Source organism: Heterocephalus glaber, unplaced genomic scaffold (assembly GCF_053883595.1).
Source record: "Heterocephalus glaber isolate CG9 unplaced genomic scaffold, H.glaber_assembly_v1.0 deba00001444, whole genome shotgun sequence".
In the NCBI taxonomy this organism is placed as follows: domain Eukaryota; kingdom Metazoa; phylum Chordata; class Mammalia; order Rodentia; family Bathyergidae; genus Heterocephalus; species Heterocephalus glaber.
Window position 1 is genome coordinate 1,721,705 of NW_028258297.1, and position 286,896 is coordinate 2,008,600.

The window sequence follows — 286,896 nt, forward strand, 5'->3', positions numbered from 1 at the left end:
ACATCAGAAAATTAAACTGTAATTTGAACCACCATCCTCAAAATGCCACTCAGAGCCTAGTGTCTGAATTGAACTAGGTTAGTTGCCAGCTGAAACAGAAGCATTCAAGAGAGGAACATATCAGAATTCTGGAAGACCAAGCACAGTGTTCTATTTTAGTTGCCCAGAATGGAACCCAAAGCCAAGCTCATATGTAAAATAACAACAAGAAGCAATAATAAGAAGCCAGGAATTAAATATATGTCTTAATTTCCAATAGTTGAACTTGAAATCAACTATTACACCCAGACTTAAAGGCAAAGAAAAATATATTTGAATTAAATTAAAAGATGAGAAATCTTAGCAGAGAAATAGAAAATATTCTTAAAATAGTAAAGCCCAGGACATAAAAATGTGAGTTATGAAATAAAAAGCTCACTGGATGTGCAAAAGAAAAAGAAGATAACACAGGAAGTCATCAAGATAAATCAATAAAAGTTAAGAAGAAAGACTTAAAAGATTTTTAAAATGAACACAGCCTCAGATAATTGAAGACAATATCAAAACCTGTGATATCCATACTCTTGGAATTCCAGGAAAAGAATAGGGAGAAATTTGGACAGAAACTAGTATTTTAATATTCGGTGGGCAATAACTTCTCAAAAACAATATTTGAAACACTCGAATTTACTGATTGAAGAATCTCAGAAAATTATAAAAGAATAAATTCAAAGAAAACCTTCTGTAAATGCATTGGTAAAATTCCTAAAAAATAAACAAAGACTAAGAGAAAATCTTGAAAGTAACTAGAGAAAAATGACAGATTGAATCAGGAGTAAAAAAGTACACACATTAACACTTTTTTCGTCAGAATCACATTTTAACATCTTCAAAGTGTGTAGGTGAAAAAGAGGGGGAAAGAACCATCAACCTAGAAATCTATGGCCTTCAAAAATAGCGTTCAAGAATAAAAACAAAACAGCAACATTTTCAGATACAGATAAAGGACAAATAGGAGAATGCACTGCCAGCACATCTTCTTCCTAAGAAATGGCAAAGAACTGAAATGAAATAATATCAGGGGAAAATTTAGATTTTCCAGGGACAAATGTTGCTCATTTGAATGATAAATATCTAGTAAATATTAAAAGACTATTCTTCTTTTAAATGAATATAAGTATTATATATATATATATTTTTTTGGGGGGGTACTGGGGATTGAACTCAGGTCCTTGCACTTGCACAGCAGGTGGCCAAACCACTTTGCCTTAGGAAGTCTGTCATGTTCAAAAACATAGCACATAAGTCAGCTATAAAATAAAATATTGAGAGAAAAAATAGAATTTATATGTCTGCAAGATTTCTCAATTTTTGAAGAGTTTGATGGGATAGATTGTGAGAGGGTGAGTAGATAGACTCTAATTCATGCAGGGACCTCTAAAAAGACAAAGATGAAATTAGAAGCCAAAAGGTAATTAAAATTAACCACTAAAAATGCTTTTTTTTGATAGTGGGGATTGAACTCAGGACCTTGCGTCTGTGAGGCAGGTGGTGGAACCACTGAGCTAAATCCCTGGCCCTTAAAAATGCTTTTTAAAATAGAAAAGAGTGGAGGAGGATAAGAGCAAAGATCAGATGATTAAACAAAAAAAAAAAAGGAAAACAAATAAAATAGTAGATTTAACTACAGACATATCACTAATTATATTATGCATCTGTGATCAAAAACTTCAGTTGAAACTCAGAATGTCAGAGTGGAGATTTAAAAGCAAGACACGATTATGCCTGTAAGAAACACACTTTAAATCTAAAGACATAGAAAGGTGGAAAGAAAAATGGTTGAAAAAGATAGTTTATAATGGCAAGCATAAGAAATCTAGTGTGGCTCTGTTAAGCAGGTAAAATATATTTCATTAGTATTACTACAGTTAAAGAAGAACATTTAATAACAATAAAGGCATCAATTTTAGGAAGAGATAACACCAATCTGTAATAACAGAATTTTAAATAACTGAAGCAAACTTAATAAAACTAAAAGGAGAAATACACAATTCTACTATGAAAGTAGGAGACCTGAATACCAAATTCTCAGCAATTCAAATATCAAAAAGAAGGAAGATATACAGAATTCAAACAGAGATATATAACATTTTACCTAATTGACATTTATAAGCATTAAGAAAAATTGTGAAAGTTAATTGAAAAATGGTCAATTTTACACTCATAGTAGATCTCACCATTTTTCAAAGATTCATTGAAAAACATGACAAAAATGCAGTAAAGACAGAATATTTTAAGAACGTTATCAACCACCTTGCCCTACTTGAAGTTTATAAAACCCTATACCTAACATTTACAAAATATACATTTATTTCAAGTTAACATAGCACATTCATGATTCACCACTGTTATATAATGGGCAATAGACACTTGGCTACAATACATTTAAAATTACACAAATTAAAATTAATTAAAATTAAAATGTAATTGTAATTAAAATTACACAAACGACTTTCTCTGATCACAATGAAGTTAATTTAAACATCACTGACCCTACAATACCTAGAAAATGCCCCAATATTTGGAAATTAAATCACAATTCATAGACCAAAAAGAAATAACCAAGGAAATCAGAAAAACCTTATAAATGAATGATAATAAAATACAACAGATGAAAAGTGGGTTTCAGCAAAGTCAGTGCCGGGAGGGAAACACAGAGCATTTGGTGCCTGCAGCAGAAAGGAAGGTGGGCCAAATGTGGGGCAGGTAAACTTCATTTTAACAAGCTAGAAAGAAGGACACAGCAGGCCCAAAGTAGACAAGAGAAATGTTAAAGACAGGACACAGATCAGTAAAATGGGAAGCAGATAGACAGGCACAGGGTGAGGAGGAACAGAAAGATGATTTGGGGATGGTGGGTCCATCACTGTGTGGGCAATGATGGAACTGATGGTGGATGTTGATGGAATTTGGGGGCCCCACCATATGTTGAAGCCATAATCCAATGTTAGATGAGGTCCTGAGCCTGGGACCCTGTTTGACAGCAGTCTGCCTTATAAAAGGAGACTTCCAAGACCCGGCTGACACTCTCCCTGTGCAAATACTGAAGACACGCAAGAATGCCATGCTCTGCTCTGCAGGCCAGGAAGAGAGCCCTCACCGGGAAGCCCACTGGCTGCACCCTGTCCTGGCCCTCCCAACCTCCAGGAGAAGGAGAAAAGAATTTCTGGGCATCCAATGCCCCCACCTGCGGATTCTCATTGGCCCCTCACACAGGCTAAGCCAGTCCTGATGGTTTCAAGGCTGTGCATTTGGGTCTACACTTCTCACTGCACGCTTTAAGTACAGGTATTTAATTGCCTGGTAATCACCCTCTCCCCAAGCATTTTTTAAAACATGCTTTGTTTTCATTTATTTTCTTCTAGTTACTTATTTTGTATCTCACTGATGTCTGCTCAGATCTTTGTTGCTTGAATTCATTCTGGTTCTTGCTTTTTCAGCATCTCAAGAAGAGAGCCAATTCTTTCGCTTCAGACCTTTCCTTCCATTTAAGGAGAGCTTCCAGAACAGCTTCCTGTAGGCACTGCCTTAGGAACACTGACTGCATAGTTTCTTTTGCTATTCCTTCTCAGATGCTGTTTCTTTTTTCTTTTTGATGTAAAATCAGGGCAGTTAGCATTTCATTCTCCTTGTTGTTTATTTATGTTTAGAGGCTTCAAGTTCCTTTCTTCTAGTTCTTCACAAAATAAGTTTATTGTGAGCTGTGCCCACCCCACTGAGCTGTGGAGCAGGAGCCCTTGTCCTCTTAACTGATTGTGTTTGGAACCTGTTATCCAGCTTCCCTGTACCCCTCTGCCCACACTCCCTGGCCTCCAGCAATCTCTAGTCTACATTTCAATAGATCATTCTTTAGCTTCCAAATATGCAAGAGGACACATGGTATTTAGCTTTTTGTGTCTGGCTTCTTTCACTTAACATAATGTCCTCTAACTCCATCCCTTATGCTGCAAACAATGAGATTTTATTCTTTTTGTGGCTGAATAATATTCCAATGTATATAAATACTCTCATTTTCCTTATCCATAGTTTTGCTGTTGGCACCTAGGTTGATTCCATATCTTGGCTATTGTGAGTAGTGCTGCAATACAGGCGTGCAGGTGGCTCTTTGATGTGCTGATTTGTTCCTTTGGATTCATACCCAGCTGTGGGAGAGCTGCGTTATATGTAGATCTATTTTTAGTTCTTTGAGGAAATGCTATATTGTTCTCCATAATGGCTGTGCTAATCCACATTCCTACCAACAGTGATATACGCTGTTTCCTTTTCTCTCCACTTCTTCATCAACATTATTCTCTTGAATAGCCATTCTAACTGAGGTGAAACAATAATCTCATTGTGGTTTTGATTTGGATTTCCCTGATGGTTAATGACATTGAGCACTTTTCATTTACCTACAGCCACTTGTCTTGCTTCTTTTAAGAAATATTTATGCAGATTGTTTATCTGTTTTCATTTGGATTACGTGTTTTTTGGTTGTTGATTTTTTTGAGTTTCTCACACATTCTGGATACTACTCCTTTACCAGAGAAGCAGTTAGAAAATATTTTCTTTCTTTCTACATCTGTGTTGCTTGTATCCTTTGCTGTGAAGAAGCTTGGTGTTTGATATGATACCTTGATCCGTGTTTGTCTTTGTTGAGGATTTTATCCAAGAAATCATTGTCTAAGCTGAGGTCTTGAAGTGTTTTCTCTGTTTTCTTCTAGTAGTCTCATGGCTTCGGGTCCTACATTTAGGTCTTTGATCCACTGTGACTTGCTTTTTCTACTGGAGAGAGAAGGGAGCAGAGTTTCAGTCTTCTGACCTGGTTATTGAGGTTGTTGAGCAGAACCTGTTGAAAAATTTGTCCTTTCTCCACTCTATTTCTGGAATCATTATTGAAAATCATTTGTCTATAGATGCGTAAGCTTTTTCCTTCAGTTTGTTGTGTCCCACTTGGCCTCTTTTTTATGCCACTCCCATGTACTTTGGTTAGTACATTCTGTGCTCTATTTTGATGTCAGGGGTTGTGATGGTGGTTGCTGTTATTTTTGCCTAAGATCACTTTGCCAATTGAGGGATTTTGTGTTCCCATACGAATGTAGGACTGCTTTCTCCAATCCTGTGAAGAATGTCATTGGTATTTGATGGGGATTGCAATGAAAGTTAAGGTCCTTTGGATAGTATGTACACCTTAACAATATTAATTCTTCCAATCCACAAGTGTGGGAGGTTTTCTATTATTCTTGTGTATTCTTCAATTTCTTTCATCAGTGTTTTGTAGAAGTCTTTCGCTTTCTTGGTTAAATTTATTCCTAGCTATTTAAATTTTTTTGTAGCTATGGCTAATAGGATTGCTTTCTTGAGTTCTTTCTCAGCAAGTTTTTGGATTAAAAAAGGCTACTCAGTTTTGCATGTTGATTGTGTATCCTGCAGTTTTATTGAATTGTAATTTATCAGTTCTAATCATCCTTTGATAGAGCTTTTGGTTTTTTCTACATGGAATTGTGTCATCTGCAGCCCAGGATAGTTAGGTTTCTATGTCTTTTTTTCCCCTCTGGCCTAGTTGTTCTGACTAACTATTCCAGTAAGAGCAGTGACAGTAAACAGCCTTATCTTGTTCCAGATCTTAGAGGAAATGCTTTCAGCTTTTCTCCATTCCGTAAGATGCTGGCAGTGGATTTGTTACACAAGACTTTTATTATATTGAGGTACAATCCTATACCCAATTTGTTCAGAGTTTTTATCTTGAAGGGATGCTGACTTGTATCAAATGCTTTATCCACATCTGTTGAGGTGATCATTTGATTGTTACTCTTCATTCTCTTGATGGGATGTATTATATTTATTGATTTTCATATGTTGAACTATCTTTAAATCCCTGGAATAAATCCACTCTGGTCATGGTTAATAATCTTTTGAGTGTGCTGCTGGATTTGATTTGTTAGGATTGTGCTGAAAATTTTTGCATCTATGTTCATTGGTGATAGCAGTCTGCAGTGTGTGTGTGTGTGTGTGTGTGTGTTTGTGTGTGTGTGTCCGTCCTTTTCTAGTTTTTGTAGCAGAATAGTGCTGGCCTGATAGAATGAGTTTGGGAGAGTTACCTCAATCTCAAGTTTTTGATAGCTTGAGAAGAATTTAGTGTTAATTTCTTCCTTGAAATTTAGTAGAATTCAGCAGTGAAACTATGTTCCTAGGATTTTCTTTGTTGAGATAGGTTTTATCACTGATTCATTTTATTATGTGTCAGGTAAAAGGCTGAAGACCAAGACCAGACCAGGCCACAACAAGCCTTTATTAGGGGAATAGATCTGCAGGGCTGTCTCTGAACAAAGGAGAGACAGAAGCAATATGGCCGGGGCAGGGAGAGTCTTTCATAGAGACTGGGGTGGGGTTTGTAGGGGCTGAGGTGGGGTTGAGTGAGGTAGTGACTAGGGAATGGAGGAGCCGGTGACGTCATTAGGTGGTAGGAGGTGAGCGAGTATTAGGTTACTCTCTAGGCGGGAACAGGGGCATGCTGGGAAGAAGGGTTTGTTCTTTGGTGGGAGCAACCATCTTGGCATGATGTCACACAGGGGAGGGGGCAAGGCACCATAGGAAGAGGGCAGCTACTATACATAATAGCTGCCGAGGTGGTGGGAGACCTATCATTATGCATGAATGGTCTATTCAGGTTTTGCACATCTTCATGGTTCCATTTTGGCAGGTTATTTGTACACAGAAATTTATCCATTTCTTCTAGGTTTTCCAATTTATTAGTACATAGCTGCCCCTAATAGTCCTTAATGGCCATTTGTATTTCTGTGCTATCAGGTATAATGTTTCTTTTGCATCTTTGATTTTATGTACTGAAGTCTTCTCTTTCTTTCTCCTTGGTTAGTCTAGCTAATTTTTTTTTTGGTACCGGGGATCGAACTTGGGTCCTTGTGCTTGCAAGGCAGGCTGCAGAACCACTGAGCTAAATCTCCGGCCCTATCTAGCTAATTTTTGTTTGTTTCCTCACTTCTCATTTTCTCATTGTTTTGCAGTACTAGGTACTGAACGCGGGGACTTTATACTGTAGTGCACACACAGCCTTTTTTAAATTTTGAGGCAAGGTCTTGCTAAGTTGCTCAGTCGGGGATAGAACTTCCAATTTTGCCTCAGCCCCTTAGAGTGCTGGGATTACAGGTGTGGGCCACTGTACCTGACTAAATTAAAAATTTTTTTGTTAATCTTAAAAAAAATAAACCTTCATTTCATTGACTTTTGTTTGCTTTCCCCTCTATTTCATTTATTTCTGCTCTGATCTTTAACATTTCTTTCCTTATAGTGATTTGGATTTGCATTGTTCTCACTTTTCTAAGTCCTCAGAGATGCATAGGTTACTTGTAATCTTCCTAGTTTTTTTTTGTTTTTTTTTTTAGGTAGGTGCTTATTGCTACTAACTTCCCCCCTTAATTTTACCTTTGCTCTGTCTCCTAAGTTTTGGCATGTTGTGTTCTCATTTGCATCTTTTTTGAAAAACTTACGGAGCTACTGTGAATAGGACTATTTTCCTGACTTCTTTCTCAGTGGGTTCATTGTTGAGGTATAGAATGCTACTGATTCTTTATCTTGTATCCTGCCACTTTGTTGAATTTATTTATTAGCTTAAAGGGTCTTTTGATAGTGTTTTTTGGATCTTCTATGTAAAGGATCATGTTATCTACAAATAAAGATAGTCTGACTTCCTTTCCTTTTCAAATCCCTTTTATTCCTTTCTCTTGCTGATTGCTCTGGTTAAAGTTCAAGTACTATGTGGAACAGAAGTGGTGAGAGCCCACACCCTTGTCTTATTCCTGCATTTAGAGAGAAGGCTTCAGTTTTTTCCCATTTAGTGTAATGTTGGGAATGGCTTTGTCATAAACAGATGCCATCAACTTTCTCTTTTGATTTCAACAAAATCAGGAAAGATGAATGCTATGATTTTGATGGTTTTGAATTTTGTGGCTTATTACACGGAGAATTCCCATGTGCCGATGAGAAGAACATGAATTCTACAGCTATTGGATAAAATGTTCTTTTCAAAAGGGCCTCTTAGGTCCATTTGCTCTACAGTGTAGTTTAACTCTGATGTTTCTTTGTTGATTTCTTGTCTAGACTACCTGCCTATTGATGAAAGTGGAGTGTGGAAGTCTCCTACTGTTATTATTTTGGAACCTATGTTTTTCTTTAGATTTACTAATACTTGTTTTATAAAAGTGGTTGCTCCAGCATTAGGTACACATACATTTACAATTGTTACATATTCTTATGGAATTGATTTCGTGACCATTATGTGGTGGCTTCTTTGTATCTTTTTATAATTTCTGACTTAGAGTTTATCTTCTGATATAAATATAGCTACTTCTGCTTATCACTGGTTTCCATTTGGATAGAATATCTTTTACCATCTATTCCTTTCTCTGCCCAGGTTTCAATGTATTGTGCTGTTATCATTCAAGTCAAAATATTTTAGTTTATTTAATTGGATAAATAAAATTTATATTTCTTTTTGTATTAACCCATGATTTTTTAGAAGATATTTATAAATTTGGGAGTTTTCCAGATATCATTGTCTTTTGATTTCTTGTTTAATTTTCTTCTGTTCTCATACACAAAACTGTATGAGTTTTATTGTTTGCATTTTTTTTTTTTTTGGTCCGGCATTTTGTCTATTTTAATCTATCTTCAATATGACGTAAACAGATTATGTGCAAAGCTAACACCCTAAATCTATTAAAATGACTAAAATTAACAAAGTCTGATCAGAGTTATCATAACCACTTCTGAAGAAAGACTGGCCATTAAAGAAATGGAAGTGTGCCTCTACTATCCGGGCACCAGCCCTGGTATTCTCTTCTTTCCGCGGATTCGCAGAGGAATAATGAACCCTCTGTTTTCAAGGGTGAAACTGTCTATTCTTCCTTTTATCACTGTCAATTTTGCTTTGTGTATTTTTGAGCTCTATTATTGGGGACATATACACGTATTACTCTTATTTTCTTGCTACCTTGACCCTTTATTATTATTAAATGGTCCTTTATTCTGTAATAATATTCCCTGTCTGAAAGTCTACTTTGCCTACTATTGACAGGTGCCCTAGATTTCTTATGCTCATCACATTCATGGTAGCTTTTCTACTCCGTCATTTTTTTTCTTTTTTTCTGGTACCAGGGATCAAACTCAGGACCTTGCACTTGCGAGGCAGGAAGCAGAAGCACTGAGCTAAATTCCCAGCCCTCTTTGTCATTTTAAGACATAGGTTTTGGTCTTGCTTTTTTAGTCCATCTTTCAATTTTGATATTTTTATTGAAGTTTCTATTCTGTTCAATAGTGTAATGAATGATGCACTGAGATGTATGTGTTACTTTGCTATTTTTCTTTGGTCTTAGTTTTCTTTCTACCTTGGGTTGTGGTCATCAAATATTTTAAGCATAACACTTTAACTATTTTTGGGTAAATTTTTTGGCATTATTTTCTAATGCTATGTAGTGTATGAGCTCAATCAATTTAAAGTTAAAATTAAATTATGTCTAACAAAAGACAGGAAACTGGCAGGGCAATAATTTTTGCTTGAACTACTTATCATTTGGGTGGTCTGCTTTTGCTCTAAATAGTCACGTATTCTAAAGAAATTATAAGATATGTATGGATGTATATTTATATTATTTACATAATTCTTTAGTATTTCTTGCAGTTCACTCTTACTGGCAATGAATTTTATCAGCTTCATTTTACTGGGAATGTCTTTGTTTCATCTTCACTTAGAAGGATGGTTTTCCTGGAAACAGAATTTTGGGGTGACAGAGCTTCCCTTTTAACACTTTCCTTATGTCTCTCCGCTGTCTCTACGAAGTCCTTCATTTTTCATCCTTCCTTTCTGAGACGTGTGTCACTTTTTCCTTGCTGTTTCCAAGAACTCATCTTCATCTTTGTCTTTGTCTTGCAGAGGTTTGACTACCTTGGCTATTGATCTGAATGGATCTGTTAATGTTCTCACCATGTGTGCGGAGTTTGCCCAGGATTTCTTCAGATATTTTTTCTCTACACTGTATTTCCCTTCACTTTTTCTGAGGTTCTAATTACCCGGTGTCAGACCCTGTGATATTATCTCAAATGTCTCTGAACCATTTAAATTTTTCTTCAATCATTTTTTTTTATCAATGTCTCAATGAACAGTTTTTATTGATCTATATTTGGGTCTACTGATTCTCTTTCTGGTCTCTCCAATCTATAGTTGAACCCACCTGGTAATTTTTTTCATTTTTTAATTTTATGATACTGCATTTTTTTCTGCTTCAGAACTACTATCCTTTTTTATAGTTTTTATTTCTCGGTTGAAATTCTCTACCTCATGAATCCACAACATTTTCCTGGAATAATTGGGCTAATTTATGATAGCTATAAGTAATGATGACTGTATAGCTTTGAGCCCCTTGCTAAATCCAACAGGAAGGCTGACTCCAGGTTGGTTTCTATGCCTGATGCTCCTGTTCACTTTCCTGGTCTTCGTATGTATGACACATTTTGGGAAGGCTTGCCATTGTGAGTGTATGTTGTGAATGCTCTGAAACATCTTTTACACTTCCAAGGGTCATGGGTTTTTGCAGCCGGCTGCTAATGTGCCTGCTTTCCAGTGTTTCCTCTCAGGTGAGCAGCAGGTGAGGGCTCTGCAGAGGGTGTTGTTGCTGCTGCTCTTGCTTTGGCCCCCAGCTGTGCAGTTTTCTGGCCCCCTGTGCTAATCCTACAGCTGTGCTGCTTGCTCAGCGATCCATGGGGCAGTATTTTCACTCAGATACTGGAACTCTCAGGGTGCCTTCTTCTGAGACTGCCCCTGCATTTCAGGGCACTTCCTCCTCCTCCAATGCCCACAGCTCCCCTCACTGCATGGACCACACACAGGCTGCAGAGTGAGCTTGGCCAGAGGCCAAGATTCCTGCAAACACTGTGGGGGAGTCCTGCATCTGCCTCCCCCCCACCCCGAGCTCCTGTGTTGCTTGGTGGTCAGCCAGGGATTTGGGCAAAGTTTAACTCAGACTTCTCATTTCAGCCCATCTGTGCACCCCGCTCACAAATGTTCCTCTTGCATTGCAGCTGTTCGGTTGCTCTGCAGGCAGTCATCTGCACCAGAGCCGAGGAGAGCGGGGCTTCTCTGTCAGCACAGGTGGGGCTTATGGAGCAGCCTCGGGCACGAAGCCACAGAACTGCAGCTCTTTGCAGATGCAGCAGCACCCACTCAGAGGTAAACTCTTCTGTGTTTTCCTGCTTTTGTTCACTTTTCAGTGCCTTCAAACAGCTGCTCTCGAAAACCGCATTTGCATTATACAGTTGTCGCCCCAGCTCTGTTGCCAGCGATTCCTTCCCAGGCTCCAACATTCCACTAGGCTTGGGGTTTTGTTTGCCTTCTCATCCTTTAGTATTTCCCAGGGTGAGTGTTTCTATTTTTGTTTTTCCAAAAGTATCTTTATTTTACCCTCATTTAAAAAACACCTCTTTGCTAGACATAGAAGTTTTAATTGGAAAGGAGTGAGTTTTCTCCCCCAGAACTTCCAAGATATGCAGCTGCCATCTGGCTTCCATGGCACCCCGGTCCCTGCCCATGGTCGCATGTCCAGCCTCCATCCGGGAGTCTGCAGCCTGGGCTGGGCTCCATGCTGCGCCCTCAGCAGGCAGTGTGGGTGGGAACTGGCAAGCTGGGGAGGTGGAGCGCTGGCTCTTTCCTTTGGCCCCCTGAAGCACTGCCCAGGCTGGTGCACAGGTTCTGGGTGAGAGGGCATCAGTGGTGGGATCTCTGATGGTGATTCTCTCCATGAGTGTTTTGTGTGGCGTGCAGTGTAGTGTGTGTGCTATGTGTGTGTATGTGTGTGGTATCGAACTGTATACGTGATATGTAGTGTAGTGTGTGCATGTGAGTGTGTGTGGGACCTCACAGTACTCAAATCCACTCTCAAAGCCTGTTTCCAGTGTCCCTCCCCCATGTCACTGTCCAGAGTCCCCACCATCCCCCATGACCTCTGGACTCTGCTCACACAGACAGGTTGACCTTGGCTTCTGTCCAATTCCAAGGCACTGGTCCTGGGTGCTGGGCACTTGGCCAGCAGGGCCCATGAGCACCTCGTCCTGTGCCATCTCACCTGCCCCTGGCTGGTGCCTGGCTTGGCCACCCTCTCAGGATGGGACTCCTCCTCTTTGAATCCCTCTCACTTTGCCAAGCTGGCTGTAGCCTTGTGGATTCAGGCAGTGAGCAGAGCCTGGCAGGAGATGGCTCGAAGACCCCTGGCTTCCCTCTTGTCACCTGAGCTATCCCAAGCATCTCCACCAAGGCGCCACAGCAACACAGACCCACTCCCTGCACCCACATTAGCCCAGTGCGCAGGGAGGTGCAGTCCAGGCAGCCCCAAGTCCTGGAGATGCTGAGTAGGGTTATGCAGAGGTTCACCTAGGACCCGAGCATCCTGCACTGGGGCCCCAACTGGGGGGCACTGCTGCAGGGTACGTGGGTGCAGATGCTGGTGACCACACAGAGGCTTGAGAGAGAGAGAGAGAGAGGACACTGGTGTGGATGGATCTGGAGCTCCAAATGACCTCCAACATGTGCCAAGGGCAGATAGGTTCAAGTCTCCACCTCCGTAGACTATCATGCTGTGGTGGGAGGTTACCCCCAAAATCTTTGAGATTCCAACAACAATGCTTTACTCCTCCCCCTTTCCCACCCCTGGAAGGTGGCCGGCTGGGCTCTGCTGACCCATAGGCCCCCTACCTTCTGGGACTAGGCTGAACTGCTCCCATCTGGGACAAGCCCGTCTTGTGGCAGTAGGGAAACAACAAACCAAAATAGTGGTCTGACTCGATGGCCTTTAGAACCTTTGCTCAGTCATCAAAGTCACCAACACACATGATTCATGGGTCAGGAAGCTCCACAGCCGAGCCCTAGGCCTACCAGGCAGAAGGTGGGTCCGCTACCCAGAAGAGTGGTGTTCTAGTGACAGCAATGTCACTGTCACTGCCTCTTCAATCCAGCATACAGCTGGGTCCAGAGCTGGGAAGGGCTACGGGGTGGGCTGATCTGTCCAGGGGATATCATTGAACGTCCAAGTGGCAGAGGTCACTAAGGTGTAATGGGGGGTGGACAGCCTGGGAAACAGATAGGTGAGAAGGGTGAATTGTAGCCAAAACATAGGCACCCCGCACCTTCTAAGTCTCCTTCAACAGTGACACGATATGGTGCCAACAAGAAGGGGAAACTGTCTTGATCACTTTTCTGTCACTGGCACACAGTGCCTGAAACCCACAACTTACAGGGCGGAAGTTGATTTGGCTCTTGTTTTCAGTCCAGGGTCAGCTAGCTCCCATGCAAGAAGCCTGGTGAAGGAAGGGTGTTCACATCATGGCAGCCAGGAAGCAGAGGGAGCAAGAAGGGGCTGGGGACAGACATCTGCCATCCATCCAGGGTCCACCTCCAACCAGGCCACATCTCCCAAGAGCAGGGCAGCCCTGAAGTGAACGGATGAACCCACCAATGAGGATGGCACCCTGTGACCCAGCAGTCTCCCTCCACTTTTCTGAGACTTTGGAGCCACTTGAGATCTGAGCCCTAACAAAAACAAGCAGGGAAACACCACAGGTGACAGGTGCATTGAGAGAGGCCTAGGCCAGGCGATCTGGAGGTTCTCCATCCAAAATAGACTCTACCTGGCTACTTCTGCACAGATCTGGGCAGCTTCCAGAGCCCCCGGTGCCAGGAAAGCCCATGGTCCTATTCCTCTCCAACCCTGTCCCAGCCCTTGGTGACACAGGTCACACCTGGGCCAACGCCCAGGGACCGTGTGGAAGGGGATCGTCTGTGGCACAGGTCCCCTGGGCAGCCAGAGGTGGCACTCCCATCACTTTGCTGGACTGGCCCTGAGGTTGGTTTCTGGTACACCCAATATGGTGTGTCCTGTCCTTTCTAGAGGACCACGCAGACATTCATGTGGCAATGGCACACGCTTGTGGTCAGAAAGCATTTGCTGCCTTAACTCAGACTGCAGCCTCTGTGTGCCCACTTACTGGGAGTTTCTCCTCACTGTGAGAGTCAGGGCAAATCCAGGACCCCCACCCCCAACCTCCAGACATGAGTCACAGGGCACCACGTGATGGCACAGGCCTATTGCCCATGGTGTTGATGCCACTGTCCTCGGCTGAGGCTACAAGGCAGGCTTCCTATCACAGCAGGCCCCTGTCAGTTCCTCCAGCAACCCTAGCCAGTCCTGGCTCAGGGCTTTGGCACTTATGGCATCTCCTCCAGAAATACCCCTCCCCAGACAGGCCCAGTGGTCCTCCCTCCAGCGCCTCCTGCCCTTGCTGGTGGAGGGCCTCCTGATTGCCTTATGTCCATAGCACTGCCACTGCCCTCCCTAGGCAGCTCATGCTTCCTCAGCAGGGGTCAGGCCAGGAGGATTTGAACACAGGGGATTATCAGTGAGCAGCCCCAGCTGATAAATGTGAGCTGCACCTGTCCCCAGTCTCTCGGAGCAGCAGCAGCAGCGAGGCCTCTCCTGGGCAGTGAGCCTGCCAGTCAAGAGCGTCTCTTCTGAGCCCCTGAACTGTGTTGCCAGTGTCTGGGAACTTAGGGGCATGGGTGTGGCCTTGTGGAAGGTGTGGTCCACAGAGGGACACTTGGGTCCCGGGACCGGGCTTCTAGTCTGGTGTCATTTCCTGGCTCCAGCCAGGCGAGGGGCTCAGGTGGTTGTCACACTGTGCCCAGTGGCGGGGTTCTGGCTGACCCACCCCTGGCTGAGGGTGCTTCCCGGGTTCCAGCTGCTCATCTCTGAATGCAGGCTGGGATGATACCTCCCACCTGCGGCAGCTCTGTCCCGGTTACCTGGCCGCTGACCTATGGCCATGGTCACTCCACTGGCACCCGCACTCCCACTCTGGGAGGCCACAGAGTTTCCGGGGAGCCCAACTTCACGTCTGCAGTGATTTACTCTGTGTCACTGCTGCATCCCTGGGAGAGTCCCTAGGAGAGAGCCCTAGGGGCCTCACCTGTCCTGCCACAGCCATCTACCTGCCCTGCACATTCAGACACACCATTCCTCCCGCCGCTTCCCTCTCTTCCCACCTATCCCAGCTGCAAAGACAGCAGGGCCCATGCAAGGTTCCCAGGACAGCCTAGCCCATGTGCCTCCACCCGACCCATCTGGCCCAACCTTCCAGGCCTGTCCAGTGGGCCCACCTGAGCCCAGGGGGCTGCCACACTCCAGGATAGGCACAGTGTCCTTGAGTGTGGAGCAGCAGCTGCCTCCCAAGGGCAAGAGCTCTGCCTGGGCAGCACCAGGTAAAGTTCCCATGCAGGTCGGGACTCACCCATACGGAAATGCACACACACACAGGCACAGACCCACAGCACTGATTCCCAGGCAGACACACTCAGAGACACAGACACAGAGAGGCACACACATGGATACACACACAGGCACGCGCGTGGCCACGTGCATAGACACCCTTTCAGGCTGGTGTGGGAAATGAGGATGCCCTCACACAGCCTGTCCAGCAAGATTCTACTATCAGGTAGCCCCACTCAGTGGCTCCGAGGGATTCTTGGGCCCTCCTGACCTGGGGCTTCCTGCTTTCCTGGGCCTGGAGTGGCTGTGGTCCGATGCCCTCTTGAGTCTCTAGGATAATGTGTGCAAACCATGCTGGCCGGAAACAGCTCCACTGGGATAATCATGATCACATCTTTCCTCACAGCATAGCAGCCCCAACACCCACATCCACAAGCCACTCCCACTGAGGCCCCCAGCGGGGTTGGGGCCGGGGCTGCAGAAAGAAGCGAGAGCCTCTGTGCTGGGCTGTGGCTCTCAGGCCCGTGGGCACTCATGAGCGAGCACTGCCGGAAGGTGGTTTCCCAGGATGGCTCTCCTCTCCCGTTGCCCCCAGGACCTTCTGAGTCCCCGGGACACCCAGCCAGGCCCTCCTGTATCCTTGTGGTTTCCTCATGGGGAAGGACTGGGGTCCTTCCACTCCAGTGCAGGGCCACGCCCCTGAGGAAGCCAGAGTGCACCAGAGGCTCACAGTAGGCACTGTCCTCTTGGCCACGCTCTGGTCAGGCCCAGGATGTGACCTTGCACTGAATCTCGCTCACTGGGGTAGGAAGAGTCCCCATCAGCTCTTCTCACTGCTCCTCAGTGGTTGTGTCTTTTCATCCCTTGTCCCTGGCCTTGACACCTGTCACCAGAGTCTCACAGAAAGGTCTCCTCATGGTCTCCCAGAGTCAGAACGACTTCTGTCCACACTCACCTCTCAGAAGAAGACAATGCTTCCTTCTCAGGTCACCATCCCTGAGAGGGGCTGGACCACAAATGGTATGTGCATCCGCCTGGTCTGGCCCAGGACCAGGAGAAAGCCACTTAGGGAAGGAGGGCAGTGCCAGGAGGTCCACCCAGCCACCCACGTCCTTTGGGGAAAACCAATGCCCTCCTGTGCAGCACCAGGGGAAGGAGTGGATGAGCTAACACTCATAGAGGCAAATAAATGTAGTCGTTATTTCAGAGTACTTCCCTGGGCACACAAGGAAGAAATAAAGTACTTCTAGGGTGCAGGATTCCCTAAAGGAGCTGACCCTGAACAGAGAAGCTTTTCAGGGCCAGACTGAGACCAGCCACCCACAGAGGAGTCCAGTAGGGATTCCAGAGCCATTAAGCCATGTAATGGGCACCCAGGGACGTGCAAGAGGACAGAGCGGTGCTGCAACAGGCATCCTGCAGACTCGGGCACACCTCTCAGAGCCTGGGGCCAAGTCACAAAAGGGCAGTTCCGTAGGAAGCAGCCATAACCGTGCCTGCCCCAAGAGGCCCAGAGCCAGGGACAGCTCGACAGGGTCACACAGGGTAGCACTAGCATACATGCAGCTGGTACCCGTAGCCTGAGCATACCTTGTGGCTATGTCCCCTCTTTCATGAGCAGGGGCCATCCCTGAGCTGGAAGGAGCAACAGGGCCAGGACAGCGTACCCCTTCCCTCATTACGAGGGGTGCACGGCCTGCCCAGCCAGCTCCTGGAACAGGATGGCCTTACAGCTGGTGCTGGACCCTGCAGGGGGTTTCCTAGGGTCCTGTTCCAAGAGCAGTGCCCCAGTTCCTCTGCAGCCAGCCTTGCTCATTACACAGCAAAACCTAGGCCACCCTGACTGGTGGGGACCTGATTTCCTCCCAGCACCCCAGCATCTGGTTCCTCCACCAGGCAGATCCTGATGTGGCCAGAGGAAGGAGGACCAACCCTGCCACCCCACCTTGCCTGACTTGGTCCTGACTGTGGAGCCTAGGGCAGCTCCCCAAGGCAGGCTTCCAAGAGAGGGTCATGAGCACCAGGGCCCTACATGGGCAGACAGGCCAATCCTGGGCTCTTGTGGAAGCTACAGCCAGGCTTGTGCTGCCCTCTCTGCCCAGGACAGGTTTGCTCTTCTCTACCTGCTCCACTGCCCAAAGACCAGTGATGTCTCTGAAGTCAACTACAGGCCATCAGATGGCCACAGCCCATCCACAGGCCACCAACCACCAAGGTCGGTACTTCTAAAGAGCATAGAATGTGACAGGTGTGACCCCCGTGCAGGTGGCTGTAGGTGGGGACTCTGAACCTCAAGGTCTGCTCTCTGGAGACCCCTAAGGAGGAGTCCTTCAGACTTAGTCTTCTCTGGGCGACCTGGGCTCTGAGGGGGCTCAGTTCCCCCATGTTCTGGCCTAGTGCAGTCAGCTCACAACCCCAGGGGACAGGCGGGAACATGTGGCACCTGTCCTCCCTCTGGCTGCCTGACCACAGGAGAGAAATGAAGAGGAAGTGATGCTTTCTGCCCAGCCAAAGCACTCTGCTCTCAGCCTCGGCATAGGGTGTGGGGTTCACCTGCAAGGATGGAGGTACCCCACCCCTGTCCACCCACTGGCAGGCTTCAGGGGCGACCCCACGGGTCCACAAAAACCACAGGCTTCCAGCTGGTGCCCCGTCCTCAAGCTGTAGGGAGTTCCATGTGGCCGAGCTGCTCTGAACCTGGGGGTCCACGCCGCCTGCTGTCCCCCAAGCCACTTCAGCTGCGGCCTCTCCCAGGACGCCACGGCCAGGGAACAAAAGCCATGCTTATCAAAGGAGTTTTTCTTTATTTTAATAATTTAGCTGAATCAACACAAAATTTAATACCGTAAAACAAGGAAAAAAATATGCCGTAACATCTTAAATCTCCCGATCTCTGCCCTCAAGGGCGGCTACACTTGCTTTCAGAAGAATCAAGGGGAGACAGTGGAGGCCCTGGCAGGTGAGCCGGTGGGGGACCTCCTGTCCTGCCCCCAGAGCAGCGGGGCGATGTGCTTCCGGGTCATCTCCTCTGTGGTGAGGTGACACCCGCCTCTCCACCCTTCTCTCTGGCCAGGACCCAAATCCCTTCCGCCGTGTGGTCACTGATGGTGAGGAAGGGCCGTTGCTATGGAGACAGGACTTAGATAGATGGGGGTTCTTTCCTATCTTTAGTCTATGGTTGCTGGAACAGCATCTATATACTGTAGTTATATGTGTTGTCTTTTACTTTTTTATTAGCATAGATCTAGCATAATACTTGTGTTAATTGGACTCATAGGTAGTATACTTCAGCAGAAGTCAGGAAAATGAAGAAGGGAAGCTGGTGGGCCATCGCCAGGGGAGGGAAGACATCCCTGCACCTTGCCCTTGGCCAGCCCTGCAGTCAGTCCCTTCCTTTAGCGGGGAGGTGGTGGGAAGACGGAGTTTCTGGTCCGTATCCCTCTGCCCAGCCTGCTTCCTTGGCATCCTGAGACATCCTTGGACAGAGAGGGCATCTGGGACGAGGGGACAGCCACTCTAGCAGGAAGAACCGGCCGCATGTGGGCCTTGAGATCTATGAGTGGCAAAGGAGTGAAGGAAAGGGAAAGAGAACCTGTTGGAAGAGGCATGACCAAAATACCATACACGCAACGCTTCCCAATACACAGACCACAAGGGAGCGGACCACCAGGCCAGACCAAAGCAGAAAGAAACCCCGGTCCCAGACACTGGCTGGGAGCCAACAGGACTCAGGGGCTGGACCCCTTGACCCCTTCTCCCACAGCCTTCCCTGCCCACCCGGCCCCTGGGTCCCACGCGGCCCACCCCACAGTCTCTAGGGACATCAAGTCCTGGCTCCAAAGCTGGGGACTGCCAGGGCTGCCACGTTAATGGTTAAATAGGATTTTCTACAAATATACAACATATAAAAACTGTTAAATATATAACTTTAGGCTTTGCAAAATACATTTAATGATCTCTTTCAAACAAGTGTTACTTCAGTTTCCTTTAATTTGCTTTCTGGAGCTAAATGGCATATCGGATGAGACAGCAGTCACGGGAGACCCAACATGCTCTTGGCAAATACTGGATTATCCAACTATCAAAAATGGAGCTGTAGAAGAGGCATGTTTAACTGGTTAAAACAGAAAGTGATTTTAGTACGATCAAGTTGGTCTAAGCACAGAGGAGGAACGGGTCTGTGTCCCGGGGAGTCCGTGCTGTCCGAGTGGGAGCTGTCGCCGGCCGTGCCCCAGCCAGGTCCCGAAGGGCTGGTGCGGCGCTGTCCTCCTGGCCATGCCATCCTCCTAGGGCACAACGCAGTGTTCGTGGGGCAGAGGCCTCCGCTGTGGGCACCCTCTCCCCTCCAGTGCCGCCACCAGGCCCACCAGCATGTCTCTGGCACCTCGCCCTACCCGGCCCCACGCCCCAACCCAGGGCTCTGACAGTAAGGGCGTGTCCACGTTAAAATAGATTTTGCTCTTTGGTCTATTGAGTATACTGAAAGTATAAGAAAATAAAAGCAATTCAGACAGTCTGGGGCCCAAGAAGAGGTGGCTCCGGCATGAGACAGTCCCCGGACTGTGTGTTGGGACTCAGCTGGCTGGACTGCAGGTTCCTCCTGGGCCCTGTCCTCCTGCTCTGAAGACAGCACAGCTGCTGCACGGTGGGCACAGCTGGGTGCCACAGGCCTGGTATTGCTGATGCCCGACACTGTCCCCACCTGTGTGTCCAAGTCCTGGGCTCCTGGTTCAGCTGGGCGGAGTGGAGTACCAAGTGCCAAGTGCCTGCCAGGGGCCAGGCCCAGGAGCCAGTTGGTGGGAGGCGGAGAAGTGGTGATGTCCTCAGAGGACTCGGGCCCTGGCTGAGGTGTGGGCTCTCCAGGGAGCTGAGACCACTCCTGGGCCCCTCGGGGGCTGCTTGTGTCAGGAGACCTGGGGAGCAAGGAGAAGAGAGCGTCAGCCTTGGCACACACCTCAGGGCCCGTGGGCTGCTCCCAGGGCCAAACGCCACAGGGGAGACAAGCACTCAGCAGGGACAGTGCCCTGCAAACCCCCCAGCCCGTGTGCCCAGGATGGTAGAGGATGCCAAGGTCCCGTCTGTCTCTGCCCCATGCAGCTTGGCGGGGGGAGTCCAAGCTCCCCCACTGCTCTCCCAAGGCAGCCTTGCAGGCCTGTGTGTACAGCAGCTGCATCACCATAGCACAGGAGGGGATGAAATCTGCCCAGGAGCCTGCACCTCAGCTCTGGACACCAGCATCACCGTCCTGCAGCGTTCTGGGCTTTCGACCTCAGAGTTCCAGAGCATCTGGCCCACCAACACAGTCAGACCCCTTAGGCACAGTGAGGACTGGCCCCCAGGCCCTGCTGCCATGAGTGCTTGCAGTGGGCACTGTCCCTGTGGACTTCAGGGAGACTAGGGACTCACTGGTTCGAAGCCACATTTCCATGGCCACAGCAGAATGTGCAGGGCACCGAGACTCTGTCTCTGCAGGTCCTTGTGCTCAACCAGCCATGGATGGAGAATATTTGGGTTAACTGTGTCTGCACACTGAATACACACATTCTTTTTTATGCCTTTGTCATTGCCCCTTGATGGTGCAGGACGAGGAGTATTGGCAGAGCATCCCCATTGTGTCAGGTACCATAAGTCACAGAGATGACATACAGCTTGTGGGAGGAAGCTCATAGGTTGATCCTTCACCACCCTGCAGGAGGGACAGGAGAATCCCCGGGTCTGACATCCAGGGGCCTGGAACTGAGCCCTGTGGATCCCAGAGAATCCACACCTCTGTTCTGTGCCAGAACACACACAGGGTTCTCACTTGCTGCCCAAAGCAAGGGGCCAGCACTCCTGCTTCCTGTCTTCATCTGGGGACAGTGGGGCCACCAGAACCACCTGGTTGAAGGAGGTGAAGGTGCCAGGCAGACCCCCAGGGGGAGCCCTGGACCTCGTCTTAGGAGCTAGCTCATCCTTTGTCCCAGGACCACTGCAGTGTATGTCAGTTGGCACATCCATGGTCCCTGGGAGTGGGCACCACGGTCCTAGCAGGCTGCAGAGAATGGGAGGTCACTGCCATCCAAACCTCAGGGAAAGCCTTGGTTGCAGGGCCAGTGCCACTCGTGCTGAGCGTGTCAGGTCTTTCTGGAAGTCTGTCAGGGACATGGCTGGACTGGGGGGCGGGCTGTCTGGGGTGTACAGAGAATAACTGAAACTGTACTGATGTGGGAAAACATGCTGGTTTGATTATCAAGAACTTGTCTTTCCTTAAATCTGTCCTGGGGCTGCTCCTCTGTCACCTCTCTGGAGCCATGGCCCTTGCATTTCCTAGACGCGAATGGTGAGGCGGGTCTCAGAGCTGTGTGCTACACACCCGCTTCATCCACCAGCTCCCACCGCCCTGTTGTTCTGACACTCCCCAGCTCAAAAGGTGTCCTAGGCTCCCAACCCCTGGGCCAGTTCCAAGCACTCCCAGAGTCCTTAGGTGACTTCTGTCATGGCGAGGGGCTCTGCCTGGGCAAGGCCACCTCCTCCTCCACCTACTCCTCCTATGGCCTGACTGGCTGTGACCATTCCTCCAGAAGCCACCCCAGTTCTCGAGCCACCTGCACCCCCAGTGTCTGCTTGCTGGAGACAGTGTCCCTGAGGGACAGGCAAGCCAGGGGCTCCTGCACTCATAGCTTGGATGCTGACCACGCCACACCAGAGCCGCCTGTGACCCAGCCACCCCGTGAGGGCCTCCTTAGGCCAGAGCGTCTCCTGTGGCTGCTTCGGACAAGGGCACACACAGGGTACTGTCACATGGTAGCCTTTGGCCTCGAGGTTGTGTGGGCGGAGGTCTGGGCTCAGGCAGGAAGGGGTCCTCCAGGGCTCTCTGAAGTCACCCTGGGAGCTCTGTGGTTTGAAGCTGTGTCCCCAAATGGCCTTCTCCCTGGGTCTGAATCCCTCTGGCTCTTAGCCAGTCTCTCCTTGGGAGCCTTCATGTAATTACATCTGCAGAGACCTAGTTTCCACATGAGTAGCAGGCTCTGGTGGGCATCTTTGGGGGCCACTGTGAGTCCCATCCACATTTTCCTTTTCTCACACCCTGAATGGCTTATATGGTCTCATTGTTCCTGTCCTGAGCTTCTGGCCTTGACTCTGATCTCCAGTTCTTACCCTGTGCCTCTGCCTGGCTCAGCCTAGAGCTGGAGCTTGTACTACCACGTCCCTGTCTTTGAGTCACCCATGGTGCCTTCCGGGTGAGCACCCACCCCTGCCCTCACTCCAGTGGCCCACAAGAGCTTCAAGAGTTACTGATTTGCCTTTAGTCCTGCAGAATTGTAGAACTGCTCATTCACAGAAACCCTGGGAAATGCAGAAGTGTACACACAAAAAAACAAAGACCTGCCCACATCTCCGCATCCAAAGGGGACACTTTGTAAGCAATTACATTCTAACTGCCCTTCCGATTAACACCCTGTGAGGATTGGCTGAGGGCCAGCTCCTCCTCCTGTCTGTGGCAGTGTTCCCTGGTGACCAGAAGTTGGATGATGAGCCTGTCACCAGGGGATGGAATTGGGTGGCCGATGTCCTGAACCTTGGGTGGTGGCCACTTGTGTCCTTCGCTTTGGATGGCTACAGTGGTGGTCACACAGGCCTTAGCATGAGCACTTTGGTCACCAGGCACCAGCACCGGCAGAGTCTGCCCAGATTTGCACCTTTTCTAAGTGGACAGCAGTATTCCGCTGTGGTTCCCTCTTCAGTATTTTCGTGTGTGTGTGTGTGTGTGTGTGTGTGTGTGTGTGTGTGTGCAGAAGAGAAAAGTAGGATAATTTTCCACCCATGTTTCTAGCCACTCGCACATGGCTCCTATTTTGTCGGTGCACCTGAGGGAGTCATGTCTGTCTTCCTGGGGTGGCTGAGAAGGTGTCTGGTCATTGCAGGCCTGTGTCCAGTGTGGCCCATCTCTTCCCTGTGTTGACACTGCACTGGACATGGTGACATCTTCATATCATGCAGTGAGCATCACTAGTCTTTCTTGAGGCTTTCCCCACTGCGGACACAGTGTCGCTTGATGTGCATGTACTGGTCATCTCCCATTTGGCCTGGATCCACCTGGAATGTCTGTGGCCTGCGGATACACAGGTGGGATGAGGGGACCCTGGGGGTCCCCACAGAGCCTCTTCACTGGGGACAGTTGGTGCCAGCTGCCACTCAGTGGGACCCGCTGCACTGACTTGGGCCCAGCCTGGCTCCCCTCTCCTGGCTTTGCGTGAATCTGGGGTGAGCTGGGTGGTCTTGGGGAGCTTCCTGTGTTTTCTATCCAGGTTGGACATGGTGTCACAGGCTTGTTGACCACCTCCATGTGCTGTCCCTGGGGCCCAGGCCCTGCCCGGGTACTGCTGATTTTGCCGTGTGGTACATGAATCACAGGACACTGTGGCAGATTCAAAGATCCTTGTCCCAATGCCAGGGAGCATCCAGGGTGGCCACAGCAGAGCAGCAAGCACTGTGTCCTTAGCAGTGGGAGCCTGTGCAGTTGCTGGGGGTGCACGCCTCCTGCACCGGTGCTCTCTGTAAGGTGTGACCCAGGACAATACATGCCTGGCATGTGCAGAAGCCCTCCTGGCTGTGAATGATTCTCAGCGCCACCCTGGGTACAGGTGGGCAGCTGGAGGCCACGAAAGCAGATGTGTGGGTGACCCTGGTTCTGTTCTCGAAGTTCCAGGTGTCACTCGCCATCAGCGCGACACCACAGCTTTGCAATCCAGGTCCCACAAGTCTGTCTGTTTCACCGACTTCAGTCCACCATTAGCATCAGTCTGTGTCTAAGGGGCAAGCCAGCGCTGTTACCCGCCTTCTCCACCAGGCCCCCAAACCTCAGCCACACTGGGGCGTCCTCTCCATTCACCTTGGCCTCTTGCTCCTTCCCAGCTATGTGTCTACCCTCTTGCTCCTGGGGGTCCAGGGGAGGGACAGTCACCAGACACACAGTGAGCAACCCCAGGACCCAGCCACTCTGGGGTCAGCTAAGCCCAGAGCTGGGGGTCAGTGGGGTCCAGGTCTGTCTTCTTAGGCTGGCCAGTCACTGAATGTCCCACTCAGCTGGACAGAGAGCCCACCTCGAGTCAGGCTGCATGGGGACAGGCACAGCACAGCTGGCATCCTCCTTCGAAGTATGGGGCAGGGAGGACTAAGAGCCACAGGAAGGGTGGGCTGCACTGGCCAGCAGGGCTGGATGCATGGGGCCATTCATCCTTAGACCTGGAGTCCCCCAGACGAGACCTCGATGTCCACAGAGGCTGCTCAGAGAAGAAAAAGGAAGGAGGGACCAAGGAAGGGAGGGGTTGGCAGAAAAGCTTAGTAGACACTGAGTATCACCCCCAGAAGGCTACCCTCAGCTGTGCTGCCCTCTCTGGGGTGGTAGCGGCCCACTGTCCCGGCCTGGCCAGGTCCAGCGAGGCCCAGAAAGGCAAGTGAGAGGCAGGCTGTGGTAGAAACAGGAGGCACATGGCACTAGGGCACTGGTGGCTGGGTAGGTCCCGGGCCTGTCCCACCATGGCCTGGGTGGGAGGTACCCTGCTTACTGATGCCACTGGCAGGATCATGTCTGCACCCCGACTGGGTCCCTGCTGCGATGACCTCCTCAGTCTCCACGTGCTCCTGGTTCCCATCCTGTCACATTACAGGTCTTGGGACAGCCCACTGGGCCCTGTGACATGAGGAGGCCCTCCAGGCTCCACCTACGGGGTGACCGCCCAGCTGAGCTCTAACCACGGCAAGGGCAACATTCTTACCTCCTCTGTGGGGAGCCCTAGGCTGCGTGAGACCTGGCCAGCCACCTGTCCCGAAGCCCAGGACGACCCACGCCAGCCTGGCCCACATGCACGCGGGCCTCGCCTCCCCTCTCTGACCCTGCAGGTGAGCAGCTCGGCCCTGGCCATCCAGGCCTGAAGCCTCTGCCTAGTGGCCCAGCAGGGTACAAAAAGGAAACAGTCCTAGAACTCAGTGTCCCCCTGACATCAGCTGCCCCTAAGCCCTGTGTCAAACCTGGTCAGGAAGTCCAGCCTGGGGCCCAGCCTTGCTGAAGGTGCTTAGCCACCATGACACCACCTCCCAGGTGGGCAACCATGGGCACCTGTTCATCCTGGGTGCACTGCAGTCTAACCTGTCACTCAGCCAGGGTGGCAATGAGTGTCTCTGCAGAGGCCAGATGTTCCCGAATGCCCTCAGGGCCCAGGGGTCTTCTCCATGCCCAGTGCCAGGAATAGCTCCACTTCCTGGACCCTACTCAGATGGCAGCTGAGCCCCAAACTCACACATTTACAACGAGGGAATGTCGGCCCTCTGATTCTGGCCTTTTTGGGCTATCTCTGGCCTTCCTGCCCTCTGTGGCTACCAGGCCCAGGGTGGACATCCTGGCTTTTAGGAACAGGGTCCTGGGGCACAGCCCCTGCAACACCTCCTGGTATGTTCAGGCTAGGGAGGGCACAGCCCGAGCTCTGGCATGCTGAGAACCCTGTGGGCTGTGTCCTCCACACTTGTGGCTGTTACTTGCACCCGAGAGATCTGTGTACTTGGCCACTGTCACTTGCAGCTTGGCCAACATAAATCTTTCTACAACCTTTTGACAACAGTGCTTGGTGCCACACAGACATGGCTAAGAGGGTGCAGCCTGAGTACTTCCCTGAGCTATGGGTTCTGTGGGATCGTCTCAGTGACTTTGCCGAGGTGGATGACAGTGTTCTCTGTATGTGGATGTTTCAGACACCCGCAGCCCTGTGCATCCCTTGTTAGACACCCCCAGGACCCCAAGGTCAGCTGCACTGAAGCACATGCTGCTCTGCACGAATGCCAGCCAGAGAAGCCCCCACACCCAACAGGACAGGTGAGCATCAAGACAAAGAGGATCTTGTGGTCCTCCTGATCAGTGTGTAGGGTATGTGGGACAGGAAGCACTGTTCCAGGGAGAAATCAAGCAAAGGCAGGAGCCTTAGGGACCTTTGTAGCAGTTGTTGGCTCTGGCCATCCGAGTTCTCTGGGACCAGCTTGTTCTGGGGATGCATAGGCCACTCTGAATGGACTCTGGGTTCACTGCTCCAACAAGGGCTGTACTGATCCTGCCTTGGGGCCCTGTTCTGGGGAGGACAGGGGACACTAGCTGGCTTCACCTGAGTGTGGAGGGACAGGGACCCCCACTCCTCACCCCTGTGCACTCAGCTGACCCCTTCCGGCCTCCCAGGAGGTGGCCAGAATCGGAGGAGGGAAGAGGTACTGCTGACACCTCACTCTGGCCACAGACCATAGCTATGGTACAGGGCTGCACCAGCTTCTCTCAGATGTTGCCCAATGCTCACAAGGACCATGATGGGCAGAAGAGACATCTGATACCAGGCAACATCTTTGCCCTGATAACAGACATTTGCTGATAGAAAAAATGGAGTTAATTCCAGGGCCTTGGGTCATTTCCACAATGTCTACACTCAAGGTGGAGTCTGGAAACATGGTAATGCACACCTGCTTATGGGGCCCCAGTGACCAGGAGAGCATCCGCCAGACAGGTCAGCCATATACTATAAAAGCACTTTCCTGTGTGCTGAGCCTGTGCCATAAGAAATTGGACTTGGAGTCCTTGCAGACTTGGGTTCAGTGGCCTGGGGAACTGTCACTGGTGGACCATCCCAGGGACGATAGGACCCCATCATGCCCCCAGTCCCAGGAGAACTGAGTGGGCTGTGTGAAGGGCTCATAAAGCCTGAGGTCTGTGTGCACACGGATCTGTGCAGGAGCAGCAGTTGTGTTTAGGACACCTCTCTTCCATAATCAGGGGTCTGTCTGCAGTGGGACTTGGCCTAGAACTCAAGGCCCTGAAGCAGGAGGAACACAAGTGGGGGGAGAGAGGCTGATCGACACTGGGCCTCAGACCTGGCTACGTCCTGCGGTCCACACTCACCACAGCCTGGGGATGGCACTGCGCTCAGGTACCTCCAGGTCTCCTGGTGTCAGCACTTTGCCTGCTCCTCCCCCGGCCTCCACACACTTCTTCCTGAGATGCTGCGGGCCCACAGTTGGCCTCCAGCTGGAGCCAGTGGGGAAACAGAGGTAAGCAGAGGCCCCGCTCTGACCCCTGGAATCAGCAGCTCGCCCTAGGGCACAGGGCTCCCCCCAGTCTCCTTGATGCCACCAAGAAAGGCGACTAAGAGACACCACTGGGTAGCCCATTCCCAAGGTTGCGGACCTGAGTTCTAGAGGTTTGCCTGGCCTATTGTGGCTGGGCTGCATGGCCAGGACCAGGATACTGCTACAGCACAGATCTGTGCCCAGGAGCTGCCCGATGGCCAACGCCAGCCCTTGTACACAAAACTGTTCAGAAGATCAGCATGAAAAATACTGCACACTAATCAAAGTGAGGGTGATCTGTCTAGAGAGATGGAGCATGCCGGGAGAAAAAGCTTGCTCGGTGGCTGTGAGAGTCTCCGAGGAAGGCAGCGATGGCTGATGATCTGCCCACGGAATCATCCCTTCACCCATTCAGTCTGCACCAGTCTCCTGTGAGCCCAGCTACCACTCGGGATGCGTGATGGCGAGCCCGGGCCGTAGAAGGGGTTCTCCAGGCACGCAGTGGGCTGAGGCCATGTGTTCAAGACCCCATCCTCCAAATGCCCTCTTGGGCTGCCCTCACTCCACGCCTGTGCTGGGAGTGGGGCTCCCTGCCGATGTCACCTCTCCATAGGCACCGACTGTGCTGTATTCTACTCAGGCCCCTGCTGAGCGCTGGGCTGTGCTCTGTCCCATCTCCAGGCCTGAGGTTGTGATCTGACTTGGAAACAGGCTCTTGCAGGTGTAATCAGGTTAGGGTGCAGTCACAGTGGGTTATGGCGGGCACTTATCCAGCATCTAGTGTCTTTATACGGAGCAAAGATTTGACATAGAGCCAGACCGGAAGCTCAGGTATAGGCGAGAATGATGTAGTCTTAATCAAGGGACGTCTGGAGGCCCAGAAGCTGGAAGAGGCAGAGGGATCCATCTCTGGAGGCTGTGGAGGAAGCGTCCTACCAGAACCACACTTTGGGCCCAGGGTTCTGGGTCCCAGGACTTGAGAGAACAGCTTCTCGTGCTTGAGGCCACTGTGTCTGTGCTGTTATGGTGGCCCCAGGGGACACACAGCTCCACGGAGGGAGCCCTGCTGAAGATGGCTAGGACTCGTGCTGCTGGAGCCTGCACATGGGGCTGGGGCTGCAGGGACCCAGCTGGCCACCCAGCTCAGCCTCCCCTGCCCAGCCTTCTCTGCCCCTCTCCCTAACTCTGGCCACACAGCCTTGCACAGCCTATGGTGTAAGCAGGAGGCACGGCACCCACCCAGCCAGGTAGGGGCACCTGGGAAGCAGGGGCCACCTCAGCACGGGTGGAGAAGGCTGTGCATGGGGAGAGGCAACACTGCAAGCCGCACCTCCCTCAGGGCACTGCTGTCTGCCATCTCACTACCTGTCCTGCCTGGAGCCCGGGCCTCCCCACCTATCTGCTGAACATGACTGTGTGGTTTACTTCTTCAGCAGTTGAGAGGAGTTGTCACTTAGGAAGAGGCACCAGGATTGCACAGGGAGGCCCCTGGAGGGCAGCAAGGAACCCTCAAAGTCTCACTCATTACTTTGTAAGATGAGGTTCAGCTATTACAGTGAAGTACCAGAACCTCAGGTGCATAGCTCCATGGGTCCTGGCATCAGTAGATCCCGAAGCCCCAAGACCAAGGTGGAATATCTCTATCTGTACCCAGATATACACTCCAGGCAGGGCCCTTTGTCTCTCCCCTGCCTGTGACCCTTGGTCCTTGCTGCCCAGCCTCTGCCCCCAAGGGACCCTAACTGTGGCATCTGGAGCCATAGGCCCCTGCATGGTGTGTTCAGCAGATGAGTGGATGGCTCTGGACTGGCCTGGCTGCTCCTGGGGCCCAATATCTGCTCATCCCAGCTTAGAGATGGGGCTGGGAGCCCCCACTATCCCAGCGAGGCTGAAGCTCCTGCATCTTCCTCCAGGGAGGGCACCTGGGGACAGGGCAGGCCCTGCACTGGGGTACATGGCCTGGGCCCTCTAGGCTGAGACTGTGCCCTTGTCACTTAATCTTTCACCCTTCACCCAGCTGGCCCTGTGAGGGGGGGTGGAGAGGCTCTACTAGCCTCAGTGCCACCAGCCGTGGAGGCCCCAGGACCTCCTTAGCATGGAGAGCGGCCTGGCTGGCCCAGCAGCTACTCACAGGAGCCTCAACAAGGGGACAAGGAAGGACACAGCTTTGTAGCCCTGGGTGGCTTCCCTTTCTGTCCCCAGCCCTGAGGCTGCTTTGAAGTTCCGCTTGCTTTGAGGGCACTAATCTTGCTCAGCATGTGGCCCCCTTCTGCCAGCACTGATCCCGAGACTTGGCTGGCATCCAGATGATGACCATGGTGGCCTGGCCAGCAGCAGCAGCAGCAGTAGACTATTGCATTCCTAAGTTCACAGGCAGCTGTGATCAAGGGGATCTGAGAAGACAGAGCTGGCACCAGAGATGCAGCCTGCTACGGCTTCTCACTGCCCTGAAGTCAGGGGCTATCTGAGCTGCAGGGGCATTGGGCTTCTGAAGTCAATCAGGCTGCTTCTCTGGGAGTGGCAGGGCTGAGGCTCATGTAACCTGAAGTCCCAAAGTGGCCTGCACACGTCTTTCTGCTTCTCTTGATGCTGCCAAACACCACCCAGAAAGACTGGCAAATGTGTATTCTCACCAGTACCTGTCGAGAGACCTCCAGAAGGAATTAGATGAAAATAAAGTAAACCACAGTTGGACCAGAAGAGCAGCACCTTGCGGTGACTGCAAACCTTTCTGGCCCAACTTGTTTTGTGTTTAGGAATCTGTTTCACCTTTCACCACCTTTCCCTGGGCACCATACTCTGTCACAGGTGAGAGCCATTTCTTCCATCTGTGCTACACTTACTCTCCCGCTTACCCTGGGTCCACTTAAGTGTTTTTGATTTATGATGGTGGTAAAAGCAGTATACGTTCAGTAGAACACACACTTGGAATTTTTGCTCTGTGCTGCTGGGGATGCCAGGGCACGTTCTGCCCGAGCTACTCCCAGTCTCTGAATTTCCCTGTTTTCCTGGGATCGTCCCCTGCTACTGTGTACTTTCTAGGGCACCAGAGCTCCTAGGCAGCCCAGCGTCACAGGGGAAAAGGCATGCTCCGGTGTGTCATGCTGGAGCGAGGGCGTTTGGGGTCGGGGCATCCAGCGCACTTTCTGCCTAGGGCATCTTCCATTTTCAATGAGAACAGCACCCGGCGCGGAGTCAGATGTGTCAGCTGTTGGTTTCTCAGACTGGGTTTGTGCTCACAGCTTTCTTTCTCTCTTTGACCTGGGTTAAATATTTACCTATGATTCTTCTTCCTTCTCTCCAACTTTCGCTCTTGGGGTCTACTCTGTAATCCCTAGGGAATTTAACTTGGAACACACAGAAGTAAGGCTCCAACTTGTATTTTCACACATACATGGCGAATTTCCCCAGCACTTCTACTGGTCTGAAAAACTCCCAATTTGGAATTCGATTCTTACAAACATCACGGTACATTTCAGAGCCACCTGGTCTGTCTCATTGGTCAGAAAACAACAGCAACAAGAGCAGACATTTGTTGGGTTTTAATTCTGTGCCTAGGACTTTGCTCTGCATGGCCTTTACCTCACTGCAGCAGGAGGAGGACAAGCGGCAGGGGCAGGGCAAGGGCTCAGGCCTGGCTCAGCAGCTCCAACACCCCTGCTGCGGATCACGGGTCTACACCTGAAGGGCCAGAACATGGGTTAGAGTTCTCCTGGACATCCCAGGCTGAATCTGCTCTGGCATAAAATGTCAAGTCATTTGTAAAGTTCCAAAATTTTATTTGAAATTTGAGTAAATACAGAAATTATTTTTTATGGTATTAATGGTGTCCTGTGCTTCATCCTCAACCCTTTCTTAAAATTTTATTTTGAGCCAGGGTCTAAGTTGCCTATGCTGGCCTTGAACTCACAGTCCTTCTGCCTCAGCCTCCTGAGTAGCCGGAATCACAGGTGTGGACCATCATGCTGCCTTAGCAATTAATCTTTGAAGGAAGAGACACCCCCTCACAACATGCAGCCAGTCCCTTTCATGTGCTATGGTGTCTTTTTTATCTATTTCCTTGAGTCTTTTTGAATTTTTCAAGGTAAGTCTTTGCACTTAACAAAAGTGCCAACCACTCCTTACTAATTTCAAGCTATCTTGTGTGTTTTCTACTGTTACTAATAGTGTTCTTTCTCCTTTCTCTAATTTTGTTCATGTATTTTAATTAAACTGGTGCATTTCTAACCCCATCTGCCTGCAATGGCTTCTCTATTTGTGTAGGTGAGTTTCCTTCTAAAGTTGCCTGACGAATCACTGGTTCTCACATCTGACCCCATTAGGACAAGTGACTGTGATTTCCGGCTGCGGGCAGGGAGGGGTGGCGCTACCGAGCTCCTCATGCTGGTCGGCGGCCCTCAGCTCTGCAACGTAGCACCAGGGCACCTGCAGAGGATGCCAGGTGAACAATGGGCAAGGCTGGCCCAGGAGGCTTTGTTTACCAGACAAGCGGCAGGATCCGGATAAAGGCTACGGCTGGCCACGCTCTGTTCCAGAACACAGGCTGTGCGTATCCATGAAAACCTTCAGCGGAACAGGAGGAGACAATTCTCTATACCCATTATTGGCCCAATAAACTCTTTTATTAGTTTTTGAAGCATTTCAGTTGAGTCTCTGGGGCTCTGAGCACCTGTCTGCCTCATCTGTGAGTAATAACAATTTATTTTCTCAGAGCAAATGCTCATGTGACTACATTTTTGAGATCCATCCAGAAAGTGGCCAGCAGCAGTGGTGACCAAAGCACCCTGCACTGGACTGGGCCTCGGGGTGACGATGCATTCATTTCAGATGGACACTGGGTACCAGGTGGAGCTGCCTTAGCCTCTGGGTCAGGTGAGGTCTGCAACTGTTAGTGATGACACCCACTTTTATTTTTTAATGACTGTATTTCGCCCAGCTGGTATCTTTTTCAGCATGTGTTCAATCTGATTTTTTTGATCTGGTACGGTGTGTTATTCTAACTGTTCTGAAAGATTAAAATGCACTTTCACTTCTTAATGAAATACTGTGTGGATGGTAGCCTTGTCGTTAGAATTGTAGGGTTCAGGGTGCCACTACTTCCTGCAGGGGAACACATACCCTCCTGACCACTACCCACCAGGAAGGTATGTCCCGGGTGCAGGATTCCAGGTGTGTCTGCGATAAAGCAAGAAATGAGGCCTCGGGGACACTCGGCAGAATCAGCCCAGGGCCCGATGATGCCTAGGCCACATCAGACTCAAAAGTCCCCATGGAAGGAAATGACTTTGCTGGTGGTTTTCACCTTTGGGGACACTTCTGATATCAGGTCTTTGCTAGTGCCTAACAAACGGGGCAATTTCCCAGTGTTCAGGCAAAAGACACTTACACACTGAATCTTTCAAGAATCGTACCTATCGTATCAGCTGAATCTGGAGATTTGACAGGAGAGTATTAACAGCTTTCCCTTTGTCAGTTATTTTTGGTTATTTCCCCCTTAGGAAAATCATGTATTTAACCAAAATACCCAGATTTAGTGACGAATACACTAGCTATGCATACATTTTGAACAGTTTAAGGCCAAGTGTATGCTGCGATTTTGTCCTTTCTCCTCTCAGATTTATTTTCTGACCTTAAAATAATAACATGAAACAGGGGTTTTAAAAAACCCCACATTTTATAGAATTGTCAAAGATGAAAGCTTAATTCCATGCATTCTTCTGCAAATTTATTAATACAGTATTTCATTTTATCCTTTCTCACCATTTTTCACTCCTCAGAGAATGGCTTTCCTCTAACTTAGGATCTTTATTTTTGTTGTTCATGATTTGAAAGCATAAGCATGTAAAGGCACATGCACTGGGAAATGCACCTTTCACTGTACGCCCAAACACTCCGTCTTATTTCTGCTGCCTGGCAGCCAGACAGGTGGGAGATCTCTGGCAGTGCTGCCTGCTCACCCCTTTCACCTTCTGCCCACCTGGTCCCTACATCAGCCCCAGCAGGCAATGTGTGGCCCACTTTACCCACCTAGAAACCACAGCACAGACAGCCTAGGGTCTCTGCGTTAGCCAGGTGTAGCTGGAAGTGGACCCCAGCAGACGGACTTTAGACCTTCATGTGACCCCAAAGGAGTGTGGCTCACTTTAACCCAGGGTCGCCAACTGCCAGGCAAAGGCTCATGGTGTGTTAGGAGGTGAGCAACAGGCAGGCGAGGGGGCGCTTCATTGGTGTTTACAGCCGATCCCCATGGTCTTCCTCACAGCCTCCATCCAGATCAGCACTGGCTTCAGATTCTCACACATTCTTTAGGAGCAGGAAATGCCTCAGGATCTGAGGTGGAGCTGAGGCAGGGATGCTAGTGATGGGGAGCAGCTGCAGATAGAGATGAGCATGAGCAGAGAGGTCTGACAGCAACCAACAGGATTACAGAGTAGACTGGACACAGCAGCACACTCTGGGTGTCACTGTCTCCCATCAGTTCCAGAGGGGACCATCTAGGTGCAGAAAAAACAAGACCAGGGCTCCTACTGATTCTGCACTATGGTGAGTTGCATGATTATTTCATTATATTACAATGTAATAATAATAGAAATAAATGCACAATAAATGCAATGTGCTTGAATAATCCTAAAACCGCCCCCTCCTCTAATCTATGGAAAAACTGTTTTCCATGAAACCTGTCCCTAGTGCCAAAAGGGTTGGGACCATGCTCTAACTAACATATTTTAAGTACTGGTTTCTAAGGCTGTATTTGTCGTTACGGTTTTAAACATGTGTATGGAGTGGACAGAAAGGTTGGCACATTTTTTCTTTTAGGAAGGTTTAATTCATGACCTGACCTGGTGTACAGATATTTTTGTAGAGATTTCAAAAATGACAGAATATTAGAAACAGCCTTGTTCACTATAGTTTCAACAGGCAAGTGCAAATTCAATCTTGGGGAGTTTAAAAATCACAAGACCTGTGTCCTGCATCTTTTTATTATTGCTACTGGTGGTGTTTACTTGATCTTCACCCATATTTGAGAGTTGACTTTCAAACTAAAAGTTGTGTTTCTGATCATGTTATATGTCACCATGTGTGCAAAATCTATGCTCCTACTGAGCTAATCAGTGCATGAAGCCTCTGAGTGTGACACTTCATTACTCTGGTTTCAGGTTGACAGAATGTATAAATATGTAAACAGTATGACAGTTGTGATGTCATCACGTATCAATATGTGCTATCATATTGTGTTCTGGAATAAGTATGCGCCAGTTACTGTATCAGTATGTGACAGCATCATGTTATAATTTAATACATGTTATCTCCTGATTTCCTTTCAACTGCATCTCCCTGGTATGTCTCTCTCTCTCTCTCTATTTTGCTTTCTTAACCTCTTTATTTGTAGAGTGCCTTTAGAACAGGTGGCTATTCTGAACACCTGACCTCTTAGTCTGTGCCTTTTAATAGCAGTGACTAGCCTGTTTGCATTTACTGTGGTCACTGATACCGAAATCCTGTCCCAAACGCTATGTTCAAGGATAATTTCTGGCTGTGCTCCTTTCCTGGTTTATCTCATCTTTGCATGAAATGTGCCTTTGCTTCTGTGAGTACTCATCAAATACACTGCTAATGCAAGGCCACTCTTCTGAATACTGAGTCTGTTATAGGCCCCTCTGACCATGCAGAGGCGAAGGGTGGCCCCCTGCACCCAGTGCTGCTGCCACCACCCCACAGCCCTCATTAATTCCACCAGAGGGGGAAGACCAGGGCATTATTGCAAAAGAGTTGTTTTTCACAATGTGCACAATGTATTAAAAAGTGGTGCTGTGCATTTAATCTTCACTTTGTAGCCATAGCTACAGGAACTATTTATATCCAGCTCCTGCTCTTAATTGGTATCAATGGTGACCATTAATCTTCTTACGTGTGGCCTTTCCCATCTTTGGCTCCTGATTTTGATGTCTGTCTTCGTTGGCTTGAGTGCATCTTTTATTTTCCTTTTCGGAACAAGTATGTGGGTGGCATACTTTCTAAATCCTTGCAAATCTGCTCTGTTCCTTTTTACCAAAAAGAACTAGAAACAGGGCTGAATTCATAGGCAAAACTACTTTTCAATCAGATCCCTGGAGGGAGTTGTGCCCTCTCACCGAGTTCAGAGGACAGCCTGTGTCTGGGGGTTTGCAGATTCTCTCCTTCCACGCTCCACCTCTGCTGCACAGTGATCACACAGGTTTCCTTTATCCCTGACATCCAAAGTCGTCGCCATGAGATGCCGGGCCCAGGATGGCTGGGCTCTGCTTCTCACGGCTGCTCCCCTTCAGCTTGGCAGATGGGAGAAATTTCTCTCCCACACCATCTTCTAAGCCTATGCATAGCCTTCCCCTCCGCCATCCACCCACTCTGAGCACCCTCTGTGCTTAGCTTGGCCATCCACCCTCTGTCCTCTAAGCTCCCACCTTCGCTCTCTGTGTTCCACTTTTCTGCTGTCTCGTATGAATTATCTCTTGGTTTTAAGACTGGTATCACCACACTTCTTTGATTTTCAGCACCACAGTTCTGTCCAGTACATATTTAACCTCCAGTACATATTTACATTCCACTCTTGCATTTTCTGGATCCTCAAATTCACCCCCTATTTTCCTGGCAGATCTTTCTGGTCTGCCTTGCATCCGGGCTCCCCTCTGCCCTTGGTGCCTGCATTACCACAACCACCTCAGCCCCTGTGGGACTGAGAAGCAGTGTCTCTAGAGGCCACATCATCACTGTCAAGGGTTCTTTTCAGGGCCACAGACTCCTTCCCACAAGCAGTGCTCTTTTGTCTCAGGCTCCTGACTCAGTTTCAATTTTGATTCCTGGAATCCAGGAGGCTAGGAGGGCCGACTTCAGCCTCCCTCTCTGTCCTGTGGGTTGGGAAGGGCTGGCCTGGGAGCCTGGGCTAGGTAAGGCCCTTGTCTTCAGGGACACCCAATAGGTTTTCACCGGTAGGAGGAGCCACCGTGCTGGGCTCCCTGGCCATCAGGAGACCAGGGGACTGTTCACACTGGGGCAGCTCTTTAGGGCTTGAAGCAGGGGGAGGGATGGGGGGAAGAGACTAGGCCCAGGGGCAGGTCAGGAGGGACAGAGCACGTGACCCAGGCCTGTTCTACCCCTAACTCTGGTCTGGACCCCAACAGGCACTGCCTTCACCCCTGCCCTTCGCTACCCTGATGCCACCTCAGGGTAGAATCCAGGCACTGGGAAGGCTGCTGAGGACCTCTGCAGCACCAGGAATACCCTCCCCACATGCCCTAAAGGACATGGCAGGCTCAGTCCCCCACTTCCCACTAGGTCAGCTTCCTTGAATTTCAGCCATTTGCCATTTATGTATTTCAAATGATTCAAAGAACAGCTACTTTAAGGAAAATTGAGACTAATGCACCACAATTACTGTAAATAGAGACCAGCCTATAATGTCGCCCATTACTAAAAGTGCCCGAAGAAATAATGTGGGCTTGGCCAAACCAATCTTTTTGTTTCTGGGCTCATTTCTGCAGAGAAAATGAAGAATGTCACTGCTTACAATATGCGCTGATGTGGTGCTGGCCATATATGTTTTTGTTTACACACCGAATCTATTAAAATGTCCGGCTATTATTGTGGTGATGAATAGCAGTGATTCAAAAGAACACAAAACAGATTGCAGACAGGGATCAGAGCAATGACTTGGTATTTTTCATTGTTTGTGCCGAACAAAGATTAGTTGGGGTGTGGGTCCTGAGCTCCTGGGGGCGCAGCACCCTTAGCCTGCCTCGTCTCTCCTGTGGCTTTCTAATCCTCAGTCACTTTGCCCTTGGGATGTCACGTTCTGAGACAGTCTGGATCGATGTGCAGTACCAGGTTACGGGCACAGCGCCAACTCTGCTCCTCTGGGGGTGAGAAGGGACAGTCCTCCCCCTGCCACCTGGGATGGTCTCCGTGGGTGGTTCCTCCCTGTGTGGATCTTCTCCCTCACAAGCTGCCATTGCTCCTGGCCAGAGCGCTCTTTGGTGGACAGGAAGTGTCCTGCTTATCCTAGGAATGGCTTTCTGTGGGCCTCAGACCTGGGTCCCCTCATCAGGTCCTGGAGGACAGGGAGGAGGGCAGGTATGGGGAATCCTGGTCCCTGGATGTGTGTTCAGGCCAGGCCAGTATCTTGGGGGCCACAACTACCTCCCTCCCCACAAGGGTTCACACAAGGAATCCCCAGGTGAGCATCCACTGGTCCACATGAGGCAGATTCCTTGCCCTCCCCTTCTCAGGCAGGTGCACAGCGAGCTGCACCATGCCCTCTGGGGCCACTGCCCACTCGGGGCAGGGTTGTCACCCCACAAGCTGCCTGGAGATGGTCCCAGGGGGCTCCTTCCTGCCTGGCTCCTCCTTGGGTTCTGAAGAACTTCTAGAGCTCAGCTCTGGCATCTGTGTCCCTCTGTGTACCTGCCCTGTGTGATGGAGGAGGCCCTGTGTCTATTTTGGGTTCCCAGGCAGAGGCTGGTGTAAGGTGACCGGATTGGCTCCTCAGGCACCTGGACATCTTGGAGCCCACTCTTGTGCTCTGCCACTGTCTCCCAGCTCCAGATGACTTCCTAGAAGGCCCGGGGGCCAGCTCAGAAGACGTCTGCTCACAAGCCGTGCTGGCTCAAATGACACAGAGGAAGTGGCTCAGGGGAGCCCCATGGTGGGACTGGAGCCTGGGGTGAGGGGCTGGGTGTTCCCTATCTCCTTTTGGGGCTGCAAACTGGCTGCTGCCCACTGTAACTGGGGTGATAGCCAGAGTGGTGGGGAGTCTGCCTGGGGTCTAGCACCTGCCTAGTAGGACAGGGAATGTCTCAGAGATCTTCAAAGACTTAAAGGAGAGAAGGACTTTGGGCTGGGGGTGGCAGGTTCCAGTCCTTGCTCAGTGAGTGCTGGTCCACCTCATTCAGGCCAGAATCTGCTGCCTCTCACTGGTTTTCAGGGAAAGTGGGCCTGCAGCAGAGACTCACTGGGGTCTGTAACAAAGGCTCCTGATGGCAGGGGCACCTCATTGAGTGCAGAGACTGCATGAGTCGGCAGGAATCACAGCTGGCTCTGGGCTCATCAAGTGAACCAGGGCTGTGCTTCCTCCATACTGGGAACAGAGCCGCTGCTCCAAACCCTTAGGCGGCAGGCAGAGGGCAGACCCAGAGTGGGCACAGGGCATGCCAAGGCGGGTCGGAGGGGCCTGCCTCAAGGTAGAGGGGAACAGGAAGCAGCCTTGGTGAGAGCAGGCCTGGAGATGCTGTACCAGGTCCAGGGAGGAGGTGACAAATTGCACCCATATCCCCAAAGTCCAGAACACCAAGGGGAGGGAGTTCCTTGTCGCCACGCACAGGAAATAGGCTACAGAAGTTCCTGGTCACAAGCAGAGGGAGGAGAGCCACATGGGACTGAGATGCAGAGGGGGCCATAGCAGTCCCATCAGTTCAGAAGCTGCTGGTGTAAGATTCTGTGGTAGCCTGAAGGGCTGGGAAGAGAGCGGGCCAGCAGGGGTACAAAGCGGGTGGGAGGAGAGCTCTGGGGAACAAATAGGATCGCAGGCTCCCAGCAAGGCTGTGGCTGGGCAGACACTGGGGTGTGGCAGGGCTCAGCAGGTCGGCTCGGTCACATCTGCAGTCAGCCAGCAGGTGGCCATGGCTGCCAGGCCATCTTCCTCACCGCCCTCTCCGCTTGGTCTCTAAAGTGCCCTACAGGCCCTGCTCATCCTCAGGGAGCCCTGTCCCTGCCTGATGTCTCCCACTAGCTGTGTGGAGACTGGACATGATCATGGGTGACCAGGAGAAGATCCAGGCCAGGATCTCACACAATCCCATGCTGGCCCCTGCCTGTGTCATGCCATTGTCACTGAGTCCCACCCAGAGCACTGAATGTCTTTCCAGGTCCCCCTGCTCCTTCTCTGATGGACACCTCTCTGCAGTTAGGCCCTGCTGCAGCCATACAGAACACTCCTTGGCCCAAGCTGGAGCCCTGCAGAAATGGTGGCTCTCGGTGACATTCGGGGTCCACTGTGCTCACCGGTCTCCAGCATCTTCCCCACAGCCCCTGTAGGGCTGCCGGCTGGAGCCTGGCTCATTCTTGGTCATGCCTTGGCCCCCTGGGCTCTAGGAAGCCAGAGGCAGGTCCTGTGTGGACACACGCTTTCCTATGTGCAGCCTGCACTCCAAGAAGCCCTGTTGAGGACTCGAATGGGGCTCCTCAAGAGTAGGGGCTACACATCTAGGTGTGGAGGGAAGCCAGGGTGAAGCCAGGGTGAAGCCAGGGTGGATCAATAACATTCCTATGTAGTTCCAGGGACTGACTTTCCCATTTCCTGGGAAAGCATGCACTTTACTCCTCGACTTTCTGGGCACTTGGAATTTATGCACAAACTCCTGTTAGAAGTTTGTACATGGGAACCTCTTCACTGCTCTGGGCAACGCCCCTGTGTTTGGGGATGTCTTCTGGTCCTGGGCCCCTTCGTCCTCAGCTCTGTCTTTGTTCTTCCTGAGGAGAGGGGCATCAGACTCCATCATGGGGACTTCAGGAGTGAAGCCTATGATGCCCTCACTCCCAAGGGCCCTTCCAGGGGCTCAGGAATTCCAGCGCAGGAACTGTACCTGGTTGCTGTAGAAGCTGGGCCCGGAGCTGCTGCACCTGGAGCACTAGGAACAAATGTGCCTGGAACACTTGAAGCACCTGGGCCTGGAGCGTCGGCCCCTGTTGCTGGCCCTGGTCGGGCAGTTCCCTGAGACACTGTTGCATTTTAAGGTCTAAGTCTTTGTTTGTGACCTAGTTTTTCCTTCTGAGCTTTTAGGACATTTTCCCATCCCTAGCAGCCTGAAACTTCATGCCGGAAGCTTTTGGATGGGTCTTTTCATTCCTTTGGGCCTGTGGTGCGTGCTCTCTCTCAGGAAACCCACAGCTTTCAGTGCTGGGAATATTTTTAGAAAATATTTCTTGGGTTTTTTTCTTTCTTTTTCCATTTTTCTCTATTTTCGGATCTTATTTCCTCCAGACTTCCCAAATCGATCTCCTATTTTTTTTCCTTTTCCCCCATTTCTTTAAAAAAAAAAATCTACTCTTTTGTCCGATTTCTTCAGTTTCATGTTCCAAATATTCTATTAGAGTTTTAACAAATTCTGCTCTTACACACATTCCTATAGGTATGCAACAGGTACACACATATACGTGTACACACACACACACACACACACACACACTTCCCCAAAATGTTTCTTAATGCTTCCTGAAACGGTGTCCCATGCCAGCATTTCCTGCCATGTAACAACTCAGTGTCCTCACACAGGGTCACCTATTCTGTCCACAATCCAGGACCTGGGCAGCTGGGCAGGACGGAGAGGGTGGGTCGGCTGCCACCTCCGGCCAGTCCCAGGGGCTTCTCTGCACTCTCCAGCATGGCAGCCTTTGGTAATCTGACTTCTTGTCTTGGCTCAGGGGTCCCAGCAACAGTGTCCAGAAGCCTGGCCGGGAGCCGTCTGAACCCCCAGCGCATAGCAACTGTGCCTGTCCGCTGGTCCCACAGTCACACAGCTGGCTGAGTCCCAGGGGATGGGAGAAATGGGTGCTACCTCTGTTGGTAGAAGAACACAGGCTCTGTGGGCGACTTCAGTCTCCACTCCCTTCTTGTATCCTGAACAGATCCTCTCCCACCTTTCCAAGGGCCATGGTCTAGTTTACTTTTGTGTGCTTGCTTGTGCTGCCTTTTCTTCTGCTGCCTGTCGTTTCCGTCCCTTCGGAGTCCCTGTTCCGTTCCATCTTATCTTTCTCCCAAACAGGCATCCTCGGCTCTCCCTCCATGTTCAGGGACACGGCACTACAGGGCTGATGGATGGCAGCTGAGCATCACAGGAGGGTCCTCTGGGCCCCGATTCACAGCACTGCAGGTTTTGGGTTGGGTGTCCCCCAAATTTACATCCACACGGAACATGAGAAGCTGACCCCATCTGGAAAGAGGGTCTTTCAGATGTCATTAGGGGTCTGGTGATGACATTGTCCTGGATTTTGTATGCACCCTGAATCCAGTGGCCGGCATCCTTGTAAGAAAAGGAGAGGAGATCTGACACACAAGAGGCCACGTGAAGACAGAGAAAGAGACTGAAATGATGTGGCCACCAGCCAGATACACCTGGAGCTGCCAGGACAGGAGAGCAGAGGATTCCTGTGAACCCCTTCTCAGGACAGGCCTGTCAACCCCCAGAACTGGACAAATCTTGCTGTGTTAAGCTGCCCAGCAAGGGGTCATTGCTTATGACAGCCCCAGGACACTCACACAGGGAGTTGTCTACCAAGAGTCCCAAGGCTGTGTGTCCTGGTTGCCGAGTGGGTCTTGAACCCAGGAAGTCCATTTTTGCTCAAGCCCCTGGTTTCCAGAGGTCCCCTCCACCCTCGGCTGTGTTGGTTTCTCTGGTGTGAAATGAAGGCTTAAACTCAGGCCTCCAGGTCTATCCTCTGTGGGTGCAAAGCGGGAAGAGCCAGGTCGGTCACGCAGGGTCTGCCAGCCCACGCAGAGGGACTGGTCACCTTGGCACCGGCTTCTGCTGCTGTCCCGGAGTTTAGCTTTCCTCTCCACTGAAGCCACCCCTGCCCACCTTTCAGAGCAGGCTGCTTTTGGCCCCTTCCGCTGGTTCTGTGCATTTGGAAATGCATCATTTCCTCTTCAGGCAACCTGTCACTTCACAGGCATCTCCTGAAGGCAGGCAAGGGCGGTGTGGGATCACGCACTTTTGGATGAAGGCCTGGTCTGAGCATTTGCTACTCTTCCCATGAAGGGCCTTCTCATGAGCAGTGTTCCTGGGTACAGGCCAGGCAGGCTCTGGCTCCTGCCAGCCAGTGAGTTGACAGAGTCAGGGTGGGGCCCAGGCTCCTGCTGGGGTGCTCTGGAGCAGGGGTGCCCAGCCAGGGTTGTCCGTGGATCTGTGAGCGAGGCCATCTGACACACGAAGCCCTTGTGAGTGGAGAGAGCCCTGGAGGCTCCAACTTGTTTTCTGCAAAAGCGCCTTTCCCTGCCCCTGCTTTGGGGTTGTGGGAAGCTGAAGGGGTCCTGCCTCATGGTGGCTGGACATGGCCACTGCCCATTGAAACTACTGGACATGCAACCAGACAGAGAAGGGTCTCCACACTCCAGCCTGGCTCTTCACTGCCAGGGCAGCTGTGGGTGTGGACAGGTGCTGGGCTCCACAAGAAGCTGTCCAGGGAGATCTGTGACAGATCTGTGTTTTGTTACCTGATTATTCTGCAGCTGGACTGACCTGAGGATGCCTCAGCAGGCTGGGAGCTTGGGCTAGCGGACCAGAGAAGCAGCTGGTTTAACGCAAGGGCGGAGGGGAGAGAGGGCTCCCGGGACCACCATATTCCCAGGATTTAATGAGTCCCCAGGACAAAGCTGCACATGACACCCAGTGCACTCTGGTGTCTTGGCTGGGGCGGAACAGAGACATTCAATCCCAGGCTTTTTTAGAGGCAGCACACCCCGGATCTCTGCCCAGGAAATGTGATTTTGCCATGACATGTCCCATGACACCTGATCCTGAACTGAACTTTCATGAAACCCACTGAGTGCCCCCACTCCCTATGACGGTGGTTTCCTGTCATACAGAATTAAAATATGACACAATAGTTAATTGGAAAAAAGATGCGAATCTATGTTTTCTTCCGATTTAGAAGACCGAATGGGTTGTGGCTGAGCATCTTGCAGTCCGTAACACTACAGAAATGTGCAGAGTAAACACGGAATAGAACGTAGGCAGCTCCAGCCAGGGAACACCTGCACAGACGTCCTGCTGGGTAGGCATGTGGGACCAGGCATGTCCCCTCCTGGGCCTCCAGTCTTCTCCCATCTGGTTCCCTTATGAGCCCCACTACCAGGACCAGAGGCAGCCAGAGCAGAGTGAGACATGAAGGAAGCAAGCAGAGGGGCACAAGGACTGTCCCCAGGGATCAGGAGCTGAAATCGGTACAAGGAGAGGAGCTGCTCCTGCCCTGGTGACCTGCAGTGTCCACTAGGGTCACACAGCCCAGTACAGACAGATGTCTCCAGGGCAGAGGCAGACCACAGGCATGTGTGCTCCATTCATTAAATGGACCCCCTGCTGGCCTGGGAACTCACTGATGTTTTAATCTATTTCTTCCTCCTTTTAAATGCTGATCATGAGCCACTGAATTACTTTCACGACCCACTAATGGGGTGGTGACCTGCACTTGGAGAAGCAGTGATCTCGGAAATGCAAACGTCAGCATGTGCCCCAGTCCCTGTTGGGTTATTCAATGAATCCATTTATCACACTACTTATGCAGGCCCCAGGGGGCAGGGCTGGGGACTCAAGGCCCAGGGCCTGCACTTGAGTGGCACCCTCTCTGGGGACACATGGCAATGACAGGGTGACCGGAGGAGGGACCAGGGGTGTCACAGCAGGGTTCGCTGTGGGTGGGCACAGCCAGGGTGACAGCAGTGGCTGGAGGAGGAGTCTGACCTAGGAATGGGCACTGGGATGGAATCGCCAAGATTGTTAAAGTCAGTTTATGAGAAAACCATCCTCTCTTGGAAAACCACTTTATAAGGACAGGGGAACCCTAAGGTGCTCATTTACCCACTATAATGGGTCATGATGCGACCGTGGAGTGGGATTATGAGCTCCAATTCTACGACGTCTGGCTCGAGTGTTCAACCAACCTTTTAGAGAGCTGGAAAGTAGGGCACCAAGGGGCCGGGATCGGTGGGAGCTTGGTCCTGCCGTTCCCAGGACAACTGCACAGCCATGTCCCTGGCCCGGGCATAAGTTTGCTTAGGACATCACCAACAGTGCTTGGTGACGAGAGTGCAACATAAGGGCCAGGACCCCGGTACAGAGGCCTGGCCCCGCTGCACACCCTCTGCGGGAAGGACAACCCTGTCTCTCTGCGGACCTCTGGCCCTGCGAGGGGACAGCCCTCCCCTGAATTCCACAGGGTGCAGCCGTTCTTGGACTGCACTGGCTTCCCCCACTGTGCCTGCTGTGTCCCTGATGACATCAACAGACGTCTTCTGGGGGCTGCATGTCCCCTGAGAGCACCCGAGGAGAGAACAGATGGGGCATCTCAGTCCCGAGCTGAAGGGCACCTGGGTCCATGCCAGATCTGGCTTTGGAGCTGGGCAGCCTAGCTGATGAACCCCACCTTCCCAGCCTTCTGACTACCTGGCCACTGTGGTGACTCAAACAACCAGCTTCCCAGCCACAGGAAATCTCCTGGTGCGTGTCCACAAGGTTCTTCCCATGAATCGGGCACTGGGCAATCACAGCTATTGCTTCCATGTTAAGCAGACTTGCAGCCCATCCCAGTGTCCCTGGTGGTGGCCAGCACTGGGTACACCCTCAAGAACAGGAGCAGGCCCAATATACCTGGAGGCCCGGTTTCTGGCCACAAGGAGATGGGCTAGTGGCCCTTGCTTTGGTTCTTGATTCACCAGTAGGACTCAGTTAAAAGAACTTGACAGGGTAAGAGAAGAGGACACAGGCATGGGGGAGAACGTAGGAGCAGGCAAGGCTGAGTCTCCTTCCTGGGGTGCAGCAGCACTGAAGAAGTGACAGTGCCTGCAGTGCATTCAGTACCGTTCCAGGGTGCCCAGCCCTTGTGTAAGACGGTGCCATGTTTGCATAGAATCCCCACATGCCCTCCCACAGAGGCACATTGGTAAGTCCCCCTGGAATGCTGAGGGCACCGGGCACCAGGGAAATGCTGTGTGCACCTGTGCCCTGCTGCAAGGTGGGACAAAAATGAGACTGACTCTGAGGACACAGGACCTGAGGCTACACAGGGCCAGCTGCCACTGGAGCCCACTGACTGCATCTTTCTCTGTGGCCTGGAGTGGCCACTTCCCATCCCTGCACTTCTCAGGGGGCCCCCGAATACCGGGGGCCACCAGATTGCCAGTCTGGAGGTGCCATAGTGAGCCTGGGCTGAGTGTGGGGACGGACGCACCCCCGACTGCCTGGCCAGCTGGAAAGCAGCTACTTCAGGGGAGGACACATTTTGACCCTAGACACAGTGGTGGTTGCACCGCATTGTGAATGCACAAAACCCACCAAACGGCTCACTTTATAACGGGAGCTCTGTATTACAGGGATCTCACCACAGGAAACGGACGGGTGACACCGGCAACCTCCAGCAGGGCACAGCTGCTCCCACGCTGCCTGGCCTGTCTTAGCCACGGAGCTGGGCTGGGCTGAGGGGCTGATGGGTCCTGGCTCCCTCTTGTTCCAGCAGGGACTGAGTCCAGGTGATGACACTGCATGTGCAGAGCTGGGCACATGTGCAAAGCCAGTGCCCCGGGAAAAGGGCTCAGCAAGGGGAGAGACAGAGGTGCCCGCCTTGCTGGGCCCCCAGCTGGTGGCTAGGCACTGGGTCACTGACACAAAGGCTGTGCTCGTCGGGCTCCAGGGCAGCAAGGTGACTGCACCGCAGATATGGATTTGGAGCAAGTGTCCGACCCACAGCCCCTGGCTGCTTGTGGCCTGGACAGCTGGTCATGCAGCCTCAGGGACCACAGGAAACTGTCACCCTCTCTATGTGATCGGGGATGATATTTTTTGCAACTCCATTGTGCAGCGCTTGTGCGTGCAAGCATAGGCAGCAGCGGGACCCACAGTCTGGGACGAGGCAGCCCTGCAGGGACCCCACCTCTGGTACTGGCCACACACCCTCGAATCAGAGCCCCCATGGGTCAGACTTTACACAGGCTTGTGCAACATCACAAGTGAAATGCAGGGATGACTGACGATGGTATTTCAACCTGCCTATACCTATGTGCCTGTGACGGCTGCTAATAAGCAGACATGGAGGTTTCTCATTTTATTATTAAACTTTGGCTTGTTAAGTTATAATGGAAATGTTATAATGAAAGTATAATGGATAAAGAAAGCGTTGTTACTGGCACACGTTAAGTATATTATAGATTTATACGAAGCCCAAGACAATCCCTATTTACTCAGTTGGCCCAGGAGAGCCAAGAGGGCGGACACCCCTGACTTAGAAGCAGAGACATGCTACAGAGCCTTGGGACACCTGGAGGGGACAGAGGCCTGAAGGACAGGATGTTCTTGTCTGCCCTGGCCGTCCACAGTCCACAGACACCCATCCAACCCCATAGTCCCCAGGTCCCTGGGCACAGCAGAGCAGGACCGAGAGGCAGAACAAGAGGAGATGATGAGCCCCCACCCACCACTGCTGCACGGAGGGCTGCTGAGGCCCCTGACACCACGCCATCTATCCAAGGCCCAACCTGCCACCCCAGCTGCTTGGCCACTGTGACAAAGTCCCAAGAGTGGACAATAAGGCCGAGCAGAAGTCCCTTGCCCATGGCCTTGCATACCCCAGGGTGCAGCTGGGAAAAGAGGTTGCTTGCCTCCAGGCCTGTGTCTTGGAGGGGCCAGAGGTAGCCCAGACTTGGGGTGTCTTTATCACGCACAGGGCTCCCATCTGGGAAGGCACAGCCTCCCCCAGGGGGCTGCAGGAGGCTGGGTTCCCCAACAAGGTGCATCCCCTCCAGACTTGAATTTAGGGGCTGGGCTGATTCAGTGGAAGAGGCTTGTTATGGCCACACTTCCTGATCAGGGGACTGAGTGCCTCTCCCTGTGGTCCACTGTCAAGTGGCTGCTTGCCATTAGGTCCCTGCCTTTCTGGAAAGCACTCGAATGGGAAACCCAGGCGCAAGAACCCCAGACTCCCCCTGAGGGCACAGCCCATTGAAGCAGGAGGAGCACAAGAGCAGGAGGTAGGAAGCTTCGGATCCCAGCACCCGCCACTGGGGCTGGACAGACCCTCGCTTCTGTACCGGAGCGGGATAAACCCAGAGCCCACATTCATCCTGGCACAAGATTGGGGTCCAGGAGCCAGGAGCCGGTAATGTACGGTGTCCTCTGCCCAGGAGGCCCTACAGCCAGGTGGTCTGTGCATTCCTGGACAGCTATGCTCAGGGAGGGACTCACAGCTGGCCCAGGCTGCATGAAGGCTAAGTCTGCTCAAATTTCACAGCACAAGAGGTCTCAGGACAACCTGCTGGACCCTGGAGTGCAGCGCTGGCCTCTGGCTGCAGGGGTAGGGGATGCTGAGCTTCATGGCCCGGTCCTGACCTGTGCTCAGACCCATCTGCATGCCCACCTTTTGGACCAGGTGGTCTGAGCTCCCTCCTGGGCAGCCACAGTAGAGTGGCTTCTTGGGTATGCTGCTAGAATAGCCCATCCGGGGTCTTGCATGAAGGGACTGGGCAAAAGGGGTGGGAGTTTGTCTAGCCCCAACTGTGGGCTGCTGGCCTGTGCAGTTCCTGGAGGGGATTCAGGTGCTTTCCAGCCCCTTGCTGAGGGCCTGGATCCCCTCGGCCCCCACAAGGAGCCTGGATCCGGCAGGGGGATGGGAGCCCAGCCCTCACCTTTGCCTTCACTGTTAGGGGGAGAGCCCAGACTAGGGTGGCATCGGCCACTAGAGAAGAGGTCGCCCTGTGGACCGCAGCATTGGAGAGCCCAGAGCCACCCACATGGACATCGCAAGGGAAAACTGCCCACAGTGCCCAGGGACTATCAGAGAAGGGCCCTGTAAAAGAACCCCAAGCCCTGTGCTCCAACCTATGGTGGGAAGAGTGGTTCTGGGGACCAAGCTGGCCAGGGTTTCTATAAAGAGATGTTCACAGGGCACCCTGATCACTGGGTTAAGGACTAAGGTGCCCTGAGGGTCAGTAAGCACCCACCATGCCACACCTGGGGTAGCAAAATCCTGCAGAATTCAACAGTCCTGCTGCTTTGCAAAGCAACCAGAAGCTCCAGAAGCTCCTCCTAAGGTCAGTGGTTACCTGACATTCCCTCCGTGTGCCCCTGCTACCAGATACCCTAGCCAACATGATACCATGGTGTCGACCAGCCTGGCTGACGGTTCTGAGTCTGTCACTCTGTCCTCAAGGGGACCTGATGATCACGTGATCTGGGACAGGCTGCTGGGGCCAAATCCCTAAAGGCAAAGGAAGGAGCAGAAGGGACAGCGGTTCTGCTCCTGGAGGAGCCACAGCTGCCACTTGTCCCGTTGCAGGCCCCTCCTGGCACCCACAGGAAAGAGGGGGCCACATACCGTGGTGGTCTTTATCCGCCCTCCGGGCTGTGTGCACGTCCAGCCGGACCGGTTGATGAGCAGGTCACAGCCCTCCCCCTCCAGGCAGGGGAGCATGTCACACCACTGCTTAGTTCTGATGATGCGAGCTGGGGAGAGAGGAAGGAGGCAGCTGGTTAGTGCCCGCCCACCGGCACATGGGGATGTCCTGGAGGGGGCCTGAGTCCTAGCACCAACTCTGCCACCCTGTCACCAACCAGCATGTAGCAACCAAGGGCTGTAGCAATGTTTTCATGGAAGAACACCAAGGGCCCTTCCTCGAGAAAGCTGGGGCTCAGTGTTAGGAGCGAGGCAGGCAGGACTTGGTGGGGCTCACAGCAACTGTGTCCCCACCCTGAAGGCATGGGCTGACCCTAAGGCTGTCCCTGCACCTGTGACCCCAAAACATGGTCCTTATTGTGGCCATGGGGCAGAGCAGAGCTGGGCATTGGAGAGGGACAGGTCAGTAGGAGGTGACTCCTGACTCCCATGAGCCCCAGGACCCTGAAGCCCAAAATGACTTCTTCCAGACAGAAAATTGCATGTCTTTTCTTCCCTGGACCTCCCACCCCAGGGACAGGGAGCCCGGAGACTGCATTGGGACAGAAAGCCCTGGACGCAGGGAGCCCATAGTGGAGTTGAGTAATGCTAATAGCATCATTGTAACCTCATTTCCAGAATCTCCAAAGTCTTACTAGCAATTTCTCCAGTAGGGAAAAATACCACCTTCTTTCAAATGGGCTTTTAACTACCTCACTGCATGCTTACAAAAGCAACACCAGAAACTCGTGCTGGACTCTAGGGAGAAGGACACCAGCCACTGTCCAGGGCTGTTTCTTCTCAGGGTTAACTTATACACAGGCACACTTGCATATTCAGGGTTCTGCCCCCAACTCCAACTGCAAGGTCAGAGAAGGACGAAAACAGCGTTTTACACAGGAAAGAAACCCCACAAAAGCCAGAGTCCAACACCTCACAGGAGGAGATGGAAGTGGCCATGCCTGTGTCCCATGCTCGCCCATCCAAATGTGCCCCCATAGTGGTCACTGTGGCTCACAGTATCTGGTGGCTGTCCCTCATGTGGAAGGGCTACGTGACCTCTCATGGCTGGGGATCACCACTCAGAGCACCCTGTTTCTAATGTGCACCTGAAATTCCTCTCATTTGGATGCTGGTAACACAAGTATTAAGAACTTCCCATTTCCCTGTTTGGGCTCCTCCTTCCTGGGGCTTCCAGTTCTCCGGCCCGGGCCCAGCAGGGGATGCACAGAGCCCCGTGAGGTGCTTGGGCAGTGGCACTGCCTGCCTTGCAGAGCCCACCGGCCCAGGTGAGAGGGGATCAAGCCCCCTTCGTCTGGCTCTAGCCCTGCTTCCTCTCTCTGGCAACTTCTCCAGCTCCTGGGCTCCTACCCGTCTTGGACGTTCTTTTTTGTTTCATTTTTGCCTTAAAAAAAAAAAGCCACAGGACTCTCCACTGGCATTAACTAGAGCTGCAGTTCTGCAGGACACACAGTCTACTAAAATTTCTCCCAGCAGGGGCGAGAGGGTTGTCCACAAACATCCGCAAATGCCTGCTACCCTGTGCGTGAACACTGCAGACAGGCAGCCGGGGCTCACGCTGGGTGTTGGAGCAGCTGCACAGGGCCCCACGCATGACGATGGCCCTACTGTCCCCGTGCCTGGAAGTCTTTAATTTCACCAAGCAGCCCAGCAGTTCCACTTTACATGGGGTCCTGAGTCTGGCCCTGGAGGCAGAGACCACCCCGTGTGAGCAGTGGGCAAAGGGCAACATGACTGCGGACAGGCCTGGGTCATCAGGTGACATCACCCAGTGAAAGCCTGTGTTCTCTCCAGGGCAGGGAGTATGGGAGGTCAGTGATTAGTGTGGAAGGGGGCAGGAGTGACTTGCCCTCCTCACTCAGGTCTGAGGGACCAGTGGGAGGTGCTGCAGGTCTGCACAGAGCACAGGTACAGGTGCAGCAGAGGCCCCGAGACTGTGCTGCCTACCCCACTCTGCCTCTTCATGCCCACATCTGGCAAGGCGGGCCCTTCCGGGCCACTGCTATGCACTGAGTGTAGATTCACATGCTGAAGCCCTGCTCCTTGTTTTTGGAGATGGGGCTTTGGGAAGTAATTAAGGTCACACAGGGTCCTAGGGCCCTGATCAACAGGACCAACGGCCTCTTGAGAAAAACCATAGAGCTCTCCCCACCTGCCCACCACTCTGGGAGGGTGCAGTGAGGGGCAGGCATCCGCAGGCCTGGAAGAACCCTCCTCAGAAACCTCCCTGCTGTCCCTGGATCTTGCCTTTGGCCCCCAGAACAAGGATAAATGTGTGTTGCTCACACCCCCAGCCTGAGGGATCTTCCCACGGAAGCCTGAACTGAGAGGAACACAGGGGTGGGACTGTGCCTTGCTCAACTGAAATGCCAGGTGTGGACAGAGACACCAAGAGGGCACCAGGCACACTGCTGCCCTGCAGAGCCCGGGGGAGGAGCCTGCTGGCATCCTGGGAAGGAGCTTCAAGAGGACACAGCTGCCCCAGCCCGTGCTCCCCTAGCCATGCAGCAGGCCTTCCTAGCCACGGCCCCCCCAGCCCCAGTGCAGTGCCCACTGGCTGAGGGGCCTGGCAATGCCACACATCTTTCCATGGCTGTTCCTTATCCCTTCCTGCACAGTCACCAACACCTGCATTATTTTAGTGACAAAGATGGTACAAAACCCTTCCCTAACCCCACGAATAAAACACAGGGCTACCCCACACCACCCTACCCAGGAATCCTATTTACAGTGCCTGAGAATTCCCCAAACAAATCACAGTGTGTATGTGCGTGCATGTGTGTGCCAAGGTGGCACTGGAAAGGCTCCAGTGGGACCTGCCCCAGATGAGCCACCCCAAGGACATACTCAGCACAGCCTGCCGCTGCTTGCACCCGGAATCTCAGGGACCATCACCGGGGCTCCGGGACCTCGGGGGTCATCTTCTTCTGCCCTGAGAGCTTGGGGTGGGAACTCTGCTGTTGGGTAGGGGCACCTCCAGCTCCAAGAGCTGTAGCCCAGCCTGCCACACACAGAGCAGGCCTGGGTGGTCCAGCCAAGCTTGCCCGGACCAGGCAGGGCAGTGCAGCAGCACCAGGGCCGGAGCCTGACCTGTATGAGGGGCACTTATACAGGGCTGAGTATCAGAACTTGGACCCCACAGTACCTCCTGCTGGGAGGGGGGGCTCAAGCCAGGTGCTCATGCTCTGGGCAGGACTTGGCTCCTATCCCTACCGAAAGTCAGCCGAGATCAGTCAGTCGGTGCCCACCCATCGCTACTTACACGAAGCTGAGGATGGCGGACAGATGCTCACGGCATCCTAGGCAGTGGGCATGCATGTGCCTGTCCCCTCACAGGGCCCAGCTCATCACTGGCCATCAGTGAAAGCAGCCAGGCTTGGGTCACCATCCCCACAGCACACAGCAGGCTGTGGAGCCCCTGTGTGTACGCCTGCCCTCTGTACGCTCTGATCTGACAGCTGGAGGTAAGGCCAAGCGTGGGGCACTGTCATGGGGAGAGCACCAGAAACAGGATGTGATGACATGAAACGCACAGGTGCCCAGGGCCAGGGCTAGGAGAGAGGACTGAGGGTGGGGTGTGGGGCTCGGATCGAGCCCAGGATGAAGTCTGCCATGCTGCAGCCTCAGTCACTGGCCACACACCGCACCCTGCACACAGGCATGTGTACAAACACACATGTGCACACATAAAGCACATGCACACAATAGGCACACATGTGTACATACATGCGTCTAGGCTCAGTGCACACTCCCACACACACAGTCAGGCAGACCACTCCGTGCTTGGGAGCCCTTGCACAATCAGCGGAGAAGCAGAGTCTCTGGCCCTGCCCGTCCCCCTGGCCTGGGTGTGCCCAGGGACCAGCCCTCCAAGGACACTGGTGCACAGCACTGAACACTCAAGTCCTTTGTTGGCCTGCAGAGCTCTGCACACCCAGCCCAGCTCAGCTCACTTCCTGCTGGAGGTGGTGGGAGGCACAGTGCTGGGCCACCACATCCCAGGGACAAAGGGGCCTTTCACGCCCACACCACAATGCTGTTTCACCCGGGTACTGCTGAGCAGGCCCCTCCTCTGCCCCTGATGTTGCAGCAGCTCTCAGGGCAGGGAAAAGATGTCCTCAGAGGCTGAGGGGCATGAGGAACAGGCTTGCTGTGGGACTCAGTGGGGACACAGTCACAGCCCGCAACATGTGACAGCCACCATGGCTCCTCTGCTAGCAGTGGTCAGGCATTGGGGTCTCCCACACCTAGGTCCTCTCTGCCTGCCTCAGCCTGGGGCACAGCAGCCCCTCTGCACATGCCTGGCCTCAAGGAAGGAGGCTGCAGCTGTGTGTCCAGACTGGCCTCAGGGACAAAGCGGACGGGCTCTGCCAGGCCCAAGCTTCTGGCAGGTGTCACAGCCCCGGGACCATGCTCTCTGTCTCCACTGACAGCTGTTCCCAAAGCAGGGCTCCGTGTTCTACCCAGAGTTGGCATGGTGCACAAACATACACACATAAGCACACGTGTACACATAACACACACCACACACAGAATACACACCACATCCAAACATACACACACACACACACACCACACATATGAATGTACATAAGTACACATGTCCACACATGCATTCTCAGAGCGTATTTTTGAGGATCGGTTGCTGAACCTTCCTGAAGCTGACCACATGTGAGTCCCCACCCAGCCCTCACTGCACAGCCTCAGGGGGACAGCCACCCTCAGTGACCGTGGCGCTGGGAGAACCTTTGGCTGGAGTCATGCTCCTTGGCCTGTCCCATAAGGGAGGGACAGCTCATGGTGTCCACTGACAATGGCTAGTGAGGAGGGCCCATACCCTTCCTTCCAGGGGGGCCCTGGTTCCTTCTTCTGACATCAGAAACCTGATGACTTTTTTTCCTCTGCCCCATTTGGTTCCATCATAGGAGAAGGCTGAGGTCCATGGCAGGCTGGAAGCTTCATTCCAAGTCTTCTCCAGCAAACTAGGGGCGCCGGCCTTGGGGCCTCTCCACTGCCTTTCCTCAGTGTGTGCTCTGTCAACAGCAGTGACACCTAGAGCCAAGGCGGCTGCGTCCTGTGTAGTCTGCAGTAGGGGCCCCTGCACCTGCATGGCTGTGCATCCCACCATGTGCAGACCAAGGGTGTGCCTGTGGGATGTGTGTGTTTAATCACATTAAGCAAGGCCCCACCCAGGCCTGGGATCCCAGATGAATTCCAATAGGATGAGGGGCGCCTAGCTATGCCACTCCTGAGGGAGGCCCAGGGCAGCAGTACCCAGCACTGCGTGCTGCCATCTCCCTCTTCCTCGCTTCCTCCTCCTCCTCAAGCTCCCTCTCCTCCGCCTCCATGCCTAGGGCAGTTCATTAGCAGTAAGTGCGGCAGTAAATATGCAATGAAATTTTTTTCTGTTCACAGTCCCTGCAATAATTGGATTATTCCCGTTCAAGGCAGTGACTGATCATGCTGCAAGGCGAAGCTGTCCTCGCGCAAAGACGATGGACAGCATAAGCAAGTTATCAGGAACCACTATGAAAAATGTCCTGTGGGATGGCTCGGAGTTAAATTATCAGGTGTAATTACAACAAACAAAGCCACGCAATTATTAACACACATGATCTCTGACAACACCCCTTCGTGTGTAAGCAGAGGCCGTGGAATTAACCAGGAGATTTAGGCAGCAGCAGGTAACTTGCTGCACCCTGGGGCCCAATCCCGGTGCCTGTGTCTCTGGGAAACATCTGCCCTGTAAAATTAATGCTGCAAATTTAAATTTTATTGGTTTTGCAGTTTTGTTTGTGTTTAATTTGTAAATGGGTTTTGGTTCATTCTGATTTTATGGTCTGGGAGGGCTCTGGCTCTGTGTTGGTTCATATTCCTGCAACGGTATAATCAAGGCAATGTAGGTCAGCGGTGGGCTGCAGGGAGGGAAGGGGCTTCCCTTTGAGGGATCTGCACAATATTTAGGTCTAAGGCCCCAGGAAGCTGACTGCTACCAGGCCACAGCAGGCTGGTCAGTGGCATGGGACAAACAGCTGGTGCTGGGTTGGCCAGCAGAGAAGCCTGGTCTGCTGCGGGTCGAGGACAACCCTGCCAGGCTCGGGCTATAGGAGCCCAGCTGGGAGGCAACCTGGGCTGCAAAAGGGAGGTCAGGAGGCACCTGCCCTGGAATGAGGAAAACTCTGGGAAGGTCCACATCCCTGTCCCCATCTGAGGAGGGCATTGGTATCAAGGGACAGCTCCTCTGGGTTCACACTGCCGGTGGGCCATGCCAGACCACAGGGTTGGGCGTGAATTGGGGAGCAGGCATTGGGACCAGGGTGAGGTCCAAGGTAGAATCAAAGGGAGACTTGATTTCCCATGGTTACAGGTTGTGGCATCTCTGCTGCTGGACTCGGGAAATTCTAGTGGTCCCATGGTTAAACATCCTGTCACCTGCAGCCTAGTGTCGTAATTAGGTATAGGTCCCAGATAGTCAAAGCACAGAACCAGGGTGAGCACTGATTTCTTCCTGCTCACAGCTGGGCCTAGTCAGCTGCCTCTTTGTCCTTCAGCCAAGCAGGGCCTGGGAGGAGGCAGGTGGAGAGGCTCAGGAGAGTGCCACACTGAGCCCAAGGCTGGCCGGCCTCCTCTGCCCCTCCAGAGCATGTTCCTGAGGCCTCAAAGCCTGACAATCAGGCTGAAAAGTCTCCTCTGCTTCCCACTCTGTGCAGAACCCCTTCCTTGCAGGGCCAAAGCGGCTTCCTCTGCAGAAGCCACCTAAGCCTACAGGTGGCCTGCCATCACCATCGCCATCACCATCGCCGTCATCATCATCATCATCATCATCACCATCAGCATCACCACCATCAGCATCACCACCATCTCTGTCAGCAGTGCCTCCCTCGATGGGTCCCTTTTGCCCATGCCGGGTATTTGGCTCCCTTTCGCCTCTCCGAAGTTCAAGGCAGGCCTCACAGGAAATTCCAGCTGCGCGGTGCTCTGGAGTGCTTTGGTCTCTGAGTTTCAGGGCACTGTGCTGGCATCTCACCACCATCCGCAGGATTCACCTTGGCCTTCACCTAGGGGGCCAGGCACCCACTGACTCCTAAACACCAGGAAACACCATCACTTTCCACAGCCCCTCACCACTTCCTGTCTCTCCAGGGAGCACAGTCCCAGACTGGGCCCCTGCATCTCCATGGACCCTCCGAGGACCTGATTTATGGCAGGCTCCTCAGGCCATGCCCTGGGCTTTGATGGAAGCCTGAGGTGGAGGGTGGAAACCTGGGGCAAGGGAGGGTCCCTGGGGTGGGCCATGGTGTCAAAGCTCAGTGTCTGCCCCCAACCCCCTGCCCACCCAGGGGGCCACCATCAGGGAGGAGGGAACCTCAGCCTCTGCACACGACATGCAGGGTCACACAGGCGTTGCCTACCCCTGTGAGCTGGGGGTCAGTCTCAGGCACTGCCAGCTCTGCACCACATTCCCAGCTCTGGCTCTGATGGTCTGAGCTGGCCCTGGCTTGGCTGTCTCTCCCAGGCCCCAAGACTCCGGGGATGAGCCACAGGGGAAGGAGTGGGAAGCTTCTTCCAGATGGGCTCCCAGAGGTGAGGTTCACAGGTGGGTGGGCCCTCAGGGTCCTGCCCCACATCCGCTCCTGGAGAAGGTGTATGGGGCCAGGGAGGGGTCTGCCCTTGTCTCTGAAGCCCGGGCCTCCCTAACTGAGAACTTCTGTGAGTGCCAGCCCTGTGGAGGCAGAGAAGGGTGGAAGGACCCAGCCCCAAGGTCACACTCAGATGCATTAGGGTCCTGCTCAACAGGACATATCTCACCCCAGAGGCTGGGGACTCCAGCCTTTCCTTCAGCATTTCTAGGGAGAGGGAAGAGCCACCATTTGTCCTCAAGGCAGGATGGGAGCAGAGTGACCCGCGGACCCAGTGCTCACAGGACAAGTGCTAGACAGAGGCCACAATTCAAGGACAAGGGGAACCACTAGAGTGATGGCGTCCTCCGGTCCTGGGAACGCAATGCTCCATCGTTTGATCACTTAAGAAGAGGCAAATCTGCACAACCCAGATTACATCTGAAAATTAGACAGCATTTTTCTTTCTACAACTTCCAGACAGCATAATTTAGTGAGAACAGTCTTGATAATCATTTTTTCTTTAAATAGTTACAGTAGAATGTATTAATTTTCCTGATGGCTCTCTGATTAGAGTGATTCATTAGCTGCCGAGAACTGTCCCCACCAGCCCTCAAGAATGGGGAGCCCCGCCTTATGATTAGCACACCGTGCCACACAGTGCAAAACACTCCAAATTCGGGGAATCAAATTAGATTGAGAGAGGGAAAAAACAGCCCAGCAGTTGTCATGAGCTACCTGTTTCATTATTTCATTAGGATCGAGACATGTAAGAGGAAGGAGGAAAAAGACACTCCAATCATTTTTCTTGGGCAAATTCCTAAGAACTGACAGAAGCTGTTTAAGAAAGAAGACAGGAGAGGCTGCAGTTTTAAAAATTTGAATGTATAGAAAAAGAAGCATTTTCTGTCTGGCTCTGGGAGCCCCTGGGCCCCTTGCTCATGGAGCAGATCTGTGGACAGGTGGTCTTCACTGTGGGGCAACCACACATCCCCCACCAGACGGGACACTCTTCATACAAAGAGGTGGCCTAGGGCTAGCCAGGTGCACAGAGGGCTGGTGCTCGGTGCTGTGGGCTGATCTCTGTGACAGAGAGGAGGACAAGACCCACAGTGAGGTCTTGCTTGCAGGATGACTGCCAATTCCTCTGGGAGACACTGGCCACAGCCAATGGACACTGAGGCTCAGAGGTCTGCCTGCTCCCAAGGGAAGCTGGGGCCCTCACTAGGACAGCCTGGTCATGTTCATGGGGATCTTCAATGGCAGGTGCATGAAATATCCATCCATCCATCCATCCATCCATCAATCTATCAACCATCCAGCTACCTATCCACCCATCTGTCCATCCATCCATCCATCCACCCATCCATCAATCTATCAACCATCCAGCTACCTATCCACCTATCCATCCATCTGTCCATCCATTCATCCATCCACTCATCCACCAATCTATCATCCATTCAAACATCCATTCCCCCATCCATCATCCATGTATCCATCCATTTGCCCACCCACCCATCCACTGACTCATCCACTATTCTTCTATTGACAACCTGGCACATGGCAGCTACATCCATGGCCTGTCCAAGATTGCTTAAGACCCCAAGGGCTAGGTGTTCTCAAACCTGGTCCTGCCCATGACAGCTGGTAGGGTTGTTGCCCTGGGAAACCTTAATTATAACTACCTAACTCCATCAAGTGGAGAAGAATGTGAATTGTTCTTCTAATGAAAATTAGCTGAATATTATACAAAGACACACAGATAGCAAATCTTTAAACAACACCCTGCATGAATTCAGAGGTGGCTGGGTAGCCAAAGAGTTGGAGAGAGAGGGTTTGAACTGCAAGGACGCAGCACTCAGTAGTGTCACTCAGGTTTAAAGAAGCAGAAATTTGATGTCATCAGTCATGGCCATGAGCCTGGCTTAGGCTTCAAGAAACAAACAAAACCCCCCAGAGGCAAGTCATCCCCAGGCAGAGGCCGTATCCCCACTCCTCAGGTCATGCCAAGAAGGCTGGGCATGGTGGGGCTGAGTGGTCTCGGGACCTCAGGCTGCCATCCCAGATGGGATTAGGGGTCCTGAGTGTGAGGCTTGGGGGTATACAGGGACGCAGGGAGGCCAAGCTTCAGGACCAGGCAGCCATGGCCACTGGGAGAGTTGAGGCAAGGGCTGCTATGGAGGACAGGGAGGAGAAAGAGGGCCACAGGAGGGAATGGACGGAGCCCGGACATGGGGACAGGGCTTCTGTGAGACAGTGGGCCAGTTCCACATCAGGTTCTAAGTCACTGTGACAACATAAACAGAAAACTCTGACACCAACATGTGTTATCCCACAGAGGCCAGAGGCCCACCTGCGTTTGTGGGCAGCTGTGTTCCCTGGCAGGCCCTTGGGGAAGACCCACCTGTCTCCTCAGCTCCCGGCAGTGGTGATGGCCCTGGTGCTCTTGTTGGAGCTGAGTCTCTCCAGCTGGCCTGGTGTCACATGGCTGCCTTCCTGCACATCTGTCCAGACTTTCCTGTTCAGCAGGACACCAGGCAGACTGGACAGGGGCCCTCCATCTTCCAGGGCCTCACTTCACTTGGCCCCATCTGGAAAGACTCTGTTTCCAAGGAGGGTCATGTTTCAGGTGCTGGGGGTCAGGATTCCAACACACTTTGCACTGAATTCAACTCCCATGGCTGCTTTCTTGTGTAAGGGGATGCTGTGGTGGCTGACAGAAGACCAGCAAAAGGCCCCCGCAGGTCCAGGGAGAAAGAGCAGAGTGCAAAGAGCCCACCACATCCCCCCCTGACACCCAGCACCGAGACAGGCGCTGCTGTTTGATCAGTGTGGGACCGGGAAGTGTGTTTGGCTAACACGGAGGATCTATCCTGTTTGCAGAAAGGATCGGCCACTTCCGACTACACTAACTTCTCCACCTGGACCCATTCGTGGAATCCAGAAAGGCATCTCTGCCAGAACTGTCTCCTCTGGCTTCAGAGGAGTCTCTGCTGACAACCTGTTTCTGCCCTGCTCTGATATCCAATGTCTGAGTTTTGGAATTGAGGTAAACTGTCTGGCACCTGGATGTGGTTTCCCGAGTGACTCAAGGCTGTGATCCACGCCTTGCGGCATCTTGCTGTGATTACAACATTTTGTGATCAAGGAGAGCTGGGCACAAGGTTTGCCCACCAACACACAGGATCTGCTAAGGCTCTGGGTGACCCACTGGACCCAAAGGAAAGACCCCAGTGAAGAGCCGAAGGTCAGGGTGCAGCTGCATGTCCGGGTCTCCATGAGCCTGGATCAGGGCGGTCCCCGCTTCGTGCTCCCCAGTGCTTGCCACCAGACCACTGTCAGGTGAGGGGAGATACAGCCCGCGGGCCTGGCCTGCTACGTTGGCCTGGATGTGGCTAATTGGTCCCATGAGGTCTCAGGGGTCCCCACCGCTCTGTGCCCTTGCAGCTGCTACAGCAGGACGAGTCCAGGGGACCCTCCTCTCCCCAAGGTGAAAGCCACTGAGGCTTGGCACCCACGAGCGCCAAGAGATCAGTGCTCAGCGCCCAGGGTTGCGGTGAGCAGCAGCTCTGTGAAGCTGTCCTGCCTCTTCAAGGCCTCCTCTGGGTGGTGGGCACCTGCTTTCCAAACCGACGGTGCTGCTGGCCGCCCACCCATCAGCTCTTCAGCTCCTCCAGCTCCTCTCCCTGCCTACAGCCTGGACGGGGACTGACCCAGCGCACAGAGACAGGGTGCAAGCAGATGCCTGAGTGCTGGTGTGGCTGAGTCCTTGCTGGGGGCTTTTCCTCTGGTTCTGAGAATCCAGAAAAGCCAGGAGCATCCCACGCAGCAGGTTCGGGGCCCTTCCACCAGCATCCTCGGAGCTGCAGGCCATAGGCTGTGGACAGCTCTGCCTCCTTTGGAGCACAGAAGCCAGTTGGGCCAGTGTCTGGGCTGAAGCAGCAGAGTCTGTTAGACTTGATGGCCCGTCTCCCACAAACATACACAGGGCGGCTGGATCACAGCCAACCATCCACACCCACCATGATGGCAAAGCCACAGTGGACTGGAGGCTAAATCTGGTTCTGAGGACCCCTTGGTGCCCAAGAAGAACACTGGTCTCCTTGTTTCTGAGGGGGGAAAGTGCGGCCCAGGAGGCCTGCCCGCCTGAGGAGAGGAGGGCACTCCGAGATTTCCAGCACAAGACCCACTCTGGTACTACCAGGCTGTGCTGTGGACACCAGAGGACACAGGGATGGTCCACATGGCATGGGCAGAGTCCACGATGCCCCAATTTCTCCATAAAATGTGGTGTCCTCAACTGCTTCCAGGAGCAGCAGCGGTGAGTCTGTGTGTCCACTCTTCTGGGCTTATGGCCCCAGGCCACTAGGATACCAGATGTTTACATTTTTCTTCTTTTCAGATGGGCTGCGTGTTTCTACCCCATGGGCAGGAGTCCTGGCCCTGCCAGGCTCACAAGCACACACACACATGAACACGCACACCACTCCACTCTCTCACTGCCCCTCCTTGCCTCAGAGCCACTGAGCCCTTACACCTCGTGCACAGGCCTGTTCTGAGCTGTCCTGGAGCACAGGCTCGGCATCCTCCTGGGTGCCCTGGGCACAGGCAGAAGCCAGGCCTGGGCACTCACTGGGAGGTTGGGTTCTGGAGGCAGGGCTGCCTGCTCCTGTCCTGGCTGCAGTCCTGTTTAGTGTCCCATGCACAGAAGGACCAGTAGTGCTGCATGAGCTTGCATTACAGCTGCACAGTGCTGGGCCACTGCCGCTGCTCCGCCACTGCCGCTGCTCCGCCACTGCCGCTGCTCCGCAGACCCCAAAACACATCTGCAGCCTTGTCTCAGGACCTCAGGACAGATTTATCCACACTGATTTGGCTGCCCTGGGGTGCTGGAAGTGGCTTCCAGATGACCCCCTTCCACAGAGGGTGAAGTCTCCAGCAGGCAGCAGAGCCCTGCCCAGGGCCACTTCCGGGAAGTTGGTGACAACAGCTCCTGGTGATGAGGGCTGCCCAGGCCCTGCTCAGGGCACTGCAGGCCCGGCACATAGCTCACTCTCCTGATGGCCTGGGGCTCAGTCTGGGAGCACCGCTGTTCTCAGAAGAGTGAGGCTGAAGAGCCCATGGCCCCTAGTCCAGGTCCATGCTGGGAAGGGGGCAGGACTAAAGCCAGCCTTGTTCACCACGGCCCGAGGGTGCACACCCGATCCTCCACCCACATGGGGCAGGAGCACAAAGCCCAGGCTGGTGGGAATCAGTCTAGAGCCCACGCTCCCACCTGCCCAGTAAGTGGGGAGAGAAACAGAGCCTGCCCCATAGAAGGACCACTCTGGAGCCAGGAGCAAAGCACACATGTGCCAGAGCCATGCATGATCTTGCTCTAAGTACATCCTAAAGGTCACAAGCCACTGGGATCGTTATCCCCAGAAATGAAAGGAGGTATGGGGAATTACGGCCCAAATCTCCACAGGCAGCAGTGGAGGAGTCCTGTGAGGTGGAGCCTGAGGCAGGGGACAGCTAGGTGGACAGTAGGAGACTTGCTGCCAGCCTGGCCTCAGGATAGCGCGGAGCCTTCCATGTCCTTCCAGCTGCCACCAAGGCCTCCAGACACAGCATTTACCCCGGGACATCTGGAGGGGGCCTTGCAAACAATCTGTGGGTGGAACGAGGGGCCTGAGGTGGGGCATGTGACAAAGGTCTCCTTACGATCATTGGAGCCTAAGAGGATGCTGGCCCAAGCACCTCCGTCCTCACACATTCCTCAGTCCGTGTGCAGCACACACACACAAGCACACAATCACACGTGTACACATTTACACATGTACACACAGGTACTCAAGTGCGCGCACACACGTTCAGCTAATGGGGCGTCCACCTCCAGACAAGAAGCCTTCTCCACCCACCAATGACAACTGTCCCCCAGTCCCCACTGTCCCTCAAAGGAGGGCCAGCCTTCCTAGGCTGGCAGAGCTAACCCAGGGAGAAGGTGCTGCAGAGGCAGAGAGTCCCAAGCCACCTCATTCTCAGCATTTTCACCTCATTCTCTTCTGCCTGGAAGGAGACAGCCAAGGGCCCTGTGAGAGGGACACCGCTGTATCCGTAGGAGCAATAACTGCCTGACGGTCACCGGGAGGGAAAAAGGAGGAGCACACAGGAGTTCACACTGGGGCTGCTGGAGAAGGCCCTGACGGTGAAGACAGCGCCCAGGACCTCATTCAGAACCAGAGCAGGAGCCTCCTGGCCTCTTCTAGGGCAGGAGCCTCAGGATTCAATACCCCTGGTCCTGGGCACTACAGTCTTTACAGCGATGAAGGCGGTTCATGCGTGCCTGAGTGCCGGGGTTCCACTCCCCGAGGAGAACACTGCCCATAGGAGTCCCAAGGCGATGGTGACACCAGGGAAGGCGAGAACCAGAGAGAAGAGACCAGAACGACCTGCACTGGGTCCCGAGGTGTCACCACACTGCTGTAACCCACACCACACCTGCATCGAACAGCGATGCGTGTGGCTCCAGAGGTCACTGCATGGGGAAGGACGGGCCACCGAGTGGCGAGGAGAGGACTGTGGCATCCTCCACGGGCTGGAGGGAAAGCACGGGCCCCGAATGTACACCCAGCTGAGGTGTCAGCTGCAAGCCATGCTTTTAGGAAACATTCTTTATAGTCAGTAACTTCTTCAATGGCACGCACTTCTTTTGGTCTTCTGATAAATTCAAGGAAACTCAATCATTCCGAAAAGAGATTTCTTTGGGGGCAATATAATTATTTCCATTTTCTTCTTTCCATTTTATTTTTCTCTGCAATCCAAACCTTCCAGAGATCTTTAGGGTGCCGGTTATAAACATACGCAAGGTGGGTATGTTTACCCTGTATACACCTGCCGGCCAGCCTAGGGGGTCAAGTGTGGGGAGCAGGGTGCTTTCCTACACATTGACTTCTCCATCCGCTGTCTGGGGTGTGGGGCTGCCATCGTGTCTGGTGAACAGGGTGGAGGTGCCCTGGTTGCCTCAGGTATCAGAAGATGCTAGGTTCCCTGCCTGTACCTCCAGATCTGGATCAGCTGCAGGTCTGCTGGCCAGCATGGCCGGTTCTTCCCCAGCAACATCGGTGCCCATGGCTTCCAGGACAGAAGCATCTGGAGGTGTTGCTGCTCTGGGCTGAGCATGGATGAGGACGTTGGGGAACACCACGATGCCCTCAGAGTGGTAGCCACTGGGGCTCCAAGCCCACCCGGTCAAGACCACCCAGCTGAGCACCTCTGCGTCTCAGTTGGGCCCCAGAGGTCAGAATCACTCCATAGTGCAGAAAGGGTGGTCTCAGCTCCCAGGTCAGAAGAAAGTCATGCCATTCTGTGCCCACTGGGCGCCAGCAGGCACCTGGTGGGGACCTGTCCTCTTTGACTGCTTGCTGCAGTTTGTGCTGCTGGGAGAGCCCTGCAGGGCGGGAGCTCAGCCAGAGGGGACTGACACGTGGGTTGGTATTCTTGCCTTCCACATGTGTGATTTAAGGAGTGTGTTCAAATGATGTGTTTGCTGCCTCAGGCTTCCCACGTCCCCGGAATACACAAGAGCCTCTGGCGTTTTCTAATCAATCCCCATGTGCAGTGATGCCCCTACCCCGTGCCTCCTAATTTATGGGTAATGACAATGACAGTTTGACTTAACAAGGTTTAGGATTTTCATTCCAACAGATAAGTTAGCACTACCTGTCGCAGCCTCTGGAAGTGGTGTTTCCTGAACTTATTTATTATACAGAGTTGAGTCACCAGGGGCCCATAAAGCCTGCTGCAGAGAAGCTGCGGTTCATAATGGCCTCCATCATGCGAAATCGCCCTCATACAACTTAGGAGATGCTTGCAGGACGTCAGGGCTGTGACAAAATGCCTCGACCCAGCATTTTCCTACATCCTGTTAAGCGGCAGAATCGCCGGGCTGTTAACCAGCTGCTCCTAAACCCTCCCTCTACTGCCAAGAACCCCAACCTTGGGTTTCACTCTGCCCAGGCCACACCAGCTGCTATCCTGTCCCTGTCCCTATGAACAAAGGGGCTCATCACAAGGTGGCTGGGGCAGGCCGCACAGTGCTAGCCATGCCCAGAGCGGCACGGGCATGCACTGACCAAGTGCCCCCACCTGCCCCTGGCACCTCTTAAGTGGTCTGTATGCAGCAGGCTCCTCCGGCAGGAACCTGCACCGAAGAGCACACTCCAAATCCTCTCTGTAGCCAAATCACAATGACCTCTTGCAAGCAGAAATGCCCTACATGAAGGAGTTATAATAAATACTGCATTTATTTACCATTAAAAACCACTATTAAAGACAGCCAACCGCACAGTAAGCACAGCGATTATCAGCCAATTACAGGATTACAGGCGCCGCGAGCCAGCCTTGAGCTGTTGCTGTCATACAGGCTGACCAGGCCTCCCTCCGGAGGCCCCTCGCCCCTGCCTCTGCCCCACACCTCAGGGTGCCCACACTGCTGTTCCTCAGCTCTGTCCTCTGTCCTCCTATGCGAGGGGCTTCTGCCGGTTTCCTGGCCAGTGGGGTCACCCGCTTTGTGCTGAGAGTCACCAAGACCTGGCCAGGGACATGGAGGAGGGGCCGGAGGCCAGGGTTGGTTTGGTTTTTCCACTTCAAACTAAGTGACTGGAGAAGCCAGCTCAGGCAGGAGGCAGTCTGGCTCGGTCCCTGAGACCTGGACCCAGGTCCAGCTCTGTGACAAAGAATCCTGTGATCAATGCTGAGCTTCAGCAGGTCTCTGGGCCTTGGCTGGGAGAAGGGACAGGTGCCCTGCCTGTGGTAGGGACACTACCAAGGGGACCACTTCCCTGTTGGCACCTGACTCTGGGTCATTCAGGACCAACCTTGTGCAGGGAAAAAAGATATACACTTGTGAGGAGGAAGGATCCTTTCTCGTGACATATCCATGAAACTACAAAGGCAGGGTGCTCCCAGTCACCCAGGCAGCTCACATAGAGGCCCCTCTGCCATGGTGACCGGACACCTGCGTGATAGTGATGCCTGGTTATGCTGGTGGTAGCCCTGTGCTCCCCAAGGATGTAGTACTACATGAAGGTCTACTGAGAATGGGATGAGACAAGAAAGGAAGGTAGCTGCCTGGGCTTGCAAGGAGGGGTGGCCCAGGACCTGAGCTTTTTATCTGTGTGGATCTCCACACTTCCAGCAGATGAACCCCATGGCCAGGCCGATCTGCAGCTGCACCCTCCTTCCTAAGCACCTGAACTGGAGTAGATGCCCGTCTCGCCCTGCCCCATGGGGAGTGAGCAGGAAGAACCTGGGGAGCAGCCTTGCAAGAGACCCCAAAACCACTCATGCTGCTGTAACAAACACTACGTACTGCATGGCTGAGGAGCAAACTCGCTTCTCGTGGTCCTGGGTGCTGGAAGTCCAAGCTCAAGGCACTTGCAGCGTTGAAGTCTGGTGGGAGCCATTTGCTAGTTCCTAGCCAGCATCTTCTGGCCACGTCTTCACAGGGTGGAAGGGCAAACAAACTATCATCTCTTTTGTATGGCACTGACCGCGTAACCTAACCCCCCTCTGGAGGCCCTGCCTTCTACACCACCATCTCGGGAGGTCAGGGTTTCAGCAGGTGTACCTGGAGAAAACAAACATTCAGGCCACTGAGGGGCCCACTTAGGCAGCCCAATCTTTCTCTTATTGCAGTTAATCTGTAGACTGGAAAGCAGTTAATCCCGGCAGCAGGAGCCACTCCAGGAACACAGCTGGAGGCCCGGGCTGGGGATTACTCCCGAAAGACCAGCTTGGGATGGGAAAGAGGCAGCCCTGGCAGCAGGAAGCTGATTACTTTTGTCAGGGGAGTCGGAATAGAGGAGAAAAATGAGTTAAAACGGGCAACGAGACACAAGGCAGCGTGGGTGTCCTGAGGAGGAGCGTCAACATTCACGTGAAGTGAGTGAGGTACAGAAACATCAACAGGAGAGAGAAGCACAGGGCTGGGGGCACGAGTGTGGGAGACTCCCAGTCTCGAATCCACAGCGGCCATGTCAGAACCAATAAGGCTGCAAATACATCAGGATCACAGTTATGGCTATTTCAGGAAATGTAATTTTATTAGAAGTTTTCTAATCTTTCCTCTCTTTTTCCCGGTCCTTCTCCTGACACTGGGCAACAGCCCCTCCACTGCAGGATGCTCCCTTCTCGTGGGCGAAAGGGACAGGCTGATGGATGATCACACCATTAGTCAGCGGTAACCAAGCCAGACAGGTGTGGGCTGCAGGCCGTGCCTCACCATGTCACTCAGATGCTGGGGCCTGTTGGACCTCCATTACCCACCCTCACCACACTGGCCTGGTCACACAGGTCCAAACATGATTTCCAAGGAAATCTTCCATGTCGCTGAAGGTTCTGAGGTCCCTTGCAAGGCTGCTCCCCAAGTTCCGCCTTCTCACTCCCCATGGGGCAGGGCGGGGCAGGGCAAGTAGTCAGAGGTGGGTGGCTGGGCCCTCCCTCTAGGACACCAGATGGAACTCCCTATCCAGTACCATGAGGGTCACAGGGCATCGGCTGGATCAGGCCCCACCAAGGCAGGGTGTCCTGAGAAGCCACTGTCCTCATGGTCTGGCACACATAGAAAAGGCTCCAACTGAGACGGAGCTTTAGGGCTGTGAAATTATTATGTGTGACACTACCCTGGTGACTTGTGATACTACACAAGTGACAAAGCCCAGAGCACAACCATACCAACAGGGCCCTGTCTGAACTGTGGCCTCTTAGCAATGCACGGATTTCAACCAAGGGATCTCACCCACGCAGAGGACTCTGGCAGCCCCCTATTCCTCTACTAAAAGAAAGCTAACACTTCTCTGAAATAGAAGGCCTACTAAAACACACAAACACACACACCCAACTCGAGGCAGACACTGCACCACCAGCCATGTGGCCTAGGAACCATTCTTGAACTGTAGCAAGGGCTCAGCATCCTCCCCTGCCAGGTCACATTTGGTGGGGACAAAACCTCCCAGGCTATTGTGGGGTCCAGCTTACCAGCCTGCAGTGGGGAAAAGCCATCTCACCAGCCAATAGCCTGGGACAGGTGTGTTATGGTCTCTGCCTCACCAAGGGGTACAGTGGCCCCTCCACTTCTGCCCACAAGGCCACAAGAAAGGCCATCAGGCCAGGGGACCCTTGAGATTGTTGGCATCCTCACACCCTGGGGAACCAGCCCTGAGTTTCCTGGGAGGGGCAGGGGGCAGGGCTGAGGGGAAAAAGCAGGGGATGGGGAAGTGGGAGCAATGCCACCTCCCCCTGGCAATCCCACCCTGGGAAATGAAGCAGAAATTCCACGGTCTCATTAGTTAGTATGGGGTAGTCAGTGTGAGCTCAGCCCCAGCTTGCAGCTGATTAGACAGGACGAGATGATTAGCTGATTAGCCATAACAGAATCAGCCATGAGTCCTAGCTCCACTCTGCCTCAAAAAAGTGTTTCAGAACTTTGCATAAAATCATTGAGTAAAGGCTAGAACTTTTCAATGAATGATGCTGGGTCTGTCGGATACCCACGAGCAGAGAAAAGGGAAACTGGCAGTCGATCTCAGACCCCAAGAAACATTAAGCAGATGCAGAGCAGTGGCTGCATGTGCAGGTGACGTAGAGGGCTCAGAGAAGGGCAGGGCAGACGCCACAAAGTCTCAGGGTGAGACAGAGCCAGGGCCTCTAAGACACAGCTGATAAAGTTGGACTCAGGCAGAGTTAAGAACTTCTGCTCACCACGCACCCCACTCAGTGAAGGGAAAGGTCGGCACAGGGCAAGTGTGGATCCGGGTGGTAGGGTTCAGAGGAAGAAGACACTGAGGTCCTGTCATTGCTAACAAAGGGCCAGCAATGGCTTGGGATGCAACGGGCATGTCACAGGCATGTCCATCAGCTTTGCTTTCAGGGTCATGACTCAGCAGGAGACACTGCCAGGAAGTACCAGGGAGCTCAGGAGAGTAGCAAGGTTGGGAGAGCTTAGGCTGAGGTCCCCTGGCTGGGTGCGGCACATGAAATGCACGCCTGCTCTGAGAAACACTTGGCAAGCACTGATGGCAGCTGATTCACAACTCTGCCACACACAGCAATAAATGAGCATCCATGTCTACCAGAGACATGCACGGGCACAGCAGCGCAGATGCCACGTGTCACCATGCACAACAACAAGGATGCTTTCAACAGTGTGTGAGAAAAGCCACGGACTCCTGAGTCCACAAACAGGAAGCTCTCAGGCAGGGAAAACTGCAGGGCACATGGAGACCCAGCCAGGGCATGGGGGCTTGAAGTTGCACTGTGCACTTATCTAATGCATGTCCAAGTTATGTTTCTGAAAGGAACAGTCACTGACTTTTGATTCTAGTCTTAAGCTTGGATCCTCCCTGGGTGACTTACTGTACCTGATACAAGGGAAAGACTGTATTGTTTATGGGGCAACAGCAAGAGGAAAAGTCTGCCCAGGTCTGTGGCAAGTCTGTCCATGCAATATTTTATAAAGGATTTTTGATATGAAGTTGACCAAATCTTGAACAGGTAGGCCATTAGAGTACTTGTCTCTTAGGAGGCAGGTGGCAGCGCCTTCATCATCTGGGGCAAAGCAGGCCCAGGCCAGTTCAGGGTCCCTGGGGCAGAGACCGCAGTGTCCACAGCCCTGTATGGTATGGCTTCATCACACAGAGTGTTCAGAGGCCCCAAGACACAGGTGACAGTATTGGTAGGGAAGTGACTGGCCCAAGTTCACTTGGGCAGCAAGGCAATGGGTTTCAGAGACAGGAGCCCACCCTGCAGCCTGCTCATCTAGTGGTACCCATAACATGGACATCTCACCCTCCTGCAAGTACAGCTCTGCTGGCCAGCTGTACCAAGAGCTCAGGACATGGAGACAGAGCGAGCAGCCCAGGCTCTTGCTGGGCCCAGTGCTGTCCTGACCCTGTGGCCCTTCATGTGGAAATGCTGTGTCCCTTGCTGGCTCCTCCCACCCCACAGGCCTTGTCCCATGTGAGCTGTGAACTGCTGCATGCCACCTGTATCACTGTAGGGAGATCTGCACTCGTTCTCCAGGCTCCCACACTGGAGTTTCCTTTCCTTCCTTCCCCTTCTTCCTTCTGCCACTAGCAGCCCAGAGACCAGGGATGGGGAAAGGACAGCCCCTCTGGCCACCGACAGTCTTCTGTCCACCTGTGGGGCAGCCCCAGGCCTGGGAATCACTGCATGCTGGGTGTCTAGTGGGCTTGGATCCAGGGAAGGCCAGGGTGGGGCAGCAACACGGACACAGGGACCCCAGGCTGCATCCCATCATGAGGACAGAACATTCCAGCCGCCCTTCCTGTCCAGGGGCAAGGGCTGCAGAGGACACGCCCAGCCTGCTCCATCAGTGAGGAAGAGAGGCTCAGCACAGGATGGGGAAGAGGCTCTCACGGGCCAGAGATGACCCAGGAGGCCCTGGGCCTGGGTGGGGTGGGCAAGGCTGTACCGGGTGGCTGGGGCAGGTGGCACAGGGTGCTGACTTTGTTGTCTGCACCTGCCCAGGGTGCCAAGTGCACTCAGGATGCTGGGCAATCTCCCTACAGGGCCCAGCCACCCCAGGCCCATGTGAGGATGGCCGGATCCATGAACTTGCATGTCCATGCGGCTGCCCTGCCCCTCCCTACACAGACCCCAGGCCTACTCTGAGGCACTGGGACAGGAACATTCACTGTGCACCTGGAATGGGCCCCTCCCAGGGCACTGGCTGGACAGAATCTGACATGACGAAGCAACACCTCTGGGGACGGAGTCACCGCTGCAGAGTGTGCCAGTGTCCTCCAGCACACCTGAGTCAGGGGCAGTGCAGGAATCCATGTTTAGGTGGCCCTGAAAGTGACCAGGGCTGGGAGGATGAGAGGCCAGACCCACACCCCATCAACCCACCCCATGATCACAACAGCATCCAAGATCAAAATGAAATTATTCTTCTCAGTCGTCCCTGACTTAGGGTTACTTGTCATCAGGCCATTTAATTTAGGCTGAGATGCTGAACAGCATGAAAGGCGCCATGAGGCTTTCTGTCCACCACAGAGCATGTGCTGAGCATGGCGGAGGGTGGCAATGCAGCTGCGGGTCCTGTCCCTCAGTCCATACACATCAGAGCCCTTGCCATGCCATGCAGCCGGGCAGGAGCCTTCCCGCCCCAGCCCCGTGGCCACGGAACTCACAGCTCAGAGGAGAAAAAGGGTTCATCCATCCCTGAAAGGGCCCCACCTCCTCCAGGAAGGCTCCCTGGCTTGGGGCTCCTCCACCCACACTTGCCACCTAACTCAGCCCCTTAGGTAGGGGGCTCTGTATCTGCCAGGTGGACCCAACCCAGAATCCAGTTCCCTGTGTCCTCTCCTACACTCAGCCTCCCAGTGGGACCAGGACAGTGGGCCAGGCTGCAAACTTCTCCCTGCACAGGGGGTCCCCAAGAGCACTGGGCTCCAGTGCTGGACCCTGGCTGCTGGGTTAGGACTCTCCACCCACCCAAAGCCCGGTGAGAGATAGTGGCCATCGCTAAGACGTTGGTGCCATGTGTGGGTGATGGGTTCTAGGTTAGGGCAGGGTGCTACCCACGTCTCTCCTCTGTGGCCAATGGGCACGGAGCTAGGCCTCTCACCTTGGGGTCTGGAAGGCGCTGCTTGCTCTGAGCAGGGCTCTGACACCTGGCCATGCCACTCGGCCCCAGGGATGATGGGCACAGATGCTACCCCCTTCCTGGATACTGCATCCCAGTCTGTGTTCCCTCCTCTGAGGGCTCTTGTCATGGTCCCCCTGTGTCCCCCACCCTCAGGGCACCCCAGTCCTTTATGCCATGTCCCGGAGGCCCCTGATGCCACCCTGAGGCTACAAGCCTGAGTCTAAAAGCTGTTCTTCCTCCCTGGGTCCGGATGCCGGGTCTGGACCAGCTCAGAGCTGCAGATGTGTTTCCAGGGGGACAGTAGCCTTCCACATGGCACCAGTGCTCTCCAGCTATAAGCTGTGGAGGCCTCACCCTGCACATCATTCAGCTTCTGTGTGTAACTGGTGCGTCGTCTCCATGGTGGCAGCTGTACCTCCCTCAACGGGTATTTGGGAAAACATTCGGAAGAGATGCATCGGAGGCCTCCTGGCAGGAGCTGGCACTGTGTGGACCTGCATGTGCCAGCCTCACTGACTACGCATCAAACTCTCACCTGCGGCTTCCCCTGAGGCTGTGGCAGTCCCCATGCTCGCTCCACCCGGACCGCCAGGAGAGCTCCCTCACAGCCTCCTTCCTAGGGCGTCAGGGCTGTGGGCGCCACCCGACGTCACTCAAGGAGCCAAACCTGTTGTGTCAGACAATGGGCCTGCTCGTCCTCTCCTCGGCAGAGCCCAGGACCCCAAGCTGGACACAGAGACCAGAACTGGGTGGTAACAGGGCCCTGCCACTCCAAGGTGAGGACCCCTGTGGGCCTGTGCCAGGTGTGGAGTGGGATGAAAGCAGCTTACAGCTCCCTGGCATCATGCACCCTTCCCGGGGAGGCAGGAGTGTCCCCGCTGGAGGCTACACTTAGGGTACACAGGATGCCACCACACTCTGGGACCAACAGTTCTTAGTTTCCTGGAGAGAATTTCCTCAAAGATTTGCCACAGCTGTTTCTGCTCAGGAATGCTCATTATGCTCAGATCCTGATTGAAAGCAAAGATGAAGGAGTTGGTGTCATTCACACAGAGTGTCCTGGACGGGACACACGTCCCTGACCTAGAGGGTGTCGCTCGGACACCGGGGCAGAGGCTTCCCCCTCCTTCCTGGTGGCCCAGCAGGACTGAGATCTGAGCCAGCACAGCATGCTTTGCTCCTGTTCTGAGCGTCAACATGCCCTCTTTACTGCTAAGTACAGAGCTCCCTGAGGCCCCACGTACTACTACTAGATAGATAGATAGTACTACTACTACCCACTACTAGATTCAGTGTGTCACTTTGCTGAGACTTTAGGCACTTGTATCCCTCCCTCCCCTCCGTCCGTAGTTTTCTTGTGCTGTCTCTGCGGACACCTCAGGTACTGGGGAAACACCAGCCTCACAGCTTGAGCTACGACATGCTCCCTACTCCTCCACATTTTTGGAAGTCTCTGAGAAGGTCTGCAGTTAGGTTTTTAAATGTCGAGGACAGTCCATGGGGGAAGCCATCTGCTCTTGGGTTGGGAAGCTCTGATTACCGAGTCATCGACTTTTCTTGTCACAGGTCTGCACAGTCTCTCCGTTTCTTCTTGAGGCAGTCTGGGCAACATGCATCTTTCTAGCCATGCGGCTGTTTCACCCCCATTACCTAAAGCGTCGGCCAACAGCCGAGCATTCCTCATGCACAGGGGCCCCTGGTCCCTTTCCATCTCGGCCCTCTCCTATTGCTCTTTTCAGCCTCTGGCCCTCTCTCCTCACCTCCTACCATCCTGGGCAAAGTCTTGTCAGTTTCATTATCTGGACGGGAGCTCGGAGGCTTCTGCCCTGGGAGGGGCCAGCACTGCCTGCACTGGGAAGGAAGCACGGCCCTCCTCACACTGGGCCTGCGGTGTCCTGTCCCTGGGCTTCCAGGCTCCAGGACCACCAGGATGCCTGGGACCCCAGGCCTCTCTGCCCCTGCTTTACAGAGTTCGGGGAACTTACAGAGTGGGGCCTGCTGCCCCAGCAGAGTCCTGCTCCCTGACTCCCAGGGCCACAGGTCCTCCTGGAAGCTGTGATCATGACAGGCCCCAACATGGGAAACTGCAGACCTGGGCACACTGAGCACCAAGGGCGCTGTTGGCTTCAGTGGACACTGGGAACCCCTTTTCTGGGCCTGGGAGGGAAGGTCTGCCTGAGGTGACAGCCCCACCCACCATGCAACTCTCTTGTAGAAACCACTGAGCTTGGGGACCCCATGTCCCCAGGTCCCCTTAACCACACCTCATCCAGGACAGGCAAAGTCTTGTGCCAGGCCCCTGTCCTTCCCCCAGAACCCCAGGCCTCTGCCAGGATGCCCCCAAGGTCAATCTGCTTCATACCACATGGGGTCAGTGGCTGTTAGCACCCAGCAACCTGACACACAGCCATGAACCTGACACAGTAGCCCTCTGAATGCCAGGGATTCTCTCCTTCACCCCGACCCAGACTTTTACTCTTCAGAGTCAAGCGATGGGTTGGCAGTGGGGCCCATGCAGGGGAGCCCAAGTCCTGAGTCAATGGTGTCTTAGTTACTTTCCTCATTGCTGGCCAAAATCCCAACACCCACAGCTTAAAGGTGGAGGTTTATTTTGGCGGGAAATTTCAGTCCATGGTTGGATGCTCCAAGGCAGGAAGCCTGGTGGAAGGGCCTGGCGGAGGTGAGGTGAGCTGCTCATCTCATGGCAGCCGGGAGGCAAAGAGAGAGGGGAGGGGCTGGAAAGGGAGACACAACTTTCCCGGTCATGGCCAAGTGATCTGGGCCCACCTCCCGGCAGCACATTCAGCTATGAACTCATCCATGGATGAATCCAAGATGGGCAGTGTCCCATGGTCCAGTCACGCTCCATACATGAGACTTTGGGGGGACATTCTTTACCTAAACCATAATAGATAGTGACCTGGCTGACCTCTCGCCTGTGGGTGACATTAAGTAGCCAGGTTTTCTGGCAACCAAGAGCAGCAGGATCTGGACTATCCGAGGTACATCTTGCTGCAGAAGCCCTCTCTCCTCTGATAGAACTGAGCTCCTAGAAAGCACCCTGGCCACTAGCATGGCAGCTGTCACCCCCTGTGGGCCCAGCCAAGCCTGCTGGTCATGGGGCTCCCCTGACACGGATCCACCCAGAGCTGCCCCGGGGGATCCCATGCGGGACATCCTGGGCTGGTGCCAGTTGCTGCTTCACCTGCCCCCCTCCAAGGTGGCTCCTTGTGGGGGGCTAATGTCCTGCATGACCTGCCACCATCCTTCCTAACACCGGTCCTTGCTGGTGGCTCATGCTCTTTCTGATGTGGCAACACACAGAAGTGACAATGGGCCTGGAAGGCAGAGAGGCACCAACACTCCCCAAGCGCTTTCCCCCTGGAAAGGGGTTTGCCTCAGGCCAAAAAGAACCTACAAACTCCAAGTTTCTTCCTCCCCCCGGACTGGACACCTGCCAAGCAGAGGGCCCCCTTGCTTCTCATGTGGGCAGCTAGAGCAACTCATGTGGTTCATGCAACGAGGCAGGGACCCAGGCAGGGAGAGGTCTCCAGGGTGAGCAGACCCGCAGCCCAGCTGGGAGCCGCAACCAAACTGCTGGAAGCACAAACTGACATCAATTGAGACTCCACCAGGAGTCTGGCTCCTTCCCCAGACCCCGAGGCATGCAGGAGGATGTGGGGGGTGACTGGGCCCAGCCCTGCCTCACCTTGCTGAGGACCCACTGGTGGGTACGCACTGGCCTTCCCCGGTGGGTTTTAGAAGATTTTCATCACTCCAAAAGATGCCCAGGGTCCCTTTACCTACCACTCCCTATGCAGGCAGCCCTGAGCCCTGAGCCCTGAGCCCTGAGCCCTCCTGTCTCCAAGTCTACCAATGTGTGTATTCTTTTCTCTTATTGTCATTGCTTTGGGCATAGTGTCTAAGCATCTTTCTCTAAACACAAGGTCATGGCAATTCAGCTGTTTCTTCCAAGAGGTTTATAGCTGTGGTCTTAACTCCTTGATCTCTGACCCATCCTGAGTTAACTGTCCTGCAAGGTGTGGAGTAGACTGGTTTGCTACTGGATCTTTCCTCAGCAGCTCTGTCAGCTGGATGGACTTATGCAGGGGCACAAGGGCACAGTGCTGGGGACTGGTTCACCCAAAATGCTTTAGCCAGAGACAAGGCCAGGGAGGCTGAAGCCCAGGAAGTCCCTGAGCACCACCAGCACCGTCCTTCCTCAAGAGAAGCTCTTCTGGTGAGTTCCTCTTCATCCCTCAGTTCCCTACTCAAATGCTCCCTTGGGGATGCATCCTTGCCGAAGGCAGGCAGGAAGCGGCCCCACTCCAGTGCCCTCACCACTGCAGGTTCTATGGGTCAGGGACTTTGAGAGTTCATCCCCCTTACATCCCTCCAGCCACAGGCCTTATTTAAATGAATAAATGAGTGATTCCATCCATTTATGCACAGCTAAGAAGCCCACAGACTGGGGAATAAACAAGTCCATAGAGCCAGTTGGCTCTCGCTCTCTTTGCTTCCATACTTGCTGAGCCCCTAGGGCTAGCACGGACCACCCTAGGCTAAACCTGCTTATGTCCAGCTCCAACCTGACCTGATATGGCATGAGCTTTCCTCAGGCAGCAGACACCGTCACATGTGGGGAAGCTGATTATGCGCAGAGAACAAGAAACAGAAAAGCAGAAATTAAATTAGATGGCAGCCTGGAAAATGCCCACTGTGCAGAAAATGCAGGCTAACTAATTTGTCTGGCCTCCCTGGAAAACAGTGAGGTTTTAATCTGGGTCTCTGGGACCTGGCTCCTGAGGCACACCGTGCCTTGGGAGGGGGAGGCAGACTCCACTCCAGATCAACAGACCCAGATTCAGTCAGTACTGGGTCCCACTGGCTACCAAGGGCGAGCAGGGGCCTGAGAGGTGGGGAAGAATCGGTATCAACCAAGGGGCTCCAGTTCAATGGCAGGAAATGCAGGGCTCGTGGGATCAGGCGCAGCACACTGGGAAGCCCAGTGAGCACCCACCCAGTGTTAAGGGGCACCAGGTCGTGCCTGGGGCCCTGTGGACATGTGTGGGTGTTTAAGGAACATCAGGCTGGGTGAACCAATAGGCAGCTTCAGGGCGACCAGGCAGGGCTGGGCAGCCAGGCCATCTGTGCCTAGGCTGTCCACACACAGACCCTTAGGTCACCTATTGATTATCCCCAGCTGGTAGGGCTCCCTCGGACCAGGTCTCCAGGTGGTCCCAGGACATGAGCTGGTGACACTGGGAGGACCCCTTTCCTGAACGTTCCCCAGCGCCTGAACTCTGCTAGTCCCTTCCTGGCCGAGACCACTGCCGGAGACCTCCCCAGAGTGACTGTAGCATGCTTACACGCAGCCAGCCTCTTCTGTCCTCACCACTGAGCCCCGAGCTCAGCCCTTCTGGTCACTCCTCCTGTAACCTGAGCAATCTGTCCACACTTAGGGTCCCACACCACAGATAAGCCACAGAGGAAGGGGGTGCTGTGTGTCAGATCCTGGGCATTGGTAGGGAGTTGGAGCTGCCCACAGGCCCTGGGGAAGAAAATGGCCCCAGATCAGAACTAGAAAATTCAGGCTCCAAGTCAGGTCTGGGCAGCACTGACTGGGCCTTTGTCCTCCTCAGAACGCATCTCCCTGGCCTCCTTCAGTCCTCTGCCAGCCTGGGACTGGGCACGGGTGCAACCTGAGTGCAGGAGGCCAAGGGTGCCGCTGCCCTGAGGCCAACCCAGACAAGGACAGGCTGGCAGGCCAGGGGTGGACCTCACCTGTGACGGCAGGGCACTCACCACCCTGCTGCTGCCCTTCCTGGCTGAGCCTCCAGCCTGCCCTGCTCCCTGGCATACCCAGCCTGGACCCCAGCCTTAGGTCTGGCCCTAGGGAACCTTCACCTCTGCCCTACCTCAGGCCAAGCCACACTGTCACCTCCCTCCCACCACACCCTCTCCAGGGATGGGGAGACACTTCCACACCTGACCAGGCCACTCCGTGCCCAGAACGGGGTGCCTCACCTCAAGACCGCCTGGACGGACACGCAGGCACACAGGGACGCAGACCTGCCCATGGTCTCTGCCCACTGTGGTCACAGGGTCCAGGGCAGGCTCTGGGCTGGCTCTGATGCCAGTCGTGATGTCACCCCAGCCCTGACCCAGCTGGCACTGGCTGCAGCCTCTCTCTGCCCACGCCACTGGGGCCGGGGGAGGCCCTGGCTGTGGGGTTCCTGGTCTCACGCTGCCACCCCCTGCCGGTCTGGTCAGTGCAGAGTCCTCCCACGCAGCCACCCCTGCAGCCTCCTCCATGGGCAGAGCTCACCTCCGAGCCAGCTGCCCCTCCTCCCTTTAGAGACCCTGTGACTCTGTTTTCCAGGACAGGCCTCAGGCAGGGAGCAACACAGCAAAGGCACCTCTGAGCACCTCTCATGGGCAGCTTGGCTTCTGGGGGGTCCTGGGAGGTCCCTACTACTACAAAGCCTGGGGTGGGTGCCCATCCCAGGGGTGCACAGGGCGACAGGCCTGGTGTCAACACCAAACTCAGGGCCATAGGGTCTGATCCAAACCAGACACAGAGAGCGAGGGCCACATCCTCACAGCAGCCTCGGCCAGAGCCCCGTGCAGCATATGGGATGGGCACTGGGGACCTTGGCCCTGTGCCCGGGGACTGTACTGAGAATGGAGCACTTCCACCGTCCTCCCCCTCCCTAGAGCAGGACCAGGGGGCCCATCCTTTGGCCACAGTCCCACTCAGGGCCTAGTGTGGGAGGGACATGGCACCTGGCCAGAGATGGGGTCCCTGACACCAGGGCACCCCGAAAGCCATACAGGGTGAGAAGATGGTGCTCCTGCATGCATGCCATGCTCCCCATGGGGACAGTCACCCTTGGTGAGCCAGCCCGAGGCCAACACTGTGCAGCCAGAGCCTGACCAGGGGCGGACCTCCAGAGCTTGGCTCAGAAGACTTGCAGCGGCCCGAGGAGACAGCATCTTCCGCCCCACTGCGCCGAGAGCCCCCATGGGCTGGGCTTACCGTCCACACAGGCAGGCCGTGCTCTTGTGGTCCCGGCGATTTGCCCCTTTCTGCACGCGCAGCGAGCCGTCTGCCGGGCGATTGTCCTCCTCGGCTGGCTGCTGTCCCGGTCCAGGGTCACAATCTCGCAGGTGCCAGCGGCCAGCTGACCTGCAAGACAGGTTAGCTGTTGTGAGCTGTGTGACCCCAGCCACAGCCTTTCAACCCAAGGTCCACCCGGCGCCCACTATGGGCAGAATGGGGCAGGGTGGCCTGGCCCTGCAGGGAGTGTGCTGCACAGCCTAGGCTGGCCTGGCCACCACCAGCCCCTGCACATGCCCTGGTTTCAGGCAGCCTCGGCTTGGCAGACAGGAAATTAAACGCGGCCCCAGCTCAGCGCCACCGGAAATGAAAGGGCCAGATCGCAGTGTAAGCAGGAGCCGTCCCCCACCCCCCTATGCAGGGCTTGGGAGGAAGGGACCTGACTGCAGAACCCGAGCAGTCCTCAGCCTCAGTCCCCAGGCCAGCACACTTCACATGGTGGCACCCAGGAGTCAGAAACAGGCCTCACTCCGGGGAGGCCCGCTGCTCCCACTGGGGCACAGGTGGAGGGCCTGGCTGTGCTCATCGGCACCAGGAGTTCCAGGCTCCCTCCTCCACCTCCTGAAAGGCCTCCCAACCCCTCACACGTGCAGTGGAGGGGGACATGGTGTCCCACTGCACACAGGCACAGATGGGACCTACCACATGCCGGGTGCACGCAGAGCAGACACACAGGTACGTGAGCCACTGGTGCACATGCAGGCAGTCTGCAGGGGCACACACACCCATGTAGACACCCAGGTACAAGCATGGGAACATGCCCTGGGCCACTGTGGGTACAGAGAAGGGAGCCATCCCTCCCAAGGTGCCACTCAACGGCTTTCCCAATGCCCCTCACCCCAACTCATCTCTCAAGGCAGGAGGGCACACTGTCTCTGGCACTGGGGCCAGCATCCCAGGGGCATAGCCAGGGAATTCCAATGGGAACTGAGCCCCTCTAGTGTAACTCACCACTCTGCCTGCAAAATGTGGCCTGGCCACTACCAACAAGCACTGAAGAGCCCCACTGACCCATAAGGATAGCACAGCGCGCAGCAGCCGGGTTTTGAAGATGAGAAACCGGTAGCTTGTGGGAGGAAGAGGGCGTCCTGGCACCTTGCAGGCGAGGACTGGGCATCTGTACCCGCCGGGGAGCAGAGTCCTGAGCACAGAGACCCACGGCCCTCATGCAGGTCACCCCTGGGGCGCCCAAGGCCCCCATTCACCCACAGCCTCGCTCTTTCGCTTACTCAGCAAACCATGGGCACCGACTGTGTGCTGTCCCCTGTGCAGGGCATCACAGACGTGCTCGGACCTGGGGACTCCTGCCACCTCATGGGGGCCAAACATGGGCACGGGGATAGGACTAGGGATTACGCTGAGGCTCCGAACAGGATGATGCGGAGGCCACAGCAGGAAGGAGCCCAGAGTCCACCCTCTCCCACCACTCCTGCTCCTGTCATGGCAGATGTCCTCATGCAGGCAGCTGGTACCTGTGCCACGCCTGCCTTGGTGTCCCCTGTTCCCTGAGGGTCCTCAGGCAGCCTAGGCCCTGGCAGGAGGCAGTGGGCAGTGGGCAGTGGAGGCCCAAGTCCTGCAGCCCAGCACAGCCCGCAGGGGTGCCCTGAGGTGTGACTCTGAGGTGTGATCTGGATAACCCGGGATGCCTGGGGTGTTTTCAGCAGCACTGGAAACCCCTGGCCCAGCCCCATCTGCCCCGGAGGAGCTGTCCATGGTGGACAGAGCCAGCTGCCCAGGGCCCACGTGTGCGTGAGTGGCAGGGTCACACACATTCAGAAGATTCAGCCTGTACCCTGGTCTGGTGGGTGGACACCTCTCTGGGCAGCCCTGGTACCCTCTCCCCTAGGGCACTGTGATGATGGGCAATGACCCTTGGAGCAGGTGGACCCCAGCCAAACTGCCATGTGTCTTAGGGGAGCTGTCCCAGACAGGGTGCCAGTTCCTGTTAAACAAAGCACCACAGGCCTGGCGGCTTACACCATGGACATTTCTCCTGCGTGGTCCTGGAGGCCGTGGTCTGAAATTAGCAGGGCTATGTCCCCTGACACACTCCAGTGGTGGCTGGCAGTCCCCAGCGCCCTTCGCCTGCAGCAGCATCCATCTCTCCACTGTCACCCAGCCTTCTGGCCAGGGCCCCCTCCCTTCTTACAAGGGCACCGGTCACCTGCGATTAGGGCCCTCGCTGATGCATCTGGCCCTGATGATTTGTGCAGAGACCCTGTCCCCACATCCACGGTACCTGGGATAATAGGCGAGCACACCGTGCTGGGACCCAGCTCAACCTGTGCCAGAGAGAAAACCAACCTCTGGAGACACAGGCAAGTCCTGTTGGGAGGCAGGCCGGACACCCACCTGCAGTGTGTGTGCTCCACGGTGCCTGTCTGTCGGAGGAGCAGGAAGTGTCCTCAGGTCACCAATCTATCTAGCTTACAAGAGCCCGGGGATTCACCCCAGGCTTCCTGACCAGTCCTCTCTCAGTCCTCCTCCCACTCCTATACCCCATGCCGCCCTGTGCCCTCCAAGGTCTCCCACCCCAAATTCCTACCTCTGCCATTCCCTACCTGGGACGCCACTGGTACATCCTTCCAACCCTCCCTGTGTGGCACTATGACCATCTTGCCTGGTGAGGCTGCACCAGAGACAGTGGGCACTGAGCCCCAAGGAACCAAAGGACAAACGCTGAGATGCCTGTGTCTGTCCCTGGGCTCCTGCCTGGCTGCCATAGTCACAGGACTATAGCATCCGGTGAAAACGCTTGCAGATAGGATGCCTCCTGGAGAGGCTCAAGGGGAAGCAGTGGCCAAGGTGGAGTCCAGGACGAGCACACAGCCATAGGGCCCAAACAGAGGCCTAGAGAAACCAAGACACCTGGGGATGGGAGGCAGCACCTGGTGCACGTGCTCACTCCACAGAGGGGTGTGTCCAGCAGGCCACATGCTGGAACGTGGCACCAGTACAAACGGGTATGATGTGCTGAGACAGGGGAAGGGAAGGAGGGGACTGGTGGGGTTGCTGCCGGGTGGCAGGAGCCAGTACTGGAGATGAGACAGGGCCAGCATAGCGCATGACAGGAACCTGTCTAGCCACAGTGTCTGCTCTGAGCACATGAAGAAGTCACCATGGGCATGAGGCACCTTCGCCTGCAAAGTGCTCACCTGGACCTGCACACTGAGTTGACGAGCTTGGGTGCCAGCCCACGAGAGGGCAGCCTCTCTGCAGGGGACCTGAGGGCCTTGGGCCAGGGTCAAGGCCCGATGCCCAGCATGGCCCTCCAATCGCCTGGTGGTGTGTGAGGTGCACTGCATACATGCGTGCAAGGGGCGGTGATGGGCAACAAACCTGGGTGTTCTCCTCCTAGAGAGCAATGCAGCACATAGCTGTGCAGGACAAGCAGAGGGCGGGGAAGCTCTGAGAGGGAATGAAGAGGAGCGCCACTCCCAAGGACGAACCCCTGCAGATGCGCCAGGCTTCAGCTCTGGTTGATGCACGTGGGTGTGATGCAGAACTCCTTCTGTGACCTGCCTGTGTCCCCGAACCAGGCCCTGGGACACCCTTCAGGTAAGCCATGTGACACACGCTGTTCTAAGGGAGCTGGTAGGTAACCACTGGGCTCCATTGCCCACTGTTGCTGCTACTGGGTGGGACTGCCAGGGTGGCACCAGGGCCCCTGTGTCAGATGGCTGGACTCCCATGGCTCCAAGATCAGATGGGTGAACGGTCCATGGGGTACAGTGTGTCATGGTGACACAACTGCCCACGTGTGAACTGGACTGACACCCATGGCCCTGTTAGAGGGATGAACACCTCCCTCTTATGTTCAGTGCCCACAGATATACCATAGCTCTGGTCTGGGGTGGGTGAGTGAACACTACCCCTAGCGTAGAACAGCCCACTGCTCAGACAGAGTGGGCCTGGTACTTGTCCCGCCTGGCCACTGTTCAGGAGAAGCAACCATGTCCCAGGTAGCGGTAGACAATCTAGGTACAGAGAAGCTCTGACTTGGAGCCCAGTGACAGCCCCTCCCCTGGCTGATGTCCTCATCTCTGCAAGAACAGGCCCCTCTGCCTCTGCTTGATCTTATCCTGGCTGCCCAGGGCTGTCCCCAAGCCACAGGGGTGGCCTGTCCCCTGAAGCCCTGCTCACAGGTGTACCCCACTGGGGCTGAGATGAGCCACCTGGCTGAGGGGCCTCTGCAAGGCCAGGCCATCATGCCCTTCATCAGCATGCAAGGACAGTGGGCACCTCCATGCCTGCTTTGATATCATCCCTGCCGTCTAGTGCGGCACAGCTGTATAAACACACACCCCACTGGGCCCACGCCAAACCTGATATTCCGGGCAGGGGTGACATGCTACCTGGGGCCACCAGGAGCCCAAAACCTCTTTAGGCTGAGAACCAGTGTCAGCCCTGCCCTGGTACTGGGCTCTGGGAGCCAGGAAGGGTCCTGGGCTGCACGGGGCTGGACGGCTGCACTGAGCTCTCAACCACCCCAGAAGGCCAGCATTGCCCTTGGCACCATTTCTACAGATTTGGCAGAAACAGCTCAGAGACACAGTCTACTCAGCTGGGCACGAGGGGAGAAAAAGCCACCACGAATGTAAGCAACGAGCCATTGGGGGGCTTCCAGTCTCCGAGACCCTGGAGGGAACGAGCAGAAGGGCACGCCACTGCCTGGAAGACACAGTCCCTCGGAAAGCCAGGGCCATGGAGGGCACAGGAAAGACCGGACAGAGTGGGCTGTGCCGTGTCACTTTCCAGGCAGCGAGTGGCAGGGCAGAGTCCGCCCTGGACAAGGGTTCAGGTGAGCACCGCCTGGGCCATGGTGCCCAACGGGGCAACTAAGGGCAGCCCCAGGCAGAGACCCAGACCTGGGGTCTCAGGGAGCATCTGCAGCTAGGCAGCCATTCAGGCCAATGTGACGGCACAGATCTGGGACGACTTCTGACACGATGAATGGCAGGAGAAAGACTCAAAATGACTCTGACAGGCACAGACTGCGAGGATGGCCCTTACCTATCCTAAATGTCAGTACCACGTCTGGGTTCCAAAGGAAGCAACTTGCACCCCTGGGGTGGGGAGCTGAAGGCCTGAGGGGCCATGGGCTCTGGGGCACCCGGAAGACAGGGCCTAGGCGGGTGTCCAGCAGGAGGATGTGCACCTGGGGTCTTCCTGGAGTCCCCTGGGGAAAGCGGTTCCAGACCACCCTGCGGCCCCATGTGTCACAGTTGCTGTGAGGAGCACACTCCACACAGGTGCGCCAAGGGACACAAATGCGTGTCTCTCTCTGTGACACCCAGGTCCTGCCCCCATCTCTGCATCCAGAGCCCACCCTGTGCCTCCCTGCTTGTTCCTGCCCTGTGCCGGATGGCACCTCTCCCTGTCCCTCTTCCCTGTCACTCCTGCTGTTCCTGGCATCCACCTAGGCACCAGAAACACTGCAGACCTCAGGCTGACTAACACCGGCTCTATGGTGGGCATGCTGGGGGCACATGGGGCTCAGTAGTGGGCAGGGCCCTGCAACTAGCGGGGGGTGGCATCAAGGCCGGATACCAGTGTACACGGAGTGCCCCCCACCACAGGACAGGACAGCACTCTCCGTAGAGATGACTGCATACTCAGCTCTGCCCCGTGCTCACAAATTAAGTGACTGACATTTAGTTTTATCCCCAATCCTATGGACATATGGCATAAGGATTATAAAATACAGCAAAGAACGTTCTTCAGGATTCAATGAAGTGTTAAAGTCTCAATATTTGAGTTATAATGCAATCAAGGTCCTATTAAAACCCAGTACCTAATTCTCCATCACAGCTCAACTCCAACAGAGCCAATTGAGTACGAGTGGCAGATCATGAAGCCCAGCTCTGCCACAGACAGGGCCGGCCAAGGATTATCTCTGCATGACAGTGTGTGGGGCAAGATAAAGAAATTAAGCAAGACCGGAGTCTGCAAAGAGGGTCCTCTCCTGAGGCCTGGTTTTATACATGCCACCTGGCTCTGGTTGCCTACCCCATGGTGCACATGGCCCTGGCTTTCAGGCTGGGGCAGTGGAAGTTGCTAGGGAGTAGCAAGAGGGATCTGGGGGCCCAGGGAAGCCCTCACACTGCTCACACCCTGGCCAGGGCTCAGTTGAAGCCCTGCCCTGTGTGACCCTAGGGCTTCTGGGAGATGTGTGCTCAGGACAGAGGGGTCTGCTGGCCTTGCACTGGGAGCATGGCGAGACAGAGGCAGAAATAGAGACAGAGGCAGAGATGAGAGAAAGAGTGAGCGAGGGAGCAAGAGAGGGTGAGCTGAGAGCCTTGGGTGGGAGAGGATGGCCAGGCCGCAGGCACCGGGGAGGGTGATGTGGGATGTGGGGTGGGAGCCTGGTCTCCCCAGCCCGGGGGGCAGCACAGGTGCAGGGCAGCGCTACCAACAGCACAGCATCAGACCCCAGGACCACAGGGCTCTGAGTTCCACAGTGAGACAGTAGCTGGGAAAAAGGGTTCTGGACAGCACCCCGTGCAGGGTGAAAAGCAGGCCCTCGAGATGACCGTATCCTGGACCCCGGGACCCACGTCACAGCATCCACATGACAAGCGTGGCAAAGGTGTGACACAGCTAAGGACTACGGACCCCCCCCCACACACACACACTCCTGAGTCCCTGGGTACCCATCGATGCCTACCACGAGCACAATCTAATCACGAACACAGTCTGGCGCCAAGCGAGCCCCGACTCAGCATCCTCACAGGCACTTCAGAAACAGCATGGTCCACAGCCTCCCTGCCTGCAGCCCCGCACAGTGGCTGCCCCAGCTGGGACCTGTCCCTTCCCTCATTGTGTCCTGAGAAGCAGGACCGAATCTCTGCCAGACTCACAGGGCCCCATTTCTTGCCTTGCATCAGCCACTAGGGAACAGAGGATCTGGGCTCAAACCAGGCACATTCCAGCTGCTATCCAGGACCCTTCACTCCCTCTACACACCCTTGTGTACTAAACTCTGCCCTGGGTGACAAATGTCAGAAACCCTGGGGCTGCAAGATGCCTCCCACAACCTCTCTAGATGAGACCCAGTGGGAGGGTCAGCAGCAGCGGCGAACACCACAGTCTTGGCACGTGCGTGTCCTTGATCTCTTCTGCAGTAGGACAGGACTATGGTGGTGGGAGGAGCAGGCCCTGGGTAAGGGGGCTGCAGGGGTGTCACCAAAGTGCTGGGACTAAGCGCACCCTCCGGAGAGACCTGGAGTGACTGCAAGGTGCAGGGACACTCACGAGTGTGGGACAGCGGCCTCTCCACCCTCACCCCACAACTTTCTGTCTGCTGGGCATCCTGGGACAGCAGGGGACTCACCCAAGGGTCCTGGAAGCACCGACTGACCAGAGAATCCCTTCCCCCAAGACATTCTCCACCGCTCTAATGGACAGTGGCAGTGCGCCCAGACTGGCCCTCCAGGGGGGCTACCCACTGCCCTCTCCCAGTGGGGTCAGATCGCCCATGTCATCTGCCACAGCTGAGCTCCTCCTTGACCCTCACGGCAGCTAAGCCTAAGGTGCTCATGGCTGGGATCTCAGAGCTGGCCCAGCAACAGCCCACCCTCTGCTGTGGACACCATACCTGTCCCACAGCACAGGCCACGGGCTGGAGGACCTGAGCCTCGCTCTCAAAGAATAAGCAGGCCTGAGCTCTCTGGTTCCCTTGCCAGCCCTGGGGGCCGGGGACAAATCATTCGGGTGACTTAAGGCCCTGGACGTCCTGTGCTGGCCAAGAACTGGGTCCAAGGCTGGTGCACTGGCCCTTTATGGCGGCGGCAGAGGCGATGTGGGCACTTTTATTGTTCTCCTTCAGGCATCCGAGGCTGCGCAGGGACCAACACCGCTACACTACACGCCTCTGCCGCCCAGCTGGCTCCCCGTCAATGATCCCTGTTAATGTGCATATTAACGAGGCTCTGCCCGCCTGGCCGGGCCAGTGGCAGCCCCAGGGCCCATCACAAGCTGGCCTGAAATGCTGTTGGCACAACATCATAAACACCTAATTACGCCTCAGTTTACGACTTTGCAAAGGTCAATGAAAGCCATGCCTGCCACATTCCTCTTCGCAAGGAGTAGCCCGTGGCTGGTGTCCTGGCCTGGTCCAGCATCCCCTGCACCCAGCCAGAGGTGGTAGGGAGCAAGGCAGCACCTTGGCTTGGTGTCAGGCTAACTTAAGGGTGTCCCCACCCCACCCAGTGGCCTCCCATGCTGGCCAGCACAAGAGCTGGGCGATGACACTAGGCAGAGAGACAACGGCACCCAGCGAGCCTCCTTTACTGGAAACAGCCCTGTTGCCCCGTCATAAAAGCCCCCTCTTTAGAACACCAGAGTCCCTGCCACAGCCGCCCCTGCGCCATCCTCTGCCCCTGGCCCAGTGGAGTCAGCTCCTTGCCTGGTAGCCCTCAGCACACAGGACGACTCCCTCCCCACCCAATTCCTGGCCATCTGGGGCTCCACAGGTAGCACAGAGCCCAAAGGAGAGGCTAGGACTTCAGGCAGAGGTGCCCAGCTCAGCTGCCCCTCTTCAGGCACCCTGCACGCCATCCACACAGCACCAGAGTGGCTTGGGGTCCGCAGCTGGGGGCGGAGGAGATTCTAGACATGGACCTCACACCCTTCACAAAAACTAACTCAATTCTATCAGAAACCCAAGTGTAAAACACAATAGCACACGACTTTCAAAAGTTACACAGGAGGAAAATGTGACTTTGGATTTGGCGATGAATTTTTACATAAAATACCAAATGTATAACCCATGAAAGAAAAAAAAATGTGATAAATTAGACTTTACTAACATTAAAAACATCTGCTCTGCAAAGATACTGTTAAGAGAATGAAAAGACCAGCCACAACTTGGGAGATGATATTTGCAAACCACATATCTGACGAAGACTTGCATCCAAAATATACCAAAAAACCCAAAAAAAACCCCTGAAAACTCAGCAATATGAGCACAGACGACCTATTTAAAACACAGGGCAGAGATCACAACAGATACTTCATTGAGAACTGGCAGAAAAGCACAGGAAAAGATACACAACGTTTTTGCTGTCAGGAAATACCAAATTAAAATAATGAGATAAAGACCACACACCGTGCAGAGTGGCTAAATTCCAAACTCCCCAAAATATCGAATGCTGGCAAGAGCATGGAGCAACAGGGGCTAACACAGACCGCGAGGCCACTCTTGGAGACAGCTGGAAGGTTCTCACCTACCACACCCACACAATACCAAAGTCATGTTCCTCGTAATTCAGCGATGGATCTGAAACTTTTCTGAACTCAAAAAATTGCACGTGAGTGATTATGGATTTCTTCATAATCCCCCCAAACTGGAAGCAGCCAAGCGGCCCCTCACGGCTGAATGCAGGACCAAACTGTGCCACAAGTTATTCAGTGATAACAACAAAGGGCCTCAGCTGCCCAGAGCTATGGTTGAGTGAAGGAAGCCAGCCTGGAAAGGCTCCAGACTGCACGGACACAACTATGTCACTCTGGAAAGACACAATGACAGGGAAAGTAAAAGGATCCATGCTCAGCACTCAGGGGAAGGGGAGGACAAGTGGAATCCTGGGCAGCAAGACTCTCTGTGTGACACTGAAATGCTGGACACCCAGCAACAGAGATCGGTCACATCCCACGGCAGATGCAGCACAAGCACGGACCTTAAGAGCAGCCAACTTTGGAAATCACCTGGGAGCCCAAGAGGTTCAGATGGCATCAGGGGGCATCTGACTGTGTTATAAATGGATGGCGCCCTAAGGAGTACCATCTGAAGGTGAAAGGCACAGACCCTAGACTCAGTACACTGGTACACACAGCTGCTTCCCCCAGGATTTTATGCCAGAGGTTCCAGCATTGCTATGCACATGCACCATCCAGGGAATGAAGGAGAAGCTGCAGGGCCAGGTTTTGAGGCTGCAGTGGGAGTTTGCAGATCCGCGAGGGGAGGTGTGGAGATCCCCATGGGGTGGATCACAAAGGGAGGAATCAGCAGCACTCCTGTTTGGCGTGATGTGGATACAGATGGTCATGCACCTGCAGACGTGTATAATGCACGCTTCCAGCTGCGGAGGGCTGAGATCCAATGCCAGCCCTAGCTACAAGGAGTCCTAACACTGAGACCTTGTCTTCCAATGCCACTAAAGAGAAGGACCTGGGGTTCCTTGGGAAATGGCAGTTTGCAGGACTAAAGGAGGGAATGTGCAAGAGGTGCCTGGTGTACCTTACTGTACCAGAGAGGAAAGAAGTGTCCAAAAAACAAACAAGCAAAACTGTGATGGTACATCAAAGGGACACAAGTGCCACTGGGTGGACTCGCAGCAGCCTGAGCTAATGAAAGTTCAAAAATGTATCAGCCAAATGGACATAAGTAAATAACTGAATCAATTAATGCTAGGGGCAAGGTAAAATTCCCCAAGCAGAATACCAAATAACGCTGACTTCACCCTCAAAGAGGTGACACAAAACATCCTCCGTAAGCCTGTGGTGCAGGCTGCACAAAGTGACTTCCTCCCAGTGTGCATCACATGGGACTGAGGAGGGGCAGCCTTGTATAAAGGAAACCTGGCAACTCCAGCTCACATGGGCGATCAGGGACAAGTCCATCAGACAAGTAGTGTGGACTCTGATCATGCAGGAGAAGGGGGCGATTTAGGCCTGCAGTCTTCTTGACACCCCAAAGCCCCAGGCCAAGACTGACCCAGCAAAGGGTCAGTCCCTCAAGCACCGGACCAGCGTTGCTGGCGGCCGTCAAGGTCATCGAGAGCGGAGAAAGGCCCCCGAACTCAGGAGACCAGCAGGCCCAAGAGGAGCTGACGGCCCTGAGGATTGCATGCCACGCAGTATCCTGGGGGGACCTGGGCAGAGCAAGGGCAGGAGGTGAGTAAGGCATTCTGAGGAAGATGAGCTCTAGTTAGTGACCTGGTGCCAGTACTGGTCTCTCAGGGGGACCAAGTGCCCTGGACATACCCAGGTCAGGATGCTCATTACTGAGGCCCCATGGAGAGGCTCCAGGGTGGACGAGGCTCTCAACCATCTCCTGCACCATCTCTCCGTACAGCTGAAACTTCTCCAAGAGAAATAAGGTCTATTACAAAATCTCTGGAAGACATATGATCTGCCTTGCTAATGTGCACACCGAGGGCCTCATGGAGCACCATGCCAGCCTCCGATGCGGTGAAATGGGGCATGCACACGCCTGCTGGTCTGTTCCACCTCCCACCTGTCTCTAGGCTTTCCAAGAAATACGCTGAGCCCTGGGAATTTCCTATCAGTCTGTGCTCCCCCCAAAATCAACAACCTCCGCCCCTTTGCCGGCCCACCCGGGCCTGGAGAAAGGCACCCTCTGCTCCAAAGAGCTACTCATGGGCTCCTCCCACAGCCCACTCACAAGCAATGCCACAAGCTCAAGCAACAGGCCGCCAAGGAGCACCCCTTCAAACGCTCCTGTCACCAGGGCATCTTCCAAGGTCAAAGGCGGCAGCTGCCTCTGGAGTTCACATGCTTCCAGAATGTGTTTCCACAGGCCTGGGCTCACTGTATGCTGGGTAATGACAGGGTTTCTGGGGGGCCAGTCTGGAGATGAGACCTTCCCTGAATGTATGAGGTACAGAATGGGGCAGAGGGAGCTTCGGCAGGCCAAGGTCATGAGCATGACCTCCACACCCACTGGGTGAGTGGCACTGCTGGAGGCCACATCTGTTCCCAAGACTCAAGAGGGCTACAGCTCTGTAGTCAGAACCTTTCCCGTTGAAAGTGTAAGATGCCAGTCCATGCCTGCCCATCTTAGTACAGCAGGTGGTCTCAGGGCGGGCCCTGTGCCATCCTCTGCCAGAATTCATTGGTTATCTGCTCTAAGAAGCCTCCTCTGGCTGCACCACCCACCAACATTCACAGCTTCCTATCACCTCGTGTGACAGGGCCTCTTCCTGACCACCCCTGGTCAGCTCCTCCAAGCTTCTCCACAAGGCCTGGCCTTGCCTCTTCAGTCCAGCTTCAGCAAGGACCCTGGCTCAGCCTGTGCTGTGGGCTGGATGTGGATTGTTCCCAAGTGTTCGTGTATTGTCCCTCATTTAGCAATGTTGAGGTGGTGGGACATTAAATAGCTGGCCCTAGCAGGAAGTGGCTAGGCCATGGCGAGGGTTCCCCTAGAGGAATCAGGTGTCTCCTACAGCAAGCCAGGCCCCAGATGGCTCAGGCCTCCTGTCCTACCAGGTACTGCTCTCACGTGCAGGGCCATGATGTATCTGCCATGATACTGAACCTTCAGCCTCAAATCTGTGCGGCTCAAATCTAAACAAACCTCTTTCTTACACATGTCCACCCACAGGGATTGTGCTGTAGCCATGGAAAGTGGACCAATGGAGCAGCTGATCAAGAAATGCCACCTTTTAATTCCCCAAGAAATCCCTCTTCACCCACCTGGGACCTACCCAGGTTCCCACCCTCATGTCCTACATGCCCTCATCCTGTGAACCTCCCTGGTCCTTGCTGGAGTGGAGTTGGGCTCGATCCTCCTCCTGTCCTCAATAAAGCTTCCCTGCTGTTTTTAAATGAGGGACTAGTGCACACTTTAAAAAAAAACACCTGTAAGTACCAGAACACAGCCCTTGTAAGAGCGCAGGCCTTGATCCTAGTGTGAGCACCACTTGCTGCTGCCATGTGTCCCCTCATCTCCAGGTCGCTGAAGGATGAAAACAGTAGAAAAACATTTGTGGTACAGAGCAATTAGCAGGGCTTTCAGAGTTTCTGACCTTGAAAATCATCATTGCTGGGCTTAAGATTGTCCCCCTGGTGCAGCAGAGAAAGTCATCAGGTTCTGACACTCTTGTGTATTTTACTGACTGCTCCCCTCAAAATAATGAGGGAGACAAGAAAAGAAGATGTGCTGTGAAAAGGGAGCTGCTACAGGGACTCTACCTGGAAGAGGTGGCTACAGAAACACCTGGGCCCTGGCGTCCAACACCTGGTCGGTGAGTGGCAGAACAGATGACTGGGTGCTAAGTGAGCGGATGGATGGATGGATGGATGGGATGGAAGGGCAGGTGGACAGACTGGTTGGATGAATGGATGGGTGGATGGCTGGATGCACTGATGAGTGGGTGAGTGGGTGGAAGGATGGACTGAGTCAGAGCCAACCTGGCTGATGGAATGGGGGAGCAGCTGACCACCAAGTGCTCAGGGGTAGGAACCACTTCGGTTTCAGCATCATGTGTCCCGAGGTTGGATCTGACTCAGTGTGGGTGTCCCTTAAGCAGATGGTCAACTTCATTTTATTTTTTAAGAAGATAAAACAGAGACAAAGTAGGGGTCCAGCTGCCTCTAGAGGTTGAGCTTCTCTGACTCAGCCTGCAGATGTGCCTTAGCTCCAAGGTGAAGCCCCCCATGTTGTATCCCTTCTCAACCCTGGCTAGATGCCTCACAGGGCTCCAAGGATTGCAGGTGCTCAGCTGGGACCCCAAACCTCCAGAATCTGCTTGAGACATGTCTGTGAGTGCATCTGCAAAGTCCAAGGTCAAAGCCACTGTTACATCCCCGCCCCAACCCCCTCCTGAGGACACGGGGCTGGCCTCAACTCATGTCACAGCCAGGGACACCGAGACCGGCCACGGAGGAGCACCAGGCTGCTCTGGGGGAGTGCTCTCTGGCATCCACAGTCACCCTAGCAACTCATTTTTCCTGCTCCACCACACTCCTGCTGCCAGCTCCAGCCCCCTCTGAGAAGCACAGCCAGCCTGCACATCTCCGGCCTGGCATAGAGAACAGTCCTGTCCATGAGCTCCAACATAATGTGCATCCATGGTACCCTGTTGGCCTGCCTGGGGGATACTGCTCTCAGCAGGTGCCACAGCGGGAACATCCAAAACGTGGATGGATGGAGGAGGGGTGCGTGGATGAGTGGATGGACCGATGGATGAATGGATGACTGGGTGGAAGGAAGGATGGATGGACAGATGAGTGAAAGACTGGAAGGAAGAATAAAGGAAGGGTAAGCGAATGAGTGGGTAGAAGGTTGGCTGACGGATGGATGGGTGAGTGGGTAGATGAGTAGATGCGTGGCGGATGGTGGTTGGGGGAGGGTGACAGGCGAGTGAGTAGATGAATGGGTGGAATGGACGGATGCAACAGGGAGCAGCTGACCGCCAAGTGCTCATGGGTAGGAACCATTCCACTTTTTTTCCATGTGTCTGAGGTTGGTTTTGACTCAGTGTAGGTGTCCCTTAAATAGATGCTGGATATATAACCACATGTAGGGCAAGGATTCAAATGCTACAGGATGTAGACACCCATGGTGGAACAGACGTGGGACTTCAGGGAACAAATCGGCACCCCTGTGGGTTCCAGGACATGCAGCTAAGGTGCTGGGAACACCCACCAGAAAGCCACGGGCAGGGCTCTGCGACATGCATTTGGAGAGCAAATTAAAGTGTTCTTGGCAAAAAAGGAAAAACGAAACAAAAACAGGCGAACAAAGGAAACTGTTCCCTTCTCTGAGGAGGTGGCCTTAGCAGAAGTGATTCAAAACCACCTCCCAGACTTTATGAGCATCAGAAAAGTCCAACTCCAAATCCGGCCGTTTTGAAATCATGAAGTCAAAATATGCACGATTATTTGCACAAAAATAGGAACGGAAAGGAACACTGGTGGTGATCTGCCCAGGGGTTCGGAATCAGGAAAACAAGGCCCGAGATTTCATCCACAGGCCGGGGACCTGGGACACTGTGGAAGAGGCACAGGGGGCTGTGCGAGACAGTGGGGCTTGTGGGCTCAACAAGGGGACAGAGGCTGGGCCAGGTGACAGGCCAGGTCTCATGGGAGTCAGGTAAGGGAGTGGGCGGGCAGATGCCCCTCAGGCCAGCCCAGAGTGTGCACCCTGGGCTCTCTCCCCAGGCCTGGCGGGGGCTTCTCTTAAGATGGGCACACCTTGCCAGGAATGGGCAGTCCATCCTCAACAAGAGGCCACAGTCTCCCCAGCAGAGCTTGCCGAACGACTGTGTGGGTGCAATTGGCCCAGGCCCCCGACTCTTCCTAGTGCTTCTTCTCGGCAGCCCCAATTCCTGGACCCTAAGGAGCCCCTGGTGCACCAGGGAGGAATGTCAGAGGCAACAGTGACTACTGTAAAGCTGTGCACCCCCAGGACCCTTGCGAGAGGACAGGGGTGCAATTGAGCCCCTGGTCAGCAGGCAGTGGGGCTGGGAGGACTCAGGCAGTGTGGGGGTGGGGCCGGGGTTTGGACCCACTCAGAACCTTCTAGAGCTATGGTTCGGAGGTCTGGCTCAGGAGAAGACTGGGCCACATTTTCACTGCGAGATCAAGTCAGGCTCCTGTGCTTGGCCTGAGAACAGGGGCGAGAGGAGGAATGGCTGCAAGTGCCAGGAGCGGCAGGTGGGGCCTGGGGACAGCGAGAGAGATGGAGTGTGCCTGGTCTCCCTTGACCCCTGTTGGCCAGGCTGAGAGTCTGGACTCAGCTTGGTTCTGTGTGTGCAGAGCGCTTCCGAGCAGCTGTGCTGTGAAGGAGGCCACCACCAGGCCACCCGGTGCCAAGTCTGCTGGTGAGCATGAGCAGGAATGGAGCAGGCCTAGGGCTCGCAGGAGGAGAGGCTGGGCCAGGGCCTCGGGAGGGACTTTCTGCAGGGGACGGGGACCTGAGGAGGCAAAGGGAGAGGAGACAGATGTGCAGGAGCATCCTGGAGCAAGGCGACCCATAACGGTGCCCCTTCCCATACCACAAAGCCAGCTGCTTGCTCCTTGGTGGCCACAGGGTGCATGAGAGGCCACGAGACCCCACAGTGCACACACAGCCACTAGGGGCCCCAGAGCTCTCTGTAGGCGGTGGCTTGAGCTGCCTGATTACCAGTGATGAACATGAAGGCACTGATCAGTTTCCAGCACCAGGCAAAGCAGTCCTGGGCATTTTTATGAGCAAGTAAATCCTGAGCTCGTTCCATAAAGTGTTTACGAGGGCTCTTGTTTCAAACTGCACGAAGAGCTTTTCTCCACTCCATCCATCTGCAAAGGTAAACATGGACGCATTCGTGGATCCCGCTGTGGGGTCTGCGCTAGCCCTCAGAGGTCAACCACCCTCTATAGGTGGCCAGGGATGGGACCCTGGCAGAAGCCAGAACAACTTCTGAAAAACACAGACCCTGGCACTTCTTGCCAGCTTCTGGGTTTCCACACAGCTCAGTGTCTCCACGCCCCGCTGTGGCCACAGATCCCTGAGTTCAAATCCTAGCCCAGCCCTTGTCAGGTGATGCCAACCGGGGGCCTGGACATTAGGTGTGCACCAGCAACTCCTGGCAGAGCTCTCAGAGCCAGTAACGGAGGCCACCACTCCTCAGGGGCTCATGGGAGGGTCCCTATCACTAAGCAGCCAGCAAGGACACAATGGACCCACATGGGCCTCCAGGCACATGCTGGCTGGGTGGAGGGGCCTCAGTGCCACATCCTGCGGTATCTTCCTGGGAACAACCCGCCTGAGCCTTTCACCCGCCTCTAGGAGCAGCGGTAAGTTTCCAGGTCACGGTGACAGCCAAGTGCAAATGCAGCATCCGGTGTCACACTCCATTTCTCCTGCTTGTCTTTGGGGTTCTGGGGCCTGGGTGAGGACAACAGTGACCATAGTCACAGCCCCAGGGCTTCCGTGCAAGGTGAGAGGCTCTTGCTGGCAACACCAGCAGGGACAGTACCTGCTGCCTCTTCCTGTGGAGGCTGGCCAGAGGAAGCCTGGTGCCTGGTGTGGGCTGTCTCGAGGGGGCTGCAGGACGAGGGCTGGCTGCTCTCCTGCCCTGGACGCGTTTGGCCAGGACTCAGAACAGGCATCCTATGGAACTTCTGGTTTTAAAACCAGGAAGTCTCCACCCAACTTTAGGGCAAGTGGATCTGCCCAGTAACAATGTATCGATGAGTGCAATGTATCTATCGATGACCACAGTATCCTGCAACAGGGCAGGCCAGCTGTGGGCTCACCTAAGGGAAGACAAGGAGGGACTCAAGTCAGGTCCTCCGAGCACAGAGGGACCAGTGCTGGAGAGACAGCCTTGGGAGAGGGAGGCAGAGCACTGTGTGATTTACCAGCATGCCTCAAAGGGCCCCCATGTGAATGGGGCTGTGGGGGAACCTCCAGCTACTACACTGCAGAACCCCAGGCTTCAGAACCATCTGTAGGGGGAGCCTGGCCACATCACAGACCAGAAGCTGCTATCCCTGCAAACAGAGAAAGACACAAAGGGCACCTGGTGGGGTGGGACTAGGGGAACTGCAGGACGGAGGTCATGATTGCTGGCACCCTGTGTGCATCACACTCACATCAAAGCCTGACCAGCCAGCCTAGGGGTGCCAGGCCACACACAACTCGCTGCAACCCCATGCCTGGCCACCCCCTGTTCACTGTCATGGCCCACAGACAGCTGGCCTGGGTTCTCAAGGGCCCCATGTGCCATATGGAGATGTCCGTGTACTGGAGAACATTGAGAGGTGCCTGGGTCCAGGACAGGAGAACAGGACAGGTGGAGGCTGGGCCAGAGGGCTTCTCAGAGGAGGGGACGCAGACATCAGGGTTCACAGAAAGACACAGGGGCACAGCAAACACATGGGGCATGCACACCTGCCTGTCAGGTGAGAGCCACACTGGATTCAGAGGAGGAGTCCTGCCCAAGCTGAGGGCATAGGAGGTCACCCTATATGGGAGGGTGACCAATCTAGGGCACCACTGCCAAGTGGAAGGTGAGATATGTGATCTAATGCCTCTCAGGTTCCCAGAGATTCACATGGACTGTGAAGCATGATTGGCTGCCATGAATGTTATACTCTTCCTTTTGATTATGCATTAAGCTGCAAATCAGCAGCAATACGCTGATGCAAGGGTGTACAAAGTCAACCTCACTCTCTGGCTCAGGACCTGTTGTGCAAAGACCACGAATTTTTAAGATGAGGAGGAACAGATGTCCAAGGAAGCACTGGCCAGGCATGGCCTCCTCGGGAAGAGGCATGGCCCCCCTGAAACAGGTCCTCCTGAGCATTCACCCACCTAGGAGCTCTGAGGCATTCTGATCCTGCCCACCAGTGCTGGCCATGCCCCGAGACCTTCTTTGCACCTGGATGCCAAATGCAGGACAGCAGTCACTTGGAGGGCCTTGTGCCCAGCAGAGGGGCTGCTCACTGCCTCACTTCCCAGCCCAAGAGTTGAGAGTCCTCACAACTGAGTTCAGGATTGGGGGGCCCTTTTCAGGGCTCAGGGTGGCCAACAAGGGGTCTTCGAAAGCTTGGGCAGCTTCTGTTATTGGCTCAGGGATAGAAACCTGACATCCTGTGCTGCCTCTTTGCTTTGGAGCAGGGATAGTTTTACATTTTTTGCAGATGGAGAAGCTGAGGCACGGAATGGTGTGGGTGTGAACAGGACCAAGACTCTAGCATGGTTTCTGATACCCAGGCCCTCCTTTTCCCCTGAACTGGCAGCCAAAGGTGGACGCCTAGCTCCCGACTCTTGGTGGTTCACAGGGCCATGCACTGCACTTAGGAGCTGAACCCCACATCCAGTGTAGTCCCGTTGCTGTGTGTGGCCCTCATTCAGCCCCAGCATGAAGACCAGAGGGGTGGGCCACTTCTCGGGAATCTGGTGCTTCCCATTCCACTCTCTGGAGCTGCACATCCAAGTTTTACCTTCTAGGCCTCCATCTCTGCTCCTAAAAGCCAGAGAAGGGACTGTATGCAGTGCCTGCTGGTCCACGCAAGGAGGCCCATCCCACATATCTGCTGGTCCATGCAGAGGCGTGATTCATATATCCGCTGGATCATGCCCAGAGGCCTGAGCCACATATCCACTGAGTCCATGCATCTACCAGTCGGTGCACAGAGGCCCATTCCCATGCCCATCAGACTGAGTCTGCAGGAATGGGGTGTCCACAGAGGGAGCTGGTCCCCAAACTCAACTTTGCCAAGTGCCAGGACAGCTGGGGGAGCCACTGCTCTAGGGTACAGTGGACCCCAGCCACAAGGGGCAGAGACCCATCAGGAAGGTCCGGCATGATATGCAGGGACCCCACCACCCTGCTGGCAGGACCCATCTTCCTCTGCACAACTTGGTGGGTCGCTGTCCTCAGCTGGGTTTGCATATGGGCCTTCTGTGCACAAACAAGGTTTCCATAGCCCAGGGACATCCTCCTGGAGAGGCACTGCAGCACTGCCCAGGAGGATGACCGAGGAGGTCCCTGGACAGCAAATCCACGAGTGTCCCTCCCTGACCAGGAGGGACTGTGTGAACAAAGACAGCTGTCTGTCTCTCACGCGTCACCTTTATTGCTTTTGGAAAGACCCCTGGATGGTGTGCTATGGAGACAGATTAGCACAAAGCCTCTCATGATCCGGGCTGAACATGACCATGCTGTGAACGTGATCATTCCGCCTCCCGCAATGACCGGCACATGGGCTTCTGCTGGAAACACATAAAATCCTGCACACAGGCAGGTTTGAGGCAGCCTGGAAATGTGCCTTGGACCCCCCTCCCCATGAGTTCCCCTCGGGACCTGTGGGCCCCTTGGAGCTGCTCTGGGAGCTCTGGGATGGACCACTAGCCACCCTGCACTCAGCCACCAGGCCCTACTTCCCTCTGCTCTCACGATAGCCCTCCCACATGTCACACTCTGTCCTCACAGTCACTATGAAAGCAAGGAGGGGAGTGTCGCCTGCCTGCGTGAGGGCGACCTCCTCCCACCACACCCTGTGACATTACACCGGGCTGTGTTGCCACAGACACCAGCTGCTGCCAAAGGCCTCCTGACTCCTGCAGGCTATGATCCATGCTCTTCGCTGGGCAGTGAGACACTTCTGATTAATCCTAGCAGGGAGGCAGCCCCAACCTGGCTGACTCAGGGTCCCTAGGAGGTAAGGCTGATCGCCCAGTCCCATGGTCCCTCGGAGCCATCTCCTTGTGTCCCAGGAGAGCCTGGCCTCAGGCATTCGAGTGTAGGTAGCCTGCCACTCTTAGTCTCAGCTTCTCCATCTGCCGCCCTCTTGCAAAAGGAGCTGCCCTGCCTTTGATCAAGGTCAACATTTCCCACCCTGGGGCTCACTGTCCAATGAACCTAGTACCTGAAACAGCATCTGGCCCAGAAGAGCCAAGCTGCAGGCATTTGCTGAGGAGTGAGGCAGAAGAGGGTAGACATCCAGTCACATTGACACTGTCAGGACATCGAAAAGACCACATCAGAGACAGCATGGGGGTGCAGGGAAGCAGCACATGACACAGGCTTCCATGGCCCCTGGGAACAGGTGCACTGAGTCTCAAGCCACAGGCCTGGCGTTCCCCTCCAGCCCTAGCCACCAGCCAGACACTGATAGTTACGGACGCCTAAGTACCAATTTCCAGCCCAGAAGCATGGAGAATCTCTGAGGGTGGTGTGTCTGTTGCTCTGCCCGAGCTGACATCCAGCATCTAATAGAGAATGGATGGATCTTAAAAAGCGAAGTGATGAATGAGCTGGGTTCAAGGAATGAGAACAGGACCCAGGGTGTACAAGAAGAAAGAGAACAAAACAGGGCACAGCATTTTAGGGATTGGCTGCAAGCAGTTTTAACAAAATTCTCTAAAATAATGGAGTAGAACCACCCAGCAGAGCAGGCCGGGTGTGCAGAGGGCGATGCGCTCTGGCCTCAGCCCTCGTTTCAAAGGAGAGGGAGAGGAGGGTGTGGCCTGAGAGGAGCAGGCAGCGTGGCTCCTTCCTTCCCTACCCACAGCCTCCACAAGCGCCTACCACTGAGACTGAGAGGCCTACAGGAGGGACCTGGCCACACTGAGACCCTGCTGTGAGAGTCACCCTGTCCCTCCCTGGGTTGAGCGCCATGCAAACTGGCCCTGGTACCCACTGCCTCTGAGAGCCTGGTTTCCCCTGGACCTTCACAGGGTGCTAGTTTCATTGCACTGGAGTTCACTATAGGTGTGAGGTGGCATCAATGGATCCTTGTCCATCCACACTTTGGCAGTGTTGAGGACAATCCCGTACCTGCAGCGATATACTTGTAGCAGAGCAGACCCTGAGCTCAGGTCCATAGATAGCAAGTGTTATCCCATCTGGGCAATAACTCCCTGCTGTCCACACCGCACAGGTGCCCAGCTGTCTAATCCTATTCCAGTCCCCCTGGGGCTCTACCCAAAGCTAAAAGACCCCCTTCCCTTAGGTGTGGTTGTGGGGTGCACTGTGTCCCCAAAACTACATGCTCAAGCCTTAATGCCAGGGACCTCTAATTGTGACCTTATTTGGAAACAAAGTCTTTGCAGATGTGACCAAGTCAGGATCAGTCACTAAAGTGGATCTTAACTCTGTATGATTGGTGACTTCATAAGAAGCAGCAACTGGGACCAGACACATGGAGGAGAGACAGCCATGTGCACATGGAGGCAGGGACCGGGGTGCTGCAGCCAAAGCCAAGGAACAGCAAACTCACTGAGGCTAGAGAGAGGCCTGGGACCAGGTCCGCATGGGGAGCCTGCTCTGCAGCTCCATGACAGCAGCCCCAGGATGCTCAGAGGGTCCCTGGATGGTGGCTTTCAGTGCCATGTGGCTCTTGGCAGGACAAACACGGACCAAACTCGTCCTAGATCTGTAGCTGACCACAGCCACATGGGCCGAAGAGGGTGGTGCATGTTCCAGCACCGCCCCTGGTCCTCCGATGCTGCCCCTGTCCACTCCGTGTGGTCCAGTGACACAGCAATGTCCACCAGGCCACTTCGATCAGAAATGTAACCAATGTCACCAACCAGGGACCATGGCCCCTAAAACACAGCCCAGGACCCCCCTCCTCAGGCCTCCCTAGGAAAGAGGAGGAGCAGAGTGAGCACCTTTCAGGAAGGACTGCTGCTGTAAGTGCTGCTGATCACTTGGTCCACCTGTGTGGACTGTCTCCCAGTTAGTGGGTATAAAACCATCACACCATACGGGAGGCCAACACCACAGTGTTCTCAGAAAGACCCCACTCAGATCTTTACTGCACAAATGAAAAGGGCTGTTGCTCCTGACCCCAACACAGGTCAGGAGCCCTGAGCTGCCCAGGCCATGTGAAGTCCCTCCTGTCCACCTGGCCTGGACCCAGGGGTGTGCCAGGGCCTCCCTGAGCCCAAGAATGGCAGGATTCCCCAAAGTGGGGATGACCCACTTCTGGGGTCAGTCTGAGACACCCAGGGTGGTCAGAAGACAGCAGAACTCCCACCCAGCAACAGGGAGGCAGGTTTTGTTCTCTTTGTTTCTATTTTAATAAGTAGAGAGTCCGTGGGTTGGCCTGGAGTGGTGGGCACAATCAGGGAGTCTGGGTGACATACCCCAGGCCACCTGGGCTATGCCTGCCTCCAACAGGACAGGACCCGTCTCCACTCCTGGACAGGGGCTTGTGGTGGGGGACTCGCCTCCACCTGAGGAGGAGTGCCTGGCTGGATCCACCCTGTGACCCCAAGGGCACTTGCTGCACAGAGTAACCTCAGCTCCTGGGGTCCCTTGTCCCCGAGAGCCCCAGAGCCATGTGCGTCTACCCGAACCCGGTGCAGGGAGCCACACAACTTAGACACAAAAACGAGTACTTTCCTGGAATCTCGGGAGCCAATCCTACCACAAAGGGGGAAACTGCACAAGAGCTTCTTAATAATGTGTTTATTCATGCAACAGTACAAATGACTTCTGTATCAAAAGATGCAAATCACAGAAGGAAATAAATAAATTACTATCCTTCCACCTCCTGACAGGCGCTGTGAACTTCTGGGCCTGTGTTCCCACCAGCACAGCCTTTTCCCACAGCTGTAATACAAACATGTGCACTCCCATCAACACGGACACCCAGAGCAGCCCTGGGGTCACCTTGCTCCTGCTTCATCCACTTCCTCCAAACCTCAAATGTCACAAATTCTCCCAGGCTCTGGCTTGTTCCCCAGCGGCTTGGGCACCCCTTTGGATAAACGACGAGATGGACTCAAGCTTCTCCCCAAATGCGGTCTGTCCCCAATAGTCCCCCACTGTCCTTCACGAGGACATCTGTCCTTTAGCTCTCTGTGTTGGTGCTCTGAGACAGGTATGTGGAATGTGGTTTCTGAGTGCCTTTGTGGCCCTAGAGATGAAGGAAGGGCTTGAGCGCCCTCCAGAAGGTGGAGTGGAGCAGAGTCCTGGCTGCTCACAGGGAGCTGCTCTTGGACCAGTGCACCTGCTGCCACAGTGGAGAGGAGTCCTCAGGGTCTGGCCTGTGCTGACTCATTCGCTCCTGGGGTTGAGTCATCTCTGGGCCACCTCTCCTGCCCTGAGGCTACAGAGCTGATTTGTCCCCTGCACATCTGGAGCACTGTGGGCCCAGACCCCTGAGAGGTGCTGGGGCTCCTGAGCCCGACTGCCTGGCCACATTTAGCTTGGGATTAGTGCCACCCACCTCACCTGCAGGTGGGGCCCTGGCACAGTGGGGGCCAGGCACTGACACTTTAGCCTTCTAAACAAATTTTAATCACAACCAATATGTGCTTCTGGGTCAGAAAGGCAGGGCTTAATTTTGGAAATGGGCTTAAATTCAAATTTAGGCATCTGCTAGGCATTAGCTTTAGGCTTTGACCAAGGTTTGAACCTCTCAAAACTTCAAATGTTTTACATGTACACTGCCTGCCTGTGGCCCAATAGGGTTGTCAACATAAATTGACATGCTGAGTATAATTCACTAAGACACAGAATGTGGTCCTCATTACCACTGTCAACATCAGCAGCATCCCCACCATCACCATGACCACCACCATCACCATGACCACCATCACCATGACCACCACTATCACCATGACCACCATCACCATGACCACCATCACCATGACCACCACCACCATGACCACCACCATCACCATGACCACCATCACCATGACCACCATCACCATGACCAGCAGCACCATGACCACCATCACCATGACCACCATCACCATGACCACCACCATCACCACAACCACCATCACCACGACCACCATCACCACGACCACCATCACCATGACCACCATCACCATGACCACCATCACCACGACCACCACCACCACTATCGCATCATGATGGTCACCGTTATGATGCTCTCCCCACCACCATCACCAGTCACACCCATCTCATTTCCAGAGCCTAGCACAAACATGCTCTCTAAGCCGAGCAAATTCTTCAATTCCAAATGCAGCTGCTTTCTACCCAGGCCTCAAGGGACCCTCAGCCTGCTCCAGGCGCCCAAGTCTGGGTACCTGGAACACCATGGGAGCTGCCACACCACATAGGGTCTCTTTATGAATGCTAATGTGTCCCGCATCTCCCAACCACTTGAGGCACTAAAGGTCTTCAGACACACAGAAAGGGTCAGAAGGTGTGCTTGTCAGCTACCCCACCACCCAGCAGGGCGGCAGCTGCATCAGGTGGATATCAGAAAAGCTGTGGATTCAGGTACTCAGGCCTTACCAAGCTGGGACTGAGCACAGGCAGGGGGCATTGCAGCATGAGCAGAGAGGGCACAGACAGAGTATGACAGACACTGCCCATGAGAAGCCATGCTGGCTGCCAGGAGGACATCCAGGCCCTAGACATGCGGGCCTGGCCTGGGCCCCTAGGTCAGGGCTGTGTGAGTGTTCTCACATCACCCAGCCACTCTGGACCTGGAGACAAGCAGGCTGACCCTGTAGGCCTACTGCCTTAACTTACCCACAAGGCCGCTTGGTGGGTCTCCTGGGCCTCAAGTGCATCATCTTGTACCCAAGAAGGCTCCCCAGATCCCGTATCTGGAGGTTCCCACGTGACACGAAAGAGCTGCAGCCTGTAGGACTCCAGTGCCTATATGTTAGAATCCCGGGTTGGGCTAGAGGGACTCTGAGTTGGGCTGGCCCTGCAAGGCTTGGCCCTAACTCCTTCCCCAGGTCCTCAGGCACCTGCTCTTGCCATGGCTGTGCAGATATCTGACTCCATAGCCATGGGGAGGCCCACATGAGCCCCTGCAAAGTGGCCATAATCACAGTCCGAGAGATACAGGCAACTGGCAGATAACACAGGCAAATATCTGTGCTAGAGCAAAGACATGGGCTGATTGTCACATAAAAGAGTCCTATGGCCTGGACAAGATGATCCCACACAGAACAGTCTACAGGGACTTTCCCATTGCTGTCTGCTTTCCCATTGCTGGACACAAATCCCAACACCTGCAACTAAAAGGAGGAGAGGTTAAATCTGGCTTATGGTTTCAGGGGATTCAATCCATGGTCAGCCGAGTCCAAGGCAGGAGCATCATGGTAGAAGGGTGTGGAGGAGCAAAGCTGCTTAGCTCATTTGGGCCAGGAACCTGGCAAGGCAACAGTGCCAGAGAGAAAGGGGCCAGGGGCCAGATATAGACCGAAGGTCACACCTCCATGCCCTCTCAGACATAACCAAAGGTGTGCTTTACTAATCTCCTGGGCAGCCCCAAGCCACTCCAGTTGACATAATCCAACTGAACCTCCAGTGAGGAACAGGAAAAAGAATAGAAACTGGACAGTGTGATAGCAAGAGGAGCACAGGCGAACCCCGCTCAGAGAACCTATCATGACCATGTGGGTACAGATGTGGGGAGATGGGCACATGTACCTTACCAGAGGGGGCACCCTGGGCTGGGGAGGCCCACAGGGTCTCAATCCTGTGGCATCTTCGTCCTGCACTGCTGTCCACGCTGTGGCACTCAGGGGTACTCAGTCCTCTCAGAGGGCACATTCCACAACAGTGGGAGACCCAGGAGCCTTGGTGTACTGCACCTGACGGAGCAGTATGCAGTATGCAGCCATAAAACAGAATGAGGGCTCCTGCCCACTTGTCCTGGGAGAGTATCAAGAGCAGGCCCAAAGGGCAGGAGTTGGGGCAATGTTACGGCTGCGCATACGCAAGTACACTGTGCATGCGCAGGAGACACAGTCTGGAAGGACAACCTTGGTCTTGAGGAGGGGTCCAGAATGTCCAATGCTCCCAGCTGGAGGGAGGTTGTCATTGGTGTCTGGAAGGTTGAAGCCAAGGACACTGCCAGCCCCCTGTGAAGCCCAGAATGCCCCCAGCAAGAACCTCCCAGCCTCACCCTTCGGCCCAGCTAAGGCTGAGCAAACCTGCTTTGGAGGAAGCAAAGGCAGCCGAAGCCTTGCTGCAGCTGCAGACCCCAGGGCCCCCGGCTTTGAAGCACCTGGACCTGGGCAGTAGGCACAGCCTGAACAGCAGTGGCTGCCCAACACGCACACCAATCTGCCATGTCTGGGCAGAGAGACAACCCCACCCTGTGGTTTGGGGGATGTCAGTTCTGCCCTGCTGTGAAGCTCACAGGGCACTGTGTCCAGTCTGTCCAATGTCTACAAGGACAACCAGGCTTTTCTGGACAGTTGAGGCAGCCCTGGGATGTGTAGGAAACAGGCTCTCCATCTCTGTCCCTGGCTCCAGGGTGCAGTTCCTGAAGCCTCGTCATCTCCAGGGAGACAAGAGTCTTCCATGAAGGTGGCTGGGCCCCGAGACCTGTCACCAGGGAGCAAGGCACAGTGCACAGGGGACATCCGGACCCCTGACCTCAACTCCAGGGAGCAGAGGGGCGGGCTGGGGAGGGGTGACCACCAATGGCTGTGACTTAAGCACACCCCACCATGCACCTCCGTATATGCTCTGCAGCAGGGGTCCAGAGAGCTTTGGGTTAGTGAACAACATGAAAATCAGGTGCTGTGAGGGTGGGCATCAGAGAGAGCTCGGCCCTGGCCCCACACTCTGCAGTTCTTCCACGTGACTGGCCCGGAATTCATCCTTTCTAACAAACGTTCAATGAGAAATAAAGTATTTCCTGCGTTCTCTGCATGCCAATGGCCGAGTGGAAGAGAGGCAGAAGCCCCGGTCACCTCCAGCAGGGTGGAGGTGCAGCACCCGTACACCTGCGCGGTCCACCTCCTCTGCAGGGAGAGTCTGAGCTGTGCTGACCACAGGGCAGACACGGGCATCTAGGTGGCTGGAGAACTGGCTGGTGTGGGACCCTGGTGGTGGTGGGAATGCTGCGAGGGAGGGGAGCCACTCTGGGGCATCCACAGTCTGTGGGTGAGGACAAGGCCAGACCCTGGAACAGGAGGTATCTGGGTGCTGGCACCAGGAGGGGACATCATTCTTGTATGGCTTTTCTTGGCCTGTGCTACTGACATGAGGGACTCTCACATCATCAGCCCTTCACACTGCCACCCTGAAGCCACCTGCACATAACAGTGAGTGCCCCTCAGCCGGACCATGCACCATGACACTGGATTTGTTAGGATGTAACCCCAGCTGTTACCACCAGGGTGTTTTGAAGAAGACTACCATACAGATCTGTGTGCTCAGCAGAGCAGACAGCCCTTGCAATGTGGGTGGGCCTGGGGCAGGCAGCTGAAGGCTTCACAGAATGAGGGCTGAGCTCCCTGAGCAAGCAGGTACCCGCCACAAGACCTTGGTAGGACTGTGGCCCCAGCACTCCCTGAGTCTCCACCTGCCTTCAGGTCTGGTACTCACTCAGCTTCCACAATCTTGCGAGTGGCTGTCTGGAAGGTGCATCTCTTTCCCTCCCACATCCTGTTGGTTCTGTCCTCTGCAGAGCCCTGGAGGACACCTGCCCTTCATAGAGGGCCAGGGATTCCTGTGTCCCCTCCGTCAGTGTCCTGGTTGAGGACCCAGTCCCTTTTCCACCTCACGTCCCAGCAGGAGCTGCTCCTGGTCCACCTGCCTTGTCTCCACCATCCTGGCGTTTGCACTCCTGAGGGTGGCAGCCAGGCCACATCACCCACCCATGTCTGCAGCTGGTCCGCTGGGCAGTGCACACCGGGCTTCATGGGGAGAGGGTGAGGATGAGGACAGCAGAGATGCCCAGGTGCAGGAGTGGGACTCAGAGCTCACGTGGAGGCTGAGACAGCCCACACCCAGCAGGGACAGGAGGCCCAGGTGAGGCAACAGGACAGGAACCAAAGAGTGGGAGGCCCAGGAGAACCTGGTGGGGAAGCCAAAGGGATAGAGGTGGCCACGTCCTCCCCTTGAGTAACACGGGACCATCGCTGCTGGTTTATAAGGATCATAAAGTGAACACCAGGTTTTTGTGTTAATGTAAAAAAATAGACTGTAATATCCAGTGGTGGACTCTCGGATGCATCTGGTCCTATGGCATAAAATCTGTACTGGGAAGGGCAGCAGTGCGAAAGGCCTGGCCACTAAGGACAAAAGGACATCCTCAAGTTCCCTCCTGCTATGTTCCTGCCCCTGAGAACCCCAAAGTGTACACCCAGTTTTCAGGGCTGGGCGGGCAGAACACGTGGCTAAAGTCTTACAGTGTAGCACCCAGTCTGTGGCGCTCGGTCAGTGCCAGCATCGTGGCTCCTGGCTACTGGAGGTCGCCTGCCACTGTCCTGCCACTCCAAGAGGGAGCCAGGCTCCCAGTCCAGAAAAGGAACCAGGCCTCCAGCTCCGGTTCAAGTTCAAACCCTGAGTGTGAATAATCAGCCGGGGAGGTCACTGCAGAAGCACCTCTGGAAGCACCCTAGGAAACACACACACACACACAAACACACACACACACACACATGCATGCACGCACATGTGCACGCACATGCACACGCACAGAAGCACACGCACACGCATGCAAGTGTGGCCTGCCTGCACTCAACAGGTCTTGGCAGTGAGCATGATAAAGGTGACCCTGGATGCACAGCACAAAATCATTTCGGGGCATGGCACTGCTTATTATGATGTTGGCACAGTGCACATGTGCGTGACATGTTGGTCCAGACCCACAGGACACAGCACACCGAATGCCAGGCCTGGGGCAAATGTGTCTGCAATTGCCAGTGCATCAGCACCAGCTCATCAACCTGTCAGTGACCATGAGGGCAAGAGAGCAGCCACAGGGCTTCTCTGCACATCTGCCCAGTCCTTCTGTAGCCCGAAAACTGTCCCCAGTATATTAAAACAAAACACCATGATCCTCAAACTTTGACACAGTTTGAGAATGCGCCCAGAGCTGGCCAGCCACTGAGGCTGGCATGGTCACCAGAAAGGGATGTTTGGCCTGATGAGTCCCAGAGGCTGTGTCCCCTCCTGCTTCCCCCACCTTCTCTGATACAACTTTATCAGGGTGACTTGCAGGAAAACAACATTTTTTTTAATTAGATAGAAAAAAAATCTTCTGGAACAACAGCCACAATCTTTCTAGATTAGCCAAGCTTTGAAGTCCTCACGCTTCAGGCTTGTTAAACCTGCGAAATCCAGGCTGCGTTCAGATACATTTCAAAGCTCCAGAACATGCTTCCGCAACACAAAAGTTAAGATTTAAACCATAATACCACTAATTCCCCTGGAATGGAGCTTAAATAGAGCAGAATGAGAGATAATGAAGGTCCTGTTACAAATCACAGCGAAAGTTGCATTATCATACTTAACGATTTTTTTTGCATAATCTCACCACTTAATAAGGCTACAAGATATCATGTACAGGAAGTTTTAATTTATTCAGCTTGTAACTCCAGCTTTTGCAGTTGAGACAATCTCAGTTCTTAAAGGATTAGCACACAATGATGTCGGCATGGCCCTTCCTGGGCACTAATTAAACAGCAAGCGGGGGCCCTCGCGGCTGGGGGCAGAGGGAGAGGCTGCACAGCTGCCTGCCGTGCACCTGGACACAGGTACGGATGTGACTCCTCCCTGGCTGTGGCTGGCCTGGTGAATCTGCCCAGTCCACACAGAACCACCTGGCCCAGCCAGGTCTCAGGAGAGCCCAGCCATCCTATTCACCCAGGGGCTCCCAGCTGCAGGCTGGTGTGGGGACCTGGAGCAGTGACCTGTTTAACACACACATCTACTTCCTGACCTTCTCCATGTGACCAGGACAGCTCTCACCTGTCAGCTGCACCGGCTCCTGAGAAACTAGCTGGAACCCCTGAGTGTGATCACGCACACCCAGAGAAGGCCCCTGAAGTCCCAGCCCATCGGCAGTGGTGGCCGTGCCCCTCCTCAGCCACAGAAGGTGCAGGGACAGCTTTCCACCCCAAGCAAGCTTCCCTTGGGCCCCACAGGCTGCAGATACAGAGCTAGGTGGACAGCCCCAGTCACCCCAACCCCCAAGTCCACAGTGTGACTCTGGGCTCACAGAAACTCTGACTTCCACAATTGCCCAATGCGAGGCTTGGTTGCCAGTGTAGATAGGGCAGGGCGGGCAGCGAGTCTACAAGGATGTTCCCGGGGCACACGGGGCGCAGGAGCCTGAAGAACTTCTCTGGGCAGACCAGAAAGTGCTGGAGGCACACACGCTGCATGGCTCAGTGTAGGTAGAGCATGGTGGCATGGCGGCCACAGGTCCACAGAGAGCAGTGTCCCCCACAGTGACACCAGGGAGGGAGGTCCAGCCTTCATCGCTGCTGCCATGTTCCCAACCAGGATAGGCAGCTGCTCCTGGGAGGTGGCGTGCACATGCATCTGAGCACCTATGTGCACACTCCCAGGAGTGCTTGGTGCTGGGAATGCAGATGCATGGGTCACTCTGGCTGGCCAGGGTTCCCTGGTGATTACCCTGAACTGGGCCTGGCTCTGGTTGCTTGGGTGTGGTTCAAGCTCAGCTCCCCAGATCCCAGCAGGACAGCAGACCTGGCAGGCAAAGGGAGCCTGAGAGCCCCAAGGAGCTTCAGGCCTAGCATCGTGGCTAGAGGCTTCCATTTCCAGTAGTTTCACCACTGGGCTCTCAGGAAACCAGAGCTTTTTAAAAAAATTGTTGAGTGGATGGGAAAAATAAAATATGTAACTAAAGGAACAACCACAGCTGACCAGCACTGGGTGGCTTGGCTTCCTGGGTGACTCCAGCTTCCAGACCCATAGCACTGAGGATCTCAAGAGAGGTAATGACAGGGGCTCGGGAAGTTGCCCTGGGCTGGAAGCAGAAGGCACAACTTTGAGTACTCAACATTAGCATGCCACCTGCAGTGCTGGTCCAAGGGCCAGTGGAACATTTCTCTGGAACACAGTACTTACCCACAGCTCACCCACAGTACTCACCCGTGGACTCAGCCCACAGACCTCGGCCAGCCCCAGCAGCCCTACCATCCCTGCCATAGCCTGCAAGGTGCAGCTTCACATCCTGGCCAGCAGCCCCTGCCTACCGCAGGGCCTGAGGCCACCTGCCTGCAGAGCTGCTTCCTCCTCCCATGTCCAGCACCACGAACTGAGAACCCAGGTGGACCAGGGCCACTCACTCTCCTGTCCTGTGCCTCGGTTTCCCCATGGGCCACATCAGATGCTTTTCTGCCTCTATAGCCCTTTATCTCTGGCATCCCAGGAGAAGCTTTTCTGAGGTTCCATTTAATAAACCAGAAGCCACCCAGGTCTCGTGGAGCCACTGTGACCCAAGAGCAGCCACAGGCTGGGATGCGGCAGGGGAGGTAAGCAGGGAAAGGGCTTTGGACAGTCCCAGGCGACTCAGCTTTGGGCAGGACTCTGAGCAACCACCATCCTGGAGCTGCTGCCACCATCCTGGAGCTGCTGCCACCTCTAACACCTCATGGCTGCAGGCAAAGCTCTAGCCTGGGAGCTGCCCTCTCCTCTTCAGCAGGCCCCAGTCCCCAACCCCATGACTGCATTAGCCCCACAGCATCCCTCCTAGAGTAGGGGTTCTCATCCAGAGGCCCCGGCAGCATGCACAGGAAGCTCTGGGAGCTCTAAGCCTGTGTGTGCTGTGGGTCGCTCAAGGAGCTACACTGACACCCTCGTCCTCCTTGTGGGTCTGGCCCTGCGTGGAGGACCTGCAGGGCCTGTATCACTCCCATAGTGCCAGGGCAAGCTGAGACAGGAAGGATGCAAGCCCTTGTCACACACCACTGAGAGGAGAGCTGAGACTGGACCCTGGGGCTGTCACCTCAGGGTGCGGGCATCAGTGACCACTGGGACAGAATGAGCTCGTCCACTAGAGGCTATGCGCACAGTACAAAGAGGGTCTCTCACTCAGGCCCAGGGGTCGAGGGCAGAGGCCACCACACTGGACCCACTGGACCCACCAGAAGGACCCTGAGTCTGCATCCAGACAGATGCTGTACAGAAGCAGGTGGTGGGGGGCTCCTGGACCAGCGTGGGTGTCCCCATCTCCTCCACCTTTTGCTGGCTGAAGGACACTCATGGCTGAGCCAAGGCCAGGTTGTCCAGGTCAGGCTGAGGCTCTCCCTCCAGTGCTCTCACGCCTGACTCCACGGCCCTGGCACAGGCTCCCTGTCCTCTCTCTCAGCCCTCCACCAATGCCTCTTGTACGCAGTGTCCCCTCCCTATACCAGGAAGTGTCCCCTCCACAAAGCAAGCGCCTGCCCAGCACCTTCTGGTCACCTGTGTGCCCTTGACTGGGGTCAGACACGGGACCCCTCCTGCTCCTGGAGCCGGGCCACAGGCAGCAGGGCCAGCTCCTTGTTCCCGCTCACAGCCCTTCCCAGTGACACTGTGGAAACAATGCACAGAACCTAGCATTTTGCTCCTGCTGCCGAGTCACTGCCGAGCCACTGACTTAATGGAAAAGAGAAACATCTCAGTTTCGATTAACACGAATTAATCCATCAGGAATAAATCACAAACAAAATGAGTAGACTTTAGGAGCCTGTTTTAATAACATACCAGGTAAGTGCTAAATTGGCCACAGTCTATTCCAATTGGAGTAAAGGATACCTTCAGCAAGGCTGGGCACAAATGCCAAGCTGTTTCCCACAATTTCCTTTCTGAAAACTGAAAGGAGAACAAGAGGAGAATTAAGTTCCACGTGGACACAAAGCAGTGGGCTCCCAGAGGCACTCCCTGCTCGTCACAGGGCAGTCCTAGGCTATCAGAGTGTCTCCATCGGAAGCTGTCACAGAGCCCCAGCTGTCACGTGAACAAATGTGGGGTCCCCGGAGCCCCACAGCACACCGGGCTGAGGTCTGCACCGGGGTGCATTTGCTCCACCCTCCATGGAGGGTCCACCCGAACCTTGGAAGAGGCCGCATCTGGAGTGGGCCTCTTCACACACCTAACACAGGATCTCCTGACAGCCAGCCCGGTTCAGGGCAGGCCCTGATGCTCAGCTGGTGTCCTTCTGAGAGCCAAGGGAGAAAGGCGTAAAGAGAAAGCACAGTCACGTGTGACGGGCAGAGACGGAGTGACGCGGCCACGGCTGAGGAGGACCACAGCCTGCTGCAGCCCGGAAGCCAGGAGGAAGACCAGGACTGACGGTCCCTGGGACCCCAGAAGGTCCCACGCCAGGGCCACTCTCCTCTCCCGCTCTGACTCTGGGCCTGGGAAGGGACACGGCCCGGCACGTGAGGCCCAGCTTCTGGAGCCTGCCACAGCAGCCTCAGGACACACACAAGCTCTCCTCACTCTGCACTCCTGTCTCCCCCCGGTCTCAGGGGTCTCCTCACCCCCACTCCTCCCTGCACCCTTAAGGGTGTGATCAGTCTTCCACAAGCCGGGGCCTGAGGGGACCTCTTGTCCCTGTCCACAACTCTCCACGAACCCACTGCCTACCACTTCCTCACCCCATTCCTCTGTGCTCTCGGTCCACGGGTCAGCTCAGCCCTTGCTGTGCACTGGACACTTGGTAGGTGCTTGATAAACACGTTCCACCCACAGAGTGTCTCCTGCCCCTCAGGCACGCTAAGCCTCCCGGAATTTACCATATCCATGTGTCACTTGACTATGAAAAAGACACTTTCCATCACCCCGTAAATAGAAAGCTGCACCACTGCCATAAATAGAAGGTAACCATAAAAGTAAATACACAGCTATTAAAATGAAAAATGCCCCTCCGCGTCCTGCATAAAAGCCGCTTGCAGGCCAACAGTGGTGCGTGGTCCCAACTTGGGAAATGCTAAATTTATGGGTACAGGGACATCACACATTTCCAGGCTATCTGCCTCAGTCCCAGACCCTCTGGGGAAAACAACTTTTGCCTTCAACCCCACCCTCAGGTGGGCACATGTCTCCCCAAGGAGGAGCCAGAGTCATCACCTGGAGCCTCTGAGACACGTAGGAGACGGTTCGGGCTGCTCCGCCGAGAGTCACACAGTCAGGTGGGCCCTCCCTCGGGGCCGCTGGTCTCGCTGCCCCTTGCGTCCACTGCTTCCTCTTCTGGGACCCCCTGATAATTTCCCAGTGCCTGGTGGCTCCAGGCATCCCTGGCCCCACCTCTTCCTGCCCTTCCTCCCGCCTGTGTCTGCTTCTCCTCCCGTCCAAGGATCTGCCACTGGATTTTGCATGTGTCCTAAACAAGAGGATCTCACCTGCAGAGCCCTGACCAGGTCTAAAGACCTTTTTCCCAAATGGGGACGCGCTGAACTTTTGGGTGCCCCTGTCTCTGGGGGCCACCAGGGGACCCCTAGTGGCATCCACATCTCACCAGTGCAGGAATCCCAAGTCCTGCTGTCTCTTCTCACAGAATCATCTCAGGGGACCCACCAATGGCCCTTTCCAGTCCACCTCACTGCCTTCCCCTGTCCCAAGCCCAGGGCTGGACAGAGCAGGTGCTCAACACATGTACGCCGAACTGAAGCTGATACGTCTATCAGGGTTGTCCCCATGGCAACGGGCAGGAGGCGCAGGAAGCTGTCACCGTCAAGGCGTTCCCAGGGGACAGGAGGTCTGAAGACACTGTAGGGCTCTGCAAAGCACAGAGTTATTTATAATCGAGGTCTCGGGCTCTCCTATCAGTAGAGCGAATCACGGCCTGATCAACTGCCTCTGTAATCTGGGAGAAGGGAGGTAATTGGCTAATAAAATCCACCTTCTCCGAGGCAGACGCTGGCCTTGAAAAGAGTGTTTTAAAGGCTGCGTGACCTCTTCTAAATATACCTGGGACGATCACATGGGCCCCGGCTGGTTCCATGCAGCCCAGCAGGACTATCTTGGGGACAGGTCTTCCACAAACTCCTGGGCTCCTACCGGGCATCCTCGTAGAGGGCACCTTGCCTACCTGGGCCTGCCCAGGTGGGCACAGGGAGAGGAACACCCATGGGCAAGTGCAGAGGGCACATACCATCATCCTCTCCATGGGTTCTGCTGGCAAAGGGAGACCACAGCCCAGGGACTGGACTGGCACCCTGAGGTCACCAGCCTCACCCAAGGGGACTCGCTCTGAGCTCCGCAGGGGATCAGGACAGGGACCCAACCTCAGGATGGCACCCCATCCCACCCGACACCCTCATGCACCCTCCTTCCTGCAGGCACCCCAACACCCCGTGTGGTTCCTGGCATGCACAGCAAGGTCAGGAGAGGGTACAGGCCTCAGCTCGCAGGGGCCTCAGGTCCCTGCCTCCAGGGCTTGGCCAGGACTCTGTGCCTCTGCCCGTGAGTCTCCTCCAGGGCAGTCATGAAACAGGCGCTCTCCTCGAGGGTGGACTGAGGGCAAAAGGAGGTGACAGCTGAAAGCTACACAGTCACCTCCAAGGCCACCCCACCCCAGCCTGTGCTCAGTCCAGGCCTCTGTACCTCGCAGTCCCTCCAGAGTCACACTGGCCTCCCTGGTCCCCCTGTCCTCCCCTGAGCCAGATGACACAGGCAGAACTCGGCCCAGGTAGGGGCCACAGATAACCCTGGTGGCCTCCTCTCTGTACAGCCAAGAAGAGGCCCAGGACCAGGGTCCCTGGACACATCAGTCTCACCACTTCTCCTGGGAGAGAGAACGAGCTCTAAGAGGTGTAGCAGCCCAGAGAGGAGCAGATCACAGCCTCCTGCATGTCCTTGGAGCCCCGGAGACCACTGAAGGCCAGGATTTGCTTTCAGAAGTTCAAAAGGCTAAAGAAAGGACAGGCAGGAGGCTCTGTTTGGAACATGTAGCATGGTGGCAGGGGTTCAGGGAGCAGGTGAGGGCCCTGGTACCCCAGCTAGAGTGTGGGAGAGAGGTGCTCCACCCACCTACACGGGGCCCCACGAGCCACAGGCCACTCCTGGTGGTGCCAGAGCCCTACAGACCCTGCCAGTCTTCACCCATGGACAGGGTGCTACAGAGCTGGCCTCCTGGGCAGGGTGGTAACCTTCTCCAGAGCCTTCCCGAGGACCACTGCTGAGCTGCTCCGGGGATGCAGCTTTTCCAGAGGGGAGGACAGGACAGCCGCTCCCTACACTACCCAGCACAGCGCCTGCACACAGACAGAAGCCTGCAGGCAGGACAGGCGGATGGCTCTCTGGGAACAGAACCCAGCTCCTCATATCTGGGGACAAAACAGGCTGCAGGGAAGGCCACATCAGACCCGGGAGGGAGGACAGCTGCCATCCACAGCGCACATCCACTGGACAAACTGGCCTCTACTCTCAGAGAGAGTGTGTGCAAGGGCCAAAGAGACCAGCACACACGGAGTGGCAAGGGGACATCGCTGGCAACTCCAAAGCTGCTGGCATCCAGACCAGGGCCAGGGACAGCTCGGAGGGTGCGTCACTGACACCCACCCTGTGCTCCAGGGACAAGAGGTCACTCAGCCGGGAGCATCAGGCCCAGCCACCCCAGGATCTACTCCATGCTCCAGGACCCCTGAGCACCCAGCAGCCACACACGGGATGGGGCAGCAGTGGGATGGGGGCCCAGTGCCACGTCCGCCCCCATCCCCCGGAGAGGGGTCCTGTCCCTGTCCCTGGCCTCTCAGTGGCACATAGACACACCTAGTGCCTGAGGAGGTGGGCAGTCGGGTACGGCACAGGGGCCCACTGAGGAAGAAGTGTGGTGTCCAGGCCTACTATTGCCTGGCACAACCTCCCTCCCTGCCCCTACCCCCAGCCACTGAGGTGGCATCAGCAGCATCCCCCGGACCTGTCATCTCAGCACTTAGTAACCAGGCAACCAGCCGGAGGAGCCCGCAGGGTCCTTCACCTGGCTCACCAGGCCCACTGAGGGGTCCTCTTAGGACAGCAGGAGGCGGTGATGCTAGGCATAAGATGTCCTGGCCATCCCAGGACCCTCAGTCCTCAGCTGAGCACAGGACGTCTGGGCACCCCAGCACCCAAGCTCTCAATGCTCCTTCTAGGGCCACCTCCTGCAGGAACAAGCCCTGGACCCCAGGTCTGGCTGGTTCCTGAGGCAGACCTGGACTGGGGGTCTGGCCCAGTTCCCTTCTTGCTGGGCCCAAAGAATCACATGCTCTCTGTGAAGCCCCTCAGAACCTCCAGAGGAGGTTCTGGAGGCTAGGCAATCTCAGGAACCCCCAGTCCAGGGAAAGCACGTGACACAAGCCAGCCAATCAGTGCTCAGAGGAAAGGAAGGCAGACTGGGCCTTCCCTGGGGACCTGGCACCTGCACCCAGGTCCCTGAGCCCTGGGAAGGGCTGGGTTACTGCTGACAGCCCCAGGAGAGAGGTGCTGGAAGCCCAACCCGGGCATCAGGCTGTAAGGGTGGACAGGGCAGCTGCAGCCCATACCCCTGTCCAAGGCTGCCTCAGTGGCAGCAGCTCAGCTCCCTCTGTGCCCCATGAGACCACCAGGGCTTCCCCTCTGCCAGTGTGGTGCTCCACCAGCACGCCTGGACAGGACAGGACAGGGCAGGGCAGGGCAGGCCCAGCCACCGGGGCTCAGAGCCCACCTACCATGGCCCATGGCCCCTGTGGCCACCAAGCCTCACCTTCCGTCAGCCTGCCCACCCTGGCCTCAGGGCCAGCGGACATTTGATCTCCCGAGGTGATACTCACTTGCCTGTGGACACAGAGTGTTTGCCCTTCCTGTGGCCACGTCACGCACACAGACCCTACAGACATCACTCACGAATACGTAGCACAGCCACGCCACAGGTCACACACACACACCACACACCTTCCCTGCCTACGCCCTGACCTGCAGGAGGAAGGTGCAGAACCTTCTGGAAGGCTCAGTGCACAGAGTGGCAGGAACAGACCGACGCCAGGAACAGAGGACAGGGTTGCTGTGGGCTACCCTGCACCTCCCTCCTGCACGACAGGGCTGGGGCCACAGGTGTATGGTGTGCATGATCTGTGGTGTTGTGCGTGATGTGTGTCCGTGATGTGTGTAGGGTGGTATATGCGTGCATGTGGGTATGGTGTGTAGTACACATGTGTATATGTAGAGTGTGTGTGTGGTACATTTGTGGTGTGTGTGTAAGTGGTATGTGTGCATGGGTTACTTATATGTGGCTTGTCTGGTAGTTAGGCATCACCATGTGTATGTGTGTGTGTATGTGTGTGTGTATGTGTGTGTGTTGTATATGTGTGTAGCATGCATCAAGTGCACATAAGTGCCATTTGCACTGCTGTGTCTATGCGTGATATGTGTGTGGTGTGCATGGTGGTGTGTGTTTAGGTGTGGTGTACATGTAAACGTGGTGTGTATATGTGGTACGTGTTTGCAGGTAGGGTGCGTGACGTGTGTGGAATGTGCGTGGTGTGCCTGTATGTGTCGTACTGCGTGTATATGTGTGGTATGTGTGTGTGGTGTGTATAAATGTAGTGTGCAAATGTAGTGTGGGGGTGTGTGCACCTCTGCCGTGGCTGTGCATATGTGGTGTGTGTTTATGCAGTACGTGTGATGTGTGTGGTGTGTATGTGTGGAGTGCGTCGTATCTGTAAATGTGGTATGTATATGTGGTTTGGTGGGGTGTATATCGTGTGTGGCATCTGTGCCTGTGTGATATTTATGAGGTGTGATCAAAATATGTAGTATTCAATTATTTTTTAAAATGTCTTACAATGAAAGGCACATTGCTATGACTCCCCTCAAAATTCTCCCCCTTGCTTAAAACACACTTTTCCCATCATCCTTGCCACTGTCTGCAGCAGCTCTGGCGTCCTCCTTCCTGAGAGTATTCAGTTGTGCTGTCCTAGCTGCCTCGACGGCCTGAATTGATGTGAAACATCGACTTTCCCGGTCCTTTTAACTTTGGGGATGAGCCAGAAGCTGCATGAGGCCTGATCTGGTGAATAAGGTGAATGAGGACACAGGCTCATGCTTTCCTTCGACAGAAACTGCTACAAATATTTTTAATCAATTCAAGAGATTGAGGCAGCCACGAAAAAGACACTCAAGAAAGAAGACTCCAGAACAACTTCAGAAAGTGGCAAGAACAATCGGATAGGCCACCTAGGGGGAGGATTTTGAGGGGAACTCATGGCCATGTGTCTTTTACTATAACAAACATTATAAACTCTTTTTACCTTTTATTTTTATTATGCTTGTCTGCAGTACATAACGACGCATTTATCGTGGGGAGTTGGTACATGTACATAAATAACACAACTTAATTCTTTTTACTTCCCCTTTGATTGAAACAACCACACCTCACATACATGGTATGCAGTGTGATGTGTGAGAGGAGTGTGTGGTGTGTGTAAATGTGGCGTGGTGGCTGTGTATCTGTGAGTAGGATCTGTGTGGAGTGCACGTATATACGTGGAACGTGTACGGACATGATGTGCGTGCTGTGGGTGTAACACGGCAGTGACCTGTGGTCGGGCCTCCCGAGCCGTGGCCTCTGGCGGGTGGGTTCACCAGCAGGCTGTGCCCAGGTGGGAGGAACAGACTGAGACCCTGGGGCTGCTCAGGGTCAGGCAGCACGCGGCCCACTGTGAAGCCAAACGTGATCCAGGGGCCCAAATCCACTTGCCAAACAAGGCCAGTAGCAGCCGCTCGTTAGGTGCAGCTCCCAACCTCACGGTCACCCTGTACACCCTGCACGGGCTCACATCCTAACAGCCCATCCCTGTCCCATCTGCCCCTGCTCTCACTGACACGCAAACGGGATGGAGGACCAGCCCTACTGCACACCCTCAGGTGTGTCTCTGCTCCCTAATTATGCAGCTATATTTTAAATCAAGTTCACAATATGTGCTCATAAATTTTTATATGCTTAGGTGGATTACATGCAAGGGACTAAATACCCACGAGTATTTAATTGCATACATTACTGTGTGTGCACGCACAACAAAACACATAGAAAAATGTGAGAAACCGACCATTCTGCAACCACCTGCCCCACACCTCTCCCAGGCCCAGGGCTGCTGAGCCGAGGGGTGTGGCCACTCCTCCAGAGCTGGGGACATGGCCTCCTCTACTGCCCCTTGCTCCCTGCCCCATGACCCTGCCCAGTGCTAAGGGCCCAGAGAAATGACAGTCCTGAGCCTGAGTGAGAGACTGACATCCTCCTCTGTGAGGTTTTCAGACATCAAGTTGAGGCGGAAGCAAGACAGAGAGGGATGAGTCTCCCCACGGCTGCAGGATGACAGCCCGAGTCTCGTCCCTCCTGGTGGACAGAGTGGTTGGACTTCTGGAAGGGCACGGCTCAGGCCCCTCGTCCTGCACTAGGAGGCTGGGACTCAGCCTCCCGCCTCCAGCAGGCCTGCGCTGACCCGGCGTGTCTGAAAGTCACCTCCATTACCAATCCCTTTATGCTTTAACTTTTACAGTTGTCAGACACTCAGCCCATGAGAATCCTATTACAGTGAGTGTAGGTTTTATTTAGATTCTGTGTCACACAAGAAATGATAGTAAATGATGATAAAGGAGCTGGTTATTTTTAACGCCTTTCCAATGCCACCCCCGCCCCCCCGATGGCCAGTCAGTCATCCCTGGCCTCACCACATGGTCTGCAGTCAGGGAGTGGCCACGTCAGGGGGTACTGCACTCGGTCCAGCCCTAGCACTGAGAGCATCCTGTCCTCAGAGGGACCCTGTGGGCAGCAGCTGGAGCCCCTGGGCAAAGCTGAGGCCCCTCCTCCAAAGGCAGCCCAGAGCCCTCCCAGCACCAGGCCTGGCGCTCACGGCCTGGGCAGGAAAAGGATGCCGGATCCAACTTGGACCGGAGAGTTGAGCAGGGCTGCTGGGATTTCCTCTTCCTTGAAGGCTCGGGCCTGGAGCCATCCTCTCCTCCTCTCCCCTGCCATCACAGGCTCTAAAGAGGAGGTGGCACAGCCTCAGGCCCCCAGCAAGAACTGTGAGGCTGCTTTGGACAGGCCCATTGGGTCCCTGAGCCTGCACCCAACCCAGGATGCTCCCCCGTGAAGCCCTGCCCTGCCCACTGCCAGGCCTGGCTATGGTAGATGTTTAGAACAGGAATGATGATTGTTTTTGCATTCAGTGGACGTTGTTTATGGACTCTTAGAGCCAAGAACTCTGCTGTGTCACCAAAGACCTTTGTCTTTATTTTAAAAAGAAAACTGGTCAATACAACAAGTATCCAAAGGCTCAGCGCCGGCTGCCAATCTTGTTAGGTGGCACCAATTAATGGTCACTGCAAGGAACCTCAATTAGCACCGTCCAGATGCCTGCTCCGGGTTAAGCACGCCCCTGCTCACTCGGCCCTGTGGGCTTGTGGAGTTGACGTTTTACTTCCAAAACAGTGAGCTCACTAAGTAAATGAAAGTTGGATCCTGTTTACTTGATCAACAGTCTGCCCTCGGAGCAGCTGCTGAAGACGGGCAGGCTAAGGCCACTCAGGAAGTGCCCAGGAATGAAGGCGCAGGGACACTGCTCAGGCGGTGGAAAGCACACGTTAATCTCCCCCACAAGGTCTCGATATTAACCCACTAAAGAGGCTTTTTAATAGCACACTCGGCCCAGGGAACTCACTCCCTGCCATCAAAAGGATTTGCAAAGAGAGTTAAACCTCAAATCCACAGCTCAAATCCAAGTCCCTGTGCACACAAAGGACTGCCAGTGAGCTCCTGGCCCTTTCTGTCTCCTCTGGGTCCTTAACCCCCGAGGTCCCCAACCTGGGCCACCACAGCCTGCCCAGGTTGCCTGGCTTTTAGTCGCCTGCTCTCTGCAGTACGGTCCTACTCCTCCTCCTGTCATATGAAGTAGCCACATCAAAATCAGGAAGCTGGGCGACAGGATCCTGGTGCAAAGGGCTCAAAGACTTCAAGAGAAAGGTATTAAAGTCTTTGGAAAAGTGCAGTGAAAATCTGTATATTCCAGCTGTTGCCATAACCCTGTACTGTCACTGTGAGACTGCACATAATTACAGAAAAGCACAGCCTCCGGCCTCCACCCCCACCCCTGGCCCCATCTTCACTAGCTCAGAATCACCACCATCTGCACACCTTCTCTTGGAGGGTCACTGTGTCCTGAGAGTCTGGCAGCAGGTCACAGGACTGCCCAGGCCCTCTGTCCCCTGGACCCCACACTGCAGCCATACTTTCCCAGCCGTCCAGCTACCTGCTCTGGCCGCACAGTGGGCAGGGCCTGTTTTAACAAACCTTGGGACAACCCAGAGCTGCAACCAGGACCACAATTCGCCTCTCTGGGTTCACAGCCCTATGCATCTTCCCAGCCGCTATGAGACAGACCCTCGAGAGAGAGGGACCGATTAGCCATGGAGTGGCCTGTATCTCCACACAAAAGGGGGAGGGTAGAAAAACGGTTCCCCGAGTCCCCCATTCTTCGCCCCTGAAACACCAGATTGGTGGAAAAGGCTATTTAAACAGCTCTTTCCCACTCCATCCCCAGGCAACAAGTCACAGTGGTCCTGGCTGCTGGCTCTGGCCCTCCTGCTGGCCTCTGAGAGCCACCTTCTAACCTCTCCCTTCAGATCCCAGGGCTCCTGACCCCAAGGGACCCAAGGGCACTGAGCAAAGACAGGCTGCTGCCCCTCCCTGACCTTTCAGACTGAGGCTGGCTGCCAAGGACACTGGAAGCAGACAGCAGAGCCAATGGGCACAGTGTCAACACTAGGACTTGCAGGGCCCTGGGGCCACGAGTGGGCTTGGACTTTCCCGGACTGCTGTCTCAGAGATACCTGTGCCTCCCCGGCTGTACCCGGGCATGCACATGTCTGCCCAAAGCAAGCACTGGGCTCCTGTGTGGGGTGCCCTGCAACCCATCCTCAAGAAGCACCGTTTGTTCCCCGATACACACTGGCTTGTAATGCCTCACACCCAGCCACTCACGAGACAGGAACTTTGCCCGGCACCAAAGACAGATTCCTAGAGCAGCGCCTTCAGAAGACTTTGGACTGGTGGGTCCCCAAGAAGCAGAGAAGGAGGGACAACAGGGCCACCTGGCCTCAAACAGCCAGTTGTTCCCTGGGTCAAGAACTCATGCCTGTTATACACCATCCACAGTTGGCCTCATCTGACCTCCTCAGAGAAGCACTGAAATGATAATGAGCTTGCTCCTTGCAAACAAGGACACCCCACTAAAGAGTAGGCAGTAGGAAAGACCAATCACTTGTGGCCCAAATCAGCCCCTAAAGCATAGAGACCCTATTGCTGAGTGCCTGTGACTTCTGGTTTAGCAGACCCTGGCTGAAAAAGAGCCTTCTGGGGACAGTCTGGAGGAAATGAGTCCTTAGCAGAAAGGACAGCCACACCAGCTGGGGGACCACCACCCTGGGCAGAAGCACCGCTGCTGAGGTAGGTCAGAGCCAGCAAGTCTGGCCTCCCTTCCAGGAAGGGCCCAGTGAACCTCCATGGAGCAGTAAACTTGGGCAGCTTCTGCTTGCCCTGAAACTCAGTCGAGGCCTGGAAGCATGACCCAGGCCAAGGCCACAGGACTGGGGAGCTCACACACCTATGTGCTTGGAGCACCCAGCAGGTCATTAATTAGTCAGGGAAGCAACTGAACCTTGCAAGGCCTTCCTCTGTAGGAACCCACAGCTAATGAAAAGGAAAAGCCATCTTCAGCAGGCCAAGGCCACACCGGGCAGTGGGTACCACCCTGGGAGACAGGCATCTGAGTTCCTACTGTCCACATGGGCAGGGCAAGCCCAGCCCAGGTGCACCTGACTGACCCTGCTTCAGGGGAGGCCGGTCCCCAGTGCTACGAAGTTTCCAGCAGGGTACCCACCAACTGCACCTGCCAGCACACCCGGCACCAAGGACAGGGTTCCCCAAGCAAGCGGTCCCTCTAGCTGCAAGAGTCCAACTTTCACCAGACATTGCCTCCACCTGACCCTGAACTAGGACCAGAGTCCTGCATTGTGGAAAGGACCAGAACTCGTTGAGGGATTTGGACTCCAGACTGAAACACCTTGCACTCCAAGGCGGGGTCGAGGGTCCCGACCAAAGGTAGTATAAGGCTTGCGGCGCAGAATGCCGATCAAGCCTGGGCCCTGCCCCCACCCCCCCTCCGGCCACTCATGCTCCCCCAGCCGCGGCCCACCAGCCTGGCTGGCTCAGAGCCCACCCTAGCCTGGCTTGCCAATGTGGAGCGCTGGTGCCATCTACCGAGGGCCCGCAGCGTGCGGGCAGGCTCCGCGGCCACCAAGCCATGTGGTCAAGGGACCAGGCTCCGGTGGCCGGGAAGGAACCAAGGCCGCTGCGCGCCCTGGGCCCCACATCACATCAGGGTCTTGAATGCCTCCCTGGGGCCCCTCGGGCGTGGAGTGGCGCGTTTCGGGCCGGATAGGAATCCCAGTCCTGGACTTAGGTCCAGGAAGGCTCCAGCCTCCAACCGCCGGGCCCCACAGGGTTGCCCGTGGAGCCTGGACTGAGCGTCGGTAGAAAGCGTCGGAAGCCAGGGGTCGCTGAGGCCCTGAGAGCCACCCGGAGCGCGGGGGACGGCGCCGTGGACCGCGCGCGCGGGGACAATTACCTTCTGTGAGGAACTGCGCGTGGATCACCAGGACGAGGAAGCAGCAGAGCGCGGCCCCTGCGAGTGCCCAGAGCGCCTTCAGGAGCTGCATCGCGGACTGCCCGCTCGGCCGACGCCCCCGAAGCCGCGCTGCGAAAGTCCAGGCGCCGCATCAGCGCCCCACCGGGTGCAGCCTCCGCGGCCGCCCGCTCAAGCCCCCATGCACGCCGCGCCGCGCTCTGCCGCGACTGGCGGCGCCACTCCGGGAGGCGACTCTGTCTTTGCGAGCAGGGGGAGGGGTGGGCGAGGAGGAGGACGCGGGGAGGGGGCGGCGGGCGCGGGGGCGGGGAGGTTAGCGGAAAGTCTCGGGCCGCGGCGGCCGCCGCTCCGGCCACTCGGCCACCATCGCGGGCTGCGGGGCGCCAGGGGCCGGGGCGCAGGGGGGCGGCCGCCGCGGCCCCATGAATCGGCCCCGCCGCCGCCCGGAGCCTCGCAGCTGGCAGGGCCCGGACGGCGGGCCGCGGATGGCGCAGCGGCCGGCGGCACGGGGGGCGGGGGGGTCCGGCCCGGCCCGGCCCGGCCCTGCTCAGCCTGACGCCCCCCCGCGCGTTCGGCGTCGCCTTCCTCCTCTTCCTTTTTTCTTCCTTCGGGTCCTCTTCCTGCGCCGCCGCTGCTGCCCGGGTTCGCTCCGGCCCGGGGCTCAGGGGGCCGCCACGCCACCGCCGTCACCGTCTCCGCGAGCCGGGCTCGGGGCTGGGGCTGTGCGCCGCGCACCGGGCCGCCGCACCATCACCTCGGCCCAAGCCGCTGCGACCCAACTTGCGCGGTCCGGGTCTCCGCGCCGCTCGCCTCCGGGACGGGGCCTCCGCGCGCCCGGGATCCTGCACCTCTGCTGCTGCCGCCGCTGCCGCCGCCGCTGCCGCCGCCGCCGCCGCCGCCGCCGGGATGGGTCGGGGCCCTGCGCGCCGCGGGCCGCCTGCGCCGGGGTCGCCGCGCCGACAGGTGGGGCCGGCGACGCCGCGCGCCTCGCCGCCCGCGGGACGCCGCCGCTTCGGCCCTGGGGCGCGCGCCCGCCGCTCTGCTCGTCTCGGCGCAGTCCTTTCTGGAGAGGCGGCGGGAGGGGAGCGCGGCGCGGATCTCCGCCAGCCCAGGCGCAGAGCCGCACTGTCTGCGCTCCGCCGGGTCCGCGGAGCTGCCGATGCGCACTGGGCCTCGCGGGGGACCCCGGGGACCCCGGCCGCCGTGCAGCGCCCCCGCCTGGCGCGCCAGTGGGTCAGGTGGGGCCGGTCCAGCCGAAAACTGCGGGTCGGGCTCCACCTAGGTGCTCAGGAGCCTCACTGCAGAGCCGGCCGCCGCCGGAGTGTGGAGCGGGGGACGCGCGGCCTGAAGTCGAGTCCAAGCCCTGTGTACCTCACGGTCCAGGAGAGGCCATGACCTGGGACTGACCGGTGGCTGGATGGGCTCAGAGCAGGCTTCTTTGTGGGTCTGAAAACGCACATCTGCCTGGAAACGCGGGCGCACGCACACGCTGGGCCCTGCTGTTTGCCATCCTTCTCCAGTGGCCCTAAACCGGAAAACACGCTGTAGATGCCCAAGGTCTGCTGGGAGGGAGCAAGCCAACGCCGGCCCACACCGCCTCTGTTCCTCCTCCAGGAAAGGCGTGTTTGTTTCTGCCCAAAGTCCCTTCCCACAACCCCATCTCAGAGTAGGGGGCACTGGTGTCCTATATCCAGAGCTCAGCTCCTGGACCGGCTCGGCAGGCCTTAAGGCATGTGTGCCTGCACCGAATTTCAAATGCCAGCTCTGGGCAGAAATCAGGGCCTGGTCCCTGCCTGAACCTATGCCCTGGCCTGTGGGGGAGTCCTGAAAGCGAGGAGCCTGCAGGGTAGTGGCTTTGCCGAGAAGTTGTGTCCTAGCCTGCAAGTGTGTATAGGCCCGGTAGGTTAAGAAGCCAGCCCTGAAGGGCTCTTAGAGGTCAGAGAGATCGAGCCTCTCACTGTACATGGGGGTAAACTGAGGCCTCCAGAAGCATGAGACCTAGCACCAAGTCAACTAGCAAGTTAAGGTTATAGCCAGGACTGCCCCCAAGCTCCGTGCTGTTTGCCTGACCTGGCAGTTGTGCCCACACCTGGTCAGACAGAAGCTGGCTGAAAAGCAATTTATCACCTCTGGACGCCATGGCCCTGGCCTCCACCCAGCAAGCTAGGAGAGACAAGCCCAGGCCCAGTACCTCACCGGGAGAGAAGCCCCAGGCTCCACCAGCCAAGGAACTAGGAAACTCTGGGCCTGCCCTGGAAGAGCCTGCAATTCCCTCCCTGTGCAGCCCCTCTCCAAACCCTACTTCCTGTAAGTGCTCCCACCCCTTCACCCCTAGACCTCTGCAGTAGAGCTGTCCAGGCTGCAGCCCTCAGGATCCTGCCCTCCGTGGCTTACAAAGCCTGACCTCCGCCAAGGTCACTGGCCTCTAGCCTCCCCTGGAGCAGGCTCTGCACCCAGTGAGCTCAGAGCCTCGGGGATGCTCATACACTGGGCACAACCTTGGCCCCGGAAGGACCTCAATCAAGAGAGGAGCCACCTCTGACGTCTCCTCTGTCCCCAATCAGGTGCATATTGTCTAAAGCCTGGAAAATTGAAGAGTATCTTAAATACACCAAGGGAACTTTCAAAAAACTAACAATTTGGAGAAACCTTTTGTAAAGAGAACTGGAGAGGACAAAGAGAAAGGAAGTTCATAAAGAGAGGCAGGGCTTACTGATATAATTGCACCAGGTGGGATGTGTGGCCTATTGTCGTGGGGAACAAAATTCTTAGAGGCAAGACTTCTGTTAGGAAATATGTGGGGTTTTGCTGGTGCCCTGAAAAGAAACCTCAGGATAAAATGGAGAAACCTGAGCTTGGCACCCAGAACAGCTGGTTAACTACAAACCAAGGGGGCCGGGATGCCACTGGGAAGTCAGCTCAGGATGGCAGCATGTGACTTCAAGTGAATGAAACCAGTCCAGGCCCAGGGGGCACACCAGTCTCCCTGACATGAATGACTGTAAAGGCAATAGAGCCACATGGTGTCGAGAAGGAGAACAGCCAGGACAGAGAAGACAAGAGGCCTGGGCACTGGTGCTGTATAGAAAAGCGGGGCCACGGGAAGAAGCAAAAGGGGGATGACACATCCAAGGGGCACGGACAGTGATGTGGCTGGTGGGTATCTGCTAGGAAGCTGTATCTGCAAAAGTCCTGGGCAGGCGTGCCCACCCCAACCTTCTTACAGTAAGTTCAGCTCACGCCAGAGCCAGAAACTATCCTAAGAGGGGCTGGGTGCCCGGGGCATGGGGGAAATGTGCAAGGTACTTACCATGTCTCTAACTAAAAGTTAACATGGCACATGAGCATGTGGGCAGTAAACACAAGAGTTTAGCTGTAACTGTGACTTTGTCACCAAAAGAAATCATGGGTATTTTCCTATCGCATTATAGCTTTCATGGTTATCCCAGTATATTGCTTATGTTCACTGTTAACTTCAAATTACGGTTGTCCCACCGCTAGACTTTGTTATGTAATGTCTTAATAAAGAAGCAAGCATGTTTCTATATCAAATAGGTTTTGTAACATTTGATAACTGCATTTTAATATAATTGGTTTTCTTAGTAATCTTACACATTTTTTAGTTTATTCTGAGATGGTCTGGGCTTCCAGAGATGGAGAATTATTCCCACCATCCCCTGTCCTAGTGAGAAAACGCCCAAGTATGAACCAGAGCACAGGGCACTTGAGGACTTCAGCCCTTCATGGAAAACAAGACAAACAAGTCTAAAGGTGGCATGAGTTCCCCAAATCTGGGCTGAAATGCTCAGTACTGGTCCATCCTCGGGGAACTATCTGCCTATCAGCTCTCTGCTGGTTTCCAGGGGCACTCGCCCTTCCACACGCCCTGCCCATTTGCAAAGAAAACAGGCAGAGGCCACAGGGACACCCAGGTCAGCGGTGACCCCAGAGCTTTCCCTATACACTGGTGCCTGTACTAGCATTCAGACGGGGCCTCCCAGGCAGGGCCATCAGACGTCTGGAGAGCCAGGCCTGGAGCGGAAGAGGCTGGAGATGAGTGTGCTCTGGGCCTGAGTCTGAGAGGACAGAAGTAATTCGGGGAAGAGTGAGGTCATCATCATAACTCTAAATAGCGTCACTGGATGCCATCAAAGAACTATCAGCCTCCTGTGAAAAATGCAAAAGCAGAGAAGAAGGGTCTCCAAGATCAACACTGCTGACCAGCTTCAAGAGACAGGACATTTGGAAAGAGGGTGAAAATGGAAGCCAGGTGGAAAACAAAGACACAGAGCAAAGAGCTCCCAGGAAACAAGAGGGAAGGAAAAGCAGAGGAAAACAGATATGGAGGCAACATCCAGGTGCCCAGCAATCCTGTGTCATAAATCACCAAGGAGACAATGAGGACATCCCCAAATCAATGGGCACATGTCTGCAGACTGTGGGGCTTGCTGTGTTACAAACACATCTAGGGCAGATCTGGATCAGAGCATGACCAGAAACTTTCAACCCTGCGGAATAAAAAGGCCATCACTGGGCCGGGGATTTAGCTCAGTGGTTCCAGCGCCTGCCTTGAAAGCCCAAGGTCCCCTGTTAGATCCCCGGTACCGGAAAAAAAAAAAAAAAAAAAAAAAGGCCACCACTGACAAATCCATTCCTTCCACGAAGCTGGAAATAAACAGACCCTGAGCTTTTCCTCATCAACATTGGCTTCTGGGAGCAGCAAACAGTGACAAGAATGTCAGGACCCCTGGAGTGGGACATTGGCCTGCCCCTCAGCAGACAGCACCACAGAGCCACCTTCCCGTCCCAACCCCACAGACATCTGCCCAAGGCTGATGTCTGGCAGAGAAAGCAATCCAGGATCGGGATGTTGCAAGGCCATTCAGAGAAAAGTGAGCTCCCTTGACTTCTGAGAAGCTGCAGAAGCTGAAAGATACAGAGAAAGGTGCACTCCGCTGGACATGTGGAAGGGCCCTCACCCAGCATGATGTCTGCGGTGAAGCCCCGTCCTTGAGTCACAAACCTCCCTTCCATGGTGAATGACATTTAGGGAATAGTACTTCAAATGGCGTTCGTTCCTGTTCAAGTTTTAAAGCCAACGTGTTGACAAAGCTGCAAAAAGCAGTGTCAATTCTTAAGCCTTGCTTTATATTGACAATACTGTGTATGAATGGAACAAGGGATATTTTCTTTCCTGGTCAAAAGGGAAAATAAGGAGGGGCTAACCAGAGCTGCTGGACCACAGGGGAAAACTGTGTCACTGTGTTGATTAAAAATGAATGAATCAAAATTACTATGATAAAATTCAGAAGGAGGAAGTAAGCTTTTAACAATTTTGTACTTTAGAGAAAGGTTGAAGTATCAGGAGGAGGTGGGGCAAAATCTTGGTTTTCATTTTGAGCCTTCATTGTCATTTGGATTTGTGTCTATTCTGTGTATTATGAGATATTCTGTAATTTGAGAAAACCTAGAATCAGAACAAAAGGTACATAAATTGTATTACTGCCATATACTGTCATACTGTGCACACACCAGAGAATGGGAAGTGGCATAGTAGAGTTGGCCAAAAAATATAGACATCAGGAAAAGAAAAACCTGCATAAACATTTTAATACTAAATTTACTGAGACATCGTGAAGTTAACACAAGTTACCTTTGGCCTCTACAATTACGAGGTGCTCAAAGTGGCGGCCATTGGCTTCCAGACATTTATTAGTAGGGTGAACTGCTGAGGTGTGTATACAGTTTTTTGGAGGACTCTGTATTCCGATGGACTCTTCATTTTGACAAAAATAAAGCTAACCCCCCACCTATGTAAATGGATGTGAACACACACACATTGGCACAACTAAAGGCCAGGAGGCGGGGGTGGCCAACTGCCCCAGCCCCTGATGGGCAGAGGCAGGGAAGAGGAAATGCTCTGGCTGCAGTGCCCCAGGTGGTCTGCTGGGGGCCGAGGGGCACAGGTGGCATCTGCAAGAGACTATGGAGCAGGCTGTGGAGGCTGCCAGTAGGCTACTTGAGTTCTTGGTGGCCTCCCAGTTCACTACCAGAGAAGCTAGTCCTGAGGGCACAAAACAGAAAGGCACCCGACCCACTGAGCTCTCAGGTGGCACTGTTCATCGAACTGACCTGCCACAGGAAGTGAGTGGGGGAGGGTGGGCCAGGCCAGGCAGGAGCCCTCAGGGCACTGGCAGCCAGGAGGTGCTCAGTGGATGGAAGGGCCGGTGTGCGCATCCATGCTCTTTCCAGTGCAGGGCTGTCAGTGGTAGATGGTCCTATACCCTGCCGCTAGCCTGGGGAGGGCTGACAGGCGGGCAGTGCACACCTGACACAGCCAGGATGGCAGCCAGGGGAGGAGACCCTCAGCATCAGGAGGAGGCCAGATGGCTCTTGGCAGCAAGCTCTGCAGAAGTGAGAAATTGGGCTGGAGGATAGCAGGAGAGAGCCCCATTTCCAGAGACGCTTGGAGACGCGGGGGGTGGCTCTGGGGCAGGGCTGATGGAATTTCCAGGGAGGTCAGCTGGAGCTCCTGCTGGCACCTTGGGGGGGTGGGCAGTGGACAGCAGCGTGGGTGGCTCCCAGTAGCAGGCCGTATCAAGGACCCAGTGCTCTTCCTGCAGGGCCGGCTCCATGAACGAGGGCGCCATGTGGGCTCGAGACAGGAAACACTACTGCCTGGCACACACATGTCACTTTGCTCAGAATCAGCATCTGAAGGTGTGGGGCATGCATGTGGACACATGTGCATGCATATGTGCAGGTGTGCATTAGCAGACTTTACAAACTAGTTACATATCGTGCCCACATGCCATTTGTGTGTGCATGCATGTATGCATGGGGAGAGAGGTTTGTGCACGGTCACAGGTCTATGTGCATAATTATATATATATGTGTGTGCACTGTCTACACGTAGGAGTATTGAGTTTAGTGTGCATATATGTCTGTGCATGCCTGTGCTGTGTCCAGGTGTGCATGTGGGGGTGTCCAGGGGACATCTGTGATGGGTGTAGGTATGCCCACATATACATCTCTGTTAAGTCTATGCGCTTGTGTGGGCACCTCCTCCAGAAAGCCAATAGAAGATGTTTCCAGATAGGTTTCCCAGGGGACTGTGGTCTTTTCTGCAGCCTGTAGTTTCAAAGATGGGTTTGTCAATATCAGTGGAACAAAATCCTCATTGGGATTGGGATTGCACACACACGCACACACACGCACACACGCACACACACACACACACATGTGCTTATGGGCTGTCTGCCAGCATTGCTCTTGCCCCGCTTCCAGGCTGTGAACTAGGTCACCCCTGGATAGCCCAGTGTGCAGAGTACATGGTGGACTCGGCACTTGTCACCCACAGCACACAAACCTGGGACAAGTCATCTGCCAGCCCCAGCCAGGACTCCTCCTAGTGACACAGCAAGCCCAGTGGCCATGATGGTCTGGGGCAGGGCAGTCAGGGGATCACTGGGGCAGCTCTGCAGTTGGAGGTCACAGCCAGGATGCCAACCAAATCTCTGTGAGCCAGGCTCAGCCACTCAGTCCCTCTGAGACTCAGTTTCTCCATTGCTAAAGGGGGCAGTGGTCCTGCCTTCCTGAACCATGGAGCGATGCACTCAACCCTCCCCATTGTACGGTGGGGACCCTCCCCACTGTATGGGGACCCCCTCCGCCTCCAGGTTGGCCATGTACCCAAACTGTCTTCTGGGGAAGGCAGGAGGTGGAGTTTAGCCTTCTTGTTTTAAATTTTATTTCCAGGATGCAAATTAGTACAGCCACTATGGGAAAATGACATGGAGACTCCTCTCAAAAGCTAAAGATAGATCTATGTACGATCCAGCTCTCCCACTTCTGAGGAGGCACCCAAAGGACACGTGATCAGCATACCAAAGAACCACCTGCACAACTGTGTTCACCCAGCAGGGTTCACGACAGCCAGGACACAGAGTTGGCCTAGGTGCCCCTCAGGGAACGCAGGAGTGAGGGAGCGTGGTGTAAATACCCATAATGGAATACTACTCATTCTTTAAAAAGGATGAAATCCTGCCACTTGGGGCGAGACAGACGAATGCGGAGGACATTGTATTAAGTGAAATCAGCCAGGCACAGTTCAATATGAGGGGTGTAAGAAGCATGACCTAACGGAAGTCTAGAGTAGTCAGTAGTCAGCAGTGGCTGGGCAGGGGACAGGGGATGGGCAGGGAGAGGCTGGTTCACCTGTCTGAAGTGACTGGGTGTGCTAGGGTGGGATATCAATAGGGAAGATGCCCTGTATTTCATCATCATCATCATCATCATCATCATCATCAATATTATTGATACCAGGAATCGAACTCAGGTCCTCAAGCTTGCCAGGAAGTCACTGTGTCACTGAACTACATTTCCGGCCCTCTTGTATTTCAAAACAGCCAAAAGGAAGGCTTTGGTCCACGCTCACCACAGAGACGATACATGCTCCACATGATGGGCCATGCCAGCTACCCTGGTTTAACTTGCACTGTGTACACATGTGTGGAAATGACTCTCCCTCCCTCCCAACTAGGTACAGTACTGGAAGTCAAACAAAAATAAAGTAACACTTTCTAAAAGATCTGAGGAAGACTTCCCAGCTGGGTGAGCCTTTCAGAAGCCAGTATTTTGTGTTCATTTGTTTTTACTATCGACAGCAGAGTGACTTCATTCCTGTGAGCTGGCTGCCAGGTTGGAGGAGCCTACTCTGAACCCTCAGTTTTGCACTCCATGGCAGGAAGGGTAGCTCCAGACTTAGCAGTGCAGCAAGCCTCAGGGCAGCCAAGCGGATGCCAGACAGCCCAAAGACAGGCGACCTTCTGGCCTAGAGTAGGGCTTTCACATTCATTTCTTCTGTGCTGACCTCTGGCACCCCTAGGAAACAGGCCATGACCTCAGCCAAGCCACCTCTCACTGTCCACCAGCTGTGATGGGACCTCCTCAGGCCAGTGCTCTTGGGCATGGCTGCTCAAGGTGGGCACCTCATTCCTCCAGTCTCATTTACCCACTCTGGGCTGTGCCAGATGCAGGAGTCCTCCCTGTTTCTCAAGCCTGTCTTCATCCTAGCAGGCTGACCCCTACTCCGTGACACCCCAGCCTACACTGTGAGGTCCTCCCTGCCCCACCCCATGAAAGAGCTCGTAGTGCTGGCTCCGCCCATGGACCTTTTGGGGGGAGGTCACCCGCCGGCAGAACTGCTTAAATGGGGAATCGTGGGGCACAGACATGCTCCCTCCTCCCCTTGCGGTGTCTCCTCTTCCTGCTGGACTCTGTCCTCCGCCAAGCCAATCCCAGCAGCCTCTGTAGCGGCTCTTATCTCCAACCCCTGACCAAAGTCAGGCACTCCCCTCCTTGAAATTCTTATCTTTGCTCTGCACACATTGGCTCTCCCTTGGCCAGACCTAATAGATGCCATTTGTGCAAAGGAGTATTGTCTTTTTAGATTTTTTTCCAATGAGACTTGGAGGAAACTGCTGGCCAGTGGAGGTCACCTCAAGGCTGCTGGTTCTTAGAAACAGATGTGTGAACACTGAGGCCTCCATCAGTGCCAGAGGGCAAAGGACAGGACTTGGAGTTGCCCCCAAGTAAGAGTACAGCCTGCCCCTCAGGGAAGCAAACACATGTTTTTGTTTAAGAACAATGATTTACTGCTCAGAAATCCTGATGGAGATGTAATCAAGCTGAGGGCATCCAGTCCCAGAATACTCCTCCAGCCAGCACAGCAGACCCTTGGGAGACACTCCAGTGTTTCATCTGGGAAGGGAACCACAGGGAGGTCAGGCACAGGATACACCATGCAGCTAAGGAAAAGGATCAACTTGGCCCACTGATGGCAGCAGGACTGAGTCCTAAGATCATGCAGAACAAGCACAGCCGGCTGCAGACCCATTTGGGCAGACCGTGCCACCTCTCTAAAGAGGCCAGTATATCTTTGTAGGCCCCCTTCATCTCTCTACTCATCCATCTGTCCATCTATCAGCCCCTTGTCCATTCACCTACTCATCCTACTACTTATCCATCCATCTATCCAATATCTATCCATGCATCCATCCATCCATCCATCATTCATTCATCTATCCACTCACCCACCCATCCATCTCTCCATCATCCATCTCTCTATCATCATCCATCCATCATCCAACTATTCATCCACTCACCCACCCATCCATCCATCCATCCATCCCCCATCCATCTACCCATCCACCCATCTGTGGATAAGTCTACGGAAATTTTATTTCCAGAATGAAAATTTGTACAGCCATTATGGAAAAATAATACAAAGACTCAACTAAAAAGATAAAAATAGATCTACATATGATCCAGCGCTCTCATTTCAGGATATGCACTCAAAGGAAAAAGGAGCACATCAAAGAGCTACTTATATGCCTGTGTTCATCCAGCGCTGTTCACAACAGCTGGGATAAGCAGTTGGCCTAGGTATCCATCAGCAAATGAATGGGTCAGAAAATGTGGTGTAAATATATGTAATGGAATATTATCATTCATCCACCCACCCAGCTATCCATCCATCCATCCATCTATCCATCCACCCAGCTATCTATCTATCCATCCATCTACTCATCTGTGTGTTTACCCACCCATCCACCATCCCTGACTTTGTATAGGCAAGGAGGATTTAGAGGAATAAAGTCAGGGCCTGACATCCTGAGCCCTCCAGCTGGAGGAGGTAGACACTGCTCAGGGCATTTGTGCCCCCCAGGCCAAGCTCTGAGATGGAGCAACATGCAGGTCCCTGGTGTGTGTGTGGGGTGGTGGGGTGGTGGGGGGGTGGCAGGAGATCCCTGAAGTGGTCTGAAGCAATGCAGAGCTCAAGGTGGTAGGCAGTGTTCAGGAGCAAGGACCCATGGGTAACAAGGGATCTCTGCAGATGTTGAAAAGCCTTCTTTTGGGGGACCTCCAGATTCTGCCCAAAGCAGGCATAAGCCCCTCAGGTGAGTAGGGAGGAGTTAAAGACAAGCAACTCCAGGGATTTGTATTTCTAGAATGCTGTAGAGAGCTGGGCCTGGTGCTCTTCTGAAACCAGGCAGCAACACTGCTTCACTGATGCTATCCCAGCAGGGAGTGATGCTTTTCAGCACCCCTGAGTGCCCAGGTCTGGGCACATGAACTCACAGCTGGGAGAGCCCCTCCCTGTGCCCTGCAGCCGTACCCGAGGGACATCTGCTGTATGTTATGGGACCAAGCCCCAGAAGGTTCTTGGCTGTGACAAGGCCTCCTTGCTGGCTCCTCCAGCCCCACCGGTGTCCTTTGACCTCTGGTGGCTCCCTCAGGGAAGCTCTCCCTCCCCCAGGCACCACCATCATTCCCACCCTGACCACCAGGAGGCAGCATGGCCAGGGAGGAGGGCAGGATTTGTGCCTGGAATTTCAGTTCTCTTCCTCTCCTCTCCTGAACTGTGGATTCAAACCCGAAGCCTGCTGAGCCTGTTTCCTGAGTTCGGCTCCTTCACAGGGCTGCTGAGAGAGTTTATGACACTGTGGAACAAGAGGTATACTATGTCACAGAGAGGGGATGCCCAGGGCTTCAGGATCTTCCAGGATAGCTAGTGTCGGCCTGTTGTAATTGTCACAATACGACAGCAGCCCCGTGGGCCTGACTTACAGGGCTGGGCCTAGAGGTTTTCTCCAGGCCTGGGACTGTCTGCTCCAGGGACTAGGCTAGTGTCGGGGCCACCCCATTCCAAGAACCCCTCAAGTAATGCTCACCAAGGGGTCCAGCCAGCCTGGGTGGAGAGACCCCAAGGCCCCGGGGCACTTTCCCCAGGGTCCCTAGCGTGCTGCCTTCCAGGAGGACATGAGATAACAGCTCTGCCCTCTGAGGCCCAAAGGGTTGGCACAGGGCCAGTGACCTCAGCTGCTTCCCCCATTGCTGGCCCTTTGTCTGACCCAGGGCCAACCAGAGAAAGCCACACATGCCCTGAGCCGCCACAGGAAGCCACATTCCCAGCATCACTCACTTCCAGACTGAGACCCCTCGGGTCCTCTCCAAGCTTCCCACCCGCCCCCTCCCTCCCAGCCTTGAGCAGTGAGGGACTCTGCTTGTTTCCACCTGGCCATCTCCTCTGACATCCACCTAGGTAGAGTCCAGCCTTGGTGGTGGGTGCCCACCACTGCCCACCCTGTCTCACATCCCCACTCTGTAAGTAGACAATGGCAGAACACACCAATCTTCCTCGGGGGGCTCGCTTTTGGGGACCCGCTCAGAGGTGGCCTTGTACTTTGTGGAAGAGAGCTGGTGTGGAGGACATCCCCTGACACCCTGTCCCCAGCATGGATGGCTCCAGGTTTCGGGAAGGAAAGAGGCAAGGGCATCAGGATGCCAGGGCCCCATCCAGAAGCTTGCCTGCCTAGCAGGAGATGAAGGCTGGGCCAGGCAGGTGCGAGCAGTGCCTTCTCAAGCAGAGTGGAGTCACCAAGTCAGCTGGACATGAACAGCAGAAGCCAGTGCCCTCCCAGGACCCGAAGCTCCTGCTACCCTGCTAGGTCCAAAAAATGCCACTCCCACAGGCGTGGGACACCAGTCAGCTGGGGTACGAGGACAGCCCTGGGGCTGAGTGCCTAGCCCCTCCCCAGCACACCCTCTTGCCTGGCAGCAACATGCACTCGTCTCCTGAGAGGTGGTGCACGGTCCTGGGGGACCAGCATCCCATTCTCAGGAGAGGCCAGAAACACCGCCCCACATTCTGCATTGAGGAATACACCTGCATGGCTGGCGTCATCTTCTCTGTGCCTGAAGGACACCAGTGCTCAGCCCCCATGCTGCCAGTGAGGCCAGGCAGAGCATTCTGAACCATAGACAGGCCTTCTGTCCGTGTCACATAATACCCACTACTGTCCCTCGGAGGAGATGCATAGGGAGCCCTCAGAGGTGTGGGGGGGGGGCTGAAGGCTATCTCCTATCTCCTGAGGCTTCAGGAGTGGCAGCTGGCACAGTCTGCTGAAGGTCTGGCTGGTTAGGAAGCAGAGGGAGGGTCCACCGCCCAACGTCTGGAGTGGGAGCCACCTGGTTGCAGCCTACAGCCCAGTGGGCCTTCAGGCGCCATGGACAGCAGGTACAAACAGAGGCCCCCTGTGGCTTGGGGACACTCTTCTGTGTCTGCTAGGGTCTCCTTTCTCTGAAGCTGGCAGACCTGTCCAGGAGAAGTGCTGTTGGACCAGGCCCTGACCCTCCTGGGGAGACCACCTGTCTGTCTGTTGAAAGGAAACAGGCAGAGACACTCAAGGACCCCTGCCCAGCATGACACCAGGGGCCATGAGCTGAGCTACTCCCCTCTGGTCCCTCCTGTGTCACATAGCAGTGGACGGAAATGACTTTGGCCCTGGGTGACCTTTTCCCAGCGTAGGTGGCTGGGCCAGCCAAAGCCGTGCTTAAGACCATCCACTTTCATCCAGGTCAAAGCTCAAGTCAGCACCCCACCTCCGTCTGCGGCATCAGAATGGCTTATTGATTTCCAGCTCCATAGGGAAGCTCTGTTTGTGAAAGTAGTTCACCACCACCCGCCAGCGGCTGGGCCTTCCTAACAGGCCTCTGGGTTTGCGTGTTGCCATCATCCCTTGGTCACAGTGAAGTTGATCATCTCAGCCCTGCAGACATGGGAGTCGGCTCGAGGGCGTGTTGGCAAATGGTCTGGAAACTGCGAGTGCCCAGGCCTGGGGGCTGGACAAGGATGAGGACACGAGAGGTGGCTGGGCTGCTCCTGCCTCCTGCAGGCCTGAAAGCCTGCCCCTGGAAGGCAGCTTCTCCCTGCCCTTTCCTGATGTGTTGGGTGGGGGACCCATTACCTGCTGTCAGGACCACAGAAGGGTCACTGGGCCCATGCTCTGGCTGGAGGACCGAGGCCTGCCCTGCCCCGGTCACTGAAACTCCGGGGCCTTCCTCCAGCCTGGGCATGTGCCAGGAAACCCACTGCCCCTCCTAGCTGTTGGACACCAGGAAGAAATAAAGATCCTTTAAAAATAATGATGGTCCTCACTGCCAGACTTGAATCTCAAGACACACTCTGTACAACACAGAAGTGCCCAGCGCTCTGGCCCAGCTGCTGTTCCCACTTCCTTGGTCTTCCATGAAGCCAGGTGTGGTCTCCAGTGACCAGAGCCCAAGAGTGACAACTCCGGATGTCTTTCAGGGTCAGATCAATGCCAGGAAATCCAGGTGACCCCAAGTAGTAAGAGCTCCCACACCAGGAAGGTGACGGGCTCCAGGGACAGGGACAGGCCTCTGCTGAGAGCCATCAGGCTACCCACCACCAGGAGGACGGCCCTTCTCCACAGCATGGCAGCCTAAATCCTGCACAGGGGGCTTTGTGGCCTGCGGTGGCTGTGAGTCTGACGTGGCTCCACCAGCCACAGAAAGAGGACTCCGTGCCAGGTTCTCTTATCCAGAGCCCCAAGCGGGTCGGTCCCAGTGCCCCCGACAATGCCCTCCATCCCTTGTTCCTCCTGAGGGCCCAGCACCCATCACTCTCAGCAACCGTCACCTCCGATGATGCCACGTGCCTGGGCCCTCTCGACCTCCACCCACCCTCTGCAAGCTGGCCCCGTGCTGTGCCCTCACCCCAGTGCCCCCTGAACTCCTGCTGGTCTTCAAGGCCAACCTTCAAGGTGGCATCCCTTGTGGTCTCCCTGCTTCCCATACAGGTCACATGCACACCCAGCCTGGGGCATGGAGAGTGCCTTCGCCTTCCACCAGCGTCCAGGCCCAGGCTCAGAGCAGAACTCCTGAAGGTCATGCCCACAACACCCCATGGCATAATGGCAGGGGTCATAGATGCCTTGAGACCTGGAGGTCAGCTTCCCAACCCACCTTTGAGTTGTTATAACCACTTCTGAGAAGACCTACCACCAAAGCCAGAGGACATAATGGACATGTCCACTGCCCCAGGCAGCCAGGCACCTAACTAAACTCCATGGGCTGGGCCACGGCCTTGGTCCTGAGGGCTGGGCATCGAGACTAAGGTGCTGGCCAAGGCCCTGGCAAGGACCTCTCCTCTTGGTGCAGATAGTGCCTTCTCCCTCCATCCAAAGGGGGAGAGAGAGAGACAGAGAGAGAGAGAGACAGGACCAGCTTTCTTGTGGCTCTTCTTTCAAGGGCACAACCCCCAACAGGAAGGTTCCATGTTGAGACCTAAGTTGCTTTTCAAAGGCTTCACTTCCAAACACCATCCCTTCCTTCCTGGGTTAAGGAATTCAGTGGGGACACTGTTCCATCCAGGGCATCTGCTCCCCACATTCCCTGCGAGCCTGGTAGATCAGTGGATGCCTGGGGGCTGGACCTAGCCTGTGCCCTTGTGCCTGGCATGGCTGGGCACTTGGTGTGTCTCTACCCACCGAGGCATGTGCTTGGGCTGAGTCACCTCCCTGTTCTGCCCCACTGACCCAACAGAACACCACTACCTAACCTGCATCTCCTGACAAGTCTCCCTTCTCTGGCCCCATGTTTCCTGGTTGGAAGGACAGACTAACAAATGCAGGAACAAAGAGCCACTTCTCCCACCTGACAGCCACCACTCCTGAGGCCACCCTCAAAGTGGTGGTGCAGGAGAGAAGGTGAGGCCCGAATGGCACCGGTGCCACTCGGGGTCTCATTACTGGCACCGAGGACATGTCCCTGTAAGTAATCCACTGCTTGTGAATGCAGATGGTCGCGAGCTCGGAGACCCAAGAGGCGCTCTGGCTATTAAAACACATTATGTTGGCTCCAGAGAGAGACACATTCAAAAACAAGATTTAATTTGTCTAGGTGTAAAACCTGTACTTTAAGAAACACCTAGGGCAAGCAGCAAATGAGTGTGTGCTGCAGAAAGGCCGGTGACGATTTGCCAGCTCCCGGCAAATTGAACATAAGCCGACATTATGATGCAGCCTCAGAGAGCAAGGGCGCGGTAATGACCAGATCGGGATGTGGGACGCCGGCGCAGAGTAGGGATGATTGGTGCAGGCCGGCCCCTGGCCCATTTGGGGGTCTGTGTCCCCTCCTGCTCCCCGGGGTGGGCGCTGGTCCTCCTGGTGTGCAGAACCTGGAGACATGAGCAGGGCCTGAGCTCAGAAAGCTGAGGAAGTGGTGGCTGCCGTGACTAGGCCTTGGCTAGGCTGCAGGTGACAGTGCTGGTGTCTGTGTGTGCCCGAGAACGGCTGTGTCCTCGGGGACCCTGCATCTGGAGGGCTAGGGAAGTGTATGAGGTTCCCTGGGCGCCCTGAGCCTTCGGGGATGTAGATACCATCCTTACACTATCAGGGCCACTTAGGCTACAAAAACACAACTCCTGGCGCCCAGAGTCAGTCTGGGGTCAGAGTGTCGCCCCTCTCCTCCGTGTGCAGGCGCCATCCCACGCTCATGTCCCTCTGTCCTCATCTCTTCTTTTAAGGCCACCAGTTGTGCTGGATAGGAGTTCACATGTGTGACTTCATTACGTTGGTCACCACCAGACAGAATTTGTCCCAAACACAGTAGTGCTCTGGAGCCCTGGGGTTAGGACCTCAACACACAGACCTGGGGATTCAACACCATCACTGATCCGCCTCTCATCTTCAGCCCCCAGGCTCTGCTCTCTCCCTGTCCCCCGTGGATTCTCCCAAGAGGCCACTGAGGCCACTCTGGGCTCCACTGGATGCCATCTTCCTGTGCAGGAATAAGCTCTCTGGGATGGCACCTTCTGCAGGACCTCCTAGGATTGGGCAGGGAGGGACACACATGAACCTGAGGTCCTGAGGCACACTGTCATGGGCTTCGGGGTCTTCCAGATCCCAGGGATGAGCCACAGACTCAGGGGCTGCTTAGTGGCACCCTGAGCAGGGCTTACTGCAGGACCCAGGGCCTGTAAGCCCTCCTTGCTGGGGCCAGCAGCCAACCCAGGTGGAGCCCTGGTTCATGCAGGGAGCAAGTGGGAAGGGCCGGCCTTGAGATGTGCCATGGGAAGCCATAGATGCTGGCACAAAGCCTGTGTGGTCCCTGGCCAGCACGACACCCAACCAGGCTGTGCCAAAATGAGTGCGCTGACCACTGTGCCATCCATGCATCTAGAAGCCAGTGTCACCTTCCAACCACCAGGCCCAAGTCCCCAGAGCCACCAAGGCAGGCAGAAGTGAGGTGCACTGTTATAAAGCCTGTCTCACACCTGTGCCTTCGCCCCCAGCAACACAGCCAGGGATGCCAGCAAGTCCGCAATGTCTTCACAGCACTCTGGGTGGTCTCCCTGGTTGGGGGTGGGTCCTCAAAGAAGCCCACAGGGCCGGGCACAGCAGGACCCCAGCAGTCTGAGGCAGGGGGCATGGTGCCGTCTCCTCAGTCCATTCTGACAGACATTCGGGACACAGTAGTGCCTGAGGCTTCACTGGAGTCCAACCCAGCCCCCAACGTTTCAGCCTCGCCATCACCAGAAGAGGCAACCGCAGACCTCAAAACGGTGCACTTCAAGTCTGGGTGGAGCCCATCACACCTGGCACTTGTCCTCCTAGTGCAGGGACAGGAGCAAGGCAGCCTGCCCTTGCTGTGACACACCTGTCTCACCGCAGCTCGGCCACGGACGGCCCCTGTGGGGTGAACCATGCAGTGACCCCTAGAATCTCACGGGGGCCTGGCCCCTGGGACGGTGAACAAGATAAGGGGGAGCGGTGGGGCTGAGGCCAGCAAAGGTCTCTTTCAAGCCCTAAAGTGGGGCCCCCCAGGCTGCAGGTGGTAGCTGGTCCACTCTCCCTGCAGTCAGGCGGGGAACATTTCCCCAGAGCAGCCGGAGGTCCCTGCACAACACCTGCTCTCACTGTCTGTCTAGTCTGCCTGTGGTCATAGCTGTGTCACACCGCTGGGTGCTGAGCCCGGTGGGTCCTGTATCCCCAGTGCCTGGCCAGCTGGGGCCTTCCAGCTTCCTTCTCCCAAGGCCAAGGTGTTCTAGTGTGGGCCGAGCGAGAAGCGGCTCTCTGAGCTGAACCCAGATGGCAGAGGCTGATTTGAATAAATCTATTAATTATCTGTAGCTTAGCATGAGCGTCTATGTGTGCACTCTGCAGCTCCTAAATAATGTAATTTCGGAAGCCTCAGCATCTATTACATTTAATTACTTCTCCCTGTGGTGTGCAGGATCGAGATGCTGTGATAACAGTGCCATCCCAGGAGCCCAGTGAACCCCAGGGGACCGCTCTGCAGGAGGGGCTGGAGGGGCAAATGGGACTGCAGCACTTCCCTCCAGGGACCTGCCTCTTCTCCCGGCCCCCTGCAGTCTCCGCTCTGCAGGGCCTGCCGCAGGGACATCACAGCCCGGACCTTGGTAAAACTACTAGGCCCTGTTCTCCACCAGGGGTTCGGAGTCTTGGCCAGGGACCCAATCCAAGCTCCCTGTGGGCCCTGCCCAGGCCAGGATCCCCCCAGGTGCAAGGCAGGGCAGAGATTAGGGATCAGTGGCCAGGTTGGGGGCAACCAGGGCAGCCTCTACCCCTCAGGAGCGTCCCCAGGCTGTGGGTCTGGGAGAAGCAGCTCAGCCATGGCCGAAGGGGCCCACCTCGCCGGCCAAAGGCCCCCTTGCTGGGCTTTGGGCGCTGTGACTTCGGAGTACTGACATGGCACAGTACTCCGCCAGCCCACAGGCAGGCGCCCTGGCGCTTACCAGCTCTCTGCTGCGTCTCCTGCTCTTGATCTCTTCCAAGACCTGTGTGCTATGTTTTATTTTTAAAACGCGAATTGAACCCAGGGCCTTCCTATGAGCTACGTCCCAGCCTTCTTTATACATTTTCATTTTGATCAGGGTCTCACTAAATTGCAATGTTGTCTAGGCCGGGTTTGAACTAGCAACCCTCCTGCCTCAGCCTCCAAGGGATCTGCATTTCTGAAAACACAGAGGTACTTGGACCTTCACCGTGTGGATGTGAAGGAGGCACAGAAAAGCCCAGATGGGGCTGGGAGGTGCCTATCATGGACAGCAGCCGCCCTCCACTCGCAAGGAGGGCACACAGAGGGCTCAGCTTGCTCTGCTGGGAATGGTCAAGGGGTGAGAAGGCACCTGGCCTGGATGCCAGCCATGCTGCTCAGCTGAGCAGGGCGTCCAGTTACCCAGACCCCCTTCACTGTCAGGAACCCTGAGTCCTTGCCTCACAGGCTATGCTGCAAATTGGGCACTGTCTGGAGACTTGAGGATAGAGCAGCCGCCTCTTGGGGACAACCACAGGCAAAAAAGCACCTGACGAGCCCCTGACTCTCTTGGAGACAATCCTGCCAGGTGACCTCCAGGGTGAGCAGGGCAGCTTCTTCCCAAACCATCACCCCCGTGGGAGGACTGAGGGCAGATGTGAACCTCACCACTCATCATTCTTAAATTATATGCCAGACACCTGGGAAGTTTTGAAAAAATAGTAACTTGGAGGTCTAATCTGTTAAAACAATAGCTTTTAATATTCATTTGTTACTGGCAATGAGTGGCCATAATAATTTGATGATTAAGCCGCAGCGACCTTCACTGAACCTCCACAATTCTCATTTGCATTCTCATTAAAATGACAGTTTCAGGCTTATTCTTTGAAATCTGCGAGACTCTCCTTTCCAGAATTTCCAGGCCTCCCTAAAGAGTAATTAACTCATGTGATTAAAAATGTAATATGTTGGGGACAGTTTTTACTCGATGAAGGTACCAGGTTAAAAGTTTTAATATATGCTGTATTAATCATGAATCGCTTTGATTTAAAAAAAAAAACCTCAAAATGAGAAGTAAATGGAAAAGCTTCATTGCCAGAGTTGGATTATGGTAATTTCGCTCCTATTTTTAATTTTTATTAATGGGAAAAAACGATGGACTAAAATAGCCATCAAATCTGTGCACGTTCCAAGTGACTGCCAGGCTCCACCACAGCCGTCTCCCAGACCCCTCAAAGGCACACAGAGCCCCTCCTGCCCAAGCCCAGATGAGGAGGGGCCACTCGGAGCCGCCACAAGAATGAGCTCCAATAGCCAGAGCCAGATGAAAGGAAGCGGTAGTTTGTACCTAGCTTTGCACTTTGGGAGAATCTGCACATCTGCTTTGATGTCGGGCTCAGAGGAGTGCAGCTGAGCAAGCACGATCGTGCACACTCGGTGCGAATGGAAACCAGAGTGGGGCATACTGAGTGTGCTCCTGACTCGCCCACACTCTCCGGTGAGCTGATGAGTGCCAGGTTCTGAGCTAGACGGGCCGTGCACCATGCACCAGCAGGCCAGCAGGCAAGGGAGACCTAGGGAAAAAGTGAGGGGTCCCATTCGTGCAGAGGGCAGTGTCTGGAGCTGGCCTGGGCAGGGCAGAGCTGGGCAAGACAGGGGACAGACCACCAGGGTGGGCTTCCAGACAGGGAGAGGGACAGCCCAGGGGCAGCGGGCAGGCCTTCCTACCACATGCAGCAGGATGACCTGCAGTCTGCCAGCCAATGTCTTTCCCCAGGGTCGCACACACAGATATCTGTCCCCCAGTGCAGGGGTGGGCCTGGGGCAGTGGCTGTGAATAGGGGACCTAGAGTGTACAGACCACAAGGCAAGGGACAGGGAAGGAAGGGACGAGGGCAGGACGCCAACAGCCAGGGGCAAACACTGCGGGCCCATCCCTCCCCAGGGCACGGGAGCCTGGTGCCTATAGCTAGAGCTGACCCTGCTCTGCCCAAGGAGGCAGCCAGGCCCCTCTGAGGATGGTACATATTTATTTAAGGTTTTTCCAGCTGTCAATGTGATAAACGGACCTTTGACAAAATCAATGACTCAAGAAAGCTGAGTTAATCTGCAGGGGACCCACTGGAAGGGCCGTCCCAGGCTGGCTGTGACACAGTGCCCCTCAAGGGGAGTTGAGGTGATCGATCCAATTAGGTCAGAGGCAGCAAGGCTGGTCGTGAAGGCACAGAATCTTTTGAGTAAAGAGACAGATGCCCCTCGGCTAGGGTCCTCATGTCTCCAGGGTCAGCTCTAGAACACCAGCCTCTGCACCTCCAGCATCCTCAGCTCTCCACGGGACCAAAGTCCCACATCCATGCCACCCTGCATGTCCATCCTGTCCTCTGGGAGCTACCCGAAGCCTGGACCCAGGGTCTCTGGCTGGAGTGCCGCAGCAGAGGTCACTCAGCTGTGAGACCACCACCTCTCCCAGGAGCAGACAGGACCTAGCGTCTTCTTCCAAGAGCCTGTGGGCACCACGCCCTGCCATCCTTGGAAGGCTGCACCCAGTGTCTGCCTGTCGCACCTGTCCCTGTGCCCACCCTGTCCTGGCCAGGGCCCCTGCCTGACAGAGATCCCTCACCTGTGCCAGCTGCCCAGCCCATCACCCCCACAGGATGAGAGCCATCAGAGGAAGGAGAGGCGGCTGCTTTTACAGGGTGTGACCAGCATGAGAGGGGCTGCCCTACGGCCCACTTCAGGCCCCAGCAGAAGAGGCAGCAGGGGCGAGGCTGGCATTGTGTCCTGTCCCTTTGTTTGGGGACAGTAACTCTGCTCTCACCTCTTCCCTGTCTTGAGGTGCACACGTCAGAATGTCACAGAGCTCAGAGGTGCTGAGCCTCCCCTCACACAGCCAAGTCCTGAGTGCTGCGCGAACAGGCTGAGCAGTGGCAGATTCAGCAATGACAGCAGAACCAACTCCAGCCCAAGGCGCTGCCCAGGGCCAGGCGTCCTACAAGTGCCCAGCCAGACTCCTATGCCCTGGAGACGGGGCTAGAAGACCTCTGTGCCTAGCCTAGGGCTCCCAGGCACCACCAGGAGAGGCTGAGCATCTGCCTGAATTTTCAGGGCATCCTGCGTACCCTGTGCTCCCCAGGCAGTCCAGGGAGAGGGCACTGACACCGGGGCCTGAGACTGTTCTTCTAAGGATTTTTTTTTTTTTTAGTACTGGCGATCGAACTTGTGTTCTTGCACTTTCGAGGCAGGTGGAACCACTGAGCTAAATCCCCGGCCCCCTAAGGACATTTTAAGAGCTTCTTTTGAGGGTTTGGCCCCACTCCTGGGCCCTTGGGAAGTCTGAGCCACATGGAGAAGTATCCACCCTTGACGTGGTGGTGTACCAGCTCTATCCGTGTGTCCCACAGGGGCTGAGCATACCTAGTGCCAGGTCCCCCTGAAGGGTGCAGGGTTGGCAGCAGCCGGGCCCCAAAGCTCTCTCCTCAGAAGCTCCATCTGGAGTCGTCATCCCCAGGAGGGTGACCAGGGACAGCCTGGAGGGACAGGAGCCAGTGGATCCCAGGGAGCACCTGGGCCCACTTCTCTTGGGTCCTTGGAGCCAGCTTGGTATTAACACAGCGTCCCCTTCTCCAAAAGCCACTGCATGAATATGATGAATAACATTAAATTCAAATCAGGGCTACTTTCTGAAACGCACAGGTGTCACTCGCTGCAGCCAAGTTCAGATGAGCACAGATGGATGTGGAACTAGAGATCCACCTCCTGCTGTGGCTGTGCGGGGACCACCAGCTGCCCATGGGCCCAGGGTGGGGACTTGATGGCCTGATGTGCAGTTTCTGAACATGCTGGCCGGTCGCTATTGGATGGGCCAGAAGTCCTGAGGGCGCAGCTGCAGACCTATGACAGGCACTCTCTGGCAACTGTCGGCAGAGACACAAGGCACAGTGCTAGGATCACAAGTCCTGCATTTGGCGGAGACAGGCAGCTGGGATGCATGTTTACTCTCCATACTTTCACGCAGGAGACACTTCACAATGCTGACAGTATCATTCCATGCCAATGCATTTACATTTTACATCAGAAAACTCTTGTCAGGTTACTCTGATTTCCATAAAGAATCTTGGGCCAGATGGCTCCTTGTGGCTTCATGTACACCCACTCCCACAAAGGCAATGAGTTCAGGAAAAACAATCCACTTTAGTAGAGCAAGAAGCCAGGCACTCAGCAGCACCTGGTCCTGTACACCAGGAAGGGTGGGGATGGATTAGGGCACAGAGGTAAGGACCACAGGTACTGGGTGACTGCTGAGAAGATCTTCACTCCACCCTGTCCCTGAGGATGCCGGGCCCAGCCACCTGACCTGGTGTGGCCAGCAGGACTAGCTGGTGTCCAGGGTCAGCCGTCTATGTGCTTCTGGGCTCAGGCCTGTCTCTTGGGAGCAGTCCTGAGCCTACCCACACCCTGGAGCCCATCGGGCTGAGGTCATGGGCAAACCTACACCCTGCCTTCAGCTGAGGTCAGAGCCTGTCCCACCCTGCTGCAGCTGACCAGGAACCCAGTCAAGGCCACCCCAGCCATGGGGGACACTGACCACTGAGCTCTTGGTTTGTCACAAATGTCTGTGGTCGCAGCCAACCAAGGCAGGCATTTAAGGTACACACAGGTGGGCCGAGAATCCAAGATGGTACTGACTGGGGAACCTGACAAGCCATAGCCACTCACTGTCCCCACAGGGGAGAGAGCAGAAAGAGGTGACAGGGAGCCCTGGCGAAGACTCGGGAACATGGCAGCGTAGCAAGGGTGCCCAGTAGGGACCAGGCCACCAAGTTCGGCTGTCAGCTGCAGCAGGGCGTGGCACCCTCTGTGTGCATGGCACCGTAGCTCGGAGTCACAGTCCCAGGGCCACCATCCCCACCTCCAGGACTTCAGAAAGTGCAACTCCATTAACAACCGTTTCTCTGACCTGTACCTGTACATGGGCTGGGGAGGAGCTCGCTCTCTCTTCTTGTCTCCCTCTGTCTAAGACTTGAGCACACGTCAGAACCCAAGGCAGATGGGGGAAACTGAGGTCCCCCAGGACTCCCCCTCGGCAGGCCCAGGGGCAGGAGAACGGCACTGCTGAAGCATCCACTGTCAGGCTCAGGAGGTGGCACGAAAACAACCCAGATGGCACCTCTGCAGGGGAAGGAAACGCAGTTCCTGGGGTCCGGGAGGCAGTCTCCCCATGCTCAGGTGCACACTCCTTCCCCGGCCCCTCATCCAGGATGAGGGCTAAGGGGACATCACAGGCAAAGCCACCCTCACGGTCCCACCTGGAAAGAGGTGGAACTCTAGAGACAGGATGGATTATGGGGAGCCCCAGAGCCCTAAGAATGTCACTGAGGGTTCCAGCCCAAGGGCCCGATGCCCCACGGTCTCCCATGCCAGATGGTCCCCATGCAGGGTGACCCTGGAGGCTTCTTCGAGGTGAGGTGGCCCCAGGCCTTGCCCCACATCTTCCTGAAAGTGGTTCTGCTGAAGGCTGCTTCTGCCTTTCATGGGGAAATATAGATACCATCAGACACTTTGATCATTTCTATTTTTGTTTCTACACTTCAATTTTGGCAGTCCTCTCTTGGGAGCTGGGGGGAAAGCACATTTTTCTCTACCATTTTTAATCTTCTTTTATTTATCAAACTTAGCTTCTCTTTTGGTGGATTAAAACAGACTTGGACAGAGTCTGGAAAAGCAAACTCTTTTCAAACAAGACAAAGATTGAGCTTGGCCAACTGGCAAATTCCAGTCCTCACTGAAGAGCCTGCGAGGGTGACCTGCCTTTCTGGAGCTCAGGGTCCCATGCTGCCCTGCAGCGGGCAGCTTCCAGGGCCAAGACCGATCTTTACGGAATTGCAGGTGGCTTGGTCAGTGGTACCCCCATCTCTCCTTCTGTGCCCACAGGTGACACAGGCCAGGAGGGCAGAAAGACAGGGAGCTCCCTGTTCTCTTTACCCTCCTCAGAGAGGGGCAGCCCTGTGACCCTGCCCAGGTGCACACAGTGACAGAGCTGATAAGGGACCCCACGCAGGCGCTGCCCTGGGTGCTGAGCAGGACAGGGCAGAGAGGCCAGCACTGCCCACTGCCAGATACCTATGCAGACTCGCAGGAGTGCACCTCTTCCAGGGTAGCCAGAGAGCCTACTCCACACTTGGTGCCCCCCACTGCTCCTCCAGGCTGCCTATCTGGCTCTAGCAGTGACCATGGGGCCCAGCCCTGGCCTTAGATGTCCCTGCCATGTGCTGCCCTGGCCACCAGGAGCCTCAGGACAGCTCTCTAAGGCAAGACACAGTGCCCCTTCCCTACCACAGGAGGAGCCACAGCCAGTGGACATTGCATGGCTCTTACCCCAGACAACCATAGGGTACACCTGCCCTGCCAGATTTGGGGTGCTTCTAGAAGCACCTCTAGAAGAGATGGGCCAAGGGACAGTTTCCCTTGCTTCCTCCCTCAGGGCTGTGTGAGCTCTGGTCCACACCTCCTTCCCACCTTCTGGCACCAGCCACCTGCTCAGCTGTAGCGGCTCCCAGGAGCTCTGCCGGCTATGCCCCTGGATACAGCCCTTCTTCCCAAGGATACTCAAGCCCAGACATGGGAAGACCTGAACCCTGGACACCTCCCACCATTAACATAAGATCCTCGACTCCACTCCGAGAGGACTGAAAGGCAGCGGCTAGGCACCAAATATGACACACACAAGGCACACAAGCTTGGGATCACAAGCTTGTTGGAAAAACTGGGCTCCAGACACTGGCTGCTGCCTCTCAGGACCCCAGAGAATGCAACAGATGATAACAGCTGCTGTCACGGGAGACAGGAGCAGCCCCCAGACAAGCACCACAGGTCTCTGCCCAAGGATGAGGGGTGGCCACCAGGAAACCAGCAAGGGGACCCAAGGCCACTGAACCACCAGGCTCAGTGTCAGCCACAGCTGAGGCTGGGATGAGGGGCTTCAGAGAGAGAGCTAATGGGAGGCGGGAGAAGGGCATGCAATGGGGGAGGCGAAGTCCACCAGCGTAGACCATGCGCCTCGGCCAAGCGAGGAGACAGCCCAGCCCCTCAGCACCCGGAAACTCCCGGGGACAGAGGAAGTCACCCTGCCCGAGGGAATTCTTGGTCCTGTGGGTGAGCGGCAGGGCTGCTGCTCTCACTGGGAGAGACAAGGGGACTCCAGGAAGGGCAGTGGCCTCCTAGCTTCCGTCTACTACCAACTGTTAGGGTTTATAGCTAAATGCACCCCGAGAGCCTCGGGTGCTCACGGCCAGGGCTTTGGGAAGGTGGTTGGATTACGGGGCCTCAGAGCAGACTTGCTGTTAGGAAGTGGGGCCTGGAGGGAGGAAGAGGTCACTGGGGGCCGTGGCCCGGAAGGTTATATCTCCCTCTCAGCTCCTCCTTTCTGTCTCTGCTTCCTGTTTGACACACCATGAGCAGCTTCTCCACCATGCCCCGAGTCGCACTATCTTGCTTTGGAGTCAGCCGACCATGAATGGAAACAGGAGCCAAAATATACCTCTCCTCCTTTGAGTTGTGGTGTTGGGCATTGCAGCTCAGTGACAAGGGAAGCAACTGAGACACTGACCTCAGACTTCCCATTCTGTGCCTGCAGACACTTCTTGGCACTTCGCAGACCACACCCAGTTCTCAGGAAACCTTGCCCAGTCTGCGGTGCTGGGCACTTTTCCCGATTCTGGTAGGGCCAGAACTCAAGACCATCTCAGGGTTGGCCTCCCTGAGGCCCAGAGGGACATCAGGACTTAAAGAGAGAGGGAAGGGAGCAGGAGTGCTGGACACAGCTGGCATGGCCCTCGAAGCCCTGGAGGAAGCTGATGTGGTGCTAATGTAATTAACACCAACCACTTCCACTGGCCTGGAGCTGCTGCTTGTTTGAATGCAACCCAAATTACCTTTGGGCACAGAGGTCTTTGTATTTCTGCAAAGTGCCGCCTGGTTACATGGCTCCTCGTCATGCACTCTGAGAGCACCCATAAGCCCAGGACAGCTCCAGAGTGACAAGAGAATTGCACCAGTGGCAGAGGACCCACCACCCTCCAGAAAACAGACATTAACCTAGGGGAGTTCGCCTAGCTCCTCGAGGTAAAAAGGAGGAGGACCTTGTTCTGCCAGTGTTGGAGGCATCAGCACTCAATCTGTCCCTGGGGATCTTGGAGTGGCCAGTGGTCATTCAGGGTGGAGGGACAGAAGATGGCTGTCAGGTCCAGGGCCCCATGGGTGACACGGGGATGATATGGAAAGTCATGATCAATTGGGAGGATGCCTTTGGGTCCCCACAAGGGGGGACCTGGACTGACAGGTAGGAGATGGGGGTTCCAGGAGTCTACTCTGCTAACTCGTGGAACAACAGGCACCTGCAGGTATTGGCACAGCCTTGGTGATGCCCCTGGTGCAGAGCTTGGAAGCCCAGAGGCCTCAAGCTCCAGGTCCCCGTGGGGTCCCCAGGGTACCTGCTCCATCTCTGGCCTCAGCCCCATTCCTGCATGTGGGGCTCCTCTCCAGCTGGCAATGAGGCCTCCTGGAGGTCATCTCACGGGGGAAGCCCAGCCTGTCCTGACATAAGTGAACCCCGAGGCTGTGAGGGTCCCCCAGGCTGGCCCAGCTCAGGCCCAGAACAGACCAGGGAGCAGAGTGAGGGCTCTGCCAGGACAGGGCCACTGACACTCCAGGAGGGCGAGCATGGCAGGCTGTGGATGGGGGTGGGGCGGCTGCATGTCCAGAGCACCTCGGGGCCAGGGGGAGCTGTTCCCCAGTGGGTAGCCTCACCACCTGCTCTTCCTCGGTGACATTTTCTCCAGAGAGTGGCTGCAAAGGTCATCTCCCCTCCGCTCAGGCCAGTTTCACAGCCACAATTACATTTTATGATCCTTTTATGAAGATTTTGTCTTTAGGTTCCACAAATGTTATTGCAAAAATCACTGGGGCCCCCTCTCTGCCCAGGAGGAGATGGGCTCCACAGACAGGGACTGGGGACAGGATTCAGTGACAAGCATGCGTCCTGGTTTCCAGGACAACCAAGGCAAGCTGCAGGGCCCAGGCTTCCCAGGAATGTGCTGTGGACACAGGCACCCATACCAGGGAAGGTGTGGAGAGAAGCTGCTGTCCTTACGGTGTGCTCCTGGGTGCCTACTCTCTGTCCTTCAGGTCCTCTTCCATAGGACGACACGGACACAGCTACACACTGCCCCTGAGGTGGGCACACAGTCCAGGAGGGGAGGACTCCTAAAAACCAGGGGGGTCCCACACACTGCTCACAGCCACCCAGTGCAATGCCCAGCCTGGCACGAGTTTGGGGGTTGCCAGATGTCTGCCACTCCATCCAAGGACAGCCCCAAAGCCCAGCAGGGAGCTGTCCACAAGGAGCCGTCTGCACCTGCAGCCTCCAGAAGTCAAAAGAGTACAAGGTCCAAAGCAACACTCCAGGCCCTGTACACTGTCCAGACTGCACAGGCGGGAAAGGTCTCCAGGTCACCACAGGCACCCACCCAGGGACAGCAGGGTCCTGGGGTCTTCTGCAATATGCTGCAGGTGGAACAGGGTCCTAGGGTCTCCTGGATGGTGCTGCTGGGACAGACTGCATCTGCACTGCGACTTCCTAGGTCCTCCAGACCATGTGCTCTTGCATGAGCCCTGAGACCTGTTTCCCCTGTATCCCCCACTGCAAGCTCTTCCGCAGGTTCCTTTAGGTCCAGGGTCCTCACACAAAGCCTGCATCTGGGTGGGTATAGCCTGGGTGGCCCAACTGACAAACACAAAGGAAGTCCATCACCCTGAGGGCTATTTCTCCTAAATATCTAAAGAGGAAATCGAGTCTTCCTGTCTCATGGTGCATTAGGGACCGAATTCTGGAGTCACGTGCATACACAAGGAGTAACTGCAGATTCGTAGATGATGTCAGCGCAGTCACCTGAGGAAGAAGTACAGGAGGACATCGAGCCTGGGGTCACAGCACAGAGGAGAGGATGCACTGGCTGTGGTAGGAGGCCAATCCCATGTAAGTTTGCTGTCCAGAGCTTGTCACCACAGATGACTAGACAGGAAGACCTTACAGGTCTAAGTGCACTCGTCACCTTCAACCAACGCGACCAAGGAGCAGAGAGGTCAGGCAGCATGCTGGTCACTCACTCCCGGGCTCCAAGAGATGACACCCAGCAGGCTTAGAGAGACTCTGGGAGTTGGCAGTGACTACATCACCAGCCCTTCTGATGTGCTAGGCTTCTGCACAGGGACCCGGTCTCCCCTAGTGCTTGAGCACACCTGTACTTCCTGTTCAAGGATCCATCTGGATAGGCCTCAGTCACCTGTGTGAAAGGCAAGGACCCAGGTATGATAGCGCAGGGTAGGGGAAGCACGTCCCTAGTGCTGGCAGGCAGGCACATTAGGGTGAAGAGACTGGCACAGGAGAGCGTGGTCTGACAGGGGGACCCGTGCTCAGCAGCCCACCTGGGTCTGGACACGCTACCCACAGCTGGGAGCCCACAGTCCCCTGGGCTAGGCTGATGGATTGGGTGGAGCCGCTACTTTCAGCCAGAAACCTCTCCAGTTCTGGTGTTTCCTGGGGCTCAGCTGTGGGGGAATCAAGCACCAATGGGAATGGAGAAGACCTGGTCAGCCACACTCCCGGTCTGTGATCACCCAGCGTCCAGCCTGAGCCTCTCCTGTCCTAGGGGCTTCCGTCTCTCCTGGCATCAACCTAAGCCCCTCTCCGCTATCTGGGACCCAGCTCCCCACAGAGAGGGATCCTGGGTCCTGGATGGGAGGCAGCTTTGGAACTTCGGTGATTCTCCTCTATTACCTTCCTGCTGTCCAGAGCCAGCTATCATGCCACCCCTTAGAAGTAACCTTTCTCGGACAGCTGGGCTCTGAAGGTGTCCTGCACATGTCAGCTTCCCACAGTGATGTGCGATGGGCTTCAGGGCTGCAGGTGCCCAGCAGGCTGTCAGAGACGGGAGGTGTGCATCCTCCAAGCCTCTCAGGCTTTAGTCCTGACTGCTATTGGACAAATGCAGGCTTCATTAGCTGCACTTGCTCAAGAAAAAATCCAGAAGGCGGAAAAGAAAAGTTGCACTGAGGAACCATCCCCATGTAAACCTAACTCTGAGTACAGGAAAAGTCCACACGATAATTCTCTTTGTTTCATTCCAGGTGCCAAGAGGGAAATCAAAGAGCTTTTTCTGTCCGGGAACGGCAAGCAGCTCAGCGTGATCCCCAGCCACCAAGGCTCCCTCTGCAGAGCCGCCGTGAGGTCTACAAAGGGGCCCGTGTCCTATTATAGCGCCTTCATGGCTGCAATTATCTGCCAAATAAGCCAATTTGGGAGCTCACCTGGGTCTTTCTGGCCACCTCTCCAGGGTCCTGGCCGAACTGGCCTTATCTTCATTTCCATACAGCCAGCATCCTCCACGAGATGGAGAAATGTCATTATTTACCAGAAAAGCAAGGTCTGAAAATGGCAATTACTCCACAGGCCAGCGGAAGGCCCGGAGGTGCCGCTCTTGATAGAACCTGGCCCACCTGCAGCCGGGGCAGGGAGTCACGCGGCACCACCAGCCCAAAGGTCTTCACATCACACATAGTCGCACTGCTCCCTTTACAAAGTGCCCCGCCATCCCCCCGAGATAAACTTGCTGACAGCGGAAAGAGATCCACTGCGTGCTCCATAAAACACACACTGACGACAGACCCGAAAGAAGGAAGGCAGAAGGGGTCCTAAACAGTGCCTTCTCCAGTGACCGAGGCCAGACTCCAGGCCTCAAGGTGTGGATGGGGTCCCTCTCCACACACCTTGCCCCCATACCACCTGGCCACACATGGAGGGAGAAGGGACTATTTCCTGCCCTCTGACACTTGGCCCAGCCTGGTGACTGAGTTTGGGATGACCCACTATGAGCCCTACCTGAATGTGTGCAGTTGAGTCTAGTGTCTCATTTACTGGGACAAAACCTTGCCAGAAAGGTGCTAGTCAAGAACAGGTTGGAGACAGGCAGAGAACACCAGAGCCCTTCACCCCTTGTAGACTGGGACCAAAATGGCAGCCCACCTATAGACCCACATAAGGAAGTCCATGCTTGGGCTGGGGATCTAGCTCAGTGGCACCATGCCTCCCTTGCAAGCACAAGGTCCTGAGTTTGATCCCCGGTACCAAAAAAAAGGAAATCCGTGCTTGCTGCCATGGGCAGTGGGGGGAGGGTGTGTGCTAGTTAAGTAGCATCCATGTGGCAGTGGCTGACTGCTATAGTTTTAGACCATCACTCCACCCTTGTTCCACCATCCACAATATCTCACAAATAAAACTGCATTTCAAACAGTTCAAGAGTGGGAAGTTTCACCAGACACTAACTGATGACCCTGATACCCAGCCCCGGAAACCTGCCACACACAGACATGGACAGCCAGCTGAAGGCCACCCCGGGCTGGGCCTATCGCTCTTTGTGCAGGGTTATTCTTCAAGGCTAGCTCACCCCTGTCCTCCAAAGCCAGGAGTTGGCCACCTTCTAAGAAGGCCCAGGGAGACTCAGGCTTTGTGAGCCACAGGCTTCTCCATTGCTGTACACCTTCTCGTTCTGTTGACCCTTTAAGTACAGGAAAACTGTTTTTAAGCTCCCTGTTGAGACAGAAGCAGGCCACTTCCCTTCCTGAGGTCCTGCTGAGGGTGACAGCCATGTCTACACAATGCCTGGAAGCCCTGTCGGTGACTCAGAGGGGACACGGGGTGCCTGCTTCAGCCACCACCTCTGGACCTCAGCACCCACCCTTGCAGTTCCAGAGCGTCCTCCTGAGGGTCTCCTTGGACTCGGGGTACTGGCTGCTCCAGGGCCCTCCTGCCAGCTACCCTGCAGGGACCCTGCTGTCTGAGGATCCTGCAGCAAGGCAGGCAGGTGGAGCTGTGTCTTCCTGACAGGGACGTGCAGAGGACAGGAAGGAGCTTCTCCTGGGCCACAGCAGGCTGTGAGTGTTAGGGTCATCGCACCAAGAGGAGCTCCCTGCTGCAGACTGTCCTCGTGAGGACTCCAGAGTCCAGGTGGCGACTGGTACCTGAGACCCAAAGACCAGGCCTCCTAGCCCAGATGATGGCAGGACCAAGGTCCGAGCCGCCACCCCTTCCTGCTGTCCCCCACTCTGACCCAGGTCCCAGAGTTAACCAAAGCAGAGGGGAGGGCCACGCCTCCAGGCTCACCTCAGCCAGGACCACCCACTCCCAGTGCCCTCGCCAGGAAAAGCTCCGAGGCTGGGGAACCTCATGCCCTTGAGTGCCTTGGGGCCGGGCCATGTGCTGGCACTTCAGGCCACCCCGCCCTCTCCAGTCCTAACATCTCAGAGTGAGCAGAACAACAGGCACGGAACAACCCGTGCCGTCGCCACCGCCTGCCTGTGCCTAGCCATCTGGCTAGAGCCGGCAGGGCCCGGAAGCCAGCTGGGGAGTCATTTAGGGGCAGCAGCTCCCTGGCTATGGCCACCATCTAGAGCTTGTCCAGGACAGGCCCCAACCCAGCCTTGGTCAGAGAAACCCTGTCCCTGGGCCTGACCACTCTGAGCACAGCCAGCCCCTTCTGGCCGCAACTCCTCCTTACACACGCACTCAATGCCTGTGTACAGGCACAGACCATCCTGGACCTCGGGGATGTATGCGGCTGAATGTGTGCACACAGCGAGTGACCCTCAGCTGCTGCACACAAAGGCACTCTGTCCTCCCACGGCGCGCGGACAGTGAGCCCGGAAGCCGGGTGTCAAATGAAGACAGGCATGCGTTGACATGGAAACCCAACAGTTAAAAATTCTTCAGGAGGCTTCGAAATGTCAACTTTTGATCACCAGGTTGGAGTCCTTGTTCCTCCATCATACAGTGTTTGGCAAAACAAGCCCCGCCACAAATCGCTGACAACATGTCAGCACCGCACGCAGAGCCATATGTCCGCCCCGCTGGGCGCTGTGCACTTGTTACCCGGCGCCGGCCCCCCGCGTGGACGGCGCCGCTTTATGGACATATAACTTGTTGGCGAACAAAGGAAATCGCTGGTTTCCTGGCTTGATGGAGGGAAAGCCCTCTGATAAGACAATTCTCTCTCTATGTTTTGCCACAAAACCCGGGGCTGCTGGCATCCGCCTCCAGCCAGGGATGCCGACTTCCAAGTCCTTGCTAATTAATTGGGATGCATGTGTGTGTGTGTGTGTGCGTGAGCAGGGGCTGTGGGGCTGCACTGAGAAACAGCCCTGCACCTACATATGGACAACTGCCTCTGCCAAGCGAGTTCTAGGAGAAGATGAAGTCAGTGCTAGGAAATGTACAGGTCCAGCTCGCCTCCCTGCGGGGACCAGCGGGCACACATGTCCTGTAGTGGGCTGGTCGAGGAGCATAGGTATGCTTGTGACACGGCATGTGCATGCCTGTGTGTACGTATGTGCACGCATGAGTGTGCATGTGGTGTGTTCCTGGCAAGCACACACCCTCACAGCCTTGGAACACGTGTGCATTTAACACAAATCTCACAGAATCTGGAAATCTGACGCCTCTCCTGAGCACAAAGGTTACTGGTTCCCTTTCCTCACACACATATATCCCTAGGGTACGTGGTACAGGTGTGTGTGTGTGTGTGTCTGCGTGATACACAGGTCCACCCTCATGATGCACAGCCATAGCGTGAGCCTGCCATTTCCACACCCACCTGTAAAGCCATTCCTACTGTCACGTTGCAATCAGAACATCCCCACGAGGATGTGGCCCTGGGAGCTGACCCTTGTTAGAGCCTAGGACCCCCGATTTGGGGGCGTTCCTGCCACACCCCGGAAATCCCTACATGGTGCTGCCTGAGGGCTGGAGAGGGACCAGCCCAGGGCCCACACGTGATGACATGAGTGAGTCGGGCTGCTGGCCTCGGTGGCCACCCGGAAACCTGCCATACCCTCCCACCCTGTCCTTGTCCTCAGATGCCACCCGCGAAGGTCACCTCATCCTCTCCCCGGGGACCCCACCTGCAGTCAGGCCCCACCTTCCCAGTGTCTCTGGTACTGCATTCTGGTGGTACCTGCTGCCCTGCCCCAACCCAGGCTGTGGAGCAATGTCCCCACTGGGGATGACCCGCCCAGGTAAGGAACCAGGCTTCCTGACCCCTTCCAAGGGTCAAGACCTTAGCAGGCAGCACGCGCTCCCTGAGCCCTGGGACACACGGGGCTGGGCAGCATAGGAGGGGACAGCCCGGGAAGCAGGGCAACCCCAGCATCAGGCAGGCTCCCCAGACCCAGCCTCCAGCCCTGCCCAGCTGTCCCTGTGTCCTGGACCTGCTGCCAAAGGACATAGCGTCGGGCCTGGAGCTGGCTGTGTGGCCACCCCCATGGGAGTTCTCAGCAGACCTTAGGGGCACAGCTTGGCCCCGCTGCCGCTGCCCTGCCCTTGCTCACTAGCCCTGTCTTACCCCTCCTTGCCTGGCCCTGAGCACCTGCATTCTTGCCCTTGCTGGGACAGATGCCGCTGGAAGGACTGGCAGAAGCCTGTCACAAACCTCGGGATTGAGCTGCCCATCACCAATCGTGGCCTACAGCCTCTGCACACACGTGCACTCATGTCCATACACGCACACGCACTTACAGGCACTGACAGCCCGTCAGAAAATGTGCCGCCCCCATGGAAACAGGGTGCTCCCTCAAGGCCCTGGGGGCTAATGGCAGGCCACCCCAAAGTAGCCCTCCATCCTGAGCACCTGGCCTGTGTCACATTGGGGAAGCAGCAGTGTTGCACAGGTGTGGCTCTCCTCCAGGTGGCAGCCAGCACCTAAGCCTGGGAATATGATGTCACCCTGAGCTGCCCTGCGGAGCTGCGAGGAGCCCGGGGAAGCAGCCCTGGGACAGTGGGCAGCCAGCCCTTGGGGCGCCCAGGACAGTCGCTGCCCTCATCCAATGTGGCAAAGGGAGGGGACCCTGGAGTCGTGGGGAGCCCTTTGGGAACACTGTGCGAGTGCTGGCTTACTATTCCTCTGTCACTCTGGAAATACACTGCTGGAGGAGACACTAGCCCAGCCCCAATTGTTCTGGGCCTGCCGGCTCTCATGCCTGGACAGAGGGAGGGGTTCTTGGGAGCAGCTGTGCACTCTCCACATCTTGGCTGAACCCTGAGTAGGCTCTGGGCTGCAGCAACACCCAGGACAATGTGCTGCCTGTTGGGGAGACGCCCAGAATCCCAGCCTGGAAGGCCCACCCACCACGCACACACCTGTGCCTGAGCTTCTACCCTGAGCCTCCTGGTTTTTCCAGAAAGCTCCAGACCTGGGGGGCAGGTAGGCCAGCTGGAGGCTGCTCGGGGCCATCTCCTCTGTTGGCTCCAGGGGCCTTTCTGGGGTCCACCTTACTGCTCTGACTCGGCCTGGAGTCCCCTCCTTCCTGGGCCTCTCCAGGCCTTGGGGCACCCTAGCTCAGCCCCTGGTTCTCCCTCTGGATGACGCTGGTCTCTCAGTGTGAGCGTGGGTGGAGGACACGCTGTTCCCCCACTTGCCTGGTGCAGGATGGCTGCAGCTGTCCTCACTGTAAACAGCCCTGGGGACGCCACAGATGGGCGCAGCCCCTGCTCCTCCACGCCTCCATCCCTGTTTTAGCTCAGCTCGTGGATGCAGACACTCACCTTCCTGCCATGGCCTCCGCGCCCTCCCCAGTCCACGCTGCCCCATTTCCCAGCACCCTCAGGGGCAGAAGGAGCTGGGTTCCAAGACGCACTCAGCTATGACAGACCCCAGCGAGGAGGGCAGGAGGGCTTGATGCTAGCAGAGCACCCCAAGCTGGGGTCAAGGGCCACCAACTGGCCACCTCTGGTTCCCCAGGTCCCACTCAGTGCTGGATGTCGTCCCACAGGAGGGCTGGGGACTCTGGGGCTGCTTCTGGGCCACGTCCCACATCTGATTTCTCCCAATCTACACATCTGACTTTCAGAGAGCGGAAACGGCAAAACTGAAGAAGTGCCTCATAATGAGGGAGAGCACATTTAAAGGAAAAGAAATCATTTAAAAAAATGATCGGGACAAGGCCACATCCTCTCCCTTTCAGAGGCACATGGGCCCTTCCCACAGTGGATGTCATTGTTAATTTTTCCTAATGACACATTCAAGAAACAAAGCAAAACAAAAGAACCATCAACTCAGCATTTAGAACAACATATTTTGACAGCGTATTTTTAAACGAATTCCCCTCTTCCAATGAAAGTGCCATCCTGCAGTCTTTTTAAGTCTATTCAGTATACACCAACATGATTATCTCATTCTTCTCCCGATAAAAACTCCCAGATACATAACGGCAGCGTGATCGACATGCAAATGCATTCGCAGGACATTGTCTCTCCTTGTAAGGACCAGGAAGGAAGGGACGTGGGATGTGCCTGCAGGGCCAGGGCAGCCAGCCTGTGCGGTCCCTTTGGCCAGGCTGGCATGGGCGGTGCCAATGAAATGGGACCCTGCACCTGACAAGTGCTGCTCCCCTAAGACGTGGTCTGGGCACCAGGGATTCTCCCAGCTCCCAGGATCCAGCCAGAGTGCAGGTGTGGACTTGATCACACTCTGCTCCCCAGAGGGCTCCGGGATCAGCTGAGGGGAACCTGTGGGCAGGTGAGGCACTGTCCTAGCCCTGGCCAGGTGCAGGGAAGATTCTCAAGGGAAGACAGAGCCAGGCACCCGTCAAGGTCCACAGGGAGGGAAAGCAGGGCAGGGAGAGAGACCGGACTTGAGTGCCAGGCCCACATAGCCTCTCACGCAGAGAGCACAGGGCAAGGTCGAGACTGTGTCCCTTGGTGTCCCCTGGGAGTCCCTTTACAGACAAATGGGCCCACACCAGGTACAGTGCGGGCAGAGGCCTGAACCCACAGAATCAGAGCCCAGCCATGCCTCCCCCAGGCCATATCAGGTGACCAGGACAGGCACCTCCAGGGTGCCTTGTCCACAGTGCTGGGTGAGGGGGGACAGGCCACCCACAGCCCCAGGCACCCGCAGCCTTCCCTGGGAATGCGTCCAAGAGCAGGTGTGAGGCCTCAGGGCCCCCGACACTGAGTCCAACACCCGGGTGGGGCCCCAAGACCTGAACTTTCACACCCTCAGGGACCTTGTGCAGGCTTAGGGGCCCTGGAGACCAGGGACTGGATGAAGGAACAGGTAGGACACTGGCCTGGGCAGGGTCTTTGGGCAGGGAGGAGTCCTGGGACTCGGAGAGCAGGAGGAGCAACCTCCAGTGCAGAGGGCAGCAGGGACACTGGGGGCAGACACAGCCCCCAGGGCTCTGTGTGCCACGGCAGGACCCCACTCCTTGCCAGGGACCCTCTGCAGAGGTGACCTTGTTGAGGGCCTGCGGGGTGACCCTGAGTTTGCCAGGTGGCTCCTAATGAGGTCCTCACACAGGGAGGTGGAGGGCAGCGTTGGAGACCAGGTGTCTGGAAGCTGCATAACACAAAGCAGGGGCCCAGCCCTGCTCCGGACTCCCGCCCAGGCCAGGCTAGGCCCTGGAGTCCCCTGGCAACACGGTCAGAGCCTCGGCTGCTCGGATTTTGCTGCTGCACAGAGTCAGCTCTGACCTGACCCGGCACCCCCAGGAAACGATTCTGCCCTGCCCTTCCCTGTGTGAGGGTTAGGCGGACCTCGAACCAGGCCCTCCGCCCCTGCTCCTCCCCTGGGCCCCCCAGGCCACCTCCCTCTGTCTCCTTGATGGCTTCTCACTGCCTTCAACCCTGTGGTCAGGGCCGGCTTGGCCATTCACTGCTGTGTGGCCTTCACCTTGGTGCTTACCCTCCATGGGCCAGGCCAACAAAAGCAGTTAAAAATTCCCGTTCACGAGGTGAGCCGACCTGGCAGGCCTGGGCCTTGGGTCCTTTTCCTCCGAACTTCCTTCATGGTGTGAACTGCTGTGGTGACTGTAGCACCTGAAGCTCACCTTAGCCAGGTTGGCCTTGGCCCCTCATCTGTGCAGGGAGAGCTGCCTTCCATGCCTTCCGGTTCATGCACAGGTAGGGAGGGGCATTCCAGCAATGACACGAGTTCCCACATCCAGTATCTTGAAGCTCCATGCTGAGGTATTTATTCCACATGCATCAGAAACCCCAATCCCTGGAGAGACGGAAGCTTCTGTTCCCACAAAACATGTACACAAAAGTCTACCGCAGCTTGGCCCACAATCAGCCCAACCAGAGAAACGCAGCTGTCTACTGGGGGGTGGATCGAAAACTTGGGTACAGCTGCCTACCCAGCAAGGTAGAGACAGGGCCCAGGGTCACACTGTGTGGAGGACAAGCCCCAAGCTCTTGAAGCAGATCTCACCCAAGAGACGTTCTGGACAAGGCAAAGCCCTAGGAGTTGAGGCGCTCTGGGGTGGCAAGAGCTCTTTGGGATGCTGGAGGGACCTAAGTTCTGTGCCTCGGAACCCAGAGAAGTGCCACCAAGGGCACTGTTCCTGCAGACACGGCTGCCACACCACACAGGACCACCATCTGCAGTGAGCACTGCAGGGTGAGCTAGGCCTGCGGTGGGGGCACTTGGGTCAGAGCAGAGGACAGGGTCTGGGGCCTCCTGAGTCCCACATCCTCAGGCCCTGGGGTGAGCGCTTCAGGGACTCTGAGTGAGGGTGGTGGCAATGACGGGGGGACGGAGGCAGAGAAGAGCACTCACTCAGAGAGCGTGAAGGTCTGGCTCCCTGAGTCTTCCACAGAGGGGTCTGGGGTGGAGTGGAGTCCGTGCAGCCTCGCAGGGCAGTCACGGAGGCCACACTTGTCCCCTGCCGGCCCTGGAGGTGCTGCATTGACCACAAGGCCTCCCCTAGCTTCCAATCCAGCAGAGCTCAGCCCATGCAGGGCTCTCTGCACCCTAACACTTCCACTCCTCAGACATCCCACAGGCTCCTTCAAGGCAGAACTGGGTCATATCCAGAGCCCGAAGGTGCCACTTCATAGAGAATGGGCACACCCAAGGCTCTGCCCCTGGCTGGGTCCTCCAACCCTGGCTCACATCAGTGTAGATTCCTGGATAGAGCAGGCTCATCCCACCCCGCTCCTGGAGAGTGCAGGCCAGGAGCCCCAGGCATGGCAGGTGCCTTGAAGGGAGGCAGGTAGGGTCTTGCTCACCTGCAGGACACATTGGAGCAGGAGGTGGTATCGCCTGGGTCCCGAAGGGCTGGGCCTCCACCACCCTCACCTAATGTCCAGGGGACACAGAGTGACCAGGAGGTTCCAAGGAGCGGGGGCCACACCTGTTTTACCTGATTCCATCCCTACTCCCTTGTGCTGCTCCTGTCCTCTGATTTAAGGACAAGAACTCTGCTTTCAGAAAGGAAGTATAGTGCTCATGGGGAGGCTGGATAGAACTGAGACCGCCCTGGGCATCAGCTTCTAGCTGCCACCTCCCCCCCCTACTCTGCAGGGCTGCTGGTCCCAGGGCCGTGAGACCCCGAACTGGACAGGACATCAGACAGCACGGAATGAAGACAGTTGGGTTTGGGCAAGGGCTGACACAGCAGCCCACAAAGTGCATCCCTGCTCCTGGCCTTGCCCAAGGACACTGCCCTGGAGAAGCCCAAGCCAGGCTGCTACTCGTGCTTAGGTGTCTGCAGGTGCAGTGCCTCTGAGAGGAGACAGCCCTTATCCCGACAAAGACACCGGTGCCCTCCCAGCTGCATGCTGAGTGGAGGAACCTGAACATGCCTGGAAACCAGGAACAGAGGCCTCAAGAGTAGGCTGCCACCCTGAACACCTACAGGCTAGGTCCTGGGGTTCTGAGCTGAGTTACTGGGGAGACACTGATGAAGTGGGGTATAGATGAGAGCAAGGACAACTGTCAGCCCTCAGAGGAGTGGGTGACCTGAGCTCCACCACCCACAGGGAGTCCCATGGTGCTAGAGGTAGCCTCTGAGGGAGGCCCAGGGGAGTCATCGAGGCATGGGGGGTCCTCCAGGGAGAGGGGCACTGTTTCCACATGTGGGGGACACCCTACCCCTCATTACCACTAGCTGTTGGGAAGCCGGTGCAGGGTCTCAGGTCCTCACGTCCGTAAAGGCCAGTGACTAGCCTGGCATCAAGAGCCAGGGTCAGGTTGCATTTAGGAATCAGCCCTGGACCGTTCCTGGGCCCTGAAGAGCGAGGTGTGGGACCTGGGTTCAGATCCGGCTGTCCTGTGTTTGAGGACCGCCACCTCACCAGCATCTCAGGATGAGCTAGAGGAGCTGCAGGGGTGTGGGGACTTCCTGTCTGTCCCTAAGCATCCCAAGGGCCAGACTGTGTTTCTGGGTGGCTCTTCATCCCAGTCCAGAAAACACAGGACAAGGTGGTCGCCAACCCGGCAGGTAGACCCACCCCTACGATGCCAAATCCACTCAGGAGGGAGACAATGCCTGGCAGAGATACGTCCCCAAGCCCACTCCACAGCAAAACTGGCTGGGCTGAATGCTGTTGGGGGAAAAAGGTGTGACAGGGAGAGTGAGGTTCCTCAGACAGCAGGGAGCAGGGGCTAAAATAACCCTGGGACAATAAGACAGGAAGCGTGCACTCGTTCATCCTCCCATCCATACCCACCCCTGACAGACACCAAAGGCTGCCAGGTGCCCCAGAGCTGGCTCAGAGTGGGCAGGGGAGGTCAGGCCACAGCCAAAGCCATCTTGGCCTCTGCCCATCCCCTCCCTGCAGCCTCCCCCGGGGCAGGCCTCAGTCCACACCCAGCCTGGCTGGGTCCCACCTCCCTGGCCTATTTGCAGCTGCTAGGGGTGAGGCTCCCATGAGATGCCCTCTGGGTGGTGGATTGGGCTCCCCATAGCCTGGAGCTAGAGTATGGATTCACCCCATTCCAGCCCAACACTGGAACCAGCCACGCAGATGCTCCCACAGAGCATGGGCCAACTCTCGATTCTGTGGCTGGTCCAGCCCTCCCCTAGGGTCCCCTGGATGGGCTTCAAGGGGAACCAGCTCTGGTGAAACCCTGCCCACCCCGGTCCTGCTGTCCGGCCAGGAGCACAGCCAGGTCGCAGTGGCAGCCACAGCAAAGCGCTAACTTTCGCAGCCGGCAAGCACCACACGTGCCAGAACTGGGAGCCAGTTGACACTGCAGGGAGCTACACGCATGCCACACGGGTCCCTGAGGCTCTGTCCCATGAGCACCAAAAGAGGAAAGGAGACCAGCAGGCCCATTGGAGCCCCTGTCCCAGGCTGCCACCTGGCCACCCAGGGCCACAGCCTTCCTGAGAGGCGGGCTGGGCTCTGACCTCCTGCTGGGAAGGCGCCTGCAAGCACAGTGGCTGCTCTGGGTTCCCACTCACTCGGAGCTCTCGGCAGCCCCAGCACCACAGCAGGGAGCTTCCTGGCTGGGTCCAGTGAGGGGCAAGCCAGCCACCCTGCGTCACTATCACAAGCCCTTCTGTTTGCAGGCCACCCCTGCACTTGCACCCTTGGGCTCAGGCGGGCTTGGAAGAGGGGACACTTAACAGTAGAGGGTGCCAGGCCCTGCAAAGCCGCAGGATTCCGGGTAGCCGCCCTGCCCCTGCTTCCCTGCAGGACACATGGAACTTGGGCTCTGCGTGAAGGGGACCTTGGATGGCCTCACAGGTCCTACGCTCACCATGGGCAGCATCAGCACAGATGAGGCGCCCCAACCAGGCAGAGAGCAGAGTCCAGGACTGCCTGCAGCAGGTCTCCTCACCTGCAGGGTTGTGCCCAGGCCTCTCCCAGCCTCCCACATACCTCAGCTTCCCACCCATGGGCAAGGCCGGAGCCTTGGAGGGACTGCTCATAGCCACAGAGGCCTCTGGGTCCACCTTCCTCCTGCCCGGCAGATACAGCATCCAGAGCTGCTTGCAATCTGGAGCCCTGGGGATCCCTGAGCTGCAAGAAGTGAGGAGCCAAGGCAGGGTCTGCCAGCACCTGGCTCTGCACAGGCAGGACGGCTCCCTGCTGCTCAAGCCAGTGCTGGCCAGGGCTCCGGGTAGTGGAGACCCAGGCTCTCCTAAGGGTTATGGCAGCCATGGACAGGATCCAAGATAGGGTCCAGTCAGCCCTCTCTGTCTGCCCTGTTCCCTACAGGGCCCTTGCTGGCAGGAAGTTGTGCTCCAAACGCACCTGTGTGTACCCTCCCAGCTCCAGCCCCACTCTGTGAACAAACCCCACAGCCTGGGGATAAGCAGAGACGCTGTGCCCTCCAAGGGAGCTCCTCCCAGTTCCAAGTGTATAGACCGGAGACCAGGGATTCGGAAGGGTGCCGAGGACGCCCACAGCACCCAGGAATGAATAGGGTGCTTTAATGACAACTCCAGTGCACACCCAGAGGTTTCACCCAGCAGTAGGACCCCGTCTCTCGTGCCTGAGGGATGGACCGCGCAGCTGCACTGCCTTCTGTCTGGGGCTGCCGGCCTGGATGGATCCTGCAACCCACATTGGTAATAAACACCATTCATCGTAGACACGACGCCCATCCTGGAAACAGCGCTTTAGGGTTTTTGTTTTGTTTTGTTTTTATCGCTAGCTTAATGATGACTAATGCCTGAGTGATTATCTTGTGCTTTTTCGGTGTGGCACCAGGAACAAACTATCATTAGCATTGCAGAGAAGGAGAGAAAACTGGAGGGGAGAGAGAGAGAGGTATGCAAAGGAGAGCTAGGAGTCAAGCCTCACCTCTGGTCACGGCAGCACCTGGCGAGAGCATTGCCAAACGCAGCCCCAGGGGCCTGTGGGCCATGATCCAGAACCTTCCCTGGCTCCCTGGCCCAAATCAGAGTAAGAGCTTCCCAAATGCACCAGCATTATTTTTAAAAAGCGCTTAGGGCCAGGGATTTAGCTCAGTGGTTTCGACGCTTGCTGTGCAAGCGCAAGGACCCGAGTTCAATCCCCGGTACCAAAAAAAAAGCACTCAGATGTCAGATGTGCACTTAAGACCAGCAGCCTACTGGGTAAATACAGCCAGAGGAGGGGGATGCGGCATAATTGGTGAGCTGGGCCAGAAGAAGCCGCCTGCGGCCCTGTTACTCGCCCCAATATTGCCTGGCAATTAGTTACTGAAGAAAACTCCACCACCCACGCGCCCCTCACCCCACAGATAGGCTTTTTCTGGATGGAGGCAGATCCCACTCATTGCCTGGGGTCCCCCGCAGCAGGCGTAGGAGGCAGCTGGGAGCCCACACAGCTGCACCTGCCTGCACTACGGTCCTTGCCAAGCCCCTCTGTACTCTTCCAAGGCTGCTCCCACCCGGCCTGGCCACGCCCCTGCTCTAGGCCCTCCCTGCCCCGCTAGCAGGACTCATGAACCAGAGGCCTGAAGGCAGGGATGGGCTTGTTCAGGTGGACACTTCCAGGCCCATGGCCCTGATCAAGAGAGGGCAGAGGTGTGGTGCTTTTCAGGGAAAGTCGGGGAATCCTCCCTGCGCCAGAGCCCAGGGCACTCTCTTCCTGCTCTGGCCTGGCCTGTCTCCTGGGGTATCCTTGAGCCCCTTACCCACCACATGGTGCCCCTTGCCCTCTCTGTCTGAGCCTCCCTACCTCTCCTACCCAGGTCTTGATGAACCCCTGCAAATCAGGTCAGGTCCACCTGCTTGGCTCTCAGATCCCCAGGGCACCATGGGCCCATCTCCCCTGGGTGACACTGGCAGCGGCCGCCCTCTCCAGCGTCCTCCCCATGGCGCCCGTCTCATCCCATGGGAGAATAGTTGCTGCAGTGTGGAGATGCCCTTCCATGCAAGGACTCCCAAGCTCAGATACCAAGCAGCCAGGTGAAGTGAGGGCACCATGGGGCAAATGCACCCAGGGTTAGGGGCTCATGCTCGGGACACTTGTGCCTGCTGAGGGGTCAGGTGCTGTCCTATGGCTGGAAGCCCAAGCTGGCAGCCTGGCAGGGCTGATTCTGCAGGGCACTGTGACTCCTGCCTCCTTCAGGTCTGGTGTCACGCTATCCTTCCTCCTGGGCTTGTAGACGTGGCACTGCCACCTCAGAAGGCTGCTCCTGGGGTCCCTCCTCTTCCTCAAAAGACACCAGGCCTCGGCATGTGGCTCACCATGCTCCAGTGTGACCCCATTTTAACCACATCACCGGCCACCCAGTTTCCAGTAGGTGTGGCATTCTAAACTTCTGGGTGGATGCCCCCAAACCCGTAGACTAATGTGATGGTCACCCCTTTTCCACAGCGAGGAAACCATGGCACGGAGTGGGTAGGTGACCAGCCCATGGAAGCACAGCAGTTGCGTGGCCAGAAAAGAATCCTAGAACTGGACAGCAGGAGTGGGGCCCGGCTCTTCTACCTCACTGTCACAGAAAGCTATCGATCGCTCAGCTGCTCAGGCCTCCGGAGTTGCAGAGGGGAGCCCGATGCCTCAGGAGACCATGACTGCCCCAGCTGCACTCCGTGGCATCCCTCCTCCCTCTCTGGGGACCTTGGGTGCCCACATCCTGTCTTCTTCTGTGGGAGACACTTCCCCCTTTGCCTGGAGCAACACTGGGGCTGAGAGTCTCCTGGGAGCAGGACATCCCTGGCAAAGAGGCCCTGTCTTGGGAACAGGAGGGAAGCAGCTTCTGAGAAGCAGGCCCCTACCCCAGGATTGCATAATAAATAGATTAGGGCGTTATGCACCGGAGTTATTAAAAGTGAAAGATTCTCCAGGAGAAGGCAAGGGATTCTTGGAGCCTCTATCTCCTACAAATATGTAATGAAATTTAAATTGAATCTGGTTTAAAATCATTTACCTTTTGACATCATGTATCAGTACACTAAGCATCGGTTGAGAAAGCAAATAACCTTTCAAGCTGAATGAAAAATTACTCTGTCTCTTTTGATTCCATGTTAATTTTCAAATTTAAACTACCCCATAGCTCCTGGCTTGGGGTCAACCCTGAAGGCGGCTGGCTGCACAGGGCCCGTTGGGCAGGCAGAGGCCTGGTAGTGCCCAGGGTACCCCGGCCCTTGCGGGAAACTGTCCTCCCTCTCCACCCAGAGGCTGGTGTGTGGGCCCTCCTGGCCCGGTAGGATTGCGGCTGGTCTTGCCTTGTCCAAGTACAGGGTGGCTTCCCCATCGAGGAAAACTGGTCCAGCCTGGAAAAGCCTGAATTTGCCTGCCAGTCCTGGCCTGCCTAGGGGTTCAGCAGTTCGGGAAACTGAGCCGGAGGCCAGAACCCGTAACACTACGATGCCTGGAACACTTCTCCTAGAAGGCCCCATTCCTCATTAGGAATCACTCAGTTCCCAGAGCCAGAGGGGCCTGGGAGAGCCTGCCCAGCCGGGGAAAGGTGGGAGGGCCCACACCTGCCAAGGAGAGTGGCGGTGACCGTGACAGCAATGGCTCTGCTCCTGTCCAGGACTCCACCTGGATCTGAGGCTCCAGAACAGGCAAGGCAAGCCCTCTGCACCCTGGGGCTGCTCTCTCTCTACGAGGGCCCCCGTGAGGAGCACCATCAGCTCTCCACCCACAGGCGGGCGGTACCACTGTCCCTCATCACAGCAGACAGAGGGCTGGGTGCCCAGCTGCACAGCACAGGAGGGAGACCCGGATGCCAAGCTCCCTGCTGTGCCCAGACCCACTCGGGGCATGACAAAGTGGCAGCACCCCGAGGTGGGCCTGGGTCTCCCTTGAAGTCTAGAGCTGGCCACACAGTCCAGCCCCTCATGAGCATGGCCAGGGTACAGAGAGGACGAGGGGCCTGGGCCCCCGCTGATGCCTGCTGCTATTTCTTAATTAGTGAGAAGAAACAAAGGGGCCTTTCACAGGGCTGGCCCTCCTGTCACATGCCAGCGTCACTGGGCTGGAAAACAGGGTGGGCTTTGCCAGGCTCTCAGCCCCATGCCACTGCGCCTGCCCGGGAAGACAGAAGCGGGGGTGGGCAGGGGAAAGGAGAGAGAGAGGCTACAGATGGGGGGCACTTGGGTGTGGCCGACAAGGGCCTGGCCTGGGAATCACGTGCCTGTGGAAGCTGAGGACAGAGCAGCAGACAGAGCAGGGGCCGTGGGGCTGGGTTCTGCAGTGAGAACCGAAAGTGGGAGCCGATCCCTACCAGGGATCCCACAGTCAGTCACAGGCCTGCAGTGGCCCAGCGCCAAGCCAGTGGTCAGCAGTCCAGATAGCCATGTGCTGGACAGATCGGCCCCAGGGACCTGTAGGGCCAGGCAGGCTCAGGCCCAGGGGGCCCAGCGGGTACTCCTGGGGCATCCTCTTGGGTACAGGCATCCCGGGGGCCTCAGGGGATGAGGAGAGCAGGTGGGCAGCACAGCAGGGCAGGGCGAAGTGCTCTTCCCATCACTCCCTGTGGCCGCTGCTCAGAGGGCCACAGGTAGACGTCTGTCCAGTGGAGAGAGGTCCCTGTGGCTTCCGCTTCAACACACCTGTGGGGTCTGGGACTCCAGGCAGAAGGGCCTGAGGAGTGACTGTGTCATGGGTACGGGGTCTTTCTGGGTGGGGGCTGAGTATGTTTGGAGACTGACAGCCTAAGATGGCACAAGGAGGTGAATGTGCCAGATGCCAGCAGACACACACTTGCAAATGGTTAATTGTGTTATGTGGCTTTCGCCTTAATAAAGAAACAAACAGAACTGACCTGGACCACAAGGGCAGCCAGGCTCTCTCCCAGGGGCAGAGCAGGCTCCCTACAAGAGGACAGGCCTGGCGGCGGTGGGCACTTCCAAGGCCACAGCACAGCCTGGCTGTGGGGAAGGCACATGGTCCTTGGCCCCCTGCCCAGCAGGAGCCCCCATGGGGCGTCTGCTCCTCTGTCTGAAGCTGGTAGTGTCCATGAGGACCAGAGCCGCCTCTGAGCCCAGGTCCCCAAACCTGGACACAGGACAAAGCCAGACACAGAAGCAAGGCAGGGATGTCAGCACCACAGGGCTTCATGCTGCAGAGTTCGTGACTTTGGGTTCTCCATGGCGTCCCTGAGCTTGAAGAGGAGAAGCTTCCAGACTCCAGGACAGGAGTTGGGGGATGGCACCCAGCTTGTCCAGCTGCTGGAGCCTCAGGAAGGCAGTGGTGGGGTCTGCGGTGAACCCCACGTGCTCACGTCCAGCTAAAGCTCCTTGTGCCAGGGACAAAGCTGGGAAGAGTCACACAGGGCAGAGGCTGGCTTGTGCTGGGACCTCTAGGAGGGGTGCTAAGGCGAGCTGTTAATATGTAGTTAAAAAATCCTCCATCTCCACCGGCATATGCTGTTCCACCTAATTTTGATCAACTTAAATGTAAAAACGTCTCTGCGCCTCCACGCGGGTTGCCGCCATCTGGTTTAATTAGTCCTCGGGTAGCGCACCATAAAGTTAATGGCAGGAACGTTGCCGGGCCAATCAGCAGCTGGCTGCCAGGCCCTATCTCACGAGTTGGTTTCTCCTCCACTCGCTGACGGCAGAGGTCAAGGCTGAGGTTCTGAGTGGGGGCAGTGGGTGCTGGGTGCTGGCACGGAGAGGGAGCCTGGTGCGAGCAGGCGTACGCCCCCCGGGCATCTCCCGGCAATGCCAGGGGGCTCTCTGTGCCCAGGCCACCTGCGTTCAGCATACCTGTTCGCAAAGAGGGACAGAGATGCCCACACAGCCTGGCAGGGGTCCCCGAGATCAGGAGCTCACAGAGACCCCATCCACTGGGAAGTGGCACCCCTGACACCTTCTACTGTACCCAAAGAGAGGCCTGTCCTACCCACAGCCAAGGATCTCCTGACTCTGCGGGAGCTACTTCCCGCCTTTGACCCCCAGGTCCTGCAGAGCAGAAGCCTCTGCTCATTGGGGTGAACAGGACACCGTCCCCAGGAACAGGGAGGGTGGGAGGCACAGGTCCACCCAGGTCCAGTACCCAGAGCTGCCCAGGCAGAAGCTGCAGGAGTGCCCTCGGGATGGGTGGCTGGAAGGTCGGTGTGACCTTGAGTGGAGAATTCTGGAGAAAGGAGGACCCAAGAGGACAGAGGGGACCATGGGAGGGCTGGGTAGACACAGGAGCAAGGGTCCTGTGGTCTGTGGTCACGGAGCTGCAGGAGGGACGGTTGAAGTTGTTGTGGTTGGGGTGGTTCCACCGGACGTGCGGGCCACACCCGGCATGTGATGAAGCTCTGCACCAGCTGGCTCGGCCTCTGCTTTGGCCACAGAAGATTTCTCGCTGCAGCCGGCCTGGCTGGTAGGACTGTGACACGTCCAACGTTGGGCCCCTGCGGTTTTCCCATTAAGAGGAAATGACAGTGGAGCCCGATATGGATTTGTTCAAGTGCTGCCACCAGGTCAGCACAGAGCAACAGCCCCTGGGGTGGCTTCAGCATTTCAAGATGCTCGGTGTCATTCATAGGCCTCGAGAGCCACACATCCAGTGGGTTTCCCCTTTTTGCCTTGTCTACCAGGAAGCTCAGAGCTAGAGTTTATAGTAGTTCTCAGTGGTTGTCTATAGATAGAGCTGGTGACCCTCAATGGAATGTGTCACCTGCTGACAGAGTGGAGGTCTGGCCTGGGAGTTCTCCTGCCCAGCATCTAAGGAGGGCATAAAGGGACATTCCACACTGCTAAGAAGAAGCTCCCTGGACTTATGCAGTTCCTCAGAGCAAGCGGCCACTTCATGGCCCTGCTGACCCGATGCTGACACCCAGACAGAGCCAATACTCAAAGATCACGGCAAAGTTATCCCCAACTCCCGCAGTTAAATTTATTAAGAGGTAGCGGATTTTCAGTGAATTTATTAACCAGTCCGACAACGCTTGGGGATTGTAATATAAAAGCAATCAGCTGGCCTCCTCACCGCCGTGAGACATCAAGAAAGGGTCCTCTCACTTTCCTGCAACCTCCGGCCCCCTGAAACTCACACTGCACTAATGAAGATGAGAGGTATGCAGTCAGTGACGTGGGGGCCTGCACACATGCAGTGTGCTCACATTTAGCTCTCCGGGAAACCCAAGGTCGCACAGGAAGGGGGCATGAGGGGCGAGGGGGACCAGATGGGGACTCAAAGGAACCGAACCGGCACCAACTTCAAGGGGACTCGGAGCCCCCAGACTCAGGCAACAAAGGGGCCCCATGCCTTCTCCTCCTCCAGGAAGCCTTCCGAGGTACACAGGTCTTGCCAGGGACAGTGCTGGCCCAGAGCACTGGAGTGGGAGCATCATACATACAAAGACCACAGTGTCCTGAAGAAAGAGACAAGGAAAACTCCACATGGCTCCGTGGCCTGCACCCTTCAGGCCCTGCAATCAGGCCCAGAAGCGTGAATTAGCACTGATTCCTGAACATGAACAGAGCCCTACAGTCCTTTAACATGTTTGGCTGCTTTCAGGGAAGTGCTATCAGGTAACCGATGCTGTGGGAGAGAGCTAATTTAGAAACAGCCCAGTGAAAGTGTCTTAGAGAGAGAGGCCACTCGTGGGAGGCAGCTCAGCATTTAAGGCGACCTCCGATTCATTAACATTTTAACTGCTAAAAGATCAGAACATGAAAGGCCTCCAGAGAATTCTCAGCTCTCCCCCCAAAACGAAATGCAGAGGCTTCCGGCTACGGGCACACGCGAAACCAACTCACCTCAACATTTAATAAAATCAAGTACACGGCAGATATTGGAGAGACAGCAGACGAGCTCCTCTCCCACTCAGTCCCAGCACCCTGGAAGACGAGACAGTGAGCTTGTCGGGTTTGTGCTCAGGCCCTGAGGCCAGGAACCTCTCCTATCCTCTCATTAGCCACGGAGTTTAAAAACACGTAAGTGCACACATCAGTGGTAAGGGCTACTGTGGACCTCCTAACAGTGGGGACACTGCTCTGCCACGGGGCACCAGCCACCAGCGATGACCAAGGCCATCAATGAACCAGCCTTTCCCACTCGGCACTCAAAACCCAAAGACCAGGCAGGCAGGCCAGGTGGAGTTAAGAGGATGTCCCAAAAAGTAGCCCTGTGCTCCACATCTGGAGCTCCTGTCCTACCTGTGCTCTCAAGAAAGAACTGGGGGACAAGTGCCAGCCTGCTGGGGGCAGAGCAGGGACCTGGGGTGCTCCAGCCAGGGTAACGGGGGCACAGACAGGGGAACTGGTTCAAGAGCAGTCATACTCATTGCCCCCGGAACACACTTACGGCCTTATGAGCTCCTTCCCTAGCTGTCACTTCTATTGCACACCTTGTCAGACCTTCCAGGGCCTTTGAGGCACGTGGTAGGAAGTGAAGGCCCCTCTGCTAGGTGCTCCCTTCCTCCCCTGGTGCACCCCAGCCCATGCCCAGCAGCCCAGCTAAGAGAGGAGCCTGCTGCCTAGCACCTCCTGCATCTCCAACAATCACTGGGGCAGCACAGTGTCATCCACACTGATCAGCCCTCTCAGCCCTTCCCGCCTTGGTCCCCCTCTCCCCACCACTCCCAGGGACCCTGGGCGCCCCCAAAGTAAGTCTGGCCCAAGAGGGTCTGGAGTCTCCCTAAGAGGAATGCAGAGGTGGCCAGACCTCCAGTGAGCACCAGTGGGGTCCGTGTCAAGTTCAGAAGAACAAACGCCCCAGAAACCGGACCCTGGGTAGGACTCAGGACTGTTCAGGGTAGCTCCAGCTCACTGTGCCTGGCAGAGCAGGCCTCCTACAGGCCAATCCATGCATCTAGCCCAGAGCTGCATGGTTCAGAACAGGAGCGGAGACCAGCTACAGCAGGGCAGAGGAGAGGGCTCGACCCAGTGGGGCAGGCAGCCCAGCCTGGGCACAGGCGAGGTATGCAAGGGCAGGGTCAGATGCCCCAGGACACCCAACTGGCCGGGCCGAGGATAAGGGAAACCCAAGTAGAGGTGACAGGGTCAAATTAGCAGTGCCACCCAAGGAAAGGGCCTTTTGCACCAAGTGACAATGAGGCCGACCTTCTGGGCTATGACCCTGACCTGACCCTGAGCACCCCTCCGCACACACCCCTCTCTTCCCCCTGGCACTGTCCAGGTGACTTGCAAATGCCCAGCACCAGCCACAACTCAGCCAGAACAGCTGCACAGGGCCCTCCCCGCGACCCCCAGTCCTGTCTGCACATGACAGGTGGGGTTCTGGGACACAGGGCACCATCGCAAAGAGATTGGTCACAGGGAGGTGGATCTCAGCTCCCAAGTGTCCCCAGGAGCTTGAGCTCCATGAGTCAGTCTGCAGTCACCACTGCTAGTCACCATGGCAGGAGGGTAGGGAGCACTGTCCAGCCCAGCCAGGACAGACAGGGACAAAGCCAGCCTCTGGGCCTGCCATGTTCTGCACCCAGCTTCAGTAATGACCGCTGAGTCCACAGGAGCTCACTGCACACCACGGTGACCAAGGGGAGCCACCATGCAGGGAGTCAGAAGCCCAGGTCTGTCTCTAGGCCACCTTCTCGACGGCCTGTCATTTCCTGCGTCTGCTAGCCAGTGAAAAGGATGAGCCAACCTGTGCTTCTGGTTCACAGGGTAAGAACAGATCTTGCAGCAAACCCTTAGGGATGATCTAGGCTCAACCTCCCCCTCCCCTTGCCAACTCGAGGCTTCCACAGATGCTGACCTGGGAGAGGGGAATAGCAAGTCTGGGGGTGCAGTCCCAGCAGGCTGGCTGCGCTACAGGAGGACCTGTGCACATGTGTCCATGTGTCAGCAGTGCTGGCCACCTCAGCTCCCCACCGCAGACAGGGCTGGGGGTCACCGCGAGGGGCTTGGGGAGCAGTTCTAGCTGAGTCGTGGGCTGCAACACAAACAGTGGTGCTGGCCATCAGGGTGGCCACCCTACCTAGGGCATGAAACCACAGGAAGCTGTGGTCCCCGGGAAAGATGAAACAAAGAAACTCAACTCAGCCACAAGGTGGTGGAGGAGCCCATCAGGCAGGGATGCACAGGGGCTGGGTGGTTCTGACCCCTTACCCTGCTGGGGACCCTGCGAAGGTCTGCCCTCAGCCAGAGCAGGGACAAGGGCAGGGAGAGGGGCTACTGAAGAGAAAAGGTCCGCTGTGCTCCACCAGGGTGTTGAGGTAGCAGCAGCAGAAGCACAGGCAGAACCTTCTGGACAGGAAGGCGCCTTTGGAATTTCTTCCCAGGGCTCCAGACTCCCCAGAAATCATGCTGAGGACTCCGGTGCTTCCTGGAGAGGTGAGCGTAGTTAAGCAAGTGGCTAGAGGGAGAGAAGGGCTGATGGACTCCATTGGACCAGGAGTGTTTGATTGCTTCTAAATGGCTTCATCACTGTCGACAGCACCTCACGCAGCACTTCAAGTGGACACGGGAAATGAAGATACAGAAGAGACTGCAGCACTGGACCCTGCGCTATTTCCAACCCGGAGTCGGCATTCCCTCCGCTGAAAGTCTCTCCAACGGCACAGACGGCGCTGTGCCTTCGGCGCAGGAGAAGCCACCCCAGGTCCCCGATGCCTGCGGGGACAGTGTCAGCAGCAGAGTGTCCAGGGACCCTGCGTGGCCCCTAGCCACACAAGTGGGAAAAGCCAGAAGGGGTCTAGCACTGCCCACCTACCAGGCGGAGCCCAGGATGGAATCTGGATCCCAAAGCCAGAAAGCAGCGGCAGCAGGTCCACGGGCGACCCACAGTCAGGGCACCCACGCAGCACACTCTGCCTCAGGGCCCCAGTTGCTAGGTCTGGGGGAAACTCTGGTCCTCATGGCCAAAGAGGAGCAATGGTAGGAGTGGGTGTCCCCAGAGGCTGTTCAGACACCCCCACCCCCCACCCCCACCCCGCGCTCCAAGAGTGAACCAAATGCCATGACTCCAAGTGAGAAAGGAACCAGAGGGAATCTGGAAGGGTCTACAGGGAAGACAGCGTCTCACTAGGGAGCCCAGGGTGGGCTCCTGGGAGCTTTCCTCACCAGCAACCTGAAAAGCCCACCAGGGGCGCCTTACACAGCAACCAGGATTTCACAGGGGTCCCACACTTGGCTTATTTATTTATAATGAGGTCAGAACCAGAGACTCTCCTGCAGAAACTTTCCAGAGGCACAGCCTGCAGACCTGCCCCAGCCCTGAAGTCCCACCCCTTCACCCCTCCTCCAGCCACACCCCTGGCCACGCCCCTAAAGGACAGCACCAACCACCAAGACCCATCCTTTTCTCTCCTCCCCCAGCCACACCCCAGCCACGCCCAAAGCCCCATCCCAGCCCGAGGCCTGGCTGCCGGCCTGGCTCTCTACACCCCTGTGCGCTCCACTTTTCTCCAGCTTACCGGCTGCACTGAGATGGAAACGTCCCTTCTAGAATTTTCTATCAGTGGGTGGGGGTGGACTAACGGAACCAGCAATGGGGCAGCTGCAGTGTTCCCCTAGAGAGAGTCTGCGGGACAGGACCGCTGTGGCCAGCAGGCACCTGCCCTCACCCCCTGCACATCCCTGCACACCTCAGTGGCTGACCCAGTGCAGGGAGGAGGCCAGGGCCTCAGGACCCCCCAGGGCAGAGCTCCCATGAGGATGTGGCCATCTGAGAGGGCCAGGCCCTCCCAGGTCCTGTGCTGGGTGACCTCACACCTTCCCCACACTGATAATTTATTCATTCACAGGACACAGACCAGGCACTAAGACGCCCTGGGCCTGCACTCAAATGGCGCTTCCTTCATTGTGACAGTTGCATGACACCAGGGATGGCCCCCACCTGCCCTTCTGAGCCCTGCAGCCCACCTGCACATCTGGCCCACAGTCGCCCAAAAGACAGCAGGTGTCCGGGCACTTCCAGCCCCACCAGGTATGGAGCAGGCCCCTGTGCCCACCTGACTTAGGGTGCCGTGGGGTAGCAGAGGAGAGCAGGCCCTCTCCTGCCCCCCACGCCTGGCCTGGCATCCCTGGCCACCGTACAACTCTGAGCCTGTGGGGCTGGGATCTACATAGATCTGTTCCAGTCCGCTGAGGTCAGGGAGGTTCAGGGTGGCCAACGTGGCATGCAGCCCATGGCCCACAGAGCACGACGGTCAGGAGGTGTCTGTCCAGAGGTCAGCAGTGGACTCCCTGCAGGCAGTGAGCCAGGCCCCTCGCTCAAAGCCTAAGATGAAGAAGGCAGAGAGTAACGTGACAGAGGCCATCAGAAAAAGCAGGGACAGAGCACGAGGAGCAAGGTAGTGTATTCAGGAGAGCGGTACAGGGCCTTGGGGTTCTGCAGGAAGGGCAGGGGCATTTCCTGGAGACCAGGAGACCAGTCCAGCTCACTATGCCTGCATCCAGCGTGTGTCGCAGGTGAGCCTCACTGTCCCAGACAGTGGGATCACACCTGTGAGGAAGGCAGGCTGGGACATTGGGGAGAAGCTTCCAGAAGCCATCACAGAGGCCACTCCCCGGGAGCAGCTGTCTGGTGAGTGTTGGACTCCATCCTACATGGGCTGCCCTGAGCCAGGACAGAAGGACAGAGCTTCACATCCCAGCAGGAAGGAGCTCAGCTCAGGTGGCTCTCAGCGAGGTGACACAGGGAACCTGGGGGAGGGCAGAGCCGTCATACTAAGGGAAGCCATGGGAGGGTCAGGTGACCACCCTGGAGAAGGACAAAGGACAACCATGCCACACCCATCACAGAAAGCAGGTGCTGGGGCCCAGGTGACAGCAGCCCAGACAGGGAGGACCAGCAAGATGTCCTCTGGAGAAGGGCTAACAGGCCTGGGACACAGGGACAGAGCTGTGGAGTGTGCAGGCAGCTCCAGACAGAGGTGAGATTCAGGGCCAAGCGGGGAGGTCTCTATGGGGGCCAGGGTGGCAGCTGGAAATCAGGCACAGGGACCCATGACCACCCAGTGCTGGCCACGGTGCTCGGCCCAGCAGCTTGTCTCTGCTCTGTGCCAATGGTCACCACCCCGCTGGGACCCTGAGACACAAGTTCCATGGCAGCAGCTGTTGTGCCCACTTCTCTGCCCTAGGGTCTGGTACCTTTGGAGCTCCCAACCAACCCAACTGCCACATCGCCTGACACTGGGGCCTGCAGCCAAGCCACTGCTGGGGAAGGACAGCCCCAGAGACAGCCAGGTCCCTGGGAGGGACAACGGGAGGCCTCTCCCAGGACACTGTCCACCAAGCCCAGTCCCGCTGCTCGAGCAGCACACAGAGTTGGAGATCAGGATCCCAGAGCAGCCCCTCTCGCCTGGCCAGAGATGGAAGCCATGCCACACCTGTTTCCACCCAGCACTCTCACTCAATAAGCAAACATTCTGGGGCCCCCAGAAGCAACCCCCCAAATTCTCTGGATGAAGGAGGAATGAGGGCAGGCGCCTAGACCACTGCCGGCCAGCTTCCCAGATGCTTGTGGGAAGCCCAGCATCCGGACAGCTCTGGCAGCTTCCAGGGCTGGGTTAGCACACACGCCTGGCAGAGAAGTCTGGGCAGAAGGAGGAGCATTCAGGGGATTCCTGGGGGCCTTTCAGGCCTCTGGGTATCAACAGGGCCTTCCCAGAAACCACAGGAAACTGGCAGCTCCGGGTCCTGGTTGATGGAGAAGGCTCCAGAAAAGCCTGCAGGGCAGCATTCAGGAAGGGATGCCACCAGACCCCACAGGCCCTGGCACCCTGCACCCTCAGGCTCCTGATCTGGCAGCCAACACACCACACTCCCCATATGTGAACCCCAGGAAGCCATTCGCCTGCTCCTGGAGCTGGCCAAATCAAAGTCCCTTCCAGGACTCCCCGTCCACTCCTCCCCTCATCACTAGGGCAGGGCCATCACCAACAGTGCTCTGGGTGACAGGTGGCTATCTCTAGAGGTCGTTAACTCCAGAGCATCAAGTCTTAATGCAAAAATGAGTTCTTCTAAATCAGCGCAGCTGCGATGCTATATAAAGAAACAGGGATTTTAATGTTTTGCTTTTCTTCCCTTTTCTAGTGCCACATTATCATAACATTTTCCCATAATTATGCCCATAAAAGTCACCTGAAAATACTTCTTGCCACAAAAGTTGATCTGCATATTTTATGCCTCGGATATAGAGTGGCAGGTCCAAAGTGTGGAGTCTTGCTGACCAGTCCCACCAGGGTGAGGCCCTTTTCTGGGTTCTCCTGTTCCCTGGCCTAGGTCAGGGAAGGTTTCTGTAGCCAGGAGAGGGGTCCTTTTCCAGAAGTCCCTTCCTTTAGGAAACTCTCCAAGGAGACAAAGCCCCTCGAGGTCCAAGGTCGTTGGGCACCCAGCTCAGCTAGTAAAGATCCCACAAGGAGAGGGAACCTACCTTCGTGTCCTTGAAAGAAACAAACAACACCTCTTGTGCCAGAAATTCACCAAATGAAAACACAGTAGGAAATTAAAAAAAAAAAAACAACCAGAAAAAAATTCTAGACGGCATCACTTCATTAAGCCTCTGTATTTTCAATTTTACCTCTTCAAGAACTCCGGAAATAAAAATTGAGCAGCAGGGATATAGCATATTCTAATCTCTCCTAAATATGCCATAAATTGTATTTATAAAAGAAATGCTACATCAGAGTGTCTATGCTTGGTTAGTATTCTAATGGATTAAAAACAATTCCAAAGTTGTTTATAATTTCTTCTCATAGTTGCAGCTGAGGACATGAGATTTAACTGAAAGGCACAATTCAATTTTGAAGGGACTTATTTGAAAAAAATGTCCATCAAACACCCCAGTTGCCTGTCCTGCACAGGGCTTCCTGGTACTTTGAAACGGGACTGTCCCCCACTGTTGACCCGCCAGGAGCACTGCCCACCAGTAGGAACCACGCAGAGCTCTCCACTTTAGTATTAAATACTCCATGCAAGTGTCAGAGCTGAGGCTCGGTGTCAGAAATGGCACCAGCGGACCATCTTCTCCGTGGTTCAGGCTGCTATTATGTCCAGCATCCCGCAAGCCAGCTAGGAGAGATCACATCTTCAGGGGCCAGCGCAGCAGGCAGCCACTCCCACCCTGGCTGTGCCTGGCACAGAGAGGTCCTTTTGCACTCAAGAGCTGAGTCTGGGCCGGCAGACCGCTCAGCTCCTGAGCTGCTGGAGGAAATTTATCCGCGTCGGCTCCTCCACAGCATGGCCTGAGGAGTTCCCCAGCCCAGAACGAAGCCGAGTAACTTTCTCTCACAGTGCACTCACTGCCTCCCAAGTCCACTCATTACCAGAGTCCAGCCTGCTGGCGGCATCGTCTGCCAGAGAAGCGGAGCCTATGGTCAGCGTGCTGGACACGCACCACAGAGCATGCACTTTAAAGGAAGCCATGCGGGGCCCCTTCCCTTTTTGCTTTTCCTGGCAATTCTTCCCGGATAGGAGAAAATGACAAGTTTGTGTCACCATAGCAACCAGCCTAATTGGTGGACTGCAGGTCTTTCTCCAGCCAGAGGGTGGAGCTCATCTCCTTAAATCTGAACCTTGCAGACAGCAAAGAAGGAAGGACTTTCGCTGGGCCGAGAGCAGCAGAATTCCCCTCAGAGAAACCAGGCCAGGAAATAATCTGGTTTTCTCTTAGCATCACCAGGAAGTGAACATCTTACATACTGCAGAGAAACACACAGATTTAGGAGGTAGGACAACTGAATCCAGTATGATACCAGTTTCCCTAATTAATACAATGCAAATATACCTGCTCCATAACCCAGGAACATTCATTGGGGGTAATAAAAAATTCTTACTGATAGCAAAAACAATTTACACACAAGGATGCTAACTATTTTTCTTCATCCTAGCTATATGGGATGAGAGGATGAAATTATAGGAACTGTTTAATTATCATTTCATTTGCTTTGTCAATTCTAACAGAAAAGAAAGCATACTTTTCTGTAGGACTGCAACTCCAAGCTATAAATTATTATTGTCTATTTTGTATTTTAGCAAAATGTTTTAATTTCTCCAAGTGCATTTCTGGTGTAATGGGGTGCATCCGACAATGTTATCTTATTGTCAATTATTCCATTACACAGAGATGGAAGGAAAGAGCCATCAAAACACAGCTCACCCAAGCTGTTACTAGGAGTGTCTGCTGTGCTGGGTAAGACATTTTTACCAAATGTCCTTGTGGTGATGGAAGAGCCGCTTACAGTGTGGTGGGGAGTGTGAAAGATGACCTCTCTTCCTCCGTGTGTCTGAGCGGCCAGCACTTCCAGGACTGCACTCTGACTCTGGACTCAGGAGAGTGGACAGCAGTCCCGGGAAGGTGTGAGCCATCAGGATGACAAAGTGAGGAGACTGGGATTTGGGCCACAGCTGGCGTGGATGAGGCAGTGCAGCCTATGCCTGGAGAGTGGGCCCGGGCACGCCCTGGCTGGCAGGGGTACAGTGCTGAAGCCGTAGGCTAGGTAGCATGTACTTAGCAGTAATTAGCAGCTATGCTCCCAGCACCTGCCTGGCTGCCTGCATGGGGCCAGCCTGTGGTTCTGGGTTCTCTCAGAACAGGCCCCAAGGACACCATGCCAAGACCAAGGAAGGGCAGCAGCTGGGGGCTCATGGCAGGACATGGCCCTCCCCCAGTGCTGCTGAGCCAGCTCCTTCCTCCTGTGCAGCCACCAGGAAGTGCGTTCAAACGCCACCTCTTCAGCTCCAAGAGTTTACCTGCCATTAACCCCTTCTACATCACCAAGGATGCCATGCTCAGAGGGCCACTTGGGGAAGCCCTGAATGCCTTCTCCAGGGCTGGGTAGTAGGCACAGATGCCATGCATACCCCCAGACCCACCTCCCTGCAGCCATCCCTGCAAGTATAATCAGAGGGGTACATATCCAGGGCAGGGGAGTCCTGGTGGGCTTCCAGGTTACAGCCCCCCCCTTTGGCTGTGACCCTCCCTGCCTGCAGACCCTCCCCAAAGGGCCCACAGCAATAAAAGAGAAGCCAAAGCCCAGGTCAAAGAGTAGCATGATTTCTGCTCCAGGCACTGGGTTCCCCTAGAGATCCTGGGGCCCAGATCACCCACTCCATCCCAGGACTCTGGCAGCTGAGTCTCAGAGGCCCCTGCAGTCCCATTCCCAAGACAGCAGAAGGCTGCACTCAGAGGCTGGAGGCCCAGGCTCAGACGTGGCCCACCCCAGCTGGGAGGCAGAGGGAGGCTAGGCAATGGCTGGTCTCTGTCTCTTTGGCTCTCTCTCTCTCTCTCTCTCTCTCTCTCTCTCTCTCTCTCTCTCTCTCTGTCTGTCTCTCTTTCTCAGAGAATCCATATTTTTCCATTGCCCCCTGCACCCGTTGCAGTTCCCCAAGACAGGTGTTCCTAGGACCCATGCTTCCCCCCTGCTGGAATGGGAAGGCGCCAGGAGCCCCGTGCCCAGTGGCCAGGAAGCTGACAACCCCCCCCCCCCCCAGGCTGTGCCCAGCCACCCCGAGCAGCTGCCCGGACGTGGAGCAGCCGCCCCAAGTCTGTGCCCAGCACAGAGGCCGCTCTGCTCAGCCCCATCGCCAAGCACCCGCTCCAGTGGTCCCCATCGCACCCCTACCCCAGCCCCCAGCCGGTGCCCTGGCCCGCGCAGACCCTCTGGGCCCCCAGATAGATCCGACCCGGCCCTCCATCATGCCTGCAGGGTGGCCGGTTTCCTGGCACCCACCCCTCACTCCTCCGATTCAGGAGGCGCAGCCAGGAGCTGCTTTCCGGGGAGGCAGCTCGAGCCCCGCGACCGCCCCAGAAGCCTACTCGGGGCTCTGCCGCCGCGTCCCCAAGTCTTCGCTGGCGGAAGTGTCGCCCGCGGACAGCACTGGGCACAGCGCCCCAGACCCCGCAGAGCAGCTCGCGCCCAGTTCGCCGCCGCCCCCAGCGCACCGCCGGGCACCGCCGGGCCGAGAAGCCCAGGCTGCTCACAGGGCCGCTGGCCCGGGAGCGGTGGCGACAGGCGACACGCGACAGGCGCCGGGAGGGCACGGTGGGCACCTCCGCGCCGCGCCTCGCGGGCCTGGCGCGGGGCCCTGCCGGGGGTAGGGGGCAAGCAGACATGCCCACCCCAAGGTGCCCAGAGCGGGGCGCAGACCCCAGCCCAGACCGGCAGGGCCGAGGGGATCGGGGACGGCGCCTGCTCCAACTCCGTGCCACTCGGCGCCCACGGCTGCGGGCTGGGCCGAGGGCCGCGCGGGGCTGGGCACGGTACTCACTGCAGTAGGCGATGAGCAGGCTGGCCAGGATCATGAACGCCCAAAAAGTTGAGGACATGCTGGGCAGGGCGGTCGCATCTTGCCGGCTGCCGGTCCTGGGCGATGGCGCCATTGAAGCCGCGGCGCCCGCGCGGGGCAGCTGCGCGTCTCAGCAGCCGGCCCGGCCCGCGCCCCCGACCCGGCCTCCACGTGCGGGCTCCGCGCGCGCCATGGCCCTCCGCCGCCTCCGCCGCCGCCTCCGCCGCCGCCTCCGCCACCTCTGCCTCCGCCGCCCAGGCCCCTCGCGCCCGCCGCACGCGCCCGCCCGACCGGGGACGCCGGCCCGCGGCTCTGGGCGTCGCTGCGCGCCCCGGCTCCTCCGCGGCCCCGGCACCAGTGCGCGCGCACACGGCGCGCCGGGTCCCGCGCCGGGCCGGGACTGGCGGGGGAGGCGACAGAGGGGCCGCGGCGCCCGAGCCGTGCCTCTGGATGGCGACAGAGACAGCCCGGCGCGCACGCCGCCTGGGCACAGTGTGGCCAGGACGTGAAAAGTGAAGTTTGTGGACCCAGCCTGGCACGCGGGGCCCAGGCCTCCCTTGGGGTGGGATCCTGGCCCGGATGGAGTTCACTCAGAGCAGAGGCTGCCTGGGACCCTCCAAGGAGGGCCATGGCTTGGACCAGCGGGTCATTGGAGGCCCTGTGCCCTACAGGATCCCACTCATGCTAGGCAGACACTGCCAGGCATGGAGATCCATGTCCCTTTCATCCTCTGCACCAGGAACATTGTTGTCACCTCCGGTGAACACCTCTTTGGTGACCACCCTCCTCAGCCCTCTCTTAGAGTTGAGACAAGCCAAATCCCAGTGGCGACTGTGGGCTCTCGGCAGGGCAGGGCTGGGTAACAAGTGTTTACAGTTCATTCTGTTTGTGTAATTATCACCTGCAGAACAGGTTCAGCTGTAAACAAGCTGGAGAGGGAGAGTCCTTTGAGAGCACTTGCCAGCTGTCCCTGTCCTGTCCCCTCTCAGCCCGAGGGGATAAACTCCCAAGTCCAGATGGTCCTGATCCTGGGTCCATACTGCTCCTGTGAGTGCCCAGCCACAGGGCCTACACCCTCCCTTCTTGCAGCTCAGGGGACCAGCTAACACAATGCCCCACTTTGGGCTTCCTAGGATCATCCTGTCCTGTCCTGTCCTGTCCTGTCCTGTCCTGTCCTGCAGGGGCAGAGACAGCTTGCACCCCAAGAGGTCTTGGAGGTGGCAAGTCACCAAGTGATCACCAGGGGGTGATCAGCATCATCTCTTCACTCTGAGCCCTGGTCTGGGGACCATGCGGACGAGGGGCACGTGTGCACACATGCATGCCACCTGTCACATGCACACACTGCACACTCAAACACGCAAGGCACATGCTCTCTCTCACACAGACACACACACACGCACACACGCACACCCAGAGCCGCCTCAGGGACCCGAGGAAGCCGAGGAACTGAAGAGGCCCCTGACCACGTTCCCACTGCGGTGTGTCTGTGTCCATGCCAGGCTCCATGTCCTGCGCCAGCATGATTAAAACGCTATCTGCGCATCTTCTCAAGGATGGCTTCACCGTGCTCCCTTTCCTGCAGGGAGGATACACTGCAAAGCTGGGGCAGCACCCAGGGACAGGCCCCTTGGTTGGGATCTATGGAGCCAACCATGGGTGCTCAAATCTACCTACACAGCTTCCTGGCTTTGGTTCAGTCCTGTTATCCTGCCAATAGGAATGTGACTTTCTAAAACGCCTTGGATCCCATTTCATCGTGTGCTTCTTGAACTCTTGTTCTGTGCCAGGCATTGCTCATTCAGCCTGTGTGAACTGAGTGCCCACTAGATGCCAGGCATAGAGTGCCTGGAAGTCAACAGCACTTACACTTCCTGTCCCTCAGGACCTTAAACTCTATTTGGGACCAGACAAGGAACAAAGCAACTGCAGTAGTGTGTCACTGGTGGGATATTTGGCCCAAGATCAAGTTCTGGGGTACAGCAAGGAGTGTGCTGGAGAGAGTGTCCAGGAGATTCACTGTCACACATCGCTTGGTGTCATACTCAGGACCAACAGTCACATACCACACACACAGGTGCATACACACACACGCGCACGCACACACACACACACACACACACACATCCCAGAAATGAAAGTTACTCTCACGATACTCTCTGATGCTTTCTATTCTAATTCAGTCTTTAAATTGCTGGCTGTCCACCCAGTAATTGGGTTTACAGTGGTTTTTCTACTCCAGAACAGGTGTGATGGGGAGCATGTTGAACTGGAGCAGGTAACTGGAAGCTGTCCTGCCACAGTGTGGTGGGTGGGTGAATGGCTGCTGGGGAGAGGAGTCCAAGCAGAGGGAGCATGAGGGCATGGAGTGAGACAGCCCGCTGTATCCTGGAACATAGGCCAGGGGACTTCTGTGGCTGCAGCAGTGCTGGGGCTATGATGGAAGGGGTTAGGACAGTAGAGCACCGTTCACACTGTGTACTGAAGATCCCTACAGGAAATATCGGAATGGAGCCTTTGGATCTTGTGACTTGGAATGCAGGATGGTGAGGAGTGTGCAGGCTAGGGAGGCTGGAGAGGCCAATTCTCCTCCCAGAGTACACAGGGGATCCAGGGGTGGGGTCAGAGAGAAACTGAAGAGCTGACACAGGGACCTCTCTCCATGGAGACAGTAACCTTGGCCTCATCACAGAGATGCAGCCTGGGTGCCTGGCTCACCCAGCTCCATCCAGGCCTCTTTTCCAGGGGCCTGGTGAGACAGACCAGGAGGGAAATTGAGGATGGGGATGAGCAGAGCACTGAATTCTGTTGCTAGGAAACAGAAGTCTTGGTTCTGAATCCCAACATGCACTACCAATAGACAGTTTGTTGTTGTTGATGATGAGGTGGTTTGATTACCACCCCGAATTAACAGGGCATTGCATTTCAGAGCCTAAATAAGTTTGTGTGAGAATCACACCACCATCTTAGCCCCAAGCCTAAAACATGAAGGCAGTGATTGTTTAATCCTGGGCAATCTTCTGGCCTCAGAGCACATTAAGCTACCATAGTCACTGGGCTGCTAAAGACACCTGGCCAGGGAAGGCCAGCCTTGCCAGCAGGCCACCCATGGAGAGCAGAGGGAAATGGGCATCTCCCTGGAGCAGGTGGGCTTAGGTGGGAGGTTGCCCAAGGTTCACACTTCAGTCTTCCTCCCCCTACACCAGCGTGGCACACCGGTGTGACTGCCCTCACCCCATCTTCCACCCTGTGTCACACCTGCTTTAGTCCTGGGCTGTCTGACTGACCAAGAGCTCCCAGCGATCTGGATTGGGAGTTGTTTCGAAGTGAGATATCGGTTGCCCTGTTGAGACGACCAAGATGGGAAGCATGTTTTACGAAGTGTGGACCTTGTTCTGCAGGGCATCTGTACAGATCTGAGTACAGCTGGCTGCTCAAGGGTTGGACTGTTGTGGCACTGTGTGTGTGCCCCTCCCTGGCCCGTTCCTCCCCCTGGAACAGGGTTTCCTGTGAGGACCTCCCACCTCCATATTCACACCTGAGGGCATTTACAAGAGATCCCTCTGCCTGCCTGGGGGAGAAACCCTCCCACAGGTGCAGAGGGTGTGGGGATCCAGGTGGGGCAGTGGCCACTTCCTCTCCTAACGGTGAGGAGGGGGACTGGGGGACTCAGCAGCTTCCAGAGGTGTGGCCATGGCTTCCATGTCCTCCACCACTTGGGCTTCTGGCTCTGAGCCAGGGAATATGGCTGTGACTTCTGTGAGATGGGTGCTGCCCAGCTCAGGGACAACCTCGGGATCTGTGGGATCAGCCCTCAGTGAGCTCGCAGGCTGAGGAAAGAGAGGGCCACGGCCGAAGAGAAGTCCCCAAGGCCCCCAGACACCAGACAAAGAGCAGCAGGCTCAGCAGGAGCAGGACCAAGTGAGTATGACCACCTGCCTGCAGCACTGCAGCCCAAACTGTCCCATGTAGAGGCAGCAACAGAAGCAAATGTGTGACGCTAAAAGGCATTGCATTGATTATTATCGATACTATTGATCCAGCCTTAATACTAATAATTAGTAGTGTTTAGGTGTTCCCTTCCCTGTGCCAGGCCCTCACAGCAGCTCTCTGGAGTAGCCGATCCCTGGGTTTACACCTGAGAAAGCCCAGGCAGGGAGAAGGTGGCGGGTGAGGCTGGACCCCAGCAACCTGGCCCCAGAAATATGCAGCTTGGCTTCTCCTCATTACACAGAGCTCTTTAAAAAATATTGCAAAATGGAGATGCACTCAGAAGGAAAATAAAATGTTCCTCTAGTCTACCACTCCGAGTTAACCTTGCTGAGCATCTTGTTAATATCTTTCCTTCGAGATGAGCTCTCTCTCCGAAGACATCTTGCAGGGTTTTCCAGTTTGCGGTGGTCACTGTGTCAGTGTCATCTGTCTGCACAGAGCCTTTCTGTTCCTGCTGTCTGCAGTGCTGTGACACGGGGTCACCATAGTCCATTTCGCCAGTCTACTTTGGGATGGTAGGACCAGCGTGTCACTTCTCAACACTTCAGAAACAAGCACCCTTCTGCTAAGCCTTTTGGTGTAGTTACAGTTATTTATAGAACTAATTACAGAACTAGAACCATCAGGTCAGGATAAGGACACCATTCTAAGGTCTTGTTATGTACTGCCGAATGAACTTCCCAAACTGCTGATATCACTGACATTCCTGCTGACTGTCCCTACATCAGTGCCCACCCCAGCAGGGACTGTGTGACAGGATCCCTGAGTGAGCAGCTCAAACAAATTCATAGGTGATAAAACAGTTTTTAATGCCTTTTATTTGCATGTATTCCTTCTAATAAGGGTTAACAATTTCACACATGTCATTTTAATGTCTTCTGTGAATCAACTATTTATGTCCCTTTCTAAGTTTGCCCTTGGTCTTTCTTCTTTTTATTATTGATTAGTAAGAACTCTTTCAATTTCTAGACTTAATATCTTCAAGTTTTGTAGAATTAAAAACTAGAGAATGATATAAATAAGATAATGAGAAGAATTAACAATTTTTCACGTGTAAGCCTTTTTTTTAAATTGTCTTTGTCATATCTATCATGCCCGTTGTTCCTTTTAGAAATTTAAGTATATTGTTAATGGGAATATGGATGATGATTCTTATCTCTTGTATCTTTTGGTATTATTAACAATTTTGAAGAAGTATTCAGGGTTCCCTAGAGAAATATAGGGTTTTGTGTGTCAGTGAGGGGGTGAGTGTGTGGAGAATGGGAGAGGGAGGGAGGGAGAGGGAGAGAGAGAGGGAGAGGGAGAGAGAGAGAGGGAGAGAGAGAGGGAGAGGGAGAGAGAGAGGGAGGGAGAGGGTGAGAGAGGGAGAGAGAGGGAGGGAGAGAGGGAGAGGGAGAGAGAGGGAGAGAGAGAGGGAGAGAGGGAGGGAGAGAGAGGGAGGGAGAGAGGGAGGCTCACACAGCAGTGGCTGGGCAGGCGCAGAAGCAGGGCTTCCAGGGGAGGGTGACAAGCTGGAGACCAGGAAGGAGCCAGTGCTGTGGGCACTGTATGCAAAGCGTCTTTGAGCAGAGTGTCCTCTTCTTGGGCCCCTGCATCTTTTCTATTAAATCCTCCACCTGATTGGATGAGGTGCACCCCCGTCATGGAGAGTCATTCGCTTTCCTCAGACTCTACTGATTCTTCTTTTCTGCTTTTGGCTTTTAGAGCTGGGGTCTCTATGTAGCACAGGCTGGCTTTGAACTCACGCTCTTCCTCCCTCAGCCTCCCAAGTTCTGGGAGTACAGGTTTGCACTGCCATGCCAGGGCAGATTCTATGGATTTAAGTATAGGTCAAATCTGTAAAAAGCCCCATAGCAACATCTAGACTGGAGTTTGAGCAAACTCTGGCACATGGCCCCGCCATGTGGACACAGCAAGGTGGCCATCACAGAAGCACAAGTGGCACTCACTATATTGTGTGTCCTTCAAGTGGACAGTCTGCAGGTTGCATGTGTGTGTGTGCTGAAAGCATTGCCACAATCAGGATGGTGCAGAGACCCACAGCCACTGCTGAAGTCCACTGTCCCTTGCCATCACTCCTGCCACCTTCTTCCAGGAAGCTGGAGGCCACCAGGACACATCAGTTTATAAATTTGGCCCATACAACACATACGTGCTTTCTTCTGGCTTGTGTCACTTGGTGTGAGTATCCTGAGACCCAGCCACACCAGGGCACGTGAATGATCCCTTGCTTCCTGGTGTTCACAGTGTGCCACTCCAGGAACACACCATGTGTCTGTGCTTCAGCTGCTGATGGGCACGTGGTGTGGTACAATGCGGGCTACCAGAAATGGAGATGCCGTGAAGATCCATGCACACATTTGTTCTCCATGTTCTTGCCCTGCCTGGCTATAGCTGCTCATGCTTTTGCTTATAGCCATCCTACTAAGTGTGAGGCAATATCCCCAGTGGTTTTAATTTGTATTTCCATAGTGAATAATGATATTAAGAACTGTTTTACATGTTTATTTGCCTATATGTATCTTCTATGATGAAATGCCAACAATTTTTATTGGGTTATTAGCTTTCTTGATTTGGGGTCGTTCTTTAAACACAATTCTTTTATCAGAGATGTAAATTGCAAATATTTTCTCCAGGTCTATGGCTTGTCTTTTTTTGGTTCTGTTGCAATGTCATCAGAAGACCAGCAGTTTTTAATTTTGGTAAAGTCTAGTTTATCAATTGGTTCTAAAGTGATCTCACTTTTTCGTGACCTGTTTAAGAAATGTTCTGCCTAGCCTGGGGTCATGAAGTCATCAGTCATGTTTTCTCCTGCAAGTTCCAGAGTGTTAACTTTTATATGGAGGTCCATAACTTATTTTGAGCTTGCTTTTGTGATGTTGTGAGTTGTAGGTATGAGTTCAGTTTTTTATTTCGAGTATGGACTTTCAATTGTTCCAGTGCTATTTGCTTGAAATATTATTCTTTCTCCACTGAATTGCCTCTGCACCTTTGTCCAAAATCAACTGACAGTATTTGGATAGGTGTATTTCTGCATACTCTGTTTGGTACCAATGAGTTATTTATCTAGTTTTATTCAAGTCTTCATGTTTACTATGGTTTTATTATAAATATTGAAATCAAGTAGTATTAAGTCTTCTATTTTTTCTTAAAAATGTTTTATTTCTTCCTGATTTACATTTTCATTTGAATTTCAGAATTTTTATATTAAATTTCTGCTAAGTTTTCAATTGGAATTTCTTTTAATATATGAATATTGAATCTATAAATTAATTTGAGGGTTGGTTAGTGTCTTAACAATTTGAGTCTTTTGACCTATGGATGTTGTATCTCTCCATTTACTTATTTTTTCTTTCATTTCTCTCAGGAATATTTTGTAGTTTTCAATGTGCAAGGCCTCATCTGCTTTTGTCATCTTTGCCATATTTTCTGTTACTTTAAGAGCTATTTTTATATTATTTTGAATAAGTCTTATCTCAATCTGTGATTATTTCTCTTGTATGGAACTACATTTGGCTTTTCATATACATTCTGTGTCCAACTTTGATAAACTCAGATTTAGTAGCTTTTGTGTTGATTCCATCAAAATTTCTACATAAACAATCCTAATATCTTTGAAGAAAGAGTTTCACTTCTTCCTTTCTAATCCGAATGAGTGTTATTTCTTTTTCTTGCCTTATTTTGTCGACCAGAATCTCCAACATAAAGTTGAATGTAAGTGATAACAACAGGCATCACTGTCTTCTTTCTGATCTTAGAAGGAAAACTTTCAGTCTTTCGCTATGAAGTCTGATGTTAGCTGTAGGTTTTGCACAGCTACCCTTGGAGGTTGAGGAAGCTCCCTTCATGCCAGTTTTTGGAGAGTTTTTAAAATCAGAAATGGATATTATATTTTCTAAATGCTTTCCCTATATTTACTGAGACAATCCTATTGTTATTTTAGGTGTGTTTTCATTTCCGTTCATTCAAAAAGAGTTTCTCACTTCCCTTTTGGCTTTTTCTTTGATCCATGAATTACGTAGAAGCATGTTATTTAGCCTCTAAATGTTTGGAGAATTTCCAAGAGACTTTCTGTTATTGATTTATAAATTAATTCCATCTTGGCCAAGAACATACAATATCTTGTATGACTTTAATCCTTCAAAAATAACTGAGATTTGTTTCATGAACTGAGATTTGTTTCCAGAACATGGTCTGTGTGGCCAGTGTTTCGTGTACTCATGGGGTCACTGATGGAATACCTTCAAATTCCTTAACAGAAATTGAGTTAATCCACATTGAGTTAATCCACAATGCTGTTCAAATCACATATCTCTTCAACTGTGCCGGTTAATCCTGATCATCAACTTGACTAGAATAAGAGACTCTTGGAGAGGTAATTGGATGGGAGGGCACTTATTTCATCCATGGGTTAACCCATTGATGACTTCATAGCTGAATGAGCTATTGGGAGGTAGGGCCTGATTAAAGAGAGTGGATCATGTACACATGAACTCAGGAACTATATCTAATTCCTTGCTCCTTCTCCTCAGGCTTCTCCCCGGCTCTTTGCTTCCTGGATGGCATGAATGAAGTAACTTTCTTTCACCACAGGCTTCTACCATGATGTTTCTGCCTTCGAACCAGTAAACTATGAACTGAGATTTCTGAAAATGTGTGCCACAACTAAATTGCTGGTGTTGAATATTCTATACTAGTGATGAAAACCTGACCAAAACATCAATGATTGTCTGCTTGCTTGATCTGTCAGTTATTGAAAAAGTGGTGTTCCAATCTTTTACTATAGGTTGGGGATTTGTCTATTTCTTCCTACAATTACATAGGTTTTTGCTTCAAATATTTTGAAGTTCTGTCCTTAAGTGCATGACCACTTCTAATTGTGTTCCCTTGATGAACAGATCCTTTGTCATTCTAAAATGACCATAATTATCCCTCATAATATTTTTCTGTGAAATCAACTTTGCCTGAAAGTAATATAGCTATTACATTCAAATAGCAAGTAATTTTCTATCTTTTAACTGTTGTTACATTTGTGTTCTTATTTTTGAGATGAGTTTTGAAGAAACAAGTTGAGTCTTGGTTTTTTAATACCGTCTCTTCCTTTTTAATGTATTATTTGGACAATTGGCATCTAATGTGATAGATTATTTAGATGGTTAAATTTAAATCTACCCAATAGTAAACATTTTATATTTTGTACTCTTTTCTCTTTTCCCCTTTCCCAGCTTTTCTGGATTCTTGTAGATTAATTGAATATTTTTATGATTAAATCTTATGTTTTCCTTAACTTAACAACTATGACTCTTTTATTAGTAGTATTTACTTCCAGATCTATTATACAACCTTGAAGGTATATTACTGTATTACTTTACTTACAGTGAAAGCTATTATTTCTGATAGCTAGTATTTCAGGTTTCTCTTTCTTTTCTGCTCAGAGGACTACTTTAAATTTTTTCTGGTATAGCAAGACTCTGGCAATAAATTATTTCACTGTTTGTATATCACAAAAATTCTTATTTCACTTCCATTTTTGAAAGAGAATGGTAGGCATTCTATGGTAGGCATAGAATTCTAGGTTGAAATTTTCTGTTTGTTTCAGTGCTGTCTAAACATAATTCCACCATCCTCTTTTTTCATGCATTATTTTCAGCAAAAAAATCTGCTGTCTTTCTTGTGTTTATTCTAGTTTATATAACATGCCCTATTTCTCCAGATATTTTTAAGATTTTCTCTTTTTTATTTTTATTGACACCTAAAATTGCATATGTTCATCATGTTTTCAAATATATATACATTGTAAAATGAATAAATAAAGGTAATATACATATTTCCTCACATAGTTTTCATTTTTGTGTTGAGAACACTTTAGTACCTGCTCTTAAAATCTGCTCTTAGTATTTTTTCAAGCATATATTATTAACTACATTAACCATATTCTACAATAGACCTCTTAACTTATTTCTCCTATCTAACTGAAATTTTGGACACAACATCTCCCCAGGCACCCTCCACTGCTTCTATGAGGTTTTTTTTTCTTTTTTAGATCCCACATATATGTAAAATCATGCATAACAAATCATCAGATTGAGGAAGCAGCCTGCAGATTTGGAGAAAATATTTCTAAGCCATATATCTGTTAAGGGATTAATAGGCAAAATACATAAGGAACTCAAACAACTCAAAAGCAATCAAATAAATAGGCTTATTTACAAATGGGATAAGGACTGAGTAGACATTTTTCAAAAGGAGATATATAAATGGTTAACATTTGTATGAAACAATTGTCAACATTATACTCATCAGGGAAATACCAATCAAAATCACAGTGAGATACCATCTCACACCAGTTAAAATGACTATCATCAAAAGTATCAAAATGATGATTAAGATGCAGAAAAAGAGGAACTCTCTTGACTATAGATTAGTGGTGGGAATATAGATTAATACTGCCATTGTGGAAATGATTGTGGAAGTTCTTCAAAAAATTAAAGATAGAGCTACTATATAATCCAGCTATCCACTCTTGGATAAATATCCAAAGGAAATGAGGTCAGTATGTCAAAGAGACAACTGCATTTCCATGTTCCTATTCACATTAACCAAGATATGCAATCAATGTACGTATCTATCATTGTATAAATGGATAAAGAAAATGTAGTGTGTACACAAGGAACTACTATTCAGCCACAAAAGATGGAGGAAATCCTGTCACTGTGGCAGAGTGGATGAAGCTGGAGGAACTCATATAAAGTGAAGTAATCCAGGTTCAGAAAAATTGTCTCTTTATTGGTGGTTTCAACAAACTGGAGTAGTTTTTTTTAATGTTTCTTTTATTTGGGGTTCTTTGGGCTTCTTGGATTTGTGGGTTTATAATTCTCATCAAATCTGGAAAGTTTCAGCCAGTATCTCTTCAAATATTTTTCCTGTCCCTACCTCAAGGACACCATTCCACTGATTGGAATTATTCATGGCTCTCAATGTTGTGCTATTTATTATTAAAATTATTTCCCTATCTATTTCCTTTTGAATAGATTATATTACTATACCTTCAGATCCATTAATCTTTTCTCTATTTTCTAGCTTGCTATTAATCCCACAAGGGTAGATTTTTTTTTAAATCTCAGAAGCAGTTTTCACCTCTGGAAATTCTCTGGGCCTTTGTAACACCCATGTCTCTAGTTTGCACTGTGAGCATATGGATTACTGTCTTCATGTCTTTTTTTTTTTAATTACCAGGGATTGAACTCAGGACCTCACACTTGCCAGGCAGGCACATCCCTGGCACTGTCTTCATGTCTTTTAAGATGTCTTTGCTTGCTGATTCAACCATTTCAGTCAGTCTTGGGTTAGTTTCAATGTCTTTATCTCCTTGTGTTGAAATTCCCTCCCTAGTAGCATTTCTGATTTTTTCCGGTATTGGAGATGGAACTCAGGCCTTCTTACATACTAGGCAAGTGCTTTAACACTGAGCTACACCCCAGCCCCCTCATTTTTTATTGGATGTCAACCAGTGTGATTTTCCTTGTGATACTGGATATATTTAGATTTTTGTAAATTTTTTTAAGGTGTAATTTCAGACATCTTTCATCTTCCATAGAACAATACTGACATTTCCCGATTACCACCTAAGAGCTCCTTGTCATCCTTCAGACTTCTCCCTGCTCGGAGCCATCTACCACAGCCCAGAGCTCCTTGCCTATGACTCAGCCTACCACTCTTATTGCCTCTCTGGCTTTGACTTTCTTTTGCACAAACTAATGTCAGTATTTAAAAATTTTTTATTAGTATATGTTTGCTATGCATAATGAATATATTAATTGTGGTGTATAAATCTTCTTGAGCATTGTTCTGGTTGTATTTGCTTACAAGCAATATGGTTCCATTGGGAGTAGCCTTTGGAGGTATTTTTAGGAGGAACCAGGGGACTAAGTGGTTTAGGCTAATGTATCCACACTGCTGAGGCAAGTCCAGACTCCGTGACCTGCCCACTGCCTCATGACCTTGAGACTTCATCTGCTGGTCCACGTGCATAGCCCTGTGCTGTGTGCACATTTGGGCCCATTCCTTCTGGTCTTTCTGGATGGCTCCGTTTCTGACCAGGGGTAGAATTTCTCATTCAAAGACCCTTTAGTTCTCAGCTGACTCCGTGGGCAGCCCGTGCAGAAGTCTGGAGTCCTTTCTGGCCAGCTACTCTTCCTGGTACTCTGCCATCTCTGCTCCTCAGCTAACAGACCACCAGGCTGCACTGGGACAAGTCCTCCCCATCATCAGCCTGGAAACTCTTTCTTGAGGGGAGGCTGGGTACCCACGCCTGGCTTCATCTCTCAGGCATCATTCTCCTCCCTCGCCTGATGCCCTTGTTCTGTATTCGTGAATAACCGTCCTTGTGTTGTTTCAGGAGGGAGGGTTTTTTTTCACTGTTATATCATCATTTTTGGAAGCAAAACCCCTCTGTATTATATTTTTAATTAAACATGTGTTACCTTGTAAAATAGATGGTATATGCCATCCATTCAGTTACTCAAAATTGAGAGGCTAGGCAGAAATGTCCCTTTGCTGAGTGAGAGAAGACAGAACAGAGCCCTGCCCCCAGGATCCTCAGTGCTAGAGACAGTCACAGTGGGGTGACGTGTGTCCCGGGGTCCCCACAGTTCTGGGGACAGTCACAATAGGGTGACATGCACTTCAACAGAGCACACACACAATCTGGTAGCACCCCAGGCTCAGTTCAGGGAAGGGCTCCAGAGCACCTCTGGACAGGTGAGGAGGTCTTCAGAGCCAGGACTGCAGCAGGAGGGCTTGCAAGGTACAGGAAGCCAGGGTGCATGGACAATGTATGGTGGGTCCCAGGGAGCCCTGGTCAGGGTCTGAGGTCGGGGAGAGTGGGCAAGAGCGGGATGTGATGCTGGCCCCCACTCACAGGGGTGCCATGGGCCTGATGGCCCTGGAAGAAGGCCGGGCTGGGCCTCAGCTGAGGACTGGGGGAGATGGGGTAGAGCCCAGCTCAGGTCACCCAGGCCAAGGTCCTCCAAGCAGTGAGCAGGCCCTGGTGGCAGCTCTTCAGGCTGTGCCCCAGAGGGGTTCATGGGCATTCAGACAGGTACCAAAGGGTGATGACAGAGCCACATGGAAGTCCATACATGGCTTGGATGGTGTGAAGGGGCAGCCACTGGTGGGGCAAGGGCAGGGGGAATTCTGCTCTGGACACGTAGACACAGCCACCTTTGGGCAAGGACCAGAAGCCACCATGGGACAGAGGGAACTGCAAGGATGGAGAGGGGACCTAAGAGAGAAAGAGGATCAGTGCAGAGACGAGAACCCAGCAGGGATGACGGAGGCTCCTTGGGTCACAGGGGGTGTCACAGGGATGAAGGGACAGAGCGGCCACAAATGACACTCCCATACTTGGCTGAATCCAAACTTGAAAACACCAACCATCAAAGGAAATTTCTGGATAATTGTGGAAATCTTAGTCCAGGCTGGTTATTCGATAATACTCAGGAGTTATTGCTAATGTGGTTGGGTATGCTAATGGCATTCTGGTTCTATAATAACTGTGTCTATTTCCTGGTGCCTACTGGGTTGCTTAGGGGTGAATTAATACAAAGGGAAGAGATGTGCTATGAACTAGTGCAGAAAAAATGAAGACGAGATGGGAGGGAGGGGGAGAGAGAGAAAGGAAGGAGGGGAAGGCAGGAGGAGAGACAGAAGAGGCAGGGAGGGAGGCCGGAAGTGGTCCAGGCTGAGCTCACTGGGCTCTTCCCAAGGCCTCCTTGCCCTTCCCAGTGCCAGAGCATGGGAGTCTGCACTGCCTGAGAGCCAGCTCGGGGATGCTGGATTCCCTCCAGACAACACGGTGCTCTGTGCGGTTTCCGAGACAAGAAGACACCTCCAGTGGGGCTGGCTCTGCAGGATTTTCTTCCAAATTGCATTTATTATGTACTTTTTACAAGCAACCTTCTATTTTAGAACAGTTTTGGGAAATTGTGAAGATGGCTCAGAGTTCCTGATACCTGCACTTCCTCCCCCGGGTCCAGCATCTTACATCAAGGTGGCCCCTAAGCTGCATTCAGACTTCCTTACTCAAATCCACCTTCTTCAGGTTTTACCCACTGCCTTTCTCTGGTCTTCTCTCAGCACCTTTATTAAGTATTTAAAAATTAATGTTTCCGTCCACCTGTCTGTGTGACAACGCAGGTGTGAGGACCAGGTGGTGATGGGACCCCTGTGTGTCCGCAACACTGGGCGAATCATGGCGGCTGCAGCTCAGGGGGCGCGTGGCCTGATTGTGCATGCCATTGGATTTCCTGCCTTTTCTCCTTTTTGATTTGATGGAAAGGGTCTGCTGACTCCTCACCACTGGGTGGGCTACAGGGGCTGCCAGGCTGGGTGGGTAAGCCAGCTCTCCACCACTCTGGGACAAGGGCCTCCCAGGTGTGGGCTTCTGGGAGGGAGAGGGAGACGGGATGACTGGTTTTTACTGCCTTTAGTGGAGTCCTGGGGTTCAAGGCAGGACTTTGGCCCTGCAGGCCGTGCGTATTGAACCCTTTTCAGCCAGGGCTTCTGTCTCCTGTGGCTCCCTGAGGCTTTCACCCTGGGATGAGTCCAAAGCTGCAGCTCTAAGGGCAGCTCAGGGAGCTGAGTTCTCTCTTCCTGCTGCCCAGCTGTCCCTGGCATCCGACAGTCCCTCCAGGAATGGATGCCCCTGCCTTTGCCCGAGTATTTGGATAGGACCATCTGCCTCTAACTCCAGAGCCCACGGGACTCATACGGGCTGGCCAGTGCTGTGTTCCAGGGGAGCCGATTCTAGGATTTTGGCAAAAAGCTACTAGAAAAGAAGCCCTGTTGCCTATTGTCACCAGGAGCTGTGAGCGTCACCAGGTGAGGGACCTGCCTGAGTAGGTAGGTGGTGTCGGCCGCCCTGGGTACCCAAAGCCAGACCTTTGGGTTCTGTGGGGGATTCTTTTCAGTTCTTGCAACTTTGCATATGCCTTTCCATTAGGAGGAGGAGGGCTCACGTGATGTCTCTCACTCACCATAAAAGGTGTCATCCACAACAAGTCCTTGGCCCAGGACATGCTCAAGGACACACCAAGCTGCTCGTCCACACAAGGCCGAAGTCCTCATAGGCTGGCACGGGGCCCTTCCTGCACAGCCTCTGCTGCCCCTCTGAGACTTCAGGGGAGAACTGTCCCTGAGCAGGTGTGGTGACATTCCTGTCCCTTGTGGTCTGGACAGTTCCCACCCAGTGAGGAACCATGCCAGAGCTGGGCCCCATCCTGCTGCCCCTGTGGCAAATGCCCCAGCCCACACCAGGGCCTTCCCAGAGAAGACCTGGACACACAGGGGCCCAACCAATCTGTTCCCTCCTCACACCGGAGGCTGGGGATTTGTGGGTGATGTTTTCCAGTGGAGCTGTCTTTTGAATTATCGAGTAATTAAGATGCTAATGGCCCTTTGCAGAACCTTCTCAGGCCCAAGGCTTTGGAAAAATAAGGAACGCCCCTTTGTTATGGTGTAGCCGCCAGCCACGGAGAGAGAAACCCTTCCCTAAATCAATGTTTGCATCTTGTTTCCCCTTGTGCTGAAAGGAATTTACGAATGCTCATTAATTTTTTGTTGTATGAGTAAATTTCAGGAAATCCTGCTCACAGCCCCTTCCCTGGAGTGAGGACGAACCCCTATATTCCTTCTGGGGTGTTGAGGGGTGCTTCTTAATCAAGGAGTTAAGGTCTTTGCAGATCTCACCTGAGAAATCACTGGGGGCCCTGGGACCTCAGCAATGTTGTCACAAGGCCTCCTCTCAGGAGTACCCAGAAAACCTGCATTCAGCCCAACAGGATGGAGTCTGAAGGCCCCTGTGCTGTGCCTGAGGACTGTCCTGCTCACTGTCCAGATGGGGCCATGCCAGGTGGAGCAGTGTCAGGATGACTCAGAGGATGCTGCAGGCCGGGAGGAAGCCAGGCCTTCTCCCCATGGGACCCCACCTTGTGCTGCCTTCAGATCAAACGCCTTCCTTTAGGAGTCCTTTCCTCCAGCGGATTCTGGGCTCTAGATGTACCAGAAGGGCCTGAGGACAGCTGACGAGTGTGGGGAGAGCTGGGGAGAGCCCTCTGCTGCAGGGGCCCCTTGTATCCCTGTCACCAACCAGCCCTTGAAAGAGCCGGTGTTGCAGTCAGCTGTCACCAGGCGGCAGGGCCAAGGTGGTTTGAATCACACCCCGAGAGCTCAAGTGGGGAGGTGTGAGCCTCACACTCCTGTGTCAGCGGTGTTTGCAGGTTGTTAGGAGTAGACGAGGTCTAGATGATGCCAGTAGCCTTGCCAGGAGAGGAAGAAGACGTGAGCAGGAACCCCTCTAGCAAGAGCCCCGTCTGCCCTGTACCACATATACACCTCACATCTTACCCAGCCTCCTGGAGTTCAGCATGCCTCGATTACAGCAAGATACCAGCTCTACTCAGGACACAGTGGGGAAACACTGGTGAAAGTTCAGGACATGCTCAGTGAGTTCACAGAGCCAGCAGGGGCTCTAGCCCCAGCCTCTGCAGCCCTGGGGATCACATCCTGTGCTCCTCTTGCCCCGCATCCCATGGTGGCAAGGAGCCAGGACCACAGCCAGGGTGCCACCTGTTCCAGTTCAGTGTCTTTACAAGGCGTAACCAAAAATTAGGTGAACGCTGCTGCTGAGCACCATCCAGTGGAAAGGCAGGCTGGTAAAAACAGGACGCTGTGTCTTCATCCACTTTATTCACTGAATCTTGCACTATGCTACTTCTGGCTCTTCCCCAAAGTCAAAATGACCATAAAAGGAATGTGTTTTGAGTCAGTTTAGGCCATTGAGGCAGCCAGGACAGAGAAACTAAAGACACTCAGGAAAGAGCATTTCCAGAGCTGCTGCAGAAGGTATAAAAGAACCATGGGATAAATGTGTTTTAATAGAAGGGAATGGTTTTGAGGGGATTTATGGCAATATGTGTCTTTTATTGTAATAGATTTTTTGGTACCGGGGATTGAACTTGGGTCCTTGTGCTTGTGCAGCAGGCGGCGAAACCACTGAGCTAAATCCCTGGCCTCTGTAGTAGATTTTTAAAAAACCACTAAGCATTCACTGTATTTTTCAGTCACTCATTTACAAAGATTCCTTTTCCAACTCAGGGTCGATTCAAAGATTTTGGGTGAGAACGTGGGCATATTTGGGGCTCAGCACCCTAGCCCCTCATCTGCTTTTACTTGATATGAAAGCTTCCCTCATCTGCTCGTTCAGGGGCACCCCAGCACCCTCTGGATGCCCTCTGCTGTGATCATACTGGGCCCCCAGCTCAGCCTCCTTCTGTGCTCCCATGCTCCCGTGTGGCTGCAGCTGTGCTCCAATGGTCTCCACCACAATCTGTGGCAGCTCAAGAACCCACCTCCCTCCTTGGGGTGCAGCTCTGCCCAGCACAGGCTCACACATCACTGGTGAGGGGTGAGTGACCCGAGGGAGAGGGTTGGGGTATGCATCCAGGGCATCTGGCTTCTTGGCCTATGCAAGGTCTCACGCACCACTGCAGTAAAGCAGACAGACATCCCTGGGCTCTTCCCAGCCCTGAGTGCCTGAGATGTACCCGCCTCATGCCAAAGCCGAGCTTTGCTCCTGCCACAGAGTTAGTACCAGCCATGGGCACCTTGTTGTCTGGTTAAAGAAACTCTTCAATCTGTGCTGGATATAAGCTCAGGATTTGGGGTCCAGGAACTCAAGATAAGATTCTGCTTTAAAAAGGTAAGCTAAAGCTGGACATGGTGACCCACACCTGTAGTCCCAGCCCTCTGAGAGGCTGAGGCAGGAGGATTGGAAATTTAAGGCCAGCCCGGGCAACTTACTATCTTAGCGAGACACTGTGTCAAAAATAAAAGATGAAAAAGAAAGAGCTGGAGATGTAGCTTTGTGCAAAGGCCCTGGGTTCAATGCCCAGTCCTGCAAAAATTAAATTAAATTAACAAGGTAAGATGAGCACACAAATCAGCAGAGGAGAGAAAGAAAAGGCTGGGCACCCGGTGCCTCTGTAGCAATGGCGACTTAAAGCAAGCAGCCAAGGGGAACGACGGAAGCTGGGGGAACCTAGACTGAGACAGGAGCTGAGAGGCTCTCTGCAGCCTTCCATGGAAGGAAGGGAAGCGGAAGGGTCCTAGCCAACTGCCCATGGCTGGCGAGGGCACACTACTGGCACCCGAAGACATCAGTGCCCCATGCTGAGAGAGCCCAGGCCTCTTTCCTTCAGCTGGGGACACACAGGGCCACAGCACAGAGAGGGCAGGAGCAGGGCCCAGGGGGCCTGGGAAGGTGAATGCAGGCTGCACCCACCCAAGGGGTGGAGGGGTGCGGTGGCCCAGCACAGCTGGGATCCTGCTCACCACTGCTTGTGTTGGGGTTCCCTGCTGGGGACAGTCACCTAAAACGTGCGGTGGAATCTTAATAGGTACCATGGCAGAGGCAGAAGGCACTGTCGTCATGGTAGTCATGATACCGTGAGAGGTCAAGTTTGTCACCCCGGGTGGCTCAGCAGCCCCAAGACCCTGGGCCTCTCCTGAGTCCCCTGTGACAGTGACAGTGACAGTGTGGCTCTCATCTCTATGGGGCCAGCTTCCCCTGTGGGCCACACCCCATGCTCTGTCCTTCTCTGGGGACACGCCACCCCCTTCTGGCCCTCTCCAACAGAAAGCAGCCAATGCCACCAGGGCCTGTCTCAGAAATTCTTCGCTGACTGGTCCCAAATTGTATTTTCTCCTTGCAGTGTTAAAGTTTCTATCAGCTTGGTTTTTTTTTTTCATTATAACTGCTAAGATTCTTCTAATTGGTATCCTCACTGCCTACGGACTTGACCTATTTCCTGCAAGAGAAAAAACGTCATCTAATCATTAAATACAACGATTACTTCATTCTTCTTTCTCTTTAATCTACCAAACAATTATGTACTAAAGATTGTTCTAACTTTAATCAAAATAAAAATGAAAGAAAAATTAACCAGAATCCTGAAACACCTACAAAGCCAGTACCATGATTCCCAATGTTCTCGTTCATTCCTTGTCTCTGTGCCTTTAGAGTTCTGCACCTTTCACCCTAAATTGATATTATTCTTTTCTACTTAATTCAACCAAATAAGCATTATTCCTTTTGCTCTACAATCTTCATGATCTGTCTTAGTTTGAAGATTTCTGAACAAAAAGCAACAAGTACTTGTTGCTTAATATGGTCTCAGTCAGAAACAATGCCAAGGGCCTCCTGCCGGGACAGCATAGGGAGCCCAAGATACAGGGATCCCTAGGTCACACACTTACAGAGTGACAAATGACATGCGAACTGGGGAAACCTCAGCCATCACCAGACACACTAAGACAACCACTGAGCAGAGTGGATGCCAGGCCCTGTAAGCCCTCAAGTCGGGGTTGGGCCATGTGAACGGGTGGGCTCTTGCTCAGTCGTGGAGACCACACTTGTGGAGCTGGTGTTGCTTATCTCCAGGGGACACAACGAAGAAAGATAGGAAATGACTTGTGGGAAGCCCAGGGACTGCGGCCTGGGAAACCATAGGCCTGGAAGACCAGAGCAAACAGACATGTATTTGTGATGTCCCTGGAACCTCTGATGGAAAGTCACAGGTGGCTGTGTGAGGACCTGGAGCAGACTGAGGATGATGGAGGAGTGGTGCCATTCTGAGACTCTGTCTGTTCAGCAGGGCAGGAGGAAGGAAGAAGGAAGCAGAAAAGGGACTGAGAAGGAGAGGGAGAGGGAGGGAAGGGGGTAGGGAGGGGAGAGTAAGGAAGGGAAAAGAGGGAGGGTGAAGGGGAGGGAAGGGAAGGCAGAGGAAAAGGGCAGGGGAGAGCTGAGGTGTAAATAAAGAGAATCCTAAGAAATACAACCAACCAAATCAATTCTTGGAGTGTCAATTGGCTCTGGGTAGAAATTATCCATGACTTCATATAAAGATAGAATCTTCAAAATAAGTATGTTGAAGGCATTTAGAGAGATAATTGAAAGTAAAAATATATTTACAAATGAATAAAAAAAGAAACAAAATAGACAAAATGCTGTAACTGTTTTGGTGTATGGGAACTAATTGGAGATGAATTAAAAAGAAGCCATTGCAACAGGTTCAGTAAGAACAGTGCAGGTGGCACTTTGGCCACACCAAGGCAGTCACAGAGAGAGCAGCTTGTGGTAGCCAGCACAAGGGAAAGCATCTGAAACAAGGCAAAACCAAAGGTGGATTTGAAAGGTGCCTGTTTTGATGTAGTGGAGAGGCAAAGACTCAGAAGTCTACGTTTCAGAGGGATGTGTCTTTTTAGAAGTTCAAGTCAGTGGTCAGGAGTTTGTGGAAGAATCCTTACCAAGAACAAGGTCAAGTAAGACCAGGCCAGTGAAGACAGAAGGGGAATTATGAGGAAGATTTTTGAAGAAAACTATTGTTGCCTTAAAACTTCTATAAGTTAAGTATTTTGGCACTCTGGGAGGTTGAGGGAAAAGGAGTGTAAGTTTGAGCCCAACTTGAGCAGCTTGGTAAGACCTGTCTCAAAATAAAATACAAAAAGGGCCAAGGATGTAGGTCAGAGTGAAGGTCCCAGGTTTAACCCCCAGTAATGCACACACACACAAAATTCCATGTAACTAACTTTTCCCATCCCTCCTCACTTACGCAATCACCTCTGGCAACCACTCAAACAGAGCTGCACTCTGAAGTCCTGAAACCAGCTTTTGCAGATTACACACTCAAAGTAGAGCCACTATGGATGGTGACAATTACTGTATGTTTCAAAAGAGCCAGAAAATGGATTATGAATATTTTTGCCATAAAGAAATAAGTGTTGAGAAGACAGGTATGCTGACTTTGATTTGAACATTATACAATATATACATGTATCAAACCACCACACTGTACCCCATAAGCATGTACACTGGTTAATGTGTCAATTAAAAATAAATATTATAAATTCTCATATAACTACTGCCTCAGCCTAAGAAATTAAAGGCTAAAAAAAGATAATTGAAAGAGGGTCAAAATGGCACCAAAAAGCTAAGGTCCATTCTTGATAGAATTACTTTCCAACTAGGGGTTGGAAGTAACCCTTAGGGTGTGGAAAGGTATCTACCACACATAAGCAAGAGCCACAGTTAGAGATAAAACTTTGAAGTATTCTTTCTGAACTCAGAAACAAAATCAGGAGACAGTGTCAACTGCCTTCTTTTAAATTTCACTAGATTGAAGCCAATGTAACAGGGCAAGAAAAGACTGGATTTGGAAAGTGTAAAAACGAAATAAAATTTTATTCATCTGCAGGAGACACAATTGCATGCACAAACAAGACTACCAAGACAGTTTCTGGATATACAGTTTTCAAAAATAGCAAAAGTATTTGGAAACAACAAAAGAAGCAGAAAATACATCAGAGAAAACACTTTGCTTTCTTGCTAAAATACTATAAAGTGCCCAATTTTCTCTGGCTCTGTACAAACAAGGCCTTGAACTGGAAAGACCACATGCTTAGATACCAGTAGATGGTCAAATTCACAGAAGGATTAGAATTTGTGGTAGCCTACACAAGTCAGTCGTCCTCCTTTGTCTACAAATTAATGCAGTTCCAGCAGAATTTCAATGTCATGGACCATGAAAGTTTGTTCTCACATAATGGAGAAGGGAAAAATAGTGGAGTAAATTGGAAGAAAAAGGCTGGGGTCTGGTCCTATCATGTGGCAATAAATGTCAGGAGCCTACAGAATTCAGACAAGATGTTAAGAAGTCTACACCTGGCAGATGAATGGATGAAAAGAAATAGCCCAGAAGAGACTCAAGATATATGGAAGCAGTATGGTAGAGGCTGACTTCAAATGAAAAATATAGATTTTTTTCAAGTTATACACAATTGCTTATCAATATGGGAAAAATATATCATTATTTCATAACAAACTTAAAAATTTTATCCAGGTGGGTTGAAATTTAAATATTTAAAAAAGCAAAATCTGTAATTCTTTGGAAGAGGAGACATCTTTGTAAGGTAGTACAATTCTCCTCTAATACACTTCAGATGTGGGTAAACAAAGTGTAAAATATAGGCTTTTTAATGCCAGTCTCTACTCAAAGATAGAAAAATCTACAGAAATAAAAAATAACAGGGCAGTGTAAAAGCAGGTTCTGAAGTCATTGATGGCTGCAATAGCATCTGTTCGGTACAGCACCATGCGGTTTGGGTTGGACCAAAGGCAGAAGGCACGAGGTCTACTCCAGACCCTTGCCGGGACTCAAGAGCTGCACACAGTGGAGGGGCATCAATAGGAAATTTTTCTGCACAGGAGGTGTCCAGGCCTTCATCTTCTGCAGCTCTGGCTCTGGGAGAGGGATAACCCTTGTTAACGAGCTCCCTGTCTCTGTTGCAAGTACCCAAGATAATCAACTTATAAGGAGGAGAGCTGTTTCTTGGCTCAGTTTTGGTGTTTTCAATCCATGGTCAGGTGGACCCACTGCTCTTTGGCCTCTGGTCGGAGTGGGCAGCCATCATGGCAGAGCACATGGTGGAGCAAACCTGGTCTCCTCAAGGGGGAGAGACTGGGATCCCACCGATCCCCTGAGGACACAGCCCATGACCTAGGACCTCCCATGGGTCCTCAACGCTTGCAGCTCCCAGCACCTCCAATAGTTTCAATGGAGGACCAGGCCTTTAACACATGAGCCTTGGGGGGGCATTTCAGACATGAACCACAGCATAACCCATGTTTCAAAACTCCACAGAAGGTTGCAGGCTTGAATTTGAATTTCCAGTAGAGTCTAGAATGCTCAGGCTAGTATTTTTCTAAAAGCAGTTCTGGGTTCACGGGGCTTGTGGGGCCTGGTGGAAGGCAATGAAGTCCTCCCTGCAGTTCCACACCACAAGCCAGGCCAAAGTCTACCTAGAATGACCCTGTGAAGACACCCCCAAACCCCAGATGCACAGAATTCCCCAGAGCAGGACCGAGAGGAGCAGTTCATCATCATCCACACTAGTCAAGGTGGAGCTTCGAAGGTATGGGTTATAAACACCTGTGTTCCACATGCTTCCATTTACAAGGGAATAGCACACCTGGGTGGGGGAACACAGCATCTAGAAATTAGAGCTTACTTAAAAAAACTTATTTAATAACCAGAAATGGAAAATGTAATTAGGAAAATTGAAAGGCAAAAGGACAGGTGAGATAGCAGAGTTTGAACAGGGCTTACGGGTGAGAAGCAATGAGCAGGCTTGTCGGTGTGCAGCAGAATTTCCAGTGTCCTGCTTGGGTTCCACAGCCACTGGTTGGTGCAAACTAGTTCACAGACAACAGCTAAGAGCTGTGGTGACATGCGAAGGGTGGCAGGGTGCAGAGAGGAACCCACCGAGCCCTAGAATGTCACTAAGACTCCAGCTGTTCTCTTTCTCTACAGTGATAGGAGATGTCTCCAGGAGACAGGGTCATGGCCATCCAGAAATCCTCCGCATGAAATCCCACCCAACACCTCATCTGCTCATGGTTCCTTGGGGATATATGTTCATGATAAATTCGAAATAGCAAGATGCAGAATAAAGCAAATTATGTTCATAGGTTTTATATATTCTTTTATTTGGTTTGGTTTTCTGGGGTTTTTTGTTTTTTTGTTTGTTTGTTTGTTTGTTTGTTTTTGGTACCGGGGATCGAACTCAGGACCTTATTTCAGTTTTTGTTTAGAGTTTCTTTAAGGGAGTGGAGCTTATTCAGAACTACTTACTCACCCGAGAGGCAGTACTAATTAACTATGGGACCCATACAACAATAGCAAGTGCGTTACTGCTCACCCTCCCACGCTTGCAGATCACTGGCCATCTCATGGGTGGAAAGATGTAGGCTTTATTTTTGCCATCATTATGAGAATTTCACTGATCATGAGTAAGACGGTATCTTCCCATGGGTTTGGGGGATGCTTGCTTCTCTTTTTGCTGGAAATCACTGTTTGTGTCTTTACCTTGTGTTATTTGGGGCTGTTCATTTTTTCCTTTTGATTGGCACAAGCTTATTGTAAAGTAAGGACAACCATTTCTTTCCACATTTACCTGTCTGTTGTTTGTATTTTGCTGTTGTTTTCAACATTTTCAGATTTAAAAAACAAAGTTTTTATGTTACATATAGTTTAGAAAAATGCTATCTTTTCTTCACTGCATCTCCTTTGTACCTTTGATCTGCACAGCTCGGGTCTGGTTCTGCCCTCTGTTCTGCTCCATGGATCTATAAACACATTTCTATAAATACAGCACCACCTTCACGACTGCTGCTAAGAGCACATCTTTCTTCAGGTAGTGTCATTCCTCCCAGCTCATTCTGCTTTCCTATATAAATTTTAGTAACAGGGGAAGAAAGTACCTGCTGGCATTTTGATAGAAATTGAAAGTTAACCTGTTGTCCATTTTGAACAAATTAATGTATTTACTATGTTGAATCTCTTACACCATGAATACAATATATCTTTCCATTGATTCAGGTTTCTTTGATTTATATTTCTTTCCTTTCCTTTTCATTTTTCTTTCTTTTTTTAGTACTGGAAATTGAACATAGGGTTTTCACACTTAGATACATCTCCAGCCTTTTTTTTCCCCCCCAAGAAAGGCTCTTTTTATGTTGCCAAGTTTCCCAGGTTGAGTTCAAACTTATGATCCTCTTGACTGATTTTTTTGTCTGACACTTCATACATTTCTGTGTATAGCATTTCACACATTGCTATCACTAAGTAGCTTACCTTTTTATTGTTTTTGTAAGCAATGCTTTAAAATTTCCATTTCCAATTGTCCGTTGCTAAAATATGAAAATAAAATTGATTTTGTATATGTGTCTTATATTCTGTAACCTTGCTAAACATGCTTATTAGTCAAGTAGCATTTCTTATAAATTCATTCCATGGTGGTAACATTTTTTTCGAGCTTTTGTGTCTGATAAAGACTTTTCTGTCTTCATCTTTGAAGGATATCTTCTCTGGATATAGACATCACAGCTGACACTTTATCACTTTAAAGATGTGGCTCTGGCTTCTTGCTTGGATGAATCTTTATGATAAATCTGCTGTCATCCTTATCTTTGTTCTTCTGTATGTGATATGACTTTTTATCTGACAAATTCAAGACTTTTTCCTTTATCAGTGGTTTTGAACAACTTTATGAGGGTGCACACTGTAGTTGTCTTATTGTTTGATCTTGGGGGTTCATTGAGCTTCTGGGATTTGTGGGATTATAGTTTTCCTGAACTCACAAATAATTCAGCCATTATTTCTTCATGTATGTTCTTCTTTATTCTCTCTCTCTGAAGACTGAATATACATACACACTTTATGCTTCTGTTAAAGAAGTTTCTTTATAGCTTACCAATGCTTTATTAATTTTTGTTTTTCTCTATATAGTTTATTTTGAATAACTTCTATTGCTACTTTTTCAATTTCACTGATATTTTCTTGTACAACTTCTAATTTATCATGAATCTTGCTCAGTATGGTTTTCATCTCATACATTGTCAATTTCATCTCATTTTCCATGCTGACTTCTATGCTCCTAATTAACATGCTCAATCTTTAGCATTCTGAACATATGACAACTAGTTATAATAACTATTTTTACATCCTCTGTTAATTCTAATTTCTGTGACAGACATAGCTGATTGTTTTTTCTTCTCATTTTCAGCTGAAATTGTCTGATTCTTTGTATAGTTAGTAGATTTTGGTTAGACTCCAGACCTTGTGACGTTTACCTTGTTGAATGATGAGTGTTTTTATGTTCCAAAATTATTCTTGAGCTTTATTCTGCTGTGATGTTGTTTACTTGGAAGCAGTTTATTTTTTCTTTTCTAGAGTTGTTTTCCACATCTGTGAGGCTGGAACAGGACAGAATTTGGTCTAGGTCCAATTTTCCTCTATTCCTGCCTCTTGGACTCCTCTGCCCAGTGACCCCTGAATCGGGAGATTGCCCAGATAACTGGTGAGGATGGGGTTATGTTAGGGGTGGGCTTTGTTCCTCCAGTCTTTCTGGGCATTTTCCCCTCTGACTTGGGCCGCTTGCCCACTTGCGTGCTTTGGTTGTCATCTTGCGGAATACTGTACTAGGGAGGCCACTGGAGAAACACAAAGCTCCCCCAAGAGCTCTGTCCTGCAGATCCCACCTGAAACTTTGAATACTCAAGTCCGATGACTCAGCTCAGGTGTCCACTAGACTCTATGTGGCCTCTTATGGACGGTGACCTGGGAGCACTCCCACACAGGTAGCAGCTAGGAAGGGCCCTTCTGCCTCCGCTGTCTCTTCTCCCTCAGGGATCCCAGCCCTGTGTGACATCCAGTGTTTGGAAAACCATTTTTTTCATATTATCTGGCTTTGTTGTTTCAGGCAAGAGGCTAGATCTGGTCCTTTTTATTCTATCTCAGTCAGAAGTGAACAACGACTGTCTTCAGTACTGAATTAAAGAAAAAAAGATTTGACAATGGAGAAAATAAATATGCATGAGTCAATATGATATAAATAAATGACTGAGCAAATAAACAAATGGGCAAGAAGAGATAGAGCTTTGTTATAGAAGAATTCCAGGATGCTATGCAGACCCTCCTCCCTCCAGGGGTGCAGGCAAACATGCTCCCCTTGTTTCCAGCAGTAGGCTGAGCCTGGTGACTGCTTTCCAAAGAATGGGCTCAAAAAAAAAGTTGAGTTCTCCTCCTGTGCAGAGGGGAGGTGGCAGGAGTCACTCCAGCAAGGTGCAGGTCAATGGCACCCTGATGGACGGGGAGGCCAGGACCCCACTGCAACGTGAAGATAGCACACCTCTCACCTGTGGTACTTTTTGCAAAACCCAGTGACCGACGTGGCAGGTTCAGAGACGATCTCCAGGACACATGGCCAGCATTCTCCAGCACTAACACACTCATAAAACATAAGGAGCCGTGGAAAGCTGTGGCAGCAGCAGGGGTGGGGAGACCTGGCAGTCGAACATGTGCAGGACCCTGATTAGATCCTAGGACAGAAAGTGGACATTAATGGGAAACCTGGTGAATACGCTGGAGTTATATTAAAAAAAAAGATTTGAAACAAAGCCAACACTGCAGTCCAGAAAGGAAAGAATTGACTCTTCAATAAGTGGGGTGCGATCAATTGGATATCTGTATGGGAAAAAATCACCTTGATCCCTTCTTTTTACTTTACATGAAAATCAATTTTAGATGGATTACAGGTCTAAATGTGAAAACAAGAAAGCTTTTAGAAGAGAGTATAGGAGTGTATCTTTGCAATCTTACTGTAGGCAGACTTCTTAACAAAACCGACGCTGGGAAAACGGGCAAGTTGGGTTATACTAAAACTAAGCACCATCGTTGATCAGATTTATCCACCACTGGGGGCATCAGGAGAGAGGTGACAAAGAGGGGCAGTGTTCACAGTGCACAGTGCACAGTCCCCACAGGAACTGGCTGTTGTACCATGTAAAGAAGTCCAGATTAATAAGGATAAAAGACAAGTGTCTTAGTCACCTCCTTGTCACTGAGACACAACACCCCATACCCACAGCTTAAAGGACAGGTTTATTTTGGCTCATGGTTTCAGAAGTTTCAGTCCATGGTAGATAGGCTTCAACACCAGAGCAGCATGGTGGAAGGGCCTGGGTGGAGGAGAGCTGCTCATGTCATGGAAGCCAGGAAGCAGCAAGAGAAGGGAGGAGCTAGGGAGGGAGATACACCTGTCCAGGCCACGCCTCCAGTGACCCGCCCCTTCTGGCTAGGCCCCACTTCCCAACAGTAAGCCAGCTCTAGTGCCCCCATGGTCCAATTCTCTTCCAAAAGTCCTGCCTCTGAGCACAGGAGGTCTTTGGGTGACATCTAGATGTAAACCATAACAGCAACAGACAACAGGAGATGTTTAACTCTACCTGTCTCGCAGCCTGTGGCCCTGTGCACCATTCACGCCCTTACTACATGGGACCCAAGGAAGCACAAAAGTCAGCAAGGGTGAGGAGTGGCTCCAGCTCTTCATGTGGCGGCAGGTGTTTGTCACCAGGCTCAGCTCAGCATGTGGCTGCCCATTCCTGGGACGGATCCAGAAGGAACCTGCGCCCCAGAGCCTCACACTGGAACACTTGTTAGAGCGCCTTGCATTCACCTATGGAGCCCACTGCTGTGCAAGGCAGCAGCACTGGTGTAGGCGCGTCCATGCATCCAGCTGGGAACGGAGCCCTGGACACAGCAGGAACGCAGAGACACAGCACCACCCAGGGAGGAACCTCACGAACCGGAGAAGCTGGACACAAAAGACACACGTTTGATTTCATTTACATGAAGTGCAAACAGGGCAAAAGCAGCTGAAAGTGCTGAAGGTGGGCTTGGTGTCACCCTCCAGGGACAGATAGTGATGTGGAGCGAGGCTGGGGACTTCCAGGGGACAGTCAGGTCCTTTGGTGGTGTGGCTGTGCCCTGTCTATGGGAATTCCACAAGCTGTGCCTTTGGATGTACGCCTGTCCTGCAATCCAAAGCTGAGACGAGAGGTCTTAAAAATAAACTTGTGTTTTGATTTGCGAAGGCTACGTGTAGTGCACAAGGTGTTTATTAAACTTTTCTCTGGATCCTTGTCTTATATTTGAAATAATTTTAATAAAATAAAGCATGTGTGATTATAAAATGGGAAGTGAATATGCCCTATCCTTGCACCTACATAACCTCCTCTCCCAACTGCTGACATCAGTCCTGTTTCCCAAATTCCATCTTTCCATCTGGAAGATTCTGACCATTTTTACACAGAAGCTCAGGGGGCAGGAAATGTCTTAAGAATTATCCAGCGACAGTGACTCCTGGAGCTGATGGCTTCCGAAATGGGTTTCAGTTGCTGGGGTGCTCTTTGCTTCCCCACAGCCCCCTCACTCCTGCTTAACAAGAGGCTGTTCCGAGGCATGGTTAGTGCAACCCGCCCAAGGTCCTTGCCTGGCCCTGCCCCTCCCCACCAGAGCTCCGAACTTGGGCTGAGTTTCCAAGTTGCCTGAGCCCCAGTTTCCCCAGGATCAGAGCTAGCTACCAACAGCACCACATGTGCAGTTCTCTGGTGGAGGTGGATGCACAGGGCTCAGAGCCATGCTGGACATGCATCGGGCAACAGACTCCTTCAGCAGGTGGCATCACTGTGTCTGCACGGCTGGCTCTGAAGACTCACTGCCTGCTGTTAAGACAGTTCCATGCTGTGACAGGTTCCAGGCTCTGTGCTCAGCCTGGGGGTCAGAGGCCAGCACAACTTGTTTCTCTGCCAGGAGCCTCAGTTTGCAGCCCCAACACCATGACCAAGACTCCCTCACCCATGTTCTCTCAACCAAGAATCACTGCTACCTCCCGCAGTCATCCCACCTGGATTGAGCTGTGGTTCCCAGTGTCTTTGCTCATAGGACACTGGTGCTGAGGGGCCTACAGGATCGGGCTCCACTGCCCTGCCAGTCTCCCCCGGCGCTCAGGTCACCTGTCCAGCCAGCACAGTGACTCCCTGCCTTGCCTGTTGGCTCAGAGGCACAAGGAGCCCAAAGCAGCTGGTGGCGTCTGGTTCAGTGCCACCATGGTAGAGGTAGTCGTCTCTCTGGAACTGAGACTTGGGCATCAGCAGAGCACTGGGTCATGGAGACAGGAAGAGACATTTTGCTGGTGAGTCTGTAGGAGTGGTGTGAGCAATACACCCATTTCCACAGCTTGATTCTTGGACCAATGAATCCTGGTTGTTGTAGGAACAAGAGCCAGCACTGTCTGGCAGAGAACCTTGTCCAAGCCCCCAAGGTAGTACCACTTGGCTGGTGCTGAGCTGAGTCCTACACTTCTGTGTCCACTTCTCTTCAGCCAGCTGCCTCAGGAAAATGGAGAACACGACAGGGCCATTGCAGCCCAGGAGCATGAGCTCACTGCTACACTGTGCTGTCTCCTGGGGCAGCCGCAGTACTATGCAGAAGACTGCAGTGGTGGATGAGGCACTCTGGGAGTCTATGGTTGATAGGCTTGGCAGAAGCATTGTGTGCAAAGAAGACAAATTTACACCCAGGGTTTTGTCTGTTGCCACCTGAGGATGAACTGCTGTCCTTCCGTGGTGGAAGCAGTCCAGTGGCATTGACCTGCCCCTAGGCAGCTGGCTGACCACCTCCGGAATGGCGCCAGATTGGAGTGCAGGCTTGGTCTCTGCTGCTGGCAAATTGGGGGTCAGCGGTGGCTGTAGCCAGGTCAGCCTCAGGGAGTGGAAGTCATGTGGCTGAGCCCATGCATTACTCCCAGCGCTGCCACCATGGGCACTTTGTTCATGAGCCCATAGGGCAATGACAGCACTGTTTAGGGAAAGAATCAACTGAAATGCACAGTATGTCATCCTCTGTGTCATCCTCTATGCCTCATGGTTAAGATTCTCCTCTGCCAAGATCACCCTTTGGTAGACATTCTCATGGGACATGTATAGCTTCATGATTTTTGCCCACTCAAAGCAGCCTATCCACACACCCAGGCCTCCTGGCCACTGACCTGCCAACCATGTCTCTTCCAAGCCACTACCAATCCAATAGGTCAGACTTTTGGCACAAGCCCAAGAACTGGTAGGAAATTACACATCTGGTCATTCCCCTCCCAAGTAAGCTTTACATCCAGGTGCGATGCTCAGAGTTCTGGCCCAGGAGTATTTCCCTTCCCCACTGCCCTCAGGGACCCCTGAAGCAGCCATAGCACTGCAGCTGTACAGAACCCCTATAGGCCAAGCTGAGTCATCTCTTTCCCATCAGCTGATCACAGCAGCAACCCCCAAGGCCATAGGTGGGGCCGGAGAGAGGAGCCAGTGTGGTAGAAGTGGTGACCACTTCCGCATGTCACTTACTGTGGCTTCAGGGCCTGCTCAGGACTGATTGCTCACTTAGCACTTCTGCTGGGGAATATTTGTTTGGATTTATGTTTGGGGGGCTGATTGCACTCAATTCGTTGTGTGGGGGGGTCAGGCTCAGGATACCCATGGACTTCAGGGCCTGCACCGGAATTCACCTACAGGGGCCTGCTAAAGGCTTAGACCACCATGTCTGCCACCGGATCGCAGACACCACTGGGCCAGATGGCAGAGTGGCCCACCCAGCAGCCCGTGCCATGGCGGAGCCTTCTCTTGTTCTGGGCCTACTCAGAACCAGCAGCATTCTGATTCTTGGTAACAGGCCTGAGCAGCACACGGAGATGAAGAACACATCTTTATGACATCTTTAATGTCAAAGCAGGCTCATAACATGTTGTTCCTGGCTTTTGGTTGAAGGTAGGGCCAGATGCAACAATTTATCCTTGTTACTTCCCTCATTGCTGGAACAAAATACCTGACACTCGCAATTTAAGGAAGGAGAGATTTATTTGGCTCATGTTTCAGTCCATAATTGGCTGGCTCCAAGGCAGGACAGCACGGCAAAGGGGCATGGAGGAGAGCTGCTCACAGCATGGGAGACAGGAAGCAGAGAGTGAAGGGAAGAATTGGGAAGAGAGATAGACCCTTCCAGTCACACCCACAGTGACCATCTCTTCCAACCAGAACCCACCTTCTAACAGCAAGTCAGCTATAAGCCCCGTAATTGAATCACCTTTCAAAAGCCTCACCTTTGAGTACATAAGGCTTTGGGGAGACATCTTGATATAAACCATGACTGAAGAGATATCACAACATGTCCCTCTAGAAATGTGAGATAGAAGACCCTGAATTCTCATCAGACTCTCTCCCTCCTCTGACAAGAAGTATCTCACCAGTAAGTCCAGACAGTTGCTCCATCTTGCTTACTAGGTGCACTCAGCCTGAGGTCATCAAAGTCACAGGCCAGTGTCACCTTGTGGACAGGGAGGTACGGAGGAAGGAGGCAGACAAATGGCTGGGGACCAGGAGACTGGGAACCAGGAGATGCTCCAGCAATCTGTCACAGCAGCTGCAACAGAAGTGGCCCCTGGTTAAGCTTCCAGGAATCCACCTGCATTCTCTTGCATCCACCTGACGTCTGCAGGCCGTAGGAGGGACGAAAAGGGCAGTGTGGCCCCTGCCACCCAGGCCTTGATGGAGGCACTGAACTCTGCAGTGCCTATAGGAAAGTGTGTCACTGTTGGCTTCCTGTTTTCTTCTCTCACCTTTCTGGCCATCACAGTCCATGCTGCAAGTCAGGCGACCAATGTGGATTCTACCAGCTGCTGAGGATGTCTGCTCCACTGATACTTTGGACACTGGATACATAAGCACTGGATGATTTGGGGAATCCCCTGGGATCCTTGTGAGATGGGGCTGAGCTAGAGCTCTGTTGACCTGGCCTCCATAGGCCCTGTTCTGATGGGTGGGTCACCCTGGAATTTTGGGTCTCCTAAAATCAATGTCCCTTCAGAGCCAATGTCCAGCAGTGCCCAAAGTTCCGATTATCCTTTTTCCCAGTGCACAGTAATCCTGGTGAGGGTCACAGGTCCTTCTGGGTGGGGCTGGGAGAACCATAAACAGCACAGAATCTTCCCACTGTGGATGGGTCCTTCCCGGAGTGGATGGGCCTCCCTTCCTGCAAGGGATTGAGTCTGGGAACCAGGTTGAGTTGGAGCCTGGAAACCGATTGAAGGGCAGTGACTCTGCGTGATTCAAATTGGACTGGTTCTCTTGACCTGGAACTCCTCCACTTACACGGATCAAGCACACACTTAGTGGGCTGCCAATCTTTCTGCTTCGCAGGCAACACGAGCCCACACTGTGGACTCCGCCTGTCAGACCATCTGAACAGTGCTGTAACTCTGCTGACTGCTCACTGCTGTCCCTTAGCCCCTGCCTCACTAGATTCCAAAGACCCCCTTGCATTTAAGGATCTCTGTGCCTCACAAATCCACTTCTCAGGGCTGTAGTGAAGCTGAGTCCTCTGGACCCTCCCATGGTGGGAAAGCAGGGTCAATATTCAATCTCTGTCAGTCTTTGAATCCCTTACTCTGTGCTGAACCAAGGTAGGTCTGGATTCCAACTCACTCCCTGAGTCCATGTTTCATCCAATCAATCAAGTGATCAGTGGTGGTCTTTCTAATTATCCCCTCCCCAAGCCACATGATACCATCCCCCAGTGTCTGTGGGGACAGGGATCAAGGCCCTCTTCAGACACCAGAGCCCGCAGGTGCTGTCACCATTCATTGTGCTTTGTCACCTTTCTTGGCCTCAAAGATGCCCAGTGGATTCGCAGAAGCACCCTGGCTGTGTCTGAGAGGGCCCCGGAGATGTGACCTGAGGACTGTATGTAGGCCCCTGGTGCTTTCTTCTCAGTGCTGTTCCCTTCCCCTGTTTCCCAGCTGCCATGAGCTAAGTAGATTTGCTCCACCAGACCCTTCTGCCATGATGCTGTGGAGCCAGCCAACCACGGACCAGATCCCCTGAAACCATGAGCCAGATTAAACTTCTCCTTTTTGAAGTCATGGGTGTTGGGTATTCAGCTATGGGAAGATAATACAGATGCCATGTCTCTGACATGACATGGTGTAGCTTTTGCACAGAACCCATGCACAACCCCCTGTACTTTTCAGTCCATCTCTACAGTCCTCACAACACTGACCACAGTGTAAATGTTGTGTACACAGTTGCCACACTGTACTGCCTAGGGAACAATGACACAGAAAGAGTCTGCTCATGTTCAAGAAAGGTGCAAGCATTTTGACCTAACTCTACCTTTGATGGGAGGGTGGCTGAGTCTGTAGATGGGCAGCCCATGGACACCACAGGCTGACTGTTGTGATCCCAGGGTCTCTGCCTATTTGGCCTGTGTCAGCACATTCAGGCAAACCCAACTTGATCTTCCTTTACTCTTATCCCACGCCCTTAATACTCCATGGGTTTTCTCAGGATTTCTGTCTCTGGAGCTTGGAAAACTGTATTTGGTTTGGGGTGTGTGTGCCTCATCCTGGGTCACACTGTGGGCCTTACCTTCAAGGGCTGCTGGTTCTCCTTGTGGGTTACAGGAAAGAAGTGGGCACAGCTCAAGGAGGGGCAGCACAGGCCATTGCCTCCTGAGATGCCTCTGGTCAGCATACACCAGACAACGGGAGCTCAACGAGTGTCCAGCTCAGCCCCTTGCAGAATGAGACTCTGGCTTTGGTTTCCTGGAGTCTCCCCTCTTCAGCTGCAGGGACAAGGGCAGATGTGGTGTTCACACGTCCTCACATCTGCAGGCACGGGGCCCTGGAGCCTGAGTCTCTGCCCTGAGCTCCTTGCTTTGCCTTCTCCCTCTCTGTATGGTCAGAGCAGCCAGCCAACCTCAGGGCACTCACCAGGTTGACAGAAATGTGCTGAGCCCCCACTTAAAGGGTCACACAGAGCCTCACCTTGCCTTCCTGCTTGATTAGGACCCAATGGTGATGTGGTGTCTCTCTATGGCCACAGCATGCCGTGACCTCCTTACTGGAAACAGCTATTAGTGCTTTAAACCAATCAGGCTGGAGAAAGATTTGGAGAAAGTGAGAGTAGAGAACAATTCAGAAAACTGGAAAGGAAGAGGAGGAGCTTGCAGGTGGTAGCAGCCTGGTGGTTTTGGGGCTTGACAGCAAGTGTGAAGGCTGCAGGGGAAGGAAGTGGCTGGGGCTCAGGTAGAAGTGACACAGCAGCCTGGGGACAAAATGTGCCCTTCACTGTGCTCATAAGACCTGTAGCTAATTATGGGAGACGCCTGCCCCCAATGTGGTTAAGGCCAAACTGCTCTACTTAGAGCCAACTACTTGTAGATGTGAACCCTGTCACAGATACCCAGGATGCCACAAGCAATACCTACATCAGTGTTTGACAGAGCAACCTGGCACCGGGCACTGGCCACATTGACTGACCACGGATGTGACTAATTCTGGACATCTTAGCATGTTCCACTGGGCTGCTGGCCTGTGTGTGAGAACATGGTACCCTTGCCACAGGAACTTGATTAAAGAAAAGGCAATTCATGACCAGTCTGTCTTCCACGTGGAATTTTAAATCCCTTTGTCTGGCTAGCCAAAATGTCTGTGCAAGTATCTGGTTGGAATGTTATTAGGTGTATAAGTAACACAGGAAAGACCAACTCTCACTGAAAATATGGCTACATCCTCGGGAACTTGCATGGGAAAGTCTGGTTTGAAATGTGTTAACATTACACACAAGTGTACCCTACACGTTAGGGTAAAAGATAAGTTGACAAAAACAACATTTATTTTTCAGAAATAGTCTGTTTTGATTAGCAATGGAGGGAAAACATATTCATAATAAGAAAGTTACTTTATAAAATACCCAAGGGCATATTTCGTTAGCTAGGTATGTAGACAACCATAACACCAGAATAGACAGCAAGATATAGGGTGTTTCTTGATGGGGGAATTTCAGGCACTGGACAGGGATAAACCCAGAAACCTGTGTGGAGTGGTGGAGGAGTGATGGAACAGATGCCAGGGTCCCCATAGGCCTCGCTGTGTGTTGGGGAGCAAGTTCTTTAAGATCCACCGACTTCCATCTGTCTTCTACTCTTCCTTGAAAACTGGTCCTCATAATACCAGTCTGTTCACACCCTTGTGTTTTGGGGATCAAGTGTGAAGTGGCAATGAAATTGTTTTCCATCCTGCAAAGGCTTTGTGAGTGTAGCTTTCTAATTTAAAGTGGCATCAGACAGAGATGATTTCCCTTCTCTTCTGTTGTGTGTGTGTTCATGTGAGTGTGCACTTGTGTGTGCATCATCTTCACTTTATGAACTGCTAAATTAACAATCTTCCCTTGTCGGAGCTCAGGAGAAAATTCTAAACTGTGTGCTTTCCAGCCCATGCAGTGCAGGTGATTCTGTGTTCACCTCTGGGGTGGAAGGGAGTGGCTGTGGGACTCCCCCAGCCAGCATCTTGTAACCTGTGGCTTCTCCCCCACGTTAACTCCCTCCACGTCCCAGCCGTGCAGGTTGGTGAATCGAACTGACCAGTTAAATACTCTGGGTGAGGCAGATGTTTGAAATGCAGAGTTGGTGCATGTTACCCAAGCATCTTACATTATTCAGGTAACCTTGGGTGAGTCAATTAACCTCCCTGGGTTTCGATGTCTGATCTGGGAGATGAAGGGTCTATGAGATGAAGAGTGAGTGTGTGTGAAGGTGTCCCAGCTCCTGCCCTGCCTTGGAGCTCCGAGGCTGTGTGCAGTTCACCAGGTTGTGCACACATCAAAGCCTCTTGGTGCTGGGGATGCAGGGGAGAACCCTAAATTCACTGTTTCAAACAGAGACATGTTCTCCTAAGATTAATATGTGTTCTCAGGTTGAGAATAATTATTATCCTCAATGAACAAGAAAGCCACCTAAATTATAACAAATCCGAGCAAATCCCTTGATTATGAAGTACAGAATATAATTCAGACGAAGCTCTATATGGCTATAAAGTGCTCTGTCGTTAGGGTTTGGGAATAACAGGAGAGAATTTTCGTCTTGGGCCCAATGTATCAGGGAGGGACGGTGTGCATCCTGGCATCACCTCGCTGGCCTGCTGAAGGAACTGAATGGAAGATATTTAATACTGAACCCTAATAGGATTCCATGCTCATTATTCAAGAGCAGGCACGGGTTCTGGCCCACGGTAATTATTAAAATCATGTTTATGCCAAGTAATGCAATGAACATCACCTATTTTTGACCTGACTGCACACAGAAGGTGGGGGAGGGGGTGTTTTAGATCTTATCAATTGGATTTAGGATGTATTTGCATCCAGGCGGGAGCAGGAGGTCTGGCGTGGTGATTAGTGGCAGGGGCAGTGGATGACTGGCTGTCGGGCTGCTTTTACCACTCAGATCCGAGGGAACCAGCACCCACTGCCTGCCAGTGAAGTCTGGGGTACAGGGGCTAGGTGTGGGCTCCTGGGGCTGCAGGATGAGGTCCTGACTCCCTGGCCTGGGCCCAAATCTGCAGGCTTCTGCTGGCATTGAGGCAGCGCTGGCAGAAAGGTGGGCCTGATTTCACATGGTGCAAGTGCCTGGCCTGGGTGGAGGCAAAGGGAGCTGAGCTGGGCCACTGAAGAGCATACGAGATCACAGGGAGCAGAGTGCACCTGCACGGGGACAGCACTCTGCAGCCCAGCCCTCGGATAAGGATCAGGTCCCTGGAGGGGAGGATCTGATGTCTGCATTCTCACCCCATGCCTAACACCTTCTCTGGGAGCCCCACAGGGTGTCAGCCTGGAGAGGGGTGGCCACAGCTTGCTACACACGTGTCCCTGGCCATCCCCAATGCTGGTGACTGATGGTGCCAGGGGGCTGACCGTGCTGGCTGCAGGAGCTGCTGAGCCTGAGGTTCCAAGGGCAGCCATGCTCCCTGCTGTCTGAGTAGCCAGACTGCTTGCAGCTCCTTGTCAAGTCCGAGAGGAGGCCCCTTTGCTCCTGGCCTCCTTACCCACAACTATGGACCTGGACACTCCCAGGGGGCTAACAGGAGCTCAGTCTCCTACAGAGTCTGTTGCTGGACAAGCCATTTTTGGTGCCCCCCTGCCATGCTCAAAGTGCACACCCTGGCACTTGGGTGAACCATGAAGAAGGGTTTGATCTCTGCAGTGGGGAGGGTGTCTGGGCACTGAGGCTAGGGTCTGGACCACAGCAGGTGGGAGTCATGTGCAGAGGGAAGGAAGGAACCAGGGTCTGGTGGATGCACAGAGGCCCAGTCGGACTCTTCTGCATCCTGGGCCTTGAGGAAGGTGGGGTTGACCACATACAGAGCAGCCCCAGACCCTGGGGGTGGCACTGATGCCCTGAGCAAGTTGTTCTCATTATTCAAGGCAGCTGTGTATCTGATAAGTGCAAATAGATTTCTTTCAGCAGAAAGGCTGTTTTTCCAGATTCCTTAAGCTTCATTCACTGTTGCCACAATTCCTTTGTCAAATGCTTTTGCAGGAAGGCTTTCCACAGCTCTGGGTGACCTGGGGCTAGTGGAGGAGGCATTGACAGAGGGAGTTGTGAAGGAGCCTGCTCTTTCTTGTTTGGAACAAAAGCCCAAAGTGGAAGACTCAAGGTGGGGAACCCAGGAAGCTAGAGTAGATCTGAATGGTGACTGGCTCAGCACCCCCTGGGAGGTGTCCAGATGCCACAACCCTGTCCATGTCTCAGGCCTTCCCCCCACCGCCATCTCATTGCAAAGCCTCAGGGCCAGGACACAAAGCTGGCATCACAGTCCCCTAAATAGTTGCTGAGGGTGTGTTGACTCCTAAGTTCACTCTTCAGCAGCTTCTTCCTTCCCCAAGGAAACTTAATGGGAAAAAAATATATAACAAAGCAAAAAAACCCCCCAAAAACCCCCAAAACCCCAATGCTAACTATAGAAATCAGATAAAAAGGAATATCGCAGAGCTTGTTCCTAATCAGTAAAAAGTTCAAAAATAGATAAATATTATACATTCTATCAAAAATTTAAAATTAATTACCATTTTAGTATCATCGAAGTTGTCAACGAATTTGATTACTATTCTCAATTATAGACTTTGCAAATTATTCCCCCTTCCCAAAAGTACAAGTGACATTTCTAATTGCTGATCTAAGAATCTGTTTCCCAAAATAGACAGAGAAGACAAAAATAAGTGTGGTGGATAATGATAATTCATCACTCCGGGGTGGGCAAGCCCGCCCAGGCTGCAGGACGCAGGAGCTGGTGGTTGGTGACTTCACCGGGCCACTCACCAGGAAAAGCCTCTCCCCCTAACCTCACCTCTTCCTGGAGAGGGGCCTCAGGCCAGCCCTACCCACCCCAAGGGAGGGTACTCTGCTGGTTATGGAGAGCAGAGGGCAGAGGGACATGGCTCCCTGAGGTTGGCCTGGAAGCCAGCCCGGCACTTGCAGGTGGGTCTGTGTTAGTGTTAGAGGATTTTCTAAGCCAATGAACTTCAGCCCTGGTGTCTCAGTAGCGTGGCCAGGAAATGATGCCTACCCACCCTGGCTCTGGGCAGAAAGGGAAACTCCTCCTTCTGGTTTCCTTCTGGGCCCATTCCAGGAATGCTCCCCACCCCATGGAGAATGCCTCGACCTAGTCCTGACTCTCTCTATGTGAGAAGGGTCTTCTTCATTCTGCACCCTGAACTCCACACCAGCTCCCCCCACCCTAGCACCCACGTGGTGGGCGATCCCCACAGAGACAAAGGGTGGGCTAGGGGAGGGAGATACCTGAGTCTGAATTCTGGGTCCTCCATGGCCCACCCAGTGGGCTCTGGCCTCCCAGTGGGAGGTGACCCACCTGCAACATGGTGATCCTGACAGGACCTTTTTCGCATGGGAGGTGGGATGGAGGGGGTTACATAGAAAGCACCGGAGTCAATGACCCCAGCACCAGCCCGGTGTGGCACACCAAGAGCACTTCTAAAATGAGTGGAGGACATGTAGAGTACCCAGCTGAAGTGTGAGGGCACCAGTACATGACGGGGGCATGGCTTCCTGTCCTGCAGTCTCAGAGCTGAGAACCTGTATGACTTCCCCAGTCAGAGCTGGCAATCCACCAGGAAGGGCTGCAAGTCTGCTGTCTGATGTCACCGTCCATCCCAAGGCTCTACTTCCTACCTTGCCTCTTCAGTTTACGCCATGATGGCAACAGCAGCTGCCTCCCTAGGTCCCACTGGTCAAAAGCATGGGATAGAAGGCCCTTTCCAGGTCTGGATTGGCCTGAGTTCCCTAGACTAAGTTCCTTCTGGCATAGTTGATCTTCTGAGCCAGGAACTAGCCATCAGACTGTAGGACAGAGCATCATGGGGAGAAGACTATGTGGGGGTGTGGGGTAGGGCATCATGGGAGGAGGGTGTGGGACTGTGGGGCAGAGCATCATGGGAGGAGGGTTTGGGACTGTAGGGCAGAGCATCATGGGAGGACGGTTGTGTGGGGTATAGGGCAGAGTACCATGGTAAGATGGGTGATAAAACCTGAATTTTGGGCTTCACAGCATCTGTGGTGAGCTGAGAATGCAGGAAGAAGCCAGCAAGTGGAGGTGGTAGACTCTGGACCAAAGAAGGCTGCCTGGCCTGGGTGTTTTCTGAGTAGAACCCTCTTTGCTAATCCCTAAATGTCCATGTCAATTCTATGTGTTTCAGCAGCCTAAGTAACAGAGTCTTGTAGCTGGAGACGTGCTTACACTGGGCCCACCCTGCCTCAGTTCCCACATTCCTGGCCACACTGCCAGGGAGCACATCTCTCTGCACATCAACTTTCCAAACTTACAAAGGGAGGGCTTGACGTGGCTCCAAACTATTGCATGACCTTGGTTTCCTAAACTTACAAATTTTCTTTTTCCATTATTGTGAGCTCTGCCCCTGGTGCCCAGCATATGTCTGAATCCTCAGTGCTGCTGAGGTGGGGGGCTGTGTGGCCACAGGCTCCTGGAACAGCGGGAACCAGCTCAGGGGATAGACAGTCCTGTGTGCCCAGGGGACACCTGTCTGCCCAGCAGGAGGGACTAGCAGGTTCTCAACAGCAATCCTACTGCCCAGTCCTGTCTTCCAGGAGGCAAGGTGGGAGACTGTTGGTGTGGTGAAGGTGGAGGCTGGGCTGTGCCAGGCTGAGACAGAGTTGTCACCAGTTCTTGCAGTGTGAGCTGCGCACTCTGGGAGTGGCTTTGAGTCCAGGCTGTGGATTTGGCAGAGATTCTGGCCCCGGGGATTTCGCCATGGCTGCTGCTGGTGGGTGCAGGGTGGAGAGGTCCTGGCAAGGCTGAGGGGTGTGGATGAGGGACCCCAAGGACTCGCTTTCCTTTTCTGCATGTAGCAGTGCTCTGCCCAGGTCACTGCGCTCCTGCATGGCACCAGGCATTGCTAACCAGCACAGAGGACCTACTGTGCTGTATGGTGGGTTGGTGGGGGTGGTCTCCAGTGAGGGCATGGCCTATGGGTGCAAGACAATGTAGCCAGGGCTCCTGGGTCTGCACCTGGGACCTCGCTGGCTGGTGGGGCTCCAACACAGAGTCACAGAATCGCAGAGTTGAGCCCATGGCCAGATAAGGACAGTGTGCCAGGCAACGAACTGGCAGACAGTTCTGATTTTATTACTCAGCCTGGGTCGGCCATTTCATTAAAAATTAGAATTCTTGCTTAATCATTTTTGTGGCTCTGACTCACATCTGATGAGAGATTTTCATGATCACCCATAAATTTAAATGCTTATTTAAGAAAAAAAAATCAGCGGTGGAAATTTATGTCAAATCATGTACATTTTTCCATCGCAGCCTCCAGCTGCCCACACCCAAGAGAGCTCTGTCCTTCGAAGAGGCTCTGAGGCCCCGAGGGGAACAAAAGCCATGAAGTCTTCGATGGAAGCCTGGTTTCTGGGGTGCTGCCATCACCATGTTTCTGAGCAGCAGGCTGGGGAATGAGCGGAGGACACCGTGTCTCCCTGGCTTCCCAAAGTCAGTGCTGTCACAGTCCAGGGGGCCGGATCAAGAGGACCTGCAGGGTCTTCACTGAGTGTAGTGAGGGTGACATAGAGAGGTAGCTCAGAGTGGGGGTGGAAAGGATCATCATCTGCCCCCTTGTCCCCTTACGCTCCCATGCCAGCATCCTTCATGCCAGCCTGCATTCTCCACCGGGCTGTGCTACGGCTGCTGCTAGGTTGAAGAATGGGGTGACTGGGGTCCTCTCCCTCAGGAGACCCACCTGCTGGAGATGTTGGGAGAAGCCTGTTTCCCTCAGTGTCTTCAAGCCCCTGGTTGGGCTCAGTGACCACGCTCTGGGTATGATATGGGGACACCATGATGGCCCTGAGGAAATCCACACCCTAGAACCTGGCTTCCAGCAGCAGCAAGATGTTTTCTTGGGTTGGTTTGTTTGCCTCTTTGTGTATTATTTTAATTTCTCTTCTGCCTGAATCCTTTTTCTGTACCTGGGGTATTTTTGAGCTAAGACAAATAACTCATCCAATTTACCCAGGATGTGGCTTTAAAACTGAAAGTCCCAGGCCAAGCAGAGCAGTGAGCAGGTTGTCCTGAATGCAGGTGTGAAGCAGCAGTATTAGGAGTGGACACCTTCACACCATCTCTCAGGACACCTGCACTCCTGTCCCATCTGCAGACTGTTCTTCAAGGAGGACCTGACTCCAAAAGGCTGCCATCTTCCGGCCTAGTTAACAAGGCAAAGTCCCATCACATAAATGGGAACTTACGGGCTTGGTGACAGCAGAAGACAGCAAACAAGGACCAGAAAATCATGGCACCAGGAGTCCTGTTGGCTTCTGGAAGAGACTGCTGGCATTTGAAATGGGCTATAGGTCCCAGGAGGACCTGGGTGGTGCTGGTGTCAGCAGGCGACATGGGTATCTGCTGGGCCAAGCTCTTCCTCCCCATAGGACCCCTGTGGAGCGCCACCCTCTGCCTCTGCATTTTTTGTCTTCTCTCCCTGTCCCTCTCTACCATCCTCAGTGCAGAGTAGGTGCTCAGCACAGGTGCCCTGGTTCAGGGACTCACTGCCATGGGGCAGGCATGGGATTCGCCTTTTCTCTGCTGTCCCTGGGCTCCGCAGGCCTGAGGCTGCTGTCTTGTGTCACAGCAGCTGCAGCAAGGCAGCAGCGAGGTGATGTTCTGTGTGCGTGAGTGTCACCACCTCCTAGAGGGAGCGTGCAGCACACCTGGATGGTCATTCACGAGCCACCAGGGTGTCTGCTCAGCAGCCCAGCAGCACACAGCCCAGTCCTCCTGGATGCCCTCGGCAGCAGCAGGAAAACGCCCGGGTGTGCAGGGGTGAGCTGGCTTAGGACGCAGGCTGCACCCCAGTGAACTAGGAGGTGGTGAGAGGACACAGAACAGTGCAGGAAGCTCCGGGCGCCGGGGCCCTCCAGAAGCAGGACCCACCAGCCACTTCCGGCCTCACTGGGACGATGCCGGTGAGGTCGCCTATCCGGCCCATCTCAGAGCCTGTGCCCCAGAGCCACCCAGGGCTGTGTCCGGGCACCTGGCTGACTTCTGGCCCTGGAGAAGAGTGGCTTCCACCCCGGTGCTGATGCAACCTGATCATGTCGCTGATACAGGGCGAGTTTGCCTCAGAAGCAGGGCCGGCAATTTTTCATTAAGTAACATAATTTGTTGCATTGGTATGCAGGGACAAATGGTTCTGCCCGCTGAAAGCAAGAAAAAAAAAGTAATATAGTGTTGTTATTCACGGGCTGGTGCCACGCATGGAGAATATTCCTCATTTTGACTTAAATGTATCTCTGCCCACTCAAAGCAAATGCAATTTTCCTTTTTATGACTGCAGGTTATTTACATGGGGAAAGTTTAAATAAGGCCTGAGCTTCCATGGCAGCACTCCGGCCACACCTGGAGGACAGATCCAGCCTCACGTGGTCCAGGGGGCCAGGGGGACCCTGATGGGTCGGGCTGTCTCCTCCTATGGAGTGTGGCATGGGGACTGCCCCTTCTTCCTTCCTCCCTTGTCTCCTTCCCTCCCTCCTTCCTTCCCTCCTTCCTTCCCTCCTTTCTCCCGGCATCACTGCCTGCCTCTTCAGTGTCCTAGTTTCTGCAGATATCAGGAGACACAAGGTCCTGCTGAGAGGCCAGGGGTGGTGTTGGAAACAGACACAGTCACAGATGGCTTCTGTTCTTAGCTGAGTCCCTGTGCTTCCCCTTCCCATCACTTGGGGTGCTAGGCACAGGTCTAGGCCCTGAGGCAGCGCCTGCCTTTCTCCTCAGCCTTGGCAGAGGCACCATCCCTGCACCCAGGGGCCAGGTAGAGAGGGATGTGAGCCTGGGCCCCCTCCTTTAGGGCCAGAGACCTGGCACTGAGGGCAGGGCAAGCTCAGTGCGTCCCTGACCTATAGGACTGGCAATGCTCACACCTGACCATGGTTATGAGAACTCAGGAGAGCGCCAAAGGTCAGTGGTCAAGGTTCATTTCCCTGTAGGCCCACAGTGTCTACATGGGCCATGAACAGGGGTCAGGAAACAGGCTCAGGGCTCAGGACTGAGAGCTCAGATTCAGGATCAGCATTTAGGACTCAGTCTTTGGACCCAGGATTCAGGCTCGACCTCAGGACTCGGCTCAGGGTCCTTTCCCTCGTGGTATCCAAGGCTGACCCTGACACCCCTCCCCTTGGGTCTCTCTTGTGGCTCTCCATCTGTGGGGGCTGCACGATGTGGCAAATGGGAGCAGGGTGGCTTTGGAGTCCAAGGACCTGTGGTCGACTGGGCTGGCCAGCAGCCCGAGGTGTGGAAGGAACAGGATAGATAGACCCCTGCGGGGGTGCTTCAAGGTGGTTCTGCAAGCAGAGACAGCATTCACAGGGCTGGGGTGAGAGCCAGGACTTGACACACTGCGACGTGTTCAGCAAGTTTCCTGAGCAGACGCTGCAGAGCCTCGGATGGGCTTTCTCAGAAGCCGAGAAGCAGAGCTTGGGGGGGGGGGTGGCTGGAGTGGGGGTCCGTGGGGGCAGTGACAGCTCTGACTGGGTGGGCTGCGTGGCTCTCTCTTGTTCAGCTCTGGCACCAAGGTGGCGGCCTGGTGCTATGGTCCTGAGGAGCAGCAGTGGGGGGCCTGGGGAGAGTCAGCTGCGGGCCGGTGGATAGCAATGTCTGGGGAGGAGAGGCTTGCCCCATCTGTTCCTGGTGTGGGCAGCATGAGCTGTGGCTTGGAGGAGCAGCACCATGTGAGGATGGAAGGGAACCATGCGTAGCACGGGCCAGCACCATGTGTGTCCTGAAAGCATCCTGTGGAAACTGAGCGCAAAAGAAAACCCCTGGACACACAGGTTGTGGAGGGGACACTGCCCTGATCCCACCAGGGGCGCCTGTGCTTTCTGGAGACCTCAACAACATGTTAGCCTCAGGGCCCCTGTAAAATGCCACGGTAAAGGGCGGCTAGCGTGCGCTTGAGCCTCTAAGCAGCGGGGTGGGAGGGTGAGGGTGTGACACTCCACATCCTATCTGTCTCATTCTTAAAAGTCACTTTCCAGAAGAGCCATGCAGTGGATTCATGCACTTCCTGTGATCATGCTGATAAAGATCTGCAGGCGTCAGGCCACAAGGATGGGTGACCACAGGGATCCCTCACGTGATCGGCTCAATGGATCATTTGTTCTTCAGAGACTGTAGACTTCGTGAGACCTTGCAAGTCATCTCGCATTCCTGCAGGACCTCAAAGACAGGAAGAGACACTTTTAGCCTATTAGGTGAACGTGACACCCAGACTGGGGTGCATGAATGGCAGGTGCGTCCCCTGGTCTGGGACGTCTGCTTTCTTCCTCATGGACTAGAAAGGCATGCAACCAGGACTGGGGGGGGCCCGAATGACACCCTGGACTGGAGTGGCTGTTTCTAAGTCTGGTATAAAGCTGTGTGTTCTAAGGAATGGGTGGGCCAAGGGGCCGTGGATTACTGTCAGTGTGTTGGTGTGGAGGGGACATGGAGAACCACGGATCCTGCTGCCCAGCCTGCTGCCCTCACAGGGTGTCCCTCTGCTGTTGGTGCTACAGCTCTTGGATGCTCCAAGGCCAGGAAGTGTGTGTTCTGCTCCCCACTGCTGGGGCCAGACCACGTCCCCCACAGAAGCCTTCAGAAGGTGGCTGGACTTGGAGATTGGGCTCCCACCATGGGAACCGAGGTAAATGAGGTCATAGGATGGGGTCCGCTACACTGGGAGCTTACAAGAAGGGTTAGGACACAGACACACAGAGGGCTGACGTGGGGAGAAGACACACTCATGGGAGACCAGCCCTGGGGCGCCTTGGTCTGGAACATGCAGTTTCCAGAAGAACTCTGCCACCACTGTCCGCCCAGCAGGGACGGTGGGCTCAGCCTCACTCCTGCATGGTGGGTGATGATTCTGATGGCCGGCATGGTGACCGACAAGGAGGCTCTGCTGCCCGCTGGGATCCAGTGTCCCGGAAGCGTCTAGTCTGCTCAGAGCTGTCCAATGTGCTGGGGACACAGCTGGGAGGAAAGGGTTAGGGAGGCTCACTCTGTGGCATATGTGAGCATGGGGGAAAGAGGGGTGCAGGGGAGGTGCAGTCTGCAGGAATGGGTGAGATTAGTCGCTCCCTGTGAATTAGCAAATCTGGTGAATGACATGGTCTCAGAGCCCCGTCACAGGGCATTTGGGATTTTTCCTGTCTGTTCACACAAGTCTCTCACCAAATAGGAATTGAGAGCTTGGGGTGAGCCAGTCCATGGAGAATTTCCATGGGAGCCTCCTGCAGCAGGGGCAGCTCTGCCCTTGTCCCCATTCTCCAGGGGAACATTCTGTCCACCTCTGCCATTCTGGCCAGCTGGACTGGCTGGACCTTCGCTGGGACCCCAAAGCTCAGTGCTCGGACTGCCTGCAGAGCTGGCATTCTAGCAGCTTCCTGTCCTGCTGGGTTGTCTACAACCCAGGCTGTAGAAGGAGACAAGTGTCACATACAGAGGGTCTCGAATCCTGTGGGCAGCCAGAGAGGCAGCCAGGTGGGGGCTGGGGCAATAGGGAAGGAGAAGGATTACCACTGCAGCATCTCAGGGCTGAGGCAAGGGCTTGGCGCTACCAGCACAGCTTGGTGTGTTCACCATGAGGCTGGGCCCAGAGCCCCATCCCTCTCAGGAGGACGCGTGTGCCCAGGACACTGACTTCGTGGCCCCAGGAAGACCCTGGCTGAGGACTGATAGCGTCTGCGGCTGACAGCAGTGTCCTCCCCTACACTAGACTCTGGACTCTGCACTGAGGACTCTTCTTGCCCCTTCTGCAGTTTGGCTCTGGGGTCTGTCTCTGAGACCTGAACCTCAGTTGAGGAATGTGCATTTCCTCAGTGCCAATCCCAGTTTGCACCACTACAGGGCTCAGGGGCCTTGTCTCTCTGGTCATCTTCTGTCCAGCGTATGTGGCCTCTAGAATAGAAGTCACCCTTGCGGCCATAGAGGGACTGCATAAAGCAGGACAGCACTGGGGATTCAATGGGTGTCCTGGGGGGTAGCCTCCCATGGCTCTTGAATGGGACCCTATACCACCCTGTTCCTGAAGTCCTGCTGCTGCTTCCATCCCTCCCCTCCACCAATGATGTGGGCACGTGACAGTGTGGCCATGTGACAGCCTGCCCATGTTTCCTCCTCCTCTCTGTGTCCTGTCTCATCCACCCTTTTCTTCTCGTCTTCCACACAAGACCACCCAAGATCTGCACAGGAAGCATCATGGTGCCTAAATCCCACTGGAGGAGTCAAAACCAAAGGCAGATGAGGTTAGATGCAGCCCTGGATCCTGTACTTTAGGGTTGGTGTGTGCCCGAGGCTCCCACGGGACAGGGTGACCTTTATTTGTGGGTTTCCTAAGGTTTCGACGTAGCTGTCCTTGCTCTGCCTGGTTTCTCCATTCTTCTACCATGGCTTCCTATTGTTCACTTGTCCTTGCTCCTCCACCTGATTTATTCCAAGAAGCCCAAGGACAGAGGTGACCATCAGTCCTGTGATCCTTTCTGTGCTCCCTAGACCCGCCCTTGATGGTCCTTAGTCTGGCCAGATTGATTCTGTCTACCAGCTGTGAGACCCTCAAGTTCCTGGACTTGACTGAGGCAAGGTAGTCTCCACTTTCAAGTTCACCCAGTCCTCTGCCTTGGGGTTTTCTCCTCTTGACCTCACAACTCCAGTCTTTCTGTGCACCCATGAACAGGTGGTCCCAAGGCGCCCTGTGGGGCCAGGATAGAGCAGGGGCAGACAGGGCACCCAGGGGACCAATGGAGGGGTCAACGCTACTTTTTCTATAAATACATCTTGGGAGGCTGTGGGTTGGCCTGGCGTAGCTACCTCAGTAAGCCCAAGTGCAAAAGGAACCCATCTTGATTGAACAGTGCCTGTCACAGACCATGTACATCTGCGACTCTCTGCAAGGTCAGAATTTTCTGATTGAGGATACATTCATGAGCTGATCAGTTTCTTCAGCCTTAACAGACTGAGTATTGAAGGGCACTTGGTAGCCAGTGCAGGCTCTTTTATTCCCATCTTAGCGACTAATGTCTGTAACTCATCACACTCCTCACAAGGGTGGACAGAGGGTTCACAGTGGCGTAGGCTTCCAAGAGGAAGAACTGATGCCCAGAACAAAGCCAGGCCATGGTCCCACTGTGGCCACAGGGACTGCGACAGCAGAGCTGGACCTGTCGCCATGCCTGAGGGACTCCTGACCCATGTCCCACCAGAATGCCACGTTCCAGGAGAGCACCCAGGCCGGGGATGTGAGGGAGCCAGCAAAGCTTCAGAGGCTGGTGTGACTGCCCAGGGCTCTACCATCGAGGCCAGCACCGGAAGGAGGGTAGTGTGCTGTGTCAGCCCTGCCAGCACCTACCCAAAAGACATACCCATGTGCCCCTGATATACCACGGTGCATGGGGGAAGCCACTCCCCACGCCCAGAGGACACCCCTTCCTGGCCCCCAGGAAGCAGTGAGAAGGTCAGGGTCAGCACTGGCAGGGCAGGATGGTCATGAGCCTGACAGCCCCCTTGGCCCCTCATCCCATCTGCACCACCCTTTCCAGGCAAGGAATGATGGGCCTGGATCGACCTGTTCCCTCTTAGTTCTAATGCTCCTGGTGTCTCTTATTTTATTGTGGGGCAAAATTAGATGAGAATAAAGCTCCCTCTGTATGACAGTCACTTCTGAAGGAAAAGGCAAATTAAATTATTCCTAGGAGGCTCTGTATCCTTTCATGTAAGAAGAAATAAAATTTGTACAGAGCAGTTCCTCCCTGAGACCAGACTCGCATGCTGAGGAGGAAGGGGCCTTCACTCATTCGGGGAGGACCTCCACAGCATGTGTGACACTGTTTCCTACACGCTGGGGCTACAGTATGTGGGTGTGCATGCATGTGCACGTTCACATGTACACATGAGTGTGACTCCAGGTAGTCGTGTGTGTGAGTGTGTGTAGGGGTGCAAATGTGCCTATGTGCACATGCAAACTTGTGCGAGTGAGTGTGTCAGGCTGTGTATGCATGTGTGGAAAGGCCTCAATGTCTGGGGGAAGACAGGGACCTGATGTCCACGAACACCACCGCCCAGAGAAGGGAGACCAATTAGAAGCCTTTTATTTGCTTTGTAGCAAGAAAGAAAGATAAATATTCCAGGTTTGCTTGTTCAAGTCAGGAGATGACACCAACTTTAACAAATAGAGCAGGAACATGAGTGAAAAACAAATGACCACGTGTGAACCCCAGGTCAATGCAAGACGAACCGGAGGCACAAAAACACCTGCTCACGGTTTGGTGTGGTGCCTGTGACGTGTCCATCTGCGGGTCCACGGGCCAGGACTGGGACAGTCCCCTCTCCAGCACCCTCAGCCCAGCACCTCGCCTGCCGGCCCTCCCTCCAGGTGCTCTCCAGAGCCGGGAGGGAGCAGAGCAGGACTGCAGCTCAGGCCTCACAGGTAACCCCGAGGGATGCAGACTCCAGGCAGACAGGGCTATGTGGGCCTGGCTGGGGGCTGCAGGGCTCCCTCTGCCTCCGTCCCCAGCAGCTTCTTTGCCACTGCCCTCCCTCCTGTGGCTGAAGCAGTGCCCAGGCGCTTATGTGACTTGGGAGGGGGAGGCCAAGGCCCGTTGTCATGGGGACAGGGGTCCTGAGTGGTAACGGAAGGGGCCCTGCCTTGAGGGGGGCTGGCCGCCCCACAGACACCGGTTCTTGTTTCCTTCCTGAGCTCTGGAGCCCTGACGGCCCTTCGCCTCCAGATCAGCCTGAGCTCTGAGCTCTGTCCAGTCTCTACCAGGGTGCCCCGGGTCTTCTGCCTGGGGCCTTCTCTGCCCACTGGACTCCGGGAAAGCTCACGCCCAGCTGGTCCAGCGCATGGCCCCATGGGGCTCCTGCTTCCCAGCCTTCTCTGCTCTGTGGGTTCCTGTCCTCTGTCTCCCCTGGTCCTCGATGCTGATGTGCCCAGGCCGTGCTCCACCACTGTCTCCATGAGTTCCTTTCCCGTCCAGGTCTTGGGTTTCCACCAAGGGAGCTGGGAAGGGCCTGAGAGCTTCTTGGCCCCCTCGGGCTAAGTCCTCCTCAGATGCTTCTCACCACGAGGGATGTTATTTTTGCTAAGTACATCTGCAAAACACATCTGTTAATTTTCTGTATTTGTTTATCCACAGTAAAAATCTGAATTAGTAACTGTTTCACACTGAAGCTCGCAAATAAACAGGAAAGAGACAACACAACAGAAGGGCTCAAGGAAAATGAGCTCTCATGTTCTTAGGCAAGTGATAGGAAAAAGGACAGGAAGGAGAGGACAGGAAGTGGCCTTGGCCAGACCACGTGCCCCAGCCCGTGCCACCCTGTGCTGCAGAAGAGTACGTGATGGGCCCAGGGAGCTGGCCCAGCTCACTGGGCTCTGTCCTGATGGGGCCCGGGCCACCCAGCCAGAGAGGACCTCAGGAAGGTGGTGATGTTCCGTGGGCCGCCAGGCTCTGGGGCTGAGCTGCTTGGGGCAAGAGGTGTGGGGTCTGCACCTCCTCACGCCAGTCCTGAGGTCTTCACCACACCCCAGCTGTCTCTGCCAGCCCTGTTCAGTTCGTGTTATCAACCCCACTTTCCAGGGCACCGAGGCTGGGGAGGGAGAGGTGGGTGTAGTGCACACGCCTGTACGCTTGACCAGAATCCCAGTTACTCGGATGGAGAAAGTCAGATGTAAGGAGAGAAGAGGGAGGTGAAGGAGCCGCAGAGGAGGCGCTTGAGGGCCCTAGTGAGGCTGCCCGGGCAGGCGCCCGGCTCTGGCTGGGGACTTTGCTGGTTGTTTCATTGGGTGGGTCCCACAAGATGTCCTCCTGTGGGTAGCAGCCAGGGATGCACTGGGTGTCCCCCAGTGCACAGCCACTGCGCAACATCCGCAGCTGAGCTAACAAAGCCCTCAGTAATCTGGCATAGAGTGCACACCCACCAGGGAGGGGAGTGTGGCTCTGAGGGCTGTCACCACCACCGAGTGACATGAGTCCTCTCCACAGACCCGTATGGTGGCAGCTGAGCAACAGGAGAATCCCTCTGTGAAGAATTACACATCTTCGGAGTTAATTACAAGAAGCCCCGTCATTCTGAGATTAATGGTGAATGGTTATTTTTTTCTTTTCTTTCTTTGTTTAACTTCCGATGAATGCAGTTGAAGGAAGCAATCACTATTCTGCCTGAGGATGCAGAGACAATCTCAGGTGCTGAGGGTACGGAGGGGATGTGGAGTCACAGAGCAGGAGGAGGGGGGCTGGGCAGGGGGTACGGAGTTGTGGTTCACTGGGACCCTCCCAGTATGGACAAGACCTGGGGGTCCCCAGATCTCAACCAACCTACCTGTTCCTCACACAGACAGTGGGGTATGCAGGGAGCCACCAGCAGCCTGCACAGGCTCAGACCTTTCTGGGTGATATCACTTAGTTCTTGTTCGTCCTGCAGGATATTCCATGGGACTGTCACTGCTGGCCCCCTTTCAGGTCAGAGCCCAGCTGTCCCTCCTCTGGGCCAGGGCCAGGGCCAGGACCAGGGCAGGCTGATTCCTTGCTGCATTATCTGGCTGATGCATCCTCCCACCTCCAGGAGGGGTTGTGTCCTGTGACACCAAGGCAAAGTCCCCACATCCAGTAGAGCCCTGTACCGACCTGCCCTGCAGAGAGAGGCCCTTCCTCTGAGCACAGCCTCCCTCCGGCCTCTCGGTGAGGGCCTCAGGGAGCAGCATGACGCCAACCCCAGGACCAGGCTTCAGGGACCAGGTTGAGTTTCCCACAGCTGTACAGCAAGCAGCTGGGCCTGGGTATTCTGATTTGAACAGGAGGCACCGTCCATAGGCACCAAAGCATTGCATGGCCCGGTAGGAATGTGTACAACATTGGTGGTGTATGTATCAGTTAAAAATCAATCAATCAATCAACCAATCAGTTGCCTCCTGGCTAGGGGGGCCAGAAGCCCAAGATCCAGGCATGGGCAGGATGGGCTCCTTCTGGACCCTGGGGCAGGGTCCTCAGTGTGTGGGCAGTGACTTCCCTGTGTGGCCTGGCAGCCTCCTCTGTCATCTCTTAGGGCAACTTCCTCTCCCAGGCTCCTTGGATCAGGGCCTCTTCATGGATTCCCTTTCACAGGGGACCTCCTCAAAGGCCCCATCTCTACATACGCTCACACTCTGCGTCTGGCGCTGGGAGTGCCGAGGTGAGTTTGGGAGACACAGTCCTGCCCATCACCCTGAGGATGGGGATGCCAGGGCCGTGTGTGTTCTGAGGTGTGTGAGGAGGAGGAGAACGTGAGTGCTAGCTGCTGGCCGCAAGGAGAAGTATTAGGAGCAGCATTGTCCATGGAGGGACACGGGCAGGACCGCCTCGGCTGAGACAGCAGGGCTGGGGACCTGGAGAGAGAGCTCAGGAGGAGAAGGGTTGCTGCTGCTGCTGTCCAGGGCGGCTGTTCCCGGAGCCAGAGAGGAGCCCCACAATGGCGATGCCTCTGTTTCCCAAGCTACATACGATCCATGTGTGCGTTTAATAGCAGTCACTGAATTACCAGATTGTAATATATCTGGCCCCTGCAGGGATCCCATCATCCATTGCATAAACAAATAGCACAGACTCATTAAGTTATTAATATCGTACGCAGCCACAATCACCCTGTTTACATCTGTGAACAGATTTATGAATAATACAACTATAAATCACCCGGAACCAAGCGAACTCAGGGATGGGGAGGTCTTGCTGGGCCGGGCCCTTGGGTGGCAGCCCCTACTTGGGCTCTAAGGCCTACCCAGCCCACCCTGGGCTGCAAGCCTCTCCGCCATCTGCCTCCTCACCTCTGTGCTGTGGGTGGCTCTCACCCTGGCTTCTGGAGACGCTGCGCAGAGTCTGTGTAAATGGATCAGTGTGTGGAATGGACTGGTCCACCGCAGGCTCCTGGCTGTCGCCCAAGTGCGGATGCTCTCAGACCCTCCCTGGAGGAAGTGTGGTATCCTCCAAGCCTGGGCAGCAGGGTGGGGGCACTGGGCACCTGCGAAGATGAGAACCGGCTCCGGTCCTGGCTGTAGGATTTCCTTTCGCCCACCAGTGCAGTCAGTGTCCTCTTGCCCCTGAGATGCCACCTATTCCCAGCAAGCTGGCTGCTGGCCATGGGCATAGCCCCGGAGTGGGGCTGGAGAGAGCATCTCTCCCGGGGTAGCTCCCTTTGAAGGCACTGGCTGTGTACCATCTTCATCGGCCAAGAGACATGGGGTTCGCATCCAGGCCGGAGACACCCTACTCTCTCCCTGGGGCTCAGGGAGCAATAACTGTCCCTCATGTGGCTGTGATGGTGTATGGATCTCTCCTTCAGGACTCTAATTTTTCTTCATTTTTAAATTTTAAAAGTTTTAATTTTTCTGAGTACATGTTTGTGATAAGTGATGATACCACTCACGGTGGGGCACGCACATAGCACATCTTAACTATTTTCAAACCTTCCCTTCCCCTCCCTGCACCTCTGGGTCCTCTTGGTGTTTCCAAAAGATCCATCTCCCTGTTTCCTATTATCTATCTTTTAGTTTGTTCTTTATTTGCACTTTGGGTTTCTTATATAAGAGAAACCACATGATATTTAAGCTGTGGGTCTGATTTATTTCACTTAACATTATGGTCTCAAGTTGCACCCATTTTTCTACAAGTGACTCAAGCTTATCCTTCTTTATGGCAGAGTAGTGCTCCATTGTGTGTAAATGCATTTTCTCTATCCATTCATCTGTTAATGAACACTCAAGACTTTTAAAAGGCCACTTGAACAGATGGTTCCTTCCTGGGCTTTTCCACACTTTCAAGCCAGGCCTCAGTTTACCTTGGAGGGAGACCTCTGGAAGGAAGACCAGTGCAGAGCCCCACACAGCCTGTGGACCCTCCCGGCCACTCTGTCCTGTGACTCAGGAAGGCATTGCCAGGCTGGACATCAGCTCTGCTCACAGGAAGGTGCCCGTGTGTCCCCAGCCCTGCAAGGTGCCCACGGCCTTCCTAGCCCTCACAGGCAGTGGTGGGAGTGTGGGCTCTGCTCCTGCCGCCATCCCTCTGTGGTAGTCTGACTCCCTGGGGACAGAAGCTGATCTTTCACCCTGGCCCTGTCTCTTCCTCTCTCCCCTGCCAGGTCTCCTTCTTGCCCTGTCCAACTTTCCACCTCTTCTCTCTCTACCTGCATGGCGCACGTTCTTTTGGAAAAGCTGGACGCCACCTCCTCTTTCACACTCACAGCAAGTCCAGTGCCGGTGCCTCTGGTCTGCCTGGGCTCCTCATGCACTGCCCTTCCTGGGCCAGGACAGCGGCCACCCTGTCCCAAGGACCCTTTCCTGTGGGTGAAGGAGTCTTCCTGCCCCTGACCGCTGCTGTCCTAACGACAGCATGGACCATGGATGGGACGTGGGGCTGGATGGCCGTGTAGACACGCAGAGGGATCACGAAAACCACCCCCAGTTTACCGCACCTGCCTGTGCTCTCGGAGAACGTTCTTCAGACCAACCCAAACACCAACCCAACACGAAGCAGCACGTTCAGCCGGAGCCTTTCCGGTCGTGGTGGGTGCAGCTGCAGAACACAGAGCGAGAGCCTGCCTGGGAGACTGGCCGCCTCCGCCTGGCACGGTGTGAACGGGGCGCTTCTCTATCACTCTGCTTACTCACGGCACCAATTTAATTACGCAAACCTGATCCGAGGCCTTAATTAAATTTTAAAAAATGTGGCCTGTTCTCTCTGGAAACAATGGGGGAAGTCTTTCCACCTCGCTTCCTGCTGAATTAGCTTCTCTGTGAAGCGGCTTTCTGGGGAGACATTGGCAATGCAGATCACCGAGGCGAATGCCCCTCCCGGGCCTGCGCTTGGCCTCATTATCTGGAAATCTCCTCGGCCCTGACGCACACACCTTTGACAGTCGCCGCAAACCGGGGAAGGTCGGGAAACCGACGCTGTTTGTCAATTTAATATCGTAGAACAAACAGCCTGAGTCTCTGTCAACAGCCATTATGCGGAATCATATTGTGTTTCCTTTCTATAAATCCAACTCATTACCCCGCATGACGGATTTGGGCCTGATCCCACTGTTTGCCTTTCTCGAGTACCGCTGGTTCCTTTCTTGGAACTGTGGTGGCTGGAGCAGGCTAGGTGGTGTCCGGGCTTCTCTGCAGGGCCATCCAGACCCCACTTCTGTCTGGGAAGGATGGAGGGAACCACAGAATGGGTGGAGGCCTGGGTGAGTGGAGAGCCCAAGAGGGACGGAGGCCCCGGCCTGCACCTCAGCCTACCCTTCCACTGCAGGGGGACTCCAAGAGCCACCAGAAGACCCACTGGGCCCCAAGCTCTGAGGCCCTGGTACCTGTTATGTAGGTCTGGCTTTCCAACCCTGCCGTGTGTGTGTGTGTGGGGGGCAGAATTGGAAAGCCATGCCCAGGAAGGACTGATTGTCCGCTCCCTGCTTACGTGGCCAGTGCTGTCCTGCCCCAGCAAGCCCGCACGTGCTGCTGGCTCCTCTCTCCCCAAAACGGTGAGTCACTGGGAGCCGAGGGCTGGCCCTAGGCCCTGGGTAGGATGCAGGAAACCAGCAGGAGCTCAGTCTGGCCGGAGCAGAAGTCCACAAGGCGTGGGGATGGCCAGGAAGGCTCTGTGGTCCCATAGCCTCTCACAGCCTCTGCTCCTCTTGAGGATGTGCTGGATGCCTTGCAAACCCAGCACCTCCCTCTTTTCATCCCTACTGCCTTGCACCTACCTGCCTTGTCCACCCACCCCAGGACCTTTGTTATTGTTCTTCCCCTGCCTCTGCCTGATGAGCCCTGTTTGTACCCCTTTGACTTTGGTTCAGTTGCCACCTTCAAGGGATACGTTGGTTGCCCTATTTACAAGGGCACTTCTGACTCCATAGGCACAGCCTGTCCTGCCTCCTGTGTCTCCCCATTGGCACAACTGTCTTAATCATGTTCCTCCAGCAGGGACAGAATACCTGACACCCTCAACTTAAAGGAAGAGAGGTTTATTTTGGCTCACATTTTAGGAGTTTCAGTCCTTGCCTGGGTGGCCAGCTCCAGGCAGAAGCAGCACAGTAGAAGGGCCTGGTGAAGGAGAGCTGCTCACCTCACCGTGACCTAGAAGCAGAAGGCAAAGGAAGGAGCCGGGAGGGAGATGAACCCTCCCAGGTCATAGCCTGGTGACGGCCTTTTCTGACAGGCTCACCTTCTGCTAGCAAGTCCGCCATGCTGTCCCCATAATCCAACCACCTTCCACAAGGCCTCCCTGTGAAGGCAAGAGGCCTAGCGGGAACATCTAGATCTAAGCCACAACAACAGCTTACCCATCTGTCTACACTATGGTTTTGTCTCCCCGCAAAATTCAAGCTGAAACTGAATTCCTCTTGGGGGGTTTCTTCTGCCTGCACTGTTTATAGCTGGGGTCTTCTGGGCAGTGCCTTAAGGTAAATGAGGCCATAAGGGCGGGTCCTATTGGACCACTTGATGGCATGCATCCACTCCTGACTCTGAAGAGCCGCTCCCCACTAGAAAAATCCTCTCCAAATGTGGCCCTGACCTTGACTGTGCCAGCCTTCCTCACTGTGAGCCCAGTAACCCTCTTGTGTTGGTCAGCTTTCTTCACAGCAGTGAAGTGCCCAGCATGGGCCATTCATGAGGGAGACAGAGGTTTCTCTTGGCTCATGGTGCTGGAGGTTGAAGTCTGTGGTCTGGTGGCCTATGGGCTGGGGGCCTCTGCTTTGGGTGACACAGGAGTGGATGTCACATCCTCAGCCAGGAGCAGAGAGAGGAAGAGGGCTAGGTTCCCAGGGAAGTTAGGGATCTAGCTTCCTCCCAGGGGGCCCCTGCAAGGCTCCACCTCCCCCAGTAGTACTGGGCTGGTGACTGAGCCTTAACCGTAGGCCTTTGAGACCCTGTAGGCTTCCAGTCTCCACCCTGCTTTCCTTACAAACCACAGTCTTTGGGATTGTTGTGTTGACAGCAACAGAAAATGTCCCGTATTCTGGATGCAGCTTTGTCTCAGCCTCCTCAAGGGCCATCAGAGCAGCTGCAGCAGAGGTGGGGATTTGAGCCACCCCAGGGTACGTGGCAGGTCAGAGGCTGCTGAGCCTGGGCACTGGCCTGCAGGTCCCACTGGAAGCAATTTCTGCAAAGCAAAATGTTGAGCTCCCCAGTCCGGCTGTGGAGGGAAGCTTGAGGGTCGCTGTTTCCATGCTCACCAAGGGCCCTGCTCTCCAGTTCATAAATTCATCCAACAGTAGAGTTTCTGAAAGTGTATAAAGCAGAAATAAGGCTCCCTCCAGACAGAGGAGCTGTGCGGTAAAAATGAAGTGCTCCTTCCATGCGGGCCTTTTATGGGAGAAGACGGAGGCCCCACCGCAATCTATTCCAAATCACAGCCTCACTCCTAAATCACTTTCACAGCGAGACTGATGTGAGTGATATTATTCCAATACGCTTTTCAACGAGATGCAAAATATGTGATAATCATTATTTTAATGTCACTTGGGGCTTCTTGGTCAAGTAAAGATATTTCACAAGCTGCATTTCCAAGTCAAAGCTGGCTACAAAATATTTAGGAACTTTACCACAGAATCGCCACACCATGAATCAGCACCTTTAATCCCAGACAGGGCTGGAAATAAGAGGCAGATAAATTTTCATTCTTTTCGCTTGCTCTCTTACCCACTCCAACTGAAGTGCCCCAGCACTTTGCTGTTCCTGGCCCTGGACCCAGGCCTCTGTCCCTGCAGCCAAGGCTGTCCTTGTGCCATTAATAATCACAGAAGCCATGACAATGAGAGGCAGAGAACAGCTTTGTTCATTTGGGCAAGCTGTGCTTCTGGCAGAGACTCACTTCTGTCTCTCATTTCCTGGAGATGTGTACATGTGGATTTATGCACCCACATAATCTGTCTATGCTATGATGCCTCTCCAATGTGATACGGACATTGAACCATGTCACATGCTCCATGGATTAGCTCAGAGGATCTTAGAACAGGGCCTGCCTGAGTCTGGCCCTCAGTTTGGTTTTTAAATAAAGTTTTATTGACACCCAGTCCATCTGCAGCTACTTCAAAGCTACAGAGGCAGAGCTGAAGAGTTGCCATGGAGACCACACAGCCCTCCACAGAGAGGGAGGTATTTACTCTTGGGCCTTGTACGGAAAAATCACCTTTTTCCCTCAGGTCAGTAAGGGTGTGACTGGGTGAGCCCACGTGAGTTGCTCTGACCTCCTGACCTGCCTGTGTCACCCTGCTGCTTTGACATCTGCACCCACCTCCTCTGCTTGCTGTTTTTTGTCTTCAAAAATCAAAAACAAAAGCCTCAAACAACCCTAAAATCTTAAAATCAAACATAACCGTCCAAACTGCCAAGAATGTAAATAGATCCTGAACCAAAGAGCAACTTTGGAACATCTGAGAGGAGTTTCTCACAATTTTCTTTGGAAATAAGAGAGACATATGGACTATCCATTTTATTTATTTCATAATGAACATTGCTGGTAGAAATACCACAAAATAAATGTGGCAGAGAAAAAAAACTTCACACAGGAAAATGTATTATTATCATTTTTCACAAAATTTAAATATGGAAAATTTAACTAGGAAAAATTTGAACTATATAAGAAGTTTATGTACTTAAAAAGAAAACTCACAGTGTTGATGATTGGTATAATTGGTAAAACCTGGCAAAACTATATGAATTATTGAATCAAACATTTATAAAAGTTTTACCCAAGTAGTTGATGCACACAAAATTGGTTTTAGCAAAATAAAACTGAAAATAAAGCTACTTATCTGAGTTGTTTAAAAAATAACTGAAGAATCATAGTAGTTTAAAAAGTTCTGTTTCAATAAACCTTGACTGATGGTTGTGATTCTATTTTTAATATTATATTTATTAAAATTAAATCAGATGTCCATATGGGTTTAAACTATCCTAATTCTATAAGCTCATCATTCATCAAAATATTCAACCATCTACCTTCCTCCCAGCTTTTCTTCCATCCCTCCACCATCCATCCAACCCATCCATCCACTTACCCACCATCCATCCCCTATCCAGCCACCCATCTGTCCACCATCCATCCATCACCATCCACAGTCTATCTTCCATCCATCCATCCATCCATCCATCCATGCATTCACCCATCCATCACCCACCATCCGTCTCCCACCCCCCTCTATTCACCACACATCCACTCATCCACCATCCATTATCCATCCACCATCCACTCCATCCACTATCCATCCACCTATCCATCATCCATCCCCACGCATCTCCCACCCATCCACTCATCCATTCACACATCTACCATCCATCCATCCAGCCAGCCATCCATCCAGCCAGCCAGCCATTGAGTCAATTGGCTAATCTTTAATTCATTTCACAAAAATTTTGAAATGGTAGAAAAGAATATATAAGTAAAATAACCAATATGTTAGAATCTGGAAAATATTATCAGAACTGGAAGTTGAACCAGTAAAAGATGGGAAAGAAGATATTTAGACCATTGGCCCTAGATCAGCACCAACTGGAGCCCACACTCAGTTCCAAGCTTCTTAGTGGGCAAGGCAAGCCCATCCAGTCATATGTCCTTCCAGCCTGTGAGGAGAAAACACACCAACATGATGAGAAAAGCGAATCCTGGCTTGGCATTTAGGTCTGGAACACTTTCATTCCAGTTCCTTCTCTGGGGCCGGCCACAGCAGAGAGTGTCCTCTGGAACATACCTAAGGGCCATGCCAGAGTGGATCTTCTACAGCTGTTGATGACACCAGTGCTTAGTGTGTGTGCAAAGACACGAAGACAGATCACAGATTGGGAGGAGCAATCTCTGGGCTTCACTGGACCTGCTCCAATGTCTTTCTTTGCAAAATACAGTAATTCAGATAGTCTAGTCATTGAGAGCAATCATTCCAACAGAAAGGCTGAACCTGTGAGATGAGATAGGGTTAGACCCCCATTAGGGTTTTCTTGTTAAGCCGTGGTTTAGTTATGGATTGGATCATACAGCCATGTGCAGTGGGTTGAATAGTGGTCCCCAAAATATGTCCCCTGCTGACCCTCGGATGGTGACCTTATTCAGAAGTGTCCACTGTGGATCTCAAGAGGAGGTCATCTTGACTGGTTAGCCAAGTGGACCTAAGCCCAAGAGTGAGCATTCTTGTAAGAGACAGAAAAGGGGAAGGTCGCAGCCAAGTGGAGGAGGGACAGAATGCTGCAACTAAGGACTGGTGAGAGGAAGGAGTGCAGCCACCATGGACCAGGAGACGTGTGGAGCTGGCTCTTCCTGAGCCTCCAGGTGAAGCCGGTCCCACCAACCCTTTGATTCCAGAACCCTGGTTTCCAGAAATACTTGGTTTTGGATAATTTGTTATGGGAACTCTTCGGATTAACATGCCTTGTGCCCTGTATTTTTCTCAGTTAACGTCAGTCTAAGGGATGAAGGGTGATAGATGCCCTTGGATTCAGACTACCGTCTCCCTTCAAAGGGACTTCGAAAACAATAGATATTTTCTGTAATGGATTCACTTTTATAAAACAATGGATTTACAAAATAATCGATATGTTACAGAATGAACTCAGAGATGTCTGTATGCAAATGTTCTTCCCTCACCTCCCCTTACCTTAAATAGGAACAGCAGAACTAGGTAAGGAGAGGCAGGATGTTTCTTCCAATATCTGGGACACAAAGCTGATATTAAATAATGACTCACGGCGTGAGAGACATTCCCTCATCTATTAGAGATTCTTAAAGTTTGCTGTGTGCCAGCCTCTCCAGTGGGCACAGAGTGACAAAGGAGGAACCAGGGCTCAGTGTCCAGGGAAGCCACCCAGTAGGACGAAGATCGTGGGGAGGGGAGAGGAACTTGTCCATCAGGGACAAGGATTGTGCTGGCCTTCAGGCTGGCTCCGGCACCTGAGCTGAGGGTGGGGGCCAGGGGAGGTCGAGACAGAGATAAGTTTTACAGTAGAAACAGAGATGCCATTCTCATGGCTCATTTTTGGCCGGTCCTGAAACTTGAGACTTCATATAAAAATTCTGGGAGCCTCAAACTTTCAAAATGCGACTTTTTAATGTCCTTCTTCATCATTACAATAGAAGGCATCTTTCTCTCTTGCCTAAAGATTTTTTTTCCCCAAACTCTCAAAGCTCTGTTGAACCAACCCTTCCATCCAATTATCTCACTGCAGCTTAATTTGACTGTTCTGAGCTTCTGTTTCTGGAGCCATGTACTTTTGGTGCTAAAATTATACTTGGCTATCCTGAACTCGGTCGGTTCAATTATAATTCTCACTTCTGAAGATGTATTTCTTACAAAAAAAAACCCTCTGAAGTTGCATGGAAATGTTCCTACTCCTCCTGTGTTACCTTCTAAGGGAGGACTGGTACCCAACACAGTGACAAGCAGCCCAGCTTCCTCAGGGGAGTTACAGAGACCTAGGCAAATGTAGATCCGGTTGAAGAATTCACAGAAGAGTCAACACGCTCCAAACGGACTCCCAGAATCTATTGGGTAAGCCTGCTTCTCTCCCTATTTCCCTCCTCTCCAGTTCGAATGACTTACATAGGCAAGGAATTGGTGTTTCTGTTTAGAAAGTGGGGCTGCAGGTGGGCCTTCTTTGTCGTAGAGGCCTATGTCCTGTGGGGAGAAGGGATTTAATGCCGGGTGTCTGGCCTGTGTGCCACATCACTTCATGGAGAGGTGAGGCCTCATTGGACTCGTCCCAGAAATGTCCCACCAAGGAGACCCATGACACAGCCAGCCAGCTTAGCTTGTTTGTGAATCAGAGCGTGCGCTCCCATTTCTTAGACATGGCCACACCGCGTATCTCTCAAGTTCCAAGAAATGCTACGATTAAAGAACAAAACAGTTTAATTCCATTGAACTCAAGATTCACTCATTCTTTACCAAAATAAAACCTGGTAAAACACTCAAACAAGTGCCTGAGGATCATCCTTGGGGAATTGATGTATTGTGGATGGAACCAACCACAAACTCAAGCCCTGGGACAGTCCTGGTCTTGGGAAGTCCCTCCAAACCTCGCTCCTGTCTTTCCTCTCTATTTGATGCCTGAAACCGGCCCAAATCCACTGTCCTTATTAAATCACATTTTTACCATTTTCCTCCTAATTTGCCAGCCCAAGGTATTTGTAGGCCTTGATCTTTTAAGCACTGTCACTGTGGAAAATATTTGCACACAGCCCCTGATGGACTCAGAGGTGCAGGCTACCTGCAGCAGGCTAGGAGCCCAGTGAAGTGGGAACGAAGTGCCTAGCAGGGTCTGCCTAGGGGTCAGCCCTGCTCCTGACCCCTTGGAAGATTCCTTCAACTGACACACCATCAGAGATTCCTTCTCAGGGAAGACGAGCAGCGGGGGCCTCTCTGGGCCTCGCTGGCACAATGCCCGGCTCACAGTGGACTCTGGGCAAGCTGAGCACTTTGGGCAGCCACTCAGATGAGCCCTAATCCCACCATCACTCGCCACAAAGGCAGGATAACACCAAACCTCCCTCCTGGTGCTGCAGAATTACATGGAATGGTGCATAATCGTCTCCCACCTGCACACAGAGCTCAATAATTCCACCTTACTTTTTGCTATTGATTCTTGGCTTTGCTCTCTGCATTCATGGGCTTGATGGATGCTTCCTGGCCAATGTGTTTATTAACTTGACAGAGTGGCCATTGTCCCCAGCCCCACCCTGACAGATGCCACTAAGGCCTCTGGAGGTGCTCAGACCAGGATGCTAGGGAAACTCAGGCCCCACTCCCATTGGGATTGTCATGGTCATAGGTGTCCAATTTGTCTTGGCCACCAGGGATGCTCGGAGCATATCCTTGACCCATCTGGTGGAGCTGTAGTTCAGTCTTCTCCAGCTTCAGCAGACATCTGAAGGGAGCTTCCCCTTGCTCCTGGTCCTGGTTCAAGGATTTTTGTCTCTGCCATAGTCCTGCAGAGCACTACAAGGCCAAGTCTATGCTCATCAACTTGTCTTTGGATTGTTTAATTTGTTATCCCCGGGGTGCCAGTGGAGAAAGAAGGAGAGCAGCTAGCAGGCTATGGGAGAAACGTCTGCTTATATCAGCAGGGGAGACTGTGTCCTGTCCTGTGAACATCCTTCCTTTCCTAAGCTCCTGGCGTTGGCACAAATTGCAGGCAGTAATCACCTAACTGCTAATAGATTCCCGCGATGACCACAGTCTGCTGGAAGCTCTTTAGGAAGGTGTTGTTGTCAACCTTGATTCTCTGCTGCTGCAGAAAGCCTGTCCCAGGCACTTGCTGGAGCTGCCTGGTGAACAAGAGGATGTGTGCGTGGCTGGATGCCACACTCTGTCAGTCCACGTGACCTGTGGATCCCAACATGGCTGTGAAGAGAAAACCCAAGCCCTACACACACTCTTCTCGTTTTCTCTGATGAAGCCCAGTTCCCACAGGGTACCCTTATTCATGTATCTGCTAAGGTTTGGAGTTGGACTGCCCTCCCCAGTCCCACAGGCTGAAGACTCAGTCCTCACCTTTAAGAAGTAGGGAATCGATTGTGGGAGGTCTCAGGTCAAAGGTTGGGGGGTGGTCCTCAAAGGGGATTGCAGGACCCCATCATTTTCCTTCTCTTTGCTTCCCAGGTGCTATAAATGAGCAGCCTTCTCAGCCCTGTGCCCCTGCACTTTGTGGCTCACAGACTCAAAGCAACAGGGCCAAGAGGCCATGAAATGGCCTTTGAAATTGTGAGACAAAGTCTATCTGAAAACTGGCCAACCCAGGCTGCGTGCCCTGTGAAATATGCTTGTTAGTGCTTCCTATTACTCTGTTCTAGCAGTGATGGGAAGTCACTCAAAGTCGCAGTTCCAGCGACATTTTGGATGGTGGAGGTAAAAGGAAGGTCACAGTTGATATCAACTGTTGTATCTATGGGTCCTCCAGCAAATCTTGCAGGAAAAATAAGCTCATGGGAAAGTCTCTTGAATTTTGGGCATTCCTAAGATGGAAGTGCAGGCATATGAAGACTTGAGTCACTACTGTAAACACTGTAAATACTTGGCGTTGAATTTATAGAAGGAAAACAACCAGCCCAGCTCTGGAGTGAATGCTAAGACAGGTAGACAGAGCTGTTGGGTTTGTAATTCACAGCTATTAAGCTCCTAGGAGAGGTGACGAAACTTTTTCTTGGGGCAAGAAAGTCCGAGAAAAGATGAAGAGAAGTGCAACATCACTTTGAAACACGGGCTTTGATCCAGTTTCCTAACGTTAAGTGGTGAACTCCCATCAGCTCAGAATTCACACCTAATCAAGCCGGCAACTCCTTGTGTCAACCGGGGCCCCAGAAACCCAGAGTGGGAAGATAAACCGAGGCAAACCGAGGCAAACTGTGAAGCTTCCTTGGCTCCAGGCCCAACGAATAATTTCATTTTAAGGGACATATTTTTAAAATGCAAAATATATTCTTTGCTTTTTGGCAATACAACTGCTTAGTGTAAAAACATAAATTCAAATATCAAATTGTGTTTCGAAAAAAATCATTGCAGTTTCCCCAGACACAGCAACACAACGGCTTGGATAAATTGTAGAATTTGAAGTGGCTGTGCCTTGTGTCACCTGTGTCCAGCCTCCTGTGTCCTCTCAGCCTTGTGCTCTTTTGTCTACATGGCGTCTGTGCAGGCAGGTGATAGCAGCCTTGCAACCCTAGCGGACCTTACTGTGGCTATCCCTCCCTGCCCACTGTCGGGCAGGTTCCAGTGACACAGGAGAACTATGTCTTTCTCTGAATTTATTTGGTAAACAGTCACACTCTGACTTAGATATATTTTGAATTTCATATTTCACTTCTCAGAGAAATCTCAGCTCAATATGCTAACCGTGAGAGAATGCCACCGGGAAGCATAATTTAAACGTTTCAATTTTTACCTGAAGTTTCTGGATGAACAAAAGGATTTCGAATGTGCTCTCAATCTTTGTTTAAATAGAATCCACTTGCTAAAACATAGAGTATGAAAGCAGTGCATTCTTTCAGACAATTTGGAAAGTAGTTATCACAAAGACGTAGAAAAAGATCTTTAATTTTTCTATCTTTTCATCTTGGAAGATGTCATGAGCAGTACTTGGATGCCTGCTAAGGTGCCATACTCCTGTCAGCAGGAAGCTCATTGAAGGCCTGGCCCTGACATTTTGGGGACCTGAAGCAAGAGGACAAAAGAACACCCACTTACTTCACATCTGAACAGCTGAGCTGAGAGTCTGCTCAGTGTGCTACCCCAAGTCAGGGTCTGACTTTTCGTTTCTTTCCGGGAACACGGCCATATGCAGAGATGCAGGGTCCACACTGGGAGCTGGCCTGGGGCCACTCTACTTCTCTTCTGCTTGTAGCTCTGTCCTTCACCTCCAGGGGGCATGAGCCCAGGACAGGAGGGAAGAGGGCTGTGAGCCCCAGAGGTATGTGGAGCCACTGGGCAGGCTGCTGGGTCCTGGATGACTGGACATGGGTTGGAAGTCAGGGTGTCAAGCTCAGGTGATAGGCCCAGAGGAGGGTTTAGGAGCAAGGACAGTTTAGGTCCCTCTGAAGTTCAGGACTGAGCCTGCTTCTGATTATTCTGAAAGAGCAGTAAATGACCATTGTCACAGAGAATGAAGCCGTGGCAAGTATGGGCCCAGGGCTCCTGACCTCTTGTCCCACCCTCCCAAGATAGGGAGCGTTTGGGGTTCTGACTTAATGTGGAATCTTTGCAAGATTCCACCAGGTGTGGAAGAAACCAGAGGGGACAGTGTGTGGAAGTCACCTACTGGCGTCCTCCATGGGAAATAGAACCCTCAAAACCTCTGAGCAAATTCTGTTAGAATTCTGAACCTAGACACAGTTCCTATATAAGAGCATCTTTCAGGAAGCAGGGGACCCCAGCATCTAGCTAGGATGCCCCGTCCTGAGAAGACAAGGCTGTACAGGGCTGTTTCTCCAGCCTGGCCCCTCCAGGGCCTGAGACCATGTGGGGATGCTCTGTCCCATGACATCTTTGGCCTCAGCTTTTGGGCCTCTCCAAGGGCCAGAGCTGGAGGCAGGATTGTGGCATTGAAGAGCATAAGCCTTAATTTCTCCCCGAGATGATCACATCACTTCAAAGAGAGGCAATTTTAGCTTCTGTTTGCACATGGTGAGGAAAAGTATAGCCATTTTACTCCACCCCCCTTAACATCAAATATTATCTTGCTAAATTGCCAATCTGAGACACAAAAACATTCTTTAATTGTTCCCGTTTGCATTTGAAAATGACTTGTGTGGCTGAGTGTTTCTCATAGGTTTAGCACTTATGAGATTTAAGTGCTCAAGGCATTTGTCTCTTTCATGGTAGATTTGTCCATCCTCCCCAAACTCTAAGGATCCTAAGACCTTGCCATATTTGTTGCTAAAATTTTCTTGGCCTGCTCTTTGTCTTTGGATGACAGAAGAAAAACAAAAACATGACTTTATCACAATAAATAATAGTGAGCTAAAGTTTTCTATTAAATGACAGATTGATAGTATTAAGGTATATAAATCATTTATAGGAGGGACACACAAAATAAAATGGTAATTTGCTGATGTTTATGATAAAGAGAACCTCTGCTGTGCATGGAATGAAACCTGGTACCCTTTTGGGAAAGTGTTTTTGATTAGACTTCTCTCTTAACTCTCCTGCAACCTCTTAGCTATATTGACTGTGCCATGTGAGTGGGATGTTTTGTGAAATATTCATAAGTATCTGCTAGATGTCTGTCTTCCAGCCACACTGGTGGTTTCCAGAAAGCAGTGTGCACTGTTCATTACCAAACTGACCAACAATGGACTCTGAGTCCAGTATCTCATACAACAACCTCGGGAGTATCTTTCATCGCCCCTAAGTTGCAAGTGAGGAGAGAGGCTCTGGGGGCCCCCAACTTCCTGAGAGGTGCAGCTGGAGGGGAGCTCCCGCGAGACTGACACCAGCACTGCCATTCTGGAAGTGCCCTACAGAAGAGCCAGGGCTGGAGCTGTAGGAGACAGGCAGTGAGCAGAGCCAGGGAGCAAGGGAGGATGGATGGCCCTGCTAATTTAAAACAAAGTCCAATTCAAGGCACCAATCATTGAGAGGATAGAAAGGGACATCAGTTGATTAAAAGGATGTTGCTCAGTGAGGGCATATCAGTCCTCAACATTTTGTGTTAAATACCAACATCTAAATAGACTAATAAAACACTTTTAGAAATATACATATAAGTGAGTAGAAACCTATTTACAGAAGATTATGTGTCTCATAGGCTTTGATCGAATAGACAATGTATAAATTAAGGATCTAATGAATTTGAATAGTCTAACTAACAATGTTGCATTCACACATTTCTGTCCAACATCTTATCATCCAAAATTATTAATTTATCTTTTCAAGCCACTACAAAACATTTGTAAAACAGTGATTATTTGTGAGACCATTAAATAACATGAATTAACTCTAATGTATTAAACTAGAAATAAAATTTTGAAAATACACACACCAGCTCAGCATGGTGGCCCATGCCTATAATCCAAGCACTCTGGGAGGCTGAAAAAGGAACATTGCAAGTTTGAGCCTAGTCTGGGCAATTTAATGACTTAGTGAGACCCTGTCTCAAAACAAAAAATAAAATAAAACAGGGCTGGGGATCCATGGGTTCAATTCCCAGCATCACAGAACACAAACAGGCGAACACCACAGAGTAGTTTGCTTGTAAAGTCAAAAGAACTATTGAATCAGAAGATATGTACAGGCAACCAGGGAAGACAAATAGGTCAGAATCTCAGAGGTTCCACGAGCAGAAAGCCAGGTGAAGAGATGCCCGAGATGTGTCGAAGAAAAGGGATGGAAGAACCCACTGAATTCAGCTCTGCCCTGTGGAGAAACTTTTCTTCTCTCAGCTAGAAACCTGTCCTGATTAGGATGCCTGCCACTTGAATCACCACCCTGCCTCCTTGCAGTTATGTTTTGGGGTGACAGGTGGGTCCTGGCTACCTTGACCTTCATCTAGAGCAGAGGCCTCCTTCCCGCATGGCAGGCCCAGGCCGAGGTGGTGCTGACTTTTGGTGGGGCGTACATGTGCCAGGCAGCTTTTCAGTACAGCAAAGCACACAAGGAAGAGGACCTTTCTCAATTTTCTCCCTTTTCTGAAGTCACAGATCCTGGTGTTTCTGAGTCCTCAGAACCTAGAAGGGAACTTTCACATAGCCTTACAGCAAGACAACCCAGGAAATCTAAATATCAATCACTTTTCAGGTCCCATGGAAGATTGGAGGTCACAGGTTACACCTGGGCACAGGCCCATGCAGAGAGACACAGCCAGGGCCTCATACCTAGGACACAAGTCCTACAGCCAGACACCATGGGGAGCATGTGAACCCTAACTCTGACATGGCCTGGAAACTTCGGGGGGGGGGGGTTGGGCTGAGTGTGAGGAGCTGCCAGACCACCATCTGGGGGATCCCACCTTCACAGCCTTCCAAGCAAGACCAGAAAGGAGGTCCCCATAACCCCAGCAGGGGGTAGAGGAAGAAATCACTGTGGAACACACCATGAACTTCTCCATAACAAGTTCCTACTCTGTGAGCAAACGACTCTTCCATTTGGTCTCCAGACTCAATATGATCCCAATCAAACCCAAGATATAGATCTTATAGACATTAATAAATAGATTTCGAGACTCATACATAAATGCAAGGGATATAAAGTAGCCAAAACAGTACTGAAGGAAAGAAAGCTGGAGGATTCTTGCCTCCCAATTCCAAGACTTGGGGAAAAGCTTATAAGGTAGACAGATTTGACAAAAGAACAGGCCAGTGGGACAGAAGGTAGCCCCATGCAGACAGTCACCTGTACTAAGGGTAGTCCATGGAAAGGTTATCATCTGTTTGATGAATGCATGCTGTAACTACTGGCTACCCAAGTGTAAAACTCAAAATTGTAAAATATGTAAGAAATGGGCTCTAATAGAGCTGTTTCCCACAGAGGCATGGGGTAACAACTGTTGTCCCATTGGACATGTATGTCAGAAGTAATTAAATCAGTGGTAGCAGGAGATGGGAGCCAATGCTATCTGTTAGACAGGTGGTCAGAGAAACAGGGTGAGGAGGCTAGAAGGATCCATGTTGCAATCACTGAGAACTGGAGACATATGTGTGAATTCATGCTTATTGTCAAGTGCGGGAGACTTCTCTGCTGATTATGCCTAAAGCAGGTTGTAAGCAGTGCAGGTTGTAAAGAGTTAGCCCCACAATTGGCTTGTTTTAAAAAGTGACTCTACTGAAGCCTATGTGACTCACAGAAGCATTGTAGTGGTGTGAGGATTAGGAATTATTCACCTGCCAAGGTCCACAGCAGAGGCCAGAGAAATGGCCTGTGAACCTGCAGAGCTCTGATATGAGATAACACGACAGCCAAGGTCAGAGGGACTCTTACCCAAATTCTATTTCCAGAAATGAAATCTTAACTGTAAAGATGGGTTAATCATTAACCACCACCTATATCTGGTCTGTTCTGTTCCTAACACAAGAATGCATTGTCCTTTCTTACCTGTGTCAACAACTTATCTCTTGCAACCACACCAGCCTCCTCACCCCAATTTCATGAACAAGTGTGTAACCAATAAATATCAGTGGTCCTGGTTGTTTCGGGAGTCTTAGCTACTTGCTCAGCTCTGACCATCCCAGTTCCCTATTTCACTTTGACTCTGTCTGAGTCTTTCTTCTCACCTCACATCATATCACTGAGCAGGAGATCAGGATCCTCTGCAGGGGAACCCAGTAGTCACACACACACAGAGGGTCACAGGAATGTGTGTGTCATGGAGGGTGTCCACATGGGTTAGGACACATGTACAGTGCACGCAGCTTGGTGCCATCAGCTGAGAAGAAGCAATGATGCCTTAAAGTCAGGGATGGCATGTACCCAGAGTTTTGTTTCTATTGTGTTCTGTAACAGAAAGAACCCGGAGAAAGGGCTCATCCCAAGACAAGCGAAGGAAATATGTGAGATGAGCCTTGGGCTGCTTGTTGTGCCTGAAAGTAAGGCAGTCCTCAAAAGACAAAAGAGTTACACCGAAACCAGACCAAAGTGAAAGATTCTCTGTGGCCAAAGCTAGAAGAACAGGATCACAGTATAATGAGAGGAGCATCGTATCACAACCAAAGTAACAAATAGAGCAAGTCTCCAGCTTACAAACAAGTTTCAGTCTGGGAGAACATTCATAAGTTGGACTCATTCGTAAGTCCAACAAAGTGAGTCTTTTACACATTTGACACAAATACACAATGCAAGGCATAAAAAAACCAAACACATGCACACATAAACACAGTAAGTCCTCAACTGTACTGTACTTGTGTACACAATCACACTGTACAGTAAGCACACAGCAGCACAACTGTGACAATATACGGCAGATATGTGAGCTATTTCCGCAATTTGTTCACATTCACAAATGTCCATAATTTGAGGTCCTTTCTTATCTGTGAAAGTTCACAACTCTAATATTTGTAAGTCAGGAACTAACTGTCCACCAGCCCACACTGATGGAAAGGAATGACCAGGCAGATGGACCAGGAGACAGATGAATGAATGAAGGATCAGGAACACATCTCTCATGTAGAATAATTCCAAGTAATTTATATAGATACCCCTTGTGAAAACAATGGAGAAAAGCTCCCCAACTGTTAAGACTGGGGTACGCACAGTGATTTACCTTCAAAGAGCAGAGTAACTTTATGAGAAGACACCTGGCAGCCCTAAATAAAAGCCAGTGTCCACTGTGACAGTGCATTTTGAAGGCACATGTCCTGGCCGGGAGATGAGAAGGTCACTTTCTTCTGTGATCTTCCTGCCCAACCCCACAAGCCCCAGCTGAGGACATTCTACAAAATACAAGGCCAGTACTGCTCAAACTCTCAAATTAGTCAAAAAATAGGGAAAATCCGAGAAGCTGTCAGAGATAAGAGGTGTCCAAGGAGCTGCAAGAACTCCAGGTAATAAGGTTTTACAGACGGGATCCTGGCAGAAAAAAAGGACATTAGGTAAAAAGTAAGGAGATCTGAATAAAGAACGAGCTTTAGTTGGTAATATTGTATCAGTATTGGCACATTACCTGTTACTAATGTGTCCACATTGGCTCCTGTGATAAATGTGAATATTAATATAAGATGTTATAACAGGGAAACCAGGTGTGGGTAAGTAGGAATTCTTGATATTGTTCCACAACCTTTCTAAGCATTTGAAACTCTTTTAAAATAAAAAGTTTATTAAAACATTTTGCGACGGGCCATTATATTTTAACAGCAAGCAATTTTAATCAACAAAAAGGACAAACTCTTTAACTTCTAGAAACTATTATGAAAGCCAAAAATGTTGAAAGGTCATAGAAAAAAATTTCCTCTGGGCAACCCCACCATGTGATCAGTCTTGCCTGTTTCCCACCCCATGGACTTTACTGACCTACTTGGACACAGATTTTTTTTTTTTTGGCAGAGTTGGATCTTCTACTCTTCTTGTTCATTTACTATTTTCCTTGTTGCCAACTCTTTAAAATAAATCTAAAACCCATCAGCTAACTTATGTTCTGCCAAGCAATTATTTGCAATTATATAAAACACAAGGGTGAATGACATTGTGAGCAGAATTTTTCTTTTTTATTGAGTAGCTTCTTAGGACACTAACTCAAAATTCATGCTCTGAGGTCCAATGCTATGGGTCCTTCCATGCTTCTTGAAATTTATGAATAAGATTATAAAAATTAAATGACTGCAGGGCAAAGAATTCAAAATAGAGAGGAAATTGTGTCATAATACCTGGATTTCTTCATACTAATAATAAATGCTGGGGAGACTGCAGGGAAAAAGGAACCCTTCTACCTTGTTGGAGGGAGTGTAAACTGGTACGAGCTCTATGGAAATCAGTATGGCGATTCCTCAAAAAACTAAAACTAGAAATTCTATTTGACCTAGCTATTCTCCTTCTAGACATCTTCCCAGAAGAGTTAAAGACATGATATCATAGTAACCAATACATACTCATGTTTATGCCAGCACAATTCATAATAGTTAAATCTTAGGGGCAGTCTATATGTCCATCAACAGATGAGTTGATAGAGAAAATGTGGTGTTGTGTACAATGAAGTACTACTCTGCCACAAAAAAGATAAACCTGAGGCATTTGTAGGAAAATAAATGCACTTTGAGACCATAATATTAAATGAAATAAATCAGATACATAATCTTAAATATCATATGGTTTCTTTTCTATGAGAAATCCAAAGTATAAATAAAAAGTAGAAGAAATGCTAGTTAATAGGAAGTAGAGAGATACTGCAGATCTTTCTCAAAGGGGAAGGGAATCGAGATGTGGAGAAGGGAAGGACAGAAGATGAGAAAGAAATTATGATGCGTTACGTACATGTGCCAACTCCACAGAAAGAATATAATCCTTACGTACTGCAAATATGAAATAATAAAGATAAATTAAAAATTTAGGGACACATTCCTAGCATGGGAAGAGAAAATGGTAGCATGCATCCAATCTGTTAGGTGGCATTTTCCTGTTTCTTCCAAAATGTTTTAACAGAGAATCTGGCATTGAGGTTCAGTCATACAACATCTCTTTTGATCTCTCTCAAGCATTTCTCATCTTTCCTTCCTGGAATTAATTTTTGTTTTTCAAGCTTATATTTTTATATTCAGTGAAGTTGTGTGCAGGTGAATAAACAAGGCATGTTATTGATTTTCATTGTTTAAACACAATGTGATCTTTTACATTAAGATTATATAATTTTCTTTGCATCTGAAATTCTCTGTTCAGCATTATGTTTGGGGTTTTATTCTTATAGCCTCCCATGTTGCTTTAGTGAATCTACCTTAAATATTAGTAGTATGGCTTGGTATGAATAGAACATAAATTCTGCTGATGGACATTCAGGTTGTTTTCTACACTTTGGAGTTGGGGCATCTGTGGTCTTTGGATTTACTCTCTATTCCCAAATTGCTTTTGAACACAGTTCTAGGAATACCCCTTGGCCCTCGAGAGTAGCTCTGCTCTGCGTCCAGGCTCTCTCAGACCCCACCCCACTGCTCTGCTCCCTAGAGCCACTCCTGATACCAATTCCCAGGTCAGTCTGGGACCTGCCTGGCACTGCGTTGTGAATGTGATGTCGGAAGGGAGCACCCACCCTCCATGCTTTGGGTTCATGTGGTATTGCTGCATAGTTAGATAGGGCCACCTTCGGCTTTTCCTGATGTTCCCACACTGCTCTTCAACCTGGTTGCACAGGAAAATTTCTAGCCCAGCTTCAAGAGAGCACTGAGTGTCAGGGGGCAGAGGGCTTAGAGCAGGAGTTTGACTTTCTGCAAGTGTGAGGCCGCTACGAAAGATGAAATCTGGGAGGGGGAAGTGATAGAATGGGGGAGACAGGGAGATAAAGAGAAAGAGAGGGAGGGAGAAGGACACACAGACAGGTGGTCATGTCAGGACACAAGGAGAAGGCAGCATCCATGAGCTACAGAGAAGTCTTAGCAGAACCAGCCCTGATGCAGTTTGATCTTGGAGGTCCAGGACTGGGAACTAGGAGAGAATTTATGGCTGGTGTGTAAGCTGTGGAGGCTGTGGCACTCTTGTGGCAGCTGGAGCTGACCAATGCACCTGTCATCGGTGGCCTGCTGGCCCCCAGGAGAATGAGTTCATGGGGCTTTTGCTGAAACCATCTCAGAAAATAAACCTGTGGTCCCCCAGGCTCTGGGGCAGTCAAATCTGGTGGAGGGGGCTGCCCAAGCCCACATGCTGTCTGAAGATCTGTCCCTGGGGAGTGTCCCTGTCCACTGTGTGTCTGCAGAGCACCACAGCCCAGGCCAGGCCTGAGGCTCAGTGTGTAGATATGAGTCTCCTGGATCAGAGTCACAGTCCCCACTCTGACTGCACCCTGGTCACATGGGCCTAAGGGTATGACAGAAATGCAGGTGGACACCCGACTGCACAGATCTGCTTCTCCAATTCTGCTTTTCTTTTGTTAAGCAAGTGGCTTGATCTGCTTCTCCATTTCTGTTTTCTTGTCTTAAACAAGTGCCTTGATTTTTGTAGAACAAGCTTTTCCCCAGAGGGGGAAGAGAGCAGATTTCTGGAGCTCAAAATGGCAACAGTCATTAAACTCACCTCGATTCTCCTCCAAATGGCTGCCTGGTATGTCCTGAAAATGACAAGAGCCACAATAGGGCTGCTTGTGGGTCCTGGTGCCCCAAGGACACTGCCGCTTCTGGGGTCTGGTCCTTCTCCGTGGTTTACTCCCGAGCCGGCTTCCGGCCCTCTATAGTGTTTTTCTCATCAGGATAAGCTGTTCAGTCTCCCCACTGTGTCAAGGGGATGACACAGCAAGATAAATGTGCCAGAGAAAATGAAATCCTGTGGGATTATTTTTCCTGATTTTTCTTTTTGATTTTTTTTTTTGCAAGGAAGGGTTAGAATAATAAATGTGAATAAAAGCAATCAACACATTGTACTTTATATTAGAATTGATATTGCTGACATAATTCAAACCTCCTTTCATTAAGAATTACTAATTATGAGATGTTAAGAGAAATCACCCTGGACTGTATATATTTCTAGCTAGGGGTGAATTTTATTAGAGGGAAATGATCTTAGGAATTTATGAAAATGTGGTACAAGATATATCCAGAGGTTACTGCAGAAAACAGGGGAGTGGAGGGGGACCCCATGGCAATGAGGGGAGAGGGGACAGATCTTCCATGACCAAGGAATTGGGCTCCAGTCCAATGCAGCCACCCTACTGGGAGCTGCCAAGCTTTCCTATGCATCCAGCCCAGGAAAGTACTGAATCCAGCTCATTCCATGATCCAGAGGGAATCTTCCCCTTTGCCAACCTGTGCTTGAAGCTCCAATGGCCCTGTAGCATCCAGGCCCTTGGAGAGGATATTTACACCCCAAACTGCCCGGGGCAGAGGTACAGTGTGGATCCAGTCATGCAGTTTCGAGTCTGCAAGAGCACAGATTCTACTTCTCCTGCACCAAGTGTTAGTTCTGGCACTGGATCCACTGAAGGAACCACTGCTGGTTTGGTTTCATTGGATAAAAAAGAAATACACTTTTTGTGGTGGTTGTTCATGTACCAGAATCTTGATATCTTGAACACACACACACACGCACACACGCACACACACACACACACACACACAACTGTAAAATGGATCTTATCTCTGTGTGATGTAGGGAGACCTCATTCATTTGGATTTCTTTGAACCCTCCTGAGTTACCTTGGTTCCTTCTTCCTACACTGTTTTTGGAGCAGCTGCTGGGCTCCAGGCACCATATAGGCAATCAATGGTGGTATTCAGGGAAATCTCTGGAGGCAAAAACAGAGCTGTAGCACCTGGCTGTGAGGACTGGTGTGTGTCAGCTTCTTCTCCTGCCCCCAACCTTTCCAGATGTTCTCTCTCTCTGGCAGCTGGGTCAGGTGAGAGGCAGAGGTGACAGCTCGTTAAACTGAACACTTCCTAATGTGACACAGTCAGAAGCAAAGAGCCCGCCCTTGATGAAATCTTGCCAAAAAATTAAGCCAGAGCCTGACCTTGATGCAGCTACACGTTTTTGAAAGACACAGGGATAGAGGAACACTATAAGAACACCCTAGGGTGTAATTGGGTAGAATCTAGGGTGCAGGAATGTCTACAGGAAAATTAACTTTCTTTCTCCAAAAAAAGCAGAAAAATAAAAAGAGAGAATGGTGTCATCAGGTGATTAGAAGAACATAAGTGACCCAGGTGCTAAATGTGTGGCCCTTGCCTGGGTCTGATGAACAAACCAGCTACAAAGGACAGATGTGTGATGAAGGGTGGCTGATGGGATGTTGAGAACATTTTGGGAAATAGTCAGAAATGGTCAAATTGTAGGCACAGATGGGATGTCCAGGCTAAAATGAGTCCTCTCCTAGATGTATGTGCTGAGGTATTGACGACATTACTTTACATCTAGAATTTATTTTTAAATATTCCAGTTTGGAGTATTAATGAGTGGGGTTGTAGCTGTAGCAATATTGGTTTTGTGTGTAAAATTGTTAAAGATGGCTGATGAATACTGGGCTTGTTTTCTCATTCTCTCTGTTGGATCTGATGCATCCAACATCCTGATTGTGGAGTGGAGAAAAGATGCCTGACAGGAAGTTAGATTGTTGTGCATGTCCATGCAATGGGAGAGACAGCTCTGAGGATAAGAAAAGCAAGATCAGGTGAAGCGTCTGTATTTGTAGCTCAGAGTCTAATTTCCCAGCACCTGAGAGGAGCCTTGTCTGGAAGCTTCTCTTGTGTCACTAAGGAGGAGGTCAGGCTTCTGCTGTGCAGGTGTTCAGTTGAGGTGCTGACATCTAAGGTGGAAATGTCAGAGGGTCGGAGAAGGCCAGGGGGGAGAGTTTGTGATCCAAGGCAGCGGGCACATTTGAGATGCTTGAGCAAGAACTGACTTTAGGTTCTTTCAAGATTTTCTCCAGCATTACTTTTGTTGCCTCAGATGTAATGATTGTGGAATATTTGAGGGCAGGTCTCTTCCACAGGAGAATAGCAGAAAGAGAAGGGAAAAGCAGCTCAGAACACTGTCCAGAATTGCACTAAAATTCTGAGTAGAGATCTAAGCTAGTAGAGAAGTCAGAGAATAGAGGTGAAGCTGAGGATCAGGGAGAAAATAGAAGGGTCTTCTTGGGGCATCTTTTCTAAGGGTCTTCATGATATTGAAGAAAAGTTTCCTCGAGAGTGGGTGAGCAAGGATATTAGTAACGTGGATCAGTTTTCATAAGGGAGACTGATGGAATGAGTCTGAGATGATAAAAAAGTCTAAGCTGTGACTCTGAGCATGGAGAGCAAAGCAGAGCAGAGTCCATTGTGGATGAGCAAGTCATACAGGGTCATGTGAAGTCCTCCATTTCTGATGGGCTTTCTCACTGAGGCTCAAGAACCACAATGACAGAAGGGCTTGCAGTGGAGATAGGATGGCTCTGAATTGGAACCAAAACTTCCATGTTTGCATGGAGTGACAAGTTTGAGAGAAGTCAGTCCAAGAAGGAAGTTGCTGGTAGTGTGGGGAGGGAGGTGTCTCAAGAAACAAAGTTTTTGACAAGAAGGTGTAAACATAATTGTTTGGAAATGGACTGCAGGGGGGACCCAGGTGACTAGTGACTGCCTCAACAGGAATGAAGAACATGCTGATCATGGATCATCTCTAGAGCAATGGAGAATAAAGTAGCCACCTTAACAGTGATGGAAAGCAAGGTCACCATTGACTGCCTCAACAGCAACAATGAGCAAGGTAGCTATCAACTACCTCATAGCCCCCCTAAACCTCCAGTGGAAAGGCCTCAAAGCCTTCTGCTTCCATTTACCTCTGTGCTCTTGGAATCAGCAAAACACTTGCAAAGGGTGACTAGAAGTCCTTCACCTCCAGCAGTGTATGAAGGGTCTACCCCAAGTCAGGCAAATACGGTTTTGTCTCCATAGACTTAGCCCAGGCGGGTAGACAGACCTAGATCAGACATACATTTCTGCTGATGAACTGTGTGAGCTGGGCCAATTCGGTCAACTTTGCCATCTCTCAGCTTATATGTAAAGTGGGAATCACTGTGATGCTTTCTTTTGAGAACCATAGAGGCGATTAGTGGAGATAAGGCCTGATAATTGCACACAAAGAGCTGTCCATGTGCACTGGTTCTTACCATTTCCATGTAAGAGAAAGAAGACATTCTTGGAAGAGAAAGGCTGCAGTTTAAAATAGGTGATATATTGATAATCTGTTGCCCCAGTAATGGTGTAAACACAACCACACTGAATGGTATAGGACAAGCTACCTAATTAGTTTATAGCAATATGGGTTGGCTGGAATGGCTTTGCCTGAGATAGCCATGGCTGTATCAGGTTAATGGTGGCAGGGGCAGCTCTACTCCTTCTGTCTGTCATCTTCTTGGACCAGGGGCAACTGGGCCTGGCTTTCTTTTGGGAGGCAGACTCACATAATGTTTCTTAAAGTCTAAGCACAAAACAGTGCCCTATTCTACGGGACAAAGAGTAGAAGAGAAAACCACATCTTTAGGATAGGGATTCTAGAGCCACGTGTAAAGGGAATGAGCAGGAAAGAGTGAATAGATGAGGCTCCCCGTGGGATCTCCCCTGAGTGGGCCAAGACTCCCTCCAATAAAGCTCCAAGTCACTGCTGTGCGCTGGGCTCCAGGTTAGGAACTCAGGTGCACCTGAGCCCACTCCCTTCCTAACTGAAGGGAGCTGAGACTTGGAGGGTGACCTCTGATCTTCATTAGGGTGAGGGGAGTGTGCAGTGGGGTCTGGCTTGGAGGGAGCCAGGAGAGTGGTGGGGACATGTGCAGCCCACGCCCAGGGGAGTTGGGTGGGAGGCCCAGGGGCACGGGCCAGGGCCAAGGGCCTCGAGTTCCAGGCAAAGACTGTCCTGTTCAGACTTGGGTAACTAAGCGTTTCGGGAAGTCATCTCTTTACACCCTGAGAGCAGACAATACCTGGTACCATTTATAGAAGGTTCCCTCTATGCAGGTGCCACGGTAATTCTCTGCCATCCACTTCCCTTATAGTCTAGAGGGCCCAGGTGGACGTGTGAACTGTGCCAACGGGAGTCCCAGGAAGGGTGTTGGCAGATAGAAGAGAGAAGCACACTTGTGACAATTTGAGGAAAATAAATGCGTGATTTGGAAACAGAATAGCCATGGTTTAGCCAGCCTGTGTGTGTCAGTGAGTGCATGTCTGTGTGTTCATGTATGTATGTACGTATGTGCGCAAGTGTGGGCCTACACATGCGGTCATGTGAGGGTGAATGAGGAGAAGCTGGACAGATGCTGGGAGGGAGCAGAACTTGGCAGGGAGGAGGAAGGTGTCATCGGCCTGGGGACAGCAGTGCACAGAACCACAGGCTCAGGCACCCTTCGGAGCTGGGTCCAGGTTTAGGGCTGTGCTGGGAGCTTTCTACCCAGCGGGGCCTGTGCTGTGCGGCACAGCCAGGGGCCCAGTGTACAGTTGGTGTAGCTCCTCGCCCTAGCTCGGTGTGGCCAGGGTGGTTGCTGGGGTCCCCAGCATTCTGGGGGCAACAGGGGATACTCTTGTTGACTAACCAAGGCCTTCTCATCCCTCCTTCAAGATGACAGTCACCCCTCATCTGTGCTGCCACTGGCTCTGCTTGTACCATGTCACACATGTCCCCCTAGGGACACCACAGAAGAGTATCCACAGTTGTTGTTTCTCCCAGTGTTTCTCCCGTTCTTGGCTTAGGATTTGTCACTCACCACCCCCAACAACTAAGGGACCACAAATGATACTCAGGGCCATGTGCTCATCCCAGTCACCTGCATTTGTTGCCTGCTAAGCCAGGCCCCATGACACCTTCAGGCCAGAGGCCAGGAGTGCAGGGCTGAGAGGATTTTGCCAACATTTGCTCCACATCAGCTCTGACAGGCGGTGCTGGCCCTGGGCATGGTAGCAATGTACTCCAGTGAGTTCCTTGACCCCGGGCCTCTTTTCTCCAGTGACCTAGGAGGAGAAGTCATCTTACGGGAGGAGAATGCTCCTGCACCCCCAAGAGCCTCCAGGGAACCCCAGGGCTGTGTGCAGCCCCAGATGGGAGCTGCTGAGCTACAGGGGCTCCTCACTCTCCAACCAGAGCAGAGGCAGAATGAAGATTCCAGCTGAACTGGACACGGGTTCCAGGCTCAGGGCACCTGGTGGTCTAAAGAATCTTTGGGTGAGGGAAATGCCCCAGAAGATCATTGGCAGAGGAACAGACCAGGCAAAGAGGAAGCTCTGCAAAATAAGGGCAGGCAGACCTAGTAAGAGATGGTGGTGGGAAGAAGATTAAACAAGGGGCTCCCCCGTGGTACCTCAAGCTGCCCACTCTACACACAAATCCTGGCAGCACAGAGAGTGATCTTAAGGACAGTGGGGAAGACTGAGGAGCAGACTGAGCCCTTAGAAGCCTCCTACCTGGGCCCTGCACACCTGTGGTGTGAAAGCACCAGATATTCCTTTTCCTCAGGCTCAGGAAGTCAACAGGCCTCTGACCCGAATCTCCCTGAAAGTGATGCTCCATTAGAGAGAAGTGGACTCCAACACCTCTTCCATCATGGCCCAGGTCCACCATACTGCACCATCTTACCTAAGTGCTGCAGCAGGCACAGAGCTCCCACTCCCAGTGCCTCCTTGACTGCATGCTGCAGCTAGGCCCAGTGGTCTCTGATCACTGTTCTTGGGTTTACCAGCTGTGGTGTCAGTGCTTCCCAGGACAGTTGCAGGGGACACACTCACTAGTGAAGGACTGGCTGCCATGCAAACCCAGATGTCTGTTTTGCTGATTGTTACTCTGGAGATGCCTTGGGGTTGGTTGCTGGTAGCTCTACGGTGATGAAGGTCAAGGGTAAGGCCTTGGGAGGCTGCTGGGCCTGGACCTTGGGGCAGAACGGAGGGGCTGCAGCCTTGGGGTTCTGTGCTTCCCTCAACCTGAGGGGGAAAGACCTCAACCACCTGGGTGCTCCTTCAACACACACCATTTAACCACTCTGCTGAGCCTCGAGGGTCCTGTTTTTCACCATCCTCCTGGGCCCCTGAGGGTGGCACTATGTCTCCTGGGACTCGGCCGGTTGGACTCAGACTGTCTTGGACTCCTGCCCTTCCTGTTAGGCATGAGCTCAGATTCTCAGACTTTTACCTGATTCTCCCTTTTCCCAATATTTCCCCAGTGCAGGCCATGATGGACATGGCCATGTACCTCGGGGTGAACAGGTTGGCAGCAGGCCAACATGTGTCCAGCCAAAGACAGATGTTTGGGGCCAGTCTTCCCTGCACACTTACAAATTAAGAGATATCAGAAAAGCTTTGTGGCCTCTCTGAGCTGGATAACCAGGCTGTATGCATACTTAACTCATTCAACAAACCACCCTAGTAGCCCCATGAGTAGTTGTGTTCCAAGGATGGGGACACAACAGGGAACAAAACCCCAGGCCCTCAGGAAGAGAGAAGAGCAGGGAAGAGCAGCTGCCTGGGGGTCCCTGGACCTCTGTGGCTGTTTGGATGTGTTACTTAAGGATATCACAGGATGCAAGCGCAGCCCAGCCATCTGCTAAGGAGTCCCGGGTGGAGGACTTGGACCTTGGGGTTCATCTGTGAAGAACAAGGCCGCAGCAGAAACATTATCAGTGCAGAGTTCTCCACAGCTCTGAATACCTGGACAGAGTACCGATCCATGCAGAGCTGATTTAGCAAATTATGGGCCATCATGGTACGCAGTGTTCTACACAATTATGAAGCAAAGAATGTCAAATAAAATCACATGCATGTGGTGATGGTGACCAGGGGCAATTCTGCATAGGTGGGGGGAGAAGGGGGTGTACGCTCTTGTGCATGTGCATGTATGCACCTCTGTGTGTGTGCCTGTGTATGCCAGGGCTAGGAGAGGCGCGTAAAGGATGAAAGAGGCCACTTACTCAGGCATAGGCACAGAACTGCAGGAGTGTGGGGTGGAGCTTGCCATTTGGACCCGCAGCATGCGCTCTGTCTTTGGCAGGCATCGTGGCACTGATTGTAAGAGTTTGCTCCTGCTCTGGTGTAGTGTTGTTGGTCTGTAAATTCTGGTGCAAAGCCCCAGCCAAACAGGGATGCTTTTGAGGCGTCTGAGGCTATGCAGTGAGGCATGAAGACCAGGATGAAGGCTGGCGCTCTGCCCTGCAGAGGGGCTTCCTGAGACTGTCCATACCCTCTGAGGACATCCTCAGGCCCAAGCTGCCTGGCTCCTGCCTTCCTGGGCCTGGCCCCTGACTTCCCATCTCTAAGCACCCAGGATGCTCCCGCGAGTGTGCTCTCTGCGGACGTGACAGGCAGAGTCTGTGGCCGCCGCCCAAGGCCTCGTGGAGAGGGGACTGCACCAGAGTGCAGGGCTGGCCGACCGCCAGGATCTGTAGGGGTCTGGAGTCCGGCGGGACTGGAAGGTCCCTGTCACACACAGCAAAGTAGCTGGCAGACCTGCGCCTCTGTGTTTTTTGATGCTGAGGCTGGCAGGAAAACCTCAGCATGCTCCAGTGTGGGGTTCCATTGGAATCTGGTCCCTGTGGAAGCAGAGAGGGAGAAGATGCCACATGTCCATGAGAAAGCTTCTGTGCCCAAAGCCTGAAAATAAAGAGGTCGCCAGTATGGAAAATAGGGTTGAGACTGAGTTGGAGGACTCTGTTTTCACCCCGAGCTAAAACTAATTGAGCTAGGCAGGGATAGGGTGAATGGATAGAACCCAAATCACTCAGATGCCTCCGTGTCCCTCTGCAGGACTCCTACCCAGTCAGGGAACACTTTTTGATCTCTTGGTTAAAAATTAATTTTATTAGTACAGTTTAGGTATAAATAATGATCACATTCAGTACTTGCTTTTTGAAGGACAACAAAAGAAAGAAAAAGGAAAAGGAAAAGCCACACACGCTGAGGTGCTTCTGGCTCATGGGTAATGAGGATGTCAGACGTTCCGAGCTGGACCAGGATGAGATCCCAGGATGAGGACTCCAGCCCAGAACCGGGGAACGGGTCGCCACTGACTCTGATTCTGTTCCACCGCTCGTCCATGCTATGTTCCAAACTTTGGCTCCAAAACCAGTCTGGCTCTGGACACTTGGCCATGGAACTGAGCTAAGTAGCACAGGTCATAAACCATCCAGGGCCAGGGTGCCCAACAGCTCACCAGTTCACCTCTGGCCTGCTTGGCACAGAGAGCAATGTCACAGAGTCGCCAGACTCTTACTCCAGAGGGTAAGGGAGTGGCCCAGAGTGGAGCTGGGGAGAGGATGGGCCAGGAAGAGGGAGACACAGGGGCAGACTGATGTTTTTTAAAAGAGAAAGACAAACGCACAGTCAGGTGTGGTGGCACACTCCTGTGACCCCAGCACGGTGGGAAGTGTCCATGGTGCCTAGCACAAGCCAGTGGCTCTCTCTCCAGCTGGCCTGGCTACCTCACCCCTGCATGCTCCTCTCTTGCCTCCTCTTGAGTTGGCCATCAGTACTGTGGCCTTTCCCTAGGCCCAGGCACCTGGCCCAGCCTCGTACACCCCTCCTTCCGGGTCCTGCTGATCTGTCCAATATACCACTGCTGCTGCTGGGGCCTCCACCTGGATCCTAGCCAACCGCTTTCTGCTCTAACTTGGGTGCCCTTTCTTCCCTGGCTAGGGCACCCACTGCCCTCCTCTGGCCCAGCCCTGGGCTGCTGGCACTGCATTTCCTGCACACCAAGGAGCCAGGGCCTCCTGGAGCTGGCTCCTCCCCTTCCCCGGACACCCTCTGCTGAGGAGTCCCAGCCTGTCTTGGGTCAGGACGGTCTGAGGCACGCCTCCCTTCCTTCTGGAAGCCCTGAGACTCAAGCTGCAGCTGCCCTCGGAATGAGGCTCCTGGCTGGCTTCTCCTTTTCCTGTATGTCTTGGAGTACGCCTCTCCCTGCTGGCCCGGACTGGGGTATTAGCAGGTGGCTGAGTTGAGGGCTGTCCTAAAACTCTGCCTTTTCTCCTCCTTGCTCCTGGACCCCCTCTGTGGGACAGGCCCCGACTCCTGGGATACCCAGTGTCTGTGGCTTCTACCAGCAGGAGCACCTCTCTCTCACACCAGGGTTCTGACAGCTGGGATCCATGTGGGACCAGCTGACACCCCATCTAAGTCACTGTCTTCCTTGCTAGGACAAAATACCTGACTTGGCTCATGTTTTAGAAGTTGCATCCCCTTGCACGGTCAGCAGTGTGGCGGAAGGGACTGAGTGGAGGAAAGGCTGTTCCCATCTGGTTGGCCGGGAGACAGAGCTGAGGGAGGAGAGCCACTTCCAGGTCGCCCCACCAGACCCACCTCCCAGTAGCACACTTAGCCATGGTAACACGTAGTTCAATCACCCTGTACAAACTTGCCTGTGAGCACAGGAGGCTTCGGGGCACATTTAGATACAGACCACAGCACATCTCATCACACCAGGCCGCCAAGAGCCTGTTTGGCCGAACTTGCTTTCTGGGCAATTTATTTTGCTTTATCTCTTTACCTGGAAACCTTAATTTGACTTACTATCAGTGAAATCAAGGTGAGATTCTATTTTTTAAGAAGTCTAGCATTATTTTTGCTTTTCTATTAGTACATGTGTGTAATATATAATAATTATATTCACTTTGGGGGAATGGGTACGTATACATATGGCATCTTGCTCAATTTTAATCCCCTTTCCCCACTCCCTCTCCTCCTCCCTTCCCCAGATCCCCTTCCAAAGAGTCTTTCCTACCATCGCAGCTTGATTTTGCTCTTTGAATCAGTTAAGGTCAGATTCTCTGGGCCTGCAGAGGCAGCCATGCTTGTGGAGTGGCAAAGGTGGTGACCTCAACATCCTGCTTCCCACACACCCTGCATGAGCCCATGTGTGACGAGGCAGTCCGGTGAGATGTCACTGTGGACGGGCGCTGTCCCCTCTGTCACCCTCAGCTTGCCTGGCCCACACAGGCTGGCACCTGTATCTTCCCCTCCACCTGCTTCTTTGAATACTTCCCCACCCTTTAGAACCCTGAATTTCACTTATTTTGACTTTCTCTCTGTAAGTGCTGTGCCCGCTGGTCCCTAGTTTCCTGACTTCCAGCGCTGTTTCTGCTGGGTCTCTCCTGCCCCTCTCTGTCCCTAGATACTCAGTGCTCGCCAGGCTACCTTACTTTCCTGAGTCCCTGCCATGCCCTCCTCTGCTCAGGTCACCTCATGCTTCCATCCTCCTGTGTCTCTCAGGGGGCAGGGACACCTCTCTCACCCCGCCACCCAGGGACTGGATTCCCAGCTGCACACACTTGCTGTACAACTGGTGTCCTGTGAGGATTTGCATGAACCCTTCCCCAAGTCCACCACTCCAGCAGTCTATAAATAAGGGAATCAGATCATTTTGGATCCCACTTTACCCTGAAAGCCGAGGGCAGCCGAGGTCTGCTTATACCACACATGAAAACCTCAGATGAGAGAGATTCAGGATGTGCTTTATTGACTCACCGGATGGATCGATGCCAGCCTGGATGAGAAGCATGTGGCCACTACATCCCTACTTTCCTACCCCCTCTCACTTTGCACCTCCTCTTCCACTGGCCTCATCCCACAGGGGCTGGGCCACCTCTGACCTTCCGTCCCTAACACTCTCTCTGGCCATGTTTATAGTGCTGGGGTGGATGAACTCAAATTTCTCCTCCTTGCTAAGGATTCCTAAAGTTCCCTTCTTGTTCAATTTGTTCAAGTTTTAATCTCTGCCCCACCCAGAAGTCTGGACTATCCTCTGTGATCACCTCCAAGGAGGCTGGTGAGGAAAGGCAGGGGAACAACTTTAAAGTGGAGACAGTAGACAGACAGGACGTCAGCCTGCAGTCAAGGTCACCTGACAGCAGGAAGTCCTGTGTCCCAGGCGCCCTGATGGGCTGTGTTAACCATGCAGCCTTCCTAACTGGTATCGAAGCCACAGCTTAACCATGGAGAAATGCCAGACAAGCCCAGATTGAAGGGCAGCTACAAAATACCTGGTTAGCACTTCTCCAACTATCAAGGACGTTGAACAAGGGCATGTTGAGAAACTATCCAGGCTGGAGCAGTCCGAACAGGCTAAATATGACCCTGTTTCTGGATGGGATCCTGGGGTAGAAAAAAGGACCATCTGGGGTAAAAAAAAACCAACAAAAAACAATGACTCCAAGAAAAGTGCAAAGTCTGATTAATAACAGTGCTAGGCTGTAGGCTCATTAGTCATGACAAATGTGCCCTGGTGCTGAAGCATGTCACCAGCGGGGGACATTGTGTGTAGCTGCATAGAGGAGCCCAGCATAGTATCTGCGCAACTCTTCTGTAAGTATAAAACCCTTTGGAAAGCAAGAAAATCTGTTTAGTGGCTTTGGGTATAGTCCTAATGTGGAAACAGCACACAAGTTATCACCTTCAGCCTTATAACAACAATAAAAAAGCAAAATGTACTGAAAAGCCTCTCTGGGCCCATCAGGAGGTAGCAGGATACCTGACACTCCACAGCAGGGCACGCCACAGGTGGATGGGGCGAACCTCAGCTAAGATCAGCTTGCCTGGAGCCCAGCGGCAGTGTACGACAGTTGTGACCAAAACTCAGACCTGACCCTGGGCGTTAGGACAGTGGGGCACCCTGAGGGCTACAATCCATGGTTCCACCTCTGGGAGCCCCTCAAGGTCCTGATGGGTGAAGAGCCAGGAAGTGCCTCCTCCCTGCTGTTTCTGACTGGGACCAGGAAGTCACCACTTTAAACTCAGCAGGGGACTTTTCATAGTAAGGATCTGTTGTGGGTTCCTGGGCTTCATCAAAGCAGGAGGGTAGCCCTGAGGTAAGCAGGAAGCAAGAATGGCTATCAAGAGGCCAGGACCGTGTGCACAGGCACAGTACAGGCAGGTCACCAGCTCCCCGGCAGCGACACCGATGCCTAGCATGCAGCAGGTTACATGAAGAGGCTTATTGCTGGTGGGGAAGTAGGTGGGAAAGGACACTGAAAGTTGAATTCACAGTGCACAGTCCCTTGAGGCTCACAAAAGCTGCCTGGGAGAATGGAGTTGTATCTTCTTGCCCCACACCTGAGGGACTCAGACAGCAGCCCCCCACCCCAGGTGTTACTGTGGGCCCATGTGAAGCACTGGGCTAACTCACGGAAGGGTACCTCAGGATGCTGTGTCCCCCAGGGCCCCGGCCACTGCAGGACTGAGATTCACCCTCAGGACACTCAGTCATGAGAATGCAGTGAAGTTCTCTCCCCACATGTCAGGGCCACATCCTGTGGGTCAGACACCACTGTCACAACATTGGATGGGGCTAGGCTGGAGCTCAGTGTTCAAACGATCATGAGTTCCTGGGTTTGATCCTCAGCACAGAAAAGAAACAAAACAAACAAACACAAAACAGTTGATCACAACGCAAAGAGAAACAGTGTGCAGACTTCTTTTTAGGAGTTCCTTGGAAAACACAAAGACAACGTGAGACCAGAAAGAAGGTGCTAACAGAATCAGAAGGCTGTGGCACTGCAGCTACAGGAAACCTCACTTGCAAGCAGCCCCACTGTCAGCCCTATGGACACAGAGCTCCAGGCTGAGACCTTCACCTCGGTGTCGGCAATCAGGTGTGTCTGATCCAGACTCCAGCGGACAGTCACCAGGTGTTCCAGAGGCGAGAACAGCAGGTCATAGCCAGTGGTGACACAGATCCTGAAATTATCAGAGAATTTAGTGACCACAATTAGTATGTCGGAGCTTGAATGGAAGACAAGATGGAGATATCAGCAGAACAATGGGGACCACGGTAAAGAGTCACGAGGACATTCCAGAAAGGGGATTAATAGGAGTGACCACTTCCTTGGTGGGCCTGGGGCTTGTCGGGGGCTTCATTGTCCCAACTCAACTACAAGCAGAAAGAAAAATGAGAACCAAGAACTGGGAACAGGATACCCCAGGCTGTGGGACAATTACCGAGGAATTGTGATGCGTAAGTGGAATACAGAGGGAAAGAGGGAGGCCAGAGAGAAGGCATATTTGACGTAATAAGCTGCCGGGGATTTAGCTCAGTGGTTCCACTGTCTGCCTCGAAAGCACACGGTCCTGAGTTCTATTCCCAGTGCAAAAAAAAAAAAAAGAAAAGAAAAGAAAAAAAGAAAAGGGAAAGAAGTAATAACTGCTGAGAACTTTCCAAAATGAGCAACAGACCCCAAACCACAGATTTAGGAAGCTGGGAACATATCAAACCAGACAAATACAAAATAATAATCATAATATTGACTTTGGTATATCATACTCAAACAACAGGAAATTAAAGACCAAGAAAAAGTTCTTGAAATGAATTAGGGTCCAAAATCATTTTACCTTTAGAGGGACAAGGATAAGAATTATTACTGCATGCACTGCTAAAGCTATAAAGGAGGAGAGTACCTAAAATATTCAGCATTAAGAGAAACAAAATAAAATAACCCCATCAACCTAAAATTCTATGTCCAGTGAAACTTGCCCTCAAAAGTGAAATAGAAATAAAGGCTTTCTCAAACAGACAAAAAGCCAAGGGAGTTCATTGTTAGCAGAACTAACAGCAAGAGATGTTGAAACAAGCCGCTTAGAAAGGAGGAAAAATATGTACCAGGAACTCAGATCTCCCAGAAGAAAGGAAAAATACCAGAGAAGAAGTAAATGAAGGTAAAATGCCTTCTCAGGTTTTTTTTTGTTATTTTGAGTCAATCTAAAAATATTCCCTTTGGAGGCAATGACGTAAAAACAGTGAATGGGGTAAAAAGTTCAAAGGAGGGACAGCTGTTTCACAAGGGGTGGAGGGAGCTGTTGCCAATACTGAGATAAGGAGCCAGGGCCTATAGAAAGCCACAGCTATTCCGAATGGACTTGGATTAGTTTGTGCATTGCAAACTCTAAAGAATCCACTACCAATTGAAAAAGGATTAGGATTGATAGGCTAGGAAAAGAAAGAAGATGACTCAGAATAATTAAAACCAGAGGAAATGTAACAAGAGGGGGAGGGAGCAAAGAACAACACAGACCGTAGCAATAAGCATGGTAGATATCAATCCAAATATATAAATAATCACTTTACATGTGAATGGCCTAAATACATCAGCTCAATGACTTATTGTCAGAGTGGATTAAAAATATCTAACTGCGCGCTATCTACAAGAAAGCCACTTTTATGTAAAGATAGGTTAAGCTGAAGGAGGGGAGACAGGAAACAGGCCCTGGTAACACCAATCAAAAGAAAGCTGAAGGTGTCACATTAATTTTAGAAAAAGGAGACTTCAAAACAAGGACAATTACCAGGGAGAATGGGGTCATTGCCTAATAATGCAGCTGTCAGTTTTCTAAGACAGCAACAAAACTTTGTAGAAATTATAGATGATTACAACAGGCTGCGGATCACTAGGGCAACGTGATTCACATCTATCAGAATCAAATTGATTTCTTATCTACCGGTTATGAGTAATGGAATTGGAAGTTAGTAGAAACCAATCTCATTGACAATAACAGGAACAGGTCCCTCCCTTCTCTGAGATTTCTTTCCATAGTTTCAGCAGCCTGTCATCAACGGCCCTTCAAAAATATTACTATTTGTCTTGACTCTTTTAAGAGACAAAGACCACATTCACTTAATTATAATCTCAGTGTGCTGTTATCATAGTTCCATGTTATCATCTGTGATTGTTAATTTCTCATTATGTCTAATTTATAAATTAAACCTTCGCATAGGACTGGATATACAGGAACATACATAGTCTATATAGGATTCAATACGATTATCTATAATTTCAGGCATCCCCCGGGGGTGTTGGGACTTACCTCCCATGACTAAAGATAGACTTCTTTACATCAAAAAATGAAATTTAAAAAAGCCTAAAAACTTAGCTACCCTCTGGTGAAATATACACAGAATCGAGAAGCAGGAAGTAACAAAGCATCGATAAGAGAAGATCTGATGAAGATCAGGCACTCTGTGTTCAGAAGTTGTTTTTCAGATTCTAGCCAAGTGATCCTAGAGTTTATAGAGAGAGTGAGGACCTAGAGCAGACAAAGCCCCCTTCAGAAGGACACAGCTGACAGACGCCTACTGCCCGATTCCAAATCTTGCTGTAACGTAGCAGGAATCAAGCCGGTGTGGTCAGATGAAAGTTGAGACCCCAGATCCCTGGAGCAGCACAGCAAGCTCAGAGGTGGATCTGCACCACACTGGCAGCCCAGAGAGAAGAACAGGGGTTTCAGCAAACAGTGCTGGAAAAAAACATGGAAAAATAAATATTCAAAAAAAAGCTTGACTCATGCCTTGGAACCTTCACCAGATTAACTAAATGTGTATCTTTGATTTAGGTGTGAAATGTGAAACATCTGTCTTCCCGAAACACATATCGGTGAAGATCTAGGTGACTTTGGATTTGGTGATGAGATTTTTGGTAAAACAATGAACATCAGTCGGGGTTGTGATGTGCACCTGAAATCCCAGCACTGTGAGAGGGTGTGGCTGAGGATCACAAGTTCGAGGCTTGCTTGGGCAACTGAGTGAGATTCTGTGTCAAAATAGAAATATTAAAAGAGTTGGGAATGTAGCTCAGTGCAAAGGGCCTGCGTTCAATTCCCAGTTTCACACGCACATGCACACAGACACGCACACACACACACACGCACACTCCTGAAGGAGAAAGAGATAAATTGGACTTTACAATTATAATTTTTGCTTTGTAAAAGGTGATGTTAGAGGATAAAAAGATGAACTACAGATAGAGAGAATATTTTATAATACACAACTCTTAAAGGATTTGTATCCAAAATATACAGAGAACAATGAGAATCCAACAATAAGAAAACAAACAACTGAATTACAAAGTCTGAACAGATACCTTGTCAAGAAAAGATACCTAGACGTCCAATATGCATACAAAAAGGTGCTCACCATCACGTATCATTTGATAAGTGCAAATTAAAACATTCATGAGCTAGCAGTGCACACTTGTGAGAATGGCTAAAATACAAAAACCCAAAACTGTTAGCACTCCCATGCTCTGGAGAGGACACCGAACGACAGGAATGATGATTCACTGACGGTGGGGGGGGATGAGAAACAGAACAGCTGTTTGGAAGGCAGTTTGGCACGGCGGCTTCTTTAAAACTAAGCAAGCTTCTTTGCTGCAGTTCAGCAGTCATGGTTCTAAGAACTTACTCAAAAGTTGTGTTTACACAAAACCCACAAATGTACTAGCCCCTTTCATTGTAATCATTATAAACTCCAAGCAACGAGATGCTGCTCATTAGGTGAATGGACAAACAAATGGTGGTGAAACCAGACAACAATGTTAATAAGCAATGAAAACAAATGGAATGCAAAGCCAGGAAAAAGTGTGGATTAATGTTGAATGCATGTTAAGTAAAAGAAGCCAGTGTGAGAAGCCTACATCCTGTATGGTGCCAATTTTGTGACATTCCAGAAAAGGTAAAATTATAGACAGTAAAATGGTCAGTGATTGGCAGGTCTTTTGGGTGACATAGAGAGGGTTGGATCAGTGAAGTATATTAGGTGATGCTAGGCTGCAAGGTAGCCCTTTGTGGGACAAATCATGTGAAAGGTATGTAGCTGTACATGTAAGAGATCCTGGATTATATGGACAGATGACATCACACATTGGTCAGACTCAGAATTTTACAGCACAAGGAATGGACCTTGAGGTACGTGCATTTAAGAAATCACTTAGGAGGTGACAGGACCCCGGGATGGTATGTAGCAGTGACAAGAGACTCCAGCTGTGGTTACACATGCACGGAACATGCCTTGCTGAACGTCCTGACTTTAGTATCCAGGGTGGGATTCTGGAACAGGGAAGAGGACCTGGTCAAAGAGGGAAGGACTGTGGAGGAGGCACGCGGTCCCATAGTCACACAGGAAGGTGAGGGTACAAATGTACCCCAGATATGACAAGTGTACCCAGATATTCTGAGATCTTACCAATAAGGAATTCTGGGGACAGGGTACAGAGGAACATTCTGTGCTCTCTCAATGCTTTTGTAAATTTAAAACTCTTCTAAAATAAAATCTTTTATACTTTAAAAATCAGTGTTTTAAAGATTATCCTTCCTTAAGTGAAGCTGGAAGGTAGACCCTGTCATTTCTATCTCTGTACAATGGAGGGTAAATGAGTTGAATTTAAAATCCTAAATAGAAGGCGGGGACTTCAGGTCTCCTCGTGGCAGGTTCCTGGATTATGTGATGGGGTCACCTTCAGCACCCTGGTATGCTGTTGCCATGCAGAGCACAAAGGCCAAGCACACACACCCTGGCATGTGCACCTACTTGGTAGGCCTTGGCTTGGCCCTCACCCATCCAGCAGCAGCCTGCAGGCTCCAAGGCAGGGCCTGCCCTGACTTCCCCAGCAGCCCTGGGCCATCAGACCCTTCCATCCTTCCCCAAGGTTCCGCTCAGCCTCTGGGTGACTCACGTCTGAATTTGGTATTTGAAGGTATTTGAAGCAACAAGTGGAAAGGCCACGCCCTTCATCTCCTCTGAAGCCTGATTCATTTTATCTAAGGGATGGTTGTTTTCCTGGATGCCTCTGACTCTGACCTTTCTCTGGTGTGCTTTATTAAATTGAAAAATAACTTTGCTTGGTGTTTGAAGCTCGGATTTTGAAAATTCCATCTCCAGGGGTAGCCATGTTTCCAAGCTCTCCAACCCTTGATCTGCTGCAATCTCTCCAGTACCACTGATTTGTCCCCTGTGGTCCCCTCTCTCATAATCTTTTGCTCCCTGTGCTAAGTTGCCAGCACACATCGAATTCTGACTTTCTGGCCTCCTCTTTTGAAATCTGGACATAGGAGGCAGGTGCAGGGACCAGTGGTCATAGATGGTCCTGAGGTGTGTGTCCACTGCCTAGATCACTGTCTGATGCCTGGCTCACCCTAGAGCTGCCTTCTGGAAGCATGTCTCTGGGAAGCTCATCTCCTCATGTCAAGGGAGCTTGGTCAGGGCTGTCCCTCTCTTAGCCAGGGAGGAGCTTCTCCTTGTCCAAACAACCATGCTCTTCTGCTGAGCTTAGGAGGAAGATGCCAATTTGCCCCCCATGCCTCAGCTAGAGCTGCTAGAATCTGATATGAGCCAAGGTTCCTCTTTGGATGAGAGTCCTCAGCCAACCCCATGTGAGCGGTGACTCCTAGATCCACTGCTCCACTACCATGCACAGTACCACTAGCTGAGAGGCTCGAATCCCAGCACTTCGCATAGTTCTCGGGAGCAGAAGTCTGGATGGAAGTGCTGGTCACTTCGGTTCCCCGTGAGGGCTCTGCCTGGCTCCCGAGGCTGCATCCTCACATAGCAGAGAATGAGAGAAGGAGGGAGAGCTGGGAGGGGCACCCTCTGGCTCCCGGTGTTTCCTCTTCTAAGGACAGTAACCCTACTGGACCAGGCTCCCACCCCACCCCGCCCCACCAACTCATCCCTCCTTGATCCCTTTGTAAAGGCACACACCAGGGAGTTAGGGGTTCTGGGGGATGCAGATGTCCCTGCTACAGTTCTTCCTTCCCCCTTGGACTTCCCGAGTTAGACTGGGGAGTGAGGGTGCTAGGCCTGGCTGGGCTGCAAGTGGCTTCTATCAGCTCCTGATCCTTGACTGATGATAAGGGAGGCTGAGAAGTGTTCCCCGTGCGCAGGACAGGGACTGTCAGCACATAACAGAAGGGATAACAGCATTGTCTGGCTCTGTACCCCTCTGGGACAGACTAGTCAGCTTGACCTCCATGCACAGAACCTGGGGGTCATTGGCATGGCCCTGTGACAGCACTTGCCTGGTAGATCTCTGGAGGTGACCTTCTCATTTCTCTGCATCTTCCACCCAGCCTCTGGAGGCCCCTGCCTGCATTGTTCATCTGCTCAAACCCATCACCTTTTAGTTCAGCTATTGTCAGGGTTTTTCTGCTTCCTGTTTCAGTGATTTGACTCTGTTACTCATTATTTTCTTTCTTCTGCTTATGTTGGGGTTGATTTGCCTCTTTTCCCTAGTTTCTTAAGGTGGAAGCTAAGGTTATTGATTTGAAGCTTTTCCTCTTCTCTAACACAAAAATTTGATACATTCACTCTTTTCAAGGGCTGCCATAGAGACTTCTCACAGATTTTCATTTGATGCTTTCGTTTTCCTTCAGTTCAAAATATTTCTTATTACCCCTTTGATTTCTTCTTTGATCCAAGGGTCATCTAGGAGAAGTTCTTTAGTTTCCCAATATTTGATGATTTTCCAGCTCTCTTCCAGTTTTGGGCTTGTAATTTAGTTCTATTGTGGGTAGGGCCAGAAGAACAAACTCTGTGTTAATCTGATGCTTTTCAATTCATTTTACCACCCAGAATATGGGCTGTTCTTGCAAACACTTGTGAGGGGAACTTGAGCTCTGCCCTTGCCGGGTGGGATGGTCCCTGGCATCTGCAGGTTGAGTTGGTTCCGCTGTGCTCAGGCTCCCTTTATACCTCACCAGTCTTCTCTCTGTCTTACTGTTCTGCAGAGCGGGACCCTGACCTCTCAAGTGTTTCTGTGGATGTTTCTGTTTCTTCTTCTGCTTCTCTTAGTATCTGCTCCATGTCTCTTAAATGCTTCTTACTCGATGCATAAATCTTTAAGGCTGTTCTGTCCCCTCAACTGATGTATTGGCTCCTGGAATAGGCTTATCTATCCCTGGGGAGGTCCTGTGCTCTGAGATCTGCTCTGTCTTATATCTCCAGAGCCATTTCACCTTTCTTATGTTGTCCATTAGGGGATGCTGGGGACTGAATTATGTCCTCCTTCTCCCCAAACACATGTTCAGGCCCTGTTCCCTGGTGGCCTATGTTTATAGAGACAGGGATGTAAGGAGGTCTACAAGGTTAAGTGAGTCATAAGAGGTGGGGTCCTACCCTGACGTCTCTAGAGTGTCTTTATAAGAAGGGGCAGAGACCCAGTGCACTTGGTCACCACACAGGCAGCAGGAGAACCGGTGAGGATGCAGCAAGAAACATCCTTTTACACCAGGAATATCGCCCTCAGCAGTAAAGGAACAGCCCAGCATCTTGTTCTCTGAATGTTGCCCTCAGGCCCTGAGGAGTAAATCCCCACAGTGTGAGCTGTTTGTGTTATCTTGTGATGCAGTGCATGTGACCTAATACAAGTACAGCATCTTGCTTCTCTCCCTTTGCTCTTAAATTATTTTTGTCTTTAAAATATGTCTCTTGAAAAAACATGTCTCTTGCCATCCATATATGTTTGGGTAATTTTTATATAAATTCAGCAATCTGTGCCTTTGATGGGGTGGTTGGATGTTTGCATTCAGTGTGGGTATTTATATCACGAGGTTGAGTTTGTTGTGTTGCAGTTTTTGATTTTTCCAGTTGTTCTTGGTTCCATTAAAAAAGTCTTTTTCAAAGTATAACCTGTGGGTTGTTAGTGACTGTCTATCTCTTTTATTGGATTTTTACTTACAATTCTTTGGACTGTGACAATAATGATTACTTTGGCATCTACAGTGCACATCTGGACATCTGGTCAACCCTCTCCTACCACCACCCACATGGTATACAGGGTGTGGGAGGCCTCTCAACAGAACACCTTGGGGTCCTTTCCTCTCTAGCCATTACTGTCACATTTATTTACATGCTATAAACTCTGATGCTTTTGTTTAACTAATAAAATAATTAAGTAATGCAAGTAAAACTATTTATACTTACTCATGTGATTACCATTTCTGCTTGCTCTTCATTTCTTGGTGAAGGTTCCTATTTTTCACCTGGTGTAACAATCCTCATTCCTGAAGCCTTTCCTAACAATTCTTATAAAGCAGGTGTGCTAGTGAGGGCTGCTTTCAGCTTTGAGTGTCTAAGAAAGCATTGCACCTTCATTTTTTCCTTTATGTTAATTATTGTTTATTTTTCAGTTTACTTTTATTGAATATAGAATTACAGAACATGTTTTTAAAAGGCATTTGAAATTTAATTTTAACTTCATTTCTTGGAAATAAAGACACTTTATAGCAGTTTTATGCTAAAGCAAAATTGAGGGGAAAGTATCCGATTTCCTATGTGTCCCCAACCCTCGTACCTGCACAACCTCCCCCATTGTCAGCCCTCCTGCTGGGGTGGTTCATTGGCCACAGTTACATGGCACAGTCACCAAAGCCTATACTGCACATCAGGGGACCCTCTCCCTAGAGGCCAGTCCTGTGGGTTTCTAAAAGGGTTTATCAGTGTGTCTCCAGGTGATGGTGTCACATGGAGTGTTTTCACACTCTCTCGTTCTCTGTGCTCTGCCTCCCCATCCTCCCTTCCTGCCAATCTTTGGTGATGAGTGATGTTCTCACTGTCTTCATAGTTTTGCCTTTTGTAAAAGGTCATATATTTGGAATTGTAAAGGATAGATTCTGAGATGGGCAGAGTCACCTCTTTCATATGCATTTAGATTTCCTTAATATCATTTCCTGGCTTTGTAGCTCATTTCTTTATAGAACTGAATAATATCTCATTGTCTGAGAGGACCATGGTTTATTTTTCCATTCACTTAACGAGGGACAACTTTGATGCATCCAAGTTTAGACAATTATGAATAAAGTAGCTGCAAATGTGTGTGCAAGTTTTTGTATGAACATAAATTTTCAACCCCTTGGGTAAATATCAGAGAATGTGATAGCTAGAACATATGTTTAGAGTTATTTAACTTTGGAAGACACTGCCATGCTGTCTTCCAACGTGGCTGGGCCATATTGCATTCCCACCAACAATAAATGAGAGTTCTATTGCTCCACGTTCTCTGCAGCATAAGTGTCACCAGTATTCTGGATTCTGGCCATTCTAACAGGTGTGTGGTAGTATCTCACTGTTGTTTTTTATTTGCATTGTGAGGGGATATCATCTGACAAGCTTACTTCCATCTTTATACATTCTCTGGAGAGGTGTCCATTAAAGATATTTTTAGTTGAGTTGGTGGTCCAATTTTTAGTTGAGTTGTTTTCTTATTGCTGAATTTGAAGAACTCTGAATATTTTGGATAGTATATATGTGTTTTTGCAAATATTTTCTCCTAGACTGCAGCTTGTCTTTTCATTCTTGTGATACTGTATTTTATACAGCATATTTTTTTTCATTTTAATGTAGTCCAGCTTATCAAATATTCCTTTCATAACTATGCCTTTTATGCTGTATATAAAAGTCATTACCAACACAAGGTCATCTAGGTCTACCCCTATGTTACTTGGAGTTTTATAGAATTGCATGTTACATTTGTTTATGATCCATTTTAAGTTCATTTTTGTGAAGGATGTAAAATCTGTTTCTAGATTTATTTTTTTGCATGTGGATGTCCAGTTTTTCTAGTACCATTTGTTAAAATGACTATCCTTGCATCAATGTATTATCTTTGATTCCTTGTTGAAGACCAGTTGACTATATTTCTGGACTCACTATTCTGACCTATTGAACTACTTGTATATTCTTTCACCATTACTATACAATATTAGTAACTGTAGCTTTGTAGTAAGTCTTGAAGTATCGTGATATCAGTCCTTCTACCTTGTTTTCTCCTCCAATATTGTGGTGGCTGTTCTGGGTCTTTGTATCGTCAAATAAACTTTATAATAATTTTGCTAACAGTTCCAAAATTACTTGCTTGGATTTCTAGGTTAACTTTATTTTTCCTTTTAGTACCATTGTTTTTCCAATACCTTTTTGCTTTTATTGTCTCAGACAAGAAGTCTGCTGTCATCTTTATTTTTGTTCCTCTATCTGTAACATATCTTTTTTCTCTAACTGCTTTAAAGATTTTTCTGTGTGTCACTGGTATTAAATTACTTGATTATAATGTGCCTTTCTGTAGTTGTCTTTGCCTTTCATTCACTGTGGGTTTGTCAAGCTTCTTGGATCTTTGGTTTATCATACAATTTAGAAATGTTTGGGCTATTATTTCTTCAAATATTCTTTCTGGTCCAACTACTTCAGATATATATATCGATCATAATTTGTTCTATGATTGGAAAAGATGGCCATGTTTGTGTTTGTGTGGAAAAAGATGGCTACTGTAGTGTTTGTCACCCAATGCAGAGTTTGCAAACAAAAATAACATTTTGCCAAACACTTCTGTTTGCAAACGAAATTGTTTGCAAATAAAAACATTTGTGAACTGAGATGTATGTGTGTGTTTTAATTTCTTTTATACCTCATTGATGATTTTTATTTTTTTTCATTTTTTAATGGCAAAACATTTATTGGTACATTTTAGGCATACATAATGATAATACTCATCATTGAGAATTTGCACCTGTACATGATGCATTATACTTCTTTTTTCCATTCCTCCTTCCCCTAAAGCCCCCACACCTCCCTGTATACAAAAGCTTTGTTTCCATTTTTCCCTTCTATTTCCATGTTTTTTCTTGACCCTTCCTTCCTTTCTCCCTCCCTCCTGCCTTTTTCTCCTGCCCATTTGAACATTTTCTTCCCATTTCCCAATATCTATTATATATTTTAGTCCTTATTTCCACTTTCAGTTTCTCACACCAGAGAATCAATACAGTATTTACCCATGTGTGTCCAACTTATTTCACTTAAGAATATGGTCTTAAGGTCCATCCATTTAGCTATAAATGTCTGAAGCCCATCCATTATGGTAGAGTGGTACTCCATTGTATAAAAAACACATTTTTTTAATCCATTTGTTGGTTGATGGGCACTTGGGATGTTTCCAAGATTTGGCTGTTACACATTGTGCTGCTATAAACATGAGTGTGCATATATCACTGTACATGATGCTTTTAATTATTTTGGGAAGATATCAAGAGGAAGAACACCTGGGTCAAATGCAACTTCTAGTTTTAGGTTTTTGAGAAATCTCCACAGTGATTTCCGCAGTGGCTGGATCAGTCTATACTCCCACCAATAGTGGAGAAGTGTTCCTTTTTTCCCACTGCCCCTCCAGCATTTGTTATGGGTTGATTTCTTTTTTTTTTCATTCAGTTTATTGGTACATTAAGTTTATTGGTACAGTTACATTCATCATTGGGATCTTGTACCTGTACATGATGTATCTTGGTTCTTATTTTTCCCCCATTCCCCTGCCCTCCCTTCACCCCCTCCACCCTTCCCTATTTACAAAGACTTTGTTTCCATTTTTTCCTTTTCTCATATTTTGTCTTTTCCCTTCTTTCCTTTCCCTACCCCTACCACTTCCCCTACTCCTTTAGATGTTGCCTTCCTATTTCACATCATCAATTATACATTTTGATACTTACTTACACTTTTAGTTTTTCACACCAGATAAACTATTCAGTATTTACACATGTGTGTCCTGTTTGTTTCATTTAAGATTATGGCCTCAATGTGCATCCATTTAGCTATAAATATCTCTAGCTTCTCATTTTTTATGGCTGAGTAATACTCCATTTTATAAAAATATCGACATCTTCTTTATCCTATCTCCAGCTGATGGGCAGTTAGGCTGTTTCCAAGTTTTAGCTATTACAAACTGTGCTGCTCTAAACATGGATGAACACATACCACTGTGGTATGATTTTTAAAATTCTTTTGGAAAGATACCCAGCAGAGGAATAGCTGGGTCAAATGGGACCTCTAATCCTAGTTTTTTTGAGGCATCTCCATATTGATTTCCACAGTTATAGGTTGATTTTTTGACAGCAGCCATTATTTCTGGAGTGAGATGGAATGTCAGCATTGTTTTAATTTGCATTTCATGAATGACCAGTGATGTTGAACATTTTTTTCATGTATTTATTTGCTGTTTCTACTTCTTCATCTGAGAAGTGTCTGTTCATTTCAGATGTCCATTTTTGGGTTGGGTCTTTAAATTTGAGTTCTTTAAATTTCAAGTTCTTTATATATTCCAAATAGTAGTCCTTTGTCTGATGAATAGCTGGTAAAAAAATTTTTCCCACACTGTGGGTTGTCTCTTCATGCTGTTGATGGTTTCTCTTGCTGTGCAAAAGCTTTTTAATAAGATGAGGTCCCAGTTGTTGATTCTTTGTAATATTTCCCATGTGGTCTGGGCTTTGTTCATGAAGTCTTTGTCTACTCCTACGTCCTCAAGTGTTTACCTATTCTCTCTTCCAGAAGATTTAGTGTTCCTGTTTTAATGTTTAGATCTTTGATCTATTTCAATTTAGTTTAATGCATGGTGAAAGATAGGGATCTATTTATTTTTTCCCCCATTAAGTTTATTGGTACATTTTTGGTATAAAATACAGTTACATTCATCATTGGGATCTTGTACCATTATGTGAGTCTCTTGGTTCTTATTTTTTTCCCCTTCCCTTGCCCTCCCTTCACCCCCTCCACCCTTCCCTATTTGCAAAGACCTTGTTTCCATTTTTTTCCTTTTCTCATATTTTTTCCTTTCCCTTGTTTCCCTTCCCCTACCCCTTCCAATTCCCCTGCTCTTTTAGACCTTTTCTTCCTCTTACACAATATCAGTTATACATTTTTAAAATTACAATATTAAGATCTAGGAGACATTACCACAGATTTTACAGAATTTAAAAGGATATAGAAAGCATATTACAAAAATCTTTTTTGAAATAAATTTGACAACTTCTAAGAAGTACCTTGGAAGACAAATTAATGAAACTAACTCTGGAGGAAATATAAAATTTGAATAGCACCTATTAAAGAAAGTATATTCCCAGCTTGAAAACCTACCTATATGACAACAGCAGGCTCATAAACATTTTAACTGATAAATTATACCAAACAATTAAAGCAGAAAAATGAAGGAACACTTCTCCCCTCATTTTAGGAACTCAACATTGTGTTAATCCTAGAACTCAATAAAGATAATAGAAGAAAAAAGTATGAACATAAATAGAAATTTGTTTAACAAAACAAACTATTGGAAGTCAGATCTCGCAGGATGTAGAAAGTGGTTTTGTTATAGGGATGGCAGTGTTGGTTCAGCATTGGAAGATCCACCCCCAAAAGTCATCATTCAAACAGAGGAAAGGAAAAAGCCATATGATCCTGTCACTAGTTGGAGAAAAAGTATTGGACTAAATTCTACAGCTGTGCATAGTAAAAGCTATCAGGAGACTAGAAGTAGAACAGAAACTTCTCAACGGACTAAAGACATGTACTCCATACTTCCAGTGAGAACACCTTATATAAATGGAGAAGATACAATGCTTTCTCCTTAATGTGGGGAACAAGGGCAGATATGCTTACTCTTTATCTGTCCATTAAACTTTGAAACCTAGTCCCCACCAAAATAGTCTGGCAATAAAATGACACAACTAGGATAGGATTGACATGGCAGAAGCAAAATCGTTATATGTAGATGAGATGATCATCTACAGAGAAAATACTAAGAAATCTCTAAGAGCCCCTAGAACTTGTACATGAATTTAGCAGAATTAGAATACACAAGATATATATAAAAATTCAGGTCTGTGTACACTTGCTATAAATGAAGAATTGGATATTGAAATTTAAAAGTTATGTAGGAGTACAAGGGACCTAGAAAAGTTAAAACAAAAACAAAAACAAAAACAAAACCAGTGTTGGAAGACATTTAGTACCTAATTTTAAGTCTTCTTCTAAAGCTACAGTAATCAAGGCAGTGTTGGTGTAAGGAAAGACATATAGATCATTTGAATAAAACAGAGAATCTAGAAATAGAACCACACATATATGGTCCACTGAGTTTTGAAAGATTATTTAACATTAGCATTTTATAGAATATAAACTCAATTCAAGAGCCGAGGAAGAGATAGTGTCTTCAGCAAATGGCACTAGAACACCTGGTATCCGTATATAAAAAATTAACCTCAACCCTTTTTTCCCATACATGAAAATAACTTGAAGGGATCTATGAACCTAAATAAGAAAGCCTAAAAGTATAAAACTTTAAGAAGAAATTATAAGGGAAAATATTTATGAATTCAGGGTCGGCAAGAACTCCCTACAATGTAAAAAACATGATGTATAAAAGAAAAAAATTGATAAATGACATTCCATCAAAATTTAGAACTTTAAATGGCATCATTAAAATGAAAAGTAGTCCTTAAACAGACCATATTTACAATGCATATAACCTATGAGCAGAATATATAAAGAATTCTTAGAGCTCATTAATAGACAACCCAATTAAAATGTAGACATAAGAAGATGATAAATAGCCAGTATAGCACAAGGAATGGTGTGCAACTCTAGAATCAGAAAAATACTAATCAGTACAATAATAAGATTGAATTATACACTCATTAGGGAGATGAAGTCAAAAGTTTTAAAAGCCTTGTCATGACTTTTTCTTTTTGTTGGATTCTCCCCCTTTGCGTTTAATTTGTCACACCCAATGGATTCATTCTACTGGGTTTCCTGGGGTTGTGATCCTCATTGTCTTTTCCTAGGGTATTGTCTAAAATTTTTGGAGTGCCGGTTTGGTATTTATGAAGTTCCTGAGGTGTTCTTTATCATGAAAGTATCTTATTTCTCCATCCATTTTGAAAGATAGTTTTGCAGGGTAAATCAATCTGGGTTGGAGGCTGTTTTCCTTTAGGGCTTGAAATACATCACTCCAAGCTCTTCTTGCCTTGAGGGTTTGCATTAGGAAGTCTGCTGTAATTCTGATGGGCTTTCCTTTGTATGTGATTTGTTTCTTTTCTCTCACTACTTGTAGAATTTTGTTCTTCTGTTGGATTTCTGGAATCCTAACTATTATATGCCTATGTGTAGATTTTTTTTTTTATTAACACTAGCTGGAGTCCTATATGCCGCACTTACCTGTATGTCAAGTTCTTTTCCCCTCCTTCAGAAGTTTTCTGCCATCACTTCTGTGAACAGTTTTTTTTATGTCATCTGCACTCTCTCCTCTTTCTTCATTGACTCCAATCAGTCTTATGTTATTCTTCTTTGCATCGTCTAGAAGCTGCTGGATTGATTTCTCATGTTCCCTTACAATTTTAAAGCAATTTTTCTTTTCCTCCTCACTAATTGCAATCTTATCTTCTATATGTGAAATTCTATCCTCACATTGGTTCATTCTGCTGCACAGACTTTTGATGGAGTTTTTAATCTCTTGGAAATCCGTTTGTATCTGTTTTATGGATTCCATTTGTTTCCTATGTTGGGATTCCATCATGTTCCTCAGATCCTCTATTTTTTTATCTGTGTCTTCTCTAGATTTATTAATCATGTCTTGCACCATGAGCAAAATCTTTGCTGTTATCTGAGAAATTATTTCTGATTTCATTTTTCCCAGATCCTCTTTTGTTACCAGTTCAGAGAGTCCAGGTGGTTGAGTATCAGATTGTTCCATCTCCTTTCCCTTTGCAGTTGCTGTAGGTGATCTGGAACTCTGTTTTTGAGGCTTGTGTATGTGTTTTCATTTCCACGGGGGGGTGGGGTGCTTCTGGCACCCACTTGGCTCACCTTCTCTGCCCTAGGAGCTTGGCATGGCAGTGGGGGAGCTTCCTTCTGGGTGCTGGGACTGGCTCACCTTCTCTGCCCTAGGAGCCTGGGATGGCAGCTGGGGAGCTTCCTTCCGGGTGCTGGGACCAGCTGAGCTTCTCTCAATAGGTATCTAATTTAAATCTTTAGCATACGGAAATCCAGGTTTTCCATCACCATTTATTAAAGAGGCTATATTTCTTCCAGTGAAGGTGTTTGGCTCCTTTGTCATAAGTAAGATGGCTCTTATGTCTGGAGTTGTTTCTCCGTCTTTTATTGTGTTCCATTGATCCTCAGGTCTGTTCTTTCTCCAGTACCATACTGTTTTTATCACAGTAGCTTTGTAGTCTAATTTCAGGTCAGGGGTTGTCATATCCCCTGCCTTGCCTTTACTGCCCAGAATTGCCTTTGCTATTCTAGGTCTCTTCTGGTTCCAAATGAATTTTAGGATCTTTTTTTCTATTCTGGGAGATGTGCTGTTGGAATTTTGATTGGTATTACATTAAATCTGTATAACAATTTTGGAAGTATGGGCATTTTCACTATATTGGTTCTTCCTTTCAAAGAACAAGGGACAGCTTTCCATTTCCTGATATCCTCTTTGATCTCCTTTTTCGGAGTACTGTAGATTTCAATGTATAGATCTTTTACTTACTTCATTAAATTGATTCCTAGGTATTTCATTTTTGGAGGATATTGTGACAGGTGTTGTTTCCCTAAATTCCCTCTCAGTGAGTTTATTATTTATGTACAGGAAGGCTATTGATTTTTAAGTGTTGACATTGTATCCAGCTATGCTTTTAAATTTGGTTATCAAATCTAGAAGTCTTTTGTTAGAGTTTTCAGGGTCTTCTGTGTAGAGCACCTTGTCATCTGTAAATAATAATTTAACTTCTTTCTTTCCTATCCTTATTCCTTTCATTTCTTTCTCTTGTCTAATTGCTTGGCTAATGTTTCCAGAACTATACTGAACAAGAGTGGTGACAATGGACATCTTGTCTTGTACCTGATTTTAGGGTGAAAGCTTTCAGTTTTTATTCATTTAGTATGATGTTTGCTGTTGGTTTCTCATAGATGGCTTTTATCAGGTTCGGATAAATACCATATATATCAGTTTTCTGTAGGGTTTTTATTATGAATAGATGTTGGACTTTGTCAAATGATTTTTCAGCATCTATTGAGAGGATGATATGGTTTCGTCCTTGTCTCTGTTAATATAGTGTATTACATTTATTGATTTGTGTATGTTAAACCATCGCTGCATCCATGGGATGAATCCAACTTGGTTGTCATGTATAACCTTCTTGATGATTTACTGCATTCTGTTTGCCAGTATCTTACTGAGGACTTTTTTATGTTCATTAGTGAGATTAGCCTGTTACTCTCTTCTTTGGTTGGGTCTTTCTTTGGTTTTGGTGTAAGGGTAATGCTAGCTGGAAAAAAATTTCCAGGAATGAATTTGGAAGTATTGCTTCCCTTTAAATTTCATTTAGGAGTTTGAGAAGTAGTGGCACTAGGTCATCTCTAAATTTCTTGTGGAATTCAGCAGTGAATCCAACAGGGCCTGAACTTTTCTTTGTTGCTAGGTTGTTAATTACATCTTCAATTTCTTTGATAGGTTTATTTAGAATTTTTATATCTTCATTCGATTTTGGTAATTCATATGTATCTAGGAATCTCTCCATTTCTTCTGTATTTTCCATCTTATTAGAATACAGGTCTTCAAAGTAGATATTGATGATTTTCTGGATTTCTGCAAGGTCTGTTGTTATTTCACCCTTTTCACTCCTAAATGCATGGATTTGAGTCTTTTCTTTCCTTTTTTGATAAGGTTGGCTAAGGGTTTGTCAATTTTATTTAATCTTTCAAAGAATCGACTCTTCATTGATTCTTTGTAATTTTTTTAGTCTCTATTGCATCAATTTCTGCTCTGATTTTTATAATTTCCTCCCTTGTACAAGATTTGGGCT

The 286,896-nt window shown here is 52.5% G+C and overlaps 1 protein-coding gene and 1 long non-coding RNA gene across 9 annotated transcripts; one reads left to right on the top strand and one right to left on the bottom strand.

The window, feature by feature from the left end:
• The first annotated feature begins 11,068 nt into the window (after positions 1–11,068).
• On the top strand, positions 11,069–31,818 carry LOC106009461 (uncharacterized). 2 transcript variants are annotated; one of them, XR_001183538.3, is made up of 5 exons: positions 11,069–11,260; positions 24,995–25,226; positions 26,073–26,193; positions 27,133–31,509; positions 31,689–31,818. It is a non-coding gene; the product is annotated as an uncharacterized LOC106009461 (long non-coding RNA). The 2 variants fall into 2 exon arrangements; XR_015452205.1 differs by lacking the exon at positions 31,689–31,818 and having other exon boundaries at positions 11,073–11,260; positions 27,133–27,407; positions 31,303–31,430.
• Positions 18,129–182,264, bottom strand: Tafa5 (TAFA chemokine like family member 5). Of its 7 annotated transcripts, none has more exons than XM_087213670.1 (4): positions 182,081–182,262; positions 77,923–78,072; positions 48,534–48,661; positions 18,129–20,257 (listed from the first exon to the last, which is right to left on the bottom strand). In XM_087213670.1, the coding sequence occupies exons 1-4, from the start codon at positions 182,190–182,192 to the stop codon at positions 20,249–20,251; spliced, it is 399 nt and encodes a 132-aa protein (XP_087069796.1). In that variant the 5' UTR covers positions 182,193–182,262; the 3' UTR covers positions 18,129–20,248. The 7 variants fall into 7 exon arrangements, with proteins under 7 accessions (XP_087069796.1, XP_004845429.1, XP_087069791.1 ...); XM_004845372.4 differs by lacking the exon at positions 182,081–182,262 and adding an exon at positions 122,519–123,406; XM_087213667.1 differs by lacking the exon at positions 18,129–20,257 and adding an exon at positions 33,610–33,797 and having other exon boundaries at positions 182,081–182,264.
• Positions 182,265–286,896: the final 104,632 nt, after the last annotated feature.

What these genes read in the sequence shown, in the direction of transcription:
- Tafa5 (XM_087213665.1), bottom strand. Translation starts at nt 182,192, where the DNA reads ATGGCGCCATCGCCCAGGACCGGCAGCCGGCAAGATGCGACCGCCCTG. An exon ending in CCTGCTCATCGCCTACTGCA is followed by an intron (nt 78,073 to 182,080) that starts GTGAGTACCGTG and finishes CCTGTCTTGCAG; the next exon opens with GTCAGCTGGCCGCTGGCACC. An exon ending in ACGGCCTGCCTGTGTGGACG is followed by an intron (nt 20,258 to 77,922) that starts GTAAGCCCAGCC and finishes CTTGCTCCCCAG; the next exon opens with GTCTCCTGACACAAGCAGCC.